This window comes from Larus michahellis, chromosome Z (genome assembly GCF_964199755.1).
Source record: "Larus michahellis chromosome Z, bLarMic1.1, whole genome shotgun sequence".
NCBI classification, from domain to species: Eukaryota; Metazoa; Chordata; class Aves; order Charadriiformes; family Laridae; genus Larus; species Larus michahellis.
Window position 1 is genome coordinate 40466508 of NC_133930.1, and position 240339 is coordinate 40706846.

The window sequence follows — 240339 nt, forward strand, 5'->3', positions numbered from 1 at the left end:
TCTAATTGGATTCCAAGAAAAGAACTTTCAAAAATGGGAACTGTCCTGAGAAACTGACTTATATGTCACACTATGAAACACTGAATACTACCAGTTCATGGAAGCTGTGAACATGAACTATTTTATATAAGAAGGCCAAAATTATTTTTTAAAGCGATTCTGCCTCAGACTTTCTCCCTTTATTATTCTTTTTCTTCTATCCCAGTTCTCCACCATCTTTTTCATGCCAACACTTAAATTCATTACTTCAGTTTGAGTAGCTTTGACTGACTTACAAAATCATTATATATGTAGCTGAGCAACAGAGTAATGGTAGTGTAGATGTAAAAAGGAAAAGTGGAAGAGAAAGATTTCCAAAGTATGCTACTACTGCATATATTCTATTCTTCTTTCTCTGAATTAATAATGTTACAAAAAGTGTTTTCAGTGATACTTTGTAATGGAAGTGTCTTAGATATTAAGTCCAAATCCCAAAGTTGTTACGTAGTTGCTTAACTAATGAAGATAATTAATAGTTGACAATGTGACCCCATTCTAATGGCCATTGGAATTGTTAGTTTATTTCAGCTGAAGAGCAAGAAACAAAAAAAAATTGTATTTTCCAGAAGATGTTTCTTCCTGATAGTAATGAATTATACATCAGGTTATAATTCGTATTTAAGGAGATCCATGTTTGTGTTCTTCCTTTTTTCTTTTCTTTTTTTTTTTTTGTTAATAACGCCATCTTTTCAGAATAAATGTTGATGTTCCTGTGATATCCACAAGATGGCATGCGATGTCTTCTTTTTCAGTGTTGGTAGGTTTGGGCATAAGGTTTACAATCTTCTCAGTAACAGAGAAGGCCTTGAGAAATAGAAAGTCAAAGACGTATTTGTTTAAGAACTATGTGGTTAGGTAATTTCACAGAAGTCTACCTGATGACTTCTCTTTCATTCTGTCAAATAGTTATAATGTTAATGATTTTTATCAGTCATCATGATGGATTGCTGTGATCTAGCCAAAACTTGATCTGTCCTTGATACTAGACACATTTTTCTTTTGTTATTAATTGTACGTAATTCATATTGGAGAGGGGTATCTTGAATGAGTGGAATGTAGTTACCAGTTTTAAAATTTAGTAGATTTAGTTTCAAAAAATGTAATCAAATTTTAGTGATGAGCATGTCTGCTAGCATTGTCAGCCCAGAGAAGAGCAGTTTGATAGCTCATACCTGCAGTGAGAAAACTCAGGTGCTGTTTCAGGCAGCTAGGAAGTTCCCTGCTTATGCTACTTTATCCTACAGCTATTGTTGTTAGTGAAAAGTGTTTAAATATTTTTCTAGTGTATATATATACAGCCATAGAAACCAGAATAAAGAAAACAGAGCATGTGTTGTGTCATCTGTGTAGGGCCCATGTCAGCTTACCTGATTGAATATAAGCTTTGTGGAGTCGTCATACTGTATACCTGCGAACCTCTCAACCAACATCTAATGCGATGCAGAACATGCTCTGTTCATCTCGTCTCATAGTAGAACACATGACCTGTATCACATCACAACCCCATGCCAGAGTCCCTGTCTCCTGCTGAAAAAGGGTACATTCCTAGGCATGGCTTAAGGTGAGAGCAGGGATAGCCTGTTTCCTCCATGTAAGATGGAAAAATCGCAAAAAAATTTTCTGCTGGATACCTGGAAATTCTAGGGCTGCCCTAGCCAAGCTGGAAATTCTGGTTACACCAGACTCAGTGAGATATTCAGGAGGTGACTCAGGAAAAGAGTGCCACTTAGTAAAACTAGTAGCATTTTAACCAGCTCCTTGCAAGTTTCCATTCCCAGTGTGACAAAACTCTCATTGATTCAGGAGTTCAATCCAAGGGCACTCTGGCACACCTTACTTTTAGTGGGCTGAAACCGGAGCACAAAGATATATACAAAACACTCTTGCAAGAATGTCTTAATAAACACACCTGCTTTGAAAGTATTTTTTCTGTATTTTAGTCTGGTAGACTGGAATAGCAGACCACAGAAGCTTATCTTTTATTTTATTTTTTTAACAGTCTTAAGTTTTGTTCCATTTGAAAAGACCGCTTTCTCCTTGTCGCGGGCAGAGTGATTAACTTCACATGTAAGAGAGAAGTAGTGAAATGTTTATTAACATAAAACAGTGATTTAACAAAGTTAGTACTGAATGCAACAGTGTTTTACGAGATTTGATGCCAGGGTACACTTGGTTATTTACTGCATAGAGGCCTGGGTCAGACAAGCTGTCAGGGAGACCCTCCCATTAAGTCACGAGGTTCAGAAGGGACCCCCTTGCTTTCTAAACTCCTTCACGGAGACGAGTCTGGGTGTGGCTGGATCCAGTCCTAGTCCCAGACTTGGTCAACGGTTTATGTCTAAAGGATTATATATGCACAATCAGTCCTTATATCACCTAGCTAAGATTTCAAAGTTTAGCATGCTATTAGTCACTTACCGAGGGTCTGTTGTGGTAAGGAATCTCTCAACCGTGAGGAGTAGAACCTTAAGCGAGCATCCTCACTCAAGGGGAGATCCTGTCGTGCAGTCCGCTGCCGTGCAGGAGAGCTCAAAGGGCTCTTGGGCTGTCTGCTATTTATGGAGTAAGATAATTGACCTGTAGTCGTATTCGCATGGGAACAAGATACCTAGGTTCCCACTCCAGACAGTGTTTTGGTTATGTTGCTAGCCATCTCCCACAGTTCAAGTGCAACTCATAACAACTCCCACTGATGGCCATGGCTTGAGCAGGAGCCGGGGGGGGAAAGGGGGAAAAGGAGAGAGCACACCGCCACACTGCTAGAAGAAATAACTGCAGATCACTGTGATAGGTACCAAGACTGCATTAGATTACAGTGAAGCAACAGGTGCTATCAATGTCTGTGTAGTAAGACATAGCTGATATTGTCTACTGCACAGCTTCTGGTAATTATAGAAAATTCTAGTGACTACCATTTGAATGTTACTAAATGATGTGTGAGAGACAAAGTTTGTTTGACTACTTACTGGTGCAATTCAGATGTTGCAGAAATATTGCAGAAACATGAAATAAAGGTGTAGAGCTTGATGCTTTTTGGAAGGCTATATCAATGTGTTAAAAAATTCCCTCAGCTTTTGAATCACTATTTCTCTTTCTAGTCCCTTTTCTCCACACCCATTCTTGAAAAATGCGCAGCATTGCTTCCAGCTGGCTTAACTGCTCTCCCTTATCTCGGCACAGCATTGTATTGTGCCATGTGGACATACTTCATGGTTAACACTTAAAATTCTCTGAATTTTAAAACTGATGAAGAACCCAAGCTTTTTTTTGCAAAGAGCTTTTTAAATGCATTGCACAGCCCTCTCTATTTGTCCATTTTCCAAAAACAGTTTAATAGGTGTCTCAGATTAAATAACTGTGATCTAAGTAGTCCTGATTAGACTGAACCATAATGATGGCCCTCTGAATGTCAGGTGAATATCACACATATTCTTTCCAGCCATAGGTGGCCCAGACCAAAATGTTTGTGACCAGTCTGTCATGTATTATAAAAGCAATTAAACCTTTTGATTTAGATTTCTAAATGCTACAAAATGAAAGATACAACACAGCCTGGTTAATGGTTTGGTACAATCTTCAGGCGAATCCTACCAACAGAGGCTTTGGTAGCACATGAAAAGTAGTACCGGGCAAGGCATCTCAGGCAGCTTCCACCCTTGAAGATAACTAAATAAGATTCTCAGATGTTCGGAAGTCTGTGTTCCAAAATACCTCGCATTTCTCAACAAGCAACACAGATTGCTACCAGAAATCCCACAATGAAATGTAGAAGAACAAGACTGGGGATCTCAGTGAAGTAGGTTAGGAGATGTTTACTGTGTTGTCATGAGTTGTGTAATGCCTTGCAGATGAATACATGTTAGGCCACTTGGAGGTTATTGTCAAGCTATTTCTGATCAGTATTCCTGCAGAAATGGCATGTCAGCAGTAATAACGTGTTACAGGAGATAGTTAGCTGAGCTCTATTAAGAAAGCCACAAACAACAGGATGAGCAATGGAATTTTTTCAGCTCATTAAATGTAACAAAACCAGAAATAACTTCATTTCAGATTTTGGTGGATCTGAATAATTTCTGATAAGTTCAATGTCATAAGGTATGGAATATCCCTTTGGCCACTTGAGTCAGCTGTCCCGGCTGTGTCCTCTCCCAGCTTCTTGGGTGCCCCCCACTTTCTTGTTAGCAGACCAGCATGAGAATCTAAAAAGCCCTTGACTGCTTAGCAACAACTAAACTACTAGTGCGTTAGCAACATTTTTCTCATCCTAAATCCAAAACATAACACTACACCAGCTGCTAGTAAGAAAACTAACTCTATCCCAGCCAAAACCAGGACATTCTCCACCCCTTATTCCATACCACTTACATCACGCTCAGGTCCCACACTATCCAATGCATCCTCATTAACCACCAACCCCCTTCCCATCCTTTGGTATAATACAGAGATTTCATTCCCCTAGACAGCGGACCACCCTTGTGAAAAGTCTGTAGTATGTCTACAAACGTCCACAAAATGTCCACTGAGTTCATTTAGTCCTTGACTTCTGCCTCCATCTGTTATGGTGGTCACTCAGGACAGGAGAGGTGGTGTGTTGTGTGGAGTTACTGGGCACAGAAGCCAGCTCATGTTGGGTCACTGCTGTACTTGCATTGCTCCTCGTAAGGCTGGTCCTTCACTGGTTCAGGTGGTTCCTGCTACAGTAATTCCTATAGCATGCAACTCAAATCATAGGTTACAACAATTTAAAGGTATATCCATTACAGTCTCCACCCTTTGTGCCTTTGGTCCAGGTTATAGGGTTTAACATTGCAATGAACTCCTCCCCTTGCTCCTAGCCTGGCTAGCAACAAGGGCTTCCTCCTATAGTAATTCCTGTAACATGCAACTCAAATCCCAGGTTTGTCTACCTCCTCCTGGCTCCCTGCTTCCCTCCTGCACCCCCGAGCGATGCAGGGGGATGGGGAATTGAGACTGTGGCCAGTTCATCACATGTTGTTTCTGCTGACCCTTGCTATTCAGGGGCAGGACTCCTCATACTCTTCCCCTGCTCTAGTGCGTGGTCCCTCCCATGGGAGACAGTTCTGCACTAACTTCTCCAATGTGGGTCCTTCCCATGGGCTGCAATTCTTCATGAACTGCTCCAGCATGGGTCTCTTCCATGGGTTGCAGTCCTTCAGGCATCCACCTGCTCCAGCGTCGGGTCCTCCCTGGGCTGCAGGTGGATATCCACTCCACCATGGACCTCCGTGGGCTGCAGGAGCACAGCCTGTCTCACCATGGTCTTCACCACGGGCTGCAGGGGAATCTCTGCTCTGCCTGGAGCACCTCCTCCCCCTCCTTCTTCACTGACCTTGGTGTCTGCAGAGTTGTTTCAACCCACGTTCATTTACCAAGTCTTCTTTCTGCTACCTGTTGAAGAAATAGCCCTAATCGTTGCTCATGCCTGCAAAGAGACCCTTCTCCATGCACGCTATTTGACTGCAACCTCATGTTTTTGTAACACAGGTAATATTTGCACAACAACAAAGGAAAGTGTTAGCCATAATTTCCACTCTTGGTTTTTGGGCTACATTCCAATTGCAGTGCACACAACCCCAGTACTCCTGCAAGCAGCCCGTGCCAGACCCATCCGTACTGTGGACAGAGGGTTACTCCACATCAGTCTCACAAAATTGGCCTCACTGTGGGCAGACTGCAGTCACTTGCCCTTGCCAGCAAACCTGGCCTGCTGCTGCCCTACCTATCAGCAGAGTTACATGAAAGCTGTGAATACAAAGGACATATTCAAAGAAGAATCGCAGAAGTAATACAAGACCATTTTCTGATTTCTTTTGTTTGGGGGCTAGGGATGGATAATAAAGCCCTACAGGTAAAAGAGGAAGAAAAAACTCTGACCTACTTCAAGCAATTCCTTCAAAATTATTTCCTTCCAATGATTACACAACACAGACATACTGATTCCATAAACACGAACACTCTAATAAACTAGACAAAGCATAAAACTGCTTTCTATTAACAATGTACGGATTTAAACAATTAAGGGCAAAATCAAGCTGCGTTTCCTCCACAGCTAGCTTTTCCGCCATAGACAGGCAAATTCTTATTAGAAGCAGTATTTAGAAACAACAAGCAAAAGGCATTTTTTTCTGCTTAGTTCTTCCTAAATTGTATCCTACCCTGATGTCAATCCAAGGACAGTTCTAATATCTGCTATCTAATTGCAAAAAGACACCAAATATGAAAGGATAAAAGGCTGTTCCTAGGGTCAGGGCAGCTAACAATTGTTATTCTATCCACATGTTTCCTGCTCTTTTTTTTGCAACACACCATGCATTTAGGGTGTGCATTGTGTAGCAGATATTATCACCCATATCAGTAAGGAAAGTGTTAAGAAAGTAGCCCTACTGCAATACTTGGAATCAAACTGTTAAATCAGTTTCACTTCCTCCTGTAACTTCTTCCAAATTTTTGAAGTTCAAACCCTTTCACCATATTTTCCTTCTCCTTCCTCTATGTTTGTTTTTTGACTTTTTACTCAGCAGCGTGCAACCTGTTGTGTTACTACCATTGCGAAAGTGGCAAGGATGCATATGCCAAAGAGTTGGACCTGGTGAAGTGGCAGACGCCAAACACAGGGTTGCAAATGAGGACAGCATGTCCTTTGGCACAAGCATGGTCTCTAGTAGGTTATATCCTTGCTTGGAAGTTTGTATTAAATACCTTTTTGTAACTGGAGTATCAGCTTTATTTCATCCACTTTTGTCTCACAGGGCTCCTTCCAGGATGACACTTGCTCTGCCTTTTTCCCCAAATGGTACCTGCTGGTTTCCAGTGAGTTCCTTGGTGGATGGTGGAACTCGACCACTGATAGTAATATGGGAAGCTAACTCACATGCCATATGTGAGGTCTGACAGAGCTACTCTCCAAGCTGCTGCTGGGGCATTTTGTCTTCCCGTAAGAGTAGCAAGGCTTGCATGGTCTGAATAATGCAACTGGTATGTTTATTGCTAAATTAATTACATTGTGGAAGCATTGTGTGCTTCTCCCTCAGTTCTTCCAGTTAAGCTGCATCCATCAGAAACAAAGACAATGACTCTTTTGTTCATAGGGAGTTATAATTAGAAATCCTTCTTCCCTGACCCCAAAAACCAAAACACAATGAAACAAAGCAAAACAAAACAACCAAAAAAATCACTAAACCAAAAAGAACAACAACTGACCCTCAGGATAGTTTTAGGACATCTCTTATTCCACTTACTTTTTCAAGGGTATCCTGAGCTGCAGAGGTTTACAACAGCCCATCTAACTCGGTGCTAGCTTCATGTGGAGATGTTCTAACCATTTTTTTCTACATTATTAATATCACTACCTCCTGCACTTAGATTGCTCATTTTGCCCCACACTGTTTACCTTGGCAAAGAAATAGTAGTGGGAACCCATAATTTATGCTACAAAACAGGTTGAGCAGAAGGTACTGTAGAGCCTGCTTTACCTCATGGAGCTAATTATCCCCACAGACTCAGGGTTTTTCATAGCCATCATCAGTGTAGTATCAGATAGGTTTAATAAAGAGATTCATATAGTCCTTTGTTGCCTAAAAAATAAATCAGAGATTAGTATTAAAAAGAGCGTGGCCAGCTGGTGGAGGGACGTTATCCTCCCGCTCTACTCTGCCCTGGTGAGGCCACATCTGGAGTACTGTGTCCAGTTCTGGGCTCCCCAGTTCAAGACAGGGAACTCCTGGAGAGAGTCCAGTGGTGGGCTATGAAGATGACCGAGGGAATGGAGCACCTCTCTTATGAGGAAAGGCTGATAGACCTGGGTCTGTTCAGCCTGGAGAAGAGAAGACTGAGAGGGGACCACATCAATGCTTATAAATATCTAAAGGGTGTGTGTCAAGAGGATGGGGCCAGACTTTTTTCAGTGGAGCCTAACAACAGGACAAGAGGCAATGGGCACAATCTGGAACACAGGAAATTCCATCTGAATATGAGGAAAATCTTTACTTTCAGGGTGGCAGAGCACTGGAACAGGCTGCCCAGAGAGGTTGTGGATTCTCCTTCTTTGGAGATATTCAAAACCTGCCTGGATATGTTCCTGTGCAGCCTTGTCTAGGTGACCCTGCTTTGGCAGGGAGGGCTGAACTAGGTGATCTCCAACCCCTACCATTCTGTGATTCTGTGATATGCCATCATGAATTTTGTCAGCCTTGTACTTGCATTTGTATTTGGCAACCAGAGCATACTAGCATGGAACAGATATTTTGAGGTATTGCAAAAGATTTACTTGTGAGTGAAAAAAGGCATCATATTCTGAGGTGGTTTGAATAATCTTCCACTTCCATCTTTGAAAGAAGAGAAGTAGTAGTCTGTGTAGTTTTCAGATTGGTATTTTCTCCCATCAGACAAGTGACTTCAACAGTCATTAACTGTCTCTAGAGGTAAGTAAGAAGATGGCATAAAAGCATTCAAACCATTTTGTCTGATGTTAGAGAATATAAAAAACCTGACAAAAATGGCATTTGCTTCTTTTAAGGAGAAATCAAGCCATGGAAGAGAATCTGCACAAACATCTATGTTGAACTATGCTTTTGTTTTCATGATAAATATTTAATAAATTTTTACTGCCCAGAGTAGGCCTGTTAACTAGAATCTAAGTTCCTGAACCTGTTGCCTTCTGGAGGAACTTGATACCAAATGACTCAGAAGTTCAATATATTCTGAAAAATCTTTGAGAAGAAGCTACAAAATAACACATACCATCACCAACTGCAGTTATGCATGTTCTACCCTTTTGGTTCACCGCAGTGCCCTATTCCTGGCTGCTCAGTCTCCTGATCACTCCTCAACAGGCACCTCATAATCCTCCAAAAGGTCAAATTTAAAAACAAAAGAAAAGTAAGAAACAAACAAACAACCTGAGGACAATGCTCATAGATAAGGCACAAATGTGACTTCATGGGCTGGTTTGTATCACTGTATCTAGTTTAATTTCAGTAATACATAAGCCCATGACCTTACTAATTACCACATTGGGCTGAGTCTTTGCATACCTAACGTTCAGATTCACAGTTTGTGGCCTCACCCAACTCAGTGAGAACGCTCAGTTGTGCAAGTTTTTCTCATTGTGAATGACATTATTACATTTGGTATCTCCCAGTCCCTCTTAGTGCAGCCAGGTGGAAAATGCACATGGCTGAACCTGGAAATTCAAGGAGGATCAGTACCTCTGTCATTCTGACCTTCCTGTATAGGAATTTAATCAACTTCTCTATCTGCTTTTGTTGTAGCTTTCTTGTAGACTCGTTCCAAGCCCATGGATCAGGGAATTAATACAGAAAAAGCTAACAAAATTCTTTACCTGAGCACTCAAAAATGTTATCAAGTTGGTATCAACTTGTTTATGCTGGTTGGCTAGTTTTTGAGTGAATGTCAACACTATATTTAAACAAAAAGAATGTCAATATGGAGTTGAAGGCCCTTCCATTTCAGTCCTTAAAATATTGCTAAATTAGACAATTACTTAAATGTTATCCTCCACTGTCTTGGCAAGTACTTCTGCTAAATATATTTGTATCAGACAGCTTCCTTGTCTATCATTTTTGATAAATTCATAAAATACGTCAGATTGTGAACACATTCAGAGCAGCATCACTTGTCTGAGAACCCTTGAAGGATCTCAAACGATTTATAAACATTTCGCAGTAAATATTAGAACACATTGGATGATTAAAAACAAAATTCTGGCCAATGAATGTCCCTAACACCTTGATCTAACAGGGTGCTTAAACATCAAGCCGAATACTGATTTCAGACACCTCAGGTTAAATACTCAGTAGATTTTTTGAAATCAATTGAATTATAATGGTTCAAATAAAAATACGTTACAGGAGAGCCTTGCACTGTACTTTACTTCTTCACAGTGTAATGAAACCCCATCAGTTTTACCTATATAGGCTAGTTGTCCATGTATGTTTGTCAGGAATATAGATTATATTCAATTCTAAATTAGTAAAAAAGCTAAGTGATTTTTATTCAGAAATTCCAACGTTAAAGTAACTTTTTCCTGTGCCTTAGTTGGCATTATATAAATAGTGATTTTTATTCAATCAGCTTTTAGCCCTGAACCAACTTCTGAAGAATCATGTCTGAAACATAAAAGGTTCTCTAATGTGTTCTTGCTTCATTAGCAGAGCCTCAGTATGTTCAGCATTAACCAATATGATTAACATCTACCACTTCATTTTATGCCTCTTCACAAGTAGCATGTGTAATGCAATATTTTGCTGTGGTAGGAATGAGGAATTTATTTTTTCCTTTTGACTGTGCTTTGGACATAGCTGTTGCCATGCACGTGTAGGAGAGAGGAGATGATATGTGGCTGGCTCTTTATTTTTGTGAGAACACCAGGCCAGTTTCCCAGAATGGCTTACCAATACCTTAAAGTTCTTTGTACACAAAGTTGCAGTAGCATGCCAAAGAAACAAAACTGTCAAGGCTTGACTTCACTCTGAGCTTTAAGTGAATATTTACATGTTTTGGGTTCAGACCATAAGTAGTCTTGAACATACCTTGTAGGTGGCTGCAAGAAGCAAAGTTTGGAAAAGATTTGGACAGTCATGTCAATGACTGCAGCAATGCAGTATCTGCATCTATGCAGAACATTTCATCAGTAAACTTTAAAGTACTTAACTGAAGAAATAATTCCTCTCTTTATTTAATTCAGAAACTACAGATACCAGCTACTCTTTCTTCTTGGTTTTCATTAAAAACACGTTTTTGCAAAGGCACAGCTTCAAGCTGCATTATTAGAAAGGCTTCTTTGTATTTACTTAAGTGTAGTTTTTCAGAATGAGATAACCTCTGTTTATTTCTCTTTCCTTTTCTGGCTTTGTGCTAGAAAATAATAGGCTACAAGTCTTACATGACAACTTTTTCACTTCAGATTCTTGAAAGAACACTGATTTGCTTGAGTGACTTTTTCTGCTCTATCAATTATATTGCTACAGATTGTTGGTGTCTGCTTGAATAGAGATTTTTAGCATGACACTTGCTTATGATTTTAGTTTTCCTTACTTTAGACAAAATGGGGAAGAAATTGATATCTCAGATTATTGCATGGTTTCTTGGTAAATTAAAACTAAATCCATTGATTTCCAGTGCTGGTTTGAACCTTTTTGGTGAACACCATCCTACGGTACAGAGAGCAGGCAACTGACAGATCAAACAACGTTAAGAGTAAATAGAATGTCAAACATATGGATTAAATGCAGGAGGCCTTTGTGCAAGACAATGGAGGCTTTTTGAGGATGCAGTTCAAATCTTCAGAGGTGGATCCTGAAGGAAAAATGGTTTTCTTCAGGGTGGCAACAATCCTACTTCCTAGCAGAGCTACAGAGATTACTTTTAGGCATGTGCCAGCAAGCTGGGACACAAAACCACATCAGAATATTTGTTTATAGTATTTTTCACTATTAAACCTTTTTACATTATAGTGCAAACCCCTGAATTTTGTTTGGAAATCAGGCTTGTTTGCTTCTTTGTGTGTTTGTTTATTTTATGGACCTCTTTCTTATATACAGTTGTTTCACTGTTTCAAGAGGTTACCATCAACCTAAAATCTCTCTGGACTTCTCACAAGGAAAAAGGTATGGTATTTTTCAAAAGTTTTATGCTTTTGAGGACTGAAAATCTTTTAAGAGAACAGAGCTGTTCTTGAGGACTTACTACAGTACTGAGAGCAAGAAATTAAACCATTTTTTCTTACAAGCTTGTTCTTGTAACTCATCATCAAGAGGTAAATACTTCCTGCTTTTTTGGTTGTTTTTTTGTGGAATATTTACCCCTGCCACAAAACCCTACCACCTATGGTAAGACTGAGCTTAGGAAAAGAAAGACCAATGGAAAAAAATTTCTAGGAGATTCATCAGGAATTTTGTCCCTCAGGAAGGCTCAGAGGCTGCTGAAAACAAATATGAGAAGAAAGTTGTTTTGGCCTGGATATTCGACATTACTTTAATAATTGATACATAAGTGAAACTATACCTTTATCAGACTGTAGTAAGGAAAGGTACTAAGTACTCTTGACATAGCAAGTGTGAAACTGTTAAAAGACATCGGGTATGAGGAGGAAACTTATGAAGTTCTTACAAGAGACCTCAATTTTATAGGCAATCTTAGGGACTTAGGGAACTTCCTGTTCAGCATCTGTGACAGTTGTGAGACACTCAAACCTCAAGAAAATGTTTACATAGAACCCAGATTTAAACTTAGAATAAAATAAGGAGTGGTGAATTGCAGAATGTAAATTGACTAGCCTGTAATTAGGACCCCACATTTACCCTCCAGGGCAGAACAGTAATGGACTACATGACCATACCACTAACTCTTGGGAACATGAAGAAACAAGATGGATTTGGAAACTTAGGCCTGTAAAATCAATGGGATGAGTTAGGAAGGGAAACTGTGAAAGACTGTATGAAGTGTGCAATAAAATACACAACCCCTCAGTATCCATCCTTTTGATGAAATTCTACATTTCCAAGAACTTAAGCCACCTGCAAAAGCCTGTGGACAAAGATGAAATTCCTAATAAAAATGAAAGAATACTCTTACCCTACAGTACACCAGTACTGATTCTAGGAACTCTTCGACAGGCTGTTGTATCTACTGATATGAATAAAACTGTTGTGATTTATGGTAATGTGCAGTTGATATGATTATGTGATGTCTAAGCTTACAGTAAAGTCAAACAGGCAATAATCAGATCACATACTGGGAACAATTCTTATTATAGGTTCATGTCTACTAAGTATACAAGTTAAAGACAATCTTGTGTTGCAGGAGTTATGCAGCTGCCACCTAGTCTGTGTTAGAGATTATGCATATGCCACTTCAACACGGCTCAACCCTAGATGCCTGCTAGAAGAAAAGTCATTAAAATCCACTGAGTAAATAAGTGGTTTATTTATCTGACATACAGAGCAGCTTGACGTGGGTACCTCCAAGGAGGGACCCCCATTGCAGACTATGCACCCCAATTATACCCTTGTAGACAGATTTCCCAGAATATACCACTCATTACCTGATCCCCAAGTCCAATCACTTAATTCTGGTTGGTGGTCTCTTGATTTCTTATCAGTTTTCTTGGTTGCGGGGCTGGCTGCCTTCTGAAGTTAGCACATTTGCTTGGAATTGTCTCCTTGGTCCTTACCTTCTTCTTTGCATCTACCGGTTTCAGGTAGTTTTGTGGTTGCAACATTAACCTTATGAAAAAGCTTACCCTCAGACACGTCTTGCGGCCTAAGGCTTCATGGAGTTTAGCTTCAAGAGCTAAGCAAGGCTATTAATCCTAACAATTCTCAACACTTGGAAATACACTGATTGTGATTTCCTTAGGGAATGGAGCACCTAGTCCAGTCATGGAAAACATCAATCTATAGATTTGTTCACAGCTGACAATAGAAAAGAACTCCCATGGGAGTGCTGGGAAATTCATGTGTTCAAATCTCATACTTCTGTGGTTTCTCAGGAATCACATATAGGGCACTTTTTTGAAGGCGTTGTACAGAGAGACTGACTGCCCAGAGGGACAGAGCAGGACATTCTGTTTCCAGCATAGAAAATTTTGGTAAAAAATAGCTTACTTGGTGAAAAAATTCAGCTGATCCCAGCTAAGAGAGCAACTGTGCTATAAAAAAAGGAACCCACAATAACAGATAATGTACAGTGAAAGTGTAACTGAAAGAACTGAAAGAAAATCCAGAAATAACAAAAGTACAGCCCACTTTACAGAAATTAGATGAAATGTCATAAAGAAAGAAATATGGGGAAATTATGAGTAGATGTTGAAAGTTTGATGATAAGGAAGGAACAAAGTAAAGACAAGAGGCTAATGCTGTACATATAAATAACATCTAAAGGGACTTTAGTTTCATGGTCCTAAGCTGGAATTAATTTGTTTACATATGCTGGGGAAAAAAAGTGTTGATACTGGATTATTTTTTCGTCCTGTTTACAAGTGGCAATACCAGACAATATAGCATGAAATGACATTAGCTATATATGTTATACCAACAACCCTGCAGTTTGCAATGTCAGCAAAATGCAAATAGGAAGCTTAGCACCAGACTACCAGTTTACATAATAACTGATGGCAAAACATGCTCTTTGTAAAAACATTATAACTAAATCAAAGATGCTGCTTGTGTGATATAGGATCACATGAGTTTAACAATGCATAGGGGAAATAAAGTACATGTTTATCTAGCAAAACATGAACATGAAAGACTATAAAACAGTTTATTGTGGAATTGTTCCTCACAGCAAAAAGAACAGACCACCTTCAACAAAGGGAGGAAGAAGAAATTAAATGAGCTTAAACGGAAAAGCTGGGCTATGAAATAGTTGATAGTTGACAGAAAATCAAAGGAAAGGCTTGAGCAACGCATTGCAGATACACAGTCTGCAGTCCTTTCAGAAGAAATCTGCACTTAGGTCACCTTAAAGCAATTGTGAGACCAGGCATGACATTCATGAAGTGTTTCAAAAGTGTAAAGGTGAAATGAAACCAACTCAGACATCAGTTCAGAATTCCTGGTATGTACATACACATATGTCTGCGTGTATATATGTATGTGTGCATTTATTTTTTTATTTATTTATTTTTATTTATATATGTAATATTGGTATTGATTTATTTTTGCTTTGGGAGGGGGAATTTTCTAAGACAATTGATACTTTTCATAAATAAAATTTAGAAAAGTTTGAAATGTCGAAGTTTGCCTAATTTGTTAGTATCTTAGGAGAAGCTTGACTGATTCTCCTCATGGTTAAAATACTGGCCTTGCCAGGCTGCACCAGACTGATCTTTCATCACTCCTGCAAAAGCAGACAGCAAAAGAAGTAGTCATTCATTCCCCCGGCAGACATGTTAATGCCAGGTCTGCTTCTCACCTCCTCAGTGCAATCAGCAGGTCACACTTTTTAATCGGATCACAGTAACAAAAAAATACCCAAAGTGGTTCTATTTGGTTTACTTGGTGAGGTCGGTTGTGTAGGGTGGGAGCTGCAGGGGTGGCCTCTGAGAGAAGAGGCCAGGGGATGTCTCATGCTGGACACAGGTGGTTCCAGATGGCTCCAAGATGGACCCACTACTGGCCAAAGATGAACCCATCAGTGACACTGGTGGCCCCTCTGTGATAACATATTTAATAATGGGTAAAAAACTGTGCACATCAGCTGTGAGAGAGGAGTGAGAAAAACATGGGAGAAACAGCCCTGTGGACACCAAGGTTAGTGAAGAAGGAGAGGGAAAAGGTGCTCCAGCTGTTGGAGCAGAGGTTCCTCTGCAGTCCATGGTGAAGACCATGGTGAGGCAGGCTGTCCCCCTGCAGCCCATGGATGATCACAGTGGAGCAGATATGCACCTTGCAGCCCATGGAGGATCCTACACCAGAGTAGGTGAACATGCCCTGAAGGAAGCTGCAGCTGGTGGAGAGCCCACACAGGAGCAGACTCCTGGCAGGAGCTGCAGCCCGGGGGGAGAACCCATGCTGGAGCAGTTCACAAAGGACTGTATCTCATTGAGGGACTTATGCTGGAGCAGGGGACCAGCACGAGGAGGAAGGAGCGGCAGGGGAGCTGTTGTGCACTGACCACAACCCCCATTCCTCATCCCCCCTGCTCCGCTCAGGGGGGAAGAGATAGAAGAGTCAGAAATGAAGGAGTGAATTTGAGCCTGGGAAGAAGCCAGAGGGGCTAGGGGGAGGGTGGTTTTAGTTTTTGTCTTTGTTTCTCACCATTTAACTCTATTATTAATTGGCAGTAAATTAAAGTAATCTTTCCCAAGCTGAGTTTGTTTTGACCATGATGGTAATTGGTAAGAGATCTCCCTGCCTTTATTTCAACCCATGAGCTTGTTCATCTTATTTTCTCCCCCAGTCCTGTTGAGGAGGCAGAGTAAGACAGCGGCTGGGTAGGCACCTGCCAGCAAGCCAAGGTCAAACCCACCACAGTGGTGCAAAGAGACAATTTACCCAGCACACTTTTTACAGTTAATTTTGGCAACTCCAGGCTGCAATCTACTCTACTCTATTTTCAGTTCTGTAATTAGTACTAACTGCCAGACAGTGTCTTGGAAAAAGTTTGTCCCAAGACAGCCCTGATCCTGCAGTACTGGCATAGTTTATTCATATTCATATTCAACCGATTTTCAACTTACCTGAAAAATTTTCCTCTCAAAAAGTATGATGATTTTGTGTAAACACACAACGGGTAAAATGAAAGAGAATTTCTAATATGCATTACACATATTCTGAGGAAGAAAACATGACTTTCCCTTATTAACTGTAGGCATGAGCCATGCTCATCCCTACAAATGAATACTTGCCCATATCAGAAGACAGTTCCAAGGAGAAGTATGCCACAATGTGCTTCAGGTATATTTTCTTCTTCCTTCTGTCAGCCAACATCTTGTATTAAAGTGGTTTTGGCAGCTGTGATCCTCTCTTCAGACCTTTTTTTTCCCCACACACAGCGTTTGCATTTCTGGCACCCCCCTCTGACTTATGCTGAGGTTCAGCTTTCAAGAGTTCCTCTGCAAATTGGAGAGTAGAATTATTTTCTTCCCTACTCAGGCACAGAGTGTGGAATCTAGGCAAGAACGTTAAGTCTCCTAAACGTTACAACAAATGGAAATGTTACCAGGGTTGTTTACGGAACAGATAATACAAAGTTCTGAATTGTAGCAACTCTTTCCTTAGAGAAGGATAATGTCATTAAGGCACAGTCTCCATATTAAGAAACCTTCAAGCCCCGGCAGGATTCAAAACTGGGGTTGGGTTCCTCTGTCTACCTGAGGTTAGATATTAGGAGCATCTTCCTGATGTTAGGTCTGAACTATCACAAGAAACAGATACTGGGTTTACACTCACTAGACACAGAAACTCAGACAAGTGAGCTTTTGAAAAGGTTAGTGGAGAAGCTATTAACATTAGAAAATGGTAGACCACTGCCTGGCTTTTCAGAAAAAGGGAACTTTTACTTCCTTAAGACTGGTAAAATTGAGAAGACACAAGAATGAACAGTAAGCGTTAGGTTTTAAAAAATCTTTGCAGCTCAAACCTTTGACAGAGCATAAAAAAAACTAAGGCCTTTAAAAATGTTCTATATTGTTCAGGTTTCCCAAGAAAAAGCCTAAAAGGCTGGATGCAGCTGTCAAATGACCATTAAGATACTAATATCAATTTAGAGCAAGTATACCTATGAGACAGATGCCCTCCTAGTGGAAATATGTTTAAGCTTTATTTTTCTGCACCATAACTAAGGTCAGCCATGCACAGAAAACTGTTCTTGAAACTCTCTCAATTATGTTGTTTGTATGCCTTGTTCTCACTGGATTGTTGGTTTTACCACAGCTATCAAATGTTCATGTAGAAACTGATTTCATGCAAACCAGTCAAGATTTACAAAAAAAACAATTATGCATTTTAAATTTCCTGTATTTGTGACTTGCTTTTTGTTCACTTTTTTCTATGTTTTGTCTCCACGTTCCACTTTTTCCATTGTTTTATTTAATTCCTCTATCAGTACTTCCAAAATTGTGAATGACATCTCTTTTTTTCTGTTTTACTTTGTGTGTTTCACAGCTGCCATACACTCACGTCTCTCACTGGTCTATCACACAGCAGGAAGGGCAGCTTGTGGACCCTGTCATCTTCCTATACCAGCCTCAAAGTTAGAATAGCGAAAACCAGGTGGAAACCCACTTCACCCATTTGCTTTCAGGATCAGTTGACAAAAATTACACACGAAAGGAACCATAACTGAAAGGCAGTCCTTGAAATTTCACAAAGTTGCAATAAACAAATGATGAATCTTTGCCAGCACGGTCAGCCAAGGATCACAACCTCTCTAATCATGTCAGTCTATGAAGAACTCCACTTTCCACCTGTGCAAAAGTTAGAGAATAACAGACTTCTGAACTTCAGATATCTACCTGAAATAACTACTTTCAGTAATGACTTTAATGCTTTTTCTTTTATTCCTCTTTGCATGAAGTAGTTGTTAGAGGATACTTCCTATTACTGCAGCAATATACATTAACCCTGGTGCTTTGCTTATTTTGATCCAACACACTTCTTTTGCATCTGTAGCTGTGCAAGTAATTAAGGCAGGGGGAATGAAAAACAGTGAAAGGAAACGTCTGCCGCCAAAGCTCTCTTAAAATTACTCCGTGTTCAGCTCTACTGTTACTACTTCTTGTACTGCAATGGCAACACTGCGATGCTTTGCAGACGGTTTAGCAAGAGAACAAATACATAAATTTACATTACCTGTGACTTACTGTTCTATTTTACATGCAAGACCAACAAGATACAGTCATCGTCTGTAATCGTTAACCATTACTCTCCAGGGGAAAAACAAGTAGGAAATCTTACCCCCTTCCCCCAGGTTTCTCATTCCTGTTGGAAACTGCTGTTACCAACCTCTACTGGGTTTACAGAGGAAAGGCCTTTTTAGCACGGTGCTCCACCAGAAGTTCAGCCCTATAAACAACAGACACACTAGAAAGGCCCCCTTTTTTCCCCACCTGTCAGGAAAAAGTGAGGACTGCCAAGCTAGCATGAAGTTATACAGTACTCCTGTACTCGGTACTCCTCTACATATATAATGAAAATTTTCTTGACAACATGGTGATGCATATTTGAGGTCTTGCAGTCCATTCCCAAGCTAACCTGTCTGATTGATGTGTGCGGAGACAACTCCCCCTTCTGCTGGCAGAGTCTACTAGTGCCAGCCTTGAAGCCAAATCTTCCCATTGTCTTGGTAGCTTTCAGACCCTTGATCCAGCTTACTGTGCCTATGCACGAACCTCCAGTGGAAGCTCACAACCGGGATGAGGAAAGGACAGGAGAGTCCTTTAGGTGTGCCTCAATCTGTCAAATCATACTGCACTCCAGATAATGCTGATGTGCAGGGATTCTTGGGAAATGCTGCAAGCACTCTTCAGGCTGCTGCAGGCTGCAGCATTTGGGTATTTTTAACGAGGAAGATGCTTTCTTTGAACTTCTCATTACCTTGGAATTTATTTTTCTGTTTTCTTTTGAAGTGCTTTGATAACTTATTAAGAAGCTGCCTGCCCCTCAGCTCCACCTTCACGTTCCACAGCTCTCCAAACGCCATCGAGTATATTTATCATCGGGAAGACATTTGATGGGACACAATGAACAAGAAACCAAAGTCGTCCTCAGCCTCTGTCTAGACACGCTTTTCTTTTCCACCGCTCCAAGTTTCACACCCGGCTTCCCAGCCAGGTCTGCCCCCATCCCACCCCTCCTCGTCCGCCTCTCAATTTTTCCACGCGCTGACCCGTTTAAAAACGCATCTGCCCGCAAAAGGCGAGCTGCGGGCCGGCGCTGGGCACCCAGGGCTGCGGGAGCCCCGGCTCCACGATGCGCGGCTGCCACCCCCCCAGCCGAGCACCGTCCGCGCCGTCGCTGTGACTTTCCCCCTCGCCCCCGGGGCAGCACCCAAGGCAAACACTCAAAGCACACCCAAAACACCCGCGGGTTTACGGCCCTTTTGCGCTATGCCCTGCCCACGCTGCCTCCTCCTGACGGGCCAGGCCGTGCCCCGGGGGAACCGTGACAAACCCCTTTGTCGCCGTGAGCCGCAGAGTTGCCCCCGCTCCGTCCTTGAAACCCGTAGGTTTCAAGGCTACCGGCGCTGCCAGGGGAAGCCTTAAGGGAAAAAAAGGCTAAAGAAGGGCAGCGGGAAGAGGGGCTGCCGACATCTCGGCGCTCTCGGAGAGAGAGAAGGGGCGGGTGGCAGTGGGGAGAGGCAGGGGCGGGACGCGGCGACGGGCGCGGCGGAGCGACGGGCCGGGCCGGGGCGGGGCGGTGCCGCGGGAGGTGCGGGGCCGTGCGGGGGGCCGGCAGCCCAGGCCGGGTCGCGCAGGCGGGGGACGTGCAGCTCCGCGCTGCCGGGGCGCCCTGCCTGCCCTGCCGGCCCTGCCTGCCCCCCACCCCCCACCCGGGGTGCCGCCACACGCCGAGCCGCGCCGGAGCGGCCGCGGCCCCGGCCCCGCAGGTGGGTGCTGCGGGAGGGCCGGGAGCCTTTCTTTCCTTGCTTTCCCTTTTTTTCCCTTTTTCCTCTCCTCTCCCTCTGCTCTCCTCCTGTCCCGTCCCCCCCTCCCCTTTTATTTTTTTGTCTGCCTTACTTCCCTACTTCCCTTTGCCTTTTCCCGGGGCAGTGCATGCAGGGGAGACCGGGGCAGGCTCTTGTTGGCCGCGGGGGTGCTGGGTTGGTATGAAATCTGTTAGCGAGCACCGGGTTCAGGGGACATCTGACGCTCCTGAGGTATTGCAGTCTTTTTTTTTCTTTTCTTTTTTTTTTTTTTTTTCCTCAGTTAAACTTCCTAGAACTGGGAAAACCCTGAATAAACCTTTTTTTTTTTTTTTTTTTTTTCCAGAACAGCAAAGCTCTTTAGAAGGTTGTAAATAGTTTTCTGTGACCCAAGTTGGGTGGGAGAGGACTCAGAAGCCTGACAGGAGGCTCAGTTGTTCTCTGGCACTCTGCCTCCTTTCAAGGTTGCTCAGAAAAGTAGATTTCTTTGTGGGAAAGAGGAGGAGTGGCAGCAGGAGGGAATTGCCGTTTTGGAGCCTGCAATTTTAAGTTCCTTTTTTAATGGCATATGAGGTGGGTGACCTCAGAGCTGGCAAGAATGACAGAGTCAGAAATGGTTGTAAGAGAAGCGAAGACAAATGTAGCATTTAAGTCTATCGACTTCAGGTTGAAAATTGTTGTGAAAAATAATGCAGTATTTGAAGCTCAAGTTGGAGCTCAGTTACAGTGGTATGTTGCTTTTGGAAGTAGGTGTATAAAAAAAAATACTAGTTTTATTTTCTCTCCTCAGTGGTTTTCTACTCTGCCTATAGTAAACGTCAGCATCATCTCTTTTCTATGAATCTCAATTGTCTGGGGTCATACTTCTTTCCTGAGGCCAGAAGAGCCAGAAGTTGTGTGAAAAACTCGATGAATATCTTTGCCGAGTCTGTTCTCTTTTTCCTAACTTAAGCAAAATGCACTGCAGAACACACAAACTGAAGCTGCTGACAATATGGTGATTTACTAAGCAAAATCCTACTCTTCAAATTTGTTGCCACAGTGGAAAACCCTCTGCTAGTCTTATGAAAAGGTTTAATTTTGTTTTTTCTAATAATCTCCTCTTGGTTTTCCTTTGGATTCCAACATAATCCAAAAGTTCTCCACTTACTTTGGTTCATAAACTCTGGAAACTTGAAAATACCTACCCACCAACCTAGAATTCTGTCTTAGTAAAGGTGAAAAAAGGTAATTCCACAGGAATGTAGCATGCCCAGCTAGTACAACTGAAATAACTTGTGCTATTAGGTTTAACTTCATAGCTCCAGGGAAGCCACTTCTTGCCCTGCGAAGCATTGTTATACACAGCATAATCGAGGCTAGTCGAGAAGCTTAATAAAACAAACAGAAACCTCATCACATTTCAGAAGACTGTGATAGCTTACCTCAGTAAGCTGTTTGCACCCACCAGGCAAGAACATTGTAAATCAGAACAAAACCTGTGTCTTTGGTAACTGTGTTACTTTCGTAACTCTTCCCAGGAGTGGATTCTCCTATCATAATCATACATATTGTTCTTGATTAGATTTTAAAGCCGCCTTTTGTTTATCTTTTTGAGGGGTGGAAGGATTAGGCTGTTTTCCTACTGAGTTTTTACTGAGTTAAACCTGTGCACCTAAGCATGGTGCTGACCCTTGTTAGTCCTGTAACTACAAGAGACATCTGTTCTTTTCAGGAGATTATTGCTGCTGGTACTATTTGTCCTTCAGCTCACTGATGAACTGTAACTGTAGGCATGGCTTTGAAACACTGGCTTCTACAAAGGGCTCAAGAAAGTCTCCTCAGAATACTATTTTAAATATTGTGCTTGAAGAAGTATCCAGGTACTCAAAAATCTGTCAGCCTCTTTCTTCCCCCGTGAGATTTAGTTGTGGTTTATTATATTTTACCTTTCCTGTAACAAAGTCTGTCAGTATATCCCATCCTGAAATACAGTGTTGTCACAATTAGCAGTTAGGAAAATTCTGTACGTGCGTGTGAGGCGTGCAGCAGCTGCTCCATTCCTGGTGAAATTATAGTTCCTCTTTTGGGATACTGTGAAAAAATAGATATGCATTTTGCTTTGAAGTGGCCAATGTGTGCAAATCATCTTGATGAACACCAGGCAGTTGTACTGGGTGCTAAATTGGACACTATTGCTTTGAAGATTTTGTGGGGTTTTGTCTTGGGATTTGTGAGTGTACTTTCAGTGTTAGTTACTTTGAGGTAAAACATACCTTTTTATCAGTACAAGGAGTCGCAGACTTCTAGAGGTAGGAACTGGTCACTGAAAGACTTTGCCATAATGGCTTTTCTTTCCTCAGTTGAAATTCCTTATTGTTATAGCTCTGCCTGTGGGACCTCTAAGGATGGTTGTGAAGGAAGGCAAACAGGCTTTCAACTGTTCTGAGGAAGATTTACTTGATACAGTAGTAAAAGAGAGGATTAGAAAGGCTAGAAAAATTTACGTTTTTTCAGTGCCATTTTACACACTGAGTGTATGTTCATGTGAGTTTTACTCAGTTTTTAAGTTTACTCAGTTTTGTGTGTCAGGTTCCTGACATTTGAACATAGATCTCCAAATAACCCAGGTGTTTGAATTTATTTTCATACTTCCCGCTCCCCTCGCCCCTGAAAAACAACTGTCTACTTTTAGCTGCTCTCACTATTTAATCTCCATGTAGTGGTAGGTGTAGCAGTACTAGTCATTTGGGGAGTTTTGTCTAAAGCTGCCTTCTAAGCTAACAAGGGACTAGAAATGTGTTATTTTTTCCTATAAAAAGGAAGGATCTTTTTCTTTTTTACTATTGGGGGTTTTTTTTAAGCAGCTCTGAAGGAAATGCCGTGCTTTTACAGAGCGTTGTCAATGAGCAGACAACTGCACCCACGTGGAACCCTGCTGCTCCCTCTGAATGACTTTCAGAGTTAAGGTCTTAGTTCTGTAAAGCCTAATGGTAACCCAAATACTCAGCTTATGACCAATTCTTATTTTCAGTAAGACCAAAGACCCTCTGACGGAAAAAACATGAGTACTTTCATTCAGTTGCAGGCATATCTACTTTCAAGATCGTGCTGCTTCGTATCATGGAAATGCTGAGTAAATGCACTGCATGCTGCTCTGAGTCTGGCAGATCTCTGCAGATAACCCTGTGTGGTCTATCTTTGTGCTCATGCGTGTTTGTGTTTATGCAAGCTGCTTACTGCTTTAAAAATCACTTCCTCATCAGGGCGAATGTTCTGCGTTACTGAACCTGAATGGAAGCAGGTTAACTGCAATAACTACTTGCAGAACATGTATGCTTTAAAGAGTCGCGGATATGCCCTGGTAAAACTCAAGGATGTTCCAGGAAATGAGCCCTCAGTGGATGGCCGCCTTCTGAAGTGTTGAGGAAAAGTTTTGTATCTCAGGTGGAATTTGTGAATGGGCAAAGAGAACAGCAAGGATCTGGTCAACACCTGGTCACTTACTATTCTTACCACTAGCTGAAGTTTCCTTACATCTTCCTTTCCTCCCAGGCAAGAAAAGGGAAAAATAAGTCAGTTCTGACTCTCACTCCCCACCCATCAAAATGATTACATGTCTCCTGGCCCATCCCAACTACTACTTCAGAGGTGGGTGTACTCAGCACTGCATTTTCCACTTGGCTTGTCTTCAATACATTTCTGTAAAAACAAAAATCTCAGGTTGTCATGAATAGATGTAGGATATTAGTGCAGCTTCCAGGAAGTTTTCAAATACCTGTTATCAAGCATTGATTAAAAGCTAATGTGTCTGTGGACATATAATAGAGGCCTCCGTAATGTTTGTGTTGCTGTGTCCTCTCCACAGTAGCTGTATGCCAAAAGTCACCAAAGCAACTACAAGAGAGGAACCATCACCGTCTGCTTCCTTTGGTATTTGTTAGAGGGAGCAGAACAGGAGGAAAAATGAAGGGAAAGACCCTAACCTAACCCTAACCTTAGTTCAGCAGCCCACAAGGCTGAGAGAGTCATGACACCAGAACATTGCAGCTAAGCCTGCAAGACCTATCAGACCTTCCCTGCTCTTGTTATAAACTAGTTTTGACCTCCTGACAGCCTCTGCGATGCCACCTAACTCTGCGTGCTTTCCTGGGCTTTCTCTCAGTCTTTCACAAGATTTACAGGCTGCTGAAGTGCCCCCAAGTACCTTCTTGCCCTCTACCTACACCTTTCTGAACTTCTGGTGCTGATGCTGGCCCACGGTGTATTTTGGAGGCTATGTTGCTTCCTTTTGGATGCTGACTTGGTGTTTAACATCTTGCCTCAACAGTTTTTCCATTGATGTGAGAAGACTTAAGCGCCGAAATCAAAAGACACTTGATTTTTTTTGTTCCTGTGCCACCAGCCCCTAATGATTTTCATCTTATTATGAGATTGGTCTGTGTACCATTTTCACAGCAAGCCCTAAATGCTTTTTCCAAGGAAAAAATGTACTTAATGTAAAAACATATGGTTGTTGCTTAAATACAAAAAAATATTACCTCTTAAACAGTTTCACTCTGCTCTCTGAACTCCATCAGTCAGGACGGAGGAGGGTAATGTGTTTTATGGGAGCTGGCAGGAGGGAGGCTCTGCAATGCCTGGGGACTGGGAGTCCTGTTTTCCTAATCCCAATGCTGTGACTCCAGCAAAACGAACAGCCACGGAGAGCAGTGCCACCCTAGAGTAACACTGAGAGTAGAGGCTGTCACTGCTTTTAACCTTTTTTAGGAAAAGACGCATCTCTCACTCTCAGACATATCAGCCCAAACATAAGCCTAAAAGCCCAGAGCCCGGGTTTGGTGGGCTGTGGCATTGTGAGCGGAGATTTCCAGGTTGCCGCAGGGCCGAGGGCTCCCCATGGCGGGTCTGGCAGCCAGGCCTGTCCCTCCACCCCCGCCGGGAGCCGGGCAGCAGGGAGACACGGGGGCAGTTCAGGCATCAGGCACCTCCCTGGGGATGGGGACAGGCTGAAGCTGGGCTGGGACTTGGGCCCAGCTTGTCAGGGCCAGTGGCCAGGCTGTGGGGGCTGAAGACCGGCCCTGCCATGGCATCACTGGGGCAGGGGCTGACAGCCAAGGGAGGCTGTAGTGGCGACATGCGGGAGCTTGGAGGGGGCTGGTTGGAACTCTCAAGGTATAATCTTGTAAAAGAGTAAATGTGCGCTCGCAGCCCAGAAAGCAAGCTGCATCATGGGCTGCATCAAAGAAGTGTGGCCAGCAAGTCAAGGGAGGTGATTCTACCCCTCCGCTCTGGTGAGACCCCACCTGGAGCACTGTGTGCAGCTCTGAGCCCTCAGGACAAGGACATGGACCTTTTGGAACGGGTCCAGCGGAGGGCCAGGAAGATGATCCAAGGGCTGGAGCACCTCTTCTATGAAGACAGGCTGAGAGAGTTGGGGTTGTTCAGCCTGGAGAAGAGAAGGCTCCAGGGAGACCTTATAGCAACCTTCTTGTATCTGAAAGATACCTACAGGAGAGATGGGGAGGGACTCTTTATCAGGGAGTGTAGTGATAGGACGAGGGGTAACAGTTTTAAACTGAAAGAGGATAGGTTTAGATTAGGTATCAGGAAGAATCATAGAATTGAATCATAGAATGGTTCAGGTTGGAAGGGACCTTAATCTAGTTCCAACCCCCCTGCCATGGGCAGGGACACCTCCCGCTAGACCAGGCTGCTCAAAGCCCCATCCAGCCTGGCCTTGAACACTTCCAGGGATGGGGCATCCACAACTTCTCTGGGCAACCTGTTCCAGTGCCTCACCACCCTCACAGTAAAGAACTTCTTGGATGTCAAGATTAGATATTAGGAAGAAAGGTTTCTTTTGGGATTTTCTGTTTGTTTTTAAGGATGGGTGAGGCCAAACTTATCTAAAATCACATGCTGTGCTGGGTCCAGAGGGTGTTGCTCCCTCTTGTCCGTGGCCACAGCCTTTCTTTGATGAAGGTTATTCCCCTTCAGCTCCTTTGGCATAAGTACCCATGTATTCTATTGCTGACTCATTTCAGTCAGTACCATTAGTCAGATTAAAAATTTAGCCTGTAGGGTTAACACCAGTTCACATAGCTGGTTTATATCAGCTGTTTTACTATAGCACCTTTACAGTAATATAAAAGTTAAATCAGAACCTGACTTTTACCAAGACATCTCCCAAACTGCCAGGTAATGAGTAGTTGTTTCACAGATGAATAAATTAAGAGGCAGATGATCCAAATGATTTGCCCTTAGACACAGAAGAGGTGCCAGAAATGGAGATTTAAACTAGGTGTAGTAATCATTCTTTCAATAAAGTCTATTTAAATGGAGAACAGTAGTCTGTAGTAGAAATCAAGTTGAAATTATCTTGGTTTTGTGTTTAGTCATACCATACAGTTTGTATACAGCAATGAAGAATAATTTTGGGAGGAAGCGGGCGTCTAACTTGACCTTTGTACTAACTCCTCCAAATATCTGCAACTGCTATAAGTTTCCTTTTTAATGACATCAGAAATACAGGCTCTGACTTGAGCAGGAGGCAATAAAAAAGGGAAGTGGGTCAAGTACCTAACTTCGCAACTAAACTTCAGTTGCGAGCAAGAGGAAGGCTGGAGCATAGTCTTCTATCTGTGACTGTGGAAACCTCTCTCCTGCTCTCCCACAGTGCAAAGTGCTGCCTCTGACACTGCATTCTCTAGTGTGCACACTAAAGCTACGCAGAGCTTGAGAAAAAGATGTTAAAAGCTGTACTGAATCCAGTCTGAACCTATGTTAATGAGTATTCTAGGCTCATAAAACCTTATAAAACAAAGCCCAGGTATATTATTAGACGAGGGGTACCAAATCTTTCCTTATCCTGTAAAGGTCAGCTTTTACAAAGAATGGGATATGATCAAGTTTTAGGACTTTTTAGAAAAGGAATTGCAAGCATAAACAAATAGTAACTTATTGTTAAGACTGTTCAGAAGCAGCAGCATGTCAGTGAGAGAAATTTGACTGGGGGGAAAAACCTACACCTAAAGATAAGAGCCATGTTGACGTGTAAATGTATGCAGACCTCTCATTTTCGTATAATGGAAATGCAGGGTCTGATTATTCTGAGCTCAAAACAATGGAGGAGTTGCACCCAGCTGGGTATACAAGGCCATTCTGAAAGAGATTCTTTATCCCACTTTCAAATAAGTTTTATTCTAAAACAGAAGCAGGAAAGACTTCTTAGTAAGCTTTATTCTTCTGAAATTGTAGAAGGTGAAGACTGCAATGATAGCTTTCGATTAAGGCTCTGTGTGCCTGCATTGTAAAGAAAAGGGAGGGGGTGGCAATCCTCTTGAAGCGTGTGGATGCTAGTGCTCCTATAAAAATTGAGAATAGGATAAAACAGTAGTGCTAACTCTCAACCTAAAGAAAGAAGGATTCCACCTTCTGTCTCCACCTTGTGAAGCTAAAGCTTCACAAATGTTAAGTGTAGTCTTCATTTCTAAGTTGGTTGGCAGAAGACAGTAATTTGAGGGTAACCAGTATTGCAAGTTTCATCTTATGGAAATATACACTCAGTAGAGATTATTGACACTATCACATAGCAAGTAGCCTTCCTTTGTTAATGTCATATGTGATGGATATATTTTTATTGGATCAGATCTACTAGTCAAAACTAGCAGGATGGCAGTAAGCAAATGCGTGATAAATTATAAAGCATGTTAAAACTTGCACTAAATTATGTCATTGTGTTTGATGTCACATTGCAAAGTAAAAGTGGTAACTGAGGAATTTCCCTTTTTAATTTTTTTATATTCAAATTCAAAGTGTGAGACGTGATACTTAAAAGGTACCTCTCCATGCTTTCAGCTGTAATTGCACACTAGTTCACCCGAATACTTACCTTAAGGGTTAAAATTTTAGTTCTTCCAGTTTGACTTCTCTATACACCTAAACCAGACTTGGAACAAATGTCCACCTCCCTAAGAGAAATGCAGGATAAAATAATGACAGGTGTAACTTTGAAAACAAAATACACTTTATAGTAAATAAGGTGTTTATGTAATGCTGGTAGTCACAAATAGTTTGTGGTCTCTGCCTGTTGGTGGCTTGGATTGCAAAATATTTGGTTATTGTACTTCCTTAAAGTACTGCTGATCCTTATAGCTGTGCTAGATATTTGTGCAGTGATCTGCATCTTCCCCCCACCTACTTACTACATGTGGATCAATTCCCCCAGTCAGTTTGCAATGCTGTGGGCACAGTGGTGGAACCAATGTGTAGTGCATCCTGGTGGCAGCGTTACTACCAAAAATCTCTCTGATGTCAGACCTCAATTTCTTGCGTGTGCCTGTTCTGAGATTTGCACATAGCAGGTTAAAAGCCACAGTTTGAGAATTAAAAGCTAAAATGGTACCGGGGTAGCTTAAAGAAAAGAGGGGGAAAAAAGAAAAACCTTATGCTGAACAGCCTACAGCAAAACCGAGAAGTAGACACAGCAGACGATTCTTTTTCTTAGACAAATTTTCTTAGAAGCTTTTTGGGGTAGCAGTTACTCTCAGAGCTATGCAGAAAGTTATTCAGAGGCACTGATTTTTTCTTGAAAGCAGTAAAAATGAAAGGAACTGTATATCTCTGAAATACTTCAATATTTCATTAAGCTTTAAACTTATAGATTAAAATTTAGGAAGACATTCTCTATAAACTGTGTTGACTTTGGCAGTTAGACGTTGGCTTGAAATTCAAACCTGCACTGAATTATTAGGCAATGAATTTGTGAGTGCAAATGGTATTTGAGTGGCAGTGTAAGTTGTTTAAGGCTATCCTGTTCTTGATTAGTTTGCCTACATGAGGTAGTACTTACAAAAAAAAAGACACGCAGTTCTGTAATCCAGTTCTATACTGCAGTTTTCTCAACAGCTACAGTGGTAGCAGCTGCATAACTGTGCAGTGATCCCTTCAGAGAGTACTGAAGCAGAAAGAAGGCACTTAAGGGGAAAGCGGACTAACAAACAAAAATGATGTAGTGCCTGTGAAATAAAGGTGAAAACAAAATTGGCATATTATAAATCTCGTTGCAACTCAACCTTGCAGCATATTTGCACTTAAAAGCAATTGCTGAATCATAAAAACAAGTGTGTTTAAATGATGGTAACACAACACTGCTGTGCTCTTAGATTTCTGCATTTGCAATGACTTAACACAAATCAGCTTTAGTGATAGGCCACAGGTATTGCCTTTTACCTTAAAAAGGTACTTCAGCAATCGAGTCACTGCTGTTCTCAGAACTCGGAAAGTTCAGGAGCTATGCTAATTTCTTTCTCCCCTTCTCATCAGCTCTTTCCTGATGATATTTCTAAACTCATCTGCAGGATTTTGAAGAGACCGTGTCTCACACAAAAATCTTGAAAGGCTTCAGGGGCTGCTTTCCCACTGAGAAGATAAAGCACAACTAGCATCCAGGAAGTGAGTGGTAAGTTATTATTATAATGAAGTCTGTGTCACTGCTGAAGTGAGTATAAAACATTCTTCTCAAACTCTGAAGCGTGAATTAACATCAAATACTTGCTTCTCAGTAATGTGTGTGACTTACGAGCTTTTGTCTTGTCAGATGAAGCTGAATCTGCTCAGTTTTCTTACTGCTTTGGTTTGTAGTCTTAGTATTATGGAAATTGTGTCTCATGAAAACTATCTACATCTCTCCATTTCTTTCTAGTAAGATAAACCAATTTTATTTATTATTTTCTGATTTTCAACAGAATATTTTTGGTGAACTTTTCACCTTTTTTTACAGTCACAAATAACAATGTAATTATTAACCATTGTTTTAAAGAAACCTTTTGGTCTTTGAATGACAGTCATATTTAATTTTATTTTAGGATTTTTCCTTCCGTCTCCCTGACAAAGTCACCAAATTCCTGAGAAACACAACCTGATTTTTCTGAAGTTGTTGAAGCTCATATTAGCAGAGTGGAGTTCATTTTTTTTTTTTAGCCCTGCAAAGCTACCTGGTATTTGAAATGCTGAAGAGGAAATTACGGTTTTGCCACAACTCGCACTTCAGGCTTTTCTTGGGTCTAACTCTTATTTTAGTAATCATTTCGGTTTTAAAAGTTAACCAGAAACAAGACTTCTTAAATCGGAGACATCTAGAGTTGACAAAAGAAGATCCTATTGGCAATATTAACTGCACCAAGATTATAGACGGGGATATAGAAGAAATTCAAAAGGTAAAGCTTGAAAAGTTGTTAGTGTCATTTAAGAAGCGCCCCAGATTAACAACAAATGATTATATTAACATGACAGCAGACTGTGCCTCCTTCACCAAGACTAGGAAATACATTATGCAACCTCTCAGCAATGAAGAAGCAGAATTCCCAATTGCTTACTCAATAGTCGTTTATCACAAAATTGAGATGCTTGATCGACTTCTAAGATCAATCTATGCCCCTCAGAATTTTTACTGCATTCATGTTGACAAAAAGTCTCCAGAATCTTTCTTTGCTGCTGTGAAGGGAATAGTCTCATGTTTTGATAATGTCTTTATTTCCAGCCAGTTAGAGAGTGTTGTATATGCTTCATGGAGCAGGGTACAGGCAGACATTAACTGCATGAAAGATCTCTACAGAAGAAGTTCAAACTGGAAATACCTGATAAACCTCTGTGGCATGGACTTTCCTATAAAGACCAACCAGGAAATAGTAGAGAAATTAAAAGCCCTTAAAGGTGAAAACAGCTTGGAAACGGAAAAAATGCCCGTATATAAAGAAGTAAGGTGGAAAAAACACTATGAAGTAATTGATGGTAAAATAAAGAACACAGGTGTAGACAAAGAACTACCACCTCTCAGTACTCCAATTTTTTCTGGTAGCGCCTATTTTGTAGTTAGCAGAAGATTTGTAGAATATGTATTAGAAAGCAGCAAAATCCTTAAGTTCATTGAGTGGGCAAAAGACACTTACAGCCCAGATGAGTACCTGTGGGCGACAATTCAGAGAATCCCTGAAGTCCCAGGTGCAGTTTCTTCTAGTGAGAAGTACGACGTTTCTGATATGAACGCACTGGCCAGGTTTGTCAAGTGGCAGTACTTTGAAGGTGACGTATCCAAAGGTGCACCCTACCCACCGTGCAGTGGAGTTCACGTTCGCTCTGTCTGTGTTTTTGGGGTGGGAGACCTGAACTGGGTGCTACGAAACCACCACTTCTTTGCTAATAAGTTCGACACTGATCTTGACCCTTTTGCAGTGAAATGTTTGGAAGAGTATTTGCGACACAAAGCTTTGTATCTGCAAAAGAACTGAAATACTGCATGCGCCTTTTACGAAACATAGGTACAAATAGTATACAGCTATGTACATTAATATGCAACACCAATGGTGGTGATGCTGATTATGGGTATAATTGTTCTTGCCACGTCTGTATGGTGGTGATGACACCCTCCCTGCCTTCTCCATGGACAAGGGGAAGAGAAGACATGTTTCAAGTGAATATGGGGATGCCTTGTGTTGCACACTGAAGCTTGGAACTTTGGGTACAAAATTGAAGACAGCAATTTCTGGAAGGCCATTTACTTGGAATATTTATTATCTAAAAGGTGTAATTAACTATAATGGCTTGACTAAACTGTTTTAAGGCTTGGGAAATGCATGTTGTTCATGGTTATTCCTCATTTTTTTTCCCATGAATGTAATGCTAGCTGGAAAGGGAAAAACTAAGAGGTTGGGGGGGGGGGGGTGTTGGAGGAAAAAAAGCAGCTGGACTGCACAGACTTCATGCTGAGTACTGAAAGATCTCAGGAAAATAATATGAGAATTGATCTGAAAACTATTCAAAAGGGAATATACCAAAGCCAGCTGTTGTTATTTAACTCAAATCTGATTGCTCTAGTTCTGTAACATGTTATTCTTAATCCTGCTGAAAATTTCATCTTCAGCATGGAGTATTAAGGACTTGTGTTTAAATTTTGGTAGCCAAATCTTGCTTTTGTACTCTTAAACCCCCCTGATAATGTGATATAAAGTTTATACACTAGTTTGTAATTACATGTTCTCAGGGAAACTTCAGTTTTGTGCCTGATGAGAGTTAGACTTGTAGTTTTACACTTCCTACTGTATCAGGAGTCTTGATTTTGGATCATGGATCCAAGATGACTCAAGTTTCTCAAATGCTTCAAAGAACTGCAGTAGTGTCTACATGTCACTGATGGAACTGCTGGTTTCTGCTTTTTGTCAAGCTCAGTTTGCATTCCAGATTCTTCTAACCTTGATTATGCAAAAATAAAGTTATTTTTCTAAATCATATCGCCTCATCCTGCAATTAAAGTCCGTCTAAAAGCACTACCAAAAAATCCTAATGATGAAGACCTAAAATGTTTTTCCTGCAGGTTGCCATACACAACTGATGCTGCAGCTAGGCCAAGTCCTACCTTACCTCCATGTGTTCATTCATTCACGTGTTTATGCTTGTTTACGTTTAGCTGGTGCAGCTGATTTTTATTTATTTGCTCCTTTTGGTGGAAGGGAAAGGAGGAAATCTGAATGAGTTTTGTTCCAGGTTAGGTTCCTGCTTAGTTTAGCTGTTGCAATGTGGCACAGAAGCATGGTGATGAGAGAATGGGACACTGTGAGGGATGATACTTCTTTCAATATCAATTCAGATTTGTCATGCATAGTTACTGCCAGGTGTCTCATCTGACTCCTGAGATGACAGTGGAATTCATTATAGGCACTAGCAAATGGCAAAATCGACTAAATTCTTTGTTTCTTGAACTGTTGCTGTGCTGGCAGTGCGTGTTTCTTACAAAGGTAGTTTGTCAGGAAATTTCTCCTAAGGTGTGCCCCAATACTTAGACATTAACATAATGAACTGCTTACTGTTGATCATGCAAACAGCTAGGGAGGCAAGCAATTTAATCTGAAATAGGGCCTATTCTTGCCAATGCCTTCCTTCAAAACCACCTGAAAGCTGTTTAGGGATCCTTCAGAGACTCTCACATGATGTATAAGCAGTAATTAAAGCCTGTGAGCTGTGGCAGTAGAGGGAAATACCCTGTCTTCCCCACCCTTTGGCTTTTCTACAAGAATGCTCTTACAAACAGTTGTGCTCTACCACAAGCTACAACAAGGTGTAACTTCACTGCATATAGTACTGGGGAATTCCAGAAAGTCATGTTCTATTTTAGCAGAATGGAAGGTGTTTGTTTTTAAGAATTTCCACCTAAAGATAAGCTCTGTGAATAGATTCTATGAGACCAGAACTGCTAGACCAAATAGACCGAAAAAGTGATAATGAAGCTCTCTGCACAGGATAGGCTGCCGACTCAATGGCTTGGAATCTGCTAGGCAGCTGGAGCATCAACCCCCTTACCTACCTATTCCAGCCTGCTTTGTCCTTGCTCGTTTGTCTAACGCAATGAATGCCTGTCTGTATCTCTGTTGTTAATGGTACTGCTACTGTAGGTAGTGAAGTTGCTACTTGACTAGGTGCTCCCAATGTTACTGGTTGTATAGAGTCAAGAGAGATCCTATGTATACTAACTGTATATTCAGTTCTATACAGAAGGAAAAATAGGAGAACATTGCTGTTTAGTGTACCTTCTCCCTAAGATAAGGAGGCATTTCTTTTTCTGTGGAAAGTGAATCACAAAAAGCCCCATCTCCCTAAAGCTGACTTGTAGAAGGGACACCCTGATCTGGAAGATTTTAAATGGTCTAGAAAGGCAGTTTCATGAAAAGAACTCAATCTGTTGAACAAGTACCAAATGTGCCAAAGGAAATTAACAGATAAATTTAAGGTATTGCAACTACGCATTACAGAAAAGACACCACAGCCAGCTATAATGGGTAGAGAAAGCAATCTAACTTACATTAGTATTTCACTGAATCTGCCAAGAAACTTAACCAAAGTAATCATCATTCTAGAATCAAACAACTTTATGGCACCAACAAAACTCAAATAAAATCTAGATTACATCCCTGACCGACATCGGCATTTGGTTTTTCATAATGTCTCGGTTTTCTACCAGATGTTTAGAGGACTGGAGTAAAAGTCTAGCGCTAGCTTGAGTGAATATGAAAGAAAAGAGCTTCACTGATACTGCAGCAACAATCTAATCTTGATGCTTTGCTGAAGACGCTGGGCTCTTGTTAGGAATAGCTAAAAATTAAAAACTTAATGATAACATCAACCCTTCAACCATTAATTCAAAATACAGTGGTGCTCTCATACAAGAAAAATGTTGTTTTACTCTGGTCAGATCCCTCTGATCTCGGGTAAGAGGCCAACACACTAGACCTGCAACAGGATTGAACTGGGAAGCTGGACAGAGGACACAGCAGTTAAAATCAGAGCCGTGATTGTGGGTTCAGCTACGGTGCTGCCCAGGGCACTCAGAGTACCTGCTTTTTCCAGTCCCTGCTGCATGAACCCAGTTTACACCCGCCCCCACACTGTGACCTCATCAGCAGTGGGGCAGCTAGGAAGGAAACTGGTTTGCAGTTGGTGGTTTTTCTTTTTTGGGGGTTGGTTTGGGGGTTTTTTTGTGTTTTTTTTTCTTTTTTCCTTTTTCTATGTTTTAAAGCTGGTTCAGTTTCTCAGTGTAGCTCACCAGGGTGAATAGCCGGTGAAACCGTTGCTGAAGTAACACAAACACCTCTTATGAAGAAAGGCTGAGGGACTTGGGTCTTTTTAGTCTGGAAAAGAGATGACTGAGGGGGGATGTTATCAACACTTATAAATACTTAAAGGGCGGGTGTCAGGAAGATGGGATCAGGCTCTTTTCAGTGGTGCCCAGCAACAGGACAAGAGGTAACGGGCACAAACTGGAACACAGGAAATTCCATCTGAACATGAGGAAAATCTTCTTTACTCTGAGGGTGCCAGAGCACTGGCACAGGCTGCCCAGAGAGGTGGTGGAGTCTCCATCCCTGGAGACATTCAAAACCCACCTGGACGCGTTCCTGTGCAACCTGCTCTGGGTGACCCTGCTCTGGCAGGGGGGTTGGACTAAATGATCTCCAGAGGTCCCTTCCAACCCTGCTGTTCTGTGATTCTGTGATTCTGTGTGCTATCCAAAATCCCCTAACTTGTCTTTCAACTTTCCATAGCAGAATTTTCCCAAAGGGCTCAGTGCATTGAAGGCACTGCTGTAGCTCAATCCCCATTTCCAGATAAGCATTTTGAGTGGCCCTGATAACAATAATTTGCTTGGTTTACTGATAATAATTGTGGCAACCAAGTACCCTGTATCACTAAGAGTCACCAGGCTGAAAACCCTTAGGCTCAAAGGCTGATTTGATCCCAGAAACCTAATACTTGTGTTTTCTTCTCCTTCCTGTCTTAGGTTTGGCTTGACAGGAAGCATGTGTTTGACTCTCTTGCTGCTTTCTATCTAGCACAACAGAAAACGACAGGAAACGTTCAAGATGAACACTGCAGTTATAATTAAGGTCATCAGCCAGATCACCATTACTTGGTGCATTTTCAAGTGGCCTGACAATTAAACCTGGGTTATGACATGAATGCATTAGAAGATAAAAATGAAAGAAGAAGCCATCTGCTCCAACATACTTATAGTGTACATATAAGGAGGAGGACATAATCCCTTCCTCCAGATTGTGTTCTTTTGCTAGCTCTGAATGGTTGTGGCAGTCATTTAAAAATAAAGAAACATGATTTAATTTAAATTCTGTTGCAATATTTCACTGTCTTAATTTATAGCTTCTTTTACTCTTGCAAATTTTAGTGGTGGATTTTTTTTAGTCACTTATAGAGTATGTAAAAGAACTAATAGTATAGTGAGCAGCTCTTCAGTCAATTAAAACATGGGAAATTGTGTTATGTAAAATGCCTTCCCAATTCCACTCAACAATACCATTCGTCCTCAGCTTAACATTTTAATAATCTAGTAGATGGGTTTCCATAGTTCTCAAATTCTCTTCTTTCCAATAGATCAGTTTCCTTAATTGTTCCTGTAATGACCTAGACTAGAGTGTGGTAAATTAACAGTAACCTGCTCTTGACAGGCAGGGAGCCTTCCCAGTGCCTTAGACAGCAGACATAAAAAGGAAATATCCTTTAGGTTATTGTCTTTATTCCAAATCAAGTCACTCAATTTATTCCAGACATTCTTACTCAGTATTCAAAAATCTACACTGATGTGTTTTATGGAGTTATTTTCCTCATATGTAACCTGAATTTTTCTATTTTATAACTGAAATGAGTCAGTTTCTTACTCTTTGCATATAAATAACAGTTTGGGGTTTTTTCTGCTTCTTTTCTGCGTCAGCCACTAACCTCACACAGATCCTTTGTATTTGCATTATGGTCTCCGTTATTTGCCTTGCCTTACCTTACAATATCTTCAGTCAGGCAAATATTTTGCTCAGTGCCCTCATTCGAATTCTGTCACTGTGAAACTGAGCTTTGCTGCTTGAGTCTTACACATGGTTGGGTTCTTCTGGGATCTGCCAGTATTCATTTTAGTTTGTCTGTCTTCTATAGCTACATTAGAGCTTGACAAGAAAAAGTTAACAACATGGCCAAATCCTTGAAGTCAAACCAAAGTATTGAAAAATATATTATTTTCCCCAAAAAAAACTAAGTTGTGTAGGAAAAAGAGGTGATATAGAAAAAAATTCAGCTAAGAAAAACATGCCAGGGTGGGCCCTGAGCAGATGTGGCCTGTTAAAATCCATGCTGCATACTTGAAAACAGGATGCTGGAACTTATTCTGACAGATATTGGTCTAACTATACTTTTTAAAAATAATTTCCTCTGGATTTGGGAACCTAGGCCTACTGGGAGATCTAGTCACATACAAGTAATAATCTTTTATTCTGTACCATGAAATCATATTAATCTTACCTATCGTCATTTTTTTTATTATTTTTCAGGGGCTTGACCCTACCTTCATTCTCTCATTTAAACAAGCAGTATTTCAGAAATCCTTTAGTAGAAAACGTTTAGTTACAAAAGTCTCCACTAACTTTAATGAAATTAGTTTGCCTACACCAAACCCCTTTATCTGTCTTCCTTTCAACCAACTTGCCTTTGCTACACGTGGGGGTGGAAAGCAGAAATGGTCATATGGTTTCAAAGTATATTTTACCAACTGGTGTGTGATAGGGAAAGTTGTGGGTTAGCATCACCAGTTATGGGTGAGTCTTTAGTATGTTTTGGCACCAGCTGTGTGAATTGCCATTAGTGAGGCTGGAAAGAGGGATTTCCCAGTGTTGATGTGAAATGAGTTTACTATGGAAAACGTATTGGAAGAGTGCACATCACCTGTCTGTAGGTAATGCTCATAATCCCTGATGTTAACTAAGCACGTTGCTTGAACCGGGCAGTTAAACCTTAATTATCTCTTTGAATCACTAGATTATTGGTGTGATATTGTAATACCGCCTGTTCAAGCAGGAACTGAAATGCGGTCACCCTTAACTTTGAGTTAATCCCAGCCGCCCTTTGCGCCTTTTCAAGATTAAGGCAGGTAGGTCCCTCTGCAAAAATCAGCAAACCTGTTGTTAACAACACACCAGCTCTCACTGGCCAGGTACCCTCCTGCCTGCATGGGGCTCTTGAGCACAGATGAGCTCAGTGGGTTAATTTATTCCGGACTAAGCAGCGCTGCCTTAGCTACCTGCATGGCATGAGTGTGCTGGGTATGCAGGGCAAGGAGGTGCTCTTAAGAAATATCATATCACACACTTGTAAGCCTTGCATCCTGGTCTATTCAATTTCTATTACTACAGGGGCCCCAAAGAGCAAAAGGGATTTGCTTTTACACCAGAGCAAACCCAGGTGAGCCTACCTTGGAGCAGTGAGACCAAAAGCATTTATTCTTCCTTCTGTGCATGTGGCACCATAGCACTGAGTAGCTGTTGCCTGTGAAATACATAAATCCTTAATAACAATCAGACAGCAATGAAACTTAAAAAGAGTTCAGAAAAAATACATATCCAAACTACACAACTCATGCACATCTTCTTTAAGGGCTTACGCTAGAAGGTAAAATGTAAGCACCACGCATACTTTTCCCTCCTTCTCTTCCTCCCTCTCTCCCTCCCTCCCCACTAAACATAATTTGAATAGCTGCCATGCCAGGAAACTCAGGAAACAGGATGATCAGTAACTGGGATAAGGCCCCTGCTCCCATCCCTGCTCCCTAGGGCAACTGACCTTTGGAGACCTCTTGTTCTCTTCAAATGACCAAAATCAGAAGGGCCACAGAGAAATTAATTTTGTTTTCACAGGAACTAGTCAAAGTATTTTGCCTTTGCTGCTTTTTAACCTTTTCTGCCTGCTTACCCACTGGCACTGAGAGAAAAAGAAGGTCTCTTCCTCAGTATCTCCAGTCTCAAGGGCTTTCTCCTTCCTTAGCAAACCAGATTTTTCTCACCATTGCCTCGTTGGTTCACGATCTCCTGCCTCCTTTTCTCCTCCCGCCATGATTTGCTGGGAAGAGAGGGCACATCTGCAAGAAACGCCAACAGACCTTGCCAAACATTACTTCAGGTGGCCAAGGTACAGGGAGAAGTGAAGTCTCAGTAAAACTATTTTCAGATGGAGTTACAGATCCTACTCGGGGTAAGAGTACTTAATTGCTTTGTTCCTGAAGGCTCTCTTCCCCAGCCTCAGCTTCCCATCCCCTAGGTCCCAGCGATATCTAGACTGAAAATACAGTGCAAGTCCTTTAACTATGTATATAGGCAAGAGAATCCTTTGGTGAATTATCTGTCCAGCTTTATTCTGCAGTCTATGCTGAATACGAAAATCTTTCTAAAAAGGTACAATGATTATCTATTCAGATACATGTTGAAAATAAATCAGGTTTCTCTCAGCAGCTGAAATCTTTCCAGGTACTTCATAATCAGTAAAATTTGCAAGCACACACTTTTTTCCTTTTTGAATTACAATTCAAAATATGAGCTACCACATACATCACATTTACAGTTCTGCCACATTTATGTAAGTGTAAGAGCAATGGACTGACATTCAGGATAAAATAGAAAATTGAGTCATGGATGTAGGTTAAATTCCATCATTTAAAATAGTTTTCACTATTTTAACACAACACTTAAAGCATATTTATTAGGTTCTATAGGACTTCATAAAAAGCTATCAAACAGAAATGTTTTAACGAGTACAGGCACTTCTGCACCGTTGTGTAACTGAAAGGCATGCTCATTTATTTATTTATTTAGGGCAGAATAATTTCTTCCATGTTTCAGCATAGCTTTAGGCTTCAATACCTCTGTGGAAGGGGAACAACTAGTGAAGAGAAAGTGCGATCTAGAGAATGGAATAGACTTTGTATGTAAGGGGTGAATTTCTTTCTCAATTTGGTAACTATTTTTTAGCTTAATTTTTTAGTTAATTTAGAATCTCAGACCCTCTTAAGTATAATTGCTTTTGCATGGCTGTCATTTATTAGGCAGGGAATAATTTAAAAAGTCCAGGGTTTTCTTTTAAATGAACCCTCCGCTGCAACTGTCACGTTCAATTTTCATCAGAATTCTTAAAATAAATACTCTGGGAAAGAGGAGTTGTTCCTAAGTGTCTCTGACCTATCTTCATGGGGATCTAGTCCCACAAACCTCAAAGCTCACACAAGCTCAATATTTTTCAGGTCTAACTAAACCAGTGTTGAACTATATACCACTAGGTTTTTGTGTATTTTTGAAGTCGTGTTTCTTTTACTTGTGAATGTATCAAAATCTGCAGTCAATATAGTGGGCTTTCACCCTTCTTGACCTTTGAAAGTTGAATTTTTACTAGTAGCCTGAAGAACACTCATAACATATTAAATCTGCCAGATTGGCAGCTCAGCTATGTAATCCATGTACTTCAGTTAATTTGCTTGAAACTATGAGAAATTTCCACCAACTAAGCATCTTTCTAGCATTAAAAATATTCACACATGGAAATTTTTAAATGAGAGGGAAGATCCTCCACAAGGCTACCTTTCACCATCTGAAGATGAATGACAGACTGGAACAGTCTCTCAAAAAATTAAAAGTATGTTAAGAGCAGAAAACACTGAAAAGTGACAGTCACGGTGTAACAGAATGAGAATCAACGTATCCAAATATATTTCACATAGCTCTGTCTGAGATGTGATAGCTAGTGGTTCAGCACTAGTCACCAGTGGAGGTTAAACAGCATATTTGGTCCAGCTGCGGGGTGGAGGGTGGTGATTTAATGACAAAGGCTGAGGTACTTCGTGGCTTTCAAGTGAGCCCTCAATCTACTCACGCCCCTGAGACCAGTGGGGCTGCATGCAAGGGCACTGAGGAGCTATCCTGTGTCCTCGCAAGTCTGCTCTCATTCAGTTCTGACAGGTCATGGAGACTGTCTTCAGAGAAGGGCAAATGGAACAATCTGGAGAACTTACAGGCTGGTTGGCCTCATTTTTGGTCCCTGGGAAAATCATGGGTGGAGCAAGAGCTCTTGGGCATGTACAAGAACACGAGGGAGAAGACAGGGACTGGGAATAGTCAGCAAGGATTAACCAAGGCTAAATGATGCCCAAGCTGCTGGATGGTCATCTGTGATAAAATGACTGGATTCATGGATGAGGGGAGGGCAGTAGATGCTGTTGGCCTGGATGTACATGAGCAAGACTTCAACAGACACTGTGTGAGGAGAGGCAGCAAGAACTGCACTGGAGAAGGGCGGCTTTGAGGTGCTCACTCTACCTACAAGCAGGTTACCAGGGACCAGGCTTTTTGCCAATGGTGACAACAAATGGAAACAGGAGAGTTTCCAGCTAGAGAAAGTGGGGATGGGTAATTTGCATGGCAGAATAATTAAGTATGGGACAGGCTGCCTGGAGAGGCTGTGCTTTCTCTGTTCTTGGGGGGGATTTCAAGCCCTGGCCACATAAAGCCCCGAGCAACTGTGTCTGGCCCCACAGCTGAGCCTGCAGGGGGTTGGACTGGAGACCTCCTGCAGTCCACACCAGCCCATATGACTGTTCTTCTATATTCCTCCAGCAGTTATACAGTTACAAAACCAACCCAAAGGAATGAGAGCTGAAGAAAAAAATTTCCAGAGTCAGATGACCCTTTTCTTATGAACTGGCTATTTTAAATAATACTTGAGACTTGCTGTAACTTATTTCCCATATCCACTTTTTCACCGCCACAAATATCAGTCCCCACAAAGGCCAAACACATTGGTCCCATTTTTTGCCTGTTCTGTTATTTTTAACTTAGTATTTTTTTCACAAGAATACTGCCGTATCTGTCTGGGATTAAATTTAGTCAAATGTTTACTTACATTAATGACAGAATTACACTCTGAGGTTGGCAGGCTGCTTACTACATGTAATGTAGGGATACCTGCCCATTACCGGCCGTTGTTTTTTCAGAGGATCAATTAGCCCAGATGAAGCTGGGAATAATGATTAAAAAAAAAAAAAAAAAAAAAGAGCTGTGAAATAATGAAGACACATCACACTTTCCAGTACTGTTGTGACCACCACTTGGTTCTGCTCACATCCTCAAATGATATTACAAACTAATCCATTTGTGTAATACAATCGTGGGATAGTAGGAGATGGTTCCCTGCTTTTTCTTAGAGTGCAGTCAGAAGGAAAATCAGTCTGCGCTTTTACAAGTCCCTTTTGGACACAAAGAGGAGTCAGCACAATCAGGTCAGTCTTCTCCTATGTGCTGCTCTAAGAAGGAGTTTGGGTTTTGGCCATTTAAAGATTGTTGTAAAGGTAGCTATAATGATGAACTGTAGGAAAGCAAATCTGGTTTGTGTGATTAATTTCATGTGTGCTTCCTCTTGCCTACAAAGGTCTGTATGTCTGGACTTACGTGTTACTTTTCAAACCTACTGTAAAAAGGCTAGATGCATGTGTATTTGTGTAGCTTGTCATCTCTTTGGACAGGAACAGGTACTTACAATAGTTTAGACTGCAAAACCACATAATGCAGGCCTTTGATGGGAACTTGGTACCTAATATGTAGTCTAACAATCCCACGGAAAAGGTAGAATTGTTACACCAGAATACACGAATGGAAGTATTATTCTTTATATGTAGGCATTGGGGTTATAGTAGTATAAATGATTTTTGGCAGAAGGCAGTATTTGTTTAATGTTTGTTAAGTGCTACTCTCTTTAATTGCTGGAAAAAAAGAAGGAAAAATAATTCCACCAAAATGATTTCACTTTCTGCTGAGTGCTCTGTGTCATTTGTTGGCAAAGGTAATGGAAGGAAAAATACAAGCAACAAAAAGTGACCATGAAATGTTTTTTTTTACATTAACAGCACTGGCTCCAATTTTCTTTCCCATATTTGGTATTGCCTAAACTGCAGTAAATGACTATGATGCAACCCGCATTTCAAGCTGCTAACCTTGGCCAATTTTCAAAAAGAACTGAAAGCACCTAATGTGGGAACTTGGGTAGTTTTGTCCAAATTTACGTCCCTGCCCCACTGCATCTGAAGTTAGAGGCATCTTCTTTCCATTGTATTCTTTGGTCTGTCGTGTGAAAGACCAAAGGTCTCTCGTTCATCTAAACATGTGAATCCATATGTCTCCTTCCACCTGGCATGGCCCGTGCTGCATAGCTCAGTGCCTAGTTAATTTTTAAGTCTGCACAAAGATGTGCTGCTGTAGGCACACTCAGAAAGCTTTCCTTCCTTCTGTCTTAGAAGAACAGCACACCCTCTGTTTTTTAAAAGAATAGGAGATACATGTCTCTGACTATGCTGGAATTTGTCATCTTTTGTAAAGAACTCACCAGCCCTATAGAAACAAGTGGGTTAAGGACAAACCCTTCTCCATACTATTGCTGTGGTTAGCCCCACGCAGCTGATAACTCCCTGTGCTGGTTGTTCATGCTCTCTATGGAGCGTGGCACTTAAGCCCAGAATAGGGAATCATGCACATACTTCCAGCATCCCTCCGGAAAAACATTTTAAATGCTGTCTGTAAATGCAGCCCTATGTGTACATATCCACTGATGTTTGCAAATTTCTGTGCAGACGTTGCATGCTATTCGCACTTCATAACTCCAAGGGAGGAAGTATTGCTGTGTTTGTCTGATGTCAGGTTTCTTGTGTCTTTCTGTGAGATTACGATACAAACTAATCAGTATCGCAGCAGACTGGGAGGGTGGCTCAGACTGATGGTAGGTCTCAAGAACTGACATCTGAAAAATGCCAGGCAGGAGAAGTCAGGAAAACACAACAAGGCAATACAAGTTACAGTAGACTGGACTCTGCATGGTTTCAGAAAGAAAAGTTTATCATCAACCTCAAAATGCTTACGCAAACGAACCTCAGCTGGAGAAAAAAAACCCTCACTACCATGCCTTTTAAATATCTTGTCTCTTACCAGACAGAAGATTCTCTGCCTTTATTTAAAAAATGGTGGGTAGAATAAAATGTCAGCCTGAGTGTTAAATGGCAATCTGCAGAAAAGGATTAGGCTGTTGGATAAAGCACTGTCAAATAATATTTAAGTACATTTCAAGAGGCCATTAGCATTTTTTTCTCACTGAATCAATTCCAGTGCTGCAGTTCAACGTGCAAATCCTGGCTGCAGAGCTGCTCAGCCCCCATTTGATCACATTCCTGCCATAAGGAGTCCAGCTGCTGGGCAGATTTGAGGCTCCGTGATGCAATTTCAGTGCTCTACAGTGCATTATAAGAGGGTTCACACAGTACATTTTTTGTTAGACAAAGAACATTAGCAGAGGTTTAGCACAGTGACTTCTAGGCAAATTGAAATTATCTGCATTAACTTAGAGCAAAAAAAAAAAGTCTTAAAAATGAGCTGTGAAAAGTAGAACCAGTGATGAGACTCTGCTTAGCATGAGCACTTTCTTTTTCACATAGTAGGAAGATGGTAAGAAGGGACAGAGCATTCAGTGTTAGATATGAAGTGGCTAGGGAAGCCCACGTAAACCTTGGGAACACAGTAGTATAGAAAAGAAAATGGCATAACTTTTTCTGCAGTCCTGGCACTGGACACATGCTCAGTGGACACATACTGGGGGTTAAAAAAGAAGGAAAAAAAAAAGGAAAAAAGGAAAAGATTAGCCACAGTATGGCTTTTACTAGAGTTAAATATTAACTTGTCCAGAGGAAATGAAAGGCAGCAAAATATCACAGGGTTATTGATTTCATTGTATCTTTATCCAAATGCCCTACTGCGGCAAGCACTATGTAAACAAACAGGAAGACGGACCACCTTTTCCAAAGAACCTATATCACAAAAAGCACAGGGCAATGCACTAGAAGGCAAGTGAGATGAAGAATATATTTTGTTATACTGACAAAAATAGAATGAGAAAATAATGTGGAATAAAATAGAATGAAACTAGAAAAATGGGAAAAAACCCCAGGAAAACAGGAAGGCTGATGAAAGAAGAGAGAGCAGAAAGGGAGGAGTAGAAAAAATAGCAGAGGGTAATGACAGTGAAATGGCAGGAGATGGTGGAAGAAACTGTTGTAATGAAGTTTTGACATTTTAAAAAATTGCCCGTTCTGTCTGTTCATCTCTATCCATCCTGTCCATTACTACTGTGCTGAAGTATTATAAATGACTTAAAGTTTTAATTGTGGAAAACTGCAAGTTTCTGGCAACAGAAGCTCTAGTGATGCTGACCGGAAGACCAGGGTACCTTTAGGAGCCAGTGACTCACACCGCAGCTAACCTGGGCAGGCACTGCCTGCCCAGTGTAGCCTTCAGGCTGTGCTGTGCCATGCTGTGCCGTGCCGTGCCCTGCCATGCTGTGCCATGCCACACACCTTCCTCCACCACAGCCTATCCAAGGTGCCAGAGGAGCCTCTGGGCAGCTCCAGCTCAGCACTGGTGATAAAGCCCTGTCTTTAACAGTGCAACAAGAAGTTTTCTGGAGATTGTCTTTCCTTTTTGACAGTAGAAATAATATATAGAGTTGCTTTCTTGCTAGGAAATCCTACCAGAGCTTGAATGACTGGCAGGGGTGACTCTCTCTGCCATGAACGCAGTCTGCAAGGAATTTTGCATGTGGATCGGAGTCCTTTTCAATGCCTGGGGCTCTGGTGCTGTTTAACATCTTTGTCGGTGACATGGATAGTGGGATTGAGTGCACCCTCAGCAAGTTTGACGATGACACCAAGCTGTGTGGCATAGTTGACACGCTGGAGGGAAGAGATGCCATCCAGAGGGACCTAGACAGGCTCGAGAGGTGGGTCTATGCAAATCTCATGAAGTTCAACCAGGCCAAGTGCAAGGTCCTGCACCTGGGTCATGGCAATCCCAGGCACAAATACAGGTTGGGCGGAGAATGGCTTGAGAGCAGCCCTGAGGAGAAGGACTTGGGGGTGCTGGTGGATGAGAAGCTCAACGTGACCCAGCAATGCGCACTTGCAACCCAGAAAGTCAACTGCATCCTGGGCCTCATCAAAAGAATTATGGCCAGCAGGTTAAGGGAGGTGATTCTGCCCCTCTGCTCCACTCTGGTGAGTACTGTGTCCAGCTCTGGCATCCTCTGCACAAGAAGGACCTGGAGCTGTTGGAACAGGTCCAGAGGAGGGCCACAAAGATGATGAGAGGGCTGGAGCACCTATGCTATGAGGACAGGCTGAGAGAGTTGGGGTTGTTCAGCCTGGAGAAGAGAAGGCTCTGGGGAGACCTTAGAGCAGCCTTCCAGTACCTGAAGGGGGCCTACAGGAAAGATGGGGAGGGACTCTTGATCAGGGAGTGTAATGATAGGATGAGGAGTAATGGTTTCAAACTGAAAGAGGGGAGATTTAGATTAGATATTAGGAAGAAATTCTTTACTGTGAGGGTGGTGAGGCACTGGAACAGGCTGCCCAGAGAAGTTGCAGATGCCCCATCCCTGGAAGTGTTGAAGGCCAGGCTGGATGGGGCTTTGAGCAACCTGGTCTAGTGGGAGGTGTCCCTGCCCATGGCAGGGGGGTTGGAACTAGATGATCTTTAAGGTCCCTTCTAACCCGAACCATTCTATCATTCTATGATTCTATAAGATTATCTATGCTTTTCTCTTCTTATTGTGCTAGCTCTAATAACTAGTGTTGTGAGTGATACCTTACAGGATCTGAGTACTTTTCTTACTGGGATGGCCATGGAGCAGCACCTCCTGGGGCAAACCCAGAAGTCATAATGAGAATCACCTGAAAACAGCACCTAGTAATAAAACTAAAACATAATAAAACAAATACCTTTACACTGTTCTCCTAAGAACAACTGACATAATCTCATCCCACCTGCACAGTAGAACGTCTGCATTCAGTATGAATGATATGCGGCAGCACTAGAAGATTCAACAGTAAAAGGAAATAAAACCCTTTCACAGAGACTCCTAGGGCTTTTACTCCCTGGAAAGCTGAATTGCTACCTTACCTGAAATGGAACAACAGATCCCTCGTATTGGAAAATTAGTTCACAATAATAATGCCTTTATCCTTTTTTTCATCTAATTCTTGGTTTAAATGGGAACAATGCTAATTTTTTTCTGAAACAAGGCCATTCATGCTGACTTTTACTAAACAATAAAGTCTGAGATAACTCCACAAGCAGAAAAGTGCAGAGCAGGAGGCTCATTTCCATTCGAAAGTTGAAAGAAAGGAAGTTAAGCATCACACATCCATCATTTTAAACAATGAGACAAATCTCTTGCCCCTCTATGCAGTCATATCCTAGTGTTTTCCCACAATTACATCCACAACCTTCCCTAAATCATAGCAGGAAGCCATCTAGTAACCACTGCATAACGCTTTTTCATCTAGTCTGTATAGACTGTTCTTTAGGCCTACAAGTAAAATAAATTGAGTTTTTAGGTTTATTACTACCAGACAGCTAAGACTGCTTTTCTTCCTTTGGGAGCACACACCCTTCTTACTATAGTGATTTATGAGATACTGTAATCCAGACATTTTTGTTATGAGTAGTACAGTCACTACAACTAGTATTAGAATATATTCTAGACTCTTCATATGCACTAAATGGAGATCAAACTACATTATGTGCTTATACTGCAAGGAAACCATCTTATTCTGTGTATCCTCAGCATCTCGGTGATTTCAAGATGTTGATCCAAGGCTAATGAATTACAAGAGCACAAACCCAGCATCAATAAAGTCCTGAATCAATGCAGGAGATGTGGGTCTCAAAATGCCTTTCTATCGCATGTAGATAAGAAAATGTGCCCTGTCACACCAAAGCAGGACTGAGGCAGAGTCATGGTGATGGGCAACACTGACTGAGCCTTCCTGCGACTGCCACCCCCGCAGATTTAGTCTCAGGTGGCTTCAGATGAGGGGGCTGCTCCCCAGCATGATGCTCTTCTGGGGCTGCACACGAGATTGGCGGTGGCCACTCAATGCCAGCGAGCGCTGGAGAAACAGGCAGTGGCCTTGTCCTTTGCCCCCCCCCCGGGGGGGACTCGGAGGGGGGAGTGAAGAGGGGACATCTCGTGCCTCCTGCAGCTCGGCTGAGGCAGGAGGGCACTGCTTCGGGTCAACAAGGCGCTTCGCATCTTTTCTGCCTCGATGCTGAGTTACCCTCGGTGTGACAGTCAATTTCGACTACCCTGCCTCCACTCTAAAAAGGGCATGTACCTTGTCAGATTTAAAAATCAGAGAATATTAGATGCGTTGAGAATTAGTGTAAGTGTTAAAATAGTTTTTATTCACCAGAAATGTAAAAGGTTGACAGTAGGGATTGGTTACAGCCAGCTACTGGTGGCGAGCTAAATGACAAAAGGCATATTTTATTTTGTGTATCAAAATGTTATCTTTCTTCAGCTAGGCTTTCTTCAGCTTATCTTTAACATTAGCACTGCCACAAACATAGCACAATATTTATTCTTAGTCCTGTCACCACAATTATGGAAATGTTAAAACCTGCAGAACATTTCTTTAGAGAAGGTGTTAACTGACTGACTTCAACAGAGCCAGATAAGGTGTGTGTCTAACAGCACCAGATGATCTTTAAACAGAAGACTTTTAGCTAACAGTAACCACCTGCCCCATTTCACTATTCTTTCACCACTAAACTTCTCTTAAATGTCTCCATTTTCTCTTTGTACCGATCTTTACAGGATTACCTAGCATCACACGTGAACATGTGCAATTTTTACAATGTCAGACATTTATAAAAATTAAAAGTTGGGCATTTAAAAATATACTAGTACATTATTCTCACTCGATACTTAAAAACAATGAATATAGTTTTATGCCTTCCTTCAGCGTAGAACTTTATGCAGTTAATTTAAAAAAATCGTGCACTTTTACAAAAACCTGTATATTTAGACTATCATTACAAATTAAACCATTAGATAGCTCTGCTGTCTTCATGACAGAGAAATGGAAAAGTACAGCAATGTATGTTTGTGTTTAGTTAGATAGTGCATATCTGTGTAAATACAAAAATTTTTTTTAAAAGGCATGTCTTGGCAATAAAAAGAGATTCCATTACACTGTACAAGACATAATTTTTCAAATGTCGGAGATGGTCACACTATTTGTTAATAAAGCCTGGAAAGACTAAAACAACAGGAAGAAGAGAAAATCTTTCCCCCATGCCCCCTGCACTGCTTTTTATTTCCCATGCAGTACCCAATTTCACATACAAGACTAACAGAGAGCAGCCCCGTGCCTAAGCTTCTCCCAACAGTGAGGACACTTCTGAGGGAAAAGGGCATGTGAAGTTGAATGCTCAAAGCCTAAGAAGGACATTTATAGGTGAATATCCTATTCACAGAGCAGACATTGAATCTTGCATATTAAGGGGTGTCCAGCTGCATCAACACACAACAAAATCTCCTTTATCTCCATCCCTGGGGATTAACTTATCCCCCCTGTATCTGGATCCCGGCTGGACTCAAGCAACAGATAGGCATTGAGCAGCTTGGGCTCGGGAAGTTTTAGGTAGCAACTGAGTAGTGCGTTTTATTTTTGAGACCAGGTTGTGGAAGGAAACGGATTCTAGTTTGGGTCTCATCCAACGACGAAGTGCCTGTATCCTGTTTTACATGTGCACATCATTTAGTGGATCTAATTCAAGGTTAAACGGACAGTCCGCTGAAGAAACATGATCCTCTCAAACCCACCAGCATGTCGAGTCCTTTTTCCCTAGTTTACTTTGAATCAACAAGTGCCACCTACTTCAGTCAAACATGTTTTCCTTTCTCATTTCTCCAGTCTTCTGTTTATTAGACTTTTTCTGAACGCAGGAACAAGCTGTCTGGAACAAATTGGTCTCGGACACCATCTCACCCATCACCTCATCAGGACTGTTGAGGCCACCTGAGATGCCTTTTTGGCTCCGAAAGTCATGGTGCTTGGCTAGTGTGGTGCGTAAGAGGACTTTATGCCAGTCTGGGCTTCTAGGTGCTATGCTAGCGCTAATTTTAGTTCCACTTGCTTCAGCCAGTCTTCAGCTTTGCATCTTCCCACTTGTCTTTGCAAGGACAGACTGGCAGCCTCAGAGAACACTACATGGCTTGATTTCATTTTTCACAGAGTTGTACATTTGCTTATTTTCAGCTCCCTTTCTCTCTCCATCTGGTAATAAACAATAGGAAGTCATGTCAGCAGTTGCAATACCTTTGGGAAGTTTGGTGCCTATAATTCCTGTCATGTATACTACCCACTTGTAATTTGTTATGATGACTGATGACTTGTTCAAAGACCTTCTAGGCTCAACACTGAATCTCGCACTTACAGGAGCAGAGTCAACAGAGTAAGGATTCACCTCTTCTCATGGGCAGGTATATTAGGTAATCCCAATCTTGTTTATAAATCCTGGGTAAAGAAAGACATCTGCAGATGTATCCTGCAGCGAATGAGATCAATACCTCGACTAGCTCCAGCTGGGTAGCAGTACTTTGTATTCTTCAGGGTTTGCTCCATCCATAGACAGAAAGAATTACTCATAGAGAATAAAAAAATAGGGAAAAAAAAAAAAGACAGAACTGAACATGACTAGAGAAGACAGAAAGTACACGTCACAGCGGACCCAATTTCACTACTAGCTCCAAAAGGAAAAGGAGAAAGGTCATAGTTGTGGGTGACTCTCTGCTGAGGGGGGCAGAGAGACCAATATGCCGCCCTGACCCGCTACACAGGGAAGTCTGTTGCCTCCCTGGGGCACGGGTCAGGGATGTGACGAACAAACTCCCAGACCTAGTAAACCCCACTGATTATTACCCCCTGTTAGTATTTCAGGTGGGTAGTGATGAAATGGGTAGGAGGAGGCCGAAATCAATTAAAAGAGATTTTAGAGCCTTAGGGCAGCAGCTCAAGGGGTCAGGAACACAAGTTGTCTTCTCTTCTATCCCACCAGTGGCAACTGTGAATAAAGAAATTGATAGGAAGAGGCAACAGATCAACTTGTGGCTCCTGGACTGGTGTTACAGGCAGGGCTTTGGGTTTTTCGAACATAGGTGGCTATATGAGACACCTGGCATGCCATTGTCAGGTGGGACACAGCTGTCCCAGAGGCGGAAAAGAATTTTGGGGCAGGAGTTAGCAGGGCTCATTGACCGGTCTTTAAACTAGATACGAGGGGGGAAGGGGAGATAACTGGGCCTGTCAAGATTAAACCTGAGGAAAGCATGCCACGGTTTGAAGGAGACCACATTAGTGAGGACTCCCACTCTGACATTTCATCAGAGAAAGGTGATAGACGTTTAGAAATTACTGCTAGAGAACATTGGGAAAACCCTTTCCTAGAAGGGGAAAAGGGTACTATGCTAAGAGTTAACAAAGCTCATGGACAGAGCTTTAAGCCGAAAGTTAAGGGGGAAGGGGATAAAACCAGGCCCACTGGTAATGAACCTGAGTGTCAAGGGCCAAAGATGGGGGTGAAATCAGTAGCCCAGGTCAAGTGCATCTACGCTAATGCACGTTGCATGGGCAACAAACAGGAAGAGCTAGAAGCCATTGTGCGGCAGGACAACTACGACATAGTCGCCATCACGGAAACGTGGTGGGATGATGGTCATGACTGGAATGCTGCAATGAGTGGCTATAAGCTCTTCAGAAGGAATAGGCAAGGAAGGAGGGGTGTGTGTGTGGCTCTGTACATTAGGGAGTTGTTTGACTCTATAGACATAGACTCCAGTGATGAAGAAGTTGAGTGTTTATGGGTAAGGGTGAAAGGGAAGGCTAACAAAGGTGATTTTGAGCTGGGAGTCTGCTATAGACCACCTAACCAGGATGAGCAGGTTGATGAGGTATTCTATAAGCGGCTGGCTGCAGTCTCACAAACGCCAGCCCTTGTTCTAGTTGGGGACTTCAACTTACCAGACATCTGCTGGAAATATAACACAGCAGAGAGCAGGTAGGCTAGGAGGTTCCTTGGGTGTATGGAAGATAACTTCCTGACACAAATGGTAGGTGAGCCTACCAGGGGAGGTGCCTTGCTAGACCTACTGTTCACAAACAAAGAAGGGCTAGTGGGGGACGTGGAGGTCGGAGGCCGTCTTGGGCTTAGTGACCATGAAATGGTTAAGTTTTCCATTCATAGTGAGGTAAGGAAGGGGATTAACAAAACCTCCATCTTGGACTTCCGGTGGGCAGACTTTAGCCTGTTCAGAACCCTGGTTGGGAGAGTCCCGTGGGAGGTAGTCCTGAGAAACAAAGGAGCCCAGGAAGGCTGGACGCTCTTCAAGAGGGAAATCCTAAAGGCCCAGGAGCAGGCTGTCCCCATGAGGTGCAAAATTAAAGGGCGGGGAAAATGGCCGGCCTGGATGAACAAAGAGCTCTTGATGGGATTTAAGGAAAAAAGGAAGGTTTACCATCTTTGGAAGAGGGGACAGGCAACTCAGGAGGAGTACAGAGATCGTGTTAGGTCATACAGAGAAAAAATCAGGAAGGCAAAAGCCCAGCTGGAACTCAACCTGACAATTAATATAAGGGACAACAAAAAAAGTTTCTATAAATACATCAACAAAAAGAGAGTGACAGAGAATGTCCATCCCTTACTGGATGCGGGGGGAAACCTTGCAACCAAGGACGAGGAGAAGGCTGAGATACTTAATGCCACCTTTGCCTCTGTCTTTAATAGTCAGACCAGCTACCCCCAGGGTGCTCAGCTTCTTGGGCTGGAAGATAAGAAAGGAGAACAGGACAACTCCCCTATAATCCAGGAGGAAGTAGTTAATGATTTGCGTATGCACCTGGACACGCATAAGTCCATGGGGCCGGACGGGATTCACCCAAAGGTTCTCAGGGAGCTGGCAGGAGAGCTCACCAAGCCTCTCTCCATTATCTGTCAACAATCCCGGTCAACAGGAGAGGTGCCAGATGACTGGAGGGTGGCCAATGTGATGCCCATCTACAAGAAGGGCCGGAAGGAGGATCCCGGAAACTACAGGCCTGTCAGCCTGACCTCGATATCGGGAAAGATCATGGAGAGGATCATCCTGAGTGAGCTCTCAAGGCAAGGGAAGGGCAGCCAAGGGATCAGGGCCAGCCAGCATGGGTTTATGAAAGGGAGGTCCTGCCTGACCAACTTGATCTCTTTCTATGACCATGTGACCCGCCTTCTCGATGAGGGGAAGGCTGTGGATGTTGTCTACCTGGACTTTGGTAAGGCCTTTGACACCGTCCCCCATGGCATTCTCCTGGAGAAACTGGAGAATCATGGCATAGACAAGTGTACCCTCTGCTGGATAAAAAAACGGGCTGGATGGCCGTGCCCAGAGAGTTGTGATTAATGGAGCAAAATCTGGTTGGCGGCCGGTCACCAGTGGTGTCCCCCAGGGCTCAGTTTTGGGGCCAGTCTTGTTCAATATCTTTATTGATGATCTAGACAAGGGGATTGAATGCACCCTCAGTAAGTTTGCGGATGACACCAAACTAGGAGGGTCGGAAGGCTTTACAGAGGGATCTAGATAGGTTGGATCAATGGGCCAAGGTCAATGGGATGAGGTTTAATAAGGCCAAGTGCCGGGTCCTGCATTTTGGTCACAACAACCCCGGGCAACGCTACAGGCTTGGAGCTGAGTGGCTGGAAAGCTGCCCGGTAGAAAAGGACCTGGGAGTGTTAGTGGACAGCCGGCTTAACATGAGCCAGCAGTGTGCCCAGGTGGCCAAGAAGGCCAATAGCATCCTGGCTTGTATCAGGAATACCGTGGCCAGCAGGAGTAGGGAAGTCATCATGCCTCTGTACTCGGCACTGGTGAGGCCTCACCTCGAGTACTGTGTTCAGTTTTGGGCGCCTCACTACAGGAAAGACATTGAAGTGCTGGAGCGTGTCCAGAGGAGAGCTACCAGGCTGGTGAGGGGTCTGGAGAGCAAGTCCTATGAGGAGAGGCTGAGGGAACTGGGCATGTTTAGTTTGGAGAAGAGGAGGCTGAGGGGAGACCTCATTGCCCTCTACAACTACCCGAAAGGAAACTGTAGAGAGGCAGGGGTTGGCCTCTTCTCCCAAGGGAATAACGACAGGACCAGAGGAAATGGTATGAAGTTGTGGCAGGGGAGGTTTAGGTTAGATATTAGGAAGAATTACTTTACTGAAAGAGTGGTCAGGCACTGGAACAGCCTGCCCAGGGAGGTGGTGGAGTCACCATCCCTGGAGGTATTTAAGAAACGTGTAGACATGGCTCTTCAGGGCATGCTCTAGTGCCCAAGATTATTGGTTTGTGGTGGGGTGTTGTGTGTGGGGTTGTGGGTGTGGAGTTTAGTAGGTGGGTGCTTTTTTTTTTTTTTTTTTTTTAATGTGGTTGGACTCGATGATCTCAGAGGTCCCTTCCAACCACTAAGATTCTGTGATTCTATGATGGCAGAAAATAACAATGAATATTATGGAACTAAGTAAATTGGAAAAAAATAATCAAGGGGAATCACAATGTGGAAGTTTGTAAACTAAACCAAATCAGAGATAAATTCTTCTTTCTTTGCTCTTATTTTTTCCATGACGTTGCATCTGGAATTTCATCATCAGTAGACCAGGAAAATTTCTTTGTCGTATAAAAAGGGTCTTGATAAAGCAGTGGTCAAAAAGTGCTTTATATCACAAAAGGTGGCTTACTTTCCATCTACATCCGTTTTCCTTGAGGTATCTGACTTTTATTTATCACTTTACAAGACTTATCCCAGATCTGTCTCTCTTGAAATCAATTCCATGCTATTTTTTCTTTTTTCTATTGGTGGTTTGATTTTAAATGGAAACTACCTCTGCAGCAAGCCCTGATATACAACTACACTACTGATTTACCCGTATGCAGAAAAGGACCTGTCCAAACAAATTCCTGCATTTAACCTCATTAATGAAGATAAAATTGTTTTTCTTGGCTGGACATCTGGTTACTAGTTCAGTCCACACAGCATAAAGCATGTTTGTTTAAGGCTCATAGGAGAGTAGGGGTCAGAAAAGAAAGCCAAGAATTCATTTACATTAAAGAAAAAACAAACTTTTAAAAGTTTACAGTAATTGTTGTGCCAGATAAGGTTTTGAAAAAAAAACAAAACCTGTTTGGTAAGTTTCAGTTTAATACAAGCCAAGAGCCACCAGGAAATTCCAGTTCCACAGATGTACCAGTACTGGAAGGGTCACTCTATTTGTTTTAACTTCCCTGTCTTTAAAAGGGCTATAATAGCTCTTTTTACATTTATTAACCAACATTTACATTTAATTTTCTTAAGAGCAATGGGGAAATGTTAAGGAAATGTGTGTACATTCTTAAACATTTTATTGATCTAATTTCTTAGGGAGCCAGCTGTCTTTCTAGGATCATTTTTTTCAGTCTAGAATGACTCAGATATATATTGCTATGGATAATGAATTTGCTTGAATCATAAACTCAATCTCAGTGCTGGCCAGCTGTAATAGGTCATTTCACTCAATCAGGCACTTCAGTCAGTGTTTCTGTATGCTGCTAAACATGCTGACTGCAGAATAACAACAGGATACGTGGGTTTGGCCGGGTGTTAAATTTCAAACCACTATAAGTTACTTTATTGTCCTGATTAGAAGCCGGCTCTTTTTCTGTACAGAAAAGGGAAAAAAAAAACCAAACCAACAACCCCCACCCCAAATGGTCACTCAACAGTGGTACTGTAAGATGTCACTTCAGCAGACAAACACAAAACCATCAAATGACCCCTGGTTATCTAACCCTCTCCAGCTGTCCGGAAAGCTGCAGGGCCATGGAGCAAACCTGCCTGGCCTGATGGAGGGGTAGCGAGAGCAGTGGCACCGGCAATGCCGGCAGCAGCAGGAAAGTCACAGAGAGTGAGGATCTCTCCAGAGATCATCAGAGCTGAGGATGGGAGCAGCAACAGACATGCCCAGAAAGGGATAAAACTGCTCCTAAGTATTCATACATCAAATGCTGCTCTTAGTGAGCTTAGAATAACGCAGGTACCTCGCAGCAAGCTGCAAATGGGCTTTAAAATTAATTGCATGCAACAGAGCATATTACAATATTGTTTTCAAATACGGTTGTTTATAGCAAATGACAACTATTTCTGTTACAACTACAATACACAAGAGGCAAGGACTGTGCTCTTCAAGGATGGGTACCTGTCATGAACCGCCCCAGTTCTCTGGGTTACTTGCTGACACCCTGGAGTTGCTGGAGTGTTGTGTATCTAGATTTGAAACTTTGTTTCCTAGATTTCTTAAAAATTGAACCTGTGTCTCCACAGATGCCTTCCTGGGTACCTTATTTTACTTTTAGGTCTAAGCCCTAGGCTGCCCATTATTTTGTCAGGTCTATTCTCAATGAACTGTAACTCCCCAGAGGAAAAATATGGTTTTATTATGAACTATTTCCCCTGTAAAGGATTAGTCAAAGAAAAGCTGGGTAGCAACTCTCTCCTTTTTAATCATTTTGGCATCCCCTCAGAGTCATCCGGCTGTACTTACTTCCAGCACAGTGTCATGCTAGGCCATTCTGGGCACAGCACGGCAAACGTTTGCCACGTGCTGTGATTGTGAACCCTTCAAGGAAACAGGAGAGCCAAGTGGATATGGACTACTGTTTGGATGGAGGAAATAGCACTTAGTTAACTTTCTTTTCTTCTCTTTGGCGGAATACAAGTTCTCCATGCCCCACGCCCTCAGGATGCAAAACAACGTTACCTTGGAAGAACCACACAGTTCACAGTAAGCCTAGACAGCCTGAATTAGAGCCGGTAACCCTCAGGAAAATCTTATTGCATTGAGCGGGGAATTCTCATTACTGTTTCTTGTCTGTTTTCGTGGAATAGATATGCTTCTACATCTCTCCTTTTAAATATGTTTAACCTTTGTAAATCCCCTGGCTCCTCCAAGTCTGGGACACTAGCCCAGCCAGCTCTACTTCTGTATCCGTCTGAAGGGAATTCACTGAATGTAAAGGGTGTCCCAACTGACTACGATTTGGTCCTGAAGTCACTTCTGTTCACTTTAATCTGGGAATGAGGATTCAAAGCAAAATAGTTATATAGGCCTGACTACAATGACACAAACTTTCCTCCTCTCTAAATTAATGTGAATGGGAGTAAAACTGGAGAAAAATAACCGTTCTGTTGAAAAGTCCTGAGCACATACTCGTGGAAAATTTTAAGAGGCTAATAAATAAGACCATTTGAGTGAATGAGGCTTTTATTCTCAGTTTGAGACTGCAGTGGTTGAAACTGATATGCAGCCAAATTAATATTAGGCACTCTCAGCAGAACTGAACCCTCTTATTAAGTACTAGTTACTCCTATTCTGAAGTAAAAGCTTTAGGTAGTCTGTGATTAATACTGTATGTTGATTTGGTGTGAGGACAATGCCAATTTGAAGAAATACTTTACTAATTTGATGAACAGAACACCAAGCAGAAGACAGTAAGACTCTGAAGAGAAAACTGGCTCACATGTGTGGAAATACGTGCATACTGGGGATGTCTGGAGGCAGGTTCTGAGATAAGTAAGCCAGCTGAGGTTTGCCTTGATGCTAATAACCAGCAGTCAGTGGGCTCACCCTCCTGCCGCAGCCTCCAAGCCAGTCCATGTGCCTTTTAAAATATCACTGATTTTTAAAAACAAATTTATAGTACATCGTAAGGTGAGGATATTAAATGCTTTGCCAACACATGGCACCTTCCCTCAGAAAATCTGTGTGGCCCTTTTTACATTGGTTATTACTTACAAAAGAAATCTCTTCTGACTGCAAAGAAACCCCAAACTGGATTGTGTAATTCTGTTTTGGTGCTACTTACTGGTGTTACCCTCTATTTCCACCAAAGAACAAAAGCATAGGTATAACTTTCTGAAACTTACACACCGAAATCCATACAGATACATTTAAATTTTCACTTGTATTCACTGGCATTTAGGAACTTTCAAAAGGTGTTAGCTGACTATTTCAGCACTATTGAAATTAAATCCACGACCAGTGTGCTCACAAATTGAATTTCATTCATTTTTTGGTCAAAGCCACAAAAAAAGAAAGAAGGAGAACCACAAATGTAATCCATATGTTACGTGAAGCAAAGCTTCACCTCAGCATTCACATGGCTGCTGCTCACCGATGTAAGTGTTCACGTTTTAGGAAACGGGAAAGATTAGCTGCTTGGTTTTAGCTACATTTGCATTTGCATTTGCATTGACTCATTCTGGAAAGTTTTTGTCAAGATGAGTATCCGCAAGTTAGCTCACTACTTATCAGGGTACTCCCCACCTACCAGTAGCAGAAATACTAGCAAAACAATTACGGGGATGTTAACTCAGCTAATAACATTAATAATAGATGGCTCATCCCCGTCTTTGAAACGGAGGATTAATAATAAAAACAATGAGTAAACTGTTAGGGGATTGCAGTGGAACTAAAAGGAAAACAAAAATAACAATATGATTCACCTTTTAGAGTCTGAGGGCACTGTTCCAATTAAGCAATTTCGTCTTTAAAAAACACCAAAAATCAAATTAGGAAGCAACTTGAAATACAGTATGTTTGTTCATCTAGACTACATTTAATCTGGTGCTAAGCACAGAGTGTGTTACTTAATTCACCTTTGCTCCCTAGTGTAAGCAAAGAGGGTGAGTACGTGTTCAGGACTGGAACACGGTGTTGTGCTGGGGAGCACCAAAGGCAGGTACAGGCAGTACTGCTGCTTATAAACTAGGCAAAGCATATGAATGATCATATTGCTCAGAAAAATAATGAGTTGGGTTTTGTTGGCTTTTTTTTAATGCATTCTTCCATTGCTTAGCTCTATTTTCTACCTGAACTTTCTCTCCCACATTGTTAGACTGTTACCTTAAGGAAAAGAGGAGAATGAAGGTCTGAGAACCAGGCAAGGGGACGTGCTTTCTGGTTTCTATGGTCTTGTAAGATCTTTGTGCAGTCATGTTTGTCAGGTCTTGGCTTAGGCTGTGGTATTCCATTTGCCATAGCACTACAATAAATACACTTTTCACTTAGAATAGCTACAAGCCTACTTACCCCATGAAGATCTTTTTAGAATAATACCTCTAATTTTTATCAAACATTGCAGTCTTCACGGGCTGAGTACTACCAATGGGTCTGGGGCCTATTTCCCCAAACTTTCCTTTCCCCAGAACAGAAGTAAAAAACTCATGAAAGGTCACTTAATAGGAAGGGTAAGAAAGCAAAAGTGAAGGTAATGCATAGAATAATTGGAAAACTATGTATCCAGTACTGAGATGTGAGAGGTCTGGAACTAAAAAAGGCCTCACTGGGGAAGGACAGAAAAATTTGCAACCAGGCTTTTCCTGGGCGATTTATACAGCTGTAGAAATTGAGCCAAATAAATAGTCTGAATTCAATAGGGTTGCCAGTAGCTACCACAGATTCGTTGCTCACTGTATTTTCCCCACCTCATAATGACCTGCTTGTCCCAGACAGAAGTACACTTCAGCAAAACTGCAAGCTGAGAGGAGCTTGGTTAGTTATATTAAAACTATTTCCTGAGCTAAATACAAGAGTTGATAGATATTGGCTAATGTTTCAAATGAAGGTGTGTAAGAAAGCCTCATAATTAAGTATTGCAATAATACTCTCATCAGGTAGCAGACATATTGTCCAGACCAGTCCAGAACTAGTTTCTATGTGGTAGCAGTTTTCTCCTTAAGGAGCATCACAATAATAGGCAAAAACAGTCTTTCCTAGATTTCACTATAGTTACAGTGGACTACTGCATTGTCAACAGAAGAGCCAGAGAATGTAGGTGTGTAAGTGTACCAGCCCTACACCGTTTTTTAACCTATGCAAATAGTTACAGCCTATTCAATGCACTCTCAGAAATGCAAGAACACAGGGGAAGCGCAGGGTAATCCATAAGGCAAGAGGGGAGCTCAGGGAGGGCTGTGTGGCAGGAGGAGAGCAGCCGGACAGTGTGCAGCCAGAGGCAGGAGCGGATCTGGTAGCTGGTAAAAAAGGTACTCAGATGAAATGTTTACTCTGAGCAACAGCCTCTCCGCAGGCTACCCTGGGAAGCAGAAATAGCCCAAGCCTGGCTTACGCGAAGCAGTGGTAAGGGGAAGGCGTTGTTTGCTGCCTGTAAGTTGTGAGCAGAGCAAAGGAGGCTTCTGGCTCTCTGAGCCACTGCAGGGTCTTGAGGGCCAATTCTTAAGAACATTAAAAAAAAATATATAATTCATTAATACATGTATTCACTTTTAAACTGTGATCTGGCTCTGCGTGAAGAAGCTACCAGCAGAAAGACATGGTCAGGTTTTCATTTTTCTTGTTAATCTATTCAGGAAAAATCTCAGCTTTGCAACCTGGATCACCAAATGTCTACTTTATATTTTGGATTCCCCACGCATGCCCAGTTTCTAATTTTTGAGTGTGCTTAGAATAGCTGACAGAGAAATCCCCCTAAGGTGAATCTGTCTGATGATGACCACAGGTACGCTACAATCAAATGCTTGTGTTTCCCAAGCAGAGGCACTGAGCAGGCGCTCACAACTTCCACACGTTCACAGGAATATGCAGTCAAACTCTGTTCAACTTCTTGGACAGAGCATAATAAAAACTAAAAAAACACTGGAGACCCACAGAAATTCAAAGTTACTCGTATTGAATATTGAATTAGGAAGGCTGTTTAAATAATCTGGGGTTTTCTTTTCTAAATCCATTAAATGTATTTTCTGGTTTACCCCTTCTTTATTAAGCAGTTAGACTTGTTTGCCTTCTCCTCCTTCCTTTCTATCAGGTGTTGTTGGGGCTACTTGTGTTTACTTCCTTATTTGCATTTCTTTAATGGAGACAAAATGTCCAGGCACCCAACAGACTCAGCAATTTACAAAAACAAAGTCCTAGGTAAAAGCAGCATAACATTACTCGAGATTTTCTCTCTCACACACTTGCACATCTCTATTTGTCTTCAGCTGAGCAGTTATAATCTACTGGACGAAGAGCTATTTTTCTTGGTCATAAACGTTAAGACCCAGAAACTCATAGGGAGACTTGTCTATCAGATCAGCAGGCCAGCTCCAGAACTGACACCAGTTCTTGCCATCATTTAGGACTCAACTATTCCATACAACAAGGAATAACCTCAAAACTTGTTTTATTTATTGAGGTCCCAAAAGAGCAAAAACAACCTTAAACAAGTTGTGTTTTTTTCTCTGCCAATAGTATATAATGAAAGAACTACAGTAGCAGAGCTAGTAGTCATTATTCTTTATTTTACCTCTTTAAATATTCTTAGTTCTCATGTATGCAGAGAACATCCCTCACATATACATTGGGTCCTTCACAATATTAAGTACAACATATCTGATTTTGTAAAGACAGACTGAGAATGAATTTAGCTAAAATACATAGTTTAATAAAATTCTGAAGGGATGGGAATAATAATGGCAGCATGATGCTGCTGCCGAGGGTGACGAGCTGCAGCTCACCTTCCGGATTAGGAGGCCATCCAGGAGTGTTCAGGAGTGTGCGGGCCTGTGGAAAGGCAGAACAGCCCGGGGAAAATTTGAAGTAATATTCTCTGGTTTCCCCTCACCAATAACTCTGAGGGCCTGTCACACATCTGCTCAATCCATGCATGCCATATGGATTAGTGGTGTGACAAGTCGATTGAAGCAGATGCCAGTATATGAGGTGGGTTCCTTGTGGCATTCATGATAAGAATCCCTTGGAAATCATGGGGGCAGCTATGGGCACTCGAAGAAGCTGGGTGGCCTCCATGCTGCCCCTCTCACGGGAAAGACAAAGGTGCTGGGACCAACTGGGCACCTCATAGGCATCAGATCTGGATGTGTGGCAGTGCAAAGAAACGAAAACAGGCAGCCCCTCCAGAGATTTTTTTCCCCCCTTCATCTAGAAAATATGCCTACAATTCACACTAAGAAGGAAAAAGAAAAAAAAAAAAGAGACAGCAAGTAGCAGTGAGATGTTCAGTTTCCAGGTAGTGAATTACCACTGAAACAAACATGGAACTAAAACCACTGAATCTGCAGTTTTACAATGTACCTAAAGAAATTTATAGTTTTATCCTGTTGGGCATAAGGATGGTCAAGAGTAGGCTGTTCTGGCAGACCCCAGCTGAGGTAGCTCTGCTCAAGCGAGAGCAGACACAGAGCAAGGCTGTGTTTGCACTGCACTTTGCTGTCAGGGCTGTTCGGAATTCCTGTAATAAATTCCAAAATTATAAGCCCTGCCATACACAGAGGCAGATGCTGGATCCCTTACCACAGCATTCCGGAAGAAGATGTCTGCCCTTTTGGACAGGAGGGAAAGGACTTGTGGGAAGACACTGGAGAATTCACGTCACGGCAGTTGTCCTATCCTCCTGCTGCTCCTTGGAGCCATCCGGTTAGCAACTGGTAAATTGTCCTGACATAAGATTTAACTAGCCCACTCTTGGTCCACTTGTGGAGAGTAGTATTACCACAACTAAGGAGAAAGTTGTGCATATGGATAGAAATCATTCTGGAATAACATAAAAGTTTAATGCTGGAATTAATCTTGCAAAGAAGGCAAGCCCTGATAATTCATGGTAGAGGCTAGGAGTTAGAATTTTATGCAGAACACATCTTTTTTCAAGAAAATAAATACTGGGGCACACTTAGGACAATCTGAATAATATTAAGATGTCAAAATCTTGATGTTACCCGTTTCCTCGTGACATGATTTGATACTGTAGCATCAAAGGATGAGCCTTTCAACTCACTAATGCTACCTCCACGCTAGAAAAAAAATCATTTGTTGTACCTAAAAGCAGTTTAGATCAGTTGATCCTTTAACTGTTGCATCTCTGGAACAGGCATACATCCAGCACAGCATCAGGAAGCAGGGCAACAGCTGCAGGTGTTTCCTTAAAGCTAGAATGCAACACAGAATCCTGAATGCAAGATAGAAGCTTGAATGCAATAAAGTCTTTTTCAGCTCTGGCTTTGTTCATATATTCATGCATCTATACGTATGTGTGTGTGTGTGTGTATATACATGTGCATATACATATATATATATATGTGCATGCCTAATGCATCACATCACATCTGCCCATCCAGGTGAGCTGTCACCACCCTCTGCTTCACAGTGAGCTAGTCCAGGAGCTTCAGGTCAATAAAGGTCCCGAGGAACCTTCTTGTCCTCTCCTTCAGATTCCCATTGCACAACATTGCTACTTCCAGAGAAGGCAATTAACAAAATAGTGATGTTCGAATTAGAAACATAAAAAGACTAAGCCTTTCATCAGCAGTAATTATTTGTTTGAAGTTGGGGTGAAGTTAGGAAGCTTATCAATGGAAGAAGTGATAGTGAATGGTAACACAGAAGTAACAACACCTAATATGGAGTAGTCCGAATAAACAAAAAAAAGAACTTATCAGGCTAAACAAACCAGAGGCAAAACTCAAGAGTAAGCAATTAAGGATGAGAAACAGAGCGTCTTTTCTAGATTCTGTTCAGCATTCACAAAAAAACCTCTACTCTGGATCTCATCCCACTCTCCTTCCTGTGCTCATCGTTTCCACTCACGTGAGAGAGGAATGGAGTACCAGCTTTGTGGGAAGTGCAGCAGCTGAAATCACAGAGGAAAATGAGAAGAGTGTCTAGACAGCCTCAGGAGGGTGATTCTGAGGGCAATTTACCCTGCTTTGTCCCTCTCTGACTTGGCTTTGGGAGGAAAAAAATGGAGTGCCTTTTTTTTCCAGGACCTGTTAGAAAAGACCTGGCAAATGAGTTAACTGAATTGGTGACAACATTGCCTGTGTGGGTTCATGTCACTAGTGTCATCCATTTTTACTTACTTCACAACTCCAGCAATTCTGTAAGCAGGTACTGAACTTACCTGACAATCCTCCCACGAACTAGAGATGTCTACCAACACCAAACAGCTTTTAGGCCAGTTTCTAGCTGATCACTGCTCCACATAAGGCAGAACACTTTAATCTAAAGATGCCTGAAGTTAGGTTTAGTAGGGCAAAAATATGCTTATTAACAGCAGCCTGGGTTTGATCTTCTGGTGTACTAGTATTTGCTGGGACAGAGCTAACAGCAGCTTGTATTGTGCTGGGTTGGATTTGCAATCACAACAGCATTGACAGCAGACCAGTGTTTTAGCTGTTGCTGAGCAGTGAGCTATTGCTTACACAGCATCAAGGCCTTTTCTGCTTCTCACACCGCCCTGGCAGCAAGTAGGTTGGGGGTGCACAAGAAGCTGGGAGGGGACCCAGCTGGGACTGCTGACCCCAAATAATCAGAGGGTTATTCCATACCATACAGCATCACGCTCAGCAACTAAAGCGGGGGAGAAGGAGAAGCAAGGGGAGGTGTTCACAGTTACGGTGTTTGTCTTCCCAGATAGCCGTTAGGCGTGACGGAGCCCTGCTTTCCTGGAGATGGCTGAACACCTGCCTGCTGATGGCAAGTAGTGAATGAATTCCTTATTTTGCTTTGCTTGCACATGCAGCTTTTGCTTTGTCTACTAAACTGTCTTTATCTCAACCCACAAGTTTTCTCACTTTTACCCTTCCAAATCTCTTCACCATTCTGTTGCAGGGAGTGAGTGAGGGGTTGTGGGGGGGCGCTTAGCTGCCTACCGGGGTTGAAACAGGCTATCTGTGAGATGAATAAGAAAAGCAGAAGGTTCTCTATCCAGTACAAGCCATGAATGAGCAACACTCCTCACAGATAATTCCAGGCTGGCAGACAGCATAGATATTCCACATCCACAACTACTGAAAACTGAAGAAAATACTGTTCGAAAGGAAATTTTTCCAAAGAAAATTGTTTTCAGAGAAAATAGCAGCAGCCAGGACCTATGAATTTTTCCTCCTGGGAGTACAATGATCACTTGAATAGTGTTACTTTGCTGGTGGGCTGGGTTCTGGGAATGGTGTGTGTTCAGGAAGTATGATCATATCAGTGAAGGAATTCTGTAAAAACCAATTCTTGTAGTTAAAGAATATTGGATCGGCTTTAGTGGATCAGCAAGGTCTCACTAATTTTGGTGTTTGCTCCCAAAATCTGCAGAGTGTTAAATCCACTTGCTTTCCCCACAGTGATCTTCTCTTCCAGTGGTGATGGGGTAGGAAGTGGGTGAATGAATAACTTGAGATCTTTTATTGCTGCATACACCTATACCATCATGTCCCACTGAGACACCTTCAGCAGACAGCAGCTCCTCCACTGATATTGACCCACTAAATAGCACAGGAATTCTCTTCTGAGGCAATTTGCATTTATTTGGTTTACATTGCATTTCTGGTCTCTGTTTATCCTCTGGCATAGCTCATCTCCTATTCTGTCATTTCTCTCCTGCAGCTATTTTCCTCTATGAAACACTTTTTTCCATATGCTCCCCTATTGCATCTTGCTCTTTCCTTTTTATATTTAATTTGTTTCCTTATTCATACCTATGACGTGTTCTGACTCATGCTTATTCTCTGCAATTAACTGGGAAATATGTAACTTCTTTTTTTTCTAAATTCATGCAATGTTTCCCATTTTTTCCAGCTTCCTCTTCTGTGCTGTCTACACAAGGGCTGAGAGGGTTTTATTCTACACTGACTGAAAGCCAGATTAAGGTACTTGTCTCTAGGGATTCCATCATTTCTTTAAATGACGAAAAAAGAACATTTGGAACAGAGCTGACTTGCGCTTCTTCTGAGTCAAGGCTCCAGGCAAACAGGGCCTGCTGTGTTTCAGAAGCTCTCCCCAAGCAGAATCAGAATTCGGAAGAAGGCTGGAGCCCCAAGCAGAAAGATATCTGCAACACTACCTTCCTCCTGGTCATTTCCCTGACCTGTCCTTCCTTCCCCTATTTTTCCTTTAGGCAATTTTAGCTGTGTTCCTTTCCCATTTTTCTTTTATAAAGCCCAAATCTCACATTCATATTCTCTGTATTCTTTAGGTTGACTGCTTAATGCAATGTTACGTATACTTCAAAGGGATGAAGACAGAGATGAATTCAGAGATGAAGTTTTACAGTCTTGATGGTTTAACACAGGTCTGTCGTGTAAAGCCAGCACTTCATTTTCTGAGTCACTCTCTCACAGAGGGGGTCTGCTTTACATATCAGGCCTCAGGGAGTGGTGTGGCAAGTACTCTGTGGTTTATTTTCCTAACACTGGAGGCTGCTTTGCTTGCTGCCTATTGAAGTACATAATGGAGAGGCAAGAAGATAAAGTTCTGACATTTCTGATTTGAATTTTCTTTTAACTGCCTCTGTTTTTGTAGTAAGGTGTAACTTGGCTAAGCAGGTAATACTGGGAAGTGAGTTTATGCTTTTTATTTTTCCACCTGATATCGAATTCCTTTGAACAGTGTGGCTCGACAATCCTAGAGTTCAACAGATTTTCTGACAAACTAGATAGTGTATTAGAGACATGGTGCACTTTTTTTTCTGCTGCAGCCCACCGCTGAGGTCAGAGTTGGTCATCTCAAACAAAAAAGTCTCTGGACTTGTCATTTACTTCCAAGACCGTTCAGAGGTTATTAGCTAATGTTAGGGCAGAGACATGGGCCTATTGGTTTGGGACCTCGAGGCATTTAAAAACCACTCAGAAATAGTGCTGCAGTGGATTTAAATTACTTGTTCATGATACAGAAATATTGGCTTCAAATGTCATTTCTTCTAACTTTATAATCCAAATATGATGCAAACTATAGTGATATGGTACACGGTACAGTGCATTCTGATGCCTAACATAATTCTGGATTTAAGACCAAAAACTTAGTCCACTGATGCCAACAAACACCTTGCTAACAATGCTAATGTATGCATGCTTTAGCACATGACATTAGCTTTTTCTAATAATATTTATGAAATTACTCTTTGAACTTCTTTCTTCAGAAAGAGATGAAATCTGATGATAGTATTAAATTCTTTAAACTCTTCAATTCCTAAAAAAAGAAACACCAAAACCCCAATCTTACACTTGAAGAATCTTTAATACTTTATTTCATTATGAAAACCAGATTTTCTTTATTTCTTCTGTAGTTATGATGTAGTTCTGCACAGTGATGAGTCCCAACAGCTCTGCAACAGCACTTTCCTGACTTACCAACTATGCAACAACTGTGGTTCTTTGTCCTGTGAAGCTGTAAAAATTTGTAACAGAACAAATGAGATCGGTATGAATGCTGTATGAAAGGAAATATGCATGTGTGTAAACCCAGTGGGAAACCCAGCAGAAGAAGGGTTAAAAGAACAGCAGGGACTGATAACAAAGAGCACCAGGACACACTTCCCAGGACACTGCTCTCAGCAGTAAAATCCAGGAATCTCTTTTTTATGCCAGGACCATAAGACCTGCACTCTGGGAAGACCAGAGGTTGTCAGTGGAAGACCCTGCCACCTAACACCAGAAGGGGGGCAAAAAGGTCACAGTACACCACATACAGGATGCACGTGATAACTCACCAAGAGAACAAACACATGCTTCAAACAAAGGAAAAAAAAGGGGCCTTGGATTTATCAGACTGAAGGAAGCATGACTCTAAAGCAAAGGACCACCCAATAATAGCTACTGACCCCTAAACTGTACGAGGGACTCAAAATCCCCACACCCCAGATCTAGTTTGCTGTCTGCAGTAAAAAAGACAAGAAACATGATGTGGACTCGGTAGCCAACAGCTCTTGTCCTTTGTGTTGGCAACCGCTGCTCAGGGTCTGGCCACCCTGGGAACACACATCCTGGTGCTTTTGAGCACGTGGGTGCAACAGTGTGAATGAACAAAGCCCGTGAGAGGAGGAGTGTGAGCAGGTGGGATGGGATCAAATTACTTTGAGATTTTGTAAATAAATATGGTCTCCTTTTGTAATATCTTGCATTCAGCTTGCTAAACTAGTTCTCCCATACAGAAAACAATCCAGGCAATCAATTTCCGCTTTAGCTCTAAAGACTGAGCTAACAGGAATATAAATCTTGGAGAAGCAGGAAGGCAGAAAATTAAGACAGTTGGGAAATTAGTGGTAATGCTAACTTACTGCATGCTGATGGATTTCCCTTTCAGCTGATATACTTTATTTTACGCCACTGAACTGTGCTGAAAACTTACTTCACGACAACCCTCCACTGAAAATCTATGAGAAAAGAAATTATCTTTTTAATCTACTCCTGAAGAAACAGCAGATGAACAGAACATACAGTTTAAGTACTTTTACACCTTTTTACGCATTTTTTCTTGAGAAAAATATTAAGATGTCCCAAACGTTCACAACATGGATGACTTAGGGACTATGAGAGAACAGGAAGATGTCAACAGTTAATATACTAGGATTTCCCTTTTTGGAAGTAAAGCTTCTGTATTACTACTTAATTGCATTTTCAGCTTCTCCTTGTGTAAATAGATGTGTCTATTGCACCAGTATTCCCAGCTACAAAAACCATTAATCAGCACTCTGAAAATATCAGTCAAATTACTGGAAGACACAGAATCATAGAATCATAGAATGTGTTGGGTTGGAAGGGACCTTTAAAGGTCATCCAGTCCAACCCCCTGCAGTAAGCAGGGACATCTTCAACTAGACCGGGTTGCTCAGAGTCTCATCCAGCCTGGCCTTGAATGTCTCCAGGGATGGGGCCTCCACCACCTCTCTGGGCAACCTGTTCCAGTGTCTCACCACCCTCATTGTAAAGAACTTCTTCCTAATGTCTAATCTAAACCTGCCCTGCTCTAGTTTAAAGCCATTGCCCCTTGTCCTATCGCTCTGTGCCCTTGCAAACAGTCCATGTCCTTCTTGTGCTGAGGGCTCCAGAGCTGGACACAGCACTCCAGGTGGGGTCTCACAAGAGCAGAGTAGAGGGGGAGAATCACCTCTCTGGATCTGCTGGCCATGCTTCTTTTGATGCAGCCCAGGATGCGATTGGCCTGGGCTGCAAGCACACACTATTGTCTCATGTCCAGCTTTTCTTCCACGAGTACCCCCAAGTCCTTTTCCGCAGGGCTGCTCTCTATCACATCATCCCCCAGTCTGTATTGATAACGAGGATTGTCCCGACCCAAGTGTAGGACCTTGAACATAAATTGCCAGGTGGTAAGGCACATAGAAAGTATGGGAAAAAAAATATCCGAGCTCTCTTTACAACAACTGATGGTATTAGGATGACCCACAGCTCTCCCAGTTACAGCATTATAGCTGGATGTAAGCGTAGCCATTCCAGCCTCTGCAATTTAGGGTATAAACGATCCCATATGACTGCACACCAGAGATAACTGCCAGCAAAAAATTTAAATTGTGATTAAATTATATTGGAAGGACCTGGAGAAAGACAATCAAAACCAAAACACAATTTAAGATTCCTGGAGTCCAGCAGCACTTCTTTTGTATGACATGGCAGTAATTAAGTCTGCTTCTGAGGCTCAATTTAAGCCCTAAATTCTCAGCTCTTAAGATCTGATAAATCTTCAAACCTATCGATAGTCAAAGAGATTACGTTCAACAAGCATGAAAGGTTAGTTTAATCCCACTTCTTTGACTTTACACTGAAAAGGTCTAGGAGCACTCAGAGAGTTGCTTGCAGGTGGGTGGCAATTAAGAAGACACAGGTTATCCCCTTTTAGCTCATATTTGGTGCCTCACTGGACAATGCTCCAGGTTAGTTCTCCATAAGTCAGCCAGGTTTGCTTAAAGTAGTGGCAGTATAGGTAGACCCATGTGACAGAGACGTAGACTGGGACAGGAGTGGGCATATGGCACCAGGGAGGCGAGAGGACCGAACATCCACCAGTGTCTTTCCTTCACTGCAGGCAATGAGGTTGTTAAACTGCTCAGCGTGGTTTCACAGGCAGTCTGTTTCTGCCCCGTTTCTTCTGTTTTCTGCCTACCGTATGAGATGAAGTGAAACTATCTGTGCATTTGACTTCTAGATAACCGCATAAACAATTAGAGAGCAATTTGAAGAGCTTCTCCTCCTTTCTTTCAGGAACAATATTGCTAGCATCAGCAAAGCAAGGATTTGAATACATGGAGGTGGAGAGTAGCATCGTGAGACACAGAATTGATTCAGTTTCAATTTTTGGAAAGACAGGAAGGGAATGGAAAGAAAAAAATATTTACACCTATGCAAAGAACTGTGATTTGAAACTGTCGAGTGTTTCCATTGCACGCAGGGAATAACAAAAAAACTTCAACTGAAAGGAAGTACTTCCAGTGGTGGGTTGCAGTTCTTTATTTCTGATTCATATGTATATATATGCATACAATGATATTAGATATCCTTGTATTGCTTAATCTATAATTTAAGTCAGCATAGGTCTTTTAACAAAAAAAAAAATCGCAACTATTAATTTATATTTTATCTGAGCACTCTGATACACAGTAGAAAAAATCCGTATATAAAAGATTATATCTGTGCAATTATACGTACTATATTCCTCTTTCAACAAACTACTGATTTATTAATGTTGATACATTATTGTTAGCATAATATAGAATTACCATATCATAACATTAAAAAACTTTTCAAAATATATTAATAAGCACACCTTGATCTTGCAATCACTTTTGCACCCTCACATTGACGCCCCATTTTTTTTTAATGTGACATCTGTCTTAAACAAATTCCTTCTGTCTCAGGCTGCCACTATTAGTCCACCCACACTAATTCTATTAATTCATGTAAAGCTTTGTTGTTTAGTAATTTCATACAAAGCCTTTGGAATTAAACTCACCTCTGAGCTGACACCCACCACTAGGACCACAAATCTCACATAACCCACTTAGGTCTCAAACAGCGCACGAAGATTGGCACTGAACCTCTACTTTGTGGTGAACTTCTCTTCTGGCGGACACTTCTCTCACTTACGGCATAACAGAAATCATCCAGCTCATTCCAGGTGGCTTAAACTACAGGTCTACAGAAGATGTAACTTCATGCTACTAAATGCTTTTAATAGTTTAGATCTAGGTGAAGCTTAATTAGCATCTGGAAGTTAATACAAATATTAATCTGTACATAAAACATTATCCCCAATATTCTAAGTGACAGCACTTTTATAAGGCAGACACAAGCCAAGATTCGAACATCTGAGAAATGGTGGAAACTACCAGATCCTAACTTAGGGCAAGGTTATAGAGCAGCAGCAACGGCCAGCAGGATTAGGCCCTTCCTCTGCGAAAATTAGCAGGAACTGACAGAAAGATGCACTATGGCAGGCTAGCTAGTGTGGCAACGACACAACGCACCACCCGCCAGCACAGAGCAAGGACCGCAGAGGCGCGGGTATTTCGGTTTTGATGCTGGCAGGTAAGAAAGCATTTGGCAAGTTCCTGACTTTCTGACAATTTTGTCAACTGTCATCACAACGGCTGCACAACTGTGCACACAGGGATGGATGGTTGCTTCCTTGCCTGCAGGCTACCTTGCAAATAGAAGAAACAAACTGACAGAGATGGAAACGTGCAAACCACAGAAGAAAAATATCAATCCTTTAAATGAAGGACAAAATAGAATTTTCACTCTTATTTTGGATCCTACTGAAAAATCAAGGCTCATTCTGTCCTGCCTTTTGCTTAAACTTTATTCCCCAAGAAAATTTTTGCTTGTGTTCTCTTTAATTAATAATTCTGGACTTGAGGCAGGACTGGAGTCAGTGCATACATAAAAAGGAGGTGCAAACTATCTTGAATTGTTAGGTCTAACGACTTACAGACAAAGTAGAGAATCCACAGATGTCATTCTAGGGCAGAGGAAAATCTCTTGAAGGTAAGAGTAATATTTCAGAAAGTGGGTAACACCGTTACTTCCGTTAGGACATCCCAAAAGGCAGGTGACTCATCAGGTTTGGAAAGCACATGCGTGTGTTCATTAGGGGAACTGAAAGCATCAGTCATATTCTTGACTCTTGTCTTTTTAAAGCAGAAAAGTGGAACTCACTCAACAATTAATTTGCACTTTCTTGCAAAACAATGGTCTGAGAGACTGCAGTTATTTCCCAGTGAATAGGAGGACTTACACTGCAATGTCTTTTGTGCCAGCACACAGGAATGCAGCAAACAAGAAATACTTAGCGTTTTTTTTTCCCTGTCATGTTTTTACTGCTGTGTTCTATGACACAGACAATAACGTGCACTGTAATACTTTTCTTTAAATATATATTAGATAAACTTTGAATAATACTTTGACATCTATTCCTAACAAATGAGTGTGACTCCCAACTGTAGATTTATAATTTAACCTTCATTCGTTAGTAGGAAATATTAAGTATTCATTTCATACTCATAGCATGAATAGCCTTTATGATTGGAGTTAGGGTGCCGTTTGAAGACTTGTAACTTAAAAAAAAGTTTTGGAAAAACAGATTTAAAAAACAACAATAACAAATTAATGCTCCAAAGCTTTTAGACTCTTTGACACTCATTTACAGGATTAGCTGTTTCTATAAAAAGTATCCCTAAAATAAAGATACTAAACTAAATTATTAAAATAAAATTATTTTCAGTTACTCATTTGTCCTCTGGGAAGTCTGTTTGATGATTAATTATTAATTTTTTAGTGTACCAGTCTTTTCTGTTACCAAATAAAGAAGCCATGAGGGTTAAATGAACGTGGACAGACTTTTCAGACAGTAAGAATCAGACAAATTCAAGAAAGTCCTGCATCATTTCCAGAATTATTTTTAAACAATAAAGTTGCTGCTGCTCTGTGACACAACCAAGCTGAAGTTTATTGTAACAATAACTATTCTGTTCAGCTATGCATAAACATTAATATGCTGAAGACAAAAGTGAAACAAAAATCCACAACCTCATTGACATGTTCATGAGGCACGCTGTTGGTAAAATGGTATCCTTTTAAACAGAACTCGCACACACACATAGAAAGCGATGCTAGATGATATGAAAGCCTTCCTAATGAAAACTCTATTGCTGAAAACACAAAAAATAACCAGGCTCAACATTCTGCTGTTTCCATGGCAACAGGGTTGGCCCTTTTTGGTCTTCTGGAATTGCTGAATGACACAGAAAAATCATAAACCAAACAAAATTAACCCAAATTGCCTATTGTACACCATTGTCATGGGTGTCTGGGCGATGAAAATCCAAACGAATCGTCTTCTTCAAATGCCTGGCAGCAATGATTTTTATTTCAGGGTCATGTCAATGCTATATATTAAAGACAAAAAAAAAAAACACAAAAGAACAAAAAAAATTAAAATCAGTGCTATGAAACACGTAGCTCGCAATTTCCGCAATCTTAAGCTCCCCCGAAACATTGAGCATTCTCATCTCTCATTTACTTAAATGCATTGGTGTCAAATAATTTACACACATCCTGTCTACTATATATGGAAAATGCACACGTTAATAAGATCTGTTACTGTTTTACTGAAATTAATAACTACATTCCAATCTGAAGTAGACACCAGATGTGAAAAGATCCACTGCTGGAATGACATCATGGTGTGGCAAAATACAGGTGCCCCTAAAAATGTTTCTAGAAGTACGGTTTTGCCATTTAGTGCAAAGCACATGTCACCAAATACTTTAGAAGTATTCTTTAGAAGAAGAAGTTGTCATTGTAAACATTGCATCAAAATACAATTTTCCTCACAGGACACATAACTATTTAAAACACTCTCAATATTTATGAACTGTTACAGAACACATAGGGTTCTTCACTGTGAATTATTTCACAATGAATTTTGTTTAAAGTTATGAGGAAGTGCAAGAAGTTGAACAAAACAGAACACAACAATAGACAAAAGCCTTTGTAATAGATATCAAAAAGACAACAGAAGCAAACTGAGAGCTGGGCAGACTCCAGAGAAGTTTCAGCAGAAAACATACAGAAGGAAAGTCTGTGTAAAACTGCTGTTATCACTGTGGAGGCATTTACATGGGAAATCCTATTTCCTGAAGAAATAGCACCAGAAATGAGTGGTATGACCACAGGAAAGTTATTACTGCTCCTGAAAACAAATTCATATTTAGGCAGAGAAAATAAATAGCAGAAATTAGCATTCATTTGGTCTCAACTACATCTGTTTAAGCTAAATATGAATTCTCTTCTCTTATTGCTTTTTGCTGTCCAGCTTCTCTTTTGAGAAAAACGGGAAAATCATTCAAGCCACAAAACGGCCAAAATCATAAATAAATAGTCTTTAACATGTTTTTTATTTTCTGTTCTCATACTTTAAAAAAACAGTTCTCATATTGACTCATTACAGAATAAACAGTGTCTGAGGGGAAAAAAAAAGGTGCTCAGAGATTTTGTCAACTGCTGCAGGGATCAAGAATTTAGCTTATGGTTCTAACCTTTGTACAAGCTCCATTTTACTTATGCATCTGTTTGCTACCTGTATTTCTAGTTATTTGCCTGCTGATTAATACTCGTGCTATTGATGGAACCTTTTACTGAGGAGTCAGGTTTACTGCATGTGATTTCCTGAACGATGCTCCAGCGTGAGAACACCGGTGTATTTGTACGTACCAATCAGACAGGGAGGGACAGCAAAGTCCTCGTCCCCCGTCACTCTTCCCCTGTACACCCTGGCTGGGAATGCGCACGCTGCTGCAGTGGCTACTCCTCCTGACAGGCTATTCTAGCAATGAACCGTTAGCGCTTGCGTGACACACTGCAGCTACTAACACCCTCCCTGACGCACAGTAAGAGCAGTGCAGGGTTTTCCATTCGCATGCTTCAGTTACAGTATCAGACGGAGGAACGGCATGCCAGAGGACTGACACATCTCCATTTCCAAGGGAACCAGTCCAGCTTTGAAAGGAAGAGACATAAAGACACTAGAGATTTAGTCAGGGAAATAACTATGAAAGAAGCTGGGAAGCACAAAAATCAAAGAGAAGGAAAACATCAAGAACAGACCCAGAAATCAAAGTAAAATATAAGACTTTTTAATCTCTGAATGAGAATGGCAAGTTTACCACTTTACTTTTAATTGAGCATGATGCACGGGACCACCTTTACTCTGATCGTGTTGCGCTCTTTCTATATGTTTTTCACATAACTTAACCTGAATATCCTCAGGTTAAGAATTCTATCTGTCTCTGCCTGAAAATGGTCGAGGACACTTTAAACACATCTGCAATGCAAATATAGTAGATCCTAACTTCTTCTGCTTGCATATGTTGAATCAAGTTCCTGAAAGTAACTCTAAAAGCATTGAGGCCTCCAAAAAGCCTTATGGAGTCTACCCAGCCTCAGTTCCTAGCAGCGTGGTTGTAAAATAATGTTAAAACGTAATGACGGTATTAGGCACAAATTCTTACTCGTGCTCCACTGAAGTCATTTCTGGATCATTTGAGAGGCAGCTAGTTCTGGGTACAAGGTAAAAGAGGTAGTAGTAAGCATTTATTCTGTGTTTATTTCTTTCTCTTTTTAAATATGACATCAGATTTGGGGGACATAATAACTAACTGTAGTGAGTATCTTTGATGGCACGAACACACAAAAGTTATTGATAGGAATGTAGTGAGCTTAGTGCCTGCGACACAAATTAGTTTGAGTAATAAATTTTTAAGCTATTTCTTTAAGTTAGGGAAGAGAAATGCACTACAGTGACTTCATACATCCAACAACAACAATAATCAGTGATGCCTCATATGAATATTTACTTCCCCTTTCACTTGCTATGCTGCAGTCTTAAATGAAAGGAGTAACAAGAAAGCAGCTTTCTTCCACAGAGTTTTCATTGTTATATACAGCAATGCGTTTGAAAATGTTTGAATAGAAGGGACAGTAGTTGCATTTCGAGGTTGGGGTGGGCCTCTTTTCTTTAAAAAAATATTCAGGTGGTATCAGACAACTACTTATGTAAAGGTATTGCTTCTGAGGCAGTTTAACTGCTAGAATCAAAAAGCAGTGGCCAGTGTTTTAGGTATTTCTTGGAGGCGATTTTAAAAGCTAATCCCAGGAGAAGCGGAGGAAAATGTGCACTGCAAAAGAAGAAACTTCAGAAAAAATACAACACAGAAGAAGTGGAAAGATGAAAATTTTGCAGTGCTAAAGAAGAAGACTGAAAACAAACTTCAAAACCTGAAAATCTCTCGCTAAAAAAAATGCAGGGAAAATGTAATACTAGGACTGACAGCCACAGGTTCCTCCTCCAGAATCCTGTGTATGACACACATGTGAAAAAAGTGCACTGGATACCTTCTAAGCTCTGCTCAATCAGTCAAGGATTGTGTCCTTCCAGTTAAGGATTTCTATAGTACTTACAACATACTGTCTCAGTATGCTAAAGTCTAAGCACTGAATTACAAGTTTAAAGCACTTGATCATCAGCTGACACTGATTTATTTAGTTACCATAAACAATACAATATTACCAAGTATTAATTCACTGGCCCATCCAACAAACACTGGAAAGACAGGAAAAGTTACCTACCTACCCTAACTGAGAATGAGGTACAATAGCTATCCCTAACTTAGCAAATTGTAAAAAAATACTTTTTAAAAAGAACTGCCTCCTAAAAACTTTATTAATCATCTGACATAACAGGTGAAGGGTAGAAAATGTTTAATGAACCACTTTAATGGAGTAAAGAAGTTATTTCAGTCATGCCCATGACTATAGAAACGATCATCAAAAAACAGCAAAAATGTTTTTATAGTGTAAGGGTATGATTACTCCTTACTGAGACCGAACGGTACATAAGCAGGCTGCTTACAGTGAGAGGGGAAGTCAATTCACAAATGTGGCAACTCACACAGTAATTGAAACTACTAGCTGACTGCTATACCAAACACATAATGTACTACTGCATTCAATCCATTCCTGTGAACCCAGTAAATATAATGCCAGCATCAAGCTGAAAGCTATCTTACTTAGCTGTTTCTGAAGTTTCCCTCAGCTCCTCATCCAGTCTGCATGAGTAAAAGTTATTGATATAAAGAAACAAAGAAGCAAGCACAGCATAAGAGAGAAGCAGAGCAATAGCAGAGCAAAGAACAAATATAGTACATGCTTCTAAAATAGGCACCCAGTATTATGCACTAACCCTAAAGCTCTTCAGCTGAGTATGATACCATTTATCCTTGTGCTCAGCCCACCTTTAATTTGTAACTCCTTATTTAGCTCATTTGGAGGCAGAAACATAAAAGCAGCAGGGATCTGAGGCATGCCCAGTGGACAGAGCTGAAAGCATTCAGTTGCTCTATCAGATAGTATTAAACTAGCCACAGCCTGGGCCAAGTCAAGGACATTTACAGTTGAGTGGCTTTTTATTTAGAAGGGAGGCTGATCTCAACAGCTTGAAGGGGAAAGTAAGATTCCACATCATTGCAAGTCCTCTCTCGTTCAGCTGTTGAGGTCGCCTGCAGGTGAAAGGCTGTCACACAGATTCACTCCATTATGAGCAGCAGCATGGGCTAGAAAGCAAGTTTTACCTCATTCTTCTCTTAATACACTTCTCTTCATCATACCTTACAAGATAAGGGTGGGTGAAGGAAAAGAAAAGATGTACAGGTTCATATGACACAACAGGCACATTGTATCCCACTTCCATAAAAACTACCAACCAACCATACAACCCAAATTCTGGCATAACCCTACGTACTTTCTACAGATGGGATTCCTCATGACCATAGTGGTATTTCTGTACTTGCCAGTGGAGCAATTATGAAGCCGAAAGTTGAGTTTTATTTTATTTTGCCACAGGAGCCTTTCCCAATTTGCAGCAGAAGGGAAGCTATTAGCTCTTCTCCCTGTGGCATGGGAGTAACTACTCACAGTGCCTTGAACCCACCCACCCACTAAATCTTCATATCAAGACACCTTCAAAATGCCTCCCACCAATGGGCACACTTGTCGTCATCTGATTTTTTTCTTCAGCAAAATCATGATCTGGCTGCTGATGACATGAAGTAGAGAAGACAGTCTCTAAAATTTCTTAAGCTCTGTCCTAAAGTTTCTTTGGTACCGGTGCTGTGATCGTTTCATCGTTGTTCCGGGAGGTGAATGGACTTTACAACCAGTTTTCAGTCCACAGGGAAAAAAGATGCTTGTAACACAGCAATGCGTACTGCTACAGACAGTGTAACAGTAGAAACAGAGAAACACACTGATTTATCAGATTAAGGTCTTTATCAGAGAGAAATATAAGAAACTTAAATGTTTACAAGAATCAGAAGAGGAAGGGAGGGATGGAGGGAGGATGAAAAAATTTTAGGGATATTAGAACATTCTGGACATCCCTTTATCAGGTGACCAATGACCTCGGTGCTACACATTCTTAGCATTACCTCACTTCTAAATAAGTTACAGCAGCAAACAAATTTGAGTGAAAGTCCCTATGATCCCTGAGTTCATGACTGTTATTTACTATTTTTAAACGTGCCACTGCAAGAATTGAGCTTCCCACTTGCTCCCTGGAAGTACACCACAAGTATCAGAGCAACCACCAGCCTGATGAAGGAAATGATGCTGCTTTGACAACTACTGTGAAGCAGGTGTGAAAACTCCTGCCTTGGTTGCAGAGATCTATGACAGCTCCAAAAGAAGCGTTCTTCATACCTAGTCACTGACAAACCATAAGGAAAATACTTGTGTATTTACTCATCAAAATACTTTATAGTACAGCATGTTTGCCTGTTCAAAACCTAGGACATTTGATAAAAAGAATAAGAAAAAGCATCCTTTAACAACATATCTTTTTAGTAATGACCTACATGAAAACCATGATTGCTTTCCAAGGTATTCAGTCTTGGTATACCATTTCATTTTACTGTTTTCAGTTCTGAAAAAAAGCCAGTTGATGCAAGCAATTCAAATCAACTTCCTACAGTTTTTTAGTAGATATCTTTCCTTTAGAAATATCTGCATTGGAAAAACGTTCACACATCAGAAGCAAGAACTGAGAACCATTGTCTTTCAGTGGTTCTGGTTTAAACCATGAAAATCAACACAATAAGGAACGATGTACCTGGGGACTGTCAGTGGTTTTCTATTGAACCAGCTATCTTTGAATTATTGTTTCCAAGACTTACAGAGTCTTTAACACTATTATTAGTTTGTGGGAATAGTTTCCATTAGAACAAGTACATGTTTACTGTACATCACTTACTTGACAATACTGTCTGGTATGTGCACGTACTCCATTGGTATCATCTCACGGAGCTCTGCCAATGTGTTGACGTACTGTATCTTACTGCTGAACTTAGAGCTGAAATACAGAAACACCATGTTGATTGACTTTCCTCCCAAATTGTTTATGATATATTTAAAAAAAGAGAAGGCATGAAGTTAATCTATTAAATAACTAAGTATTTTCTTATTCATATTTCAATTACAGAGTCCAGCTGATCATGAGGATATTGAGTTCTGCTAACACTGGAATCAAGTCTAGACCTTTTGCTGTTCCTTGCTTAGGCTGTATTACAGTATTTAGGACAACATTATAAATTGTAATGCCTACATACTAGGCAATGCGATTAGTTTTACAGTTCAAAGGAGATGTATTAAAATTCTGAAAAGAATCAACCCCCCTATAGCATAACTACGTGTAAAAAGAGATGGGAAGCATTCACTTAACCGGGTCATGATGAATTAACATCAAGTGATCGTGATGAATTAGCATTTATATTTGACACTGATTCTCAATAAAACATAATAAAACTAAACTTCCTCGTTTGTTTAGATGAGTACATATCTGATTTTGTATGTGCATGTCTATTCTTACTGCAGCGCCTTATTATGAGGAAATACTTCCCTTGTTTATTTCAGCTGTGCTATATGATCCTTTCTTGTGTTTGAAAAATAAATCACTCAGAAAAAGGCTAAATTTTCAGCCTTAAAAAATAAGGCTATTGACTTGTCTAACCTGAATCATTTGATACTTATCAGCTTACGAGAAATGCATCTTTCCCATTTGAGTCCTAAAGCAATTTTCCAAACTTAGCTGTGGTTGTATTTAGATAGTCTTTTAACATCAGTAAAACTAACAAATGCATGTTAACTGTAAATGTTCTTAAGTGTAGGCCATGAAAAACAGAACATATTCTTCCTATCTACTGCTGATTTAGGGGTACGACCAGACAACATGAAGCCTCTGAAATACCTCTGAGCAGAAGGTTACTGCCCCTCCCCTTACCATACATATATTCCTAGTAAGGTAAAGTAGACAACTGAAACAGGAATACATGAAGGTACTGTGAACAGTTGTTTAAGCTCATCCATTTTAATGTATCTCTGTACCAGATTAGCACCACCAGCCACACATTGAAGCAGGCCAATGGTCATGTTTTAAGATGCACGAATCACAATTGTCCAGTCAAAACCATGATAACACACAGATAACTATTAGCGTTTTATCCAAAATGTTTATCATAGTCTGCATCATCTGAACTGCAGCCAAAGTAACCTGGCAAGCTCCAAGCCAATCAGAAGCTTCTAAAGACTGGGGTGAGGGAAAGAAAAAATATTTAAAAATCTTTCAAGGGTTCATTTTTCCACTTGAGGATTCTCCTGGGTCCACTAATTCCACCACAGTGATTGATTTCTGTGTAATTGCTTTATGTGGGAATCTAAGTATTGGCTTCCCAAATACATGTGTATGCAGACAATTGTTTAGTGTTTGTCAGTCAAGGTGAGTCCCAGAGTCCACTGAGTGACCTTGGCAGTTTCTGAGGCAGAATTGACTGTAAAATGCTCTCAGTGACTTGACTGTCCCTTGCCATTCTGTTGTCTTTCAGTTTCTTCATTCCTACTGTCTTGTCCCACATCTCAGCTGAAACAGAATTTAAATTATGTTGCTCATGTTTAGCTATCTATCTCATTGAAATCTCTCCTTGCCTTGGGACCAATCCATTCCTTACTCTAAAGTTCCCACCGTGCACGTCAGTGATTTGGTGAACAGCTCGGGGCTAGCAAACTAAGCTACAGCCACCGGCCTTCAATCTGATCAAGTTTCTATCTCTTTACACTGCTTTTTACTGAATTGACTCTCTCTTTTCATGCCTCCCAGAGTTTTTTTACTCTGCGTTCTCATAGTGGTCTTCTGTCCTTGGTGAGGGTTCAAGTATTTTATGTCATCTTCCATAAAAGTCACACTGGACGTGTGCCTTGGCCACCTTTTTTCAGCTCCCATTTGCACTTCACTTTCTTATTGCACAGAGACTCAATCTACTTGTCTGAAATGGATAGTTTTAACTGGTCTCTATTGTGTCTAAGTTTTGTACTACTAATTTGCTTTGCCAAATTATTTAGAGAGAACCTTTTCTCCTGTTTGGGAATGCAAAACCTCTAGTCACTGCTGTTCAGTATGGTCATTCTGAATAAATGACCAGTGAATTGAAACAGACGTGGCAAATTTGATTTTTTTTAAATTTTGCTACCTACCTTTCCTCTGGGAGCAAATAGCATGCCAACAAAAATACCTCAGACACCAAATGCAACTCAGTGAATCCCCATCATTACTGTTCCTAATTCCAAGTATTGTTTCCCTGTTACTCTGGCATTTTTAATTGTCGCTTTCTACTTAGTATTAAAGACACCACCTTTAAAAGAAGTGCTGTTACGATACTCTGCCTGTCACACTTTGGCAGTGATGGGAGAACTCAGGTGTTTCCCCATCCCAGTGTCACTCTCTCAGGCCAGAGAACCCTGTGACACACATCGCCAGTGTCCTCAGCAGCAGCCTGGGGGCGAACCTCTCTGAGGTCTGTCATGACCTCTGTTATTTGCTGTGTGGCTTCTGGAGTCAATGCTTCTTCTCTTGCATAAAGCAACTTTCTCCCACCTGTCAGTCTGCTCCCCCCAGTCTCAGCATTTCCCCTCCTTAGGTGCCTGTCTTCTTCAGCAACTTGTGAGGTCTTCAGGGTCTGTAATATCTCTTTGATTTTTTACTAATCAAAGCATTATTTTTGGTGGCATAAAACCTTTTTTGGAACCGGGACTGCTATGCATCGAAACAGCTCAGGGTACTGGCAGTCCTCTTGCATAAACAGCAATTATTTTTTTTAAAACACAGAATGGTAGCTTAATCTTGCCCTGTAGCCAGGATTTTTCTTTTTTATGAGGTCGTTATCATTACATGCAGACCCCTTTTCTACATGTCTTTTAGCTGGGGTTGGAAGAAAGGAGCTGAATTCCCAGTTCCGCATACACATACAGGTTTACCATATTATGCCTGTGATGTCTGCAACTAGATACTGATAGAAATGACAGAGGGTTTTCCACTCACTTCAGGAAAGTCAACTTCAACTGTCAAAATCCCAACATGAGCTGTAAAATGAGTACTCTTCAGTGAAAGATTAACAGGCAGGTTTGACAATTTAGGGTGCTTCTGTATTCTTAGGGCATAGAAAATCACTGGTATTCACTACATACCTTATAAAAGGTCGTGTCACAGCCAGAATTGTTCTGATAAACCACGATGGATGAACAATTATGAAGGATTTCAAATTCTTCCGTAACCTAAGTAAAAAGGAAATGGTTTCTTAAAAAACCAAAAAAACCCACAAAGCATACAGAAAAATCATACACAGTGAACACTGTCATACAGGGGAGTAACAGGAATGGCCAGTGTGTAAAATAATGACTGTGGATCAGAAAGGAAAATACTACTCACCGCCGATCAATCATTTGGTAACATTTTTTCATCCAACCCAGTCCAGGCATCCTCCTTCTTGGTGTTGCTCCATTCAAGTAGACAATCATATAGTCTTCAGCTACCATCAGCTCTAAGGTACTGATTACATAGCTGACAAAAGTACAGAAGTAAGTCAGCACATTCTTTACATTATCCACTTAAGCCCAAACTAAATCAGTCTACTAGGAGTAAATCAAGGCAGACTACGGAAGACAAGACAGTGTTTTCTTTTCCTTTAAACCAACGCAAACATTTAGCACTACTTGCCATGCTACCTGAAGATAAATAACCAGAAAACCACAATCTTATCTGCACTTTCAGAAATATGTGGTTTCCTTACAAAGATACAGTCTCACAGGTGACTTTGCTGTTTCTTAAAAGGGGATAAAATCACGAGATTTTGCAAGGGAGAGCATGGCAGGACCATGTGAAGTTCCAGGAGCTTCTGAGATTAACTGTTGAGAAACTTCTGTTCACTATTAATTGTCATGTTTGTTCAATGCAAAAATAATAAGGGTCAGGAGAAGACACTTGTCTATAATTCTTGTGGATTCTCACACTACTGCTACTGATTCTGTGGCTGCGAACTACAAACACCTTGAATCTCAAGGCTAATAAAACTTGTCCATCGGCCTGCCTTCTAAAGGGACAGGGCACTCCCTGGCATCGCTTCATTTTGTGAGCAAAACACTCCCAACACTCATTAAATTCCTCAGCTCGGCAAGGATAATTCAGACAGAACAGTGCTCTTGGGACCTTAGTCGCCCTACCTAAAAGAGCACAGTACTCAGTTAAATGAAAGGGTAGCTTTAAATTCTTTTCCCTGACTATATATGCAGATGCTCCACTACCCCACTTCGGAGTTGTTCATCACAGGAATGTTCAAACTGTTCTCTCTGCTATCCAGCCCGAAGGCATGTGTATGTAAAAACTGCAGTGAAAAATCACAAGTCACACCTTAAAAACCTGAATGCCTGAGTGCTCACTACAAAAGGCAGCTCTATCCCTGAGCATAATGGCCCCTTTCACAGGTGTATGGGAATGACTTGTGATCTAATCTGACCTTTAAATTCCTTAAGATGCAGTTTCTTTAAAAGAAGAGCAGGAAATCTAGTTCTCACCAAAGAGAGTGATACTTCACCTGGGCATAAAGTAGGCAGCTATTAACAGACCAGTTCCATGGATTTGATAAATCCCATCTAAATCACTATTCACTCAATTCTTTTGACTCTTTCTCACCTTGCAGTTGTGCATTCCTTTCTTTTGCCTGACATTTGTAAAGGCTCATGACTAACAGTGAAATATCAAAGCGAGGGACATTCTGAGCGTACACTTGTGCCGACAATCTGATGCAAAAAACTTAATCTAACTGAACACACCGACTATTTGAAAGGATATGAAATTAGCCTTTCCCATAGGACACAACATATAGTGCTTTAAAGGCATTTAGACACTGAAACATAAAGAAACGTGTATAAGTACTTCTGAAAACACTACAAGGCTTTCAGTTATAGGAACAGAGAGAGTCTGAAAAATGGCTATGTTTGCCTAGGTGCAAAGGGAATTGTGAACTTTATGGATAATCAGTTATAATAAGAACAATCGTGCATACTTATCATGAGGAATAAGAGGAGTATTATGACAAAAAGGAATCTGATAGTTTTTTAGACAGATCTCATCTCATATACTCAACAGTTCTCATTCACTGTGTTGAATTACACCATTTGCCATTTTAGGGAAGCAGAGCTCTCTTGCAAACCTTACCTAACTGGTAATTTCTTACTATTTGGTAATAATTGCCATTTCTTTATTATTTGAAAAGATAGACAGAATTTTTCTCATTGACTAGAACAATTCTCTCACTCTCAAAGCAAGAAGTGTTGGTTTTGAATTTCAAAGTGTAGTTTTTCAAGTTGTGACTCTTTTAAAAAACTTTTAATCTCTGTACTGTATCAGGTAGCCACAAATGAAACAGTGGGATTTCTGTGTGGATGTGCATCAGCTAGAATGCTGTAGAAGATGCTGTCTCGAGAGTTTTTGCTCAAACTTGACTCTCCAAAGACAGTTTTACAGGATTAGGCAAGGTAACAAATAGGAACAAGACAACTATAAATGTGAAGGGAAATCAGAAGGGAAAGTAACTGCAAAAATCATGAGCAATTGAGGACAGTTATCAATCAGAAACTAAAGGTGGCCTATATACTGCAAGTGCACAATAATATATCAGAAACATGCTATATACAAAATGAGAGGAGACTTAGTGATTTGCCGGTCTCTCCAGACCCCTATATAATTCAATAGTGAAGAATTCACAAATATTTAAGTATTTGCTATACTGTAAACTGCTGCACTCCCTCTACTTCAATGCAATTAATAGGGCTACAACTGAAAGAAAGGGGTGATCTCATCTTCCCTTTTCTTGTTGTCTTACAAAGAACCAAGAGCCTATAAGCTGCAAAATAAGAAGGTTCACAGCCAACCTGAGCTCTCTCTTATACTACCACCCCAGAAAAAAGACAGTGAGTTATAAAATTGACTTTGGGAATATCCTCAAGTGATGTGGAAAAGTCTCTTAAGGCTTGAAAAGGCTTTCTCTGCAAAGTCCATTTACCACCAATTCTATCTATGTTCATGGGGTTTGGGTGAAGTCGAAGAACAACTATTTAATGTCAAGTCACAGTTACTCTCAGCTTTGTTCTGTAGTTATCAAGTTAAAACCACTGTAGTAATTCCTCCTCTCTAAATCACTGGGCATGGTGAAAATCAGTTACTGTAGATGACATGGGGGTCTTCGAGGCTCCACCAGACAAACACTAGCAGCTGGTCTGACCTGAAACTAAAGCACCCAATCTTGTTTTTCACAGGTAGATGCAATGTAGAAGGCACTGGCTCTCACCACATCCCTCTTCAATGACTGGAGTTTTAAGGAGACTGTGTCTGTGCTCTTGGTGCCTTGTAAGCTGCAAATGGCAAAGGCCAGGTCTTTGCTGGCTGTAGAAATGACTTTCTGGGTTTTAGCACAGAAAATGCTGAAACGATTGATTTTTAACAGCTGTTAAGTGGAAGTAGCTGGAGGTACTTCAGGGGAGTGCTGCCTCCACAATTTTTGGCTGCCAAACCATGTTGCCATTAGGAGTAATTTTCCTGTGATAAATTTGGGTTCATGCGGTCAAATTTCTGTCCTGTGCAACTGGCCCCTGCCACTTACAACTAAATCAGAAGCAGCTGGAATCAGGAAAAATACCTAGAGCTGATTGCGTCAGCAACTGTCATTTATCCTGTATTTTTAAAACGAGTGTCAGAAAATGGTCCTGTGACTTCTAAACACAGCCACAGCACATGTTAAAAATATGACATACATCATGATAATATATAACAAACAATGAACAGTGAAAACCAGTCTGGTGGCCTAAGTCCCTGCTGATTTTTCTCAGTAAGGGCTGGAAACCAGTAGTGAAACAGTGCAATGATTGTAGGCCCAAGAAGATACTGCGTTCCTTGACATTTAGGGAGATAATACAGTTAGATTTGGTCCTGACAAATATGCCTTAATTTGGGAGGGTGACTAGGTAAAGAATACCAAAATAATACTCTACCGAGCAGTTTATCTAAAACTGCTATTTTCCTTCAGAACACTCCGCTTCTAATGACCAAAATTACCTCTTAATTAAAGACAGGTTTTCTCTCACTACATAATTATGAGTACTAACTCAAAAGGCTCTGTCACATTGCTCCCATATCACTCACAGGAAAAGATTTTCCATGACATAGTTGTAATCAGTTCGACTGCTGTCTGGCAAGAAGCATGCCGCGAACACAATGATAGCATTCAGACCATCACCATAGTATCCTGTGGAAAAAAACAAAAAGGCATTTTTATCTTTCTCAATGGCTCCTAACAAGATAGATTTAAAAAGAAATCTGTAAGTCCTGGAATAGAATGATTATGTCTACTGCTGAAGAAGACCGAAAATGCATGAACTATCATCAAGTGATAAGGAAGTAGGATAGTCAGCTACGTTGAATTCCTGAAAAACACACTTAACACAACTGTTAGTAAACTTTTTATACAGGCCAGCAAAAAATCTCATTCTGCTTTGTAAGTAATACAATCTTATCTGAACTCCTGGTTCATTGCTTCTCTACAGCAATTGTAGTGCTGAATGCTTACCTTAGACTGAGGAATAAGGGGCTAAAGAAAATTTCCTACATTTACATATTTTGAAGGATGTTTCACGATGTCTCACAATCCAATCTCAGTTGGCTTGTGCAGCTTCAGTGGCCTCAGTATATTACAATTATCACTGCACACCATGATACCTTAAAAGCTCCTGGGGATCGGTTAAACCCTTTGCTGCAAGTTTTGTATAGAATACTTTTTTACCTTGGACATTGCAATTGTCCAGTACTGGCATTCTTGGGGCTGCACCACTGCCTAATGATAGCCGTAAACCCTCAAAGTTGCAGCACTACTATTCTGGGATCCAGGGCAGTTGCTTGTTACCCAAAAGAAAATACTTCTTTTTCATGATGGATTAATGCTGTTTAATCTTCCCCATGATCCTTTGCAGCTGCTACAGATTTCTATGTTATTATTACTAAATACAAAATATTCCTGCATGTCAGTTGAAAGTTTTGTTTGAAACATATGTGCAATCAGGAGGCAATTTATAAAGATGTGGTAGAAATGGTTGTAAGTAGATAGCACTGAGACAGTGAGGTGCATATACAGCATTCTCCTGGAGAAACTGGCTGCTCATGGCCTGGACAGGTGTACTCTTCACTGGGTAAAAAACTGGCTGGATGGCCGTGCCCAGAGAGTGGTGGTAAATGGAGTTAAATCTAGCTGCTGTCCGGTCACAAGTGGTGTCCCCCAGGGCTCGGTGCTGGGGCCGGTTCTCTTTAATATCTTTATCAATGATCTGGATGAGGGGATTGAATGCACCCTCAGTAAGTTCGCAGATGACACTAAACTGGGCGGGCATGTTGATCTGCCTGAGGGTAGGTTGGCTCTGCAGAGGGATCTGGACAGGCTGGACCGATGGGCTGAGACCAATGGTATGAGGTTCAACAAGGCCAAGTGCCGGGTCCTGCACTTGGGTCACAACAACCCCATGCAGCGCTACAGGATTAGGGCAGAGTGGCTCAAAAGCAGCCCGGCAGAAAAGGACCTGGGGGTGTTGGTTGACAGCCGGCTGAATATGAGCCAGCAGTGTGCCCAGGTGGCCAAGGCGGCCAACCGCATCCTAGCCTGTATCAGGAATACTGCGGTGAGCCGGACTAGGGAAGTGATCATCCCCCTGTACTCGGCACTGGTGAGGCCCCACCTCGAGTACTGCGTTCAGTTTTGGGCCCCTCGCTACAAGAGGGACATTGAGGTGTTGGAGTGTGTCCAGAGAAGGGCTACAAAGCTGGTGAGGGGTGTGGAGGATAAACTTTATGAGGAACGACTGAGGGAGCTGGGGTTGTTTAGCCTGGAAAAGAGGAGGCTGAGGGGAGACCTTATCACCCTCTACAAGTACCTGAAAGGAGGTTGTAGAGAGATGGGGGCTGACCTCTTCTCCCTGGTGACAAGTGATAGGACGAGAGGAAACGGGTTCAAGTTATGTCAGGGGAGGTTTAGATTGGATATTAGGAAACATTTTTTCACTGAAAGGGTTGTTAAACATTGGAATAGGCTGCCCAGGGAGGTGGTGGATTCACCATCCCTGGAGGTGTTTAAAAAAAGGGTAGATGGGGCACTTAGGGACATGGTTTAGAAGTGGCTCTTGTCAGGGTAGGTTAAAGGTTGGACTTGATGATCTTAAAGGTCCCTTCCAACCTCAGCAATTCTATGATTCTATGATTCTATACTTGGAGAATGACTTGAAAGCCTTTCAAAAGAAGCTAAGAGAAACCAATCATGAGGGAGAGATGATACTGTTCGTGAAGGAAACTCTGAATCTTGCTTGGAGACAGAGACAAGTTCTCTCCTGCTGGAGACAGAACAGGAATGCTGTATATGTCAGGAACACATTCCTGACAAAATTAAAGTATGATACCGGCATCTATACAACACTTTCATAAGGACATTTTAAGACCTTTACAGTGCTTTTTGGATGCTAGAGAGCAGTATCCAAGCCTAACTCAAATGCTCGTAGAACTTCTTGCATTCTAGACAGCCAAGCAAAGCAAAATTCTCTAAAAGATAGTGATATAGATAATACACAATCTGTGTGCGCTAACCAGGGAAGAGTGACAGACTAGTTAGTTTTCTCCTTTCTCACTCAACACCTAAACTGAGTCCCAGCTAGCTGAAATAAGGATAAGATGTCTATGGCAAGGAAGTAAATTATTCCATGGCTTTGTAGAGATCTTCACAGAATCTCTGACAAAATGGGTGCTTCAACACACTTGCCCATGAAGTTCTCCATGCCAAGGAGAACCACAGCTGATTAGTCTCAACACTATCCCAGTCATCAAGACATGCACAGAAGCACTCTTCATTCAGGGTTCTCAGCTGTTCCTTAAAGGACAGGAAAACACCACTGCTTCCCCAGTTACAAAGGGCAGCAAAAGGACAAGCCTCTGAGAGAAAAATGTGAATGTCAGAAGTAAGTCTCCTCCTGCCTTGAGCCATATTGTTTCAAATCAAGGCTTGGCAAAGCAACCTGCTGAAGGATTATGTTGGACTATTTCTTTCTGAATTTAATTTGGTAGATTTGACAAAATATAAGGCATTGGATAAGATGATAATACATACTGTTGATAGTAACACCAACACTGAGTAGAGAATGCTAGCTAGCCTAGACCTCATCCACTGAAGAATCATTTGGACACTGCAGGTAGCTTTCTGCCCTGAGCCTGAACTCTATTCTTCCATGGTCCATATCCTTCCAAGATCTTTTGTCTTCCCAGCACTGTGAAGTAGCTTTTTTTCTGGCTCTCAAATTCCAAAGGCCAGTTAATCTACAGCTGGGCTTCCGGATCTAGAGAAGCCACTGTACAACAGCAGCCCAGCACATGTCCACTATCTTCTCCAGTCCCACAGTGCAGTGTCGCTCTCCATCCTGTTGGAGGACACGGGCAGGCAGAAGAGCTCAGGATTACAGTTTGAGTTCAAGCCAATGTGGATATAACAACTTCAAACCATGTGACATAGCACGCTGTGCCATAGCTCCAGCTCATGTTAGGATCCAGTACACATGAACAGTGTATCTACACATATAGGTATGGGTTATTTAGTTTGGTGTCCAAGTGAAGATGTCAAGGTCAAATTCAAACAGTAGCATCGCATTCTCTAGCAAGGATGTAGACAGGGAGGGCCAAGAAACTCCAGTTCTGTTTGCAGAACCTTCACCTTTTAGGAGTTTGACATGAAGGAATATACCGGTCTTCTCAAAAGAAACAAAGAGAAAAGAACTCCACCCCCCACACTCATGACTTAATACTAATCTCTTTTACATTTTCACCTTCTCAATAGATCCACATACTTTCAAAGAGACAGTACTCATTTCACCAATCCCATTCTAGCTCATCCCTCAGCTAAATCATTATGGAATAAAGCAGTATTTTTCCCCCTCGGCTTTACAAATAGCGATGAAATTTCCTTCCTTCCATAAATTTAAAAATCCTTAAATGACATGACAATTTATATCACGCTGCCATAAAGCAGTCCAGCTGGCTCAGGGGTTTTGCAGCGACAGCGTATTGTGGCAGGTGTGTCCACTAAATTACACAGCACTGTTTGCAGTTCATGTAAAGCAAAATGATTATGTGCAGATGCCACCTAACAGCAAACAGAAGAAAAACCCACAGATAAATCTAAGCCACTTTTTCTTACACATGCTTGTAGAGAAGGAATGTTCACCCAAGGGAGAAGTGCTTTTTAATTCATCACTAGAAGCCGGCAAAAAACATTTGCCCAAATTCTCAGTCAGCCTATGCAGAGATAGATCTCTAAGAGATTTCTCCATCAACATACGTGGAAGGCAATGACACACCTAGACTGACAAGTTTATTCTCCTCTTTCCAACTCTGTGGCTACCATTTAGATGCTGTATTTGCTGTTATCTGTTATGTGGCAGGCAGGAATGTTGAGTAGATCACTGAATCTTAGATGCTTAAGAGGTGCTTAACCTGACTTGCAATTAATTAATTTTATACAGACTCTGTTCTTACACTTGAGGTTAAAGGAAAGATTTCTGGCTCTCCACAGCACTCCAAAGATATTAAAGTATTGCCAAAGGGAACTTCATACAGAATAGGCCTAGCTGCCAGACTGTATAAACTGTTCAAGCTGCCTGAAGTTTTCCTATGACCCATGCATCAAAATGATTTTGTTTTCACATCTTCAGCCTGCCACTTCATAAACGCAGAATGTAATCCAATCCTTAACTCGGTTTGATATGGCTAGATTTCAGGGAAAACTTCCAATTTAGCCAGGGGTGGGCTGAAACTTATCATTACATCTCATACCATTTCTTTTACAATGCCCAAGTTAGTGACCATCACCCATTCAAAAGTAAAAGAAACGTGAAGTTCTTTATCTAAGATTTGAGTGATCTAACAAAACAAGGTATCAGACATGTAAAATTTGAATCCTGATTATTTTACACTGAGAACCAAGCTGAATGACCTAGACTTTCATCGCTAAGTCCACGTTATTATGTTGCCACCAGAGATGTCTGCCACTGGAACTAGTCTTTGTTCAACACTCAAACAGTGCTCAGTTAAAAGCTACTTCTCCACTCACTAAAATGGACTGGTATTTATTTTTCATAAAAGCTGATATAAATTTATACATCAGCATCTAGTAGGACCTGTAGATGACAGTTTTCACCACAAATGTACCTAGAGTAGTTTACAGCATACAAAAACCATATAAATAAACACCATTAGTAAGGGCTCAAAATATCTTATGTTTGTTTCCTAAATTATGCCATCTGTGTCTGTTTGCTAAACTGTGTCTGAGGTGTCGTCATATTCATAAATCTTGGATGGTGTTGTTATAGTGGGAAAATGCTTGGAGGTTTAAACGTCTTTACTAATTCTGACTAAACTTTCTGCACACTGGCCACTGTGAACATCCGTAAGATGGCATTTATCTGCTTTTAATGTAAATGTGCAAATTTGAGAACCACATCCTCAGGTAATATAATTAAGCATAATTTATTTATGCCACTTTTACCAGAGAGAAATTCAACACTGAAAATATACTCGAAACACTGGTTTACCTTTAAATGAAGTTACGGATCAGCAACACTGTGACAGAAGCATCCTCATATAAATTCACAAATCTTACCTCCGAGATCCTAAATTACCTGCCTCAGTTTTTGCAGGAATAGAGCAACTTATCCTTACTTAATACCTTACTTAACAGCTGCCAAACAGTGTCCTCCTAACGTATAGAATCCAAAGATAATCTAAACCTGATACACCACGGAAAAGGCACTAAAAAAGCTTTGTTTCATTTTTTTCCTTCACTATCTATAGTAATATTTGTCCACTTGAATTAATTTATACAGAAATGTGTTAGCAACACCAGAACTACAAATTCCCTGAGGAGGTAAAGGAGCAGATGAGTAAAGGAGACAATATAGCAAGCGTATGAGGCCATTTTCCTACTTTAAATGTTTTCTTTGATATGTGATTTGATAATCATTAACAAATTACGTGAAAAAAACATTAAGCAGTTGCTGATTAAATCCTATCTGCTGACAACTATAAATGGCAGAAAAATAACATAAGGAGCTTAGCCAGATGAATGGAAGCCCCAGGGAAAACTGTATTTTTTAATTTTGCCACTCTACTTGTTTAGATCTGTGCACCCATATACATCATTCAACAAATCACAGAGGACTATAATTCCTCATGCAAAAACTTTTGCCAAAATCCACAGAAAAAATTTTTCAAATTTTTTTTCGATAAGACAGTAGTTTTTTTCCTTACTCTAAGACAGTTTTACCCTACAATGACCAGACTGTTACTGACACATGCATGTCAGTTTGTTTGTTGCTCCTGAAATTGCTTTGTATTTAAAATACTCATTGGTTGTTGTCACACTGAATTGAAAGCCAGGTTCACTTCAGCCATGACTGAAAAATAAAAGTCTCTGTCCCCTTGCCAGTATGATAACTGAACTGAAATAGAAATAAATCATGCTCAATAAAGTATGATTTTTTTTTTTACATCAATCTAAAAAATGCATTCAGGGTTTTCCTACCTCCATGTGAAATGACCTTTTTGTAAGGTTCAATGACTTTCATATCAATTCTTTGTTCTTGTTCTCCAATAACCACCGTTCTCCATAACCTGTTGTCCTCTCGCTCCTCTTCAGCTGTGTACTCTGGAATTGATTCAGACTCCTCTTGGGAAGCATCCTTAGTAGCAGTCTGCTCTTCTGAAAAATAAAATTGTGTATATTACGTCTCCCTGTAAAAGCTCTAAATATTTTCTCTGTTACATACATTTGAAATGGATGACTGAAATCAACTGCATTTTTACTAGATCTGCACTGGTATATATAAGAGCAGAATTTGATCATCTAACAGTCAATAAATGAGAAGTTTGGGGTTTTTTTTAAAAAACTTTTCACCACTATGAACATAAAAAGAAGAGCAGCAATTATCACTATGCAGAATACCACTGAGGGATTTTTGCATTTTTGCATCCAGCTAGTAAAACTGACTAGCTGCTCACTAGAGGTACTGCAATGCAGGTCTTTAAAAGTCTTTGTGTTGCAGCTGTGAGAACTATACCAAAAAGCAAAACAAGGAACTAAAAATGAACACAGTGATGCTTCTTGTCTAGAGAGAAATTACCACAGAGCTACAGCTTCTCAACTTTTTCCCGGTTTGTCTCCAATCTCTTCACATCTGGCACCAGCAAATATGAAGAACGCCCATCCTCCTCTGCTTCAGTCATCAGATAATGCTGACTTCTCATATACCTTAAGCACAGTTTTTGCCTCCCTCAGCGCCTTTCGGGTGAGATTAAATACCAGTTCCCTCCCAGAAGAGAATTACAGAGCAGCCAAGCAATCTGGCCTGTTCATACCAGCACCCGTGAGAGAACAGGCACATGCAGCCCACAGACACAATGATCACAAAAATTAAACTGCGTGTCTCATAGCACAGCCTCTCTGCTGGATACTCTTAGTTTCAGAAAAGCTGTGAATTAACAAAATCTACATTTCCATTGCACATTGACAAGATGGCCCTTAACAACAAATTTAACTGCATTCCAGTTCTTCAAACTTAATAGCTGGTTACAGAAAAAGTGACATGAAAAGTGATTCTGTCCACAGCTGGAATTATTTAATTTCCTTCTTTAGTTATTGTTACAACATACTGTTTTTTCCATGGGAAAAAAATAATCCCTTTTTTGTACTATTATTCTTGCTGAACCATCTGTGCCTCGATGCTGCGTGCTTATTATTAATTTATCTTCATAGTAAGGATTATATACATTTTATGCATTACACGTATTTGAAGCAAACAAATAAAATCAACTCTTCTTTTTAAAGTATTATTCTGTCTCTGCAGTTGTAAGCAAGACCAGAATTTCACCATGTATGTCAGCAAGTGAGGTGGCAGTGAACAAAGATATAGTGACATACATAGTGACATACACGTGTGTACATAAAAAGCTGATCAGACATCTTATTTGAAAATACTAGAGAGATCTACAAAAGTTAGGAATAAACCAAAAGAAGTTATTTTAAATTACAAGAAGAAGTGAAGAACACAATGTTTCATAGAAGCCCTAAAACCTTTCTATGTCTTGGTCTATCTTGGGATGCTTCTTTGGTTAATGCTGGTTCTTGAACTACTCACAAAAATGGAATGAGTTTATCACCAATTCTTTTCTTTACTTGATTCCCACCTCCTGGAATGTTGCAAGAAAGCAATAATATTTCACCTCCTACCTCACTGCCTTACCAGCCAATGAGTTAAAAACATATTCAAACAAAATTGTATTAATGGTGGAAACAGGGATGGAGGATCAAGAAATACATACATGTGCATATATAATGTGACCACATAAGCCTTTTTTTCCTTAGGAACTGCAAATAAAGGGAGTTTGAAGAGATTTAAGGCTAGGAAGAAGAACAGACTGCAAAAGGTGATTTTTTTTTTCAAGTATACTATTTCAAATTGGTTTACCAGTTGCTGATCAGCAGATTATATACTGTGGAGCTGAAGTATGTATTCACGCCTTCTCAGGGTACAATGCTCATGATGTTTAACAATATACTTAGCATTCAGTTTTGAAATATCACATAGTCCGTGATGTTGGGAATAAGTTTACAAAATGTATAACCCTGCTCCCTCCAAACCTGGATATCTTAATGCAATTTTGTATGATGTTAATCCTGTAGAGGTGCCACAGGAAACAATATGAAAATGACACGCATACAGTCAAGCTATGCAAACTTTGACAGGTCATCACAAGGTGGTCCATTCCTTTACGGATATAGAGTCCTCATGAGACGCTATTATGCAGCTCAGGTGCTTTCAGAATAGATAGATGGGATTATCAGAACAGCCTAGGGAAACTGTTTAGTCAGCTGTTTGCTCAGAGGGTGGAAAGAACATGGCTGAGGGAGAGAACTGTAGCTGGCAGAATAGCTTTAGTGAAAAGAGGCTGGACTAGGTAACTACCCCAAATTGTGTTTGGCGTTTGATAATATTTTTTTTGGTGGTGAAACTGCAAATGATGAAAAACTATGAAAAGAGATCCTGATAAAACTTACAATGCTGGAACTGTCCAAATTAATTATTTTTTATAGAAATGGTAGTAAATCACCTCCTCCTGAAGAAGTGGCTATGCTTTACTACGTGGTGTGTTGATTTTGCAGAAAAAGATGCACCAGTGTGTGAAATTCAGGAAGAAAATAAACATCTGCAGACAAAATAATAAACACTCTTTTACATTCCAAAAATCACTGATCTGGCGGTAGGCCTCCACCTAATATGCACATACGGTTTTCAGAAATGCAATTTTTATGTCATATAATGTAATAATATAAAAAGCTCATTTCAGAAACAAGAGAAGGTTCTGAAAGGGAATGTTTAAATGCAAGGTATTAGTGACAAAAAAACCCCTGTGAAAGTGATGATCGACCAATCCCTAAATAAGTTAGGTGCAAGTTTAAGACAAGTACTTTAGTATTTCTGCTCTCATCTATTTTCTTGCACATTGGAGTTGTGATGATCCTTCTTGACCATTCTTTTAAACCAATGGGTTTCAATATTTCTTGTATTAGAGTTTTCCAGCAATGAGGTGGAACCCTGAATAATGACAACAGTCTTGCTTTTCTCAGTTACCTTTTACAGTTCAAATGGACCTTCAGCAGTGTGAGCTGAATTCACAGGCTAAAAATCACTGTTCTCTACAATCACAACAGTTATGTCTTTTCAGTATTTACTTCCCTGGGTTTGGCACAACCGCCTAGAAACACTGATCTGTGGGAGATTATGAGTGCTGGCAACAGCAGAGCGCATACTGGTTAACAGTAGAGTCACAGAAGTACAAAGGTAACAAAGGCTATTTACCATGCAAATAAACCATTCTGCACCAGTTCTTATGACTATACTCTTAGCTATCCGATTCCTGTAATATATAGCCTACTTATTTTATTGCTGGCCTATTTTGATAAACTGTGATTTTTTTTTTCCCCTTTTCTACCCTCTGTTTCTGGGTCATCTAAGTGGAGGACATTTTTCCGATTAAGTATGTCTAAAGTCACACTACACAACTGTAAAAATGTCACCAAAAACACAGGCACCTTGAGCTCTTCTTCACTTAGGAGTTTGGGGAAACTGGTCCAATCTTAGCAAAGAGATGAATCATCACATGTAGAAAGCAACAAAAAAAGCTGTGGAGAAATGCCTGCCATAAATATAACTGCCACCAAAATCACTGGAGTTGAATTTATTTGCTTGAGGGCTTAAAGGCAAAATCTGTTCCACTGCCGACAGAGATTTTTGCTCTCACACAGTGGCCACAACAGTCTAAAACTGCAAGCACAGGCTGCTCTGTGTGTGAGCGCGTGTATGCGTGTGTGTGTGTGCGCGCTAGTTTTAACCTTTGCTACAAAATATTCTAACCATCAAGCAACTCATCACTATGCTCTGCAGATACCCATAAGGAAATCAGCCTTCTAATGAGAAGTGACATTAGAGACGCTCATGCATGATTGAGTACACAGTAATGCCTCTTTAGCAACATCACTTAAACTGATGCAACTGTTCTTGTATGCTCAAAAGAGGATAAATTTTTAAATTACAGTGACCTCACTAGCAATAGAGAATGTGAATGCAAGGGAAAATTCCGTTTAAATTGATCCATTTTTAAAGTTTCTTTCTGTTGTAGGTTGCAAAAATGGTAACACTCATTTTCCCCTCAAATAGCTTATGATCTTTATGTATTCACATTAATGAACACAGTTCTTATACGGTTCTTCAGGTACTAGCAAGCAGTGAGTGTTAACACCCTATTTTGTACATCATGAGGGTAAGTAAAGTGAGTGAGACAATGCAGAGCAATTTTACAGGAAGAGTGAAGTGTCCATTATGCACTTCAGTATGTATCTATACAGTGAACAACTAGGCCTGATGAGAAAGCATATTTAAATTGGTGGAAAGAGGAATTCTGTTGTTCCACCACCCGAGCTATCTTTACCATGCCATGCACACACCTTCCATGTTTCAGCTTTCCATGGATGTAAAAAGACCCTTCTCACTAATAAAAGACCTCTCCCACCACGCTGTGTCTACTTCATTTATACGTTGCAAGCTCTTTGGTGCAGCTTATGTCAGCCAACATATTTTGCACCAGTTTATATACCTAATTACTACTGATGTAACTGTAATCTAGAGCTGGCCAGAGGTGTACAAAGGTATGGTTAGCTATAGTGTTCTCTACAACTGCTTTCTGCTTCTTGGACAACTCTTTTCAGGAAAGTCCTATGGTACTGGACAAAGACAGGACTTGGAGTTTGATTCTCTCTAGGTAGGTCTTCTTATTTTATTTGATCAGCTGTACTATTTCCTTCAGCTCTCTGCATAAGTAGAAATGCATTACTTTACACAGGGGAAGAATGGTTATAAAATATCAGACAGTAAAAATATCTGGACTCCTAGCATTAACTCCCAAATGCTTTAAGCATATTCGTATCTTGACAGACATGACGCTGATCACATAAGCAGTAAAGAAACAGAGATGAACCCTACATTTTCAACCTAGAACATTACCTTGTCCAGTGTATTCAAAAGAGTCTGCTTCATCAGGAGTGTCAAGGTCATCTACATTGATGTCAATTTCATCTGGAGTATCCAAATTATCATCAGAAAGTACTGACCCTTCACTCTGGTCCAAAGAGAGATTGATATTTGGAGCAGTGAGCTTTATCCTTCTGGGATGGGAACCGTTAAGATCAAGAGAATTGGGAGGTTCTGAAAAAAGGGCAAGAAAAAAAGAATTTTATCTCCTCTGCATACAACATGCCTCCCAGATACCTAAGAATCACCTTCAAACACATTGTGACAGCTCAATTTTAGTAACACCAAGCATTTAAGACCGCTTAACATAAAATGCAAATATCAACATTAATATTTAAAAAAATAAAATAAGCATCTACAGCAATGGCAGACGTAGCTGCGAGCTCTTAAATTATGCAAAATCCAGATTCACTTTTTTGCAATCCACAGACAAAAATCAAGCCTTGGACATACCCTGACCCACAATGTTTAAGAATTTAAAAGAGCAATATACAAATCATTTTAGTTATGAACCAAGATGTTGCTGAGTCCTGGAGAAGCTCATACGAGTGAAAATACTCTGTAAATATTTATTTTCTTACTCACTTGTGACTATTCGAATGGTGCTGATTTGCAAGTAGCTATGACTTTGGTTTTAACTATACAATATCTTATTCAATATGGTAACAGAAATAAAAATACCTCTGAGTCTCTTAATTGGTCCTAAATAAAAACTGCCTTCAACAAGACGAAAGCCAGGTATGGCTTTGCCCCTTGACACTGCATTGTATGGCACATTTCAAGCTATTCAGTCTGAAGTATTCTAATGCTAACCTAGTTCACTTAGACAGTAGTCAAATATGAGATAAATAATAGAGACTACTTAAACTTCACAAGGACTAAACGAGTGATGACAACAATGCACAAGAGAAAATGGCACACCGCAATTATAATTTCTCAAGTGAAGAAGAAAATCGACTAAATAAAGCAAACTTTACACTGATTCTTTTTAACACTGAATTGATTCTTTACCAGCACAGAAACATCCTTCTCACTGCATAATTAAATACCAAGGGAATAAGATATAATTAAGAAAATAAGTAAGAGCTTCTCTCACCGGGTCTCATCTCTGTAGAACTGGGGCTTAATACACCCTCAGCATAGGGGATGTCCATTCCCACATCCTCTTGTACCAACCTGAGAGGTAAAATACAAAGCAAAATCTTAAAGAGATGCAGAGATTGACTTTGCTATCAATACAGCTCGTGTGGTCTCACACAGAAATGGAATTTTCCTCAACATAGCCAGTTCAGAAGTCTGATCACAAATTGATGCAAGTGAGAAATGGACACAGCTGTTGTAGTTCCACTGTGCAGTTCTTACCCCTTACACGTCTATGCAGCCTTTGGAGACTATAGGTCACACGTATCTGCTTTTACTTGGATCAAGACATAGCACTAAATAACAACAGGCTGGCAAACAGCAATGTTTCTCATTTTATACAAATTAAGTTGGTGTTTTGTCATCTGGCAAACCACAAACACCATTGCAGGGAGCTTCATCTACTCTTTGCAAACTGCACACCACAATTAAGAGTTCCATAGCAGTACTTTCATTGTTGTACATACAGTTCCTCTATAGCAAAAATGAGACCATGAGTGAGGTTTTTAATTCTTTTGATATCATTTGTATCTTAGAGCAATTCTGACCCAAATCAGTCATTTTGTAATACCGCAGCAGTTGATGTCCTGCACTGAAAGACTACACAAAGCACGAAAGTGAGAACAAACCCTACATTACAGATTTTCAAAGTCTAAAACGTTGCAAAATATCCCACCTAGACTCCATTTTTAGAGAGATACTAAGAAATTACATTTAACATACTTAAGGAAGACAAGTAAAAGGCATTAAGTGGTGAAAATAATAACAAAGGTGTTTAATGTTTAAAGTGAATTGACTTGAACTGTTTTCATGTCTATTTTCTATTCAAGTCTTTTACAAATTGCTTGCTGGAAGGATGGTTCAATTGCAGATAGGAAACAACATTTCAGGACACACTTGACAGGTTCCAAACTATTTGCAGTAAAAATGTACGACTCCAAAAAAGCTTCATGTATTTTATCAGAACAGGTATAGCATTTTTGTCTATATTCCTGTTCCAAACTCTTTGTTTTTAAAAAATAATGTTTTTTTTTTACAAAAGCTGAAGAACAGACAATTTTTACACTGTGATTAACAGAGCTGTGATTAGAGCAAAGAAGGTAATTTTTCCTGCCACAGCACCAGCTAGCGCCATTCTGAAAGACTCAGCTGAACGAGTCTGAATAGGCTCGGCTTGTTTCTCCTGCAGTTTCTTCCCACCCTTGCTTTCCCTGTGAGGAATACCCTTATTATTTTACTGTGTGCAGACAAGATTCTTCTGGCCATTAGAGTATGAGTATAGTTTCTGTGATTTCTTATTAATTTCATGTAGATTACATATAAATATGTACACGTAGTCCTGCCTGTAAGTGAGGCAAAGGCTTCACCGTGCTTAAAGTTGCGGAAGATCTTTACCTCTAGTCCCATCCCATCCAATTCCCAATACAGACAGGCAAGCAAGTGAACTCCCAACTTTCCCATGAACCATGGAGAATACAGGCAATGTAATGCTAGGGTCAAATATATTTGTGCTGCTCAACTCATGAGCAGGCCTTGTCTCAATAAAAACAGACACATATTAATCGTGCTAATTTTACTAGATTTATCCCCACATATTGTAGAGTACATCTTTCACAAATACAGAGACTAACTGCTTAATGATTTCTACAAAACACGCCAATTCTGGAATATGTCTAATTAATGTCAAATAATGCTTGAAATATTCCTTCTCTTTGGGTACACAGTAGAGCAGCAAAGAAATTTGATCAAAGTATCCTGCTCATGAATAAACTGTACGGCACAAATTGTCTGTAATGTACCATTTCCTTCATTTCTGCTCTGTAGCATCATCTGTGTTCAGAAGCCGTACAGAAAACCGATACACAGAATATCATCACAATTTACTCAGAAAATGTAAATAAGTCATTAGAGTCTTTGGCTTTTTTTTTGGTGTCTGTTCAATTCATAGTAAATTATGTGTAATGAACTCTAATTTATTCATCTGCACTTAGCAGAGACAAATCTGAATTCTAATGAAGTGCCATAAGTAACAGCCGGATAAGGTAAGAAAACATAGTGGTGGAAACAGTGTGGGGACAGGGTGAAAACTTCGAATCCATGTTAAATTCAGATTAAGATTTTATTTGGGGCATTATTAACCTTTCCCAATATAAAACTATGAAAAGTTCTCAGATTAAAGCAGCTCAGGACTACTCAGATGATGATTCATGGGTACTCAAGGGTGTATAGTCTGGCCAGACAGAACAGGGATTTGATACTAATATTTAAACCATTCATTTATAAAATCTCCTACAGCCTTATCACACCAAATGACAATCCCTCACTGAACAAGCTTCAGAAATCACTGCAGGAAATTATGTAAAAGGAAATGCTCTTCTTTCAAGTTGTGTGAAGAGTAAGTTACAGGAGGACAGTGAATTTTCAGGCTTTCTGTATTTAAAAGAGACTATTCTCTGCATTAAGCCTGTAAAAATGTCTGAGCAGCACGAAGATCATCTTCTCCTCTGTATGATAAGAGCATGACTGAACTTTATATACAGAAATAGTGACAATTATAATCTGAAAAAAGCAATTTCCCACTAGTAATTAATTCAGAATTTTGAGAGTTGCCTGAAATTTTTGCAATGCCTGGGACAGAATTATCCTAAGTTATGAAATTTCTAGGATTGTCTCAACACCGCGTTTCTCCCTGTGGCATCTTTATTTTAAAATGTGTATGTACTCTGAGCTGGCATTGCTGCTTTCTCTAGAATCTCTTACACCTTCATGACGCAAATTTCACATGTTTTTCTGCTTTCAGTGGGACCACTGCAGCTGAGTTAAACCAGATTTCTATATTACAGCTGTGCTTGCAAGAATGGTCCATTTCTAGGGGACTGAAAGATAGATATGTTTCACATCCTTTTGTTTGAATTTCTACCGAAATACAGCTACTGCTATGCACAAGATACTAAAAATATACCCCTCGTGTAGGGATTAATAAGTAAACAGCATCAGAACTTGTTTGAGAATTATTTTGATGGTACAGTGTTTTTAATGTCAATAATCCATGTCGTTCATTTTGGGATATTTGATTTGGGAAGCAAGAGTCTGTGGTCCTGAAAGATCTGGGACAAGGCACACAGTTAAAAATCAGTTCAAGCCCAGTTACCAAAAGTACTGCTGACACAAGGTTATCCATTGTATTTTCTTTTTTTTTTTTTCTACATTGTGTCAGGTTCTCATTTGCTGTCAAATAAACAGTCAAGAGGCTTTTTGGAGAAGACGGAGTCTGACCCTGGAGCTAGTCATAGTTTCCCATATCCCTCGTGCTTTACCCAAACAGAATAAAGATTCCTTGCCAGACATACATACTCTATGTTCAGTGAAAGTTCATATTTTTTAAAAGCCATAGTTAATATTTGTTCAGTCATAAATCAATAGGCAATACAGGTATCTTTCATATCTGGTGGGTTTAGAAAGCTAGTCACAGCGCATGGCTTCTGTGACATTGTACCTCAACATACAGCTGCACAGTCCCCATCAGTGCGAGAACGAGCAAGATATGGACAAAGTTTCTCTTCTACAGACACAGCTCCCCATTTTCTGACGGATTTTGAAAGCATGCTATGCTGAGCATCTCAGCACTTTGCAGAGCAATTTCTGGCTGTGCACAAGCCCTCAACAGATCTCAGCAGGAACCCTAGTAATACAAGATGGACTCCAGAAACTTAAATTAAGCAACTACCTCCTCTTCCTTTCCCACAGACTACCTCACATACTTCCAAAATCATGCTTACAAAATTCCTTGCCTTCCACACAGGTGCAATTGATGCAATGGATGATGTGGCGAAAATATTAGAAAAATAAACCACTTTTTTTCTTCCTTTTAATCATAGAATCATAGAATGGTTTAGGTTGGAACGATCTTAAATATCACCTAGTTCCAATCCCCCTGCCATGGGCAGGGACACCTCCCACTAGACCAGGCTGATCAAAGCCCCATGAATGCTCCTTGTTGAAGAAGTAAATTAAGTTACTTCAGAAAGGTCCATTCTAAGCAGGTATGATTTACTGGATCGATAAAAAAAAAAAGGTTCTTTCACTTGGAACAGAGGTCAAAGTCAAATAAGCTTTTTGTGTCATAAATGACTTCTTTTATGTGGTACACAGACCAGTCATTTAAGGATCAGCTGCACTGGGAATCAAGTTACTGCATATTTGCTTTGATAATTCAAGTCTACATACTTGTTCAGAGGTAGCTAAAAAACCCCTGTTTCTCAAAGGTGGATCAGAGACAGATCTTATGAAAGGAGGAGAGAGAGGCTGGAAGCCAAAATACTTTCCTTGCTCTTTCTTGGTTCAGACATTCTTACAGCTCAATAAATTAATAATCTTTAAATAATTCTTAGTGTCCGCTCAAATCAGTATTTCTCAGAATAAAAAGTTATCCTTCCTGACTTTTCTAGATACAGCATCATTCTGCTATTTTGGAAAGAGCAGCTCTGAATATTCACAGCAATATGTCATAATACCTATGGGCTGTGCTGCCTCACCCTGGTGTCATATGTGATGTATCACCAGTTTCCCAAGCTGCTCAGCAGCTTTGACATATCAAGAAGTTAATTTCTTTAGTCTGAAACAATCTCTACAATGGCTTGCTATAAATGAGTACCTACAACCTGCAAAAGAGAGCAACACTAATTCAACGGTGACCATCACCTTTCTAAAGTGAATCCCTCCGTTTCAACCCACAACTGGCTCACCAGCCAGGCTTTAAATTGTATATATACATTTTCCAGGCTTCTGTACTCATCAAGGCAAAAGTTTAATCTGAAGTGGAGCCCACAACTGCCAACCACTTTTCCTAAATAAGTCAATAATGTTTCTTCCATGCCTTTCCCTTTATGCAGAAAAATATTTTTATACTTCTTATACTACTAATTTTCAGAAGATGTTGAAGGTTTTTATCAGGTTTCAAAGCATGATTAGTAAAAGGAATGACATAGATAAAATCACCTCAGCTCATATTAATCACAGAATCACAGAATCTTCATGGTTGGGAAGGACCCTTAAGATCATCGAGTCCAACCAAACAACCAACAACCTCTGTCACTAGAGCATGCCCTGAAGTGCCACATCTAGACCTTTCTTAAACACCTCTAGGGATGGTGACTCAACCACCTCCCTGGGCAGGCTGTTCCAGTGCCTGAACACTCTTTCAGTAAAGTAATTCCTCCTAATATCTAACATGAACCTCCCCTGCCACAACTCCAGACCATTTCCTCTGGTCCTGTCATTATTCACTTGGGAGAAGAGGCCAACACCCACCTCTCTACAACCTCCTTTCAGGTAGTTGTAGAGGGCAATGAGGTCTCCCCTCAGCCTCCTCTTCTCCAAGCTAAACATGCCCAGCTCCCTCAGCCTCTCCTCACATGACCTGGTCTCCAGACCCCTCACCAGCCTGGTAGCTCTCCTCTGGACACGCTCCAGCACTTCAATGTCCCTCTTGTACAGCGGGGCCCAGAACTGAACACAGTACTCGAGGTGAGGCCTCACCAATGCCGAGTACAGAGGCACGATCACTTCCCTGCTCCTGCTGGCCACGCTATTCCTGATACAAGCCAGAATGCTGTTGGCCTTCTTGGCCACCTGAGTACACTGCTGGCTCATGTTAAGCTGGCCGTCCACCAGCACCCCCAGGTCCTTTTCTGCCGGGCAGCTTTCCAGCCACTCTTCCCCAAGCCTGTAGCGTTGCTTGGGGTTGTTGTGACAGAAATGCAGGACCCAGCACTTGGCCTTATTAAACCTCATACAGTTGGCCTTGGCCCATCGATCCAGTCTGTCCAGATCCCTCTGTAGAGCCTTCCTACCCTCAAGCAGATCAACACTCCCACCTAGTTTAGTGTCGTCTGCAAGCTTACTGAGGGTGCACTCAATCCCCTCATCCAGATCACTGATAAAGACATCAAACAAAACCAGCCCCAAAACTGAGCCCTGAGGGACACCACTGGTGACCGGCCACCAAGAGGATTTCACCCCATTAATCACAACTCTCTGGGCATGGCCATCCAGCCCGTTTTTTAGCCAGTGAAGAGTACACTTGTCTATGCCATGATTCACCAGATTCTCCAGGAGAATGCTGTGGGGGACAGTGTCAAAGGCCTTACCAAAGTCCAGATAGACAACGTCCACAGCCATCCCTGCATCCAGAAGGCGGGTCACATGGTCATAGAAAGAGATCAGGTTGGGTAAGCAGGACCTCCCTTTCCTAAACCCATGCTGGCTGGCCCTGATCCCTTGGCTGCCCTGCACTCGCCATGAGAGCTCACTCAAGATGATCCTCTCCATGATCTTTCCTGGTACCGAGGTCAGGCTGACAGGCCTGTAGTTCCCCGGATCCTCCTTCCGACCCTTCCTGTAGATGGGCGTCACATTAGCCACCCTCCAGTCATCTGGTACCTCCCCTGTTGACCAGGATTGTTGATAAATGATGGAGAGAGGCTTGGTGAGCTCTCCCACCAGCTCCCTGAGTACTCTTGGGTGAATTCCATCCGGCCCATAGACTTATGTACGTCTAGGTGCAGAAGCAGATCATTGACTACTTCCTCCTGGATTATGGGTGGGTTGTTCTGCTCTCCATCCTTATCTTCCAGCTCAGGAGGCTGAGCACCCTGGGGATAGGTGGTAACACATGCTTGTTTTGGCAACTACATGGGAGGAGGGGAGATGAAGTACAATGAAAAGGTTATTCAGAGATTAGACATCTGGCTTTTTTCATATTCCCAAATTACACACATTACACGCGTACACACTGGTCTTGGATGAAGTAAAAGTCCTGCTCATAGCCCACTGTCTTACTGGTTTGCAGTGAAAAACTGAGCTGTTTCAAGGAAGAATGCATGAACTGTGAAATTTTAGGTACAAGAATGAGGCAAGGGAACTCAAGTTCCTCCTTGAGTCAGTTGCTTTTGCAGAACAAGGGCAGCACAAAGTACTTTTCCGTTGAACCCCTCCCATCCCTACTCTGTAACACCGCCCTTATGCAAGCTCAGAGACCAGGAAAGGAGAAACGCGAACTTGAGGGATTGGACATGACAGTACAGTATTTTCCTTGGAAGGTATGAAAAAGCCCTTGGCGTTCACCCAGTAACGCCTGTCCGCTGACTCTCAGCATGGCTCCATCTGAAAGCGCCCTTATGATGAGGCAGGGTGAGGTGTTTTCCCAAGCCAAGGCCAGACTAGGCAGCACCTTCTGTAAGCCCATCTCTGACCTTCCCAGAGGCAACCTACTGATGGCTCTAACAGCGCGTTGATTGCTCCACCTGGAGGATGCCTAACCTCTTCTGGACAAAAGGAGAATGACCCTCTTGCGTTCTCAGAAGCGATAAAAAGCCTCTGAAGTGGAGTGTAAAGCAAATCTTCAAGCACTCCACAAATGGGAATTTACATGAAGGAAGAGTTGACACAAAGTATTTTCTTAATTGCTATATTCCTCTTCAGTTTTCAATTCTCTGCTACAGAAATTTATATGAATTTAAAGCCAAAATATCTCACCAGATAGCTGACTTATAAGGGGTGTTTTGCTTTCATCCATCTCTGTAGCTACTCCAACATTCACTTCACCTCATATAAAAGAAAAGCAAAACCCATTCTGTTATCACAGCTAAACACTTGACACATTATTCCATTTTTAGAACAGAAACTGTTTTGATGTTCTGCATTCATATCCAAATAAAACATCTTTCCCTTTCTTTCATATGTAATGTATGTGTGCTCCAAGCTTGTGGCCTGTAGTTGCTGTTCCATTTCTGTTCAGAAAAAGCTAGAAATAAGAAGTTCACAGATCCTTTCTACAATAGCATGTTTTAAAATAACAGCAAGTACCTACTTTCTGAAATCGTTACTTGTTCTTGGAGTGCCCAGAAAAGACAGAATATATTAATTCTTTCCTTTGTTTTAAGTAGAGGATGTTTCTTCTCGTTATGGACGTAATGCTATAAACTATGTTATAACTGAGATGTGTTATTTCAGAGACCATTAATGCTAATGGACTAATAACAAATCCTAATTTAATGTGCATGTGTTTGCATTTTGACGCTTATCATCCATGTAAGACAGGTAGAAATGTTCTACAAGCAAAATCGGAGAACTGTTGGACATACTTGAATATCAACTGCATCTATAGACAAAAGAAGATGCTATAGGAAGTAAAGCATTATTATATAAAGTTGAAAAATAAAATCTAACAAAATGTGGGCTTAGTCTGAAGAAAGTTTGATGAAAATACACAGAATGAAACAGAGAAAGAAACTCGGACCATCAATCCCCAAAAACCAACTAGACTGTGCACTAAGACAAGAAGAAACCCATTGGAAATGCACCCACTAAAAACACACTCCAAAATTACTTCCTACAACTAGTCCTATACTTCAAAACTTCCAGAAAATAAACAAAAATTTCTACAGTTGCTTACTCAGAGATAAAGGAGACTACAGTGTGAATTTTTTAGGTTCAGCAGAATTAATGATCCCTGAACTGTAGCGGAGTATGCAACAAATCAAAGTGACATACACTGTGCAGGATTCAGTCAATATCTGTCAGAGGCTGTGTTTCAACAACATCCACTTAGCAAGAAAATGAGCATACTGGAAGGAATCCACTCCAGGATAACTGGGACTAGAAAAAAATCATTACTTTTATGCACAGCTGTGTAAAATAATCATACTGTATACAGGTGACTTGTAAAAATGGATTAATTTTATAACCTCCGGAGAGCTGCATTTAGCAACCATATGTTAGTATACTAAAATTAACTGTGTTTCTATTGCTATTTATTTGGTAGCTCTTAATCAAAATTTGTTCAGGAAAAATCTATAGACTGAGCACTGGAATTTATGCATAGCATGAGACTTTTATTCCCATCTCTAGATGCAAACCAAAAACCAAAAAAACCCCAATCTGTGGTGCTTTGTTTGAGCCAAAAGCTTTATTAATCAATATCTGTGCAAATGTTAACTAATCATTGTCATACTGCTGCACAGTAGATAAACACATGCTGATATTCCCATTTTACAGAAAACCATGTTGCTTGCTTTCTCAAGAGCCACAGAACAAACCATTGCTAAAAATTAGTAAAAGTCCTAACTTCCTAGTTTTTCACACTTCACTCATCATATTTAAAGCTTCTTTTACTGATTATACTGTTACTTGATTTTTTCCATGTGCTGATTTTTTATTCCATTTTCAGCACCAAAGTTGGATGAAAAAGTTAGGCATGCCTGTAAGAGGAAATATTCTTTCTGTAGGAAAACCCTGTGTTCTAGCCAGAAGATTTAAATTGTTTGCATTTCAGTATGCCAACTGAAAACATGTTAAAGTTATTGCTTTGGGCCACTGAATAAATTTTTTAAACATTCTTTATGAAAAAGTTTCCTAGTCTCCAATCAACTTTAGTGTTTACTACCTGTTTATCTAGCCATCTTTTTCCTTGTTCCTCTACTTCAGTCTATACTGTAAGCCTCAATATTTTCCAGGTAGCTACTCATAGTAGTAGGCTCTCCTGTCTGCTCTTATCTGTTAAAAAATAAAAGCTGATATTCTTAAGCACACGCCGCTGTTTTCACTGCTGCTCAGCAGCCACAGGCTGTCTGTCTTGACTCCTTGCCAGCTCCCTCCCTGTGTCTGAGCGCAAGAGAAGCAGGCAAAGCCAGGACAGGCTGCAGGGAGCCATGGAGGCACATATGTAAGTAAATAGATGGGTGATAATGGGATTCACTAGGCTATTTCAGCAGCCTTGTGTATATGCCTATGGATGAGGAAGGCTGATGGAAGGAATCCAGGCCTCCAGGCTTCTTCAGTTCTCTGTGAGTTCCAGCCACATAAATTAAAAAGGCATCTCAATACAGAATGAGGGAAATTGGATTTATGTCCCAAACCTAGATGTCTTGTTGAAACGGGGTCTTAGGAACACATGCCAGGACGATGCTGCCTGCAGCAGATTCCAGAGCTCCCCAAAGTCTTTTCCTAGAGCTCTGTCACCAGTAGGTCATAGGATGCAACATGAAAGACAGTGCAACCAGATATTTCATACCTTATCTTGTCCTTTCTGCATCCTCAAGCATTATTAACTGTAGACTATTCAAACACTGCTCTAACGACAGGACAATCAGTCCTTTCTGGGGCTTTTCAGAGCTGCTAATCACCTGAGTATTGGGCATTTCCAAACATTATTTAACATACCTTGGACAACAGCTTCATGAATTAAAGATAAGGAATTATTCACTGTTACAAAAGAGAAACAGACAAATTAACTTTGAAAGCGTCCATTAATGGTGAGTTCCTGATATGTGATGCCTAATAAGCTTTGGCTTTTTTTTTTCTGAATATGTAGCATTTTATAACATCTTTTATATGCCACTACTGATCCTCATGACTAGCTGCCACTGAAAAATACTAACATAGTCAGACCCCAGTGGCTTCACTTTGGCATCCAGAAACAGAACAAATCACACAGGGGTCAGAGGAGAAGGACATGTGTGATTCAAGCAGCTGCGGACTCCTAGTGACCTGCCCCACACGACATAACAACTCTATGGCACGGACATGGACAGGAGACAATTCTTTAGGGCAGTGTTGTCTGACTGCACCCATGAAATAGCACTGTCTCCAACTATGCCTCTTACAGGGGACTATGCATTTCCTAGTATTACCATTTTAATAATATTCTCTTAACTCAGTATTTTGTGTGCAAAAGCAGGTAGAGAATAACAGATTCTAAGGTAGAAATAACGTGCCACTTTACATCTATTGCTCTGCTTTGGTGTTGCATTCACATACCACCATATGGTCTTGCCCTCAGAGCAGGGGCTCTCCTGTTATGTGCCTAGCTCAGCGCTGCTTAATCTTTATCGAGCCAGTGGAAAATTACTGGAATTAACAACACGGAGTTGGGGAGCCTATGTGATGGGTGCTCCTCCATCAGTGTTGGAAGATCACAAGGTCTGGACACGAGCTACATAAGTTCAGATCAGTATTAGCATTTAGAAGGCTTCTTTAAACTTACCTGATCTCTCTGCTCTTAATAAATGTTGTTTAATATTCTACAAATAACATCTAGACAATCTGTTAATCAACAACCACTGCTGAACAAACACTACAAATGCACTGTAACAAGGTAATGCCAGCAGAGAAAGCAGGAGTTAAATCGATCTGATGTAAAAGATCCTTAAGCAGAACCTGAAAATATATTTTGTTTGAAAATTGTACTTCAAAAAATTTATTAAAATGCTAGGCCTAGTGACAGATCTGGGACCTGATTCCCACCTATCACTTTCATTGAGCAATTAATTATTCCTTGAGAAACCTCAGTTTTTGTTTTTCTCACTTTAAAACCAGTTTTGCTTCCAGCATGTGTGGTTCACAGTGACCATTCTCCTGCCTTACTGTGCTGTCAAGACCATTCATCAGAATACCTGCGGCTCCAAGTGATGCAATTGGCACATGAACAGCACTTGAAAAAGCGGCTTGCACCTTACACTCAGTGCAGCCATCTGCACTTTCAGGAAATACGCTAATGCTCTGAGAGTAGTTAACAGGGTAGAGGTTGCAGGATCAGAAGCAGAAAATCTTTAGGAAGTTTTACATTTTACACCCTACTGAGGTTCTCCAGTGGAGTTGTGAGTACTCCCCTCCTACTATTATAGTCTACACCTCATCATGCACATTTGCTTCCCAATGAAGACATGCTAAAATGCCTCGGATTGCTCTTACTAGTAATTACTAAACATGCTAAAATGCCTTGGATTGCTCTTACTAGTAATTACTAGAACTAGTAATAACCACTAGTTCTGCAACTGAGCTAACTTCTCAACTTCAGTGGCTATTTCCTGTTTTCTACTTGGCTTCTCTGTAATACTGTCAGCTTTCTGCATTCCTTAATGGATTTGTTTCTCTGTGTGTATGAATGCTGACACGTACAACGATGATGATACTTAGTACCATACTATACTAGCTGAAATCAAATGTTTTAACAAAGCATCTTACAACAGGTGAATTCCGTCTTGGTCACATGATAAAATGTGTTTAGGAATGATTTTCAGAGCTGCTAATCATAACAACTCATTTAACATCAAGATCTACAGATTTGTAGCACTTTTATTGATCTGTTCATTAAAGCATTAGGATATCTTCTAGCAGTCCTTCGATTTCAAGTTCAGCTTTTGCACAATTTATGATATGCTGATAGACAGGAAAAGATACATGGCAACATTTTTTTAATACTGTATGACTTCTGTTTTTTCCTCCCCTTGTTATCTTTTTTCTCTGGTCCTATTTATGGCTTCATTCCTTATCCTTCTCAAACAACTTCTATTCCTTCAATACCTAAAATCTTATGAATGTGTTCATTTTCTGTTTTCTTCTCACTTTTGTGCCACTGTACTGCCAAATTGCTGTCTTTCCATCTTTGCATGTTAATGTGGCTATGATTTCACAACTTACGATGGTCAATGTCATTATAATTTAGATTCAGATCTTACCTACTGCAGCAAACCTACAAATGACTAATAGCTACCTTTTCCCTATCTTGGCTATAACTGAGCTAAAAAGGCTCTAAAAAGACGTTGATGTTAAACTTCAGTCTCTCTTAAAGCTGCAGTTGTCAGAGACCTAATAGATAGCAGCGGAACGTAAATGGCAATGCAGAATATGGAGCGGGAATTTTAACCAGCAGATTGAAATGGAAATAAGCAAATGGGTGTGAATTGGCAACTGAAAAGTTGCTATCCATACTGGGTGATTTGCAGCTTGGGAACAACACAGGTGAAGCCCAGCCATGAGCCAGAGGAGACACCTAATCAAGGCACAAAAGCTCTACTGAAGCAGTAAAGGTGGCACCAAGGCAGGCCGCCCAGCAGCCTGCTCCCACTGCTAGGGGGTTTGCAGACCAGGACAGACTGTCAGACCCTGCAGTAGGCAGGTCTAAAAAGGCATGTGCAAAAGGAGACGGGAGAGACACAAACCCAGCAGTTATCTTCAGAAGCAAAACTCTGTCACTAAGTTGGAAGGGCCACAAAGGCAGTAGGAAGACAAAAACCAACGCAAGTGTGGGAGAGAGAAGAATGTCAGACATAGCAAAAAATGCTGTGAAAGAGCCGGAGCGACAGGAAATGCCAGACTGAAGAAGTAATGTTCAGGAACGAGGTGAGAAAATGGGGCTCCTCCTTCCCCGACGCGGCACTCCTCGCGCATCATAGACTGGGAAATAACAGGGGCAAGGTTAGCTATATGCTCTACTGCTTTAGACAAGCAGGCAAAGGTGCATCCTGCTGGTCTGCTGTCCATCAGACAGCTCTTTAGAGTTTGTTGCCAGTATTTTCTGCTAAGGAGAGTGATCTTGTTCTGGTAGGACACAGTCAGCATTCACATGGTAGCCTGAAATAAGGAATTCTCATCTGCTGCTATTTTTCACGGCTGCAATGGCTATAGAGAAGACCACACTCTACAGGATATGCTAAGAACTAACTGAAGTATCTGAATGAGTTAATACATAAAACCCTGTAACAGCTAAGCCATTTCCTTCAATGTCCAAAGGAAAACCAACTAGTTAAACTAAGAAATCTGATGAACAACTGGACTGTCATTCCCGTCCTCCCCTCTGCCTCTATCTCATTTGTTGTTGCAGTAGTATTTTTCTGGATATTTTTACAGTCCTGAGGACACTACAGTGATAAAAATAGCTTTATCAATATTCACAGGTGCCGATAAAATCATATTCTCACCTATACATTATTTCTTGACAAGAGAGGTCTTTTGCCTGAAAAAAGAGACGGTGGCTTAAAGATTATTGGTTTATTTTCTCTCTGCCTTTTTCTACAGATATATTACAAGCTGCTAAATAACATTGCTTTCCTGTTACTGCTGAATACTACAGAGATGCCACAAAACCTAAACAGACTGCTTGTAACAGGATCTAAGTTTTTAAAGTAGTGAACTTAATGCGAAAGCTAGACTTGTCTCTGACTACACGAATTTTCTATAATAACTGTCCAGATTTATGCCAAAGAGCAGCCAGACTCGTCAAAGACAGGAATAAAAAGGTTCTTTTAGACCTTAGAACTCCCCTGTCCTACAAGTGATAGCAGTGGAGAGCATGGGTGAGAGTAGTGGGAGGAACACATCAGCCCTGGAAAAAAAGTGTTTTAGCAGGGTAGGGGTTGGGGTGGTGTCGTGTTGTGTTGTGTCCCCCGCCCCCAGCCTCCGACTCCCACTGTTGTCTTACTGCCTCCTGACCACGTTGCTAGAGCTGTGAGCATCATCTCTTTCTCATCCCATCTCTGCTTCCCAAGAGTATCAATAAAGCTAAGCCCAGAAATGACATCTCTGCCTGCCCCCCACTTACTTAGAATAATTCTGGCTAAATACACCTAACATGCCTGCATACATTTCTTCTCAGCATTGCTCTAAGTAGCTCATGTTTAGACATTCTACACATTTTCAATGCCCCCTGTACGTCACTGTCATTTGTTTGCTTACCACACTTGAAACGGAAGAATATTTTCATTCTTTCCTCACAGACAGAAAAGCAAACAACTGAATGGAGCTGAATCAAGCTCCTGTAATTAAATTTAAACAAAAATACTGCCAAAAACCAAACCAACTTTTGCGGTAATTTTTCAGTTCTCTTACCACTGAGATTATTGCTGCATCCTTGATTGGTTAACCTTCAAAGATTACATATTCTGTCCACTGCAACATTTTAAGAGGACGTTGCGAAAAAATCAAAAATTATATGCTTCAGTTGATAGCGAAAAGCCTGAAAACAATACCATTGTCAAGTAGGCTACAATAAGAGCTATCACAAACAATCACTATGCCAGTAATTAAGCAGTCGTAAAAGGAAGTTACCCTCTGACAGCGCTCAACGTTCATTCCTCTTTTTCCCACCGTACCCTCAGAGCTAGGCAAACAAGCTGAAAAATAATCTAATGTGCTAGGTGACTGTGCAGTGAAGTTTTGTTTCCTAATTATAAATACCGTGCCTGCGCTCAGACAAAAGAAATCCCATTGAACTGATGTAAGCTCCTCTCATAAAGAGCTGCAACAGAATTAAAATACAGCTGCCCGGTTTTCAGTAATGAGGTCCTGGGTGCTTTGCATCCTGCTGACAAACATCTCCCCTTTTTCTGTCTAAAGTAACTGCAACAATAGAGCCGTTAATCAGAAAATCTTCTGCATATCAGCCTCTCGGAGTAAAGAGATGCTTACCTTCTAAAGACTTGAAGAGGCCTTTCTATTGGGAAAATAATAAAGATGCTTTACTGCTGCACTTCAGCATCCTTCTTTCTGTAGCAGTTTACTAGGAATACAGATCCTCCACCATTTTCTCGTCACGTGGCTAGTGGTACTGCTAAATAAGGGTGATCACCTGCCTTCAGATAGCTGGCTGCCTGAAACAGCAGCTACCGGGCTTTGGTTAAAGGAACGCTTAAATGAATGCAGAGCTGAGCTTCAGACATGAAAATTATTTTTTCCCCCACGTTCCCTGTGGAGCTTTGTCTGAGCATCACCGAACTTTGATACGGCGAGTCAGCTGGCAGTAGTGAAAAGCTCCCTGCTGTTTCATTTCAGAGCCTGAGGAAAGGTTGTGATGAGAGACTGCATGACAAAAGTTCTTACGGATTCAGCCCGTCTCAGCCCTTATTTGTGTTTGCATCAATGATTATAGAGCACATGCATATTCAAACATGCTTTACATAATTTGTTCGGTTTGTAATTCAGCTATGGGAGTGCATATGCAAATTTAAAAAAAAAATATCACAAACCAAACAAAAAACCACCAAACAACCACCAGTTCAGAAAGCAAGGTGAATTCTGGGAACACAAATTGTATGAGCACCAAAAAGCAATGCTCACGGCCTGTGCTCTTGACTGTGTTTCTTACGGGCGTGCTTGAAGGAAGGAGATTTCTTCCCATGCAGTGCAGTCCCACAGTCTCCTTCTATAAAAGCCTGTCCAGGGTAGTGTCCTAGAAACTCCAGGTTTCCTTCCAAATGCAAAACAGCTTTCAGTCCTATTCCCTTGCAATCCTGTGGGGGTAAAACTGCAAGGCAACAGGCCCTAGGAGAGCCTAACCTTCAGCTAGTTTCTCCCTTCACACCACGCAACTCCTCCTTGAAGACGAGTGACGTGAGAGCTGGAGATGCTTTCACATCAAACTGCTAGGCCATAAGCAGTCAAGAACAAACGAAAGCCTAACCCCATTTTCATTTGTCAGTACAGCTCCACGCTCACCTACAGCACAGGGCAAATAAAAATTCAGTGGCTCCCACCTTGTTCTTCATGGTACTAGTGATCCTACAGGGAAAGCTCTCATCATCACCTGTCTGCTGCAGATCTCTCGAGAAATCAGCCCCCAGCAAGAACAGCAGGCCAACACCAAGCATTTAAAAAAACCTAAAAAATCATTACTGATGTGAAAATACATTTCTAAAGAGGACACTGCTGCAGATGTGATCTCCGATGCTACTGTCAGCTAGTAAAATTTCCAACAATGGGAATATTTTTTAGCACTTTTTCAACCGGACAATCTTTAATTAATTTGAAACCAAAAGTCCAGACACCCAGAAGCTGTATCCAGGAAATAGAGCTATAAAGTATTTATGTACAATAGAAGTCATTAGTAGCATGATTATAATGAAGCTATGATATTAGTAATGCGGCAGAAGCTATGGCCTTGATCCTCCATGCTCAGAATGACACAGAACATCTTTGAGACATTGGGACGCTCTGCTGGGACCCACTAAGCTCACTGGGGCTCACTGTCAAAGTCAGGTCTGGGTCAACAGGGTTGTTTCAAAGCTCGTTAATACTTTAGGCTGAAATCTCATGTCATTGATCACACTGATTGGAATAAATTATATAGTGAATTATTTCAGAAAACCATGGGATTTTGAATAGTGGGGGAGTTTTTCTTGCGACCACTAAACCACACTAGCATAGTCTAGGTCTTCTTGCTTTAAGAAAGTTGCTCTATCAGACCAATCTCACCATACAAGTAAAATTTCAGGATTTTTACCTGAAATTTTTTTTAGGTATTTTTAAAACTGTTTTTCAGTCACTGAAGTGTTGTTCTCTTCTTGTTAAAAGGTTTATATAAAGTACTTGGTATTTGGCATGTAAATGTTAATGCTGTTTTTACAAAAATGTGATCACCATATTGGCTGCTGCTATTGTTTAACAGCTGGCTCTGCAATGGAAAACTGGGTTTTTAGTTTTAATTAATTTTCAACCTCCAGATGGTGATGGAAAATACTGTATCACCTCAAAACTGATAACAAAAAAGATGGTTGTCATGACTTCATAGGTCAAATCAAGTAGAGGGAACAAAATGATGTTATTAAAGCCCATGCATGAACAGCATATGTTGTTACTTCCATCAATAAAAAAGGTTAGCACTGAGATTCACTGACATTAAAATAGATTATTACAAATTACTATTTTTTTAAATAAAACGTTTTAATGAATTTACAGCTACATGTTGGAAACTTCCCTGCTCCGAATTTGTCGCAGGGATTCTTCTATTTTCACAGAAGCAACACCTTCGCAAAAGCTAATATATAGCATAGAGCTTCTAATACATAATGTATAGTATTATAATGATTATAATGGTATGATAAATAATAACGTAAAATACACTCATTATATACTATCCTACCCCAAACTCACATGAATGTTGAAATCTCAAGAAATCTCAGCAAAATTAAAGAGTTCTTGCACATGCCAATCTAAACATTTTATTTAGTTTCAATTAGCTTTTCTACTTTCGTTACAAGGCATTAACTTTCATTTACATGGGCTTTTCTACAAGCAACCTTCGCAGTTGTTGCTCCTTTCCTTAAGTGTTTGTTTTTAACCTTTGAAGTATGCTCCTTGTGTTTAGTCAATTGTCATGCTTTGTGCTGCACCAAGTGGGAGACCCGAGTTCAATTCCCATTTCAAGTCCATAATCTTGTAGTTCAGCAGGAGCTGGAAGCACCACTGTAGCAGCGTGCCTGGTCCCCAGAGTGCCTGAAACTGCTTTCCAGCAAATCTGGCCAATTAATAAAGAATCTTGACAGGAGTGAAAGATGACAGCCACACAGGTATGCAATGAAAAAAGGAAACGGAGGCATCCAAAGGGAAGTAAAGGTTACTTCGCAGAATGTGGACCTTAGACTTACACCAGATTTTCAGTGCTTTAGGCATCCTATATATAGGAGCCTGCATTGCCCATTAAAGCAAAAAGCAAACTCGGGCTCCCTAATTCATTGCCTTATCCTGGCTTTTGGGTGACATTTTGAGAAAACACTGGGTGAAACCCTTGGTCCACTGGAGTCAGTGAGAATTTTTTCTCTGGTTCCATTCTGTCAGTATTTTAGTTCTGGATGTCCAGTATTGGACATTGATATTTGGCTTGAAACATTAATACCTTTGAGATACATGATGTGCATTTGGAAAAATCACAGAGGTAGCAGAGTAGACTCAGAACTCTTATTAATCTTGAAATAGTCACAGCTTTTTCTTTCATTATATTTAATTATCTTTATTCACTGCCAGCTACAGGCAATGTGATGAAAACAGGCTTCTCTTAAAGCTGGATTGCTTACAGTACTGGGCAATTTCAATAGCCAGCAGTACAGCAATGGTCACAGAGAGATATTTTGGACAGAAACAGTGGAAGAACTATCTTTTCTAAAAAGTCACTATACAAATGCGCCAAAAAGACTGATGCCTGCTTCTTTGAGAACGTGCTGTCAGAAAGATAAATGAAGCTCTCTTTTGTGTAAGCCTTATTCTAGTGGGTTAAATAAATCTTGGTAGTTGTACAAAATAAATTGTCTTCTGCTCAGTTTTGCCACCAGTTTTTCCAAGCTCTCCCGCAAACCTTCCAAACATCAGTGTCCTTGTTTCTACTGCTCTCACTACTTCTTATTCCTCAAGTCAATACATCATTTCACAGTATTTCCCTCAGCTCTTTCTAACTCTTCCTACTAAGGAAAAGGAAAAGAGCAAGAATGATATGGTATACACAACCACTAACACAACCGTAGGAGTGTGCTGGCAGGTAGAAGCTAGCATAGCCATCTGCGGTGTTCTCCCTCTGCCTCCTGACCACTGTATTACCACCAAGCTTCATACAGCTCTCTAAGACAGGGCTGCTTCTGTCAGGAAGAAAATGACCTCCAGTCTTCATAAATTTTACTCCTGGCACAGCTCCAGCCACAGCAGCAGCAGCGAAGTATGTTATTCTGCCTACCCAATATTCGTACGGCACTCCACAAATTCTTCCTTTTAAAATGCAGTCACTCTCAGCTATGGAAAGAAGTGTAAAAAGCTATTTTCTTTCTGGAAAGAGTGACATTAACAATGTGATATCAAATCTTTTTGTACTTTTTTATAAGGCCAAAGAAACCTCCAGGGTTTATTATTTCTGGTGTTTGTATTTTACCGAGACAGGTTTATACATTTTCTTCAGTGTCTTAATGCTAGCAAGCATCCTCATACTTCTCTTCCTGCTGCTGCTTTTTCTTGCAGAAGAAAAACAAGACAGGAAGGAAGAACTTTACCACCAGCCACAGACTTTCTTAAAACCCACCTGAACAGCTAGAGTTGTTATGCTTGACATTAGGATGAAGGGGACAGTGACCAGCAGACATCAAGACTTTAATGCACTTCTTCATTCTCTTTTTTGTTTATGCTTTCTGTTTCAAAACTTTAACTCTCTGTTCTACAAAACTGTCAATTTTCTGAGACAAAGTGGCAGACACTTTCTGGATGAGAGCAGAAAACATGGCAAGTTGCATGCTTTACTGACTCTTATTCCACTACCAACGGCACCTACTTCAGCACAGTTTGCAAGCAGGAGCTTAAGTTATTTCTAAACAGGGACATGTGAATAAACTGTAGATTCAGAAAAGGGCTGAGAAGTAAGTTACTGAGTAAATGTCTCCATAAACTTTGGACTACCATTTCAGTTGTCCGTGGGTTGGGATGTCCCCATCATCTATTTGAGTACAAATGATGAGTTTCTTTATTCTTCAGAGGTACTGTGTTTGTGCCATACATAAATACATGAAGGTGAAGTACATACCTAAAAAAAGGAACCTAATTTCTGTACCCTGCCAAGGCTATATATGAAACAACAATCAGAAGGCCACAAGGAAAGCCTCCTTGCAGGAAGCAAAGGCTGCACTACAGAAAGCCCTGGCTTCAGGAGCCAGTTCTAAAAGCACTATCACAGAGATGGAAGTTAGAGGTTCAGAATGCAAACTTAATTGCATAAAGAAAAAATATTTGACAAAACATAAAAATAAGCACAGAACAGCTCTAGCTATCCAGCCAGACCTTCAGAATAAGGGTGCTTAATTTTATGATACCGAGAAGTCTTAATTAACCATAAACTAGGAAATAGACTATTCAGTCAAGGCAAGAGTCATATTTAATGAAGAATCCAAGAAACTTTCCTGAGTCAAAATTATGGCCTTTCAGAAGTACAAGAATTCAGGCAGTAGGACACTTCTGAGAGCTGAGTATCAGTTACTTAGACTTCAGTTCTGCCAAACCTACTTCAATTCAGTTCCACCAAAGCCTACTTCAAAGATGTAAATCTTTGGTGGACTCAGAGCCTGATGATGAACACCATCAGGCCATCCAGAAATGCTATTGCAAAAAGAACAGAAGAAAAGCCTTAGTTTCTTCTCTTCTGTGATGACACCAGTGTTTCTGTGCTAACCTCCCATAGGCTGGAAGTTCTGCTCTATCATGTCGTTTTAAACTTTGTCACCCAAGAAGAGCAGTTATTTCAGGCTTACAAGCTGCACATTGAGATATGTTTTAAGAAGGAACTTTGGTTTTTAAATTGTCAGTGAAATGTGTTAGAAAGCATTGCTAATTACACACTTCTACCATATCTGTTGCTGTTTATGTAAGAAGTGTAATGAAATTGACATATAATCTAGAAATAATTATCTCCATATGCGTTTTATCGTTTCTACCATAATATTTTTGTGTGTGGTTTTTGTTTCAAAGGAATCAAGGCCTCTGTGATCATGCTGTGGGCATGTGTAGGGATATCTACATGTGTCTCTGCTATCCCCTAAGAAGTCTGAAGTCATTATCTGACTGACCAAAGACATAAGCTTATTGCAAGTTTATTGAACATCAGCTACCAAGCACAGGGGAAAGTGAGGGGAAAACAGCACTGTAAAGGCAATCTCTATTAGATATTAAATCCTCATACAAGAGCAATAACTGTAATAACAATAATGGTAGAAGACGACTTCCATTAGATTTCAGACCTTACCATCAAAAAAGTCTAACAACAAGACATAAACACAAAGGAAAGTAGATCTTACTGGTTCCTACATAATTGTTAATGTGGATGCTGGATAACTTCCTTGCTTTTCTTTACTTCTCTGGGCCTCAGCTTCACTACTGTTAAGGACAGAAATAGCCACTGCTATCCACTGAAAAGGCATTTGGTATTAAACAAATATTAACTTCTGAGTCAGATAAGAAAAAAAGCCTACAGTGGAAGCTATAGTGACTGTATATATATTCTATACCAAGAAATACTGTATCCTTTCCTTGCAGGATGCACCATAGTCCATCATGAACTTCAGTTTCCGCTGAAAACACTCCTAAATTAACATGTTCCAGTTTTGGACTTTAATGTGGGAATCAGCCTAAAAGAATGTACCAAGCTCTAGGAATAATGAATGCCTACATCTGAAACACCAATGCAAACTATGGTGGTGTACAAGAGTCAAGGTTTTATTTTGGAGACTTACAGAAATTCCTAAAGAACAGCAGAGTTCTTCTCAAAGTGGATCTAACAATTCATAGAAATAAGATGTTAAAAACCCCTATAAATCCATGGCCACAGGAATTATTTTTCTAGTACCAGTTTAAGTTCAAAAATCAGATTCTTTTCTTCTGGTATCTAACAAAGAATCTTACTGCTTCAAAATTACCTCAACTCCATTGGGCCAATTTATAAAAATCATCACATACCTAGACCAGTTTTCTTTTCCTCTCTAAGAACATCACGGGCACGTAAGCATGGCAAGTCAAACCCTGGGATGCTGCCTGCATGTAATTAATCAGTGTGACTTAAGCAGGGTCAACATCTGCTTTTAATTTAAAATGCTTTATGGGAGACAGACGAGTTGACAGATGATTTTTTCATGTCAGATTTGCAAGCCTGTAACTAGCCAGCACCTCTAAACAACCTCTCCTTTTTCGCGTGTCATTCACTGTTTATTCTGAGCAGAGGTGGTACGTATTTTTGGATGTAAAGTTTTTCACTAGAAATTACTGGTTTGTCAAAAATGAGCTTTATTCATTGGAATTAGCTGGTTTTGATGAACCGTGCATCATTTGATTTTCCCAGTGAAACCCTGCAGAGATGATGGAGGAAGATGACTTCTAGGGTGTGAACTAGTCCTAACGAGCAAACCACCTCAAAGTGAAAGGACGTTTAGTTTTCCTAGATCCGCAAATCCCAAGCGGCCCTTCCACACACTAATGTGGATTCAAAACAGCTGCTTGGGGCTTTTGCTTGTTTTGCTTCTTCCAGATTTCGCTTTTGTAGAAAATTTCAAAGTTTCTACTTTTCCTTCTGGAATGGAAATTAGAAGCTTGGAGGACTGGGTGCAACAGAAATGTTGTGCCAACCAGCTCTACTGTTGATAGTTTCAAGGTCAAGCACTCAGCATTTGGTTTATTTCAGACCATACAGAACTGGGGAGTGCTCATCTTCTGCTTACCCTTCTGAAGATTTGCCTCTTTCTTGAGGGCAGCAGATGCTAACCTGCATCAATAAAAGCTGCCACTGCCCTGCAGAAACAGAGCCCCTCTCATCTCATATTCTCTTCATGCTGTCCGTCCAGTTAGATCAAAGTGATTTCAGCCAGGGGCAAGCATGGGAGGCCAAAGTATGCTCTGTACACTACTCAAAACCTTGTCTGTCAAGAAAACCTATAGTCCTACACAAGTACTTAAATTTAAGCCTGCAAGTAACATCATCATATTTCAGACTTTCTGAGACTGGGGTTTCTGTTTAGGATGAAGCCAGCACTTACTGTATATTAAAAATAGCTCAGCTATAACAGTGTCTGATCTTGTGGTAATGATATGCTCTGAAAAATGTGTGAAAATGTGCTTAGAAGGGACATATTTTAACAAGTTGGGGAAAATAAATCATGGCTATTGAACTATTCATTCCTGAAATCATAATAAAGTGTGAACTGTTTGTGGTGGGGAGGAGGGCAGCAAAAAGTTGTGCTTTTCTATCACAGATTATTTGTACATGCTGTTATCACGGTTATATTGTCATACGGAGGCATGCCACCTTTAAGGGAAAAAAAAGCCTACTGATAAAATTGCAAAATTGTTAGTGAAAATGTAAAAAAAAAAAAAGTCTAAAACAAATTGCAAGCCAATTAAAACGTGGCAATAGAGGTTGTGAATGTGACGTGTATTTTATACTGAACTCACAAGTGCTTGGGAGAAACTTGAAAAAAAATAAAAAATCAGTCTTGCATTTCACACAAACAATATGTTTCCACAATATGTTTCATACCATGTATGTTCTTTTGGGTAAGTGCAGTTCAAAAGCAGTAAGAAGCACAAAGCCATTGCACCCCCTAGTTTTATGTGTACTGGGAAGTTTCTTTTACTGTTCACAAGAACTGCACTGCATAAACACAACGCTGGGTTCCTTTTTGTAAAACTGCAGCATGTCAGTTGCAGATGCCCAGGAGAAATGAGGTCAGCCTTCCACACTTGCCTCTCTGGGGCTACCTTAGAAGTCCACTGTAGCAGTTAACAACCTCCTGGTCGTAAAGGATAAGGAGTCAATAACAGAAGCACCCTCTCCAAAACACTACAGTAAATGGAGGTAAGAGGGTCCTCTCTCTCTCCATCTGGCGACACGGCAGAGAGACAGCAGGCGGCAGTAATGCTGTCAGCACAGAGGCTGCACTTCCACCCAAAGGCAGGTGGAAATATACTTAAGCTGACTCAACTGCCAGTCCAGTCCGAACAGACAGAAATGCTTCTCAGACCTGACTACAGCTTGGAAATAACCACAAAGAGCATAATTTTCCATCGTCCTTTTCTTGCCTCTATAAGCAGCACTTTTTCTGACCCCAGGCCTCAACCTCCTGCTGTCTTCCTTCCCAGCAGTTCTGCATTAGGCAGAGACAGTACGTCATTTCGATCCCTCCCTACTCTCATCAGTGTCATTGCACGTGGACTGGCGATACCACCAGTACCTGGCTTTGGCCTGTGTTCCCTGACCACATCTGCTTCAGATTTAAAGGTAGATTATGAAGTCTATGGGATTTCACAGGAGGAAGAGAGACTTATTCCTGCAAGGAAGTGGCCTTACACACTTCCTGCATTGCAAAACAACTCTAATTTGACTCATATCAAGAAAACAAGAACCAAGGCTATCTTTTTACAAAGGGAGGAATATAGTGATACTTAAATCATGTAAATATAATTATTGCTTCAGACTTGAAAATCTTGCCATCTCTTCATAACATCATATACTTCAATAACATTGATAACAAGTGAACAGAAGACTCTTGAAAGGAAACAGGTTGGTCTTTCCTTACCCTGATTTTTGACTTGATTCTCTTTCTCTGTTGAGAAGCATCGTTTCCTCCTTCATTTCTTGTTCTGTTGCTACGTTATTTCCAAGTCTCTGTTGAGAATTTGCTTCCCCTGCACCATCACCACCAACCACCTGCAACACATGTGTTCCTGCAATGCCTGAACTCTCATTCTTGGTGGTCAGGCTGCCTGAAGAAGAATAGCCTTCATGTTCAAAAGATTTCTGAAGGGGAGTTTCTACTTGAACCTCTGCCAAGGTGTCAAGAATTGATTCCTTTGCTACAACACCTGTCAGTTCTTCACCAGAATGTCCAGACCCTGATTTTGGCATCTCTGTCTCAGCAGAAATTTCTTCAGGTGACTGAATGTCTTCACTGACTTCATTTTGGCCTAATATAATCCAGTCCTCATCTTGCCCGTGGCTTTCCTGTGATCTCCTTTCATCATCCAGTTTTTGAGGCACAACAGAACTTTTCTCTTCTAAGTGAACAGAGTCCCATTCAGTCCCACTTACAGAGTGATCTTCCCTTTCATTTGTAATGGAGATTGGCTGAAAGGTATCCAAGGAGCCTGGTGAAAAGTCTTCATGAGATTCTGTTTGTTCAGCTACATTAGCTTCTTGAAATGCAAAATCACTCTCATTTCTTTCAAGGGTATCCTTCGTTAAAGGTGTATTTTCTTCCTCAGAAACGAGGATGTAATCCATCTCCAGTGAAGCTGGATCTCGGTGCACCTGCATCCTCACATCTTCCTTACCCTCTGCGCTTTTCAGTTCAGGGCTCTCAGAGGAATTTCTCGGCTTATTTTCCCTACAAAGTAGGGAGTCAGTGCCAGCTTCTAAAAAAACAGGCAAACAGAAACTCCTTTTAGTTTTTGAATTACTATTTCAGTCACCATGATTTCTTTAAATGAGTACAGCGAGATAAAGCTCTTCTCAGTTTGCTTTGCTCTGTTAATGTGTACTTGAATTTTATAGCATCATCATCATCATTATTATTGTTAAAGATTACACATTAACACTGTAATCATTCCTAAGGGAGAAATGATTCAGTGCCCCATATGCTAGGCCCTGTACAAACAACAGAAATAATGTTCCTACTTCAATGTTTAAAAGCTTTAGATCTGTCTAGAAGGGTGATGCTAGAGGTCTGCCCAAAGTACAGAGTTTTGTACATCAGGGAGACACACAAACTTCAAACTTCTCTCAAAGCCCCATCATTCAGCAGTAATACTCCAGACATTTCCTTCTTTCTTTGTCCTATGAACTTGCTCTGGAAAACAGGTTTTCTTACCATCAGGTGATCTTTTATCTCCACCTGGCGGTGAGTTGAGATCAGTTGTTTCTGCTTCATATTTTCCTATTGAAATCTGAGAAGCTCCTAGAGCTACTTCAGACTCGGAGAGTGAAAGTACTGATGTGTGATTTTCCTGAAGGCACTCGGTGGATGTGTCAGACACCTGATCTTTAATGCTGTCTTTGGTCATTAGGATGCCTTCTGCACCTTCCAATGGAGTTGGCAGTGAAAAAGGTGTTTCCAAAGAAACACTGTCACAAAATGGCTGCTCTAATGAGAGCTCATCCTTTGCACACTCTCCGCTGCTAGAGGGTTCAGCATCAAAAGATACGTGCGATGGTGATTGATCACTGGACATTTCCTTAAACACAGGAACATTGTTTTCAATTACATCTTCAGATTCTTTTGCTGTGTCATCAACCAGTAGATTATTTGAATCAGATTCATGACCTTCATTACTACCAGGCAGAAAGGATTCGGGAAAGAATATCTGTTTATCCTTTGATTCCCCATCTGCCACTTCACTGCCTACTACTGTCAGTGTGTTCATTCCACCATACGTGCTTGCCGGGACATTAGTCACTGATGTGTTCCTGCTGCTATCTTCTGCCCCCATCTCAGATTCATCCACACATTCTTCTGACATGTCTAGCTCATCACCAGTTATTGCTGTATGGTCAATACCAGAATATTTTCCAACTTCAGCCAAGGCATTACTTTCTTCTAAGCTTTGTTCTGACCTATCAAGTAGAGGGAAATCCATGGGAACCAAATGCATTTGGGAGGTCGCTATTTCAGCTGTATCAGTTGGTGTTCCTTGATGGCTTGCAGGAGTAAAACTTTCATGAAGCGTGTCTTTTAGATCTAAGGACATCACTTCTAAAACTTCATTAGTAATTTCATCTGACTGAACTGGGTCAGTAACAAGTTTATTTTCTAGACCATATTCTTCCAAAACTGCAAATTCAGAAGGCTCCTGAGTATTAGAAGAGATTAGCTGATAGGATTCATTGGTCTTTCCCTTTTCATAGTCCTGGGGGCTTCCATTTTCAGACTGTGTCTCTACCTCCTGCATCACTGACTGACACTTTGAATCAAAAGCTGGCTCTTTACTCAAACTTGACCACATGTGAACTGGCTGACTATCTTTGTCTTCAGGCTCCACCCCAATCTGAGAAGATGGGATAGAGGCATGCTTAGCTTCATGCTCCTGGCACACATCAGGGCTGCTTGATGCCTCTGAACTATTGTCTTGGTCACAGTGACTTAATATATCCGGATTTGCACCATCTGATTTCAAAGTGACAATCTGCTCAGCACTAGTCCACAGGTCAGGTTCCACTGAAAAGAGCTGATTACTTTCTTGTGTGTTATCCTGTAAAATATCTGGGATAAGTTCAGTTTGGGGAACTAATATACTCCATCCTGGACTGGACTTCTCTGTCATTTCGAAAGATAAGTCTTCTACAGTGAAAGCATCTGTCAGGGAGTCATGCACTTTCACAGTGTGTAATCTTTCACAGGTCTCCTGCTGCTGTTCTCGAGGAATGAGACTTGCATTTCCCTCATTGTCTTTTGGTAGGTCCAGTACAGTGATTTCTTGAACTGGTGTGTTTGGCATACCTTGTTCCTCATCTGAAAAAGGATTCTGTGCAATCAGTTGATTTTTCTCATCCGTAGGAAACAATGGCTCTTTCAAGCCCCTTTCTTCTCTATGCAGTACGAAAGGATCAAATTCTTTGAACTGTACAGCGTCTTGATCTATTTGACTATCAGGAATATTCACAGGATGTACTAGCCTTTCATTTTCATCACAGTACAGGGGGGAAGGATGATTTCCATCATTACTTGCATTAGTGAAATGTCTTTCTGCTAGTTGTTCATCTTGTGATGGTGATACCCAGGAGTCCTCCTTACTAGTTGTTAACTGGTTTGTTGCAGAGTGACTTGAAACAGAATACTGATCTTCCAATTGTTTTTCTTCACAAGGTTGTGAATTCCACCATTCTGAACTGTCATCTGGAAAACCAAATGTTCCTACTGTGGATTTTGGATCAGTTTTTAAATCAGCTTCCAACGACATACTCCACCTGTCCACAGCTTTTGAAGAACACTCTTCTTTATCACCAACAGCAAAAGTCGGTGTAGTATCTTCATTCATTTGATACAAATATGAGTCTTCTCTGCTACCTGTTTCTTCACTGAAAATACTCATCTGACCTTTTTTCTGAAGTGTTTCCCAGTGACCTAAATATTCAGAAGTCTCATTATGCTGGATTGTAGTCAAGTCTTCCTGCAGTACTTTCCCAGCTTTAATTGTTTCAGGATTTTCATCCAGGCCCACACGGACCACCTCTCCCACCCCGGATTTTGCATCTAAATCGTCTTCATTTGCATCAGGATTTGTTGCACTGGATTGAGCATAATCCTCTCCAATTTCAGATACTTTGTGCTGTTTCTTTTGATACATGGAATCTTCATGAATCACTTCTGGACATGCCTCTGAATTCTCTGAATCCTCATTGATGTCAGGACTTGATAAAGAAGATACAGTATCATCATCTACATGGGCATTCCAAAAATCTAAGCTGTTAGGAACTTTGTTCTGGTCAGTGCTTCTTTCAAATCTTTCTTCACATTCATTCCCAAATGCATTCTTTTTACAAGCATCTTCAAGATTTTTATTATTTTTAATATCCCACATATCCCTACTTCTTTTCTGATGACTGGGAACTGGAAGGTCTCCCCACACATTCACAGATGTATCACTTAAATCAGGACTTGTTCCACTTGAGTGTGCATAATCATTTATTGAATCACTCCACACATTGTCTTCTTCCAAATAACTTTTGATCTGTATATCCTTTGAAACACTACTTGTGGTGTTTGCCATTTCAAGGACTTCACTTGTCTCAGGACTTGTTCCAGGAGATGGCAAATCTTCACATGGATGTGAACCCCAAGGAGTCTGGGGAAAACTGTCACTAAGCATTACACATGGCTCTCCGCAAAGATTATTAGCAGGTTCTAAATTTTCAGAGTTTTCATTTCTCACGGAACCTATTTCATGTGAAAAGGAACTTTCTACCACAGACATATCTGTAATGTCAGGAACACTGACATATTCAGAAGAAGGACTCTTCTTAAACTCATCTATGAAAGACTTTTCATGAGTCCTGTTCAGTTCTGAGCTATTTTTGACAGCTACTAACTCAGAATTACAAATGCCTGGATGGCTAGGAACCACTTCATGTAAGCCCTCTTTCACTTCTCCTAGTGCTTCTTGTGCTTCCCACATCAAAGGAATTGATGTGGCTAGGTGACAGCCACTCTTACCAGAGTCATTAACGATGCCTGAGCTTCCAGGCATTTTAGAAGAATTATTTTCTGGATTATCACTACCCTTATCAGAACTTTCAGAGATACTTTCTATTTCAGGACTTGTTGCATCTTCTGTCACTGTAGTCTCCTCTTCAGCTTTCTTAGAAAGGAGCTCTGATCTTTCACTATTATTGCAATTTTGTGGTTTGGAGTCATCAAAAGATTCATAACTTCTGCCTTCCTCAGAACCACTGGAAGAAGACTCTACATTATTCTGCAACAAGTCTTTCCTCTCTTCCTGACTAACTGGATTGCTTTGACTGGAAACCGACTCATTCTCTGTGACTAATGTTTCCAAACTAACACTATTCCTCATTTTTTCTGGGGAGCTGGGAACGTCAGTAGTTGACCTGTTTTCTTCTGAATCTGCGTTACATGAAGACTCACTTTCCTCTTGCACTGCTTTATTACAAATGTCACTAATAACTTGCTGTTCACGTGTCTCATCTGTTGTCTTATATTGCTCTTTTTCCTCCTGAGAGATGACAATGGCATTGTCCCAGCCTTCCTCACAACCCTGCTCACTCTGTAAACTCCATGAGTTCAGCTGTGGTGCTGAATCTTGACTATCCAGGTTTTCATCAGCATCAGCAGAGTTTTGTGCTGCCTTCTTACTACGTATCTCACTCCCCAAGTCACATATTTTCAGATCCAAACCATTCCCAATGTCTGAAGTTGGCGTAGATGTGTCTGTGCCTTCTACAGGAACACTGTTGACTGTTTCTACATTTTCAGCTGCAATCTCTCTAGTATTGAATTCATTCTGTGGCGGAGATAAGTCATTCACTGTTTGATTGCATACTGGTGCTATTCTTCTGTTTTCAGATATAGACAAGTTATTCTCACTGGCATGTACCTCAGTTGAAAAACAATGATCACCTATTTGTTCTGAATTAAGGAAAGGTTTAGCTGAGGCAGAAAGAGCAATAATTTCAGAATTTCTTTTTTGTAACTGGGTGACGTTATTTAGGGGAGTGTTCCAGATGTCTGTGCTTCCAGTGCTTGCAATAGGCATGTTTCTAGGAGATAACAGTTCCTTATTTGGTTTCTCAAGCACATCTGTCTCAGCCAAATTTGGGTTTATCAATTTATCAATAACTGTTCCTTCGTCCAAATCTTCATCTTCTTTTTCTCTTTCATCTTCCACATATGTAGGTGATACATATGAATCAGATGTTGAATAATTGGTGTCTGGTGGAGAAAGAACTAAATCTTCACCTATGTTTGATGAACTAAGATCTGAGTGTTTATACAAGAAAGTATCCTCCCACGGCACCACTACTTCTGTTACTTTGTTCCTGATGTTTTTATCATACATGTTCCAGGTCTCTATGTTTTCAAATTGGGTTGGTCTATGTTTCGGGTCACCAAATACAGTTTTTTCCTCTGTTTGCAGCTTGGAATTATTTTGCATATTGTTGAAAACAGAATTTGTATTTTCAGATTTTCCATATTCTTCTACTGAATAATATCTTTCTTTATCCCAGGCTTCTGGAGATACCTGGATAGGTGGATTTTCAGTCTCATTGTCCGCTGTGATTTCTGAAGAATCTGATAAACTAGTTTTTGATATGGTCCATTCCTCAGGAATATTCATGGATTTTTTTTCTCTGTCCAGTTTGGGCATGTTCCATACATTTTCTGAGGATCTAGCAATATCTCCTGCATCAAACTTAGTCCAGACTTCATACGAGTTTCCAGCTTTGTCTTCACCACTACACCATGCATCTGATATCACAGGTGTTGGCTGACTGATGTTCCATGGGTCAGTAAAGCTCTCTGGTTCTTGCTTTGTCTCCTCTAAAGAAGCAGTTTGCAAACGTGAACGTTCACTGTTTTTCTCTTGATTCTCATGGTTCCAATTATCTTGTTTAAACTGATTATCCCACAGACCTGCTCTCATGTATTCCATTTGCTTTGGCTGTTTTTGGAGGAATATAGAATCTGAGGCTCTTCTATCAATATGTTCTCGTAGCAAGGGACTTTCTTTACAATCTTTCCAGAACACAGGGCTCTGAAATACAGATTCCTGCTCACTAGAACTCCATGTATCAGCATTTCTGGACTCTAGGTCAAAGCCATCCCACCAGCTCCCATATCTAACACGAGACTGCGAATAATTTGTGCCATCTATTTCATTAATTTTTTTAACAACATCTTGTGGGAAAAATAAAGGCTGCCCATTATCTAAAGGTGAAGTTTCTACAAGACTGTTCATAGGAGTTGGTGGAATTCTTGAATCAGCAGATTTCAACATTTCAGGTGAAGAAGAACCACCTTCACCTAAATCGATCAAACTTGAAGTTTTCTCACATGTTTCTCCTGGATTCTCATCAAATTCAGCTAAATTGTCTTCCTCATTTGTTCTCATAAGTAAGTTAGTTGAATAATTTGCTGTATCATTTTCTAGCAGGTTTGCCTCATCAAGTTCTTTCTGCACAGTGAGTTGTTGTCCTTCTGATGAATCACTATTAAGGAAATAGTCTTCTGCTGGGGAACAATCAACGGAATGAGAAGATGACTCAGATGGAGCTGTAACCGCAGGTGCTAGATCAAAATTGAAAAGATCAAAGTTATTGCTGTTTTCCCCAGACTGAGGTTTTTGTTCTTCAGCTATTGCTCCTTCAGGAATAGGGCTGTAGGAATCAAAGCCAGGCAGAAGACTGTGATGGGAAGCAGCACCTTCTGCAACAGGGCTATCATCACTAAGGAAAACAGAACTCTCCTTGGAAGACCGGCTGCTTCTAATGGTAGCCAATCCACTGTCTGGACTCACAAGGTCTACATTAACATCAACGTGGGCTTGCATAGATCCATTTAGGTCTTGTGGATTTTCTACAAAATTGGCAGAACTGGGCTGTGGTTCTACATCAGAACCATATAACTCCATAATACCAGAAGATCCTTGTGAAAGTGGAGCACTTCCAGCAACAGCTTCAGTAGAAGAAGTTCTACTGTTTGATACCATTTCTGGTTGTCTTCTATTTATAACTTCCTTAACTAGAAGAAAAATTTGATCACAGGTCACCAAAGAATTTTCTTGATGATAAATGAGAATTTGGTCACATCCACATTCTAGAGGATCCAGCTCCAAACAAGGATTCTGACATTCTTCTAATTCACAGCAGATCTGTTGAAAAATAGGATGTTTCAAAAGCCATTGCAATCATGGGCATAAGGGCACATATTGAGTACTTCACCATGTAACATAGCCATACCTATCTATTCCTATTAATCTATTTCTTGGCCATTTTGCTGTAGCAGCCTTATTATGTTCCCTAAATAGATGAAGTATTAAAATAGAAGATCAATACAAAATATGTATTATATAATTGGTTAGACTATTTACTTGAAATTATACCATTGGACTTTCAAGTTCACTTTTCATTAGGAAAAGAAAATCCAAATAAATGTTTACTTGTTGCCTTAAGAAATCTGAGTAAAACACCTAAGAGTACATGAGAAAAGTATTTATACAATAGGATAATTAGATTGATAAAATAAATACATTTATATTGACCTGGAAAGCAATAGAATCATTTAGCCACCTGTTCCTAAAATCAGAAGTTTTTAAGACTAAGAAAAAGGTTCAAATAGTTGCCACTGAGATGATTTCTTCCATTTGGGGACAAAGATAGTAAAAAAAATGGACAGCACCTGGCTTTGGATAAATGAACTTCCTAGTAATAATTTGGCTTCATTTCAGAGCTTAAATTCTTTAGCAATAACATACACATAGATGAGTTCTGGTCATTACCATTTACAATGTGTTTGCTCACCCGTTACTGCCAAAGACACGTTTGTGTAGATCAGAATACAGAATCAAGCGAAAACTTGTAGGAAAAAAGATCATTCTGTTTTAACTAAACTGAAAAATCTTGTCTCTTTCTGTGTTTCTTGTAACTGTACAATTTTGCTATTAGGCTGGTCTGAAATAATCATAAATATCACAATCTTTCATTTTGCATCATATAAATAATGCAGACATTTCAAATAGCTTCTCAGTTGCCAGCCAACTGTTGCTATTTTTTGACCCCACTTAATTATTCAATGCTTTAGTATACGCTACTTGAAAAAAAAACCACTTTTTTTTTTCAGGAAAGACATCATTTGATTCTTTTTCCAGGTACTTACTTGGTTGCCTAGCTCTAAGTTTTCGGAGTATACGGCTATTTGTCGTTTTGCTTGCTTCTCATCTGACAAGCAGTTGGCCAAAATGACAAGTACATCAAACCCATATTTATCTATGAATGCTTTCAGATCAGCAACGAGACTCCTGTGTAACACGCAGTCCTGAAATATGGCAAGAAATTAAAAGAAATGTCAGTGTCTTTTCCTTGCTCTTTCCATCCAAATCTGTTCTGGAAATAGCCAGAAATGTTAATAAGCATCATGGTCTGTAACTGGCAACAGAATTCCATTCCATTTGTCAAAACAGCTATGTGCTTAAAAAGAGTCAAGAACTTGTCTCACAGCACAGACTTTTATTTCTGAAAAACGCTAAAACACTAAATGTAGGTTTTGCCTTATTGAAACTGCTGCTGAAACAGAATTATTTCTTGTTCCTGCTATTTGCTTTTGCAAGGTTGCTCAAAAGTATTGGGCTACTGCTATTTCTTAAATAAAACCCGTTTTTTGTTAGAAAAATAAAAATATTCTGTGAAATTTTTCATGTCAATACTCCATTTGAAATAGTAGACGTTAAAATAACAGTATTGAGGTGCAAAATCAGGCACTCAAAACGAAATTTTATGTGCTGACTTACTTTTGCATCCCTTTATATGTATCCGTTATGATACATGATTGTATACAATTTTACCACAGATTATTCCTTTAGATTCCTTTTTTCCTGCTTTCTGAAATCTGTGTAAGTCTTCAAAACAATAACCCCCCAAAATAAAGACAGAGTAAGGCAAACTAGTTTTAAAATTTCTTTTTGTCAAAAAAAAAGGAAGCTTATTTTCAGACACACAACACACCAAATACACAGGAGGTAAACACGGCATTTGTCATTCCTGTTCTCATTTATACTTGGACTTGCCCGATACAGATTTTGGAACATAAACCATACATCCCTCTTTCCCACCTGGGGACATAATGCACAAAGTATAAATGTCTCTTTTCACTCCTCAGTTCTGATAACTGCCAGTGAACAAAGTCTTACAAATTTTATTTTCTCCTTTATGTTTCTGCTGTTTGTATTTAATTTTTTGTCATCTTCTAGCTAATAGTTCTGATGCTGCCAAGCTACACTGGCCCTGAATAAACAGCAGTTCATCATGAACACAACACAACTGGATATGCAGATTGGCATGTTATTCCCCTGCATCTGTCTCCTACCTGATAAATTACTGTTTTGGTTACATATATACAAATACTATTTATTAATCTACTCAAATGTGTCCACAAAATGCATCTCCCTCCCTGTAAGTTAAACTGAAAACAAAAAAATCTGTTTGTCAAATGCTTTAGAAGTAGATTCTTTTCCGAGACTAGAGATGAAGTTCCACTTTGATGTCTGCATAGCACCTAAAAATTAGTTTTATGTGAAATTCACAGAGATTAATGCACAAACAAAAGTCAGCTGTCAGTTTACTGGTGGACATTCAGATATGAAATCTGAATAGGTGGTTATGGCAAGAAATTATGGTGAAAAAGGTTTAAATATCCAAACCGGTAACGTTTTTCTGAAGACTCAAGCATTGGGTATATTAGAAAAAGTGCCAAAATGTGCCTAAGTATGGAAAAGGTACTTCAGTTATCCCATTCCTAACTGCAGCTGGAATAATTAAAATCTATTTGACTAAAAAATTTGAACCAGAACAGATTCAAAACCACCTAAAAATCCCTGATAACTCCTTATCTCATTTATTCACAGCCAATTCAAGATTGGGAGGTCACAAGGCAGGACATGGACCAATCAAGGATCTGGTCTGTAAGGCTATACAGAAATAAAAAAAATGATCATTCTAAAAAATGTCCTTCAAGCCTTATGATGCTTTATCTTCCATATTGCTTGTGTCAGCTGAAAATGTAAGGAATTAGAAATTTTCTGGTAAAATCATGTGACTGAACTGGAAAGTGACATTGACTGAGATAATATTTGCCATCATCTCAGCCTGCATTTGGCACTCACAAAGCTGTAGGTTGGGGAGTTCCAAAAATCCTGCTTTCTGCAGTATTTTGAGGGAGGAACGTCTTAACCTGCCTGCATGGCAAGGGAAAACCCCCCTGTCACAACCACGGCCAACTGGAGAGTCAATATGTGCATGCAAGGTGATCAGAGGTATACTTCTAGAGTTTAAGGCTAAGGACCTCCAGGGCGTCATAGAACAAGCCTATGAATAGAATAGAGCAAGATAACAACATTCACATGCTAGCAGCTATTTATTGGTGGGAATGGTTACCACAGCAAGGATGTGGCACCAAATGCCATACAATGAAAGGTCAGTTCTACCAGTCAGAGAAGGAACTAAAGATGCAAATGGCCATAATAAAGCCACCGAAGGTGCTAAATTCTGAATTTGCCTTGTGCCCTGTTTTTTTTGCTAACTTATGTCATATGATGAAGAGCAGCACTGAGGAATTGATGTAGCGGCAGGTGACCCAGTAGCCTGCTGCTGTAAGCAGGCAAGTTGCCAAGTATGTTTCCCTGGTGGAGCAACTGGACTGGAGAGCTTCACACTGGGCCACATTAATATAAACAATAATGGATCTGTACTGCCTACGTAATTACGTGACCCAGCTATTTGAGGTTCTATCCATTTCTTCCATGCTCTCAAACTTACCATTATTCAGAATGTGTATTTTTTTACTTCAGGTTCTCAGGATGTTGATGATTGAAAGGCACAAAGATTAACTCTGAGGAGGCTACCTGTCCCTCTCCATTGGGTACAAGCTACAGAAGGAGATCAGCTATGTACTACACATTTTTTTCTATGTGCTTCACATCCAGCTTGGCCTTTGTGCTGTTTTGTGCTACACATATTTCTTGGGCACAGAATAAACTCGGCCAGCTAAGTGTACTGGAGAAGCCTGCAGGCAGCAGCCACTTGGCACTAGCAATTACATCACTTGTGCCACCTTGCCTTTATCGAACAGTGCAGCAAAATGTTCTCGTATGAACATCTTTTGTGATTGACAGTAGAAATGAGGAATAGAGTTGTTTCCTTCCAAGAAAACCCTATAATAGCTAAAATGACCACAAGGTGGAAATGTCTTCTATGAACAGGGTGTCTCCAGCATGCTGTGCATGGATTGGAGGCTTATTCAATGCTACACCCCTCAGGGTTCCCACCACCGATAGGGATGTAAGATTATCTATAGTGTTTTATCCGTATAATGTTAGCTGTAATAAACAGAGTTTTAAAAGATACCTCACTGGGTCTTCATGCTTTTCTTACTGGGATCATAATGGACCAGTGCCGCCAGGTTCAAAACACTATCAACTGATAAGAGACTGCTCAGAGAACATGGGAATCAGTTTAGGTGTGCCAGCACCATACCCCACATTGAAAGAAAACATCTTTAAGGAAAATATGAAAATTATTTCAGGATTTTAAAGTGAAAGAGGGCAAAAGAACATTTATTTGTTTCATTTGTGTCATTACAATGACATCAAATTGACAATAATACTGAAGAAATCATTAAGGTATGTCAGAACACAGTCCAAGTCAAGCAAAATGATGCTGATCACATCCCATCTATTAGTTTACCCATAGCCTGTCAATGAGAAAACTTTCTGACAAACAAGTCCTTATTCAGCAAAGGTATAAAACCCAAGACCCTATTAATTTTGTGGCATGAGGAATAAGATACAAGCTTCTCACGTTGCTATTACTAAGCAACAATTAGTATTCAAATAATAGCCAGCAATGTAAGTTGCTCAATTTTCCCATAAACAGTCCTTTTAATAAACAATAATAAATGTTTCTCGTAAGTTGTTACTTCACTAAGTGCACCCAGAAATTAAACATAAGGCAAACAGATGTTGATAAAAGAAGAGGTCAAAGAATAAATTTGCTGGAAAATGCTGTTGACTAAGCTATTGAATAAAAGCAGGATCAGATTATATGTCTTACAGTGTCATGACTACGTCATTATTTTTTTTTTTGGTTGACTGGACTATTAATCAAAACATTAAATTAACTATTAATTTTAAAATAAGCAAAGGTAATTTTACTGATGTTAATAAATATTACTAATTTAAGTAATCATTTTTTTAAAAAACTTTGTTTAATTCTATCCCTCCCCCCAAAACATCCATAAAGTTTACTCTTTTAAACTAGGACCAACAACGCAACTCAGTTACTCCCTTCACAAGCACTCAAACATTCAAATGAAGACAGCTGTAAACAAGAAACTCTTATAAATTACCAAAGACTATATATTGAAAGACGTGGTAGACATATGGACTCTTCCACAAATTTGCTAACCTAAGTAAACAACCAGAATGCTGCATGTATTGTAAATGCTAACAGAAAATAAAACATTTCCTTCAGAAATGAAAAAATGCTAATCGTTTCAACACTTAAGCTGCTACATCCCAAGTTAATTACAAGCACTGTAAAATATGCTGTTGATGAATTAGTATAGTAGGAAATACACTGACATACAGCCAAACCATGACAAAGGTCAGTCAGCTATTCATTCGTATACTACTTTTCCTTACTTTATTAGCATGTGCTGGCTTGAATATTAATTAATATTTGCATAGCGTACAGCAGGTAAACAGCATATGTGAACATTATTAGATGTCATAATGCCCTTTAAGTAACCTATAAAAAAAAATGGGCTGTAAGTATACTTGAAATGCAATATGCTTGAAATAAATAGAATCTAGTAGTAAATATATTTTGCAAATGGATACTGGAGAAATTTAGTGTCTTCGAATTTGTTATAAAATTGTGCATTTGTTTTGACTAATGCATGTAAATAGTTTATACAATGCTACAACATTACAATATGGTGAACATTCTGAAATGACAAATATTTTTTTATCATCTGACTAAACAGGATGAGAAGGTTTAAGAAATCCACAGACTTTTGAAGCATTTTTGAATGTGACCTGTTCAGTTATTATGTATTTCTGTTGAGAAATACCATTTTATGGAGGCTGTGTATTGTCGTGAAACTTCTTTCTCTGAAACCCCATTTTCTTACAGGAATCTCTTTTTTTCAGTTGTATAGTTAACATGACTACAAACGTGGATGATCCTTTAAAAGAAGCAAAATCTCCAAGAAATATCCAAAGAGAATTTGTAACTTCTCCACCTCTAGCAACACTTTCTGATTCATGAAGACAACAGCCAATTACCCAAGAGATCACTGTAAATGTACATTACACACACTTCTGATTCTTCTAAGCTAACTGTGTCAATATTAACCTGACCAAATTAAGAACAAACTGTCTCTTTTGTTCTTCATACTCCTCACATGGAGAGCACAATATGGCTTTTGTCAGAGGTGCTCCATCATTTTGGCTCAAGGAAACTGTCAGTACAGTTTGGGATTCGTTATTCATGGGCAGATACCCTGATGGGTCTAATGAAGCTTTTCTGCTGACAACTCATTTGCTAAAAATACCCAACCATCACAAAATATAAATGAGGAATATCGCTGTATCCTATTATAATTTTCACAACCAAAGCAATAATCACAATACAAAAGTCGATACATACTGCTTCAAACCGTATTCTCTTAACATTTCATGGTCAGTACTTCTGCATTCCAGCTTATTTCTATGTGATCACTGATAAAACTTTATGACATACTTAAATTGCAATATAATAGGGTAAACACCAATGTTATAGCACACATGCAGAGCTAACAGTCTGTGTGCCATTTGTTGTAAATCCAGCTAATTACTAGAAGCCCCCTCCTTTAAAAAAAAAGGGGGGGGAACAGAAACAGACTATTTTTTTTATAGAAGTTTTCAGGTAAGGTCAGTAAAAATGGAAAAAAACAGTATAAACAGTATGGTGTTTATAAGACAGTATGGTGTTTCTAAGACTCCAGAAACACCGACAAGTATATTGACTATTTTACCTCTTTTTTATATCAACACCACTGGTGAAAATGCTCTGTACAAAATTCACCATCTTTTCTGTAAGGCAAGACTGAATTTTTCTGTTGTGCATTTCAATCTAACAAATAGCAGCTCAGCTGTACCTATATTTACCAGTCTTCTGAAAAGAACAAAAAAGCAGCTAATTCTAATTTCTTTCTTTTGCTCTCTCAAGTTTCTAAAGCGAAATAGGCATTATGTCCTAAACCGAAAAGCAGGAGAATGGGCACCTGAGAGCTTGTGCTACCCTGCTCTGTAGAGATCCCAGTCACACCTTATGTTTAACTTCAGGTCTCCCGAGCTTAACTTAGAAAGAAATTTAAACAGGAAATTCTATGGCATTGTGAAACACCGCCTATAGAATAATGTCATGAGTGCCTGTTTAGCACTGATCTCACTCCCCGGTGAGAATGCGTTTTTACAGTCTATTTTCATTAAATGCAGAATAACAAAAACAAAACAACAAAAAAGCAAAGAAGAAAGAAGGATTCATCTACAATAAAAGCAATTATCATGCTTTGTTCAATGAAAGTGTGTTTAGACAGTTTCACACTCGAAACAGTGCTTTTTCTACAGCACTGGCACATTTTAGGATAATGTGTCTTAACAACGATCTGCTCTTTATGAATTGAGATTACAGCTAAACAAGTTTTACCTGTACTTGAAACAAGTACAAATTCTGTGTACTCAAACCTAGGCTTGTCCATTTTAATCTATGTTTCATTGGAACTTATAAAGATGTCTATGTTTTATGTGCATTTAGCACAGCACATGATTTCCAGGGAAGACTTGATTCATTCACAAAATTAAAAAAAAATAAGAAAAAAAGATGCTCAGGGAAACAGTAAAACTTCAGTGCCATTACTCCACGTTTTCAGAGTTAGCTGAAACAGCTTTGAATTTAGCAGCTGAGGTACAGCACCTCCATGTATCTTAAGAGACATTATGATATCCATGTAACACAAGGATAGCATAACGGCCCATTTGGCTTAGAACATTTTTCCTCCGGCTGGAACACCTGCCTTCAGTGGCCATCGCTGCCACCCACCTGAGCCAACACGAGTCCTTATCCATAAGGAAGGCAGCCTCCCCTGACTCCTGAGGTGTACAACTAACTGCCTGAAATACGACAGCCCAAAATGCTCCGTGGGGTCTGTGCACGTAATGCTCAAAAAGCGTAATAGATCAGAAGGGCTGGAGGTGAAGTCCTGTCAAGGTGCTGCTGCTACTGATAAACTGATACTGATAAATATGAAACACGTAGCCCAAAGACATAAACAAACATAAGTAATGGTGTACATGCTGTTGTGGTGTGCACCGGAATGATAATATGAGATGGCGACAAAATCTGGAAGAAAAAGAAGGGATGTATATCATCTACTCTAGTGAAACAAAGGTGAAAGTGTTTATTTATTTCCGTCTTGAAGGGAAGAAATTCAAAGCACTTGTAATTTGTCTCAATGGATGTTTTCTGTAATAAGAAAATTGTGACCAATAAAGATAAAGCTGCCACTTTTTCAGCTTTTTTGGCAGTTGAAGGATAAGTAGTTTGGAGTCGTTAAAAATACAAAATACAGCAAAACATATAACTGTGATTTTCAAGTTTAAAGGCTTAAATGCTACCTCCTTTTTCAAGTGTGTCTTTAAAACTCTGTGTCTGTGAAAATGCTAAAGGGGCAAACTAGAAAACTTGCAGTCCTAACAGTATGACTTTTGCTGCAAGTAGTGAACTACAAGGAAATGTACTTGCACTATGTTAAAATGTACTCCCTCCAGGTCATTTTAAAGGCTGGAGTAAGTATGTACATATTTTTCTGGAGTGAATTGCATGGAAAGCCTCTTATTTTGAAACCACAGGTATGAGCATCCAAAGCCTAAAAGTAAAGGAATCCACTGACCGCCTTATGCACTACGCTGACCAGCAAATATCACCTGTACCAAATATGCACAAAATATGTACGAAATGAAAAGAAAAAATCTCTATACTAAACTACAGTGTAGTATATAAAACCTAATACATTATTTACCTCAGAAACACAGAGGAGAAAAAGAAACACTATTTTTATTTCCATGTGGACATAGCATACGGTACACTTTTTTATTCTCCTTTATATTATTCTGCTTTCTGATTGTAGGTTAAGAACTTCCATCTGATTTTTCCATGGCTTGTAAATCAATTAAAAAATACTGAAAAAGACACAACTTAGCACTTCAGTTACAAGGTTCATTTAATCACATACAATATTTGATTTCACTGGTGACTGATTAGCAAGCGGTAACAAGCACAAGGCTGACTTGCCAGAGTGATAAATTAAAATATAAGAAACATCACAACCCTATGTATACTGACCAGGAGCTGTCTATTTTAGCCAGCTAAGTCTCAGGTGTAAGTTTATATGTAATAATTCATACCTTACAAAATAATTCCCATGCAAACATGTTAACGCAAAAACACATTTCTGGCTGTCAAGAAAATTTCTGGCAAAATTAATCAACCATTCATCCATTCAGGCTCTTTGCATACCCTTTTGTCAAAGAGGGAATACTAAGAGATTTCTTTCCTCTTCCACGCACTCATTGCAATGGTTTGTAGAATCCATCAAGCTTGAGTTGATTTATTGAACTGTCTCTTAGCTCAGCAGTATAACTATAGCAAATGAACTGGTAACTTCTCAAAAAACAGCAGTGATTCAACAATATCTGGTTATTTAATTCCTTCTAACTTCAGATTAGCAATTTCTTAAAGGCACTGACTTGCATTCTTTACAAGTTCTATCTGCAGTTTTATGCTGGTACGTTTTTTTGATATTTTGACATTTGGCAAAGGCATTTTTCATTTACTACTGATGCTAGAATCTACCTAAATCTTCACATCTTCACACTAGCTAGTATGCTTCTATTGCTAGAGCTTTGAAATTTAAATACAATACTGTCATGTACTTTCATGTGAGCCATCTTATTCCTTATGGTATGAATACTAAAAAATAATTACCTACTTAAAGTCCCCACCTATTTCTTTAATTACATAAACAACTTTGCCTGCATATTCAACTGTTTTTGTATTTATCTAATCCCATCCATATTATTATTTGTTATAAAAGGTAGTTAAGGCACAAAAAACAGAGATATGCCAAGCCGTTTGAAACACTGTTTAAACATGGATTTTATCGCTAAGCATCGTCCATTGAACCCCATGGAGCACATTTATCACTCACCAGCTTTGCATTTTTCTTCATAAAGATATATGACCTTTGCCTATTAGATTTCATTAGCAGGGCACCATACAAGGCTCCTCTGCAGATGACAGGATAGAAAGCTAAACAACCTCGCCTGAAGGATTTGTGAGAACAAGCCCATCTTCAATCTTTGTCCCTGGGAGGCACTTCTAACACCTGCCAACCACAGCACTATCATCAGAAAAACATTTAGAGATTTATCTTCAGGCTGGTGATTATAAGAGATAATTTGTTTGGAGTATGGATAAAGTTGGTCTAGCATAAACAAACTACAAGCTCAAATTATACGACGAACCTCATTAACTATTGATTTAACCACTGCAAATCCATGAACAAATGTTGTATCAAAATGTTAATTCTTCCTGAAGATATAATCAAGGAAAAAACTGAAATGCCAGGGCAGGATGGTGAGCTATTTTTATGTGCACTTTTAATGCTTGCAGCTTAAATTGGAAATGGAGACTCCCTTCATCCTAACAATGGTAACAATATACTATTGCCATTTTCCCATAAACACGTAGTTTTGTCTGCCACAAAGCGCTATATCTCTTTAGTTGCTGTCACTATAGTGGGATGAAAGAGTGCTTTCTCTTCTGCTCTCAGGAACACTTTTTTTGTTTGGAGACAGCAAGACTAGATGTACATTTAAACCCACCTTCAATAGCAAGGAGCTAGCAATATCGTAAATGGGGACCATCAGAGGCAGCAGGGAGAGACAGTGTGAAAAATTATATATACATTTATACCTTCTATATTATACATATAACATCCGTGCCTGTAACAGGAAATAACTTCCTTCTAATCTTTGAAAACTACTTTCACGCAAGCTAATAAATCATCAGTCTTCAGCCAAGAGCATATTTAGAAATAATGCAGCTGAGTTATTCCTGAAGGCTTTTTTTTTTTTTTTTTTTTTTTTAATACAATGGAAGCCAACCCTGTCCTCTCTTCAGTAAAGGAGAGAAAAATGCTGCCAGCCTTCCTATTGCTGCCGAAAGAGAGCAGCCAGGGAACATCTGCACCTGATGTTGTTGTGATATGGCCTAGCAGAGTCCCATTGCACCCATGTCTCTCCCAGCATGCCTGTTCCCCCATCCACTACGCTTAGGGGGAAAACTCATTTGTGTATAGGACGTAGAAGGAAACCTGCCATTCTTCCTCCAGTGTGGCACTCTGAACAAATAATTTGGTGAAATTTGTACTTAATAACAAAATACCGACGTTTTTAACACTAATATAGACTGTAAAAATGGCAAAAATCTTTTGGATGGAACTCAAAAACTCGCAGCTAAAACAGTCAAAAGAAGAAACTTTGAAAATACCTTACGGGACAACATTATCTCTCAGCATTAATTCCTTCTAAAAGGGAATGGTATTTCATGTGAAATGATTAGTTAATCAGTAAAAAAAAACCAAAAAACAACCAAAACCCCAACAAAATCTGCTGGTGAATACTGTTTTTCAATCTGAGTGTTCCTCATACAGCAATGCAATGCAGATGCACTCACACTTTTCTGGTTTCTGGTTCAGTTACCAAAATTTTTAGTAATTTATAATCCATCAAATCTCTTTAAATTGTGTATAGGGTAAATGGCAATTTTAAATCCCAAATTGCTGACTTTTTTATTTTATACCTTTGGGGTTTTTTTCCATCACATTTACTTTGCTAGTTTATGTAAGCATCTCTCAGTCTCACCATCGGAAAAAACTGCAGTTAGTTACTTAACTGTTAAAGTTATTTCACTCTATTTACATCGATGGGCAAATGATTTTGCAAGATAATTGCAAGATAAAAAAATGGACCACTCTTATCAATACATGTCCATCAGGCATACAGATTTGTGCAGGATCCAAGCCTCTTTTCTCCATTAAAAATCCTGCTTTGAAAATCATCAGCTGATAATAATTCAAAAGAACCATTTGTGCAGGATTCAGATCTATCACTTTTAATATATTCTAAGTTGTTAAAGTGTCAGTTTTGGATTGCTTCATCAAATTTTAGTAATCCATGAAGCCTTCTGTTTCATCTAGCTATCTCTTTCTGCCTTTCTAAAAGAGCTGTTTGTTTCCTCTCTTGGTCTTTTGATTGTGAACCGTTTTTCTCCCAACTGTAGCACTTACTTTCATTCTCTAGAGTACAAAATACTATTTTGTCCTGTAAGTTTTCTTCCTCCAGTGCTGCAAATTCTTGACCTACGTTATTTTTTACTTTCCCTGTCATGAATTCTCTGCTCCTATTTCCAATTTCTCATTCTCCTTCCTATTGCAATTGAATTCTCAGCAGGAACCACTGATTTCACTTTAAGAATTTAGTTTTTGCTTTTTACAGTTTTTTTCCTATTGCCCCACATCTCTCTAACTGCAAATACAGTTTCCCATTGAGGCAAAATGCTCTTTGATTGTACCTCAGTCTTTATTATGCTTTTATCCTTTGGTTCACAATATATGTTTTCCTTTCAGCAGCACAGATCCATGGCTTTGAAACACCCCACTCTAACTGGGGTCTCTACATATTAAGAAATAGAAATAGTAATTATTACGTTTAGGTGTTCACTCTGCAAGCCTGACATAATAGGCCAATTCAGAAGCACATTAACTAGAAGTTAATGGAATGCCTCTAGTTGACTTCAAAAGATTTGACACACGCTAAAAGTGTACACGTAAGTATTCTCCAAATCAGTTCCCTACACAGAGAGTACTCATGCTATTTCTCAGGCACTCAACTTTAGCAAAATGCCCTTCCAGAAAGTAAAAGTTTTCTGCTAAATATGTAAAAATTTTAGAAATGCATTTTGAATTATTTTTATTAAATCAGTTTTGCACCATGTGCTAAATCACTGGCACTTTGCTTGGCCACCCATGTTGCCTTGTTGGTATGGAGTCACCCTTATCTGGAATAAAACTAGAGACAAAAGAGTAACTAATTTTCCATTCATTCAGTTCATCTCTCTGATGAGGAACCTGAGCATCTTCCTCCAAGACACACAAACAAACAGGGATCAATGTGTTTTCAGTGGAACTGGCTTTAGTCTCATCTGCACTGGCAGTTTCTGAACAGGAACTAGGAATTGGACAGAGATGATCAAATAACGTACAATGAACTTTGCCATCAAAACAATCCCAGTCTTCTTACAAATGAGAGTAACAATCCAGTTTCTTGTAATTCACTTAAGTTTTCCTAAGGATTCTTCCAATAAGCACTTACAGTTATGCAAGAAAAATGCCTTTAGCAACTCATTTGTTAAACAGTCAGTTCCTTCAGAAGAGATAAAAGGAGTCATTACCAACACAAGCAAAAAACAGGATAAAACAAAGTTCTTTGCAGATGCCTGTCAGGGGACACACACTTGGTTACACTGGGCAGAAGTTCAGCTGTTGGCACACTTGTCTCTGTTTTACATTTACAGTAGCTAAGACAGCAGCTTTTACCTTTCAGATGGTTCAAGTTTCTGAAAACAAAATACAAGCTGTGTGTAAGGCAGATTTTTGATGACAACTGGCAGGATCGAGTTCCTCAGCGTATGGGCTTTATTCAGGTTGTATGCTTCAGAAAGTTGTGCCTTACCCTCTTCTCTTGACAAGTAAAACTGAAAAATGAGATGCAAAGCAAGACAGTAGCCTGAATCCAACTCGGAGTTAACCACTCTGAGGCACAGGACCACTGCTCTGCTGACACTGGCATGTAGATCTTGTTGAACAACCATTGGCCCTCAGGGCCCAAAGCAGATCGAATACCTTTAATACGGTTCTAATTTTACTTGATACTTACATGGAACCTTTAATGTTTAAAAGGAATTATGACTAAGAATGTGTAAACAGATTTTTTTTTTTTGGCAAAAGAACATAGACAATACAGGGATTTTTTGGGAGCTAATCAACCAAAAAGCGCGCTCAGTTTTAACATTACGGGAAGAGTGGCATAGAAAATAATTTTTTTCCATTTTCAGCAGCCAGGCCAATTAGTTTCCAAAAACTTTTGTTGGTGGTGATCACGTTAGGTGGGCAGTGCCTGGGCAGCTTGTCGCAAGTTTAAAATAGGCTTTAGCAACTGTTGGCAATTCCACCCTGGGCACAAGTGACTGCAGCTAGCACAGCTGACTCTCCTCACACCACTACAGCTTGCTTTCAAGCACTTCAGTCTTGAGCCAAGCCTCATCTGTCAGGTAATTGTATAGTAAGACTACTGATAATAAAGTAAATAAATATATTTAAATATAAACTCAATAAATAACAAACTAACAAATTAACAACAAAATAACTACATAGCAAGTTAACAGAACACATTTGAGTTTGCCACAGGCATGCCAGGCATAGCTGTAATGCCTTAGAAAACATTTGTTTACCCTCTGCTTCACGAATGCAGTCATGCATTGTCACTGACGCATCTTTCTAACACAGTAAAGAAAGAAACAAGTACTTCTCAGCAACATCAAAGCAAAATTTCATGTAACAAAGCAAGCAGCTTGTATACTAAATTTTGTACTGCTACCCATTGACTTCACGGTAGCCTGTTGATAACTTGAGGTTTCAAAACTAAAGGTTTTGAATACAATTCTTTAAATGTTGAATTTGTGTTGCCTGAATATTGAAGTAAATGAAGTAAAGATAGGGTGGTAGGGTGGTCAAACTGCTAATAGACTTACAGATAAAATGTACTTAAAATATCTTAAAATCTTACCAAATTCATGGAACTGAAGTAATTAATGGAAGTAAAAAATACCTGCATTAGCACCTTATTAATTAGGCCTATAGTTAACTATTTCTATCCTGCTGGCTCATTTTTAGAATGCTCTCACTTCAGCCTCTGTGAAATTGATGTCTTTAAATTCAGGCCCTTATTTATTTCCTGAAAATATTAGTAAAAACATTAACATGTGAATGAGAAAGCTGGGGCTCCAAATAGCATCCAGTCTTCTTTCAAACCATGAAAAAAACCCATATGGAATGATATGAGAGCTTTCCCTCCACTACACTGTGCATTGCAAAACTGTCTATGGCTGAGTGCTTGAGAGAAGCTTACAGTGGCATGCATAATATATTATCAAAGCCAAGCAGCAGCTGATAAGTAGTAAAGGCTCTTTTAACAACTTGCAGGTTAAATGATGCAATTACTATAGTTTTAGCCTTTTGCAACTCTGTTAAGACAACACCAGAATAAACAGCAGTATCACAGACCTACAGCTCTTTTGATGAAGATACTTGTATCATAACCCTAAATAAAAATTTTAAACCCCAAATCTACAAAAGAAAATAAGACAGAATGGTCCAGAGCTAGAAGGACATAAAGGCAATGACTTATCTCTCTCTACTCTAAAGCACAAACCTTTCTATTCCTCCCACTTACAAAAGGAACTCGCTGTGGCTGTACTGCAGACTTCAGTAGAACAACATTCTTACATACGAGGTGTGGTTTACTGCCACCACTGTACTTTGAAGGAGAGGAGGAGCGATGTGAGGAAATAGTAGAAGACACAGCATCCTTTGCCAGTCCTTTTAGCAAAAAGCTGCTCACAGACATCAGAGAGGAGTAAGAGGATATGGCAAAGAAACTGAGAACGGGTAGAAGGAGAGGCGGGGAAAGAGGGTATCCCTAAAATTGGCATGTGAGTTTATACCAGAATAATACTTACAAAGAATTCTCTGTTGAGTTCCTTGAATAAAACATTGAAAGATGTAAGGTACAGAAAGAAACAGGAAAGTATGTAAGATAACAAGCATTATATCATCTGAGTATGAGCATTACAAAAAAACGGAGGAGACAAGAGGTCTTGATTAAAAGGCATTTAAGTCTGATCGCCCTGTCAAGCTTCGGTCTTTTATTCTGGTTCACCCAGCAGATGGTGCCCTTGCAGCACCCATGAACAAGCTACACGCATCCCTACCTCTGCCTACAGACAGACACATACGCATGTCACTCCGTGGCTTTTCATACCTGTTTCTGAAGGGACAGTTTAGATCACACTTGAACTGTTTCTAAAAGAGGAGAGCTTTCAGATAGGCCTCGGCATACAGATTTTTCAAAATCTCATTAGAAGTCTGACTAATCGTGGTAGCAGCATGGTCTGCAGGCCATGCCTACCCCTATGGCAGCTGGTATCCACTGTGGTATCTGGATCTGCAAGCAGGAGGAGAATGACAGTTTGGCATCAATTAGGAGAGCGTACAAACTCTTAGAAAACACTGGAGACTTATTTTGTTGCCTGAAACATGTTTTTTAACCTGAAAATACCTCATCTCTGCAGAGCTGTGTATTTCTCCCACAGTGATGGAGAAGGCTTTGCAGCTGTTCAGGTTAATGTGTTCCTGTTTGTCCACTGACATTTAAACCGGAGGATACGCAGCATTCTTCAAAGCTTGATTGGCATGTGGAAGTATAATGTGTAATCAGTGTTAATCTCCTAGTCTATTACTACTGTCTTTCATAATCTACATATATTTTACAAAATTCTTTAGAAAGAAATGCTGTCAGAGCAAATGATGCATCAAATTCAAACAGGCCATCAAGATTGCTAATGGATTTTAATAGCAGCTATTACAGCATAATGGTATTTTCCCAACAGCTGTTTGTTTATAAAATTTTCAGTTTACAAGACCTTTATGTCCAATCCCAGGAGACATCCCTCAATTCATTTATAATCATTTGGTTCAACCTACACATAAATACTGTCTTACTGGCATTGGGTGTGTTTGTATATGTGTATAAGACTTGAGCAACTACCACAGCAATGAAAATGATGGGGAACCTTACAAGCTAAACTAATTAGTGTGTATCTTTTGACTTCAACAGCAAATAAGTGGTTTGTATGTTTCTTCTCTCTTCTCACTCTTGAATAGCTCATTGCAACTAAGAAACAGCTGCCTGGATTATAGCCTATTTTATGTCTGAAGCTGACATACGATTATTTGTTTAGTTCCATGTAGCTACACCTGTTTAAGATGTTGAAACATAGTGCTAGGTGTCACAAGGGCATAACTGAGGCAACTGGCCAGCAGACGATGGCATGGTGTGGCCTGCAGAAGTAGTGGAGAAGCATTAGAGGAAAAAGATCCTGACAGGCTTCCAAAGTGTGATCTGAGGTGGAAGACATATTAAAAGACATAAAAACAAAAAAAGCATGGCTTTTTCCAGGCCTGGGGATTGCTTTGGTTTGGTTTTTTTTTTTTCCCCTCAATGTATGATCAAATATTTTGTATATCTATTAGATCTGAAATCAGGAAGAAATAGGAAACTAGGACCCTGGCATGCTTTTTCCATTGAGTCATATTCAGAATTGAACTGTACTTTACCAAATGAGACTCTGTTTCAAAGTACGGAGAAGATAACTAGGAATGGAAGCTAACTATGAACTGAGCAGAAAAAACGTTAATTTTATTGAATGAGTTTTTTAGACATTGGACACTTCCAGTTTGTCCAGCTTCTTTCCTGATTCTTAAGCTGCCTATGTAATTCAAATTTTTTAATAAGTTAAGACTGAAGTCTGGATAAATGCCTCTGAGTAGATGTACTAATAGATAAGTGTTTTTTTCCAGAAACATCTATACTGAATTAATTTTGCATCCATGTTGCAAACACTGGAGAATTTTTTAGGATATAGGACAAAAAAGAAAAATCACTCGCTTCACTTTAAATGCTGCTCTCTTTGGACAGTAGATGGCTCCAATTTTCCACAGAAGAACGCTACCACTAAAATTCTCAGCCAAGACTGTAATTTCCACAATAGACGAACAAGGGTGTTGGTATGCAGTAAGCAGGATATGAATAAACAAGCTGTTAAGTGGGTACTGTTTGTTAGTAGTGTTAGGTAGCCACCTTACAAAAGGGCACGCTTCACCCATACTATAAATGTTCTCCTGGTTAATTAGCTAATAGTAAATGTCAACTACAGCCAGCTCTGTAGATTCACATTCTACCTCTGTGCTTGCTATTCTCTGTGGTCTGATAAGCATTTAGCTGTCTCAAGTAATCAGGAAACTTACTAAAAGAATAATATTTACACTGTTTTCATGGAGTGCCTTGATATTCATGGTCTTTACATGGAAAGCCACCACCTTCCCTTCCTAGTCTTTTCAATACTGTGCCATCACTTACCACTACTGTTTGGTTCACATCCATTCTGCAAAGCATAGCTCTTAGCAGCAGTTTTCATGCCAGAAGAACTACTAAAAAGTTAACAAAAATATTGTTTCTCCCAAGACACATGGTCTAAGGCCTTTTGACTCCCACAATGTTTGCCAAAAGAATTATGGTCAGATCTAGTTCTGGCCTTGCAGCTGACAAGAGGAAAGCAATTCGAAAGCACAGCCTAAACGTGATCAAGTAAAATACAAGTATTTTCTATCTCTAACCAGCTATAGAAGAGTTAGGCTTAAAAAATCCACCAATCAGATTATACTGCAAACCCCACAACTGATACTTATAAATCAGCTGACATAAAAAATATAGACAAAATCACCTCAAGCCTGACTCTTACTGGTTACTAGTGACTCACTAGCATCATACTGGAAAGAGCCTATTTTGTTGATGGGAGAGATACTCTAGTGGTACTTTGGAGTGGTCTACCCAGAAAAACATAAGAAAAAATATTGATTGAAGACTGGTATTTTTGCTGTTTACAGGTGGACCCTCCTATCTCACATGAGGACCTCATGCTTATGTATTTGCCTCTGAATAATTCTATTGGTTTTAACTGAGAAATTCACAGATATATAGAAAAAAGATTATTAATCTTAGTTTTGGAACTCTGAGAAACTGCTTGGACTTCAGCTTCAAGAACTTACCCATATACCACAGTATTATTTTTGTTGGATGTCGTAAAAAAAACACATTGCCTTCACTTGTCTGAAAAGTGCATAGTGTATGTGTAGGTACCTTCATGTTAGTATGCAAAAAAATTCCCAATGCCTTATTTTTCCTTTATCTCATCTATAATCTTTCCAGAAGGTTTGTTCAAGGACTTTGTAATAAGTTTGACATATATTTGAGATATCATCATAAGATGTCTCTACATTAGAAAGTTAGGAAAGACTAGAGTCTTCTGGCTTACTTGTCTTGAATTGTCACGACACCAGAGTGATTGGTGGATTTTCCACATTTGGCCAACAGGAAATTTCAAGCTCAGCTAAAAACATGGCAAAGAAAGCTTAACAAATCTAAAAGAAGGCTGCGATGGGAGATGCAATATGACCAATCTTCTCCATGAAACTTTCTTTTAAAACCCAAATAGCTTTTCAAAGAACAGCGAGAAACTGAAAGCATAGTACTTAAAGCAAACACCTAAAAATTAGTAAAGGCAACACTCAGACCTGAGCTCTAAACTTTTGTTTACTGTTATAGCTGCCTGTGGAAATAAATGTGTTGAAACAAATCTAATGCGTATGTATTTTGTACTGTATATGTACTGAATATTTTATATATGTTTTATATAATTGTATGTTTTATATAATAGATGCAAATATATATATTATATAAATATAATTATAAAACATATAATTATATTATATAATGAAATATGTTTTATATAATTTGTTTATATACTGAATATTGCATATTTCAACAGTGTCCATGTGCATATATACATTGCCAAAACAATATATTTGTAAGTATACAAACACACATACAACATACTGCTTGCACATTTCAGTTCAAGTTGATCTGGTACAGCCAATCAGTAAGTAGTCAGGAAATAAAGACTTTACAAATACTGTAATTCAGAACACTGTTTATCCAAATAGTACCAATAAGCTGGGGTTCGGCAAGTTTATTTAGATCAGAGATGTCACAGTGAAATAGTCTGAAAGAAAAGACAAGCAAAGAACACATCTGCGGTCATTTTTAATTTAAAACATTTGGGTAAAGAATGACCTATTATACACTTCAGAGTTTAATGCCTCAGACTCTCCTAACTGATATTACTGCAATAGCCACAGAAGTGAAAGCTAGGTAGCTGTCCAAAGACATTCAGAGGTCACTAAATAAGAGACTCTTTATATAAATATAGCTTAAGAGTTATTAAATATTAAATATTTTCTTCATGGTGTTTTCCTCACAATTTTATAACAACCTAGTAGGTACATTCTCAGTTCTGGCAGAGCTGTGCTCAACACAGCACTTGCATCTGTCTTTATAACAAGTATTCTGGCTGATGGGCTTCACCCACTGTAAAGTTTCCACAATTTAGGTTTTAAGGTACAGCCGTGCTCTGACATAACCACAGCAGAAACCAAGTAGTTCCTGAAATTAGAGCTGTTTTGCAACCTATTTTTTGGACATATATAATACTCATCCAGCTCAATTACTCCAAGAAGGTTAGAACACTTTTTGAGTTTAAATTGCTATTTAAAGAACTCGGAGTACCAAATTTAATTCTTGCTGCTGCTACAAGCTTCCCATAGGATCTTCAACATATCCTGCATCCTCCACCCTGTGTGCCATGCTGACACAGGGATCTTTCAGTTGAATGACAGAACTAGAGAGATTCCAAGATGATGAAGGGGAGTGAAGGGCGGGGGGGAGCGAACACTCTTAGGAGTTTTCCTTGCATTTTCTTTGTACTTTTAGTGTAGTACGGAATAGTATGCAAATATGCCATACTATATACGTATAGGGATGCTATCTTTTCTGTATAGAATACATACTATTAAACTCCTTTTCTGAACAATGCATTACATTTCCTTGTACTACTGACCAAATACTGCATTTCTTGCTGATCCTTATGAGTGAAGTGAGAATTATGTGCATCAGATACTCATAGACGAGGCGATTAAGGGAGTACTGAGGGGTTTGGCTCAATTCATAAATCATTATGGGATCTTTCGGGATTCATAATGATCCATAAGAATAAAATTTCACAGAACTAGCATGAAAACTACTTAAAATGTGGCACTCCCTCAGAGTTTATATGTCATTAATACATATCTGCTCAAATGTTTTGCCTCAATAGTAAGAAATTTGTCTATTCCACTGTGGGAAATCTATGTAAAATAAAATGCAATGAAAAATTTCTAACAATGCCAAAGGGATGCAAAGCTGGAGCAGAAGATAAAATTTATCACTTGCTATGGCCATGATAAACTGGTAGCTTTTAAAAGGAACAAACATCTTCAACATTTTTTTAACACAAACAAATATATACTCTGTTTTCACCAATCACTTGAACGTAAAATTCTTCTGTGTCACTGACAAGAAAGCTATCATGTATTTGTGTGTCTTGGTTTCTGTTAACTTATCCCTAGTTATTTTTACTGAGCAAATGATGCACTATTTATATTATTATTAGGAACTCCTCCTAAGCTGTTCATAGAACTGTCTAACGAATGGAAGGTAATCTACCACTGCTATTATCAAATTAATAAATTTAGCTGTAGTTTTATTGGCACTAAACATCATTCTAAGAGAGACACAAGTAAAGTTAACTGTAATAAGGCCTGATAACACTCAATCGGAATCTTCATGGAACTTAAAATACTGAGTAAACGTGTTCTGCATCATCTCCCAAATAACTCTACATCTTCTGTTCTCACCAAAAAATACCCTCTTTTATGTATAAATGAAAATTATAATATTGACTAATTGGCTCTCTACTTACTAGGTCAAATTCTGATTTCAATTGTATCTTGTAAGATAAAAAATGGCTTCAAATGAATTAAGTCACTGGAGACAATTTACATTGGAGAAATACCAATACATCTAAGCAAACATCTTTCCAGGTAGGATGAGTTTTGAAGTCTTTCATGTTTCTTCCTTTTCTTCTATATTATTTGGATAATTGCTTAGGGTCTTACAAATTTTTAGCACTGAGTTTCACATAAATTAAAGGATAAAATATTTCTATATTTCTATAGGGCAAGATATTGCATCAGAGAATGCAAAACAATGTCCAGGATCCTAATAAATACCGTTATGTCTGAAATGAGTTATCTCAGTAGTGACTTGGGCTCAGATTTATTGTACAGTTCATCAACTTCTCAGCATGCTGGATAATGAATGTTTCATTTACATTGCTAATTGCCAAGCCATGGTTCCTTCAACCTTTAACCCTTACGCTTTATCACATTATCACCATATGTCAATATAATTGCATTTAACATTCCAAATAACTAACTTTTTCACGAGGTCAAGAGATCCTTTTTTTAAAGCTTTACCAGTGGGGTATCTTTAAAACTGCGAAGACACACAGCATTATACAGATACTGCAAAACTAATGCAATTTTTTCTTCAGGAAAATAAAGCTTCTATCTTCTGACCCCAAAATAAACTCTTTTATGTTAAAATCTGCAATTGCCCATTGTAACTAAATCACTTTGACTTCTGTGAAGAGCTTCAACAGCTTCAACTTTACTGTCTGTGATTATGAAACACTACTAAAATCTGAGATGCCTTCCATATCTGCATGAGACTTTTTGTCTTTAATTTTCTTCAGTCTCTGGAATTATGAAGTTATCTCCACATATCATATCTTGATCTTCATTCTGCTTTGCACAAATAGTAAATTATTTTACTGTAGGAACCATCCAAGATGCTGTCTTGGGCTATGTCTCTGGTATAACAGCATTGCTACTCATCTGCCTACAATTATACTTTCCCTCAATGGAAAGTGGACTATATCTTACCTCTAGAATATTCTATGGACAATGCTAATTCACTCTGCACCTGCAAGCCCCTTTCTTTCAGTTGACTTTCACTAAAAATACTTCTTCCAGCTGTGAAATCTTCCTTGTAAATAGCAAAGTTTAAGCCAAATGATATGCAGAACAAGCTGTTCTGGAAAAGGATTTTACTACCAAGTGCAACTGAGTCAGTTTTACTGCTTGGGCATGGTCAAATTTAAGAGAGAAATGACACTCCTGCCTGGTAACAGTTACACCAGCAGAGACTCCAGCCTCTCTCCATTTCTTTGAAACAAGAAGTTTTGGCAAGGTGCTTTCTCGGAACAAGCCTGAATTTCATAAAGTTAGAAATTTATTTCTCAGGATCTGAGTCAGAAATCTAGATGCATCCTCACAGACAGAAATAAGCACTAAATTGCATTAGAACAAAGAAAATGGGTAACTTAAGATTAAATGGAATAAGCCTAATTCATTTTCCATGTGGCAAAAATTTCATGTTACACAGCAGGTAGACAGCTCATATTTCTTCACAGCTCACATGTTCCTCACATAGTTATGGTGCATATATATATACACAAACTCATCAATGTGTAGCACACTTTTATGTGGCATGCAGTGCCACAAATCAGTAGTCTTATCCCTAAGAAAAATCCTATGGCATAGTCTCGAAGCCCATGAGACGGTGAAGCTTCAAGTTGGTTTGTATCACACCTCATACTGGTTTATGCCTTTATGTCGTCTGCGACAGTAGATCACTCTCCTCCTCTGCCATCATATCTCACCTCTTCTCTGACTCTTGGAATGCCCTTTCTGACCAGACATTGAATCCCTGAAAGCTCCTTTCCTTCAGTTGCCTCCACTACCAACTCCTACTGCAGAAACTTCACCTGACTCTATGGATGGAACTCTACTCTACAACATAATAACCATACTTTAAAATTTTAACCTATAATCAAGTTGCAGGCATGAAATACCCAGTGTATCTTACAGGGTTCATATACCACTCCCTTGCAACTTGCAACTACAAAATAATAAGTTTTAGCACATACTGCTGCTAGCATGACCCTCTTGCCAAGCTGTAGACAATCCCTTTTCAAATCACCTGCAGTATCCACCCAGTAAACATCCATTTGTCATTGCCCGACTGATCATCTTCCTGGATGCCACAAAGAAGGACTGTTTCTGCTCCCTGCTAGCTTGGACGAAACATAACCTTGTGATTTACCTATACATAAAACATGAGAAAAGGCTGGAATCAGAACCATAAAACCCCTTTGAATCAGATTAGGACCAGAAATGTGTGTATTTTTTTTCTTCAAAGTGTTTCAATCCATTAAATATATATAAAAAAGGTAAAAAAAATATTCAAATTCCATGTTACCACTGGGAAATGAATATTCTTTCATGCACACCAGCTGAGACTCAGTACAAGTATTTCACTTAAAATAATTCCTAAATATGAGGAACTTTTAGCAGTATATGTCAAACAGTGTGTTCCTAAGACATTTAAGCATATTGTGGTTATCCATTTCCAGCTGCTTCTGTGGAGTCAAACTTTGTTTTTATGTGAATAGATAACATTATTATCATATTTTGTGAAGAATAGTGGCACCAAGCACAGATACACCACTGAAAATACATCATTTGAAAATATGCTTGTTTTTTGAGTCTTTAATAATGGATCAAAAATATCACCAAATTCAACGCCACTTCAAATGTGTTCAGAATTTGAGTTCACAATGACTGAGTGTACAGTAAACAAAGGATCACTCATCACTTAATTTACATTAATGTCCCAAGTATTTCCAGTTGACAGAAGCCACTGTATATTAACATTTTTTTAAAATGGTAAAAGAGTAAAATCCACAGAGTCCAAAACAGTCACCAGTGGCACCTGACTTCGGCTGGTTGTTAGTTACAGAAATTTAAATGCATAAATAGGAATTAGTAAAATGACTACTTTAATGGTTCTGTCCACCCAGGCACCTTGAAAATCTCACTTTGGATTTTACTGCTACACTGATAGTACTAGAAGTCCACAGGAAGTGAGGCTGAGGTTTGACTTCTGAGTAAATATTGGTTTATACTACTAAACACAACTCCATTACCTCAGAGGATCTGTGTAAGTGTAACTGAGTGGAACACTGTAAACAATTAGGCTAATGATATACATGAAGGAAGAATTCATGCTAGATCATAAAACAACCAATATTTTCTATTTATTCATCTATAAGTATTTACAGATTAGTTCATGGAGAAGATCAACAAGATGCAGCACACTAGAGGAGTATAAAATACCCAATAATAAGCAGAGAAACAAAACTGTCTGTTACAATTAACCCCTGTTCAAAAGACTGAACACGGGGAAATCGAACACAACTGCAAATACGAATATGCAAGTTAAACACACAACCTGTGGATCTTACTGCCAAACTGCAGAGATCATGCTGAGAGAAACATTTAGCAAGACCCAGAGAAAGAATTCTGTATTTATTTGAACTAAATACCTGCAGGTGTTGTAAATTAAGTATTTTCTCCTCCAGACTTAGAAAAAACGTTGCCTAAAGGAAATTATATAACGATTGTTCAACACAGGACTATTGCGCTTTCTTCTAAATCTGAACCATGCACAGTTCTCCGTTATTTGCCTGAATCCTCAGATCTGGAATGGGAAAGTGCAGGTTTCTTGTTGGAACAGAAAGTATCCAGACAGAAAGGAAAGTATGTGCATTACCAAGGTCTATTGTATGGCCCTATGGCGGAGGGCAGAACTCAATCCACGGCTTTTTAAAAGCATTTTCTTTTGTAGCTATTTCCTGTTTGTAATTACAATATCAAGTGTGTAATGGCAGCAATTTCTATTTTCAGAACAGTGCATCTGTTTATGCAATGGAGATTCTTTTGCTCAGATATGCCGGTTCCTAACTGTAAAACAGTTGGTTGGTTTGTATTTTGTTGTGTTGGGGGTTTTTTTTGGGTTTTGTTTGTTTGTTTGTTTGTTTTTTAAATATAGCCATGCAGACCCTCCTGTGGAAAAATTCATTCCCTGAGCAGGAAGCACTGATGAAAGAGTGCTCACTCGGGTTACTGATACATGCTTGTTCTTTATGTTGCTCTCCAGTGATTTTCCACATAGGCAGGGTAAGGAGTGGGGCTGACTAAGTTCTAAAGCGTCCTTGAAGGACAGTTATGGCAGCAAAGTCCTAGAGGGGGAAGGTAACCCACAGCGAGAAAGCAAGCACGTATGCAACAGTAAGAGAAAGCCCCAGGAACTCGTGGGAGAAGGGAGGTTTTCAAAATATTGATGCTGTGGATTTCCACGGTTGCGAGTCTCGAGAAAAACCCATACCATTATTTATTTTAGATCTCTTTCTTTGGCTGTTCCAGCTCCTAGCAGCGGACCAGAGCATCAACACATTCACTCAGTTGGCGATCCTCCTGTGGAGGCCCAGGGAAAAGCTAAAGCGCTCCACGCCACAGCGAGAGCCGCGATGTTTTCACCAACTGCCCTTCATGGAGAAAGCACAGCCCTGGGGGGCCTGGCTGCATGCCAGATCAGAGCAGGGAAGGTATAATTCACACGCTGCCACGCAAGCTCCAGCAAATCAGTCTCAGGGCAAGAAAAGCGCAGCATTTCAGTCTTCACAAACTCCCAGCCGAGTGGCAAATACACACGTACCCAACTAAATGCCACAACTATATGGGCTGAACCTGAATATGTTTAGTTCAGTTCAGGAAAGGGGGGTGGAGGGAGAATATTAATATTTTCATTGCCTTTTTTTTCTGTTCACTCACTGTGTGTTTACCATAAATTAGACCTGCTGAGAGTGTGATGCTGAGCAACCCATATGGCAAATACTCAACTGAGAGATGTGAAAGGAAAATCACTTTTTTGTTTCTGAATTATCTCTTTATTTGGAGATTTATCTTATTATCTCTTCTGAATTATTCCTTTATTTAGAAAGTCTTGTTTAATAGCAAATGCTGAGAAACAATGCTGCTAATGCTATGTATGTAGAGAAGAGATGACAACCTTTTTAGACTGAAACACTAAATTTTCTGTAGAATATGATTCAGTACATGATGAAATCTGACAAAAAAACCAGCACTTAACTCAGTGCTCAGTTAAGATTTTTGTTTTTAAAATACAATTACAGGGGTTCTTTGCTGTACAACTACCATTTATTCAAACTCATCCACAAATCCTTCTTCAGCTTAAACAATCCACAACTAGTCTAAGTCCGTGGTGTTCTACCAACTGAAAAGTTGACCTAACAGTTTGCATTTCAGGTACAAAATTAACCTATTCCAACCTTTTTCCTTTCTAGTCTGTGACAAACACTCAGAGACTGAACCAGCATACACAGATGTCTGGCATCCATGAAACCTAAAAAATTACAATTCTGGATGTGGAATCCTGGCACAGATTGCTGACTATATCTCTCTGGCAATGTTGCGGTGGGGGAAAAAAGACGACTGGACTGCAAGAAGATTCCTTGTGGACTCTGTTTACTCTTACCTTTCTGATTCTGTAAGTCTACCTTTTTTTAATCTTTTTTTTTTTTTTCCTCCCTGAGAGGGGGAGGAGGGAGGGAGGCTCATGTTTTCTGAAAATTCATTGGAAGTGTGACTAAGAAAAAGGCAAGAACAACAGCAAGACAGAAATACTGAAAGGGAGTCAGGCTGCAGAATATCTAGTAATGAGATTTGCCCTTTTGTAAAAAGAACCAGAACGGGCAATAAATAGACGCCAACTAATAGCTTTTGTTGGGAAAGGTACAATCCAGGGTAGGATATTTTTTCCAACTGGTTTTGTTGTTCATGAAAGGAAGAAGAAAAACCACTTGCCATCATGAAGACAGATAATTCTGCCAGATTCTTGCTTTGATTTTACTACTAACTGTATAGTCATGTTTGACCTGAGCCAAGGAACCAAGCAACACCTATTCAGATTCATTATTTCTTCCTCACAGAAGCGATGATAACGTTCTCCAGAGCGTGAAAGGGTTGTATATACACCTGAATTCCCCATCTCTACAATGTGAATCTCTACTGTGATTTTTCTTATTTGGGGAAGATAAAATAATCAGCTGCCATATTTTTCATTTGGCATAAACTTAGTAGCCTCAATAAACTTTGTCCTGTTTTATATCAACATAAGCGCTGTGTTTATCTCATGTTCAGATGGAAAGAGGACTGTAAGAATCATGGAAGACAGCCATCCAATATGCATAAGAAATTCTGATGCATTCAGAGTTATGTGATCACAGCTGAAGAAAATATTCTACTCCACCTTTTTTACCTCAACAATTGAGAACTCTGTAGCTTTGTAAAAACCACAAGATTTATTCAAGCATGAGAAAGGAAAATCTCTCCATTGCTAAGTCTTCAGTCAAAGCATGATTTTGCTATTAACAACAAATCACAAATATGGACAAAGTTATGAAACTCAAATTACTGACATTTACTCTTCAGATAAAGTAATTTTTAAAAAAGCAGATAGGAAGAAAAAGAAATGCTAAAAATCTACCCAAGACCTTGAACACTTCCTACTCTTTTTATCATAATCAATACATTAAATCCATACTTAGCAACTTTGGTTAAATATATTGTAATTATTTCAGAAATGGGGCAATTTCAGGACTAAAAATAATATATTAATACCTAGAATTTCGTATGGTGAAAAATAATATAATTCTCTATCCCCGAAGTAGTGCAAAATTATCTTGAAGGAATTTTAATTCGATACTTTATTTATCAAGTCTGTACAGAATAGGAAAAGATGTTCAAAAAAGTAAGACGTTGCAATACTTCCAATATACACAGGAATTCTGAATGTCAGATTTTTTTAGGGTTTTTTAGGGTCAAAGAGCCTGCGGGTTAGACTTAAACTGCATTCACTTAAACACAAAAATTAAAATTTACACAAACAATTTAGCCATGGAGTTGCAGAAGAAATTATATTTTTTTGGTGAATAACATTCATGCAGCGGCTTTATGATGAAAGCTACATTTTGTTAGAGAGGCAGAGAAGCTGTGAATAATCCTGAATACAAAAGTGGTGACCTTTCTGAGAAAAACTTTATCTGTCTCCTAGAAGGAGGGAAAGAAAAACTGCATTCTTTCATAGAATTACAGCTGGTGTTCTTAAGCTACTCTGAATTTGAGTACTCAGATAGGGGCTGAAGGGTTGCAACTTGAATCCTTTTGATCCCTGTTTTATAAATGAAACTAGAAGTACATAAAATTAAAATGTATATTAAGTGTATTAAAATGTATATAAAATTAAATAAACCCTGAAGTCTTCAGTTGGACAAAACACTTCAAGTAACGCTGAGAGGGTACCAAGTTACACAGAGTCAAAAGAAGAATCCTCCCCCTCAACATCTAACCAGAGAACATAAATGCTGAAAAATCTTACAGAGTACTTGATCTGACTAATTCAAAACTCCAAAATGTTCCAACATTTTAAAATAAATGATAGCTTCAGGCCCAGGCTCCTGATATGCAGCAGAAGGTATAAAATTCAATGATGTATGCTGAAAACACAGAGTATTGTAATATTTACAAGTGTTAAGCATTCACTTACATTCCAGTTCAGAAGGCGTTCCGGACACATGCTTTGCAGATAGAACAAAACGACTGTTTCAAGACACAGCAGACATATTTTGTTGTTTTTCCTGCAAATATCACTATTCTAAATAAATATTGCATGATTGTAAATATGGTTTGTTTGTTTTGGTTTGGTTTTTTTAATTTCTAAATGAAAAAAACACAAAAGCAGTCACTGAGACAGACATTTGCTTAGAAATACTCTGTATCTCTGTCACTTGCTCTGGACAGAATTTCTGACTTCTGTAGTAATGCAACACTAACACTAGCAAACCCAAGAGGAGTTCTTTTACTTGTAGCTGGAATTATATTGTAATCTTGGATCAACAATTTAATATTCTAATTAAGTTGTTTCTCATACAATAACAAAGAAAAATATAAACTAAATAGCAGGAAATAATATTTAACTTTTCTGTAATATTCATATTGTTATCCCTAACTATTATCAGTTCCTATAGTCTTATGCATTACAGCGAGATCTTAAAATATTAAATGTCCAAGTTAGGTCTTGCATTGAAATTTTAAAAAAGTGTATTGTATTTCACAGAAAAAACTCTTTCTGCTGAACATTTCTCAAAACAGCATCTCCCGCTGTCAATGTCTATGCCCCATGAGCAGCTGAGCTAAGATGCTACTGACAAGAACTAGAAGAGTACACAAATGATAAATTAGTCAGCTTTGTAGAAGTCAGGAATGCAGTCCAATAATGACACTGTAGATGACAGCATTTTATTTAGCTCAGAGATGGTGCATATTATACAGCTGTATTTCATAAAGAAACAATCTTTATTTATTTAAATGCATTTCATAAATGATAGAAAAGAAAACACAGTTTATCTTCTAGAACAATGTACTTGTAAACACAAGCACATTTTTACTGTAATGTTAGTAGATTAATCTAATGTCTATGCTTATTCCTCTAATAATTGTCATAGTTATTTTACTTTGTTTATTGACTTTTTGAAGCAAGATTGAACAAAACCAGTAAAGGCAAAATCATAAACAATAGCATGGGTCAAATTTAGACCAGATGTCACGCAAATTATAACATATGAAGTCTGCCCAATTTGCTTAGACACCTAAATAAACTCAAATCCTATATACATACTACTGCAGACCTGATATCGCTGCACAACTTATGCATTCTTAAAGAGATACTGCAACTACAAAATCTCTGATGCTTCTGGTTTACTATGAGTTTTGACAGCGGTATAGAATAAAATAATCAAACACACCTTGCAAAAGAACAGTTGAATAAATCATTATTCAATGATTTAAGCACATGCTGAATTGGACTCCCTGATAAAAATAAGGGTCTTGGCCAGTTTTATGAGTTTACGTTTTTCTCACATCACAAGGGACCATAATAAACACCTTGCCTAACATCCTTCACAACTGCGAGCAGAAACATCTCACTGAGTAGGGAAAACTGTAGCTCCTATCACCCTCACATCACCTTCTGGAAGGGATCTGGTCTTGATTTTAAAACTATAAGCAGTCCTCATAATCATGCTAATCAATGTCGGTTTTGCTGCCATTTGATTTCACGTAGTTAATTAGGAAGCACTTAGAACAATCTAAGGTTGTCCCCGATAGTTTCCTTTCATACCTTTAGAGACGAATAACTAACTAACCCAGAGAATTCAGCAGGTCTGCGTCAGCTCTCCACACCTCGGATTGTACTCATTACAACCGGGGTACTTCAGCTGACCTGAGGCATCAACAGAACAGCTGCCGTCCTCCAGAAGACGCAGTCTGACGTTTAAAGATGAGTACGGTATGTACATTGATGCATGTTTGGTTGCATTATCCAGTCCTATAAGGTGATGACTTATCCCTCCTAATACTTATAAAAAAGCAAACGAAAGTATCTTCAAGCTTTGCGCACCATATATGTTATACATTTTCCTACAGGCAGATTTCACACACTGACATTTTAAGACCTTAATTAAGGTTGATTTATTTACAAATGGTATGTTTTCAACTCTCAGAAATGATGTATTTAATGTTTTATTTTTAAACACAATTAAAAAATAATATATAAATATATACATACTGCAAATGTAATACAGATAACAAATTCATTTAAGCCCATTTATGCACATTAGTGACACACCATGTGGCAGAAAGACTAGGACTACAAGAAGACCCCTTGGCGATTTATTTTATATTAAATCCCTAATGGCCTCTTCTCATCTTTGCAAAAATATGCACAAAAGTCCAGACTATGCAGCCATTGAAATGAATGGTTATTTATTTGCTAAACGAGAACCCTATGTTTAATGTTCCTTAGACATAAGGTAGTCTGCAAAAGTCGCATTCCTACAGCTCCATACATCATTTATTTTACATACCCTAACTTCTCACAACAGGCATCAGAAAAATATCTCCGAACAGCAATGCTATTGTAAGTTGCTGAGAATTTTGTTTCCAATTCCATTACTGGAAGATTAAATGTTAACATGTTTACTTGAGGTTTTCTTCTTGTTTTGTTTTTAGCATTAAAAACAAATTCATGGACCAATCTGATGCCATTTAAAATATGTTTATATTTATACTGCAAGAAAAAAGTTCCCAAATACATAACTATGGTCCAATCATTACAGAAAGACAACAAAAGTTCAAACCTCCAAACAAACATGTTCTAATCTCACTTAACTGCATGCAATAGTCTACCTAACACTTGATTGACACACTCCAGCTGAGACAGAAATTCTCAATTTGCTTTCCAGAACTATTGAAAACATCGTTTTTCATAGTACACAAATAAAATTGTCCAAATTAGTAACATGGGTGCATGCCATACTACTACTAAAAAGCAGCCTGAAAATTAAACCGTCTCTCTGAGATCAGACTATTTATTCATTAGGAAACAGATCCACCGTGCGCCCAAACATTTCTAAATTTCCTAGGTTACTGTTGCTGCAACAGCCACTGTGAGTTTCTCTGAGACACAGAGCCACAAAGAGGAAAGCTGCTGCAGGAGCCAGAACTTGCCCTTGGCACCATCCTCAATTCATTTGGACAACTAGTTGCTGCCTAAGGACAGGCAGTCTCACTGTGCCAGCATGAACTTGCAGGTCACTTTCTTGGGGCAACACCAGTGGTGAGAACAGCCTCCACTGAGGCTCTGACGTTTTCTCTAAACCTCTTGGTTAGCACCCTTATGGAAGTGGCTCCAACCTTACAATACTAAAAGATTACACAATCCCTACAACTTGGAAAATGTCTTTATGAAGTATTCAGATACCATGGCCAGAAAAAATGAACCTCAAAGGATCAGTCAGCCTTCAGAATGCAAGTATTCCCTTGTCTAATAGTCAACAGCAGACAATTGTAGACTGTTTGCCTTATTTTCAACTGACTGCCCTGCATAAAGCTGATTTTCTACCTTCATAAATTACTGCAAGTTCTGTGAGCAGTTAGAATAAATTTTCATGAATCAAAAGATCAAGGATGTAGTCCAACAAAAATGTTATTAAGCCACAATATCATGAGACATTTCAACTAAACTGAGCACTCATGAAACCTGGATTGTTCTTCTGGTGCACAAGAAAGCAAAGAATAGAGTTCAGCTTACAAAGGAAGTATTCCTTTCTCAGGAAAAAAATGACTTTCACAGAAAGTCACATTGAGAAGATATTTCTCATTTCCAAGAGAATTCCAGCAGAGAACAAGCAAAATATACTCTCAGGGTATAACATAATGTAACAGAAATTAACTGTAACGCGTGCACTGAATTTTGCTACAATATCCTATGAGTAATCATTATTATGACTTGGGGAAACTTTCTGGCAAAGGCAACAAAAATAACCGTGATCTGGGCTATGTCACTTTTCTTTTGTCACCCTCTTGAAAAAAATGCTGCTGTGCAGGTGAAATCCAAGTAGCATATGCTCCGGCACCCAGTCACGGGAGACACAGGTCTGATTTCAACTTACAGCTTCAATGCCACCTAAATCCAGGAAGCCCAGATCGAAAAGTAGTTATCTTAAGAAATGCAAAGCTGCATACAGACTCTTATAGAAACCTAAGCGCACCCACACTAAATGCCTTCATCACCAACGACAACGCTGTCTACTCCTTTAATATCTGAAAGATTTGCTTTTATCTAGACACTTAAAAATCAGTCAGTTGACAACCAGCAAGCCAACAGACAAGGGATGTAAATCACACACTCTTGACTGATATCAGTAGGTACATACAAATAAAGCACTGAGATCAACTGCACTACTATTTTTGCATCTATTTGTCTCTCACAGAATCACAGAATCTTCATAGTTGGAAAGGACCCTTAAGATCATCGAGTCCAACCAAACAACCAACAATCTCTGTCACTGGAGCGTGCCCTGAAGTGCCACATCTAGACCTTTCTTAAACACCTCAAGGGATGGTGATTCAACCACCTCCCTGGGCAGGCTGTTCCAGTGCCTGAACACTCCTTCAGTAAAGTAATTCTTCCTAATATCTAACATGAACCTCCCCTGCCACAACTCCAGACCATTTCCTCTGGTCCTGTCATTATTCACTTGGGAGAAGAGGCCAACACCCACCTCTCTACAGCCTCCTTTCAGATAGTTGTAGAGGGCAATGAGGTCTCCCCTCAGCCTCCTCTTCTCCAAGCTAAACATGCCCAGCTCCCTCAGCCTCTCCTCATATGACCTGGTCTCCAGACCCCTCACCAGCCTGGTAGCTCTCCTCTGGACACGCTCCAGCACTTCAATGTCCCTCTTGTACAGAGAGGCCCAGAACTGAACACAGCACTCAAGGTGAGGCCTCACCAGTGCCAAGTACAGAGGCACGATGACTTCCCTACTCCTGCTGGCCACGCTATTCCTGATACAAGCCAGAATGCTGTTGGCCTTCTTGGCCACCTGGGCACACTGCTGGCTCATGTTAAGCTGGCCGTCCACCAGCACGCCCAGGTCCTTTTCTGCCGGGCAGCTTTCCAGCCACTCTTCCCCAAGCCTGTAGCGTTGCTTGGGGTTGTTGTGACCGAAATGCAGGACCCGGCACTTGGCCTCATACAGTTGGCCTTGGCCCATCGATCCAGCCTGTCCAGGTCCCTCTGTAGAGCCTTCCTACCCTCAAGCAGATCAACACTCCCACCTAGTTTAGTGTCGTCTGCAAGCTTACTGAGGGTGCACTCAATCCCCTCATCCAGATCATTGATAAAGATAGCAAACAAAACTGGCCCCAAAACTGAATCCTGAGGGACACCACTGGTGACCAGCCACCACAAGATTTCACCCCATTAGTCACAACTCTCTGGGCACGGCCATCCAGCCAGTTTTTAACCCAGTGAAGAGTACACTTGTCTATGCCATGATTCACCAGCTTCTCCAGGAGAATGCTGTGGGGGACGGTGTCAAAGGCCATACCAAAGTCCAGATAGACAATGTCCACAGACATCCCTGCATCCAGAAGGCGGGTCACATGGTCATAGAAAGAGATCAGGTTGGGTAAGCAGGACCTCCCTTTCCTAAACCCATGCTGGCTGGCCCTGATCCCTTGGCTGCCCTGCACTCGCCATGAGAGCTCACTCAAGATGATCCTCTCCATGATCTTTCCTGGTACCGAGGTCAGGCTGACAGGCCTGTAGTTCCCCGGACCCTCCTTCCGACCCTTCCTGTAGATGGGCGTCACATTAGCCACCCTCCAGTCACCTGGTACCTCCCCTGTTGACCAGGATTGTTGATAAATGATGGAGAGAGGCTTGGTGAGCACTCCCGCCAGCTCTTTGAGTACTCTTGGGTGAATCCCATCCGGCCCCATAGACTTATGTACGTCTAGGTGCAGAAGCAGATCATTGACTACTTCCTCCTGGATTATGGGTGGGTTGTTCTGCTCTCCATCCTTATCTTCCAGCTCAGGAGGCTGAGCACCCTGGGGATAGCTGGTCTGACTATTGAAGACAGAGTCAAAGAAGGCATTCAGTATCTCAGCCTTCTCCTCGTCATTGGTTGCAACTTCCCCCCCCGCATCCAATAAGGGATGGAGATTCTCCCTGGCTTTCTTTTTGTTGATGTATTTATAAAAGCTTTTTTTGTTGTCCTTAATGTTAGTGGCCAAGTTGACCTCCAGCTGGGCTTTTGCCTTCCTAATTTTCTCTCTGTATAACCTAACGAGATCTCTGTACTCCTCCTGAGTTGCCTGTCCCTTCTTCCAAAGGTGGGAAACCCTCCTTTTATTCCTAAGTCCCATGCAAAGTTCCTTATTCATCCAGACTGGCCATTTTCCCTGCCCTTTAGACTTACGACACTTGGGGACAGCCTGCTCCTGGGCCTTTAAGATTTTCTTCTTGAAGAGCGTCCAGCCTTCCTGGACCCCTTTGCCCTTCAGGACTGGCTCCCAAGGGACTCTCTCAACCAGTGTCCTGAACAAGCCAAAGTCCGCCATCCAGAAGTCCAAGGTGGAGGTTTTGCTAACCCCCCTCCTTACATCGCTATGAATTGAAAACTTGACCATTTCATGATCACTAAACCCAAGACGACCTCCGACCACCACATCTCCCACTAGTCCTTCTCTGTTTGTGAGCAGTAGGTCCAGCAAGGCACCTCCCCTGGTAGGCTCACCTACCAGTTGTGTCAGGAAGTTATCTTCCACGCACTCGAGGAACCTCCTAGCCTGCCTGCTCTCTGCTGTGTTATATTTCCAGCAGATACCCGGCAGGTTGAAGTCCCTAACCAGAACAAGGGCTGGCAATTGCGATATTTCAGCCAGCCACTTACAGAATATTTCATCTGTCTCCTCATCCTGGCCGGGTGGTCTGTAACGTACTCCCAGCACAACATCTCCCTTATTTCCCTTCCCCTTCAACCTTACCCGTAAACACTCGACTTTATCATCACTGGAATCTAGCTCTATACAATCAAAACACTCCCTGACGTACAGAGCCACACCCCCACCTCTCCTTCCTTGCCCGTCCCTTCTGAAAAGTTTATAGCCATTCATCGCATTGCAGTCGTGACAGTCATCCCACCACGTTTCCCTGATGGCAACTACATCATAGCTGTCCTGCTGCACAACGGCTTCCAGGTCATCCCGTTTGTTGCCCATGCTACGTGCATTCGTGTAGATGCACTTGAGCTGGGCTACCGATTTCACCCTCTCCATGAGAAACTGAAGAGAAGGAGTGTACCTGCACGTGTCCCACATGTCTAAGTACTGCCATGCAGTACTGGAAGTACTGCAAGTGAGTACTAATTCACAACCGATGACTTATTAGTTACTGTAATGTCTTCCTGATGACGTACAGAACTTAGAAAACATTCCCATAGATACTAGGAAATCTGTATCAATACTTATAAAAATAGGGTTTATAGCAACATATCTAACACAGGTTTCAATTAATTTAAATTCCCAGCACACTTATGAAATAAAAGATTAATATCCTCATTTACAGAGGGGAAACTGAGGAAACAATTTATTTATTTAACATAGGAAATCAGCAGTAGAGAAGGGAAAGGAACTTAGCTCCATGTCAAGACTTTGCTAAAAGGAGCATCCAGCCTCTCAAGAACAGAGAATTTTTTCAGAATCTACTTTCAATAAAGATTTTTAAAACTTGCCATAAAAAAAAAAAAAAACAACAAAAAAACAGAAATAAGGAAAGCTTAGAATCTTTTGAGTTCATGCTACTGAGGTGTGACATTTATTGGCATATCAGATGTACTGATATCTGTGTTTACTATTGGGAAACTCTGACTGAAAAGAGCTTTAGTGTTGAGCTGCAACACTTTCATTCTTCATGATACATGCCCAATGCAGCAAGGGATGCATGCCTCTGAACAGCTTATTCTACCCAACTGCAATCGTATAATCATCATCTTTGTTCTTAGCAGCATCACCTACATGGTAGACCATTGAACCTAGGCAAATAATCAAGCCTATAGAGAGCACTTTAATGAAAGAGACTTTTGCGTACCTGTTGATTTAAAAAATAAAAAATTGACGTTGTGAGATTTCTGAAGAAGCAAACATATCAGAGATTCAACACCTGCAGCAAAGCCAAGCCTGTTCTTCATGTTCTCCTCATGTTTAATCAGGTAATGTCCGTAGACCACTTTGAGGATGAATAACAAATTACCATTCTTATTGCTGAGGAAAACCTGAAGTCATTAAAGTTTCTGTATTCTGACTTCGTAATAGAATTCTAGACTGAACAGACACACAGGTCTGGACAGTTTTGTCTGTAATTCCCTTATATGTATTATGTTTCTGATACTTGGTGAAGTAACTAGTGCAGAATGTTTTTACAAGCCACCTCTACTGTCATGCAGACCATACCCTCCCTGGCTCTAATAAGAGCAAGTAAAAAAGGCCTGGTGCTGGTCAAGCACTGGAAATCAGGGAGTTCAGAAAATGTTTGAACAAAGGGCAGTAATACAGCAAGCTCAAAACTGATTTCCATTCCAACTGTGAAATAAAGAGTCCTTTTAGACCAAGACGTGACTTTGTAAACAATGTAATTAGGAAAAAAGCAGTTACACCCTGAAAAACCAGCTCTTTCTGAAGCAAACTTTTCACAGCAGAACAGAGAGCAAAACACTAAGAGAGATACCTGTATCTTCCAGAACAATACCAACAAAAATGCTAGTAATAAAATTACTTAATAGATTGGTATTAAAAACCATCTACCATGAGTAAAACACTGATCAGTTTGTTCTTTACACGTGCAACTGAGCCTCCTTTTTCTTCCACAATGGCCACTAGACACGTCCTAAGAAAAACATTACGAAACATTTTTATTGCTTGACCACCATATCTTGACGCTTCTTGAACAAAGTACGTCAGCATCAAATGTTACACAATCACTGAAAAAAGTGTGAAAATTTGCCTGCTTTTAGGACTATGAAAACCTACTGTTGCCAAATTAAATTTGTGAGTTGCAGCCAAAAGGCAGACAAGTTTTAGGTTATGATTAATTTGAGTATGTAGAGTAGTAAAGATGAGTTCAGCCACATTTAGCTGGAGTTTAGATCTGTGAAGCACAAATCCTGCATTCTACATAGTCTATTGAACAAGATTAAAAAGAAAACAAATAAAATGTAAAGCCAAAGCTAGCTCCTAATTGCTAGTCCTGTGTGTCCACCAGTCACTGAAACCGACAGAATAAAAGAGAAATATTTAAAACCAAAGAGGGGGAAGATTTTATTAAGAATTTTTAAAAATTCCATTTCCTCTTTTGGGGATTTATCTTACAATACTCTTTCTCCATCCGCTTTCCTGCCAACCTTGGCATAATTTTCAGAAGCAAAATTATGGTTCATAAAGCAGTGCAGGTTTAGTGGCTGGTGAAGATTGCTTGACATTGAGAAACTAGCCGAGAAGCTAACCAAGGAACTAACAAATTCTGCTTCATTTCTTGAATCTTTGCTACCCAATTTGCTTTGTATATTTTTGTACGCAAACAGAAATCTATGGATAATTGTCAGCTGAATTGCACCACAAACTTCTTTAACCACAGAAGCACCTTAGTTTTTTGTAAAATGCATCACAAAAGACATGTTGTAAGAAATCTCATAGGATATACACAGGGGAGAATTATTCAAGTGATTTTTTTTTTTTTAGTACCATTTGAGGTAAAATAAAATTTCATTATAGTAAAATGCAAAAGTAGAGATGAAAACTTCTTTTGCATGTCAAATACTTTTTTATGGGTGACCTTCAGGCAAATGATGAGATTGTAAATTGCAAATATATGCTATGTAAAAGTGTCTCTTTGTTGTTGAGATTTTCTTCAATCATCTAGTTGGTTTTATTAATAATCAGTACATCAGTATGCAAACTTCCATCAGAAGTAATACTGCCATCTCATACTTGTTCTGTGATCTAAACATTCATATTTTTTAATTAATATTTTTGCATAATAACCAGTAACATTTATATCTACTTCAGGTCAAGGTAAAGAGCTACCAGCATCCATAACACAAATTGTTCTTGGTAAAGAACCGTCTCAGTATGCAACAGGGCTATTTTGCAACTGGGTTGTTTAGGTTTCCTCTTACCTCCAGTGTCATGTACACAGTGCTAATCGCTACTTTCATTTCTCCATCTGAAATCTCCTTAAGGTCCTTCAGTATAACCTCCTCAATACTTACACCTGTTTGAGAAGAGAAAGTAATTTCAATACATACAAGTATCTACAGCTGACCAGATGCAGCAACATAAATTAAAAAAAAAAACAGCTTAGACCTTAACGTTGAGTCTTCTCTACTTTAGGACATCCTATGAGGAAGTTTAAACCAACATTAATATTTCAATGCTTAATGTTTCTAGAGTGATTTCTAAAGCAAGGAAGGGGTTGAAAGCATGGGGAAGCAAAGGATGAAGAATTAAGTCTCCTGCAATGAAGTTGTGTGAACACTTACATTTTTTAAGTGAACTGAATTCCAGTTGATGATAAATGTATAGATAGACCATTCCTATGGTCTAATATGAAACACTTCTGGAATTAATAATATATTGAAAAGCACATATGGATTTACAAAATACTTAGAAGCAAAGCACTTTAGATATTCTGTAAACACAAAGTCATTCAGCCGTTCTGACCTTCCTCACACAATGGATTTTTCTTATGTACATCAAATGGTGAATGAAGCAACTATATATTTATATACCACAGAAACAGAAGTACATATTATGACCAGAAACAACAGTGTAAAGTTGGAATTGCTTCACATTGCAACCAGACATGTTGATATGTTTAAGTACAATGTGTTGAAGATCCACATGACTAAGTTTCTCTAATGGGAGATGTCTGTCTAAAATGCTGTAAAGATTCTCAAAATAAATATATATCTTGTCTAGGAACATGGTGATATCACATGATCAAAAATACAGACATGACAGCCAAATATCTTTATAAAGAAAGCTGCAAGCCACTTACTTCAGAGCAGAGTGGCAATGAAAATGTCCACAGACTTTTAAAGCTTAGCAGCACACCATCCAAAATGTGTTTGCGTGATTGATTTTAAAAGGGAGCCAAATACCAAGTTAAGCCAAAGAAATGAATCTTCTCATTACTGTTCCTGTATGGAGTCCAGCTAATTCAATCTAATGACAAGAAGAACTGGCTGATGTTCACATATTTATTATATTTATGCACCTGCCCTTCTAAAAATATTTATAGATAACCTGTAGACTTTCTGGTGGGCTACAGCCCACTGTGCCTCAAATAGCAAATGAATTCATGAATTCAGGCCAATAAATCATTATTTCTGCATGAAACAGACAAGTTTTTTGCTGAATTGTCCTAATACTGCCTGAAATAACATAAAATATTGCTACAGAGGTTAGTGCCTTCAAAATACTTAAGAAACTCAACAGCACCTTACTAATACCAATGCCACATGTATATATGCAGTGCTAAATACGTACCTTGTAATACACAGCAAAAAGCAGCTATGAGACGAAAAAAAAAGTGTAGGACACTGCCCTCCCCATGTGGCATATAAAAATTATTGGCAACTAATGCCATGCAGAATCTGTTATATCTAGTTGTCCAAGTTTTGTGCTGGATATTAGGGTAAACTTCATGGGCCAAGTACATGACAAACCTTACTAAACCATCTTCCCAGGCAACTGGCAGAACTAAGAACTGAGCTCCATAAAAGACGTTTTCACTGGGTCTCTCCAATCCAGGCTGCATTCAGTTCCTTTCTGAACTACGATTCCTTGACTAATGTCTGGAGGAACTTCAGGGAACTATGTGAAGATTTATAGCCCTGAACTAGTTTAACTTGCAACTCGCAAACAGCTAAGGAAGCAGCATCTCAAATTCTGTCCTTAACTATCAGCTAGGGCAACCATTTCAGGGTGACAGTCTGAATTTGGGTGACAGGATTCTGCAGATTGGCAGATAAAGAACGGTAAAAAAAGACTATGAGTCAGGTATGCACTCTGTGTACCCCTGATATATCTAACAAAGAAATACCTCAGTAATTCATTACTCACTCTTTGGTAACAACTTGGTAGTATATGCCATTTAGCAAAGACAGTAAAAAGCATGAGAGTTATTGCAACAATTTTCTTCAGGCTTTCAGAGCATCCCTTCAAAAGACTGCTACCAAATTTTGGGTTCAAACATTCCCACATTTGATCACTGAAAAAATGACAACTGTGTTAAGCTCTTTCTAGCAGAAGGAAATGAAAGAATCGCAATTTTCCCACTGCTTCTTTAATCTTAAGTCTGTAGTCAAATTCACTTCACCTGTACACAGCCCTTGATAAATCTGGGAAGGTTCAGAAGAGATAATCCACTCCCACACCATGTAGGCAATTGCAGCACAGTTTCTGCACATGGGCCAACACATTGATTACGCCCTTATACTTCATCAACACAAACTCTTGACTAGCATACACTTGTAAAAGCAAAATATGCAACAAATTGATGTTTACTTTATCTGTAAAAGCAATACCAGATTATTTAGGCGTTCAGTAGCTCCTCAAGAGAAATCACAATTCCGTAATTCAGAATGTAAACCACTTAATTTAAAATTAAATACATATAACTCTCCATGAAGATAGCATGCCACAACTACTTTCACCACACACAATGCGCCAATATATTCTGATACAGTTACATAACTAAATTTGTAAAAGGTCTGAAAAATGGAAGCAAGTTGCACTACCTTGTGGGTTAAACTGAGTCTCCTGGAGAACAGAGATAATTTCCTCTCGTGGGGGAAGATCTGGAAACTTTTCTTCTAGGATTGACAGTATTTTCTCCTGCTGCTCTGTAATTCTGTCAGCCTCCAAAGACATGCATTTGAAAAGAATGCTTCCTGAAACATTGAAAGACAAAAATCAATGCCCCCTGTAAACAGTAAAGAGGTACTACAGAAACAAGAATGTTTACTGTATCGCCATCCAAGCCTTTTCCTTCTTGCAGGTTGTCTCCACTGACGAGTTCACTGAATTAGATATTGAATGTTTTTCACGCAGGACCATCCTCCTAACTTGAAAGCAGTTTCTAAAACATGAACTGGGTGGCTTGTCAGGGCTCATGCTACAGCCACCTGGCTGGTCCCAGTGCTGCCACGGTGTGCAGCACATGCGTCTAACACAGCTCTGCAGCATGGCCGCTAGCGAGCAGTGGGACACCAGGGCTTGTTCCTCTCTCTAAGCATTAGACCAAGTCTTGGTATGCTTGGAAACAGTACATCCATATTGCCAACCTTCCTTCTACAGATGTGTCAATGAACTGCCACAACGGACATAAGGAAGAAATTCTTTACCATGAGGGTGGTGAGGCACTGGAACAGGTTAGCCAGAGAAGCTGTGGATGCTCCACTCCTGGAGGTGTTCAAAGTCAGGTTAGATGGGGCTTCAAGCACCGTGATCTAGTGAAAGATGTCCCTGCCCATGGCAGGAGGTTTGGACTAGATGATCTTAAAGTCATTGGTCATTTTGGTGTAACTGACTCTGGCTAATTCCTTGTCTATGAACATACCAAAAAAGCACAGCACATTCAGCCAAACAAAATGATGCATTCAATTTTAAAATTTAAGAGAAACATAATGCAATAAATAACTTCATCATAATTGGTATGCTATAACAATACAGAGGTGAGTTTGATGTCTTTTCAGATAACTATGTGCTGCACATATTCCATCCTGGATGTGAAACATTCCTGATGGTTCACAAGGTTTAAAGTGACCCTTTCATTCCCTGGAGACTGGGATAGCTTTTATTAATAGACCCAAAGATAGCCTTTGCTTCCAATTACTCACACTAAATTAAGGATAATAAAATGTTGTACTTCAGCATTGAAATTATTTATTACTGTGCTGTGCACAGGGATTTCAAACAAGTGCATGACTGCATTGCATCATGCTAGGTCAATGCGCAAATCAGTACAATAGTATGAGATAGTTACTGTAAGCCAAATTGTTTAGGCTTTAGCACAGAGCCAAGAGAGGACAAGAAAAACTTGTACACGACCACCCTCAATCTCACTAGACTAACTGGGACAAAAACATCTAGTATGTATCCATTTTTCTCCTACACTGTCATCACATAAAACAACAGAAAGCATTTCTTTAAAATTCATTTCTTTAAAATTCATAAAGCACTTGCAACACAAGACAATGTTGCCACGCTGAGTACACACCTCCTTGTTAGACAGATCCTGTGTGGATTAAATAACAAGTAATGCTTAACAAGCCAAAAGCTGTTCCCCATCAGATAATCATTTCTGGAAATTCACATATATGAAATTCCATTCTGTGTTTCTGTTACAGATATTGTAACTGCCAATATTCTTTTAATTCTCAACGTCTCTTGCTTTATGTCAGTTTTACCAACACTTTAGGACAATGCTCCTGCATTGACAATGCTCCTCATTGATAGCATTAAAAATATTAAAGAAATACAGACTGCATGAAAACCATGTATACTGACCCAGACTGACATTTGTAAATTTAGGTACACAAAACATGGCTCCACAACAATCACATTTCAGATGTCTACAGGTATATATATATATGTGTGTGTGTGTGTGTATATATATATATCTATCTCACCCAAGATATCTATATATCTAACTATGTAACTATATATCATGGCTCCACAACATGCAGATTTCAGATGTCTACAGGTATATATATATATATATATGTGTGTGTGTGTGTGTGTGTGTGTGTGTGTGTATATCTCTCACACAAGATATCTATATATATCTATAGATATATAGATAGACATTTATATCTCACCCAAGATATCTATATATATTAGCAAGGCCTATTTTTTGGTCCCTTTTATATGAAAGAAGTTTCTCAATCAGGAGCCTCCAGGATAATCCATCTAACACCATCCCTGCGTAGTTCCCACCTCTAACGAGATAACAGCGCCTGTGCTACACACTTTTGTGCATACCTTGGGAAGGGCAGCGACCAGAAGGAGCCGGACGGCCCACAGCGCACTCCTGGTCAGCACCAGAGCTGCACCTGAATGAACGGCAGCTCAGGGACCAGGCTGCGCGAATTATTTCAGCAACAGCAATCTCCTGCCTTTTCAGCAACCTGTTTTTCTTCCTCCAGGAGCAGACAGGGAAATTGCTCATGGACGCAGAAAGGAAATGGAGACTCCAGCAGAAAGTACTGGACCTACAATGCCTGCTCAAATTCATCATGCAGTTACCTACAATCATGGCGGCGGGCTGCAGCAGACCACGTACAGCCGCCCAGCAGCACTGGGATGAACTAGGCTGTCTGTCCATCTGCATAGCTCCTCAGACACACAACATGTCTGTCACACAACGGGGAGAGTATTTGGGGAAGACCAAGAAGAGAAACTCTTCACACAAACATACTGGAAAATGCAGTAAAATGAGAGGTGTGAGTTATATATCCAATCAAGCCCAACAGTTTTCAAGTCAACATGATGTGAGCTTTCTTGTCTGCCTAATTATGCAGAAATAACTACTATGTAGTGGGTTTGATGTCAGGTCAGCAACTTCTGACTCATTTTAGCTCCATATACCACAAATTATTCCAGACTAATTACAGGATTGATTTTGAATTGAGCAATAACCACACCATAGTTTTTATCCAGTTAGTCCTGGATTTCAACTAAACTATATGAGAAATGCAAAACTACGTCCTTCTTAAAACATAATAAAAGCTCAACCATACAGAACAGTCAAATTAAGGTAGTTTCTGAGTCTCAGAATTTCAGGAAAATTATTTTTTCCTGTTTCTCACAGAAACAATTCCCAAACTACTACAATAAAATGAAACAGACTATTTAATTAACCTTTTTTCTATCTCAGTGCTTCAAACAGGTGATGTTCCCATCCAGCACAGGCAGCTTCTATTGCAAAATTCAGGGCTGGGCCACCAAACTAAACTGACTAGGTCCCAGCCTGATGTAGCCCAGCCCTTCCAGAGCCAAGCAAAAGTGTATTGGGAAGCAAGACAGGAAAGAAGCTGAACGAAGAAGAGGAAGAGTCTCACATTTCCCCAACTGCAGGAAACAGGAGAACTGTCAGCAGAAAGCTGTGGTTACACAAAGACAGGTTCTAGTAGCCAGGTCAGTATCTGGATGGAATTTTAACAATTGCCTGAACCACAGCAGCAATGAAGCACCAAAATTCATCATAAGCATCTGTTTGCTAAAATAATACATGGATTTCTTTCACACCAAAGCAGTTCTACTGTAGTGTTGCAGCAGCATTGCTCACGCCAATAAAACTAGTTTAATCCTCTTAGACACATGGATTGGTGGAAGACAACTCTTACACTATATATCTATTCCCCAATCAACAGGGATGGAATTATTACCTAGGACACACTATGGCAGCCTACCACGCATTTCTACAGGTACCAGAATGCATCTGTCTCTTGCTTTCACACGTGTGACAAATTATTGGTTTCTTCAACGGTAAGGCCTTCTTGGACTTGATCTCACCTTTGTCATGACACAGACACTACTGTAAAGTTGTAAAATCAGAATGTGTTTAGACATGCACTGTACTGCAGCACCTAATTGGAAGCCTTTGCCTTTCACCGCTCAGTTCACCTCAGGGTCAACCCCTTCGCACATTTTCATCAGGGGTGACATCTTCAAAGACCAAAGCAAACTCGGAAATTTTTGGATTTATCACTGAATGCAAGAATGAAATGCAGTCAGCCTGAAATAATGCCTCATCACAGGCAGACATCTTAGAAAGGTTTTTAAAGGGCTATTTTTCCCACTTCTTACCGCAATACTGTAGTGCTTGCAACTACTAACTTTTCTACTAGGATGAAAGCAAGGAAAGTATGTTTCTTAAGTTAATAGGGTGTCAGCAAGCCCTAAGATCAACATTTATTCTTCCTTCATTCTTTAATACTATGCTTATCAGCAGGAAAGAAAAGCACAGACGTCTTCTCTCCCAGGCATCCCCCAGCATCCCTGCGAAGGTTAAGATTCCAGGTAGTTTATAAAAACAGTTCATTCAAGGTGCTTTTGCTTGGCCAAAGGTCAGTAGTCCATTTAGTCATGTGCTCTCTTTTAAGTACCTGCCGTAAAAGAGATACAAGGACTCAGAAATCTCCTGCAGATTTTACTGAGTGCTGGTGCAACTCCCCCGGGGTTTCTGAAAGCATAATGGAGGCTGCTCTGTCTGCTGACAAGCACAGAAAAAAAATATAATTGGTAATACAAAATTCAATATTATTTCTTGTGTACATCACACTACATTACAGATATTTTTTTCCAAAGGAGAGGTCACTAGAAAATAGGCTAGGACTTTTAAAAAAATGTGCATTTTATTCTTTTTTGCAAAGCATTTTGGAAGTGGAGCACTAGTTTTGCCAAAAGCAATTGCTGTGCATTAATATTAAACATGATCTAATGAAGGCAGAAGTCGTTTTGGGAAAACATTAAGAACAGCACAAGCATCTCCTGAATTATAAGTTTATGGCTGAGAGAAACAGTACAATGAAAATATAGGCATTTCTCCTGTTGAGGTTTTGTTCCATGACCTGGAAAAATAAAGGACAGGGAAAAGGGGAAAACCAACAGTCCCTCATGGAAAGTATACTTCAACACTCCCCAGCCCCAAAAAGCCCCACACACCAAAACTGTAAACCAGACCCAAGCAAGCAGTCTTCATAGTAATTAGCAGGAAAGCCACAAAGCTGGAATAAAATGTAATTTGTGGGGGAGGGAAGCATTGCCTCCAAGAAAACTGTTTCCATACATAAATCCAAAAGTATCAGTCCAAACAAGTGCAGCACTTGGTGCAGTTCAAAGTGCTCCTTTCTTTCTGGCATACATATTAAGGATGCATCCGTTAGGGAACATGTGAATCATCTGATCAACGTACAAGACAGAACAAAACAAAAAAATTGGCATAATTCCCAAAGCCCTTAAAAGGGCATTTCTTAAGATTTGTCTGGGTGGCTAGAATAACAAACTTATCTTCTCTACTGAAAGTCAGACTGCCCCAACAGGGCACGAAAAGACCTCAACTATGCCGCTTATAACTAGCAAAAGCAGATTAACATAAAAAAAAAAATGCTGATGCTCTTGCTGTAAATCTGTCTCTATTTACATGTTGCAGTCTGCACCTTGTGGCATCCTTCAAGGCTTTATACAAATAAACATAAGGAGGCATTTTTGAGAGTGCACTGACCCAAGGTACCTGACAGTGAGTGCTTGGAATCACATCCTTGCCAGCTGGCTGCAACAGAAAATGTAATGATTCAGCAGTTTAATGGATCTTGAGTTTGGCAACAGTCCCCTTGTAAACATCTCTGGGGAAATAAAATAATACAGGCCCAAGACTCTGGCAGGTTCTATAATTGTTTGCTTCTGGCACAAATCCAGAAACAGCACAAGCTCTAACTTAAGGCAAATATGGCTGTACAAATGCTCTGACTCTCCAAGCAGGCTCTATTCAAAGCCCAAGGGTAGAATTAACTTATAGCATGTCTGAAGAGCAGACAAAGATACCAGGAAAGCATTGAGATGAAAAAAAGTGCTTAAATATTAAACTGCCTAAATCAATAATGCTCAGTTTCACAGGACAAGTCTTTTCTCTTGACTTTTTTCTTTTTTAAACACCGAAGAGCAGGTTAAGTTTGTTCAAAGTTCAAATATGGCAGCTTATAAACATCTGCCTTTGTTATTAAGATTTAAAAAATTGCTAACAGACTGAAAGAAAAAAGATGTCTGAAAAAGAGACAACAAATGAAGCTGTCAGCCACTATGGGATAATTATTAAAACATGAGATATTTGTATTATCTTACAAGTCTTCTAGCAAAATACTCACTGGAAAGGCAGAAAATGAAAGATGAGTTCCCAGCTCAGAGACTCAGATGTTAGTATCTCTCAGATGTTTTATGAAAATAAAATCCTAATGCTTAGCACTTTGACTTCCACTTTGGCCTTCTGTTCTGAACTTCCTCCAAAATTTATACATACTAACAATATACAGATTTACACTGAAAGTAACGTAGCAGTGGGGAAAACCCACTGGGACCTTTTCATTGGCTCTATGCCTGTGGAGTGCCACCAGAGAGAGGGGCCATCCTGCAAGCCTCTACACACGCATCCACTGCTAGGGGGAATGAAGGAGCCAGCCCTCCTTCCAGACCACGGTATGCGGTCCCTTTATTTCCTATGCTCAACAGTGAGATGAATTTCAAAAGCTATACTTCATGGGCAATGTCAAAAGGCCATAATAGATACAGAAAAATACAAAAGCTTGACTTGGGTAGATTCTATTTGATATTTTATTTTCAGACTGCCTGTAGTTTGATCTGCCACCTACATACGTTTATATCTAGGATTGGGGTTTTTTGTATCTTATGAAAACCAGTAATTGGATTCACTGACTTTTCTGAATTCGCAACGGAAGGTTCTTAAGTACTGAAAATGTTTTCTATTTTAAGATGGACAAGAGAACTCACCGTATTCCTTAGCCTTGTATATGTACAAACTGCGCTGCTGGGAGAAGTAGAAAAGCATGAAGTCACAAATGCAGCTGTGGTTTTTAGTTTAGGTTTTGTCAATCACTTCTCATACCATACAAAAGAAGGTATGAAGGGACTCCTATATCCACTAAGTTTCTCAAACATGTGGATACATAATTAAACACATAATTAAAATGAAGTTAGTAATTTATAAAAAAGTTTTAGCTACTATGTCCCTCAAAACTAGAATTGCTATCTCTGATGCAAACACTTTCAATATTTCTCTAATAAAAGCATTTTATTTTATAATTTGGATACAGACTAGAGAGCCAAAACATGCAGGCACTTAGAACCATGTATAGTACTTGAACATGTTCTTGTTCATTATTCAGAGCACTGCCTCCTGACTCTTTCCATCACCAAACAGGTATCTTGAGAGATCCCCAAAAGCCTTTTTTGATTCTCCCTCCAAAAGCAATTATTATGCTTGGTCATTTGCCTAGATGCCTGGATAGCTACTCAACAGAAATTTGGAGCTTACAAAAATATTTCATGGCAGGTTTACTGGAGCTTATTAGCATGGTAAGACAATAAAGGAGCATGCTAAATGCTGTGTCATTGTTAATGGTTCTTCTATGGGAATATTGAAAAAATAAAAATTAGCATTAGTAATTTCTCATAACCTGTTCATTACATTAGTTATCGCAATGGTGAATACAATGACAAGCCAAGACTCCAGTAGCTTCTGAAATCTAAATGAAGGCAAGTTTTCATAATCCTCATTAAACATGTCCGCATTAATTTCTTTAAAGGGCATTTAACAGTTCCAACTGAAGAGTTCTGCTGCAACAAATAAACTGAGGAAACTAGTATAAACAATGAACTATGAAGACAGAAATGAAAATACTTCTGACTGTTGAAGCCTGTCATGGTTTTGGCTGGGACAAAGTTGACCTTCTTGCTCGCAGCTCACATGGTGCTATGTTTTGGAGTTGATAACGCACTAATGTTTTCAGTTACTGCTAAGCCCTCAAGGCCTTTCTGCTCCTCATACCGTCCCACCAGTGAGTGGGCTGGGGGTGTACAAAAAGCTGTGAGGAGATGCAGCCCAGACAGCTGACCCCAACTGACCAAAGGGCTATTCCATACCATGTGACGTCATGCTCTGTACGTAAAGCTGGGGGAAAAAGACGGAAGATGGGGACCTTCAGGGTGATGATGTTTGTCTTCCCAAGTAACCGTTATGTGTGATGGAGCCCTGCTTTCCTGGAGATGGCTGAACACCTGCCTGCCCATGGGAAGCAGCGAATGAATTCCTTGTTTTGCTTTGCTTGAGTGCATGGCTTTGCTTTACCAATTAAACTGTCTTTATTTCAACCCACGATTTTTGTCACTTTCACTCTTCTGATTCTCTCCCTCATACCACCAGGGCAGAATAAGCGAGCAGCTGCGTGGTCCTGGTTGCCGGCTGGGGTAAAACCACACAAACCCCACCCTTTATACCCTACTGGACATATAATACAAAAGAAAAGACGAGTGCAATGAAGACTTTGTTACAGTGTTTTTAGACACAAAAAGTTTCGCAACATGCCATCAAAACACCATTCTATAAAAAGGTACCGCCATCAGGAGAAGCTTTAAGATGTAAATATTAGATTCCAATCCATATTGTTGTCCACAGGCAGGCAGAGCCAAACTGGCAGCACTGCACATCCCCTTGAATCGACGAACTGCACAGCTTTTCCAGCTACCCAGCTGGTGTGTCGACAGCTCCATTTAATATTCTTGTCTAGTGATACAGCAAAGACCTCTCATGCCTATTTTTAAATGCACATTTTTAATATTCAATATAATGTTACTCTTTAACAAACTCTTTACTCCCTGCTTCTTTTATGAAGCTTCCCGTGGTCTTTAAAGGGATTGTTAACCAAAGAATGGATCACACTCTTTCTGCATGAGCAGATTCAGAAACACTCCATTAAACCTTTCAGTATTTAATATAAAGAGTAATCTCTCACCTCTGAGGAGATAAGCCAGTTGCTGAGTGATTAACTCTGGTGCCTCTTGAAGAATCTCTTTTACTACTAAAGAGGAAGAAGACGCTTGTAACTCCAGGCTGCCGTCACATTGCTCATCTGGATTGATGACTTTGACAACAGCTGATTCCAAACTTTTATCCTCACTATCAAGCAAATTTAAAAATTATATATATTTTTCTTTCTAGATGCTTAGACAACACAGTGAAACAGTGCAAAAATATTTTTTTTTTAAATTCTGGACTATAACACTGTTGTTACTGCTACTTGAAGTCTGCTATAAAGCTAAATAAAGTCACAATGAAGTCCTAAAACCATAATTTTTTTAATGAAGTGTTCACAGTGGTTTCATTGCTTGATACATCACTAAGTACTAAGACTTAAATGTTTACATTTCCATTATCAAAATCTTTATAATTAATAATTTGAGAAAAATATTTCTACATGTACTGAAAATACCACTCTTTCTATGAGGGAGATTTTGGATCTTCCCCATTGAACATTTTGAAAACTTACAAAAGTTCCTTTTTTTTTTTTTTAATTTAGACACTTCAAGTTTCTGCTTCAAATAGCAATAACAAAGCCAAACTATATTTAATAATCTAAAATGCTAATCATAATTCTTTAGAAGGGAGAAACACAGGAAAGGATAGTAATAAACAAAAAGCAAATCTTATTCATAATTTTTCTTTGAAAAACTGAATGACGTACTGATCTGACTGCTGTTAAAGAATGAATACTTATAAAATTTATGCATGTCTCATTTTAGATTTTCCCTATATTTATTCTAATCTACAAATGCTCCAGTGTGGGATGGGGCCATAGCACAACTATTTAAAATTAATTTCTAAAGAGAGTTGGAAGTAAACAGCATCCTTGATCGTGGGCAAGACAGGCAGACCATTATAAGGAGGCTTCCGATAAAAGACTCACTATAGGCTTGTAAATATTCCCCCTTAGGGATGGGTATATGGACTACGGTCTTCCACAGAGCAACTCCAAGACTCTGGCACTGAGAACATCTGGAGACAAATGCTGTAGTTTGTATGGACTGCAATAATCTAGCAGCCATCTTAACGGTACATACGCAAGTGTGCTGGCCATCTCCACATCAATGTAAGAGTCTTAATGCCTTTAGCAAAAGCTAACTAAGCAGCAGGAAAAGAATCTGATCTCTTATTTACTGGTCACAGGAAGCTTCCAGACTATTTAAATTAAATTAAAAATATCTAATCTAAGTTGTGTAAAAATACAAGGTCCTTAAAAAAGGGAGTTCCATTAAAAGTGACAGAAAGACGACTATTTAGTTTGTTACATTTAATGGACATAATGGGAGACAAAATATATTTTAATTTCCTTTTTTTTTTTTGGTTGTGTTAACATAGAAATACCAATATTAATGCAGAAAAAATGTAAAATACAATTTTTAAAACAGCTCAAACCCGCATACGCATAAGCCATCTTGTTGTACATACAATACAATACCTTGTCAGCATGTTGCTGTTTACAAGTGTTAAAGACAATTTCCCTTCAGCATTCAGCTGGTGCAAATTGATTTCATCTCGGAAGATATGGAATGACTCCGGGATATTCAGCTCCTCCAATATAAATCTTGTCTCTGTGAGGTAGCTAAAATCTCTTCTTGGTATGTTCAACACGGGTAAGCAAAGAACATCAGGAGGACTGACCTGTAACATAGGTGTGCATCTGTCAGAGAGGCATATAGTAAGATCTGTTTTTTATTAGGAAGATGTTTTAACAGAATGAGCAATTAGAAACAGTCCGAGTTTTCTGTTTGTTCCCCTGCCCCACCTTTTACTTAATTTTTTTAAAAACATCTTTTCCTTTTTTTCTTGTTCTTCTGTTTCTGTTTGCTGGGATCAGAATCACTACAGAATCACTGGGAAACTAAGAAGGAGAAAGAATCATGTACAGGGTTGATTTTTCTACTGCTATTGAATAAGCCAGCTTATACCCACTCATTGCTTTTTGTATAAAAATAAATGTATATTGTTTCTATTTAAAAACCTCACTGCTGATTATGACAAAGTCATTGTCCAGAATAACGTTTTTATAGTATGTTTTAATTGACTTAATAAGATGCCTGTAACAACCTGGAACAAATGAGTTAAGACTGTTTTTCCATTACCTTGTCTAGAAAGTAGGCATAGGCCAGAGTAGAAATGAGTGAATCCAAGTCACAGGATTTATTCCCAAGAACGACATGGACTTTCTCCAGGCGTTTGCTCCTGTTCTATAACACATTAGAAGACAATTGCAATGAGTGACAACGGTGAGAAAAAATAAAGCCCCATCACAAAGACTCTTCAAAAGACAAGTTAAATATCAGGCATTGCCCTCAGTTGTGGTGATTTTCCCCACTGGATGAAGGAATGCACTTATTGTGAGATCAGGCATGTTTCCTTGACTTCACAGCACCCAAGAAAGCCAAGAAATCTGGGTTTCATAAGAGACGCCCATTTGGAACCCAAACGAGATCTAAACTGACAGCCCCTAGCAGCAAAGTAACAGACAAGCAGCTTCATGTATATGTGGAAAAAGCTTTTGAAAGCACCTCACAAATGTAACAAGACAAGCAGTCCTAAAGAGCATGGAAATACACATAGCAAACTATATATATCAAGTTGTAATTTTACTTTTCCCATTTTTCTTCTCTTGGCTGAAATCAGTAACTAGACAAAGTAAGTGGCTTTCACTCTGACTCTTCAGAAGCTGAACACGCCTGGTGAAGCACTGAGAGCTTTCAGATGTTCTCACTTGCAAAGGGAACTGAGTCTGATCTGCATTTAATAAAATTAGAAGCCTTCCAAACACAAGGAAAACAAAAGACAGACCAACTGTGTGAAAGCAAAATATTGCAGGGAAGTGCCTGCCGCCTTCACAATTGCACGAACAAAATGTAAGGTGACGTTTTTCTCTTTTGCACATCGTTAATGTCAAGCTAGCTGCATGGAAACATTCCAGTTTATTTTCTTTTAATGAGCTATGCTTCTTAATTTGAGAAACATATCTGACTGACACTAAGTAGATGTAACAGAACCAAATATATGCAATTAACCATTTTTGTTGTTGTTGTCGTATACAGGCTGATGTACATTTAGTTACTTTGAATTAGGATTCTGGATATAAGATATAAAATAAAATCTTAATCTTTCAAAAGAAGTATACTATCCTCAATAATTATGAATGTGAATTTTTTTTTAAACCAACCTTTTTTCTCTGTGTCTAATCTTACCTCCATCTGGATAAAAGGAAGGAATTTAGTTCTCTTTCCCTTATATGGAACACAGCCATCAAAATACCTTTGGGTAGTAAAACCAGGACACCTATTCTCCATTCCCTATGTACTTGGAAAGACACACAGCTTTCTGAAAAGTACGAAGTCTGGAACAGTTATGTTCATTTAAGCTGCAGGCTTAAATGCAGCAATAAACTGTCTTCATTTTCCTCTTTTCAGTATATTTTTTGTCACATTGTTCTTCTGTAACATGCATTTCTGATTGATCAGCCACCCCAAGGAATGAAAATAAAGTTCATGAGCTGATCCTTTTTCAGTATTATTCAGCGTATAGAAGTCTTTTTCTTTAGGTACATCATAACTGCATAGCAAATCACTCAACCCTGAAAAATGAGGAAACTGAATGAACTGATAAATTGATTATTAAATCTACAAAGTCACCCACCTCTAGGAATTCAGTGCAAACAGCAATACAAAAAAATTCAAGCCATCTGATGCTGCTACGTATTTTGTACCTATAAAACCATTTGATTACTGTTGATCATATTCCACAAAATCTATCCCACATAGAGCAAGGATCCTCAAAAGTCATCTGAATTTCTATGGTGAATGTCAGACCTATTCATGCCAACAGGTACGTGAGTGTTTTCTTTTGAAAAATTAAGACATTTTGTTTCTGAACCCTACACTTGACTTCTGAAGAAATGAGAAAAGCATGGCTATAAAGAGCAGAACACAAAGAGAACACAGTGGAGCAAGAAAGCTCTGGAGACCATCTCTTCGTAATCCAAACAGGTCAGCTAGCCATCTGAGGACTGATCTTTTTTAACTCCAGCACACCAGACTTTCATCAACGCATATGAACCAGAACACACTGTGGAAGGACAGGCCATCTCCCTGGACTGTTCTCAAGAGCTTAACAAGAACTCTGGGATGGAGCTTAGTAAACTAAGTTTTTAATAGGACAGTAAGCAGACTAACAGGGAGAGGGTGTATTTCTTGGTCACGCTGTAAACATACTATCCCTCCAAACAACTGCTGGTTTCTTCCAGAATATTTCTGCCTAAGATAAACATGCAGTCAAGGTAACCTACTAGCTACTGCCAACTCTTTCCCAAAGGAAAGGGAATGAAAACAAATTTCTAAAGATGTTCAGAGGTTTCTGTTGCACACTGCCTTTCTCTGGTCACTCCAGAGAGGATATATTTCTGTTTCGTCCACTACAATTTATTATTTTAATCACTCTGCCTCTCCTTGAGTAAGGATCAGTTCATTTGCACACAACAATGCCACTTCACTCCCTGGTCTCTCTTTGGTGACCTTTGGTAAACTGTTTTTGCTATGGGTTTTTTCTAATAAAATATGACAGCTTTTCTACTAATGTTAAAATACAAAGTCAACCTGTAAGCCCTCTTGGTAAGTAATTCAAGCATCTATTTCACAGATTCCAAGGCAAAAACTGGCCAGAACCAACAGCAAAGAAAGTCTGTACTTCACATTCTGATGATGTATGACACACTGATGAGAAAAAAGTGATAGTCCACATCTTGTTTTACAAGTCTGAAGAATTTTCTTTATTTAAAGAAGCGTTAAAGCCTTCCAATACCAAGTAATTTTTTATGAAACTAATTATTACTAATAAAATAAATAGGTAGACATATGTATTAAGAATGTGGAATACTTTTGGACAGTTGATTCTTCCTGTAGTTCTGGAAAATTGTAAAGCAAGTAAAACATAACAAAAACAACCTAAAATACCACTCCTAATTAGTACTAGAAAGCACAAGAAGATGTTTGTTATTACTTTCCTGAATGAAATCCTCCATTTTCTGAACAAATATTCTTATTCGCACAAGTAATGCATTCTCCCAAAGACAAGCTGCATTCAATGAACCCTATGGGTCCCTTCCAGCTAAACATATTCTATGATTCTATGATACATATCTAGAAAACAGCATAAATTTTATATAGGAAGAAATAGATCAGGCTTGCAGACAATCTGCGCCAGCCACAGTTGCAAGTCCCATCCTAGTATTTGCATCCACATAGTATGTGCTGTCCCATTACAGGCAAAGTTAACAGGAAGATTAAAACCATCAGGCTAAGCAGCAACTCCCCTGAGCACACGGATGTAACACCAAACCATAGATCAGGAGCTACGGCCTGAGAGCTGCAAACATTAGTCTTAGCACAAATGGGTGCCGCCTACCAATTCTAACATGGGACTATGAAAGCAACATTTTTAACCCTCAATCTGATTTGTAGTATCTTAGAAGTTGTAGAACTCAGTACTTTCTGCATGACATCGCTTCCTCTGATAATCATTACTGGCACAAAGACACCACCATCCATGGATAAAAATCATGAGATACTCCTTCAGGAACAACCAGATCTTGTAGTCTATAGCCACAATGTTGCTTACTCCAACTTTTAAAGCAACCAAAAGACAGCAAGAAGGATGGTACCAATAGATCTGAAGTTAAGAGGAATAACAGAATAAATTGTTACAAAAAAATTTTCATATTGATTAAAATGTTATTTTAAGATCAACGGAACCCTCAAAACAACCTTTGTTTTCATCTCCCAGGGCTTAAATCCAAACTTATCCATAATGTAAACAGAACACTGCACAAAACAAGTGTTCCCTGTGACATGCTGCCTTTTTTGTGTATTTGGAACAAAGGTACAGTATCCCTCTCAATTATCATATCACATAATGGTTTTCAAAGAGCATATAAAAGAAATGGCATTCTCTAGCTCCGGTGACATCTTCAGCTTTGCCAGACATGTGGAAAGTTTCCTCTGTTACATTGGTACCACCTGTTCTGCGGCTGGGGAACTGCCTCCTCAGGTTCTATAGCTGTCATGGTTCAGAAACCAACATGAAACCAGCATAAGCTACTGTCTCTTGTTGTGACCTGATTTCTTATGTATTTTTCCTGGAAGATCAAGGCACAAGATACACCTGCCACTGACAGTCCTCACATGCTGTTTTAAAGACCAGTGATATCTTTTTTTTCAGCTTTCCTGATCTCTGCTGTTCGATTCCCTACGCGAAAATTTGTTCTCTTCTCCTTCCCCTCTTGCAGGTACAAGATATATGATTTCACCAGCATTTCCTCTCCTCACGTGTAGCTCCCTGAATGGCTTTCTGGTATCTTACTATTACTTATTAATAATAACCTTCCAAACAGTATACTCTCCATAAAAGCAACCCTGAAGTATGCCTTCCCAGGGCCATCCAAGCTTACTCTTTATCTTCCAGGTCTGAGACTGCTTCCTCGTCCATCATCTCAGACACAACTAGTCTACTGCTTTCTAATCAGCCAGCTAGGACAAAAGCAGGCACATGGATGTGAGGCTTCCTCTTCCAGGTCTTTCCAAGCAAAGGCCCCAGCAGAGAAACCCACAAAGCTTTAGATCCATAAACTCTGTGAGGCTTAGCTGCAATGGGACTAAAACGTAATTAACTCCTGCAGCTACCACAGCTAAACCTGAGAGGAACCATGAACCCTCAATATCTCTAAGAATTAAAAAACTTAAGAAGTTGATGATGAAACCGGAACTCAGAAATTAAACTACATAAGAGAGCACTGATCTCTTTTAGTGCTGATGGGGCTGTTTAGCTAGATTAAAGGTGAATTGTAAAATGTATAAACACTGGATGCCTCTGATAAATGAGTTAAAGAAATGATATGTCATTCTCAGATAGCATCAGTCAGGATAACTCAATTCAGTTCAGACCTGCACAGATCAACATTCATTTATCATGCTCAAAAAAAGAGATTTATAAACATTAAGCTACTTCTGCAATCTAGTAAGAGATCTCTTCTGATACATACAGAGAAGAAACTCTCATATCTGCTCAGTTTTGTTGTCTTTAATCACATAAAAGGATTAGTATGGCAACTTTTATCTTTATGCAACTGTAGTCAAAAATACCTTTTACAGACTCTTAAATGCATCAAACAGCTGATTCATTCAAACATACTGCATATATTGACAATCAGGTTTGCAAAAATTTGGCTAGGACATACTACTACAATATCCCACTCAAAAAATCACATTGCCTCTTCCTTTTTTCCTCTGTTAATATGTAAGATGAAATGATATTCCAAGATAACACTGAAGACTTTTTCTAGCATAAACAGGAACCCCTTCAAAACTCTCACTGTCTCAAGGCAAAAAATTTTCGTTCTTTTCCTCCTCCTTCATGCACACCCTCCACACACAAACACAGATACATACACACAGCTACACACAGCCTTGCTTTCTGAGACACTATTTTCTTTTTGCCTCAAATCTCAATGGATCTTCTGTCCTTCAACTGCAACGAAACCACTGCATTTTGCTGCATGGGATGAGACAATACTTGTCAAGGAAACCAATTCTTTGAAGGAATGAGCTATATGGCTCAACAGAAGCATATTAATAAAGAAGAAGCTGAAGAGTCACATAATAACATTGTGCCTGATGCAACGCTGAAAGCTTTTCCAACCTTGTGGCTGAAGTGCTTATAAGGGAGCATGGCTGCACAGACATACTTAGCTTTCCTGGAGATGCACGGGGAAAAAGCCTAACTACCTGGACCAAGGACAAGATAGTAATAAATATTGCAACTGAGATTTTAAGTAAGTTATTTACTTACATAAGAGAGGATTTTTGTACCTACTCAGTAGCTTTGGAAATGTACCTCCAACCCAGAGGTACAATTTATTGAGTAGTCATTTTGGAGTACATCCTGCATTTGCCTTACAGTATCAGGCAGCATTATACTTCCATAGGCCTCAGTGCTTTTAAGTTGATTATCTTTCTCCGTTGTCAAAGAAATGGCTTTAAGCCAAGGCAAAGTTAATTTAATATTTCATGCAAAGTTCAAGTTAACTTAATATTTCATAAGTCTTTTCACAAGAAAGCTTTATACTGGCCTGGAAAAAAAAAAAAAGATGGTCTCTCATCCTGATAAATCTTTGCTTTCTCTTATTTTTGAGGACAGACAAAAAACTATTATAGTTCTCTGCCCCTGCAGTATCATATTTATCATGTACAGTATGTAATATACATTCTGGTTTACTGTAATATTTGTAAAAGACATGGTTACATAGTGGATTCTTCCCTAAGGAACATAATTTAATAGAGAAAATTTCAAGCATGCCATATTTTTATCACTACCCGTTGGATCTATATTGTACAATATTGCTTTACTTACGGATCTAAAAAAAAAGGTTTTACAGCAAACATCAATCCCACTAGTCATAAAAATTCAATGCCGCCCTCAGAAATGTTTGGATAGGTATAAAATACCATCTGATATTTTGTGTTGAATGATGACAAAAGACTATGACTAGTCTGTAACAAAGACTAGGAGAAGGTCTTAGCACCTTAGTTGTCACGCATATAGAACTTACCTGAGGCCTAACTGCTACACATATTTTACCCAGTCTTACCTGCACTCCCCTCTCTGATGGTGACTGCACTTCCCACAGAAGGTTGAACATAGACTTGTTGGACAAGCATTATTGGTCCTCTGAAGCTAATACTTTAAAAGCAATATTTAAGAGTCAAGAGCTTGCTAAAGAGAGTTTTATTTAAAAATTCCATTTCCCAAAATCACACTGTTTCATAGAAGTATGTTGATCTTTCAAAATTAGTAATGGAAATAAGGCAGGTTCATTATCTGGCATTTCAGCCAGACAACAAAGTCCTGTCCCCAGACTGTTCCTGGAATTTCCACAAGACAGGAGCTCTCTTTTCCAGTCATTTCTAATCAAGAATTGGCATGGTCAGCTCTTGCTGCTGAGAATTCAATTCAATATTTCTGCATCACCAACAGGCTCTGATTTGGCATAGAATCATAGAATGTGTTGGGTTGGAAGGGACCTTTAAAGGTCATCCAGTCCAACCCCTCTGCAGTAAGCAGGGACATCTTCAACTAGATCAGGTTGCTCAGAGCCTCATCCAGCCTGGCCTTGAATGTCTCCAGCGATGGGGCCTCCACCACCTCTCTGGGCAACCTGTTCCAGTGTCTCACCACCTTCATTGTAAAGAACTTCTTCCTAATGTCTAATCTAAACCTACCCTGCTCTAGTTTAAAGCCATTGCCCTTTGTCCTGCTTTCTGCAAATAGACAAACTTCACACTGTTCAAAAAAGAATTTCTATCAACTGCAAACATCTACTATCTATTCTTTTTTAATTAATTTTACAGAATATAACTGCAGGCAAGACTGCTCTGCCTGTTCTTGAAACACCTTCTCTCTAACTTATCACACACATTTATTTACATTGAGAAAAATAAAATTGAACAATGATTTCTACATGCAATTTTCATATGAAAAAGAATAGTTGGAGTAGTCAAATAATGCAGAGATGCCATTTAGATAGCCAAAGAAGCACCACAGAATTAAAAACATCAATCAAAATCTTGTTGGCTCCTTTTAAAATTAGACTTATTCCATCAATTGGTTTGGTGTTGATTTACCACCATGTTTTATAAGCTTTACATGTTCACACTCTCTTGCTTCACCAAATTTTTGCCTTTAGGGCCAACTTTTGAGACACCACTTCTACTGGATCATAGGGTATAAGTATATGGTATACCCAGTAGTTTGGGTTTTTAAACTGGGTCATACATAGGGTACACACACAGGCCCACGTTTTGGAAGCATGACTTTGGCACCACATGTTCTGATACCAATTTTGCTGTTACATCAAGGTAAAACTTCCATTAAGTTGGACAGACATTAAATATTCTTTGTCTTAGGGAATTAAAGAAATCTAAGTTTTTATGATACAAGATCAACAAAGTGAGGAGGGGAAAAACTTATTTAAATGACCTTAGGCTCAGTAAAGATAGCACATTGCTCTTCCTGCCAAGACAAAACAGGATATACTCTTGTACGGCTAAAAAAGGAAGATGTTCCCAGCAGAATGATTACTTAAGCGTGAATCAGCAGTACTTCAACAGCCTGTCAATAGGATTCTCTATCATAGAAGTTACTAAAGTAAAAATCAAAGTTCCCCTCTTCCTTTTATGTTGCATTAACTCATTTGTTGTTCAAATTAATGGGTTCTATGAAAATTGATGCTCTCACCTAATAAATGAGTACCAGCAATACAGCATTTCAGCTCTGCAAAAGAGCAAGTTATATTCCTATTCCAGGTTATCTTTAGTGTCTGAAGCCAGTCACAGCATGTCTTTGAATCTTCAGCTCAAGTTATACAACTCCTTCCCCACTTGCCACTTAACATGTAAAGGTGAGACTGGGGTGCCTATCAGTTTACAGGACTTGATAGTATTTATCTCCTTTAGGAATTGTTTGGCTTACTACAGGATCGAGGTGCCCCCTGAGATGTTAAAACCAAATAAGTTAAAAGTAGGGAGCACATTTAACTGAGGAGCAGAGTGCCCCTGTTATATTAATTGTATCGGTTCTGTGGTGTCTCAGGAAACAACTGGTACCAATAATCCCCTACATCACACACTGCAGAAGTTAAATGAATTACAAAGAGCAAAGAGAAAGTGTACTCAAGAAAAAAAGGCGATTTTTTTTGGTGAAGGCAAGGGAATTCAACTCCAATAATACAGTTCACTTACCTACCTTTGTCACAGACTTAACATCTGACCTTAGAGTGTTTAAGAACTTTAGCTTCTTCTCCAAAACAGTGGAAGGAACTTTGCAACTGAAAATAAATTTACCAAGACTTTACCAACACTGTGCTCTACAGCAGCCTTTGGAGTTGAGCTTCATGTTTCTTAAGTGAATGTAGCCCTTAGGAGATAGGCACCAAGTTGAACAGGAGACCAAACCCAGAAGTGAGCCAACAGCCCAGTAGAAATACCATTAGTGATCATATAATGAGACTGAATTCTCTGTGTTTATATGGACAATATATAAGCAGGTTTCACTCTGTTCTTTCCTTTTTTTTTTTATTTGTATCATCTTGCAATCTCAATGTTTCTTCTAATTTTTTATCACTGTGCTATAGATAATATTTGTGACTATACTGCACACAAATACAAATGTTATGCATAGCTACATTTTCACATTTTCATTTTGTTTCAGATCTTATGTGTAAAATTCTGTCTCCTCTTCATCATGAACTCTATTTTAAGTGATTCAAGACAAAAAAGTAGTCCATGCTAACAATAAAATCATAGGCACCATTTTCCCATCAGTGACTTACCCTAAAATGTATTTTTTACACACCTTCAGTTGAGACAGAAAATCATAGCTAGACGAGATGATCAGGAGGCCAAAGTCACTTTCAATTTTGCCTTTCTTGTTCACCAGGGTTTTTTCATACTATAATTCTAAAACGTTTTATGCTTTTCCCCCTTTCTCTGGTAAGATTGCCTCAGAAGAGATGCAGCGTTGTTTTTTGTTTTGGTTTGGTTTTTTTTTTACGTTAGTATTATTTTAGTCATTATTTCTTTTTCCACACTGAAAATCAGAAACCAATTAACAAGTACCCCTCTACTGTCCTTTATGCCTGCTGCAAACACCATTCCCCAAAAGAATTTTCCCCAAAGCCCTTTTTTATTATTGGCAGCTTCTTCTTCCATGAGGGAATTCTATTATTGTAACATGTTTAAGTCCAAGTGTCTTTGTGAGAGATAGATGTTGTGTTGATTTGCTGCAGAAGCTGAGCACAGACTAAAAATTACCTTGTAACACTGTGCTTGTTAGTGAAATCACAGCACACTAAGAAACGAACACTCAGAATGAAACTTGATTTTACAAAAACAAACTATTTTTTTATTTGGGATGCTATGAGAATAGAAACATATGCTCCATTATGAGAAGGCATTGCTTTTTTATTCATACAGCAATTGGTTGTGTCTATACTGTTTAGATCCCTGAATTGCCCTCACCGTAAAACTAATATCAGAGCGATATATGTATTGCATCTGAGCAAGAGAAAATGCATAATCACATTCTTGTATTACTTTTAACATTCATATACCTTACAGCGTATGTCTAGTCACTAATAAACTTAGAACTTGTGCTGCTTTAATGTCTAATAATCTATTTTACATGGGTGACATTAAAACAGTGGAAATTTGGAAGTTATTTATTCAGTAAGTTAAGCTGGGTTCAGGCCAGGGACAGAAAGGATGTGGTGCCTCTTGAATCCATATGCAAAGGTTGTAATCCATACATCAGAAATCTTCGTGTATGGAGTGATCCTCTTTCTCTGATCATCTGGGCTGTGTCTGAGTTTCGAGTCTGCTCATGAAATCCAAACAGGTCATTAATACAATAAGCCATTGAGCCCTTTTTGGAGCTGTCTGAAACCCCCTTGGTCAATTTGTCTCCACAAGAAATCCAATTCAGCTGTTCTCCACCATGACAACACACACTCCCCTCCAGCACAATCAAAAAGGCATAACCCAACACCTACGTCAGTATTGTTGAACCCAGACCTTCACACACGCTGAGATGACTGGGGTCTTCCCAGTCAATCATGTTCTCTTTTGGATTGGCTGTCTTCTGCCAGAGACGAAGTGGTGTATCAATGTAGTGCTGATGTTTAAGGGCTGATCCTGCATTCCATTTCATCAGCTAATGCCAGTACATTACTTCAGAAGCCAATAATATTTGACACATCATGTATTTTGCCTTTTCTGCATTCCACATTCCGAGGTACATTTCTCTTCTTGTGATGGCAAGCAGCCTCCACAGACCTTTCCAAATTGCTCTTAGGTCACCAAGTATGTTTCAGCATAAACATTACCCAGAACCTTTTCTGAATCAGACTTCCCCATCCATCCTTGAAGCATTAAGAAGGCATTCAAACATATTTCCTTGATACCATTTGGCTCACTGCAGATTTTTGCTGTGTTTTGAGCACACTATTGACTGCATTAAATAACCTCATAATCACATTTAAAGGCTTAGTGATCTAGTGCCACCAATGTACTAAAATATATGATAACAAATGCAGTCAGCATTTTCCATACCATATGCTTGTAAATGTTATTCTGCAGGGAACCAATTAAAACTATGGAAAATTTGGAACACAGACATATGGAACAAAACAAAGCAACTTATCTTGTCACCATGGTGCTTGCTCAGTACATTGATTAGGGAATGGTGATATTATAGGACAAACAAATGCCACTTTAATTAAAGTGTGCTGAAAGGCAATATACAGTAGCAATCTAAAACATTAATTTTTGCTGTGCTGATGTCAGTTTTCCTTCTAATGAGATAGAACAGGTAAAATACACTTCTGTAAAAACAAAAAATCCGTAAATGGTCCTATTTAAAAAAATGTAACATTAGTCCTAATTTATTGAAAAATTTTCTCTTTTAACATTCAATGATAAAAATGTAGGAAACTGAAATGGAGTGTTTGGGTTCCAGGGAAAACATTTAAAATACTGCTAACAATATAAGATTTTTCAGGAAAAAAATAAGCTTAGAGCAGGGACCTATTTCGTAAATGTCTTTCTATGAAAATGTAGTGCATCAGGGAAAACACTGAATCTGATACTTGTATTTGTCCAGTGCAACTGACAATGGAAAAACAGTAAAAGCACTGGAAGAAATACTAATCACTTTGAAAAATATCCTCCAGAGGAAGCAAAAAGTTATCAGAAGGTGGAATCATGATTATCTTCTACACCTGGGGCAAGCTGGGCAAGATCTATAGGAGGAAATATACTCAAATATGCATTTCCCATTCCTTCTTGCACATCAGAGTTCAGCACTGCAATAGTTAAAGCCCCACAGTGCTCTCTTCCCCACCCCCCAAAATAAGAATCTAGAGGTTACATGTTTTGGGTAAGACTCCTGCCTTATTACTCTTGTATAGTGTCAATGCCACCTTGAACTGACATACAGATGGTGACACTGCAAACAATATTTACAGTGATGGTTTTTATAGCCCCTCTGAACAACAGCTCCATTTCACAATCTTTTGTCTTCACGTAGAACATACGTGTACCGGAGCCAATGTTTTAAATTTAATGCACTAGGACAATTGGTACAGAAAAAAAAAAAAAGAAGGAACAAATTATGTTAATTCTGCTGGCCAGCACAGTAATGTTCTAGCACAGCCAAGATCTCTCAAGAACCACAATACAATAAACACATCCTTCTCACACAGAGCTATGTAGCCAGATTGTCACTGTAGCTACCAAAAAAAACCCCACCTTGAACAAAGGTGAACTAATAAATAGTCTACTGAGTGCACAGACAGACTTTATCTGGCACAGTGGTGCAGTTTCATCTCATAAAAGACAAGTTATATGGAGAAGAACCATAGAAATAGAGAGTATATAGTATTAAAGATGATCTTCATGGTCAGCATATCAACTATTGCTCTAAAAGTATGGAAAATAATAGAAAAAAATCATTTAAGGTGTAATTACAAAGTAAGTTGAAGCAGTGTTTCTATTTTAAAGCTATAAAAAATATTTTTTAAAGATATGTTATGCCATTCATTTCTGTTTAAAAATTTGGTAAGCATTAACAGAATATAAGAATAAAGAACACACTTAGAAGAGATTTTTTTTTTGTTTAAGGTTTGGCGCAGTTTCATCCACGTTGACTAAGGTTTTCAATGTATTATTTGAAATTTTATTAAGCAGGAGGAAACAGTAGATATAAATTGACAAATGCACATACGAAGAGACACTAACAACTGATTAAGTAAGACATCGTCTTCAACGATAGCTTTGCTGAATCCTCTCAGTTAACACCAAAATGGGCAATTCATCATTCCTGGCAAATCTGCTGCCCTAGCCATTTCAAAAGATAAAGATATTTTAGAAAAAAATACGGTAATGACAAACAAAATAAATTACATTAATATTTCAACTTTACCGTTCAATTGACAGATCAACAATATCTTCTAGCTTTATGCTTAACACACTATGATGTATTTTTAATCTATGGAGAACACTGATAACTGCATCCTCCCCGACATGAGGGAAAAACCCTTGATTTTCCTCAGCAATCAAGCTCTTGTTTTCAACTGAAGAGCACACTGCTAGGAAAAGCAGAACCAATTGATTTCTCTGTCTGCTGCAGTTAAGAACAAAGGGTCCAATGGTAAGGAGAGATACGTTAGCTAGCAAAGGACAATCTGCTTCCTCTCAGGCTAATACCTTACTTCCACTGAATCACAGAAGTCTAAACTTGCTCAAAGTGATTCTAAAGGTAAAAAAATCCAAGAGCACAACATCCCTCCTTGCACAGAGAGAAGTTCTCAAATCTCTGGGCATGGGGGGAAAAAACCTGAACCAACCACCAACAAAAAAACCCCACCCCAAACCCCCAAACCTAAGTACATAAAAGGGACTCAGGCAAGCCAAAATAATCTGATGCACAAGACTGATCACAGCAGCCAGACCCACACTTTTCTACCAGTAAAATCTGAGAACACTGGTGGGGCATTTAGAATTTGCTTCTAGTTAAACCCTACCTCAGTGACTAGTGACACAACATACTCCATCACACGGACATTCAGTCTGTGACAATTCGACAACTTCTGTGTTTCCAGCTGTGAGAATGCTGCAACACACAAACTAGAATTCCACTGTATTCAAAGTGTTCAAAGTGTTAAAAAAAGGGATTCATCACCCTTGGAGATACTGACAAGCATCCAATTAAACACTTTTCAGAACAGGAACAGCGGTAACATTAGAAACAGGTAATGATTTCATGGCTTTCAGTGTAAGGTCACTCTCCGTTCCCAATCTGACGTTTCTTTAGCATATTATTTCTTAGTTAACTGCATAAATCTCAGCACATCAGAGGACTACTACACAGCATTTTATGTAATAAAAGCATTTTGCACAGAAAGAACAAGAGGAAAAATGTGTAGCTTTCTTTCCCTTATACGGCAAGCATGTGTTGGCCTTCTACTGCTGCTGAAAGGATACCTGTTCAACATTAATGGAATTAGGAAAGTCTGTTAAAAATAAACATGGCATAATTCTTCCCTTTCTTTTACCAGCTAAATAGAACAATATTTTTTCTCAGGATCAGTCAAAGAGGATAAGGTATAATGGCAACATATTTACACGCAGTTGTATTTGAACATGCAATCTCTGGCCCCAGGTGGGAGTTTATACATATAAATACCAACATATACTTGCCACTCCTGAATAAAAAAGCGCACCAGGTCTTAAAAGAAAATACTGACTTGAAAGAGATTTGAGATATTCCACTACATGATTACTCAAACAGATTAGTAAGCCATTTATATTTATACAAGGACCAACCCGCAGAGGCTTTGTGATTTGAGTCACAGGCGCAGCAATAGATGAGAAGCAAATTTTGAGAATGAGGTCTACTTATAAAAATAGACTGTTATGGCTATCAGGAGATCCATGTCCATTTGCTGAAGTCACATGAATATTGCATTCCTGTGATTTTAAAACCAGACATACAAAGACACTGTAATGATTTCCATCGACTGGGGATGCTAATAATTACGGTGGTTATCACAATTAGCATCAAAATAGAAAGTTCAATGTGTGATTAATTTTTTTCTTTAAAAACAGTATATAAGATACATAGGTAGCAACATATATACATGTTTTAATAAGACTATGAGACAAAATATCTATTTTGTTATGAAGGGGATATTGTGAAGCATTTGGGCTATGCAACATGCTTCACATTAGCAAGAAAACCTGCAGTTTTTCCTCTGCTGACATTCAGTCTGTGAAATCAATTAATGTGATACAAAATGGTAGTTGTGCTTAACAATAAGAGGAAACTCAAAATGCCATTTAAAAATGCATGACATGGGGAAAGTTTGCAATACAGTTAAATGAAATCTACATGTAACTGCTCCTCATGAACGGAATTCTCTTTTCAGGAATGCTTCAGCATAGAAAACAACATTCAGAGAATGTAGTAGAAAATATTTAAATAGCAAAATCTCTTAATATATAACTCCTTAGAAAAAATTACAATCAGATTTGGAAGTCTGAATACATTACAAATAGCAGGACACAAAGACAAGTATCATCCCTGCCTAAGCACTTCCTTCATCCGTCATGGCTAAATGATACAAATAATATGACAGTCAGTACCCAAAAATTAAACTAGCAAAGGCTCAGCATAAACATTCAGAAAGCCAAAGAGGGAAAAAAAAAAAAAAAAAAAAGAAAAAAGAAAAAAGGCAAGACATTTCAGAAATTCTGTCCAAATGAAACAGAGCAGTACAGTATGGTTCCCAGATACGAAATAACATTGTTCCCAGATACTAAAGTGCCTTTTTAATGCTATGTAAGTGCAACTGATTCTCCAAATACCACAGATCTGACATTAGTACCAACTACAGCTCAAACTGAACCTCAAATTAAAGTTGCAGAAAGAGCACAAAGCTTAGCAGCTTTCTCAAGTAGCATTAGTATATTTCTCCTATTTCCTCCAAAATACCTTTGGTCTTGCCACAGAGTGCTGAGCTGTGCCAGTGCTACTTACTTGATTTCTTATTATTGATCTTGGTAAAGATACTTTGCCCTTTCTTCAAACTTTACTGTACAAATTGTAATTTAGCCAAGCTCCCATCTCCAAATTCCCAAAATTATTGACTTTTCACTCCTAAATGTCTTTCCCATTTTAAAAAATTACTATATTTTATGTTTTTGAGGATTTACATATTTCTATTAAAAAAACCCTAAATTTTTACGTCTGTGATGCGATGAGGTTACAGTAACCTCTATGGAGCACAGTTTTATTTTACCATCAAAAGGTAAGACCCTTAAAGTACAGATGCAAAACTGCCTACAGGTATGGACACTTTACATGCCAGGCATTGGTGTGTGCACGTACATATTCATCTACGCATGATGGCTATGTTCAGCAGGACAGAGTATCTGCATATCCCCCTATTTAATAACCTCTTATTTAAGAACAACTACTGTGTAAGTTTATAAGGCTTTAAATATGAGGAATACCTGTTTAAGAATTAATGCTCCACATAGAAGTTGTTCACAAGCAGAGAGAGATCCTGTTTTCCATCCCCACCTCAGAGATTGTATGGCCAGTCCTTTGCATGTTTGCTCCAGTTCTCCTCACTACCAGCACTGCAGAAACAGAACTAATTAAACCCAACTCTTTTCCCACCCTTCTACTGGTTTCCTGGTACAGCAGCTATGAGGGCCTGAGGACAGGGATAAAAAAGGTATCGCACCTGACTTACTGAGCACATTTACCTTACAGACTATCACTAGCTAAAAAGAACACATCACACTGATGTTCTGTGTCTTCCTTTTTCTCCCCACTGATAGCAAGTCCAATTCTAGGATTTGGCACTAATTTCTGTAATTAAAGGGCAGATGATAAAGAACTAAAATCAGACTTGTTGATGTACTTGCAAGAGATGTGTTTTAAGAGATAGAGACTAGACAGCTTTTGTATTAGATGCTGGATGACAGACCACCCTGTCAAAAACAGAAATAACATTGTGGCTTAGCATGGCCTTCTTCAGAACGAATAGAAAAACCTTTCTTCTCACACACCATTCCGCAACAGAAGCTACAAGCACCAAAGACGAGAGGGATGGGAAAACCCATCTCTCTGTGACTGGAAACACCCCACTAATTCCAACTGACATTTGGTCCCCTTGATTTACACTGCTCTCTGGCCTCCCCGTAAAACTATTAAATCTATACAGGTGTTTTTATATGGGCTTGCCAAGAAAAAGACCTAGTTACTAAAGCTCAGTGGGTTTGAGCTATTTTAAACTTTATGCATGTTGATTTACATTAATTAAATGCCCTCAGAAACATTTGCAATTATGTAAAGTTGGGCCCCTGAAATTAATATCTCTCTAACAATAGTAACTAAAAATTGCAGACAGAGAATGTAAGCATAGGGAAAGAAGGAAGTTTTCAAGACTCAAGTCAAGTTTTCAAGTTTATTTAGATTCTTGACAGAACCAGGAACCAAGTAGGAGACTTCCGCATTCAATACATAATATCTTTCATATTATCATTCTACCTCCCACTTTTCTCTTTTTTTGTTTGTTTATTTTTTTTTGGTTTTTTTGTGTTTTATTTTTTGTGTAGTTTTCACTCCCTGGCCTTGACCCTGTCTCACTCACCAATCATTTCATATAAAGTTCCATGATTTCCAGGAAGCTATCCCTAACTTTAAAGTGTCAGACCATAATCTTGTTCAAAATAGTATCCAGTGTTAATGCACAGGGATAGAATGGGCCTTGCAAGTACCCAAGTATTCTGTAAGGATGCAGAGAGTGCAAAAAAAATTCCCTTGCCCTGCCTGTTACCTGTTCTTATAGGCTTTTGCTTATTTTTCTTATTACAGCAGTGGTTTCTAACTCTCAGTGCACACAACATGCTCTTCTATCACCTATCAATCTAACTCACATAAAATTATCACAAAAATGGGTTGCTTTCTAAACATTCAGAAATGTGTTAAGGGGTTCTCAAAACAAATACAATGGCGTGTTACTCTTCCACAAAAAAAAAAAAAAGAAGCATATTTGAATTAGAAAGCATGCCACGCCTTAGCTTCTGTAGACTGTCAGAGATGAATAGCCCACTGTGAGGGCTAAATCTTTTTAACTTGAAGATAAATGATCTCTCAGCTATAGCTGTGTACAGTGTCGGTGACATCCAGTCACTTGTTCTGTTTACTGCAGCTGTGGATTCTGCTGGGATCTCTGGGGGACGGAGCTTAGCCTCTCTTTCCTGTTAAAAATGACAGTTAGTTGACTTGAAATGCTTTCTCAAGAACCTGCGATGCTCTGAAAAGTATCTCTCAATGAGACACTTACTAATATCCAGCCTTGAAAATACACATAAGACCATGCCAAATTATGACTACATGGAAGAACCGATCTCTTTTAGGTTTTGTAGAAAAGCCTGCAAAAATTTGTTTACCATATTTCTTTTAGTTTCAAAGGAAGAATTAAGATCTCTTCATATTTCATAGAATCATAGACTCCTAGAATATCTCAAGTTGGAAGGAACCCATAAGGATCATTGCGTCCAACTTCCTGCACCTCGCAGGACTACCTAAAACTAAACCATATGACTAAGAGTGTCGACCAGATGCTCCTTGAACTCTGACAGTGTGGTGCCATGACCACTTCCCTGGGGAGCCTGTTCCAGTGACCAACCACCCTCTCAGTGAAGAACCTTTTCCTAATGTCCCATCTGAACTCCCCCTGATGCAGCTTCTCTTCATTCCATTTCCTCGTGTCCTATTGCTGGTCACGGGAGAGAGATCAGCACCTCCCCCTCCACTGCCCCCCTTGAGGAAGCTGTAGACTGTGATGAGATCACCCCTCAGCCTTCTCTTCTCCAAGCTGAGCAATCCAAGTGACCTTAGCTGGTCTTTAGAAGTCTTGCCCTTGGGGTCTTCAAATTAAAGAGAAAATAGATCATTAAGAGTACTTTACTTCTCGAACAGTTTTTGTCGGAAAGGCAAAAGCTATAGCATGAAATAGGGGCATAAGGAAAGTCTAGTTTCCCCTTTCTTTAGTTATGTAGATTTATCTAAGAGAACAGTATTTCTAATACCTATGAAAGATGCCAACCAGACCAGACTTATTCAGTTAGGTCTCCGCTCCTGTCACCTCAGGAGTTTTCTTGCACACGTCAATAATTCCGAGAAGAAGCCTCCCTAGAGATGAGTGGGACATACAACACACTGCACCCCCTGGCACCACCTGAGCTTGACACCAGTCATACTTTTTGGGAGATGCTCTACAGCATCCATACCAGTGCACGTACGTGCATGTGCATGCACAAAACACAGGCGGCATCCCCCCGCTGGTTCAGTGGGATTTCAGAAGTCGCCTCGCACTGCAGTCAGGTGTAGAACTCTGCCCAAGGGCTCCCTAGTCCATTAACCCACTTACAGAGAGAGGATTTGTGTTTCTCTCTGTGCGTGCGAGTGACAGAGGGTGCAAGCACACAAGCAAGTGAACTAGATTGAAGTTGTAATTTAATAATATGGGCTAAGCGAAAACTGGTACAGCTGGGATGTCAGGTTGGACAGCCACAGTCTTTACACCTTCCTTCTAGTGTCCTCTATCTTGGCTTCTTTTCTTTTGCTAACATATATGCTCTCTACCTAAAGGATCTATGTAGTCACTTTGGAAACATTAAAATCAAACCTGTACTTTGAAGCGAGTCACATGTTCTCACAATGCAATAAATCTGTAACAGAAGTTTTCAGGTGCCTGAGAGAGATGTTCTCACCTTACAGTGCTTGGAGTGCAATCTATTATATCACCTTTTAAGCTTTCAAATTAGACAGAACATGTCAGATTACTACCCCAGCTTAACTTCTGCTATTGTACCACTAGGTTGCTGCCTCAGCTCAAAACAATGCTATGAAATAGTGCTGGGTTTTTCCTGCTTTCTGCCATAATCCTAGCATCTCTTAAGCAGAATTCCTTGTCTCTCGATTACGCATAAGCTTCATTTGTATAACCACTTCTCATTTATGGAAGCAAAGAGTACATTCTGCTCTTACAGACTTAGGTTAATTCAACATCAGTAATTATTATCTGTTTGGGAGAGAAGCAGCTAGATTATAATCACTACTTAATATGGCAACTAACTAGGTTGCTTTTTCTACAACATCATCAAACAGCACCAATCGAAGCTGTGAAAAACTGAAATGTGCAAAGAATTGAAATGAGTATCTACCTAGCTTAAAAAGTAAGTGATTAAGCACTCAGTTAACAACAGAGGATACATGTAATTAAGCTAGAAAAATTTAGAATGTCATTTCATATCTCGTTTAGCATTCTTGCTTATTTTCCAGTGCAGGAAAATACAAAGAGAAATAACCTCAGAGTCAGACAGGATGAACTGTCTGGTTGTGTAGCAATGGACAGCATGTCGTTAGGCAGCACAGAAAATGGCAGTTCATAGACAATCATAAGCCAAAAGGCTAATATAACCTAAACTACACAGAACCAACCTGTACCTCATTGGCTGGCACAGAAGGAAATGACAAACTGCAATATTACAAGCACTCGTGGAGAACCACAAAGTACACTACAAAGGGCTGAAACAGCTGAAATTTACTGAGAGACTATACCCATTTTGCACAGTTTGGTATGTACGCCCCCACTCCTAAAAGCCACATGGCAATATTATGGCTCTGACTATCAAATATCCCACTGGCAGGAAAGGAGAGAAAGCAGGAGGAGGAAAAAGGAAAAAGAAAATATCTTAAATATATAAATAAAGATCTCATTCCTTTCCCCTCTTTGGAAGCTGCAAAGTTGAGGAGAAAAGGAAATATGAAGGTAAGTTCATCTGCTTATTGCTGTCTGCATTAAAAGAGAGCATTTTTATATTTAGTGTTCCATTTTAGCACACTGAAACCAGTCTCTTCTGTGTTTCTCAGTATAAACATAAACTAATGCTACCAGAATTGGCATTACTGTATTTTCACCACGGTAACACAAAGCAGAACTTGAATTCGCAACCTAATAGAAAAGTTGCAAGGCATCTGACAGCAAGAATACAATCTCAAATAAATTCTACAAGATGACTGGTTAAAAAAAAAAACAACCTGAAAGTTTTCTCAAGCAATGATTTCTGCCACCATAGACAATTAGGCAAAGAGACACATTCAAATTATTTTATATGGGGGCAGATATGGAAGACAGAAATGGCATATAAACTGTTTCCATAACTAGTAAGCCATACGCTTTAACTTGCTCAAGAAACAAGATCAGAGTGCACACAGAATCATAGAATGGTTCGGGTTGGAAAGGACCTTAGACATCATCTAGTTCCAACCCCCCTGCCCTGGGCAGGGACACCTCCCACTAGACCAGGCTGCTCCAAGCCCCATCCAGCCTGGCCTTGAACACCTCCAGGGATGGGGCATCCACAGCTTCTCTGGGCAACCTGTTCCAGTGCCTCACCACCCTCACAGTAAAGAGTTTCTTCCTGATATCTAATCTAAACCTACCCTCTTCCATTTCGAAGCCATTACCCCTCGTCCTATCACTACATGCCCTTGTAAAAAGCCCCTTTCCAGCTTTCTTCAGTCAAGCAGATTTCACAGTCTTGATACTTACCTAAACGTAATTAAAAATATTTCTTTACATCAGTTCATTTTCTCTATCAGCTGCAATTTGTGTTTTATTTAGAATCTGTAAATAAATTATCTTTTCAGACTGTGAGATTGTAACCGGCCCAATTCTCACACAGTGAGGGGAAGGGGGGCGGGGGGAGGGCGGTTAAGTTGATGGCTGGTTTGGTTTGGTTGCTTGTTGTTTTAAATGAAGGCTCAACACTTTGCTATTGAGACAGGGTCATACGAACAAGTATTGCACAAACTTTACAAAACAGATCAACCAAAAAACTTCAGACTCGGCCTTAGAAATCCCTCTTCCACTGTGCAAACGCTGCCAGTTGAAAACTGTGCAATGATTTTGGGAGGTGAACAAATAGCTGCTAAGATTAGATCACTTAACTCATTTTCACATGCAATCTAAAACAAGATACGAGTCCACGTCTCTGGAGATGAAAGACTAGAACTCCGATCTGCACCACCCTCTCCTCCCTGGAATGAATACTTTAATGCACAGTTACGCCACACTTCCAAAGAATAAATGAAGTCACTGCTTTTGCTTATTCTTCCTAAGACTGACAATGGGGAAGTTCTAGTGTGCATCAAATTCTCAATGGTGGGAAAAAATTCCACAGAGTAGCATGGAACTGTTTTTATATGAGTTTATGTAGCAAACCTCTCGAAATATGCACAAAGCAAAGAATTGTATAAAGCCATCCCACACCTCTTCCTCTCATATACAAAACAACGTTTATGTAAAAAATAGCCAAGATGCATAATTTTTAAGCTGGCTGCAGCAACTGCTCAGTTTATCTATCATTAGCCTCTACAGTTCCACTGTATCACAGAGAGATAAATGCACACATTTCCCTGAGGGGTAGCAGAGAGGAAGGATACAATCCCTTACCACAGACTACGCCTCAATGATACAAACCCCTCACAAATTGAATGAGTAATTCATTTTGAAGGAAAAAAATAATAAACCTGTTATTCAGGTAAACTTGAATTACAGCATTTTTGCTAGTGAAAAAATTACCACAGCTATTATCTCAACTAAGTCAAGAGAAAGGACAGCTAAGTCCATCTTCGCAAAAAGGGGAAATTTTCCTTGTTTTCAGCACTAAAGTTCTTTTGATTGAATGGGTTTTGATTGATTTTATGCTTGCTGAATTAAAAGACCAAAAACTCAAAGCAACAGAGAAATAAATCCAAAAACAGACAGAGGCTCGAAGTGAAAGAGTGGTTTTAAAATCATATCTGGTCTTTTAACTTGATAAGACTATTCACTTCAAACATGTAAACCATGTAGGAAGCGGTCAGGCTGACTTTTACAAGATTTCACACAGACATAAACCTCTTAAATGCACCGGTACCTCACGTAAAGCCACTTGCCCTTCTGAGTAGTGTGAATACTCAGGATACAGTCTTGAAGAGATTTATCTGTAAGAAAACTAGGTAAACATACGTGAAACTTCTACGGACTGCAAACATGCATCATCAAAAATAGTAGTATACTTTTCCAGCAAGTTAACCTATCACTGCACTCCATCTGACTCAGCGGTAATCTAGCCAGACCTGCAAATGACTTTCAGCGTTGAAACCTTTGTTAAGTAAAATAAAGGCTGCTGAATCAGTCAACTGATCATTTGCCAACTGTCTATATTTAGGAGAAACTGTCCCTCCAAGTGTTTGAAAGTTTACGATTTATCACTGCTTCACAAAGAGTCAAATACATTCCAAATGGAGCAATTCTGCTTCCCTTAGAAAAAAAAAAAAAAAAAAAAAAAAAAAACAGAAAATCTCAAAAGTTCCTTTCTTTCCTCCAGTCCCACTGACTGCAGAAGAGCATACATGGTTCACCAAGCAGAATATGCCTTTCTCTGTCAGCACACCAGCTAGACTCTGTGTCTCCACTTACTTCCCTGAGTTATGAAAGCATGGTAGTATCTGAAGCAACAACTTGGAAGTTTACTGCTCTGGCACGGGGGTTGGACTAGATGATCTCCAGAGGTCCCTTCCAACCCCTACAATTCTGTGATTTTTCTTCCCTACCAACTCATCTTCACACAGCATTTTTTAATCACTATGGTACAAGAGCAAGAAAGTATACATTAAGTGTAATAGTTCTTGTGCTCTGTACCACAATGTAACGCAGTAAGATCAACTGTCGTGGTCTGGGTTGGGCTGGCCACTAAACAAACGACAGATGCTCTCTTTAACCTCTCTCCCTTCCCAGAGAAGAGAGAAAGAATAAGAGAGACTTACGGGTTGAAAAGAAAACAGAAATTACTTTAATGAATATTAATAATAAAAAGAAAAGATAGTAATATCAATAAGAAAATAATGAAATACATACAAAACCATATCCAGCTCCCAGGATGATGATCACATCACTGGCCAGCACAGGGAAAGTCCCAGACTGGACTCAGTGATGGACGGGAACTGGATTATCGATCTGGATTCACAAATGCACAGATTGGGATCAAAGGCAGACAAACAGACAGAGTCCTCCTCGGACACCGGCCATTGAAGGAGACTGACCCCTTTGATCCCTCAGCTTTTATACTGAGCATGATGCAGACAGGATGGAACACCCCTGGGTGACAGGATGGGTCAGTTTTGGGTCACCTGTCCTGTCTGCTCCTCCCCGCAGGTGCGACCCCTCTGTGCTCTTCCACTTCTGACCCTCCAATGTGGTACATAACACAGGGAGCTGATCTTGGGTATTGCAGCAATAAGTATAAGCAGGAGCCACTCTGCATACCATTCCTTGGTATTAACTATAAACCCTGCACATTATCTGCTAAAAACAGACTCTGACTGAAAAATACACTGTTAATTTCAGAGAGTTAGAAGAGGCTTAACTGAAAAGTAAAATTACAGAAAAGAAACTTGGTTCTATTCTACCTCAAACCAGGACATGAGATTAACCATTAGGGAAAAAGTCACTTCAGCATGATGGTCTGTCACTTAAACACAGGCTGGTTCAGTGGCTAACTTAGTTAATTAGTGTCAGGCACTGCATACACAGAGAACTAAAACAGAATCAAAACTGTGTCAATTACAAAAAGACATATACACAATTATTGCTATCAAAATACACCAAAATCAAAATTTCCTAAGCAGTGCTAAACAGGTAAATCATGTCACTAATACTGCAAAATCTCACTGTGCTCTAGACAGAAGCTGACGTAAGGAGGCTTAAGACTAATAAATTGAGGCTAGAAGGGAATGTACAAAAGCAGGTTATGACTGTGCAAGATGGAACTGGGCCAGTGCATTAGGTCTATTAGGTCTATTACACATTATTCAGTTACTGTCAAATGATACAGTAAACAAGGAAAGAGAACTATCTGACATCATCCAGACGTCATCGTTTTCTGAAATGTTCCTAACCTTTTCACTGTTCGTCCTCTGTCCGTACTGCACTGCAATCTATTTTGTATCTCATTAGAACAAGTGATATCAGTCCAGTTTTAAGGACCTGTGTAACTGTTGCTGGCTCTCTTCCTTGGAGAAAAAGAATACAACAGGAATGTTATCAAGTCATTTAAACTCTGTGCCTTATCTCCCTCTGGACTCCAAGGTGGCAAGTGGGACTTCGGTTCTGCTCCGGTCCTGCCCCTAAGATCCCACATCTTCTCCCAGCCTCCCTGGCACAATCTCACCATACACTCCAACTCAGCATGGCTAAAGCTGAGCTTTTACTGCACCTCTCTCTCACAGGGACATATATAACAGATATATAGGGATCAACAAAATATCCCACCCATTGCTCCAGCCCATAATCTTGGCATCATGTGCAGTTTAAACGCACACATACTGCCTACTGCAAAGTCCCACAGGTTTTTTTTCCTCATCGACCTCTCCTATTTACCCTCAGACCTAACACTCCAGCTATCATCACCTGATGGTTTAATCACATAAATGTTATTTGACTTCAGCAGAGGTAACCAGGCAGTTTCCAGAACCATGCTGCAGAAAACCTTCCCCTAGTCTGTGGCTCTGACCCTGCCATATTGGCTTCGACCACAGAAGCCTCTCTCTCCTGGCTCCCCTTGCTCCAACACATTAAGTAGAATTCCTACACAACATTTTGTAACCTTTTCAAACCTTCCTCTGCTTCATGTATCATCTCCTATTCAATAATGAAATGCTAACTTTTGTCTCCAGCCAGTCAATAGCAGAGGAACGGAAAGAGAAATCAAATGTTTCCAAACCACCCCACCTTCCTTTTCCTAACTCCTACTCAAAGCTATCCTTTCCCAAAATGCTAACAAATAGGTTAGGATACATAAATGTTATTGCACCTACCTATATACCACCCTACTACTACTTTGGATACATCTGCTTCCTCCTATATTTTTTCCAACTTACTTTATGGACAATTTCTGTAAAATAGGGATTGAACAGATTTTTTATGATGTGTTTGCATAGATACTAGCACAACAGCATCCCCGTCAATACCACAGTACCACACTTGAATAATAGTACGGGTAGCAAATTGATGTATACTGCACCGAAATGCCTTTGGAATTTGTTTCTGTATAGAACAATGAACAAAGTATGTCAGCTACGCATGCAATGATTCAAGACCCAAAAAGTTATTCGGGATAGCATTTGGCTTAATCTTGATTAATCTGATATACTTCACCTCCTCCAATGGAAAATTCACCAAGATGTACTTTATTCTCCCATTTTCACTTTTTTTTTTTGTGAAAAAGGAGAAAGTATCACTGCACCTGAGCTTGATGAAAGGCAAGGTATGTAGGCTATCATTTAAAAATGTTATTTCTGTCCTTCAAACCCAAGAAAATCCATGGGTGAAAAGCATTTTTAATTCTCAGCTTCTGCTATTTGTTTGTAGTCTTTAGTGGAACTGTAAAAGGCTATTAAATCACCCAATATACTTTCCTTAACACTGTAGGGGTTTTTTTTAAAGTATTTTTACATATGTTCATCCATATGAACAGTTGCAGTTTCTTCTTTATACCTGTGTACATGAATGAATGATTCCTTCTTTGCATTGCTTTTCGTACCCCATACATCCAGATTGCTCTCACGTCTCAGCTCAGCAGTAATTTAATCAAGTTCATTTTTATTTCCTTGGAAATCAATTCTTTAAATCATTTTGTTATGATTCTCTTAATTCTTCCTCCAGTTTAGAAATATTTTGGTTATATGGTACCCAAAACAGAAGGAAGCATTCCACTTGAAATTGCATAATGATAATGAAAAAGAGACAGTCTCAGTCTGTAGGACTTAACCCTCCCTAATAAAGATGTGTATGTGTGTGTATATACATACAAAGGCTTATCACTGCCTTACTACAGGATATGAAGACTGTATCCCCAAATTACGTATTTTAACACTTGTATCACCCTACAAGCATGTCTTATTTGCGTTACAGCGACACTTCCTTCTCCATCTTTCATGCTCTCAGATTTTTCTCCTCATATTGAATGTATATTTGGAATTACTCTTCAGTAGAGTTTCCCAAAACATTTTTCTAATAATTTCATTTATCTCTGTAAGCCCTTTAATATTCCTGTATATGCTCAGCATGGGTCACAACTATTCTTTGTTTAAATATTTATCCCAGATTTATGTTAGCACAATGTTACTCTTCTTTCCACATTACCAATGAACCCTGACTCTGAAGATCCTGCTGCAGAGTACATCGTTTCTTCTGACTGATTTAAGGGACAAGAGGTTAATCAGCTGCAAGACTCTGATTCTGCAACATTTTTAGGTGTATGTACAATTTAACTTATACATGTGAGTTTTCTGACTGAAGTCAATACCATTACTCATACTCTTAATTCTGTACATACTGTAAGTGCCCTGCTAAATGGAGCCAGGTCCCCTGTGTGCTGCTGCATTAACGCAAAGAAGATACATGAGAGGCTAAGACTTGATTCCTTGTCTTAATGTTTGAAAGTTTTTTTTATCCCTCTGCTTGGAGAAGCTCAGCAATTTCCAGGAAAATAACTTCTGCTTCACTTCTGTAATGTCTTTCACTTCCCATAAAGCCACCACTTTATTCCAGCCAAATCAAATATTATTTTCAAAGTAACCACTGCCTATCAATGATAACAAAACTCCAGATAGGCAAATAATAGGCAAAATGAATAAACACGTAAGTGACTCAGCTTGTTTTTAAACTGCGGTCACATAAATCTGCCCAAGTCATGCCATCATCACTAATTTTTCTTTGAACTTCTTTGCCTTAGAAACAAGCAGAACATTCGTTTTTCATATCTATCAAAGCAATGCCTTGGAAGCCTTTTTTTTGCAATTCTCAAGGGCATCTCTGTGGTCAAGGCCTGGCCCTCACTCTGGAAAATGTCCAGTCACGCAGTCCAGTTTTATTCTGGGCACATATGTCTGGGGCCATAATTCCCTATCTGCCCAGTCCATTACACCCACAACCAGGTGTAACATTGGTCCAGCATTATAGTCTCTTTTCTTACGGCAGCAAAGGATTAAAAGAACTTGAAGTTTTAGGGTGGTCTGGGGTTTCTTCCAAATGCTGTTAACTGCTGAAGATGACACAGCATTTCGAAAGATTGTTTCCCCAGCTAATCTGCTATTCTCTGCAGAGGGAGGACCATCTTTCAATTGCCAGTTTGAAGCAGTTCACTGCAGTATGTGGATATCTCAGTATCATCTGCACATTAAGCCCTTTCCAAGGCTCATTCCGTCCTCTTTGACTTCCCTGAAGCCAGCATATGAAGCATTAGGCTCTCCATTAAGCACAGACCTAAGGCCAGGGAAAAAGTACTGGCTTGCAGCCATTGTCTCAGCACCTCTCATGGGGAATTCTGACTACTGTATATTTATTTATTTATTTATTAATTCTTGCAGCTTCTTTCTTGACAGACTCCCTTGATTTAACTTCTCACAATCATTCAGCTTCACTGCAAACAGTCTGAAGCACATGAGATTACTCGAAAAATACCAAACTTAACTACATCATGCAGCACACAGTACTTCACATCAGAGAATTAAAGAAGTAATTTCTGAATTTTTACCTCTCTATTTAGTTGCCTTTAACATTTGCTAATAATTCTGATAATGATTTCGGTTACAACACTGAAGGCTTAAACTTTTGATTTATTTTTCTAATTAAATTATACAAAATTATGTACTGACATCAGTCACTCTTCTCCCACTTGAGAGCTTAGCTGTGCCTGAAAAGAGTCCAACCCAGTGAGAGACAGACTGAATTGCCACTGAACATATCGATAACATAATATACTGGGGAACAGACAGCAAGGTTTTCTGAAGTATGACATTTTTGTACAAAATCTTTTAAAGTTCTTTGAATAATTCAACAAGCATGCAGAGGAGAAACTAATCGATGCATTGTACTTGGGTCTCCAAAAATATTATTGAAAAGTTTCCTAGAGGCTAGTAAAGAAACCAAATCACCAAAAAAAATGGGGTGTAATCCTCTCATGGTATAATAAAGAACTAAAAGTTAGGAAACAAAGGACAGGAACAAATGGTCAGACTTCACAACGAAGGAAAAAATCTGTGAAGATATGTGCTGGAATAGCTGCTGTTCTTCATAGCCATGAATAATAAATAATATTACTTCCAGTAGGACAGGCAGGCAAATAATGAGGTGACAAAAGCTGCATACAACACCAGATTATTCAGGAGAGTCAAATCTAAAACTGCCTACAAGAGCTGCAGAAAGGACTCATGGCACTGAGGCTCTAGGTAATAAAATAGTAAATGGAAATGAGGGCCAAGAAGTGCAGACTAGAGAAAATGTGAAGAAACAACCTCACCTCCATTTTTACATTATATTTAGGCAGCATACGCAGTCAGACAGGTTTTAAAATGGGTATTACTAAGCAGAAAAAACATCAGGCATTCATTTTAAATGATACTCTGAAAGCATCAGAAAAATGCTTTCTGACAGTAAAACAGACTAAGTATGAACAGAATAAGTAAGTGGAACACCAAGAACTCTTAAGAAAATGGAAAAAAACTGGAATGTTGTTATACTGCTGTCAAAGTCTTTTATGCACTCATGCCTTAAATATGGCAGGCAGTTCTGGGCTCAACTTCCAAAGGGTTAATACAATTATAAAATCTTCAGAGAGAGGCCATAAGGATGGTAAGAGTGACAGAATAGTGCTCAAGTAAGAAGGGGAAATAGAAAACTTTAGCTTGGAAATGTTTGGGAGAAGAGAATGGGGATAAAGTAATACTTAACTTACATCACAGAGAAAGTGAACAAAAAAATACTCCTTCAAGGTATGAGAACTGTGGAGCACCCTTTAAAATTGTCGGGCAGATGGTTTAAAGTAAACAAATAGGGATATTGCCCCACTCACACAGAGCACACGGTAAAATTGTAGAACTCGCTGTCTCTGGGATTTGGTGGAAGTCAAAGCATAAGTTGATTTAAAAAACTAACAAACAAAAAACAGACACAAATTGAAAACGTAGCCAAATGTATGGAAGATGGCTCTAGCTGTGGCTAACACAGTAGTTCAGATACACATTTTGACCTAAGCTTTCAACACTTGATGAGCAGACCTGTATATTCTACTGCTTATAATCCTCCCTTAGCCAAGACAGAAGGCTGGTTTAGAAGGACCTTTGGTCTCATCTCACCTATTCTCACATTATTACTGGACTGAGGAAAAACTGGAAAAAAACCTGCAGGACTGAACTGTAAGTGCCAAAAAATGTCCGTGCGGCATCTCTTATATTCTGCCATGTTTTGCTTACTAACTTTCCCCCCCTCCCCTTGGTTTTACATAGATTATACATAACAATTTTAAAAATCAGTACTAAAAAAATAACTGAGAATGTTCTATGACTACTTGACAAGTCACAACACCAAAATTCATTTTTCTTAAAGAAAGAATAGCCTAATGGAGACTTTATTAATAGATAATGCTCAGGGAATTTTCCTCTCCAAAAATCAATGACCGTACAGAATACAAAAGTCTTAGAAAACAAAAGATGTGCAAGTCCTTTGTGTGGTATACTCCAAGGCTAGAATTTTTTCCATGTGGAAAAACAGCTTTGATTAATGTTGTGGCTGGAGCCAGACCCAAATGAATGATGAAGCACTTGCAGTAATAGGTTATCCTGCACAGTCTGGAGCAATTGTTCTTCTGGAACTATTGTTCATGCGTAAAGAAAATTTTCCTTTACTCATGCTGAGTAGTACTCATGCAGTCAGTGCACTGTGATCGGTTTAACCTAACAAGATTACCTAAGGTGTGAAAAGACCAGCATCATCAGGCCTCTGAGATACAACTGTAGGCTTTAACATCTTCCACAGATACGGCTGAGGTAGCACAGCAACACGCAGCAGCTCACTAATTCTGAGCTGTTCACCCATTTACCCAGGCAGCTTTACCTTACATCATCGGCAAACCAAACACAGCCCCTTGTTTGCCCTCAACTCAGTCTATGGCTACCTTGCATCGGCAGAGAAAGATTCTCCACAAAAGGCTTGACCAAGCTGGAAGGAAAAAACATCTTCAGCCTTCGGTGTTGCAGAATGCAAATCTTCAGTTACTCTGGATTACCTTTTTCAGGCTACTGTGATACAAAGTAAATTGGCAAATTGAAGTCAACCTATCAGATTTCTAAACCTCTTCTGTACCAAATAGGCCAGTGCTCAGATGCTGGTTGTCTGGACATGCTCAGCTGACATAACCACACCACGAAACATCACATCAGAAAGACGCTTCCCCCGCAATAGTCCTGTAGAGGAGACTTTTCCAAAACATGCATTTTTCTCCCACAGTTCAAAGTTCCCACAGAGAAGTCTGCATTTCTTCTGAAAACCAACATTGCAGGAACAAGAAGGGCTACTGTTCAGCTGCTGTGCTCCCCATTTCATCTAAATTAAAGAAATAATATTATCTATTATCTGTGGGCATCTTCAGATTATAGTTTTCCAGACAACTCCTTTCTGATTATCAACAGCTATTCAGAAAGATTAATGCAGTATTTGCTTTTAGTAGTAAAATTAAGTTGTTCTTTCTGCTTGACGTTTACTAACGGTGCAGAGGGGACCGCTATCGTAACATAGTTAATGTCTATTAAGTAAAACGACCTTTGATGTACTCGAGCAGGAAACTTGTCAAAACCAAATCTCCAGTTCATATGTTGCAATATATGAAATGCTGATGTGAAAATACATTAAGTATTTGTAACTGCGCTATGCAGTATCTTTTAAGAGGGCTAACAAAGTTTATACTTTTTACATGAAAATACAAGGGAAACGCTTTACAAACTCCTAGAAATACATAGTAAAACAACTTAGCTGGCATGTAACCAAGATGACACACCTCATGTTTACCCTCAACATTTGCCAATACAGTTAAATATTAAGGGAGTCACCAAGGGATTCATTTTCTCTTCTATTTTGCCAGTCCTCTAAAAAAATGCCTTAATTCTCTGATTTCCAAAATATGCATGACAACTAAAGTTGGTATAACAAACCATCCTTTACAAATCATTACATATAGAGAATGATGACCATCAGAGAAAGAGGATCTTGGTTTTATGATTGCTCACCCTCCAGAGATTCATAACAGGTCTATGAAACTGGGAGGGCCCTACGTTTCTAACCATCAACAATGAAGTTTACATTTAGTTATCTACAGCAACTCTCTAAAGGGTGGGGAGGGATCCCTGCAAGCACGTAGATCCCCAGTGCCAAAAAATACAGGGCAAAATTAGCAGCGATGGGATTTTTTTTTTTACTAACCCATTATTAGTCCTATAATTGAACACATTTCTTACAGCTGAGATAACTAGCAGGAGTGCAGGCTGCCCATGAAAGGCAATAACTGTAAAACCAAGCTTTGCACAAAAAATCAACACTCATGATTGGAAGCAAGCTGGCCTAAGGCCATCCTGGTCTTAAAAACACCCTACTTTTGCACTGCACATATGGGGGGAAAAAAGCACACACTATTTGGGGTCAGATTATCAGTCACTGTCGACAAAATAAATGCACTGCAGTTTCAGCACAGCCCTACCAACAGAGTCATTTGAGAACAGGACCTATGTATCTCTGCGATTCCTAACACCATATTAACTACTTAAAGCAGACAAGACACAGTTACGGGGCTGGTCCTTCATCACCTTTGCATATTCCTCAGTTATTTTAAGTCTTGCTTATGCAAACTTATCCCTTACTCCTAGTGACATTTAGACTACAGAAATGTCAGTTTTTCAGCGACTTCTGATGTATCTTTTTTCCACATTCACCTATGCAACTTGATGCATCCCAAAGTCTCTACGAGCGTGCAAACAATCCCAAAATGGCACGCTGCCACCCCCCCCGCCACACACACACGCACACGCCCGTCAAGTACGGGTTCGCATATTCGCAACGCAGAGCATTATTCAGCAATAACCAGAGGGCAGCAAGGTGTGAGAAGGAAACGCACCCACCAAAGGACGCCCCAGCCCACGCGGAGGTCACAAGCCCCATCCTCTCCCCACCGCCCGACCCTGCTGACCCACGCCGAGCACCGCAGCGCTGCTTGAGACGCTCCGAGAAGTTTTGGGGAGCACTGGTGGGTGCTGCACCCGGAGATGCGAGGGGGTGGGGAGTGGGGGTGACTGTCATTAACGGCAAGTCGGGCGAAGTTTCGGCGCCCGCCGTGACTCACCAGCTTGGACTGGGCGCGCTGCAGGAACTCCTCCATGGCGCCGCAGGACGGAGGGACGGACGGCAGGACCGCCGCGCTCCGCCGCGCTCCCCCGCTGTCCCCCGCGCTGCCCGCACCGGAGCGCGGCCCCGCCCCGCTCCGCCCCGCTCCGCCGCGGGCGGTGACGTCAGGCCGTGCCGCAAGGGCCGGCGCGCTGCCCCGCGGAGGGGCGCGGAGGGGAGGGAGGGGCGAGGTCCGCGGCGGGCGGACAGGCAGCTGCCTCCTGCCCTCCCGCTGAGCGGGATGTCGCTCCCCGCTGTTCCGCGCACCCCGGCGGACCCTGACAAAGGTTTGGTTGGTTCTGTGTCAATAACGCGTGTCCCCGATGCCGGGCGCTCTGAGACCCGTCTCCGGGTCTCGCAGCAACAGGTAGAAGCTGGTGGCTGCTGCGGGTCCTTAAGGCAAGGGTTTCTCAGTTTTCGGTTTTACGGGTGGCAGAACTGGACAACGCAAAGCCTGAGGGCATCGGGGTCAGAGGCAAGGAGCATTTCAGGGTCCCCTTTTACCATGGTGGCACAAGCTCTGGAGGGAACCTAGCAGACCCAGTCGAGGCTCCAGAAACCCTGCGCTCTACTTCAGCCTAGGATCCTTTCTAACTGTAGTGCCCACAGTCACATTTCATACATGCTCAACTGAACAATGCACAAAGGAGCATCCTAGCATAACCTCCACTTCATAGAGAAATAAAAGTGAACCGTGGAAGAGTTGGTGTTCCTGTCCACGACTGTAGAAGTCAATGGAAGGTCATGCAATGAGTGTAGGGTAAACCAGGATATAAACTGCAGAATTCATAGCTTCTCCAATGCTCTTACACCACTAGTATTCACCAGTGTGTTTGCTTTGCCCACTATAAATAACTAACCTGAATAGTACAGATTTATTATTCCAATCAAGTTGTGGCTCACTGAGGAGTTAGCGATGGCTAATTATTAATAAATTCAGTGCTATGAGATCTGGGATTTTTTTCTCTTGTGTACTATTTTACAGCTCATTGAAGATATTACTGTAAAAGCTAAAAGCTCTTGCCTCCTTATTAACAAACCTCTTCTTATGAGTGTAATTCGTTCCCATTTGATTTGTTACTTCTTTCATGATATCTTGCAGATCCTATTACTGAGTTGCCTGTCATAATCGATCTGCTCTACCTAGTCCTATGTTCCTGTTCCAAAGTGTTCTGGGGAACAGAAAAAAAAAACCTAATCTGTATCATAACCATTTAAAGCTGAAAGGTAAATCTTCATTAAAATATTTGAGTGGACTGAAGCACTGTGCAAATGACATGAAGCAAAGTATTTTAAATGACAGTGTTCTACAGAAAAAAAATTGAATTCTGCTACATTTACTGGAACATTTCTTCTTCTGAAACACATTAGTGTGTTTCAGAAATCTATCTTAATTTGGATTTTCCCATTATTCTACAGAAAAATAGGTCTCTTGAAGATTACAAGTTTTGCACAGCATATTCCCATACTTTAACATTGAAACAGAAGTATTGCAATACAGGAATTGCTGTGTAATTTGAGATGCAGAGTTGAGGTCTACTCAAAATGTTTTGCCAAGTAAGAAATCAATGTGATCTTGCAAAAAATGAAGTAAAGTGTATATTTCCCTTCAGCAAAGTCTGCAAAACAAGGTAAAAAAAAAATTCCAGCTTGCTACAGCAGCTAAACTGACGTTTAGGAAACTGGTGCTTAAAGGCATAATTCTTGCTGCATACATATTATTAAAAAAAATAAAAGTCAGAAGGCAGACTCTGGACAGCAAATAGATGGAGAATAAAAGCTGAATTTGCTAAACAGGCAGCAAAGTTGTGTTCTGATGCCTGATACCAATAAGCACACTTACGCCCATATATTTTATGTAAAGGGTTTTGACTGATTACTTCCTTGTACATGCAGCGAATAGGTGTCCATACGTGATTATGAGCATAGTCAGTAAATATACCCTTACGCTGTAATTTCCGAGTGGTCTTCCACTGAACTCAGAAGAACCCTGTGGATTCTTTGTGACCCACATGCCGGCAATCCAGAGATAGCCCCAGTTCAGCTGGGTTGAAAACAGAATGTGCCTGAGCTCCCTGAAAATATTTGTAAAAGATACATTTTGAAACTGGTTTTTAAACAACTTGCTTGCCTGCATAATTATTGTATGAGTTAGATATTTTATAATTAATTATTCGCATCCTATTGTGCAAAACCATGAACAGAGAACTAGTCTTTGTATCTGCTTAATATTTTATAGAAATTCCTTAGCCTGATTCTTCTATTTTCTACCCCACTTGCAGCCACTAAATTACTTCCACTTGACTGGAGCTTAAATTAGAGATGGATCGGGACCCAGATCACTTTTTTTTGTTCATCTTTCTGAAGTAACTAAATAAAACCAATTCACAGTTATCCACAAGTGCTTCCTAAGGGGTGTTCTTCCCTTGGTGTGTCTATGATCGTTCCTTATGAAATCTCTGGGTATCATGTATATGTCCCAAAGTGAGAATTTACTCCACATCTCATGTGTAGAATTGAATTACTAAAAAATACACTTGTTGAGCAATTATGAATTTTTGCACGCGCGTAAGCACATTTGCAATACCTCTTGTCACGGTAAAGAGATTTAGACTTTTTTCTTACAGGTTTTACCAACAGGACATGTACTTAGAGTCACCAGTTGTCCAGCCTTCTGCAACAAGCATCTTTACTTCCTATGAGGAACAATGCTTTTCCATGGTACTTACATTTCACAGTTTTACATGTTTGAATTACTCTGGTCAGCCTATAGAAACGGACAGAAAGAAAGCATTTCAAGTATCAGAAGACCCTTCTTCTCCAATCATGAGGACTGTGCATCAACAGCGCGTAAAACCTCCACGCTTGTGAATGCCTCCTGTCTTTCTTCAGAGAGGGTGGGCATGAAAATGGAGTCAATGAACTCAGTGTCCCTGTTGGGACTGATGGTTTCCCCAGTGTGAACAGAGTACTAACACGAAGTGATGTTCTCCAAGGGATCACTGTTGTTTATTTGATTGCTTCATTCCCAACCATAAATTTCAAGGTGAAAGCTTTATAACAGTCCCTGTTGTTCTTATGAAATACTGGGTATGGTAAAAATGAAATTGCTGTTGCTTTTCCTGAGGGGTAGAGAAAGAGAAAAGAGAAGCCATGCCTGGCTAAGAGATGACTCCTAAAGATCTGATACAAGTATCTGTTGAGGTTTTCAAAGACTGAGTGCATTAATCTCAATTTAGCTGTGAATAGCACATAATTCTTGTATAACAATAATTGCCTGTTCTGTTCCTCCATGCGAAACTGAGTAAGACACCAGAGTGCATGTTTTTGAGCCAAGGCTGGCTACTAATTCAAAGCCAAAAAGCACCACTGAATCAATACCAAAAGTACGCAGAGGTATCCCAAACAATGGCTGATTGAATGGCTTGTTTTGTGGGAAAGTACAGGCTGATGGCCACAGACAATGGAACTGCAGGTTTAGTCCCCTCCCAAACTCCAACTCATACCAAAAAAGCGCAAAATAAAGAGTGTGAGAAGCCAGAATCCAGATTCATCTCCCATTAGCAGTAAGTCCATGGAAACAAAGTTCCCAGTTCGTGCATCAAATTTCAATACAACCGAGTACTAAGACAGGTAATTACAGAAGTCAACCTGCTGGGCTGCTGCCTCTTTCCTATGCCACTTACACTGAGAACTTAGGCAACTTACACACCCCATGTGAATGCATCCCTAACTGTTCAAATGATCAGTCTACTAAGAGATAGATTATTTTACTTCATTAGCACTGCCTGAATACAAGCTACTTGTATTAGACTAGTGCCAGGTCAAAGAACTAATTCTGATAGACGTGCTCAGCTTCACAGTTTAAAGCTGTTACCAAACCTCCTGTCCACCTACCCCTCACCTGGAAGTTAATTGAAGGGAATTTATTCCCGTTATACTGCCGTTCACTAGTACTATTTAAACTCGGCAAAAAGTACATTTCCAAGGGACAGTAGTTCCTGTCAAAATAGGCAGTAAGGACTGAAGCCATTTGATTTAAATCATTAACACTGTTTGCTTCCCATGCACATGGGTCAAAGTCTTTGGAGGCAGATCTCCTTTCTCAGCAACATTTAGTCTCATGCCTTTGACAATAAGGTTTTGTGCTGCGGTGAGCACAAGGTATTTCCAAGTTAACGATAAGAAAATTAGAGTAAACATTACATAAAACATCTCCTGCTGTATAGTTTACCATTAATCAATTGCATATACTAAGTTTATTATTATTGACTTTTGAGTTGTTTAGCGAAAGTACGTAAGGGAACATTCTTACAAATGTTAGTTTGAATACAGATAGAAAGGAAATAAAAACGTTCCCAAATTTCAAATTAGAGAATATAATATTAATAGAATATTGGTTCCATGACAATAAACTGAATTCTGAAACATATTATGCTGAATATTATGCTGGTTACTATTTGAAATCCAGAGAGTAATAGAAGTACTTCTCATTTTGCAAGCTGAGCAAAGCATGCAATTGCTTGTCATAGATCAGATCAGCTAGAAGTAATTCCTAAATTAGAAACTACTCGATTGGTAGAATATCTTACAATAATTTTTAGCCAAGTCTTCTCATTCCATGGACAATTATCATAGCTAACTACAATTACTTTCCTAAAAATAGTACTATAAAGTCAGTACAATTCTTACATGAACTTTGAAATTCATACGTACTCAACAAACTTGTAGGACAATACTGAATGTTTCATGGATATGCTGAGGATAAAATTAAGGATTGTGCAATGGTGTGAGGAAGATGAAGAGTTTCTTAATCTAGAAGTAGAGGCCCATTTACTGTGAAGGTCCCAAATAGCAGTAAAAATTTTCTATATGATTAATAAAGTACAATAAAGAGCATTCCATGGTTGAAATTCTCATGTATTAAAGGGAGAAGGATATCGGGGGGGGGGGGGGGGGATTATCTCTGACTTATTTTTAAAAAAAAAAATTGAAATCTGGTTCTTTTAATGAAGCGTATAAATACAACAGTAGAATTAAAAAAGCCATAGTGATCTGAAGATGCACATGAGGGGAATTCATGCACAGGTAATCATGTTTCGGACAAAAAATTATTATGCCAGAAGAATGTAGAACTTGCAACACACAGTCCTTCCTTTAAGTCTGAATGAAGCTTGCTGACTCTGTATACCTCAAAAATTGCCTGATATAAGTGCACCATATTTTACAGGCAAGTATTCTGCAACACTTAACCCCCAGCTTTGCTGTGTTACCGTTACTCTGTGTACAGCTTCAGCATAAATACCAAAATAAGAAACACTTGGTAATTAGGCAACTCTCTTGCTCTAGATACACAATGACAAAGTATAAGCCAAACAATGCTAGGAAACTGAATACAGTTTTTCAGCTACTAGAAAAATGAATGAAATGTTCAGTCTAATGTTTCCAAAAGTAACTGAAAACTTCCATGTGGGTGAAGCAAATGTTCTTGACACATCAGCTGAAGACTGGCCTGCTTACATCAACAGGCTTCAACAGTATACAGTGGTACTAAGATAGTTCATTTAAAAGTGGAAGGTTTATTAATCATAGTTGGAGATGAAGTTTATAATTTGCTCGTCTCTGCAGACCCTCCTAATGCATCAGGAGTATAAGAAAAAGAGTACAAGGGAACAACTACTCTGTCACATGCAAAGTAAGATATGCATACTAAGTTTAATCTAGCCCTAAAATTGGTACTAAATTGCATCATGTCAATGGCAAGCATTGCTAAAAATCCCAGGGAGTGTCAATAGCATCAGATAAGCTGGGGTTAAATATAAAACATTAGCAACAGCTGACATCAGCATGTTTTACTCACAATACATGTGGTGGTTAGTTGAAAAAAAATTACAGTAACAAATTGAAGCACGTAAAGAATATATGCAGATGATTCAAAAAGTATGGTCACAATCTTCTGAAGATAAGACTAAAGACTTTCGAATCCATGGATGCCCATTCTAAATGGTTTGTGTTCTGTGTGGCTGTTAACTCAGTGTAGGTGTTGAAAGCGATCACTTTCATTTAGTTTCTGAACAGGTTTCAAGTCACCATGGAATTCAGTTTTCTGAAGAATTTCAATTGTTTACAGAGAGAAATCACCTTAAGTATGTCCCATCACCTTTTTATCGTACAACAAATGCACTAGTGGAAAGATTTATTCATGTATTCCAGCAAATATTTCAAATTATAACTGAGAATAGGTCCTGTACTGCCTTCCTATAAGCTGACAGAAGTGTTTTATATGATAGAGCCCGAGGTCTCCATACAGACGTATTATAGCCCTGTCACTGATGGATTGAGAAGCTGACAAAAGACAACAGACACCTGGAGATGGCGAGGTTTCTTCATGAGAGTCTGTGATTTTCCCTATATCATGAAATATGGGAGATAGCAATGCATTCTGGCAAAGATGCAAGAAAGTTTCCACAAGTTCTGCAGAACATTATGCATTATGGATACCTCTTGTGAAACAAACCACAGCCAATGTCACATAACGCCCCCAGTGTGCTGTGCATCCCTGTTCCTACAAGGCACTTCAAGTGTGGTTCCAATACTCCACAGCTGGATGGTTTTGTTGACGAAGAAAGGCCTGAAAGCACATTGTTCCTCATGCTTTCATAAAGTGTTTCTAAAACATTATCCTAAGAGAATCTTTAAGACTCGATTTGTAGAGTACTGTGTATTTAAAGACATGAATACATTTTAATGATCAAAATGTCTTTTCATATTCAAGGGGGGGAATACCGCAAAAAGTTAATCATCCCATGAGCAACACAGAGGAGCAGACCTACAAAGTGTCCTCTAAGAACAAGTATGTTTTCTTTGGAGGACTTTCTGGTGTCTAAATTGGAAGTCTGGAGACTTTTGATTGTTGACAAAATCTTTGTATGACGCTCTCGATGGATAATCTGACAATAAAGAGAAATCCATCTTTGGCCTTTAATTCCTCTTCCCTAGCTAAGTATGTATAAAATTCTTTCAAATGCAGTTGAAGCTGATAAATGCTTTCAAAAGTTATCGCTGGAAAACAGTAGCAGACATGCAAGTAACCATTTCCAAAGGAAAACTGGCTAAAATAGACATTGTTCTGCCAAATGCATTGTTAAGGCCTGCAAGTGCTTTAAAATGTAGCACACAATGGGGGGGGAAAAAAAATGTCTACCATCATTATAGCTTTAAATGCCCAGCCCCAAGGAGTACCTGCCTCTGTATATGACTTGTGCTAGCTCAAAGCAGTGTTTAACTCAAGTCCCCTGCAAAGCTGTCTCTTTTACTTGCAGCACCTCAAGCCTGTAGTATCAGCTCTGAATGACATCCCTTTTGGAAGGTGTAAACCCTGTTCTGGTACTTGCTGTGTGGTTCAGGAACCTGAGAGAGCTGGAGCACAGAGGTAGCTAGGCTGCATGTAATGAGTAAATACGGAATTCCATAAATATGGAATCCAGCTGTGTCTATGTGGCTTCCTGTTATTTTTGCATGAAAACCAAAGGAAACACAAGGTTTGTAGTCTTTTCTCTTATTTCTGTTTTATATTTTTGAGGAGTATCATAAACCAATGAGATTGATACCAAGGTTTTGCACTTACTTTTCCTTTCAATAATAGCATGTCTTGTACTCAAGACTTAGGCTTTTCAGCTAAGAATTCATACTGTAAAGATAACAGGCTTGGCCATTAATGATCATTAGTGTCACCACTAAGAGAAGATTCATGTTGGTGTTATTTATTAAAGCAATCAAAATGTGCTATTATGCTCCTAATTACAATATTTATTCAAACTCCCCTACTTACCCACAGTACAAATACAGTGCAGGCAGCTGTTGTAGAAGCTTCCCTGTGCAGCTCTGGAAATTACTTTTTCTTTCAACTAAGGACACTCCTATTCTCAAAGAGAAAGAACAGAAAAAATGTGGATCTTTGCACTGCGAGGCAAACACTGTGGTTTTGGATGCATGAAATTGCATTTAGGATAAAAGCTGCAGAAGCAGAGAAGTGACTAAGAACTGTGGTAGATCAAAAGATTGTCTCTTCAAGTTTCTGCCTTCAAACCAGCATATCATTACAGAAATAAAACATTAAAAACAATCAAACAAACAAAAATTTATCACCTGTAATGTAAATCATCCACAAGAAAAAAATGATATTTCAAAATACTATAGAGTATTTTATTTATTCAGGGCTACTTCCTTTAAGGAGACAAAGAACACCAGTATCAGACTCTATAAACAGAGATTTGGTAACATGAAGTCCTCCCTGGAGAGTTGAAATGAAAGGCTTACTTCACTATTATGAGGCACAGCAGCAGGAATAGATAAACGCAAACTATAGAACTGGGGCGGTCATAAAGCCTATCACACAAAATATCAAGAAACAAATATGAATATTTGATAATTTTTTTTAAGAACATCCATTTAGAATATTAAAAAAAATCTTCAAATTAATTCAGTGTCTATCCACTACGTGCTTTTTGCTGAGTTATGAGTAATACGTTTAAGTCAATATTATAGTTTTCAAACATTGTTAATCATAGACCACAAAGACAAGGTAAGAAGGTAGCATTCTTCCCTTCTCAGATGAAGCACACCATTCCAAAACAAGAATTATCTGTTTCAGCATCATCTGCTCCTTTTGGGTTTTTTTGAAACACATTTTGAACATGTCCTTTTTCCAAAGCAATTCCAAAGCAAAAGATGCAGTTGAAAAAGATCATTAATATCTTGAAAAAGAATCTAAATTATTGTTTGTTTGAAAAGATTAATGTTTTAAATATCCCGAAACACTTGAAAAATATTAAATGTTGTCTAGGCCACTTGCCTAAGGGGAATTTGTATCTGTGAATGGAGTTGCAGTTATGGGTATTTTCACATGGACGGAATACATTTTGTTAGCAACAGTGGTGTGTGCTTCTATGTGCATGCTCCTGCTCAGATCTTTTCCTCTGGATTCAGTCTGTTCCTAAGTGACTGCTGGATAATTGCTGTGTTTGGGTGTTCACTTGCTTCCTGAGAGAGGGAGAGAATCCAGGATGCTCTTATGCTCCATCTCCCATTCTGAACCATAAAACTCAGATACAGTGAAATGTATTTGTTAGTAATCAGAATATTGTTTCAGAAATACAGGAGAAAGGAGTAAAATTTACTTAGCAGGTCAGTACAAATCTGCGTTGGGGTAAGATTGTGCTCCTTTGTTGGAGGAAACCTTTTTCATGGAAGCAAGAAAAGAGAGGTTAAGTAATTAAGGAGATTATGAAGGAATAAAACAGTACTTAGCATCCTCTATACCTTCACTTCCAGAACATATAATGAAATTAGCAAGAAAGATCAGATTACAGGTTGGGCCGTTCTCATGTGCTAACTGTATATAGACAGTGACTTCATAGTCACAAGATAATTGCAATCATAATGTTAACATGCAGGACAGTTAAATATATTCCTCAGCAGACTTTTCTGACTGCTGATATCAGTCTATTTAATTACACAGTGAGGAGTTCTATTCACTTTAGGAGGAATGTTTTTTGTGAGAAAGATCTACAGCCTGGAGAAAACTGTAAAATGCAAGCAAAGCACATAACAAACAGTAATACTTACAGTAACTAGTGGAACCAATACTGAGTCTAAAAAGTAACTTGTTGGCAAATTACACTCTTGTTGAATAAATAACCACTGAGAGTGAAATGTGTGGGAGGAATAGACTAATTAATGAATGAGTATGTCAGAACTAATTAATCTTTGGAATAAGAAGCATATGGAGAATAAATACATATACTTGGGTCTTGACTCCCTGAATATGACAGTCAATTCACTTCTGCATAGATATCCCTTTTGCTCTAAAAAGGGCAAATTATTTTTTGTATTATACTTCTTTTCTCCCCTGAACAGGGGAGAATTTTATTATTTCACCTGAAGTTGAATTAACTCACTAGGTCCGAATGGGAGTGCTTCCTCAAAGATGATTTATGTTTTAATTTTTTTTTAATAAAAAAATGACACACTGCGTCTACTAAAGTCAACAAGAAGGTTCTCCACCACAATCAGTGAGGTCAAGATTTCCTTCTTCTTGTCTTCATTTCCCCTTCAACCTTAAAAAATGTCTAATCCACAAGTCTTGCATTTTTATAGGGCAATGGGGAAGACAACACAGGAATAACCAAACACTCGTTTTCAACTGGGTTCACATGTACCATAGTGCTTCATGATAGCCACAATTCTTGTGTTTGGAATTAAACTAAAGCTTGGTATTAGGTATTAGTTGTAGTTTTCTCATACTGACACAAAATTTACAGTTATTCATACTGATTTCCTTGTTAGCAGTATTCTATCATCTCATGTTTATGGGCTTACATTTGCATGACACTATTTAGGTAGTACTAAAAATTGCCTCCTTTATTTTTATTGTGATTATAGGTCTTGGTAAGCAATTCCTGTGTCACAATTTGGAATCCTCTCTTTTGGCAGTACATAGCTAGTCTAGTTGTATGTTGGTATAGTTGCTTTACTTCATAAAGACTTCATATATATCCAGAACGAATGGAATCATTGAGGAGCAGAGATATTTGAACTATGTTATTACAGGCAGAAAAATATGATTTTGTTTAATGACCCAAAGCTTCTGTAAGCAGAGTGACAGACATATAATTCTTGGAGGACGGCTTTCAGGCAGTTGAACATCTATAGGCTCACTTTCATGCCTCCTGATTGCTTAGAGACCAGAAACTTCTTATAGGAAAGCAACTGTTTGTAATCTGAAAAATAGCCAACTATTAATCAAATTAATAATTTTATGAAGGGCAGAACTTCTCTGAAGCTGTTCAACTTTGCAACAATCTCAGCAACTGTTTTTCTCAAGGGCAATTACTGAATTAGCATTATTTGCTTCAAATAGAACATAGTACAGAACAAAGAATACACTATTGATTTTACAGCAAATTCTCAAGACACCCAGGAATTATTTGCTTGGTGGACAACTGACCTATCCACTTTTCTGGCTAGACTGTACTTTTACTTCTCCTCTATCTCTCCTTCAAATGGGTAAACCCAAGGTAGGGATGAAGGATAGTATGCTAAGGAATCTGTCTATACAGAATTGTTTTCTACCTTGGAGAGCCAATTAAACATAAACTGCCTAGGGCTTTTAAGTGCCTTTGGAACTCCAAAGCTAATGTCTTATTCCATGTCGTAATTCAGTTTTATAATACTCTTTTTTATAATATTCTATTTTACTTTACACAGAATGGGCGTTATTACCATAAATTGTAGCTATTCAGAAATGTTTCTGATTTAGCTGCCAATAATCCTTCACTGAGCTCTGAGAAAAGTTTCTCTCCCTTCTTTCCATTTACATGAGTACCAATACTATCTCAAGCCCTTTGTACTGCCCAGATCTCAGAAACGTACAAACACATTTATATGAGTAAGTCCAGTGACTATGCATGTTAAGTCAAGCATATCCCTGTAAGTTATTTAGACCAGGGCCTCAATTTCCAATATTCTGTCTAATGAAGTTACCCTTCCTCTTTTATTTAAATAAGATTCATCCAGTCTGGGGAATTATGTCAGAATACCCAGCTAATGTGTTTTTCTTTTCGTCTGATATAATAAAATCCTAACAGTAATAACAGTGATAATTATAATTTCCACTAGATAAAAATCATATCATACCTATCTAAGTCTGGCAAGTCATTTGACTGGGACTCTCCTACCTTTCAAATACAAGAAAAACAATAATGTTGGTATTTAAAAATGATTCGTACAATATTCATATTTTTGTCTCAAGATTTCCAGAAGCTGTAGAAATAGCAATGTCATACATGATGCAAGACCATGTAAAATAGGTGAGAAGCATATTTGTTTCAGATATCTGTCAACTGGTAACAGTGGAACAATTTTTTCAGTGGATGATTTGGGAGTAGTAGACTGAAGGAATCATTGTCTCCTTAGCTGAAGGACACACTACTTCTCTATATCTTCCTACTCTACTGGCGCACAACATCGTAGCCATTTGAGGCACTCAGACTGTTCCATGGGATTCTGCTGTGGCCACCAGTGGATTAATTAACAAAAGTGATAAAAGTTAAATTCTGCTTTAAGGCTTAAAAGAAGGACTGAGACTGTGATGGAGGGATAAAAAAAAAAAAAGTTACCATTATTAATTTCATCTTTTGGAATGAATTAACTTTGACTTCTCTGCGGAAAGTTTCATCTAGTAACTTCTGATAGAACAAAATCAGTTCCTCAGTTTAACTCCCAGCAACTAACTGCTGCAAAGAAATGGTGACAGAAAGCCTATTTCATTAATAACCTGAGTATAACTAGGCAAAATGAAAACCTAAAGTATTTAAGTAAATCTAACTGAAGGAATATGAGAAAACCACAATCAGCTCATGTATACTCATAGACAGATAGGAAACTACAATAAGAATATTTATCTGATTACAGAATGCCTTTATTTGCATTCTATTTCTGTGTCACAGTAATCACACTAGTGGTATGTTGGAGATTCATATATGATTTACAATTAGACACTAACAGGAGCTATACCACTGATTTCTGCTAGAATGTCTTCCAGCCATAACCATCAACATAATAGGAAACGATCAGCCCAAACTATTCAAACGACAATGAGTGTTCTTCTATCAGAACATCTTTCTTCCCATGTACTTAGTTCCATCAATATTTCAATAGCAGAAACTGAAAGGAGGTAACAAACGAAAAGCTCTTTCTGCTTACAGGCACCACACAAAAAGAAGAGGGAAGAATATCACCTATTTAAGTTCTGCAAACTTTACACAATCTTTACAACAGGAGCATGTGCTAATTCCTGTCTGCGTTTTAAGCTGTCCCAAGTACAACATGAAAACATGAAAAATCTCTCCTCTGCATCTGTTGAGATCCCATCACAAGCACTGTAGATTTCCAGTACGTAAGTAAGTGCTATTCATACATAATGAATAGTGAATTGAGAGGGGTGCAGAGACTGACTGCCTTGAGCAGAAAAGAACAGCACAAAGCTCTGCACTTAAGTCTATGGCTTTAAAATAGCAGACCCAAGGCAATTTTTGAAGGTCTTGTAAACTAACAATGGAGTTCAGTGAGGTATTAAGTGCCAGAAAAAGCAGTGCTCTAATAGCAAAAAAGAACAGCTTGTTCTCAGGGCTATTTCATGCAGGGTGTTCACGAAGGGAAACACTCTAACATCATTCTGCTATGCTGATTAATGTTCTTATGTCCCATTGCCTTCAAAAAGTTAACAGTCTAAAAGGCATATTTTTTTTGGTTTTGTTTTGAGGGATGACTTGAGAGGGTTTTGGGAAAGTAGGAGGGTATGTGTGTCTAATTGAGACACAGTCAGAAGAGAAGAGTTCAAAGATAAGACTGGATTAAGCCTGCTGCAGTAGATTTTTAGAAGTTCAAAAGGCACTGGGAAGAAAAATGCTTATAAACCAGAGTAATTATGTTTTGGCACTAGGAAAAATGTAGTCTCATGCTCCCAGTAAGCTAAAAAACAGTGAATATAACAGTTGTTCTTGAACTGGAATTCAGTGATGGGGTAGATCTTTTCCACCTCGGCAGTAGAAAACAATCGATACAACGAATGGTGAAAACCAGGCTGTATTAAGTCCCACATTTCATCTTAGATGATGAAAAGCAAGAGGTCCTTCAGTGGAAGCTTTGAAAGCCTGCACTGCTGACACAAATTATCATTATACACATGAAATTTATTCCTACCACCTCAATTTCACAGGTTAAAAAAAAAAAGGGGGGGAAAGAAAAAAGTTAACACCAGGAATTCCTTATTTTCTCAATATCTTCTATGAAATATGGGTTTATGAGGGAAAGAGAACTGTCCTTACACATTAAGATCTTTGTGTTAGCCTTCACCTGCTACAGTACTTCAACTCTGAACCACAGATTCCTGGAACAATGCCGCGAGAACACCTTGTCACGCAACCCAACCAGGTGGGCTTTGCCCAGAAATAAGATTGTTTCAGATTTTTTCTCAACTCATAAACTTCACGTTCTCCTTATTAAACCTCTAACTCTTTCACAAGTGCTCATCTTAGCCTCAAAGATAGCTAGAGGCAAGCCATTTCCATGTTAATTGCATCAAATGAAAGTCCTACTAACAAATGTGCTCCTTTTACATTCATAGCTTTCCAGTGGCAGAACATCCTATTACTTTGCCAGGTGGAGAAGGGTCTGCATTTTGGAAATATCCTTACAATAAAAAACTGTCATACAATTTTGCCTGAGAGTATCAGCAACAGGAGTCTGAAATAACATCTTGAAGAAATACTTCCCTGTGAAAATACACTGCTATTTGTGAAAAGCTACAGCTACACAATTTGCAGTTCTGCTTTTTCCATAACATTCATTTTCTTCATGTTAGAAGTAAGTCATGTCACTTAAAAGTTAGGGCACTAATTTCCTTTAATGAACCTTTAAAGATTTAAAGGTGATATCCTTCAACCATTTCCCAAAACTAAGATGTTTTTAAAAACCCCAGGCCCTCCCTTTCTTCAAAGTATTATTTGGAGTTAATAATCCGCCTTCCGGAAGATGCAGTTTTGCTTTATAATTCTGTCCTTTTCTTTCATTGCAACTGACATTCTGTCTGCTGAACTCTTTGCGCTACCCTTACACTTAGCACAGAAACAAATGGAGATATTTCTTTGTTAATTGGCTTATTAAAAATTCATGGTGTGCTTTGATGTTTAATATTTAAACACAATGTTTAATGTTTACTAGCGACATTTTTTCCTGAAAAAAAATAAAAATCAAATATAATAGAGAATGCAGTGCTTTTCAGGGCAATGACAGAGATTTTATTGTGGGTTAACATTCAGGATAGATAGCATCATTACTTCAGCATTAGTGCACCTTTTTAAAAAGTTTAATATCACACTACCTTTTGAGCCCCAAGACAGCCAGCCTTGATATACTACAGTACTGTAATGCAATCTGTTTTTTTTCTTTTCCATTTCTGCTCAGGAGCGCTTATGCCATATAGAGAGCATTACCAATCAACTATATACACCATTAACATTAGACTTGAGAGTATTCTATTCAGGGAACTTTCCAATTCCTGTGTAATCTGCTAAATATTTTCCACCCAAAGGTTTGAGTCTACAAAGTGCTAAGCTCACTGCTGAAGCAACCAAATGCATAGTTATGATTTCAATCTTCCAACTTTAAAGGAAAAAGCAGTATGTTGCAAATCAAACTGAAGACAGACCAGTGTTTAAAGCAGAACATGCAGAACCTAGGACACTTGCATTAAATTATCTTCACCCTCACCCTCTCTTCTCTTCTTTTCTGTTTTTTGAGCAAACTGACTACAGTCCACTAAATTTCATGGACCAGTCTTAAAACTAAAATTTCCCATCTGTGCATAAATCCAGAAAGTCAAGTACTAAAAAATTCCATTAAATTATCACTTAACTTCCTAGGGACCTATGGGTGTCCTGTTACGGGGAAAACTACCTACGAAACTGTTTTCATTCAAGTACAGAATTGCCAATGATGAGCAATGAGGCATTAGAACTTGCCAAGACCCATAAATACTGCATTCCTTCATCTACTTCACCTGTAGCTCACCAAATCCAGTAGCTGGTCTAAAGACCTTTCCACACTCCCTCAGCTTTTCCGCTTTATTACCTGGGATAGAAGCCATAGGATGGAGCCTACCGATGCACATTCCAGAGGATTAGTCAGATGACCCACCTCATAGCTCTTCACTTTACAAAGAGATCCAGCTTTCCCTTGTCCCACCAATATTCCCTGCTCTGCACTGCTGTCACCTTTCTTTGCACCAGAAGTGCTTATTAGGCTCTTCATGGAACCGATTTCAAGCATAATTCCCCCTCACGATTAAAAAAAAAAAAAAAAGATTTTGGTTTTGGGCTTTTTTTCAGCTTGGTTTTCCACTGGCTTAGATCCTGCCCAGCACAGAATTCAACAACCTCAAAGCCAGCGTAGAGAAATCGGAAAAAACATGTGGCTAGGACCAGAGGGAAACCAGTAGACATTACAGACTTACCACAAGTGACCAGAAAGATCTTTTTCATCTCAAAATCTGTGAACCTTCTTCACAAATGAGAGTTTTCAGCTGGGAATAACTTTTGTTCCTATTACTCTGTAGTAATACTAAGGTGTTCCTTCTCTGATATTCTCTTTGCAAACCCATTCATATATAAAAAGAACCCCAAAACATAGGGCAGATACTCCATCTAAGCAACAGAAAATAAAAGTTCCAGCCTGAAAACTATCTTCACAATTCCACAGCTGCAGACAGCTGTGATATTTACTTTTCAGGATTATTTTATTCCTTTACACATAATTAGAGTCTAGGTGTGCCCAAATTCACTTGTCTTCTGCTGACAGCCATCCTCGGAAATAATGTCTTGTGTTGCAGAATCGGATTCCTGAACCCTTCAAGGTTATGCAAGCAAAAGCTGCTTATTTAAAATCAAAATAGCCAGGAAATGTTACATGAATGAGTAGGCCAGTGGCATGGGAAGGACTTTTGTTTGCAGATGTTATCCTAAGTAACTATTTTGAAGGTTTATACCAGAATTGTAAGCCAGCTGAAGAGACACTACCTACTGGGCTCTCCCTTTTACAGCAAACAAAAGCTTTTTCTCTTTCATAACTGATGGATATTTTATACTAATTAAACACTAATGTTTGGGTTTTTTTAAAAAATAACAAATAAATATCAACAGTAAGAGTTCTTTTAACAGGTTGGAGAGTATTCCTGAAATAGAGATCAAAAACTTCATTCTAAGGATCTGACAGAAGTGCTATACAAAAACAAAACAGTTATTTCATTTCTGAAGCAAAATTGGTGCAAAATTAAAACAGTAGCTCACCAGACACCAAATGAAATCATACTTCATAAACAGAGTAGTAGCTTATCAGATCACATTCTGTCGTTTGTCTCTTCAGGCCTCTTCCTACATTTCTCAATTATAATTTCTCCCATGGTGTTTCTTTTTAATATAAGGTGAGGTTATGCACTGTTGATGGCCAAGAAATATCAAGGAAAAATTATAAAATAGCAGATGTGAATCAGCAGGCCAATGCCATGGGAAGGAGTTTTGTTTTCACGTGTTTAGATGCAACATCGCAAATATAATTACAATATGCAGCCTCAAATTAAAAACGTAAACATTTTAATCTCTGGTTATCAGATTTTTTTTGTTTTACTGATGTTATTGAAGTGCATGTATAGAGAAACATGTTCTTGTCTGTGCCATTTCATACCTCACCTGCAATTCTGTGCAATCCAGCGACGCAGGTGGTTCTAGACTCACTAAGACATCTTCTGAAATTAAATCTGGAATATAACTGATCTGCCTATGCCTAGTCTATAGCCATGCCTATAGCAGATTTGCCTATACCTAATATCCAGATTTAGAAGTCATTTAGTTACCTCGGTTTCACATCAATAAATTTCATGTCAATTTAAAAAGAAGAAAAAAACACCTCAATCTCCTTGCAACAGAGAAACATTTAAGAACATACTCTCAAAGTGCACAGCATGCAGCCAGACCTCTGGTAAAAGGAGAGCAGCATTCAACAGCACCAGAAAGGTAAATCACAGCCACTGACAATTTGCGTTTCGCTCTGGGGGTGCAGCCCCTCCCTGCCCCCGCTGCTCTCCAACACGGGACTCTGACCAACAGACTCTGGGCAACTGAACGGAGAGGGCAAGCTTCCAGCATCGGAAGGGAGGGGGCTTAACCCCCAGTGCTTGTTTACCCCAGATGACACAGCAATTTCCAAGTGGGAGAGGAGGACACCACACTAAATTTAATTTCAGACAGGGATGTGTTAAGGCAATGTCAAAACCTGTAGAAAAAAAAAAAAATACCTGTTGGAATTTTAATACAGTCCCCAATCACTCCATTTGAACATGCTCTCAAAACGCCTACCCAGGCGCTTCTGTCTACGTGAGCAGTTTGCTGCAAGTACTGTTGAAAATGCTTTCGTTGAGATTATTGACTGATCATAGCCAACTGAAATAGCTGAGGTTTTAATCTATATCCAACACTGCATAAGGAGGTCTGAATTTATGAAAAATGCTGCAGAGTGAATTTGAGTAACAAGTATATAATCTCTTGTCTTTCCAAAAATATGAAAAAAATACATACAACTTTAATAGCTGTTTACTCAAGCCCAAGGAGTATATTGCACATTTGAGGTAAGAATTTATCCCTTTATCCTATCTCCAGTATCTAGATGTGAATGGGCTGCATTTAAAGACGAAAAGGACCAAGAACACCAACGTGCAAAATGAAATATTGTTTTTTTAAAGGAACTAGTACGAACTCCTGAAGAAAGAATGCCCTCTACTGCTTGGTTACAGAGCTGCACCACAGCAAAAGAAACCACTGCTCAAAACCAGGTCTGATATAGGCTGAAAGCTTTGAAAAATGAATGAATAAATCAAATAAAAAATAAAAAAATAAAAAATAGAAAGCCATCTTTGTGCTTTATCTCTCAGAACTATTAGGAGATGTGAAATGTATGTATAAAAACAAATGTTCTTTAAAAGCAGCGTTTCTATGTGCTCTGCTGATCATTTTTCATTGTATACCTGCATAGCATGGCCCCAAACATCTCACTCTAAACAAATATATAAAATCAAGCTGAATATTTTCTCCATGATACTCGAATGCAGAAGACTTTCATTTTAAGATGTCTGATATTGTTATTTTCAGTAATTGTTTTGGCATGCATTTTCCTTGAGCTTTATATATATACATATATATATATAAGCTGCCTGTTGTCAAACTTAATACTTCCCCTCTCCCCCCCATAACTGTATACAGTCTCCTTCAGAGACATATGTATATCATTTGTCCACAATGGTTTGCCTTTGAAAAAAAAAAACCAACAGAACAGCTGCAATTCTTACATCTGTAAAAGTTGCATTTACAGCATGCAACTTTGCAGCATGCTACCACACAGTAGTGCTCTAAAGTGTCAAAAAACAGCAGAAACATGCATGCTGGTTTATTTTACATCAGCAGAGAAGAAAGGGACTCATGAATGCTATTCTAGACAACTTTCCTCAGATCAGATTCTGGTTTATATCAGATTTGTTCCTTAGGAAACCCTGTATTTTCTTAAAGTAAAAGAGGAATTTCTAAAGTGGGAATTAAACAGTCACCAATTGGTACCTCCAGCAGCAGATACTCATCTTTTTCCTGTCATTTTTTCCCTTACTTATTTGGCTGTTCAAGGAGGTAGACAGGGAGTCTAGGGATATTCACAGCAAGCTAATCTTTGTTTCTGTAATAACAGCTTTTTTGGTTGCACAGCACCTAAAAATACAAACTCAAAAATAGTTTAACTCAAACTCAAAGAATGCTTAAAAGCACACAATGATGAACTTCTGGAACACACAACCCTTTCTGCTTTGCTCTTGACAGTACTTGACATTATCTTGTCTTGTAGCTGCTAGGCACTGTGGGAACAGGAAAATTTAATGCTAAAAAAAGTGATCAACCCCCTGGCAAATATTTCTGAGACTAAAACTTTGCCTCACCTGGCCCTAGCTATGGAAAAGCAAACAAATTTCTAACCTTGAAATAATTCTTTTTATGCCAGATATTAATTTGAATTTTCCTCCTTTCCAAATGTCACACTTGCAGTATCTGGAGAAACGTACGGTTTGGAGGGAAGACACTATTTTCTCATCTGGAGAAACATACAGAAAGTCAAGCTAAAACCCCAGAATATTAAATCAGGTAGTTTTACATTAGCTGAGAAAAACTGACAACATGTGCTGTAAGAGAAAATATGGAAAAGAAAATTTCACTGTTTCAGATATGTCATAACCCAGCATTCTCCAAACACTTTCAGATCTTTACCGATGAAGATGGTAAAGATCTGAAAAGGAAAAGACACTACATTTCAACAATTCAAAAATAAAATGAAAACTTTTTTTTTTTTCTTAAGAAAGAATAGCAGACATGCATAATCTGGTGCGCAGAAGTTTATTCAATTTCATGTAGAAACAGGAAAGCCCATGGTTTTATACCAAACACATGAAGAATGTAAAAAAATGACAACCTATGTAGTGATCTCAGGAATTCCCTCGCCTCCCTGGTTAGAAAATTATTTTCTTTAGAAAAGGAAGGAATTCCTAACTACACAAGCTCTCCATAATGTGTTTGTCTGACATTATTATAGTGCAGATATAAAAGCTTTAAGACTTGATTTCAGACTAATCCCACACTATTCTTTATTTTCAACTAGCAGTGGCATATGGCATTACCACCAGGGCTATTCATGGATGCCCATAAATATTTTTCTGCAATTGTTCTGATATTCTGGCCATGAACTGACCTGACTATTTCAAGGAAACACTCCTCTGAGCCTGCATAGCAGAAACAACCACAGTAAGAATGATGGCAGCAAGAGTGACCGAAGCTCTTTTGTTGTACTTCAGCTCTTCCCGTTACACACACGCATGCAGAACATGGCCGAGTAGATGTTTGAGGTAGCTTTCGTAGTGATAATAGCATACATACCATGGTTTGCAAGTTTTCAAAACAGGAAACACTCCCGAGATTTTACAGCCTAACAATTTTTCTTTTTTTTGCATTTTCACCTTTCTGTGAAAAAAAGCTGAATGTTCAATTTTCAGCAGTAATAAACAGAAACCTCATAAAAATGCTGTTCCAAATAAAATACAGCATCTCCCAAATAGAATACAGTACCAAATACCTTTTGCTTTCTGAGAATATATACAAGCTCTATGTGCATTTCCCCCAAAATAATATTCATTACATACAAATATAAAGATATATGTGCATATATGCATATCTATATACGTATGTATGACTTAAGAATCAAGGATTTAGCAGTATGTTGGTGTAGCACTGAACTTTACAAGAAGATTGCAATAGCAACAGTACAATTCATTGCTGCCAGGAGCACATCTGCAGGAATAATGATTGCGATCCAACCTGTTTCCTCTGCTGGATGTGTCAAGAGCATCAGCTGTCCCAGAAAGGACTGTAACTCAAAATAATCAGGCACTTTAAAGAGACAAGATTCTTCTGTCTTCATACAAAATACCAGATAATAAGCAGTTTTTCTTAAATTGGTGAAGATATTTTTATTACAGAATATTTTAAAGGGTTGTTTGGGTTTTTTTTATTTAAAGTTTCTTTTTAAGCACAGCCTCCAATACAGATGAATTGCTGCATTTCCACAAAAATCTTGTCAGCAGTAATGACAAGCTAGTTTCTTCTAAACCTGTTCTCAACCAAACATCAAAGGCAGTAAGAGTGATTTAGGGTAATTAAAGAGAACCTAGTGTGATCCATAAAGGTGGAAGATTCCTCCAATAAAAAGAAAGAAATTATTTGTGTAGAAACCATTCAGATATGTAAGGTTGTTTATTCAATTCTTTATTAACAGAATTACAATTCAACAAAAAATAGGGGAAGACTGACAGTCAAAATAATCAGCAGCATAATGAAAGGGACATAAAAAGATACTGCATGCTTGTATGTTTTGCTATCCTAGCTTAGGGAATGGAACATAATAAACATCTCCAAATATTTGAAGGTCACAAACTCTAAAATTCACATAGATACTTAGTATTATGCATAGATAATATTTCAGAATAGTCAGATTACCATAAGCAAAGTGGGAAAAGCTTCTTGACCATGAAATTTGTACAAAACTGAAACAGCTTTCTTAAGAGGGAGATCTGTTTCTCAAGTCATTTAAATTAGAATGCAGAGAGCACACAGAAATGTTCTATAGGGAATGCTCTGCGTTGGTTTGGCAATAAACTTAGTATGTCTTTCGGGCTATAATTTGTATGATTTCCTGGGTTTGGACATAAAACACATGGGAACTCAAGTCAAAAGTTCATGTAACTATTGTTTTTGACCAAGGGGAGTACCATACGGTGCAATGCAGGCAGGCTGATGAACTGATGTAAAGCTAATGTTAAGTTATGGAGGGGTGTGTATTCCTGTCTCAATGTTTTGGCAAAAAAGCCCTCACCATATAGAATCACTAGATATAAAATAAATCTAATATAGAATGCATTGGCAGAATCAAGAATTCTTGCAGGATGGCAGCAGCATCTCAAAACCTTCACTGTGTTTTAATCACTTCGATACCTTCTTCCTGTTTCCATCACTATCAGAACCAGCCTCCGAACTACCTGCGAGCAGCCCTATGGAGGCAAGCTGGAAAAAACAAGTGAGCCTTCCTACACAGAGGTTGCACCAATGTTCTTCATATTAAAATGCTGACTGCACTGTATTTTTAACCAAAAGAAGCCTTCCAGGCCCCCACGACATCACAGAGTCAGCTATGACGGTACCACCTGTGGACTGCTTCGTATTTCAGAATTTCTTCTACAGTGAGAAGGGGAAGTCAGCCTCCTCTAATTATGCATTTCTCAGGTTCACTTCTGTCCTTAATGATAAAAGGACACACAACTGCAACCAGACAATAACTGAGTTTCCTAAATAAGGGACTTAAGGCCGGCCAAGGTCTCTTTCCTTTCTGATCCCATTTCTTCATCAGGTATTTGTGAAAAAATTGAAGGCAGGTGCACAAGACAAACTTAGGTACATATACCTGAGGATATGTCACTGAGTAACAGTACACAGAGCTAAAAAGATATGTTCAGAATTTTTTAGTCTTCAAAAATAGTAGTGACACATGTAGTGGTACTTAACATTCAAAACCACCACGCACTATCAACAGGCACAAGTGTCATCAGCAAAGATCCTGTCCTAAAAGAGGGCAATTTTTCCAAACATACCTGTTTATTGTGAAATTTCTGTCATCTTGTTTCATTTTTATACATGTCTGAAGTTTCATTCCAGGACAAAATAACACGATAGGGAAAAGAATTTCTTTTAAAAAGCTGATAGTTAAATGATTTTTAGAACTGCCTTCACCACTAAATAATAAAAGCTCTATTATGAATTTGTTAGCATTTGGTGCAAAACTCTGTGGAAAGAATTAAGCCCCCAAGCTTTTACAGTTTCATAAAGACTTTCTATATATAGGAAATTAAACTGAAATTTATGTCAGTTTGATAATGGCATCACTTAAAACCATAACAGTTAATTAACTAATTAACAACTTAATTAACTCAGCACTTAATTTACTTACTTGAGTTCATTTAAATTCCCCAGATGAGATTTAATGAACTTCTAGAATAATTTCCGACTAACCATGTGATGTATGTTTCTCTTATCTAGGAGATATTTCATGAAACTAAATGATTTAAGACAGAGCCCAGGAGTAAGCTTTTTACTTTACAGCATACAACACTCCAAAACTTTGCAGTGGTTTGTGCATGTATGGGAGACAGGGAAGACAAAGCCTAGCAGAAAGTTTCCTTTTGGGGGCGTAACAACAGAAGTGTTCAAAGAATTATCAATCTCGCATTCGCGTTTAGTTTTAATCCTTTTCCAATCAGCACTCGTAATGGGACACTCACTCGTGGGTCATTAACACGGATTATACTGGGCTATCCCAATCCAAAAACCTGAGTTTG

General features: G+C 39.5%; 2 protein-coding genes across 6 annotated transcripts; one reads left to right on the forward strand and one right to left on the reverse strand.

Annotated features, from left to right (window-relative positions):
- Positions 1-19987: 19987 nt before the first annotated feature.
- GCNT1 (glucosaminyl (N-acetyl) transferase 1) lies at positions 19988-32582 on the forward strand. Of its 2 annotated transcripts, XM_074569574.1 has the most exons (3): positions 19988-20130; positions 29508-29608; positions 30015-32582. In XM_074569574.1, the coding sequence occupies exon 3, from the start codon at positions 30156-30158 to the stop codon at positions 31434-31436; it is 1281 nt and encodes a 426-aa protein (XP_074425675.1). In that variant the 5' UTR covers positions 19988-20130; positions 29508-29608; positions 30015-30155; the 3' UTR covers positions 31437-32582. The 2 variants fall into 2 exon arrangements, with proteins under 2 accessions (XP_074425675.1, XP_074425674.1); XM_074569573.1 differs by lacking the exon at positions 19988-20130 and having other exon boundaries at positions 29425-29608.
- Positions 32583-71538: 38956 nt separating this feature from the next.
- On the reverse strand, positions 71539-216845 carry PRUNE2 (prune homolog 2 with BCH domain). 4 transcript variants are annotated; one of them, XM_074569593.1, is made up of 20 exons: positions 216712-216845; positions 183895-183999; positions 183231-183433; positions 181728-181891; positions 172938-173090; positions 170313-170407; positions 131917-132075; positions 124399-130912; positions 123109-123943; positions 98424-98503; positions 97301-97501; positions 92266-92442; positions 85809-85911; positions 82041-82172; positions 81800-81886; positions 78537-78635; positions 76861-76896; positions 76300-76338; positions 74743-74790; positions 72453-72618 (listed from the first exon to the last, which is right to left on the reverse strand). In XM_074569593.1, the coding sequence occupies exons 1-20, from the start codon at positions 216745-216747 to the stop codon at positions 72597-72599; spliced, it is 9288 nt and encodes a 3095-aa protein (XP_074425694.1). In that variant the 5' UTR covers positions 216748-216845; the 3' UTR covers positions 72453-72596. The 4 variants fall into 4 exon arrangements, with proteins under 4 accessions (XP_074425695.1, XP_074425694.1, XP_074425696.1 ...); XM_074569594.1 differs by lacking the exon at positions 76300-76338 and having other exon boundaries at positions 71539-72618; XM_074569595.1 differs by lacking the exons at positions 74743-74790; positions 76300-76338.
- Positions 216846-240339: the final 23494 nt, after the last annotated feature.

What these genes read in the sequence shown, in the direction of transcription:
- GCNT1 (XM_074569574.1), top strand. Translation starts at nt 30,156, where the DNA reads ATGCTGAAGAGGAAATTACGGTTTTGCCACAACTCGCACTTCAGGCTT.
- PRUNE2 (XM_074569593.1), bottom strand. Translation starts at nt 216,747, where the DNA reads ATGGAGGAGTTCCTGCAGCGCGCCCAGTCCAAGCTG. An exon ending in AACAGCAACATGCTGACAAG is followed by an intron (nt 181,892 to 183,230) that starts GTATTGTATTGT and finishes TTTGCTTGATAG; the next exon opens with TGAGGATAAAAGTTTGGAAT. An exon ending in TTTTGAATACACTGGACAAG is followed by an intron (nt 92,443 to 97,300) that starts GTAATGTTCTAG and finishes TTTATTTTTCAG; the next exon opens with AAGAGCAGACTGCTACTAAG.